The sequence below is a fragment of the Zosterops lateralis genome (assembly GCF_965231275.1).
Source record: "Zosterops lateralis genome assembly, chromosome: 1".
NCBI classification, from domain to species: Eukaryota; Metazoa; Chordata; class Aves; order Passeriformes; family Zosteropidae; genus Zosterops; species Zosterops lateralis.
In genome coordinates, this window is record NC_139762.1 from 5,934,072 (window position 1) to 6,165,467 (window position 231,396).

General features: G+C 40.1%; 3 protein-coding genes across 3 annotated transcripts; 2 read left to right on the forward strand and 1 right to left on the reverse strand.

Annotated features, from left to right (window-relative positions):
- Positions 1–9,320: 9,320 nt before the first annotated feature.
- LOC310916101 (sodium channel protein type 5 subunit alpha-like) lies at positions 9,321–111,165 on the forward strand. Its single transcript, XM_083873389.1, has 28 exons — positions 9,321–9,434; positions 14,253–14,563; positions 78,806–78,924; positions 80,974–81,078; positions 83,368–83,496; positions 84,311–84,402; positions 85,124–85,327; positions 87,954–88,011; positions 88,681–88,822; positions 89,280–89,477; positions 90,512–90,694; positions 91,281–91,661; positions 92,395–92,521; positions 94,321–94,559; positions 94,894–95,094; positions 95,870–96,223; positions 97,921–98,358; positions 99,253–99,399; positions 100,487–100,607; positions 101,761–101,915; positions 102,559–102,732; positions 103,731–103,838; positions 105,305–105,583; positions 106,175–106,228; positions 107,082–107,223; positions 107,778–107,878; positions 108,293–108,563; positions 109,956–111,165. The coding sequence occupies exons 2-28, from the start codon at positions 14,291–14,293 to the stop codon at positions 111,152–111,154; spliced, it is 5,994 nt and encodes a 1,997-aa protein (XP_083729515.1). The 5' UTR covers positions 9,321–9,434; positions 14,253–14,290; the 3' UTR covers positions 111,155–111,165.
- Positions 18,448–53,508, forward strand: LOC310915584 (sodium channel protein type 5 subunit alpha-like; the record flags this gene model as incomplete). Its single annotated transcript, XM_083872564.1, has 23 exons — positions 18,448–18,500; positions 19,997–20,088; positions 21,008–21,214; positions 21,854–21,920; positions 22,553–22,697; positions 23,909–24,103; positions 25,143–25,331; positions 35,616–35,718; positions 36,068–36,297; positions 36,411–36,563; positions 36,876–37,229; positions 38,012–38,461; positions 39,752–39,871; positions 40,286–40,400; positions 41,033–41,187; positions 42,950–43,123; positions 44,582–44,719; positions 44,859–45,113; positions 45,987–46,040; positions 46,954–47,095; positions 49,038–49,138; positions 49,935–50,199; positions 51,536–53,508. 23 exons carry the CDS (start codon positions 18,448–18,450, stop codon positions 52,678–52,680), a joined length of 4,902 nt encoding a protein of 1,633 aa, XP_083728690.1. The 3' UTR covers positions 52,681–53,508.
- A 25,453-nt stretch (positions 111,166–136,618) lies between the features above and the next one.
- LOC310916111 (sodium channel protein type 5 subunit alpha-like) lies at positions 136,619–214,819 on the reverse strand. Its single transcript, XM_083873398.1, has 25 exons — positions 214,559–214,819; positions 196,213–196,531; positions 168,700–168,872; positions 164,872–165,000; positions 163,979–164,055; positions 163,024–163,227; positions 160,380–160,437; positions 159,569–159,710; positions 158,971–159,114; positions 156,862–157,242; positions 156,001–156,127; positions 153,968–154,206; positions 153,422–153,622; positions 152,299–152,652; positions 149,860–150,016; positions 147,319–147,414; positions 146,186–146,340; positions 145,375–145,548; positions 144,281–144,379; positions 142,527–142,805; positions 141,882–141,935; positions 140,808–140,949; positions 140,153–140,253; positions 139,468–139,738; positions 136,619–138,075 (listed from the first exon to the last, which is right to left on the reverse strand). Exons 2-25 carry the CDS (start codon positions 196,477–196,479, stop codon positions 136,877–136,879), a joined length of 5,223 nt encoding a protein of 1,740 aa, XP_083729524.1. The 5' UTR covers positions 196,480–196,531; positions 214,559–214,819; the 3' UTR covers positions 136,619–136,876.
- Positions 214,820–231,396: the final 16,577 nt, after the last annotated feature.

Sequence of the window (231,396 nt, forward strand, 5' to 3'; positions counted from 1 at the left end):
ATCAGTGAAAAAAAAATACTGTGAGAGATAAAATATAAGGGGCTAAGGATGAAATGATGTATTCAGGTATTCCTGTTCTTCTCCAATGCTGGCTGCACGGCTAAGTAGAAGATAAGAATATTTATTATGTCTGCTGATTTAAACTTTGTTGTTTTGGTACAGATCACTTTTTCTAGCAGTGCAGAGCAGTGTCCTCATCGCAGGTGGAGTGTGTGGTTGTGAAATGAGAAATGCCTTGGCCCACGCTCTTCTTTTAATGCAGTGTTTCACAGAATCATGGAATGGTTTTGGTTGGAAAAGACCTTCAAGCTCATCCAGTGCCATCCCAGGTTACTCCACTATCCCAGGTTGCTCCAAGTCCCATCCAACCTGGCCTTGGACAATTCCAGGGATCCAGGGGCAGCCTCAGCATCTGTGAACACCCTGTACCAGGGCCTCACCATCCTCACAGTGAAGAATTTATTCCTAATAGCTAAACTAGAATCCAGTATTTACTGGTTAGATTAAACAAATTTAACATGAATTTAATGCCAATTATAATTTTTCTCCTTTAATCCAGCAGCAAGAGCTGCAGTTGCAGACACAGCACTTCCAGAGAACCACTGCAAAGACCGGGCTCATCGTACATTATTTATGTGAATGCATTTTAGTGGCTTTTATAGCAGATTTTGGACATGATGGAGTCTAAAACTCTGGGTTGTTTTACTTGAATGCCTTGCTTATGCAGACGTAGAATATGATATCTCAGGAGATTTTAGTCACTCGAAACATTTAAATTGTATTTTAGATCACCAAGTTTCACATCCCATAAAGCACAGCCTAAAAACAGTATTTTCAAACAGTGGCATCTGAGTCATGCCCATAAATTATATATAGCCTACAACACTTTTGGTTTCAAGCTATGTAGAATCTACCATGTCCTTTGGGTATTTTTCCATGATTATCTGATCTTAAAATGCTTGTCTTTAGATCTTGAATTTTGTAGCTCTTATCCCAAGTAGAGAACCTATTACAGCTTTTCCTGGAGGATTAGAGAGAGCTTTTTTTTTTAGTGCAAAACATTTTCTATTTGTAGTTGTATAATTATATCTTTTAAAAATGGAGTTGAGAGTGATGTTCTAAAGCAAATTAGTTAATTTATCCCAAAACAGCATCAACTCCACTGATGTAATTTATGGAGATATCTGTTTAGTCCCTAGTTGCAACAGATGGTGATTCCAATACCTTCGTCTGCAGCATATTCTACTGTGTCACTGTTCTCACTGCCTGAAAAGGGTTTTCTTGTGCTTCATCTGAATTTCCTGAGCTGTAGTCTCAGCCTGTTACTTCTTGGTCCGCGCCTCGTGGACATGAAGATGAGTTTATTTCACATTTCTTCTTAACTGTTTGTCCTGCTGTCATGTTTCCTTCCATCTTCTTTCCACTGGACAAAACCATACTTCTCAGGCTCCAAATCATTCTTACAGTGTATTTCTAAAATCTTTAAGCATTTTAATTCTGTGACAGTCAAGCCTTTACAAGAGAGAAGGCAGCAGCACACAGAGGAAGCTGGGAAATCCCACAGCATTCTAGAAGTCACTGTTATTAAGGAAATATAATCTTTGTACTCTTACTTACATGACTTTCTGTTCATTACAATGTTTATTCACTCAATGCTTACATTCTGGGCATTTCCATTCTTCCTTCTCTCCTTATCTCAACATCCTGGCTCCACTCCTGAGACCTGTTTGGTTCTCCACCATTTCCTTTTTGGCTCAGCAGCAGTTTGCTCACTGCAGTGTTCTCAGAAATTCACAATTTAGTCTAAGAAGATCAGATTTTCATGGAAATTGAAAAATAATCCCTAGACTCATATAAACATCATATTCTTTCTCTCCCAAAACCTAAAGCAAACAGCTAATGTTATAGACCAGCTCATCTTACCACTTTCTACTAGGAAATGGCACAAACAGGATGAAAGGCTGGAAGGTTTCCTGCATAACAAAGAAAACATTACCTACCATGTTTTTTTAATGTAATATTGCCTTCAGTTCTGGTTTGATAAACATACACACAGAAACCAGAAGATTATCACTATTATGATACTTATACTTTTAGCAGCCCTCAGTCAATGTGATCTTTGTTGGACCAGGCAATCTCCAGAGATCTCTTCTGACCACAATGGCTCTGCGATGCAAAGGCATCACTGTACATTTTTTTTCACCTTAAATTTGATGACTGACAGGCTGAACAAACACTGCATTATATACACTAATGGCAGCCACAATCTACTTGAAGTTCTTTGATGCACCAAAAAACCAAAAAAATAAAAAGGAAACCCCATTTTTAAATTGCATAGAAATGTTAAAAGCAAAGTTCTCTGTCTATAAACAAAGTCAGTTTCAAATCAAAAGATGCTGACTGCTCTTAAAGACACAGTATTGTCTTTATTAAATGAATAACCCATTGGTGATTATGAATAATGAAGTGATGGTTGGGGTTTATGAATGAAGTTAGTGTTTCATTTTATTAAAGAACAACACAAAACTAATATCAGGATTTCACTACCTCTAAGGCAAGACAAGAAAACTCTTAAGTGTATGTATGAAAATGACTGAGAAGAATGTATTATGAGAAGAAGTCATCAGCTTCTTAATGGACTAATGTATAGTGAAATGTAGTCAGGCATTTGCTTGCTCAGTATTTATTTACAGGGAAAACTTCATTTTGCCTCATTATTTTCCAACCCTGAATCCAATAAATCTCCATACTTTGTGCATGACAGCATCTGAAAGACTTTGACAACTACCATTAGCCTGCAGCCAGCACACAACTAAACTGAACAAAGCAAGACTTCATTTTATACTAAAAAAATTGATAAACACATTTTAAATTTGTCTTAGGAAGTATCTTAAATCATAATCTTCCCACTGCTCTAACAAAAATGCTTCCCAGTGTGAGTAACAATCAGGTTCAGGACACCTAAATGTACGTAAGTCTATGGGATCTGATGAGATACATCCCAATCCCAAAGAATTTCTCTGATGCAGTTGTCAAGCCTCTCTCTAAGGTATTTGAAAAGTCTTGGCAGCCAGGTGAAGTCCCAAGTAACTGGGAAAAGGGAAACATTTTATGCCTATCTTTAAAGAGGGTAGAAAGGAGGCTGCTGGAACTCCCACTCTGTCAGCCTTCCCTCTGTGCCTGGGGAGATCACAGATCCTCCTGGAAGCTGTAAGGAGGCACACAGAGGACAGGGAGGTGGCTCAGGACAGCCAGCATTGCTTCACCAAGGACAAGTCCTGCCTGAACACCCCAGTGGCTTTCTGGGATGGAATGACCACATTAGTGGGCAAGGGAAGGGCTTGGATGTCATTTCTGTAAAGCCCTTGACAGGGTCCCTCACACCATCCTTCTCTGTGAACTGGAGAGGGATGGATTCAGTGGGTGGAGTGTTTGGTGGATAAGGAATTGTTGTGGTTTCACCCCAGACAGCAGCCAAAGCCCCTCAGAGCCACTTGTTCACTCCGCCACCAGCAGGATCAGGGAGAGGATCAGAAGGGCAAATGCTGGAAAACTGGTGGATTGAGTTAAATACAATCTAATAGGGAAAGCAAAAGCCGTGCACACAAGAAAGGAAAACCAAAACATTAATTCCCTGCTTCCCATGGCTGGGCAGGTGTTCAGTCATCTCCAAGAGACAGGGACCCCGTCATGGGAACAGTGACTTGGGAAGACAAATGCCAACACTCTGAATGTTCCCCCTTCCTCCTTCCCTCCAGTTTTTCCCGAGCATGATGTCACATGGTCTGGAGCATCCTTTGTGTTACAATAGGACACAAAATAAATAAAGAGGCTTGACTCCAGTCAGAAGGCAGCAGAAATCAGAAGGTTTATTTACAATTCATCCAGACCTTTTGTAACATGCTGTGCTAAGAAGGTACATTATTAGTCCATAGGACTGACACCTCTCCTATTGGCCAAGTAACAGAAATAGCAAACAACACCTGTTGTTATGGGAAAGGAATATTGTATACACAAGGTTGTTTTGGGAAAAAGAAAACTGTTGAAAAGTTTCCCTTGAGAAGAGCGAGCTCTTCTCAAGCTCAGAAAATATCGAGCTTACACCTTTGGTCAGTTTGGGTCACCTGTCCTGGCTGTGTCTCCTCCCAACCTCCCGTGCACCCCCAGCCTCTTTTGCCAGTGTGGCAGTAGGAAAAGCAGGCTCCGTGTGAGCCTTACACAGCATTAACCAAAACATCTGCATATTAATTTTTTTGTGAGTTGCATTCTTGACACGTTGAAGTTTAAACTTTAATCGTATAGGGAGGTAGAGTAAGAAATTGGTGTGAAACCAAATATCTCAACCTTTGCTAGGGCTCTTGGCATTTTTTGTTTCATGGTTGTGTTTGGAGGACCCTGCAATAAAATGTGAGACTCCATAAACTGTGTTAACGAGACTGCATCAGAAATGCTGGAAATCTTTCAGAGGTTGTAACAGCAGTGTTTTGCTCTTAGCATCTGGCTCTGGAGAAATGTAAAATGCTTCAAAAATACTAATACTGTTTTTCAGAACATTAAGAAGAAACAGATGGAATAACTTGAACTTCAGACACTGAGATAATTTTCAGACTTCTTTAGTGTACATTAGGTCATTAGGCAGAAAGCTACTTTGTGTAACAGTGCGTTTAATGTGTACTTACCATAAAAGCTATTTCCTGTTGTTCTGTAAAGTCAATTAGCTATTTACCAAATACCAAATTTCATGTCTGTCGATTTCTTATTTCATTGTGCAGCATGAAAAAAGGGAAATGGCAATCATGCAACTTATTGTCTTGATAAATATAGCATGTCCTTTACATTCTTAGATTCTTTTCTAAGGGAGATTGAGTTGCACATTTTGTTCATCTCACAGATAATTTGCCAAAGCACCTCATTTTTTTCTGGTCTCATGCCTTTGGAGATCTTGTATATTACTTTCTCTGTGTATCGTTTTGGTTTTACTGTATATGTAATATTTAGTTATTCTGTGTTCCAGTGTTCCAAGTGTAACAAAGAGATGTATTTCTGTATTTCCCCACCTCTTTTTTTTTTTTTTTTTTTTTTTTTTTTTTTTTTTTTTTTTTTTTTTTTTTTTTCCCTATTACTTTTGTTCTTGTTCCAGGGTTATGATATTTTATAAGACATTCCTGGAATCTCATCTACGCCTCAAAATGAGTCACCCTCAAAATTAAGGGGAATCCTGAAGCTTCTGGCCAGCAGCTGAATTAGTTCAGCCCATAAAGGATGCATTTGAGTTTGCATTGTAATAAATGTGTGTGCATTACTTAGAGATCACTCTTAAAGTGATATTCCAGAAGTTATAGTGCCTCCCAAATTGTGGGCACTGCACTCCCTGTATGGCAGTTTAGATTACAGACAGGAAGGAGGATTGCAAATTCTCTGAAGTTGCAGCCAGAGTAAACAGAAATCTCTGCAAATAATTTTCATTACAAGTGTTTCCAATGCAAATCCTTGAATTACTGAGGAGTATGAAATTTTATTGTGAGTAGTGAAGTACCTTTTTAACATAAATTTGTAAGAAATATTATTTATGAACTGTTAACATCAAAGTGAGCAGCTGCTACAGTGCTCAAGATCTGTGTTGTAACAAATTGTTGCCCTCCAAAAAACAGGTGTGAATTCCTTGTGTACATAAAGCAAGGTGGGGATGCAAAAACAAAGGTCTGCTGTCACTATCAGACACTAATGTTTTAGAGTATTTGAAAAGGCCACAAGTGCTCACGAGTTGTTTCAGTAGAAAATTGTCCATCCTGTTAAACACTGGTGCCATTTTATTGGTCTACATTTGACTAGTATTAACTTCAACTTGAAGAGCCATCCAGTATTAAAGCTCTCATTCATCTGCAAGTCTTTATGATTTTCTGTTGAGAAATTCTGTCTGTCATGCAATCACTTGTTCAGGTTTACAACATTTAAACAATTCCTCCTCATTAATAGAAATTTCTGACTTTTACCTCTAAAGTTACTTTGAAAACTTTTTTCCCCTGCATATTGTAACGAGACAAAAGTAACATCTGATTTTTATTAACAAAAGCTTTTTGCTATGATTATGATTGGTGTTTATTTTCATTAAGCCCAAAAGAGACAACCTCTATTTCTGGTGCAGTTATCTTTAACAAAACCCAAAATCTCCCTGTGCACCTTCTGACATGATTTCCATTCCCTGCTCTCCAGAGTCTAAGTTTTTGCTTTCAGGAGATTATTTTGGTAACTGTGTTCGTACCTCTTTGCTGTTATATGCACAGCTGAATTTTCTGTGTTTTGTGGGTTTTCTGTGTGTAGAGTGATTTGCATTTGCTGATTCTAATGGAGGATCAATGGCATGGCTGTGTTTGTCTCACACTCACTTGTGGTTGGTGCTGGCTAATGGACAGTGAACCAGAACCATAAACTCTGTAATTAACAGTCGTGATTTGTCTCTGTGAGAATCTTGACCAAAATTAAAACACTCAAAAAGATACTTTATATCAAATTCAACAGCATTCTTTGTCAGTGGTGACAAAATCCAGTTATGGATTTTGTTTTGCAGAAGCCATTTCTTGAAAATATGAATCTCTTTCTCAGGCTCAAGTAATTTTGCCTCCAGCTGTTATGGTCAAAGTTACAGGATGTTTTTTTAGCCTGTAAGTGACATGATGTTGATTTTTCCATTAAATTTTTGATAAATGTATTTATTTTGTAGAACACTTCTTTACTCAAACTCTCTCTGCTTGTATGAATCATACAAGAGACTATTGGAGAGGCCAGTGCACAAATTTCAAGATTAGATTTACAGATACATCAACTGATGGCATTGACTTGTTTGTTTGAAATTCTTGTTCTATCCTCTCTTGTATTCATCTGGGATCTTGTGTCCAGCTTGTAATTTTAGCCAAATTACACAGTAATTTGTAATTACAGTATCTTAATAATACAGTAATAATACAGAGACACAGTATCTTAATAGTACAGATGCATCTTGGACAGTGATGCAGTGAGAAAGAGATTTTTGATTATCTCAATTTCAAGTGTCCTGCAGCAGGAGTTCCATGGTCAACGAGTTATTGAGGGAAAGTCTCAGTCAGACAGGAAAAGGAGGCAAATCATGCTGAATTCATTAGGAACTTAAAGAGCTGTCCCATTCCTATAAATGAGAAAAATAGGAAGAGAGCCCTTGCATGAATCCTTCTCTCTCTGAGAGACAGAGGTAGGGGTGGTGTATCTGCTGTCCCACTGAACAGGAGATGAAGATTTCTGGGATTGTACCATGGGGCATTTATCAGTAGATGGAAGACAGTGGAGGAGGAGGAGGGTGGAGGGAATCTGTGGACAAGAGGGTCATGCAGTGGGCATGAATTATCAGATGCCTTGATATCTTTCATGACTGCAGTTCTGACCCGTAATTTAAAGTGGCAGCTAATATTTAGTGTTATGGCACAGTTACAAGATACATTTAATTATGCAAAAACCTGTTTTTTTCAGCTCTTGACATCTGTACACTCTTAGTCATTAAACTAATGGTGGTGTGCTAATGCTACCAACAAGAAATATCTGTCTTGTGCTCTGGCAATGAATAGGAAAAAGAAAAGTGATGTACTTTGCAGTTAATGGAGGAAACAGATCCATGTCAAGAGCATGGTGGATAAATTAACAGTAATTTCTGTAATGAATTTAATTTTAGTAGTTTATATAACGAACATTATCTTTTTGTTGTTAAACATCAGCTTTTTTATTTCCTCAATTTTCCTCCTCCTATTTCCACAGGAATAATGAATGAAAAAGGGGAAGAAGAGAGTGTTGTTACTCTGAGGCTGGTTTTCTGCCCTTTCCCCACTGTTAGAGATTGCCTTCCTAATGGGAGAAAGGAAATTTTCCACTGCAGCACAAGAAAAGTAACTTGTCTAAGTGTTTTGTGGTTAGCTGCAAATCCTAAACTGCTGAAGAGAAAAAAATCTTGTTCTCTGGGCTCTCACTTTTTGGACTTTAAACATTACAGTGCACAGAAGGAGTGCAATTCTTTTTGCTGTGTGGAGGTCTGTGTTCATCCCCTGTGCCCCATTTTTCACAGGGACAGATGGATGGAGAAGATACAGCAGAATAAATACATGCAGGTAGGGATCTTTATTGCATTTAGTGGTACAGCATTGTAAATGTAGCAGTTATAGTGCCTTTATAGAGTGATGCTTGAGTGATCTTTAAAATTCTGCCCTCTTAATTGAACTTGTCTTGCTTTCTAGAAAAATAACTTATACTGGAACTTCAAATTTCCTGTTGCTGCTTGCACCACAGAACACTTAGAGTTTTATTTCTTTTAAAACCATCTGCAGTTGTAGCTATCCAGAAAAGTGTTTAATCACTGTTTATTTCTTTGTGTGCATTAGTGCTGCCTGGCTTTTAAGGATAGCTTAGTTCCTTTGGTAGAATTCTTCCAGCAAAACCCAGAGTAACTCTCGCATCATCAGGAAAGATGTCAGGAAAGATTTATATTCTACTTAATAAAGAAGAAAAGAAATTTCAGGCAGTAATGGGTTCTGTTGATGTAATTAAGATAAATAACTGTACTTAGCATTAGAACTTACCATGAATGTGGGTGTGTTACTGTCCAATACCTGTTGCTAGCAGGCTTTATGCATCACTTTTTAAAAAATAAATATTAGTAATTTCAGATAGGAGGATAAATGCTGTGATTTTCATTTTGCTCAAACAAGGTTTGTATGTTTTAATGGAGGTTATGGCATGTGCTATTGAATGTATTTTGGGCTCTGGTCTTGTGCATAACAGATAGTATATTTGAATTTCAGATTTTCTCTGTATAAGATATAGTGAACATACATCAGAGCCTGGGAATAATAAAAGCGGAAATTAACTAATGAAAAATAGCAATATATACTCTAATTTCTCGCCAAAAGCTTTTAACAAAAGGCAAATTTTGTGCCAATATTTAATGCATGTCTGCATGGTTAAAAGCTTGGAATGAAATGTGAAATAGGAAACCTTTTGCTTTCTTACCATTTTACGCATACATTTCCAAAGGAACAAAAAGATCCATCTTTGCTTTTAATAAATGTACCTATGATTTCAGCAGAAAGAAAATAATTGATTAATATTTAGGGGAGTATTCTTCAAAAGTATCACCCAAGAACTTTTCCCTTTTATTACAGTGTTGTCAGTGAGAGCAGAAAATTTCATTTACTGTTTTCAGAAAAGCAACCAAGCTCCTCCCTCCATCCCTCCCACAGGCATCCCACTACAAAGAAAACTTTCTGCATGGGAGCTGGCTCAGGAGAAATGATGTTGTTGGGAATGGAAAGGTGAAGGTGAGAAAACCAAGACTTTCTGTCTCCTTTGATATAACAGCCAGCCAACATTACCTTCAGAAATCAGTGTGAAGGCTACTTTAATTTTAAAGGGATATTGTAAGTATTTTAGTTTTGTTAAATATTTGTATATTATGAGAAAATTCAATTGATGATTATCTTAATTTAATCCTATGTCTGTTTGATCCAAATATTTGGGGATATATGTATACAAATGTGTGTGTCTATATATAAATAAAATATGTGCAGACATGTTTCCAAGTATTAGAAGTGGTTTTATTTTAGGTACAGGGAGCATCTATGTAAGAAAATCTGTCATTAATGTAAAACCATTACATTGCAGTAAACATGTAACTCTTCCTATAATTTACGTGTATCAGTGAATCATTTTGCTGAATATTGATATATTTGTCATATTAATTACTATTAATTATTGTCCTATTAATTATTATTGCATTAATTACTGACTTCTCTGTTTTGTTATATCTCCTCATGCAGAGTATTCCTCAAATTTGCTTTAGTATTATCTAATCTTGGTTACATTGAACTTGACATACTAATATTTCTTTACCTACACAAGTCTGGAATGTTTTTCTCACAATAGTACTGGTGAGTGATTTTTTTACAGGATGTTTAAGTAATGCACAGTCTAGCTCATTGCATAGATTCCTGATTTTGGAAGTAATGAGTGAGTATATTATGTTATGTTATGTTATATTATATTATATTATATTATAGAATATTGATATTATTAATAACTTTGTCTATTACAGGAATTTAAAAAATCAAACCAAACAACACAAAAACCCCCCAATAAACAAACAAACAACTGAAAAGAAACCACTGAAAAAACGTACAGATATTTATTCAACCCATCCAAACACAAACTTTTCCTTGACATGGGGTGATGAGTGAGAAGTGGAGAGTGGGGGACAAAGTGCTGGGTGGAAGAAATGGTCCTGTATTTTAGAAACAGCAGTAGTCTTCTAAAATGTCCAAGTTGGACTTTGCTAAGGACTCAAGTCTGTTCACCATCACTGACAGTTAAACAGAAGAAAATGATGATCCGAAACAGATTTTTTTCTGCTTATTGAAACTGAGTGAGTGATAGCAGAAACTTTTGGCAAGGTACAGAACAGAAAACAGGGAATTCCTGTCCTGTTTCATAAGATGTTGCTGTCAGCTGCTTTCTCTTTTTTTTTTTTTTTTTCTTATTTCAGGTGAAGAGGTGAACACATCTTTAGTCTTTATTCCCCTGTGAAAGATTATACTAAATGCACACTAAAACCAAACTAGCAGTTAGTTTACCCTTTATTTTTTTCCACATCCAGGTGCTCACAGGAAATATTTAGTGGGTGGCCCTTGACAATGGAGTTGATAGACGTAATTTGGCATTCAGAATTGGTTATAATCCATGCTAAAACTAGATTGAAACACAAATAAGGACATTTTTATAATTTTTATATTTATGTTCCTACTAGTTTTCCTATTTTGAGAAACATCTCATAAATACCCCTTTGACTTTGATAGTATTTTACTGAGCAGTTTTATCTGTTTCAATTCTACTTTTGTGGATTGTTGGATATCTCATGGTCTATAGTTTGGTGACTATTTCCTCGCTGCATTTAAAAGGAGCTCTGTGCTTTTAGGGAGCTGAAAAGAGTTCTGAAATTTATACAAATGGAGCCAAATCAAGGAGTTGTATATATATGTTGTATTTTGCTTTTCCATCTAAAAGTCTTAATTAGTTAGTTATCACCTCTATTGATTAGTCAGTGCCCCAGTAAGCATTTTGTAATTCGTGTCTCTGAAACATTGTATTAATAGACTCATTTTATGGCTTTGCTTTGCTATTCCAGAAAATTGTCTGAAAAACCTTTATCTTAAGAAACTTTAGTAGCAAATTGTACTTGCCCAGTGTCTGTTTCACTTAATGACTCTCTTTTCATCCCTTTCTAGTACCTTGCAGGTAATTTTTTTAGTAAATTTCATCAGCATATCTGGAATTCCTTGGGTTTTGACATAAAAATATTCTTTGTCATTTTTGCAGTACCCTTAAGCCAGCGAGACTAACCTCAAGCAAAGCCTAGCTTTGTACTCTGAATGCATTTCCTCTCAAGATGAGAAAACCAAGTAATTTCCACTTTAATTTAAAAGAAAAGTTTGAATTTGAAGGTGTATTTATGCATCCCTGATCCTGTAGAAAGCGATACTTCAGTAACTGAAGGTACCAGTGCATTTGAATCTGTTACTAATGGATTGGTCTCTACTACAGGACCAGAAATATCAAAACCTGTTATAGGATTTTCAACTCTTAATTTAATTTAAGTGCAAATTCTTTCATTTGCTGTACTGGAAATTAACAGATCTGAACTATAGTTTCGCATCTGCCTCAGTAGCATATTGACATAGTACATATTGACCTACAATTTCTTTGCACTGACTTGTAGTCACATCCCCAAGTTTCTTCTCTCAGTTTCTAGAATAAATCTCTTGCTTAGGCTACTACTAAGAAAACTTGTTCTGTATCTTCCCTGCCAGAATCAGTTAGTGGGGAAACTTTTGTGTCCCATGCAGAAACTGAAATTTTTTCTCAGAGTAACACTTTACCTCAGTGTCCTGTTTGCAGTATATGGTGATGTGGCTGAGTTTAGCTGAGCTTCAGGAATTCCTAGTAGTCACTCTTTCTTTTTAATATAATTTTAGTCCTCTGTATTGGAAGGATTTTTCAGTCACATCTTAGCTTCCTTTTTCCTAACCCAAGTCACAATGTATAAATACTTGGCAGCTGATCAAAGGCCAAGTCTGTTGTTCCATGTGAGCACAAGTACATTTCTGGTACAAGTCTGCTGAAGAAATCCTTTCATGAATGTCCATGAATAATTGACCAATTATGACTTCTGGTCACAGTTGCTGAAGGGAATGTGTTGCACCTTTTTGCTCTTGATCTATGTTTTATTTTTGTTGTTTTATTTATTTTATTTTATTTTATTATTTTATTTTTATTTTATTTTTTTATTTTTATTTTTTATTTAGTTCCAAAATCCTTAATAATAAAATGATGTTTGTATTTGCTGAAACCACTTTCTTTGCTTCATTTTTTTCAGCTGACGTTGTTCCCTAAAAGCTGAATTTTTCTGTTGTCCTTAAAACTGCTTTGAAGATAAAAATTATCTTCTTAGAATTATTAAAAATTGAAAAAAACCAAAAGAACATCTTGATTTTCAGTTTATCTTTTGAGCTATCAATTGGAAATGGGTCTGTGTGGTTTAGCAAAGTAACAGTTCTTTGGTTATATACTTCCATTTTGTTACCACCGTAAATTCTGATCTCTGAGTTGCGGTTCCTGATCAGATCTGAACATGCTTGGAAAGTCCCAGAGGAGGAAAAAAAAAAACCTCCCAAGTCCCATAAAGCCCAACAAAATCATTGCACAACCACTCTTGCTTGCATATCCTTTTAAAAGAAATATATCTGCATCTAAAGAAGAGAGCTGTAATTGCAAGAGAGTATTGATTCTCTAGCATGGTCCAAGAAGTAGCAGCACAGCTGGACCTCAGCAATCTAAAATGCAGAGTGTTTTACAGACTTGGCAGTGACCAAAAGTGTTTATTAAATGGAAGTAATCAGTTTTGACGTGAGTCACAAAGGACAAATCATCCTGTAATGGGTCAAAATCTTCTGTGGATGAGAACTAGTGTTGTGTAAATTGCTGTCATTTACAGTAGTGTGGTAAAATCGGGCATTAGTAACTGAATACTTACAGTGACTTGCCTTGTCACCTCAGTGCTTCTCGTTGCCACCCTTCCCCTTTGTCAGGGATTTAAGCCCCAAGCAGAATAATTGAAAATGCAACTGGACAAAGCCTTGAGCCAAAATTTAGTGTTGGCCTTGCTCTGTGGAAGGGATGGATCTGATGAGCCTTAGAGGTGGGACTTGTGGAAATAATTCTGTTTTCAGGAAGTAAAGAGGAGCAGTAACTGAGGTGCAAGTCTGCTGCTACTTTAGTCTACAGTGATAAACAATTAGATGATTGTCAGAGTTGTTACAGAGATGTGATTTTGATGCTTCCATGCTGGAAAGGACAAGGAAAAAAGTATCTCTTCTTTAACAAGAATTGCGCAGGCTAGATCTAGATTAAGTAATTGATCTTTGTTGGGTCTGGTTTTCATTATTCATTCTTCTAAATCAATGTATTTCTAGTTGGTTTTGCCTTGTATCCTGGGTGCCTCAAGTACAGCAGGATCAGCTGGTCAGAGGAGGTGATTGTCCTGCTGTGTCCAGTGTTGGTGTAGCCGCATCTGGAGCACTGTGGGCAGTTCTGGGCCCTGCAATTTAGGAAGGATGAGAAGGTCCTTGAGTGTGTTCGGAGGAAAGCACCAAAGCTGGTGAAAAGGCTGGAAGAATTCCCTGAGAGGAGCTGCTGAGGGCTTTGAGTTTGTCTGCTTTGGGGAAGAGGAGGCTGAGGGGTGACCTCCTCACTCTCTACAGCTTCCTGAGGGTAGGAAGTGGAGAATAAGATGCTGAGCTCTTCTCCCTGGATCCAGTGACAGGACTTGTGGGAATGATCTGAAGCCACACTGCAGGGGGTTTACATGGGGCATGAAGGAGCATTTCTTTGCCAAAAGGATGATCAAACACTGGAACATTCCTAGAAGGATGGTTGATGCCCCAGGCTTGTCAGTGTTTAAGAGGCACTTGGGCAGTGCCCAAGGCCTTACAGTGGTCAGCCCTGAACTGGTCAGGCAGTTGGTCTGGATGGTCATTGTAGATTCTTTTCAGTTGAAATAGTCTATCCATATTCTACTCTATTTTATTCTATTTTGACATGGAGTTTCAGACAAGTAAAACTAATGAATATTAAAACTGTGTGTTATTTCTGGTATTCTCTAATTGTCAAGAACCTTCTTTCTTAAGTTACCTCTAGTACTAGGAACAAACACTCAGGAGGAAAAATGGATCCCTCGTTTTGGGCATCAGAAGCAAACAATTTTCGGCGATTCACCCCTGAGTCCCTGGCAGCAATCGAGGAAAGGATTGCCAACAAAAAAAAGGAGCAAGTCAAAGTTAAAGGGAAGAATAAGGACGAAGAAGCTGAAAAAGATAAACTCACTCCTCAGCTTGACCTGAAAAGCTGCAAAACGTTGCCATCTCTGTATGGGGACATTCCTCCAGAGCTGGTTGGGGAACCTCTGGAGGATTTTGATCCATACTACAGTGATCACAAGGTTAAAATTTCCCAAAGATTTTTTTTTTTAATTTTATTTTTGCCTGCTGAACTCTTAAGGGATAGTAAAATCTCTGTTCAGGAGGTGTTGGGGTTTAATTGTTTTGTAGACAAACCTTTGAGCATTACTGACAGCTTTTGGGAGAGAGTTTTAAGGTATGCTCTGCATTATGGAATGAAGGGGTATTTTAAGTTCCAGTCAAGAATCAAAATTAATTATGAAAACGTGATATGTGATTGGTGCACTTTAATAGTAAATATATTCTGGGATTAGTGATGCTTTGTTTTCCAGAGTAGTTTCTCTGATTCCTGTGGGGCTGAACTCCCTGTTGTATAAACAGTGCCTTTCCAACAGGCAGTCACGCTGCAATTGGAGATGCTTTCACTGAATTATAAATACTATACAAATTAGGAGAGGCCCATTTGAGATATTTCCATTACTCTGTGTAGCAAACCCATGTATTTTCATTGTGTTAAATTAATTTTCTGTAATTTTATGTCTCACTGGCTTTGTTTATTGTTCCATATTTATATTGCACATACTCCATGCTATTCCATGGTGGTTGGTGATGCTGACTATAGAAGTGTATAAAGTAGATAGTCTAGGAATCCCTTCTAAATTAAATAATTAAATTAAATTATTACTACTGTCAAAGAAGACTTGATCTGAAGAGCAAAAGGTTCCATCTAGTCTTAGTTGCTATTTCTATGTATTCCAGCAAGGTATTGGAATATAATAATTTTTTCATAGAACATGTTTTAGACTTTGATTTTCCAGATACTTTTTTCTCAGAGTAATCAAAGTGATACTGTTGAGGAAGAGGAACTAAGGTTGATTGGGTTGAATAAATTTATATTAAAGTTAGGAAAGGGTGTTTTTCATTCAAAAGATTTCATTTTTACTATATGGCAAAAGTGCTGAGCTGCATGGACCTTAAGGTAGCTTAGAGGGAATTTACAGTGTTACATGACAATATAGAGATATTTCAGAATTAAAATTTTTGCTTTGACTGTCCAGGATTTTGGCAGTGCTACACAATGTGTATCTTGTAAATAATCTCTTGTAGCCTATAAAACTGTCCAAGAGTAAGATATTAAGACCATTGTTACAGTCCCAGAGTAGTAATTTAATTACTTTGACCAAGTGAATATGATTACTTGCTTTTCATATTCATTCCCATTATGGTTTCTTCCTCTCAGGCAATAATGAGAGACAACAGCTATAGAGCTGCTGTCTTTCCTTCAAAATGTGTGTAATCAGGTCACAGCTCCAAGTAAGAATAAAGGAAAGCTGTACTCCTAACTGCAGTTAGATATAGCTCTAGATGCAGACTTGAAAAACTGAACCTGTAATTTTTGCAGAAATTTTTAATTAATTTAAATGTTTCATATACTATGAATCTTTTTTTTTTTTTTTTTTTTTTTTTTTTTTTTTTTAATATAGACTTTTATGGTGCTAAATAAAAGGAGAACTATTTTCCGGTTTACTGCCACATCTGCATTGTTTATATTTGGTCCTTTTAATCCAGTCAGAAAAACAGCAATTAAAATTCTGATTCATTCATATCCTTTCATTGGTTTCCCTGATTTGAATCTTAAAATATTCTGGGCCATTTTCTGTCATTTTTCTCCTCTGTTTCTGCTATTTCTGCTTTTATTTGGAATGATTAATTGGTGGAAATGGGTCTTTTTAGGTGAACATGTCAAACATGTTATGTCCCACTAGTGTCCTAAGTTCCAAAACTATCTCTACATTCAGGTAGTTAATTTTTCTATTTAAAACATGAATTTTATCCAGGCGAGAAGATTTGATCTTAGTTGGGGATTCTTGGGATGCTCCTGTGCAAGGATGGGAATTGGATTTCAGTGATCCTTGTGGGTCCCTTGCAACTCAGGATAATTTGTGATTCTGTTAAAAGTTTCTTTGGAAAACACATGACAAGTTGTGAGCATATTCAAATGAAAAGTAATTATTTGAATAATTTGAAACCTTGTGTGGTTTTTGTGTGTGGAAATCAACAACTTGTATGGACTTTATTTTTTGCAATGTAGTGGGTTTTTTTCCTTAACTTACTATTCACATTTTTTCTTTGCATCATTACATGCACTGTGTTACTCAATTGTATGGCCATGACTATCCCCAACCTCCTTTCAGAAGCCTACTGGACTGAGTAAGTACCTCGGTGGCCGTGTGCTCACTATTTTTCCAAGGATACTAACATGCAGGGCTGCAAAATTTAAATTATGTGGTGATCTAATTCTAGGACTTGAAAATTTTGGATGGACCTCTGAGGAAGGCTGAGGATTGTTATTGTATCACACAGCCTTTTGTGGAGCTTCAGTGCCTTTTTTCAGAGGCTCTCACCATATGCCCTTTTTTCTGTGTTGCCTAATTTTGCCATCTGGTGTAACATAGAAGGTTGGCCCATTTTTCCTTTTGAGAAATAAATCTTTTCGAGAGACTGTGCAGAAGGATTTTAACTTAATATCTCTCATTCTACAGCAATAACCTGAATGTCTGTTAGAGTTGCCTCATGCAAAAGCTATAAAGGAATAAATATCCATTCTGTTATTTCCTCTGTTTTCTGGTGACTCCTAAATCAGTTGTTCCCACTAGGAAGCCATTTATTTGTAATGTCTTGCTTCCTTTTATACTTGTGCACTGTATCCAGTGTAACTTCAGCTGATATTCCAGAATTAAATCTTAAAAATATACCTAGACCCTCAGAAGTTCTTTAATTTTAATTCCTTTTATTTTGGGATAAGCATGGTGATAAGTTAATTTTCTCTCAGATTTCTTTCAGTTAGAGTGTATTTGTCAGAATAAATATGTAAAATGTAAATATGTGCAAATTTTACGGTCTGAAATAAATCTTTGTTGTTATTGTTCTGCCAGAATGGTGAGGCTTTGAAATTTTCCAGCCTGCTTTAGAATATAAACACAGTCTTAAAAATGTTTCCTAAGGAAATGTGAGCTATCCTTCATCCAGAAATAGCATCATATGCTTATGTGAATGTTTATATTTGTAAATTTACATGGAAAATTTACTAAAATTCAGGCAGACATCTTGCCCCCATGATTTTTCTGAAAGTAATGCAACCTGTCGTATTTTGCTTCACATTTTCTACCTTTATTTCCATGCAGAGATTAAATCAGAGAAAAGATAGAAATGTGCCTGAATGTGTATCAGTCTCATTAATATTTTTATTTCTCTGCCTTTAATATACACTTTCCTCCTCAGACATGTTTTCACTGCCATATATACTCTTGAAATATTGATTAAAATAGTAGCGAGAGGATTTGTTTGGAATGAGTTTACATTTCTTCGAGATCCATGGAACTGCTTGGATTTTTCTATTATTATTGTAATGTAAGTAAAACTCAGTTTTTCTTTTACACTCAGGGGATAAAAAACAGAGAAAATATGATTTCACGTTGCTGAAATTCCTCACAGTTATTGGCATCCTCCCTGCTAAATTGTGCTTGAAATAAAATTTGCATGTCTGCAATGAGAAAAACAGACTTTAAAGTAAAACCTAAATGAAAAGCTCATCTTAGAACTGTGTGATTGTTCTCAGTTAAGTCTATATTTGAATTTTGTCAAGAGGTAATTGCATAAACAGCCCAAACCAAGCCTGCCTCTTTATGTTGTCTTAGCTGTGCTCTGGATCAGATGAAACTCATTTGAGAAAGGTCCAGAACGGATCACAAGGTGTTGAATGACTTGGTGGTAAATAACTGATGAAGTCCCAGTGTCAAGTGATGCTCAAGGAAGAACACACCTTGCTTTACATACAAATTCATAGGCTCTGAAATAGCTTTCACTTGTTGGGAAGATGATGTTGGAGTTTAGACAGACAGTTTTGTAAAAGCACCACTCCAGCATGCAGTCATGGCCAGAGGAGGAGGTAGAAAATGAAGACATCGTGGATGAGAAGTAAAGAAGAAGAACACACATTATTTCTCTGTGTAGCCTGTATTTTAATTCAAGACTTTGTGTAGTTTTGCTCCTCACATGTCAAAAGATATCAGAATCAAAAAAAAGATGCAGTAAATATGTGTATCTGTAATTTCGCATACTAAAAAAACTAAATAGAGTAAAACCTGCTTAAAAAAAAACAATTGCAGAGCAGGAACAAGTTGAAGTGTATGGCACAGAGACAAAAAGAAAATAAATAATATATTTTTTCCTACAATGAGAGCTTAAGGCACCAAATGAAGTTGTCAGGTGGCAGAATAACAAAGAAGGGAGTAGTTTGTAACACTACATATAGGCTTTCCTTCATTTGTAAATCATAGGTTATATGAACACAAGTGTCATCACACACGTCTATATGTATATGAACAATTATTCTTATGGGTAATAATGAACTGCTAAGGAGCTTTAAAATTACTGATCATCAGCATCTATCACTAGATAGTTACTGATAGTTACAACTATCACAAGACAGTCCAAGAGCTGCTTGAAAAATTAAATTTGTGGTCCTTTTTCCCTACTTGCACCCCTGATTAATTAGTGTTCAACTTTTCAGTATTTTTTTTTTCCATGTCTTATAGTACAGAAAAGACCCTCAACCCAAAACTATTTGGAAATTAGCTCAACTGCTAGCTCAACTATAATTATTGTTTAAGGTCCTTGATAATTATTCAATCTTACAGACTAGGCAAAGCCAATGTGCCCTGATCTGCTGCTGACAAAGTCATGCTTTGAGGGGGAGGTTGCCTTTCTAACCATCGTTGTCTTGGATTTTGTTATTGAGACTTTATTTTTTAAGGAATTCTGTTACCAGTTGTGACCTTGTCCCGAGATGAGTCACAATTCATCTCCTTTCTGACATGAAGGAAGTCTTAGAAAATTTGGGGTAACCTGTTAAAATGCTGTATAGAAAATGCAATGCTTTAAAATACTGATTTGATGAAATTTTCTAATTGTTGAAATGTTAAAATTGAAACAAGTTGCAATACTCAAGTTCTTACTGACTGTTAAAGATTAGAAAGACCCATGTGGTACAGAATAAACACATGATAAATCTGCTGTTGCTCAACTTCCTTCTCCTGAAGTGTATTTTGTTTTGAGATAGCTGCAACATGTACTTTCATGAGAGAAGCCTCAGTGTAACAGTGTGGTCATGACATTGACAGTTTTATATTTATTTGACATTTTGATGGATAAACTCGTCCAAAGTTAAAGCATCCAAATCCACACTAAATAGGAGCTTAGTGTCTTTCTTTTCAGAGGCACTGCTCCAAAGCCCCATTACTTTATATCCAGGCCCAGAAATGGATTTAGATTCCTAATTTTAGGCATATATATCTTAGGACATATTCGACCTGTTTATTTTCTGCAGTGTATTCATTATTGCCTTCTCTATAAGCAAATGTTTTGAAAAGCTCCATCTTTGTCATTCAGTTGAGTGTGGGTTAATTTTACAGGTACATTACAGCATTTCAGAGTGTTGGCAATGTTTCAGTTCTTCGAACTTTCAGAGTACTGAGGACTTTGAAAGCTATTTCAGTAATACCAGGTAAAGAATAACACATCTTACTGATTTTTTATCTGCTTCACCAGAATGCAAATTCTAATTCCACTCATGTTCATGTCTTCCAGTTCTCTGGTCACATTTTGTGACCTCAAGGAATCCCAAGGTGTGACTGTTTTGCACCCTCAGCAGCACCCTAACACAATTTTTTAAATCATCTTTCCTTCAAATGGTTTTGACAAAGGCAAATTTATATTCTGTATTTTTTTCTCCCATCACTGATGTACATTTTTATTTAGCCTGATACCTTTATCTCTTTAATTTGTGTTCCTGGAGCAGCCCACCATATGTAATATGTTCTCTTAACATAATATATCTGAACCACCCTATTTCTGGTTTCATGTTCTACCTCATTAGCTTAACCTTCTCTGGTTTATTTCCCAGAATGCTTATTTCACAATTTGAGAGACTTTCGTTTGTTTCCTTACTGACCACATCCACTGGGTGTGGTCTGGGTTTTGTGTAATACTTTCAACAGTGTGTTGCATATGACACCCAGATATTCAATGGTTTTGTGTCATGTCCTTAGTTAGAGTACCAAAAAATGAATTCAGAGTCCAAGTGCAATAAATAAATTCACTTGAAAATCTATAAATTACTCTGTATGTCCTGGTCTCATGGTTAATATATATTAACTTTACCATTTCCATGTAATTGCAAATATATTTATATATTTATATATTTATATATATATATATATTTATATTTATATATTTATATTGATTTTGCTATGAAATTATAGCAGGAATGAAACACTGAAGGTGCTTAATTTTAGTGTCAAAGCCACATGTCAATACTTTTCTTTTGTCTTTAACAAACTTACAGTGGTTGTGTCTTGTCATATAGGAACATCATTGCATTCCTTTTCTCACTTTTTCCATGTTATTGCATCTTATTTTCCTAGGTCTGAAAGTCATTGTAAATTCACTTGTTGAGTCTGTTAAGAAGCTCTTGGATGTGCTGATCCTGACTGTATTTTGCTTGAGTGTATTTGCACTAATAGGCCTCCAGCTCTTTATGGGCAATTTAAAATCCAAATGTGTCCTCAATAAAACTATATTCAATGACTCATTATGTAAGGATCCCAAGATATATGTACCAAGTGATGGAGGTAAATGTTTTTCTTGTCTTCCTTTACATAATCTGTGTACCTTCCTATGTATGTATTGATTTTTCACAGAGATGTTAAAATATAATTGCATATATTTCTGCCAAGAAGGTTTGTCCTTCCATTTGCACAAGTAGTAGTATGAAGTCTCTGGGACAGCTGAATATGAGTGAATCTTGGATTGGAGAAAGGTCAGCAGTCAGTGGGATAGAAGGAACTGAGTTTTCTGTAAGCATTTTCTTCTTGATCTGTGCATTGCACAGGGATCTTAATTTTAAGGGTACTTCACAGAGAACAATTTTTTCCATCACTTACTCTGTATTTCATGGATTTTGTCTATTTCGTTAATTTTGTCTATTTTTCATAGAGATTCTTATTTTTACCAAAGATCAAATAAAACCCTTACATTGTTAATTGTGCAGCAAATTGTTACTATTTATTTTAAATTGTCAGATTTGAATTTGAGAGAGATAAATTTGCTGAGAATCAGTCCCATGTTCGCTTTGTTGGGAAAGGATCTTTCACAGAAGTTTGATCCATCAGAGTGTTTATAAAGTGCAGTAATGTTTGGTTTACTGTCAGAAAGCTGTGGAAACTGAAAACTTCTGGTTTTATGATTCCTTGATTTTTATTTGTTTTTAGTAGACCACTGCTTCAGATTGGAAGACTCTTCTGAAATATTGCTCTGTGGGTACACTGCAAAACCCAAGTAAGTGAACAAAGCAATTTTATACTTTCTTATTTTTTTCCTCCAGATGAACTGTGGTTTTATTTTTGGTTTAAAGGAATGGTGAGGATTTTTCAGGAGGAAGAAATGGATCAGTGATCATTAATTCAATAAATTTTATTAAATTAAAACCCAGATATTTCACACCAGAAAAAGAATGAAGTACAAGGATACAGCCAGTTTTATATGTACTTTTTCACAAACCACTGGGAGTATAATGGTAAGGTAGAATGATATAAATGAGAAGGGAAGCAGATCAGTAAAGACTTTTTACATATTAATAAATTCTCCTCTCCTCATCTTGATGAATTATTTAAAAGTAAAGATATTTCCCTTTCCCTCCCTCTCTGTGTATTTGTTTGGACATATCCTACATCAAGGAGAGTTTTTGTCTAGTCCCAAACTAAGATTTCTGTCTAGCTTTCTTTACTAGACAAATGGCTTTCTGGGATGGTCAGATTTGAATGAGCCCTTCTGGCAGGAATGTTTTAGGGAATAATGAAACCTCCTTTCAGACAAACTGAGCAAATCTTTATTTGTCGCTATGTATTGGATGCTTTCAGGTTCAGTTGAATCTCCATGTAAGTATTGTTTAACATTTCTTTTGTGGTTAGTGATGAGTGTCCAGGAAACTACACCTGTGAGAAGATTGGGAGCAATCCTGACTTTGGTTATACAAGTTTTGACCATTTTGGCTGGGCCTTCCTCTCTGTGTTCCGTCTGATGACCCAGGACTTGTGGGAGCGTCTCTACAGACAAGTGGGTACTTCTTTTTTTACCTGCTGGGATGACTTCAGTTGTGCAATTCAGAGTTTTGTGAGCCCTAAAAAAGTCTGTATTGGTTTCAACATTACTGACACCAATTTTCTTTTAAAATCAATGTAAGTGTTAAGGAAGTAGAGTCAAGTGACTGAGCTGTAACACCTTCTGGAGGTGCCATTGGATGGGAGCAATCCTACTGTGAATGCTCCTAATTTGTTGGAGAACATGCTCAAGTCAGTGGTTGAGAGCTAAATAAAAATTAAATATTTTTATGTAACCACCCAAGGATTGGGATATGGGGCAGATCCAGCCAGGCAGCTCCCTGCTACTGCAGGGAATGTGAGAATTTGTCACATTCTCTGTTCGTCTTCCTTTTAAGTGCTGAGTCCTCTCCAAACCTTTTGGCTCAACAAACACTTTCATTTTTGACAACATGGTACTAAAATCTTGAAGCCTTTATGTTTTGATTCTGGGAGTTGAACGTAACTTCTCAAGTCTGTGGTTTTTTTTTGAAAAAATGATGTAAAAATACCTGCAGAAAACTTCCTGGATCCCTTAGGTTTATACAGTATCTTTGCCAGACAGGAATAATACTCTCTGCTTTGTTCCATACCTTTCATTTTGGTCCATTTTAACTCTTTTTTTCCATCAGTCTTTATTGACTGGGACTTTTTAAAATGGATACAACATCATTTGCCATTTGAAGGCCATGTGATTTTTAGTTTTTAATGTCTCAGAGCTTAATTTTGAACCATCTCCTCTGCTACCATTTAAAAAAAGTAAGAATAAGGTAATCAGTCTAAATATTGCCTCTGATCCTATAACTAAAACATCTTTCACGATTGTATAGATGATCCTAGCTTTCATCTTTATTATTGAGTTTCATTAATTTCTTCCACATTCACCTGTTTATGTGTTTACAGATGAAATTGCCTTCTCATAGCTTACACTCTGGTGATCATTTGCCTGATTTGCTGGAGGATATTTGATTTAATTTTAAGAATGGGATTTGTTCTTTCCTGCAGTACGGGACATTTTTATGTATAACATAGACCAGAAGCAGATCTTACTGTTGTTCATTGCAAACACTGCAGTACATTACCCTTTGTATTACACAGGAAAAATAAATTGTTTAAAGTTATTTTGAAATTGCTTTGTAAATGTTAGTTTGTTAAGAATTTATTACCACCTTTACCTTTTCCTCACAGACCATCCGTACATCTGGAGTGTCCTGCATCTTTTTTTTTATGGCAGTCATCTTCTTCTGCTCATTTTATCTCTTCAACCTGATCTTGGCTGTGGTAACTATGGCATATGAGGAGGAAAATAGAGCTACTCGTGCTGAAACAGAGGCAAAGGAAAAACTGCTTCAGGATGCCAGACAAATTATAGAGAAGGAACAGGTATGTAAATTAACATATATAATCTGTAGTTCCTTTTGTTTTCCTCTGTCAATTAGGGAAATAATGTTTTGAGTTAAACATGGGCTTCTTACAATACTTTCTGACACTTCGTTTCTCTTTCTGTCTTTACAAATGCATATATGCATGTATATGTATGTTTAAATGCATAAATATTCCTGTGATATAAAAATGCCATCATGAATCCAAGTTAAAACATACTAAGTTTTAGGATTTGCAGACCTGACATGGTATAGGAATGGCTTTCTGGCAAGAAAGTAAATTTTTTATGGCATTGCATGAGTGTTGCACTCCATAGTTTGCCCTGCTCTTGTACAGTACCATTGTTGCTGTGTCCAAAAATTCCTTTCTCTGCAGGAAGGAAGCATGAGCGGATACATTTTATTTTCTACCTTAAATATAAGATATCCCTGATTTACTGCTAGCAGTCAGAAAAGTCAGACATGTAAGAGGGCAAACAAATATTCTCTAGCAACTATCAAATTTTATCATTAAAGTGTAAGGCATCACAATCTTACCAAATTCCCCCTCTACGGTTGTTGACAGCTCTGTAATGTTTCTCTCCCTGACAAGCTTTGCTTAGGCTTTTCTTCCTTCTGTTTTTCTTTCTTCTTCCTTCTCTTTTTCTTTCAACAGGCTTAGGATTTAGGAAAAATTAACATCTTAGGATTTAGTTTGAGCCCTTAGTCTTCTGCTGTCTTGGACTCAAGGTCCTTTTCAAAGCAAGAAAAGGGAAGTGAAAGGATAAGCCATAATACTTTGCAAATCAGATACAAAATACAATATTTAAAGTGACAAGGGCAGACTAATTACAGTAGTTCACAAGTAACCCTGCTTTGTCTTTCAGAATTGTGAATAGCATTTTGTACTCATGTGTTTTTATGCAGTTTAACCTTTGAAACCTAGGAATTATCAGTGCAAATAATTCAGGTGGCATAATAATGACATGTATATGGTCCTAGTCCATGCATAGGTATTTGTCTTGAATTAACAGAAAGATGTTTTGCTTTTCCTGTTACAGATGTTGGCTGTGGAAGAAAGCAGTAAGGCCTTGCATGCTAGATCTGAAATGTCAGTTGCTGACTTGAAAAATTCAGACGGAAAAGAGAGTAATAAAGAAACACCTCCTTCAAGGCAGAACTTAATTTTAGATGACCACGATGAGGAGCACATATTTCGTTCACAGCCCGGTCGCTGCCACAAGAAACTTGTAAGTATTTGAAATAGAAAATATATTCATTAGATTTGCATATAATATGACAATTCAAGGATGAGATTTTGGGACCAGAGGGAGCCAGCACTACCTGCATCTGAAAGGGAAGTTGGAAGTGGCTGTCAGTGGTACCCAGATGGCACATCATAGACCTGTGCTCTGAGAGTCGTAGTAAGGTCTGTCAACATCTCTGTTTGTGCTGCAGAAATAAATATATAAAATTCTTAAGTTTTAGACTTTCCCTAAAGACTCAATTAAAAAAAATTAATTTTAAAATTAATATTCTTTTCTACAGACAGCTAGTTCTATGACCTAAATATTTAGGCTAGGTATGAAGTATGAAGACTTCTGATCTTAGGGGCGTGATTCACTTCCTGACTTTAAGTATCTAGTACCAGTTTAGATGCTCTTGCATATGTTGGATGTTCTAGATATCTCTGATATCTGTGACACATCTTCCAACACTTTGTGGGTATCTCATAAACATTGCTATATTCCTAGATTTTCCTAATAAATGTTGCTATATTCCTAGATTTAGGCAACTGGATTATTTTCAGAGCTTGAATTTTTTGAGGTTTTTAGGTTTGTACATGTGTTTTAGCTTCTAAACTCTCAGAGTGAAGTGAAGATTTAATTTTTTAGATCACAAATTGATACCTAGTGGCATTAGAGCTTTTCTAGTGTCTTACTTGGCTTTCACCTCCTCTGTGGAAGGGCACAGATGTTATGTGCCATGTCTGCTTCTGTTGATGTCTCAACCATCAAATGTCTCAATAGACCATCTCAAATGCCTTCAGAAACGTTTATTTATGTGAATCAAACTTATCAGAAACATATGTGTCTCATATACTGGGATTTTAAATGCATTACAAACATGGATATATTACAAACATGGATGTCTGAATATTAGGCTGACCCTCACACATATTGTTTCACACCTTATTTTCAGCAGTGATTCCTGGCTCATCTACTGACCACTCATTTTTAAATCCAGTAAGAAACTTCTATTAAGACTTGTTATTCTTCCTTTGCTTAATTTTTGAGATTTTTTCCCACAGTACCTTTGCCACTGACAAAATACTGTACCTTCTAGAAGTCCATCCCAGCTTTATTCTTTCTCTGGCTCTTTGTAAACATTTTCATTTAGATACCAATATTTAGATATTTTCATCCTGAGCTGAATCTTTCAAAATAATTCTCATGCAATTATACAGATTACTTAATTATTTTCAACAATATCTGAAAAGAAAACTTCTAATGCCCTTGTGGTGATTTCATCTCACTCATGACAGACTTTCTTTTGCTTCTGAGAGGACATCAGAATTGTTCCACCCATCTCAGTGAAAATGGAAATTTTCCCATAGCGGAGCTAAGAGAAATAATGTTCCAACTTCTGTCTGTTTGAAAAGTATCCTTGAAGGAGAGTCTTTCTTAGACATATAATCCTAGATAAAATTGATTAAATTCTTATTCTGACAGTCATCATGGTCAGAATTTCTTCTAAATTCCATAATCCTAGTGTCCTGGGTTGACAGTGCTCTCTATCCCATAATCCCATATCGTGGACACCCTTGTTATGTCTAAGAGAGGTGTTCCGTCTCCTTTAGGGGGGGGCGGGCACTGGCCTGCTGGCTGGCTCCACTTTGGCTTTTGGCTTCCCTGCTTCTAGTCGCTTCTAGTCGCTCGCTGTATCGCAAATTTTTCTGCTAGTTTCTTGCCCTTTCGTTCTTTTGTTTTTTCTTCCTTTCTTTCTGCCGCCTCTGTGCTCTGTTTGTTTTTTTTTCCTTTTCCTCTTCCCCCCCCCCCCCCCCCCCCTTTTAAGATTTAGGACCGGCACCCGGAGCTGATCTGGCTGGAGGAGTCCGAGGAGGATCGCCGGGGCTTGTAAAAGACGCTGCGCGCCCCTCCCCTCACAGTAACCTGAGCTTTTTCTGTTCTTTTTTTTTTTCCCTTGTGTCGGGGGGTGTTTATTCATTTGTTAATAAACCGGTTTTTTCCACTTTGTGTTCAAGAGATTCCTTCCCAAACCCAGGGTTGGGGGGAGGGGTGGTAGAGGTTTTGTTATTAGGGGATTCCTTGGAGGGTTTCCCCTAATTCAACCCAAACCAGAACATATTTTGGTGCGTTGGCCCGGGAAACCCGAGTCAAAGAAAGTGGAAAAAACCTTAATAATAATACTGGTGATTCTAATTGTTTGGTGGGTGTATCAGGATGCTTTTTTCTGGACTCGTAATGGCAGTCGGGGTGAAAGCCTGTCAATATTTCTGGTCTCTAGGGTTTTTTGAGGTTTTATTACCTCTGTGGTGTCTAGGGTTATTTCCTTACCCGGAGATAGCTTTAGCATTTCTTCTTATACGTAACTTATGTTGCCGTGGGGCACTAACCAGAATATTGACCGGGCTCGGATTGTTTGTGATTGTTTACAAGAAGGTTGTAAATATGTTTGATGATTCGTTGTTATGGTTGGGCACTCAGTTTGTTAGGGGAGAAGCAGGGGAAGAGGTTTTTCAGCCTCTGTTTTCCCTCTTCTCCTTTGAATTGTTTATATCTTTATTAGGAAATGTTCAGTTTCCCCTGAGTGTCAAAGAGACCATCTTTCTGACATTTAATTTAATAAGCATTCTCTATATTGTCTGCAGTTTATATAAATTGAAAGCTGAGATTTCCAAAGGGGCTAATGAGACTTCTGAGTTACCAGCAAACCCAAGTAGGAGAAATCTTGAGTGGAGTGGGAAATGGGAAGATATGGGCCAAATTTTAAAGGAATTTTCTGACCCTATAGCCTGGGACTTTCCATCTGAACAAATTCAGAACCCAGCCGAGGTGGCTAAGTATTTGAAAGAGAGGTGCCAGGGTAATACCAAGGAGAAAAGGATTATTACAGTGAGCTGGGCCCTGGCATATGTTTATCGCACTCTCTTAGATACTGAAGGGCAGCAGACAGAAAACAGGGAACAGGGAGATAAGCTAGTTACTATCCCAATTACTCAGGCTGCAGCTAGTATCCCAGGCTCCAGGCCAGTAGTCGAATCAGACAGCAGGGCTCAACCGAGGGCTGTTGCTGCTAATAGAAGAGGCGGAAAGTGTACAACTAAGACCGATCGCAAGGTGGAGGATGATGATGATAATCCAGGAGAAGGACCTTCACAAAAATCAGAAACTACATCGAGGGGTGTAGATTCTGGAGCCAATATTGATTCATTTTCCCTAAAGGACCTTCGAGGCCTGAGGAAAGATTACAGACGACAACCTGATGAATCTATAATAAGTTGGTTAGTCCGCCTTTGGGATGCTGCAGGGGAGGCTACAGTTCTGGATGGCACTGAAGCGAGGCATTTGGGATCTCTGTCGCTAGACCCTGTTATTGATCAGGGCATGATGAGGGAGGCTAGCCCTCACAGCCTCTGGGAACGGATTCTGGACGGTGTAGCACAAAGATACCTGTGTGCAGATGACCTTTATTTGCAGCAGACACAGTGGAGGACCATAGAACAGGGGATCCAACGTCTGAGAGAGATGGCAGTAGCAGAGCTTATCTTTTCAGATGACATAACAACTAGGAATCCAGACCTGGTAGCATGTACACCTGTAATGTGGAGGAAACTTGTGCGACTTGGGCCATCTGAATACGCCTCTGCCCTAGCAATAATGAAGCGAGAGGAGACAGATGAGACTGTGCTCGATATGGCAAAAAAGCTTCGAGCATATGCTGATGCTGTACATGGCCCAACTCATGCCAGAATTGCAGCTGTGGAAACACGACTGCAGAAATTAGAGGACAAAATAGAGGAGAATCATAGGAAACTCAGGGAAGAGATTAAGGAGGACTTCCTCCAAATCTCGGCTGTGCAAATTAGAGGCCCTGGTATCCAACGCAGGCGCTCCTTTGATGGGGAGAGAAGGTACACCCCACGAGCTGAGTTGTGGTTCTTCTTGCGTGAATCTGGAGAGAACATGAGGAGATGGGATGGAAAGCCCACTGCTGCTCTGGCACAACGGGTACGTAATTTGAAGGAAGGTAGGATTCAAAGAGGAAGTCTCACTAAACAGAGAGCAGCTCCAGTTATTCGCAGCCAGGATGTCAAGTATGATGTCGATGATGACATGTCCGATCCCCTTGAAGGAACCTCTAAGACATATACCCCAGGGAAGAAGGATAACCATGCTTAGAGGGGCCCTGCCTCTAGCCAGGTAGAGGTTAGGGAAAATCGTGTGTTTTGGACTGTGTGGGTTCGTTGGCCTGGCACATTGAAGCCACAAGACTATAAGGCTTTGGTTGACACTGGCTCGCAGTGTACCTTGATCCCCTCGAGATGTGTAGGGGCAGAATCGATTTCTATTGCTGGTGTGACTGGGGGATCACAGGACTATACATTGGTGGAGGCAGATGTGAGCCTGACTAAGAATGAGTGGAAGAAACACCCTATTGCGACCGGCCCAGAGGCCCCATGCATCTTGGGCATAGATTACCTCCGGAGTGGGTATTTTAAAGACCCGAAAGGGTTCAGGTGGGCCTTTGGAGTAGCGACTGTGATGGCAGAAAGTATTCGACAGTTGAACACCTTGCCTGGACTGTCCGAGAACCCAATCACCGTAGGACTTATGAAGGGAGAAGAACAAGTAGTACCAATTGCCACTTCAATAGTGCATCGGCGGCAATATAGAACCACTCGAGATGCTGTGATCCCCATCCATAAGATGATTCGAGAGCTGGAGAGCCAAGGGGTGGTCAGCAAAACCCACTCACCCTTTAACAGCCCAATCTGGCCGGTGCGGAAATCTGATGGAGAATGGAGATTGACTGTGGATTATCGTGCCTTGAATGAAGTGACCCCACCTCTGAGTGCAGCCGTACCAGACATGCTGGAACTGCAGTATGAGCTGGAGTCCAAGGCAGCGAAGTGGTACGCCACTATCGATATTGCAAATGCATTCTTCTCTATTCCTCTGGCAGCCGAATGCCGGCCTCAGTTCGCCTTCACATGGAGGGGAGTGCAGTACACCTGGAACAGACTGCCCCAGGGGTGGAAACACAGCCCCACCATCTGCCATGGGCTGATCCAGGCCACACTAGAAAAGGATAAGGCCCCAGAACATCTACAATATATTGATGATATCATTGTGTGGGGAGACACAGCAACAGAAGTGTTCGAAAAGGGAGAGAAAATCATCCAAATTCTCCTGGAAGCCGGCTTTGCTGTTAAGAAGAGTAAAGTTAAGGGACCTGCTCGAGAGATCCAGTTCCTAGGAGTGAAGTGGCAAGATGGACGGCGTCAGATTCCTACGGACGTTATTAACAAAATTACAGCTATGTCCCCTCCAACGGATAAGAAGGAAACACAAGCTTTCTTAGGTGCCATAGGTTTCTGGAGGATGCACATTCCGGAATACAGTCAGATTGTGAGGCCCCTTCATCTGGTTACCCGCAAGAAGAACGATTTCTATTGGGGTCCTGAGCAGCAGCAAGCTTTCACCCAGATCAAGCAGGAGATTGCTCATGCTGTAGCCCTCGGCCCAGTCAGAACGGGACCAGATGTGAAGAATGTGCTCTACTCTGCAGCTGGGAGTCATGGTCTGTCCTGGAGCCTTTGGCAAAAGGTACCTGGTGAGACCCGAGGCCGACCACTGGGATTTTGGAGTCGGAGCTACAGGGGGTCTGAAGATAACTACACCCCAACGGAAAAGGAAATCTTGGCCGCCTATGAGGGAATCCAAGCTGCTTCAGAGGTGATCGGTACAGAAGCACCACTGCTCCTGGCACCCCGACTACCAGTGCTAGGGTGGATGTTTAGAGGAAAGGTTCCCTCCACCCACCATGCCACCAGTGCTACCTGGAGCAAGTGGATTGCCCTCATTACACAACGTGCCCGAGTTGGGAAACTGAATCGCCCTGGAATTTTGGAAGTAATCACGAACTGGCCTGAAGGTGAAAGTTTCAGCGTCGCCGATGAAGAACAAGAACCAGTGACTCGGGTTGAGGAAGCTCCGCCATACAACCAGCTGCCGGCAGAGGAAGCACGTTATGCTTTATTCACCGATGGTTCCTGCCGCGTCATAGGGATGAGTCGGAGGTGGAAAGCAGCTGTCTGGAGCCCCACACGACTGGTCGCAGAGGCCACTGAAGGAGAGGGTGGATCCAGTCAATTTGCTGAACTCAAAGCCATTCAACTGGCCCTAGATATTGCAGAAAGAGAGAAATGGCCAAGGCTCTATCTGTATACTGATTCTTGGATGGTAGCCAACGCTCTGTGGGGATGGCTGAAGAAATGGAAAGAGGCCAACTGGCAGCGTAGAGGAAAACCCATTTGGGCTGCTGAAGAGTGGAAAGATATTGCTGCCCGGTTAGAGAAACTACCGGTGAAGATTCGCCATGTAGATGCCCATGTCCCCAGAAGTAAAGCTAATGAGGAACAGCAAAACAATCAGCGGGTAGATCAAGCTGCAAAAATAGGAGAGTTGAAGATAGACCTAGACTGGGAGCACAAGGGAGAGTTGTTCCTAGCACGATGGGCCCATGATGCCTCAGGTCACCAAGGTAGGGATGCCACCTATAAGTGGGCACGAGACCGAGGGGTGGATCTAACCATGGACAGCATTTCTCAGGTTATCCATGACTGTGAGACGTGCGCTGCCATTAAACAAGCCAAGCGGATGAAGCCCCTCTGGTATGGAGGGCGGTGGTCTAAGTACAAGTATGGGGAGGCCTGGCAGATTGATTACATCACACTGCCTCAAACCCGCCAAGGCAAGCGCCATGTGCTGACCATGGTAGAAGCCACCACGGGATGGTTGGAAACCTACCCTGTGTCTCATGCTACAGCCCGCAATACTATTCTGGGCCTTGAAAAGCAGGTCCTTTGGAGGCACGGTACTCCCGAGAGAATTGAGTCAGACAACGGGACTCATTTTAAAAATAATCTTATTAAAACCTGGGCGAGGGAACATGGCATTGAATGGGTGTACCATATCCCCTACCATGCACCAGCTGCAGGTAAAGTGGAGAGGTACAATGGGTTGTTAAAAACCACCCTGAAAGCATTGGGTGGGGGGTCCTTAAAAAACTGGGAACAGCATTTAGCGAAGGCCACCTGGCTAGTTAACACCCGAGGTTCTACCAACCGAGCGGGTCCTGCTCAGTCCCAGCTCCTTAATATAGTAGATGGAGATAAAGCTCCAGTGGCCCATGTTAGAGGTTTGTTGGGAAAGACAGTATGGATCAACCCTTCCTCGAGTACAGACAAACCCATCCGTGGAATTGTCTCTGCTCAAGGACCAGGTTATACGTGGTGGATAATGCAGAAAGATGGAACAACACGATGTGTACCTCAGGGAGATCTGAATGTGGGGTGAAACAGAAGGAAACGTGTAAGTGTCAAAGGTTTGAGCAAGTAAGATGAATGGAAATGTGTAAGTGTCAAGGGTCTGAGTAAGTGAGATGGGAGTTTTTTATTGTGTGTCCACGATATGGGATAAGGGGTGGAATGTCCTGGGTTGACAGTGCTCTCTATCCCATAATCCCATATCGTGGACACCCTTGTTATGTCTAAGAGAGGTGTTCCGTCTCCTTTAGGGGGGGGCGGGCACTGGCCTGCTGGCTGGCTCCACTTTGGCTTTTGGCTTCCCTGCTTCTAGTCGCTTCTAGTCGCTCGCTGTATCGCAAATTTTTCTGCTAGTTTCTTGCCCTTTCGTTCTTTTGTTTTTTCTTCCTTTCTTTCTGCCGCCTCTGTGCTCTGTTTGTTTTTTTTTCCTTTTCCTCTTCCCCCCCCCCCCCCCCCCCCCCCCCCCTTTAAGATTTAGGACCGGCACCCGGAGCTGATCTGGCTGGAGGAGTCCGAGGAGGATCGCCGGGGCTTGTAAAAGACGCTGCGCGCCCCTCCCCTCACAGTAACCTGAGCTTTTTCTGTTCTTTTTTTTTTCCCTTGTGTCGGGGGGTGTTTATTCATTTGTTAATAAACCGGTTTTTTCCACTTTGTGTTCAAGAGATTCCTTCCCAAACCCAGGGTTGGGGGGAGGGGTGGTAGAGGTTTTGTTATTAGGGGATTCCTTGGAGGGTTTCCCCTAATTCAACCCAAACCAGAACACCTAGCTATAATAAATTATATATTTGAGCTGAAGGAATCCCAATCACCCACTTGGCAGCAACTACCACCTGTCATCTCCTTTAGTAAAGCATTTGCTTCTTGTAGTGTCATTAATGTCTCCCCTGCTGTGTTAAGAATCTAATTCAATTTTGTGACCTAGTTTGGTTCTGCTGCACTTAAAGGAAGTGCTGTGTCACAGCCCATGGTAGTGTTTTATTGTACCTATTCAGAAAAAAATGTCTTTTAATAATAGGTGTCATATCTTCTGTAAGTATAAAAATATTTTTTTATGGCTGGTTATTCCTATTTAACTTTATTCTCCTAAGTCTGTGACTGTGTTGCAGGAGATGTATGAGACAGGAAATAAATTTGGATTGTTTGCTAGACCTTACTTCTGCAAGGCTACAAAGTCTGCACAGATGGATGCCAAATGTAATCTGGATTTTTATATCTCAGAAATAACATCTTTCCAACCTTTCCAAGGTTCTTTCCTCTCTCCAGGGAATGACAAAGTTCTGAATATCTCTAGGAAAACCTCAAATATGATCCAAACAGTGTGAGCTGCTCCAATGTAGATTTTTACCTTTTGTCAAATAAATACAATCTGCAACAAACCTGGCAGTTTATTTCATGTTATGACAACTACTGGTAATGCGAGCTCTGCTGCAACTGAGGACTCCTCAAACAATGTCCTCTCAACTTTCATCATAAAAATGGATTTTAGTAGGACAGAATGACTTTATAAACATTATTTCTCTAGTGCACATCCCTGTTTTAAATCCCAGTTTGTCAGAGGACTTCTCATCCCCAGTTATTTCCTTCAGCTAAAGATCAGTGATCAGCAGTGACCAGTTCAGTGCAGGTGAATGACCTTGTCCTTTCCAAAAACTCAACTCTGAAGGTTCCTTAACAGCTGTGAATTTCAACAAGAAGATTGAGAACTTTAGTCAGGCTGTCACACAAATTATTCTGGATTTCTGTTTTCTGAGACACCAAATCTTAGAGAAAAGAATGAAAGGGGATCTTGCACTGGCCATGATTAGAATAATCTAGTTGAGCCTTTTGGATTAAAACAAAAACAAAATCAAAAACAAAAAAAACCAAACCAAACCAAACCAAAACAAAACAAAAAAACAAAAAACAACAAAACAAAACAAAACAAAACAAAAACAAAACAAAACAAAAAAAAAAAAAACACAAAAAAAACCAAAAACAAAAACAAAAACAAACAACAGGGGGAAATGAGCATTTTAGCACTGTGTTATAAATTCATTTTATAGGTCTGTTCTCTGATCGTTCTATCAGCTAAGATTTGCTTAGCTTTTCATTAAAATATGAGCATGACAAAGAGAAATAATTATTATTACACCTTTAAGGCCAAGGATATCAGTTTCATACCCGAATAAAAGTTTTACAGAATCTATTAATAAAAGTAATAATATCATAAGAGTTTGAGGTAACATTATGATATATTTTTATTCATTTATCCTTCCCTAAAAAGAAAATTATGCAAATCCTGTTGTGCTGAGAGGGAATACTGAGGTACAGTGCATTGTGATGTGGTCAATCTGCCCACTCCCAGTCTGTTCCCAGTCAGGTTCCTTGTCATCTGGTAGTTCTAATGAAAACAAAAGTAGTCCCATTCCTGGTTTTAGGCAGTTCAATATTAGTTAGATCTTGATAGGCTTAATAGGGCGAAAGACCTCAATAATTTGTATTAACTATGTGACCATTTTTCACATTAAGACATGATTATTTATTATTAATCAGTAATTTGTAGTTAAATAGCCAATAGTTTATTCAAGCTGATGGTCGGTGTTCTTTTTGTCTGTTGTTTTTATCATTCACTGGAAAGACAGATTGATTCTTTTCCCTTGCCCCCTGTTAATGTTTCTATACTTCATGATGACATTATAAATTCTAGTTAAATATCTTCAGAAAGAAAAAAAATCTTGAAATATCGTGCTGGGTTTGATGAAATGTCCTTTGTCTTCAAGCACTTGATATTGTTGCAAATTTTTTTTGTTTTATATTGTTTCAGCAAGTTAAAGTTTCTCTATAATGCGTATTTGAAAAGGCATATTTATCTCATGCTGGATATAGTTTTTGTATTGCAATTTGTATTGTGATATCTGTATTGTAATTATTATATCTCCGTGTTCCCTTGTTATTTTATCTTCTGCTGTCTTTCTAACCACAGAGGCAGATCCTGCTGTCCTATGAGGTGTCAGTGGATGCCATCAATGATCCTGTCCGAAGACAGAGGTTAATGAGTGCAGCCACAATTCTCACAGATAATTCAAGTAAGTAATTCTTTCCTCTTTCTCCTGTGGTAATTCAACCTGAGAGATCAAACTGTCACAAGCAGCATTATTTTAAAATAATAATAATTTCCACTAGGGCAAATTATGCTGTCAAATGTAAATTTCAGTAAAATAAATATTCTCATGTAATTTGCAATTGCCAAGGGTAAATTTTGCCTGACCTTTATTAGTCTGATTAGTTTGTGCAGAATGAGCTAATTTTTTTTTCAGTGATGCCATTCTGCCCATGTGAGATTGACTGTTCAGCCTTTTCAATGAATGATTGTTTTTTTCTTCATTCTGTGACATTCTACAAAGGATTATTCATATGTCACTCTCTGTCTGCCAGAGTCAAAACTGAATTGTCCTACATTTTGGAAAAATTTCCCTCAAAAGTATCTAATTTGGAATTGTTGTCCATTCTGGAGAGCAGTCAAAGAGAAGATGAAATTGGTAATTTTGAATCCTTTTGTTGATCTCCTAATCATGGTTTGCATTATCTTGAATACCTTATTCCTGGCTATGGAGTACCCTGGCATGAAACGTGATTACCAGAAACTGATTTCTCTAAGTGACCAGGTAAGTCAGGTCTATGTTAGAGTGAAAATGGAGTTACAACCCTGTATTTATCCCATAAGCAGAAAGACTTTTTCAGTGACTTTTTTTTCTGAATTTCGTTTTTGTCTTTCTAGGTCTTCACCCTGGTTTTTACCATAGAAATGATCTTGAAAATTATTGCCCTAGATCCTTACTACTATTTCCAAGAAAAATGGAATGTTTTTGATAGCCTGGTTGTTTTGATTGGCCTAGCGAGCTTTGGAACAAATCTGTCACCTTTCAGGCTGGTAATTATTTATTTTTTAAAAAATATATTTTTTTTTCAAAGTACATGTGTTGTTTAGTGAAATACCCTCATATTATTTTACTGATGAATGTGTTAAATCTGGTTTTTTTATTGGTAAGTAGTGAGACAACATGAGCTTTTAATTGGAGTGATTTTAATTGCACCAAAAAAATTAAAAGACCCTCTTTGGGGAAAATATAGTGATACTACTGCAATACAGACATCATGGTAAACAGGGGGTCTAGCTTTCATGTGTGCTGTGTTATCTAGGCTGTTTTTAACTTTTTTTTTTTCCTTTGTGTTTTATTTACAGCTCAGAATCTTCAAATTGGCTAAGTCTTGGCCAGCCTTAAATACTCTTATGAAAATAATTCTAAACTCATTTGGTGCCCTGAGTAACCTCACCCTGGTTTTGGCGATCACTGTATTTATTTTTGCTGTGGTAGGAATGCAGCTTTTGGGCGGTGATTATGTCTCAGGATCCTGTAAAATAAGCTCCAGTGGCAAACCACGCTGGCATATGATAGATTTTAGTCATTCAATCCTGATTATATTCCGAATATTATGTGGAGAATGGATTGAAACTATGTGGGAATGCATGGAAGTGGCTGGAAAAAGGAAATGTCTCACCATTTTCTTGCTTGTCCTGGTCCTAGGAAACCTGGTGGTGAGTTTCAAGTCAATTTTCACTCCCTACTGAATGCATGCAGTTATTTTTTTCTTTTGAGGCAAACTTTACTGTTTGAAAAGTATTCACTTTATTCTCTTTTCTGGGTGTCACTTGATATATGGTTTTGTTCTGTCTCCTTTTTTCTCTTTTCCCCTTTCTTTCTCTTTATCACACAAGACATAGAAGCAAAATAAAATTGTTCCTTCTAACCAGAGTATAGAAGTGCAGAGCTTATCATGATTTGGTGTCAGATGTCTTCATCTTTTGTGTTGATGGGACCAGATAACCAAACTGTTGAGTGCTTTTAATGCTTAACAAGTTTCCTTTATGTTATCAAAAGTTTACAGAACCCAGATTTTTAGGTTTATACTAGATCTAATGTAAATTTACTGGCAGACAAAATCTTTTGCATCTGCTTGGTTTGTTGGTCTATACCAGATCCTTTTTGATGGCGATGTAATTTTAATTACATTACATTAATTTAAATTAATTAAATTAATTAAATTAATGTAATTTTAATTACATTATCTTTGTCTATTATGCCTCCTCATAAACTGTGGACACCAAAGCATGTGAAAATATATGAGAGTGAAACTCTCACTTCCCTCCTTTGTTCTGCTGCCATTCCTTGCTGAAGGAGCCATATCATGCTACAACAATATTCCAGCATAATAATGATAATAAATAATTTCATTTTGGTGGTTAATGAAAGTGAGTTTGAGGCTCTCTGAATTGTCTTTCCTGCTAGCAATAGTGTCTCCAACTTACTTTGTTTTAAGGTGCTCAACCTGTTCATTGCTTTGCTGCTGAGTTCGTTCAACACTGACAGCCCAGAGGGACAAGAGGAGCCTAGAGAAGGGACTAAATACCAGATTGCCATTGCACAGATCCACAAGAGCATGAAGGCTGTGAAAGACAGAGTTTGGGATCACTGCTGCAAAAGAATGAGAGGAAGCCTCAGAAGAACAGACAAAAAGAAGACTTTGGCAGAAGTTTCTGGTAAAGGCATAGAGGTTAATTATGCCATGACAGATGTCAGGAAATACATAGACAACAGCTGCTTTGACATAGAGCGTTGCCATATGGAGGAGAGTTCCTCACTAGCAAAGAAATATGAAGACATTTTGAGCAGCCACAGTACCTGCATTCCCATTACAGCAGCAGAGCCTTACACCGATGAAGGTGATGATGGGCACATTTTGCACACAGCTGTACAATACAGAAAACAGGTAAGGAATATTGATATTTGAAAAATTATTGTGACCTGTGTCTGTAAATACAATCTCAAAGATTAAACCACAAATATCATCCTTTCTATAACTTCTGCAACTTTTTACTTTCTTTGTTCTTCGAGTACAGGGGCTACCAAGTAGTCTTGGTTATTCAATGATCTATTGAATATTCACTTTTTCATTGTTCTCCTCAATGACAACCAAAATTTTGCTTTTGACTGTTTTGTTTCCATTTATAACTGTCAATTGATAAACAAAGTTTGATCAAGATAGACATTCTTTTTTTTTTGTCTCCTTTTCCTTATACCTGGATTTTTTTGGCAGGCAGGCCTCTTGTGTTGATGTTGCTTCTCAGTTGCATGGAATCCAAAGGGAATATAAACAAAAGCTACACACACCTTAAAAAATAAATTCTTATTGTTTCGGGGTTTTTTTGTTTCTTAATCACCTGTTCACTTCCATGGTACTTTTGACTCCCCTTTATACCTCTTGGTTTTGTTGTGTTGGGCAAGATAAAGCTCAAGTCTTTCTGCATGTGAGTGAGACATTTTTACTGCCATGACAGCTGTACAGAGGCATTTAGGGATATTGGAGATATTTCAAGTGTCTGTCACAGCCACACAGGACTGTCAAATATGGCACAGGAGTATAGGAACTCTTTTCACAGCATCACAGAATTGTTAGGGTTGGAAGGATCTCTTTTTGGATGGATTAGAAAGTGGACAGTGTCTAGGTGGACTGCCAGGATCCATTTTGTGTGGTTTTGGTCATATTAGTAAGCATTATCAGTTGTAATATCATTGGATAAATTCTCAAAGAAGCAAAAATTGCTGATCACCTTAGAATCATTTGTGGCTGTTTCAAATATCTTTCCCATAAGTATTTGATGTCAGAAATTCATTCCCTGATGCAGTAGTATCCGGCATTTCTTGGAATTTGTAGTGTCAGAAGGGCTGAGGACTGATTCTGATCGCTTAGATCTTCTGCCTATAACTGGAAGCACAATTCTTTTACAAGCCTTTTAGGAAAGCCATTTAATTATTTATAAAAATAAAAACCTGCTAGTGAAAGATTCCCTGCCCATGACAGAGGGGCTGAAGCTACATGATCTTTAAGGTCCCTTCCAACCCAAATACCCAAATCATTCTGTGATTATAAGTCTAAGCTTCATGGATGTTTTATGTTCTGTTAAATAATTTTGTCTTTCAAGAATGACTGTCAGGGAAAAAAAAATAAATCATTAAAAAAAACCCCTGAAAATAAACTGTTTTGCATCATTCCATGCAGAGAGACAGATTAAGACACAGAGAACAGTGGCAAAGTTCAAACAGCTTCAATCAGAGTTCTGGGACTTCTGAAACTGTAAATGTTTTCACAGTGACACCCTCAAAGAAAGAGCAACTAGAGGTAATTATAACTTCTGTCATTTTGTGGAATATGCTATGCCTTCCCCTCTTCAAGCCTTTTGAGACATGATTTTTATCTCTAAAAATGGATTGGCCTGAAGAAATCAGAGTTTTCTCTAATATTGTAGCCAACATATTCTTTTCTAAACATTTCCCTTCCTACAAGTCCACTGCAGATAACTAAAAGAAACCAAGAAACTTGTTAAAATAAAGTTATGGAAACAAAAATAAGGATTGGCTTTTTCTGTTCTATTATTTATAACTTATTTTGGTAGCTCAGCAACATTAAGATAATTTAAAGACTACAAATTTCTTTTGGGGAGGGAGAGGAGATGATAATTTTCATTTAATACAGTTTGTTAACTATATTAATGAGAAGCAAATAAATTCTTTTCTTCCTCCTTCTCCTCTGCAGAAATGTCGTGCTGTTCGTAGCTTTTCTGAAGCCAGCACTGTGGATCCAGTTGTTCTTCTGGAGATGTTCTCCCAGAGTGAAAACTCACAGCTGCCTAAGGACTGCTTTGTAGAAAGTAGGAATCTTTTTGTTTTGTTTTGTTTTGCACTAATACCAAATGAACCAGTGCTCAAAAATATCCATTTGGAGCATGTCCAGATTAGCAGGAACTGTTTCCCTGCTCATCCCAGTGTGGATATCTGCCTTTGATCTCCTGAACTTCTCCTTAGACTCTGTTGACTCTCATATTTCAATCCTGCTGCCTTTACAGATTAATGAAGGGTGTTTCTGGTGCAGGGCAGTGAACAGAGTCCACATGTAATGTCTCTGCAGTGCAATAAAGTGAAATAATCAGTAAGGATAATAATTTACTGACCTGATAGTAAGGTAATACCTCTTTTCAAAATAAAAAAGGAAAAATGCAGAAAATAAACACATTTGTAGAAAGGAGTAAAGGTTTCTTTTGTTCCCACAAGCCTTTCTGCAGGACACGAAAAGATGCCTGTTATTCCACGTATGTGTTGCTTTATGGAAAGAGCTTATTTTGGCATAAAAATTTTGTCTTTTCTTTAGTTCAATAGCATCACCTCATAGATAAAAGAGAACATTCTTTTCTATGTAAAAGCCCCTTTTTAGGTGTTTTATGCTTTTTAAATCCATATCTCAACATTTTTCATTGAACCAATATGCTGTTCTCTCTCTTTTCAGGTTGCGTTGAGTGTTTCCCATGTTGTGTAGTGGATATCACAAAGTTTCCAGGCAAAACGTGGTGGAACTTAAGAAAAACCTGCTACAGAATCGTTAACCACAGCGGGTTTGAGTATTTTATGGTTTTTATGATTGTACTGAGCAGTGCAGCACTGGTAAATGTAATTTAATTTCTCCACTTTTGAATTAATTGTTGTCAGTAAAGGAATAGTATTGAATTGATTTCTTCTACTATGATGTTCTTTTCCCCAGGCAGAGACAAGAGTGTAATAAATGTAACCCTTAGAAGTTATAATGCTTTCCTCCACTTGCATAAGATATTTAAATAGATGGATTTAAACATATGGAATCATAGTTCTTCAGTGAACATAGCTCTTTACACTTTTGTGTTAATTATAAGGCTAAACCAGAGTCTGAAATTACTTAGAAAAGCTTAAAAAAAATAATATAGCACTTCTAAATTTGTAAAGCAAACTATCTACTCAGTAAAAATGTAGATTGAAAGTCATCCAAACATTGTGATCAGAAGCTAAAAATGAAGGTGGCTGTAAATCGATAGGTGAGATGATGTTTCATTGCTACTCTGATCATGTCCATTTCTCCTGAAGAATAAGGGAAGAATTATTTTATTTAAAAGTATATTTGCTGTCTACTAAAAGTAACTTGTTAAATAAAATATTATATAATGCAGAAGGAACCTAACCAAATAGTCCGAAGGTGATCTATGTGGTCGATGTCAGAATTTCCAACTAAAGTCAGTTCTGTGTACGTTACATTCAGGTTGTTCCTTGAACCCTGTCTGGTTTAAAGTTCTGACAAAACTTCCAGGGGAACTCCCTGGAATTCCAGTGAGGGCTCCTCTGTATTCATGGGGAACCAAACTGAAGTAAGGAAGGAAACTGAGCTGTTCTTAACGTCCCCTTGAACAAAAAGTGTGTTGGTAGCCCGGTGCAAAATAACAAAACAGTAACAATTTCTTGTCTTCAAAGATGTTTTGCAGTGTTGAGAACTTTCCCATTTCTAAGATACACTTGTCCTCTTGCAAAAAGGGACTTGCCGATTTTTTGCTTGTTTATAAAGTTTACTGATACAAAATTTTCTGAATGAATATGGATGAGCCCCAGAGCACCACACATGTCTATGGCTTGTGTGAAATTAAATGAGTGTCCGTGGTAATGTGAAATCAAATGAGGTGGTGATCATGGAAAGAATGCTCAGAAAAGCAGGGGAGAAGTGGATGAAAGGAAAATTACAGACATTGCCAAAGGCTCGGTGAGGAAATAATGAAAGATGTTGAAAGGAATTGGGAATAGATTGGCAATGTAAAAAAATTAAAATAAATTAGAAAGCCAGCAAATACTTTAAACATGAGCAAACATTGATGTGAATGACAGGAATCAGTGAAGCATTTTCCTAAAACCTTGAGGTCGAGGTGAAAAAATGTGCAAATTGAGGAATGAGGAGTTCCAGATGAGGCGTTTGTCACATTTTTCCATGTCTATATTACAACTATACAGGATGACTCAAGATGATGCATTTGGGAAGTCAGAGCCCGACAGACACTGATTAATGTATTCAATTCAGGCTTTTTTGTGAAGAATTATAGACTGACCCCTTCAAAATTATCAACTACCTTGGGAAGCCAAAATTTTTTAGCCACAATTGACCATCATCAGACATTTTTTAAAGTGTGAACATAAAAACCTGAAAGGATGGGATTTCTCAATCAATATGAAAATGAGATTGTACTTATTTTAAAATTTAGGTTTTTACTTTTAAGTATAAAAATAAGTGGTGGTTGTCCCTAATTTGATATGAAATGGTTATAATAGGCTAAACTGTGTATTCTTGTGCAATTCAAAAATAGTCTTCCATAAAACTATTGACCTGTTTTAAAACTGAATTCTGAAATTCCAGACATTTGAAGATATTCACCTGGAGAAGAGGCAAAAAGTGAAAGCTATCTTAGATTATGCTGATAAGATATTTACCTACACCTTTTTTACGGAGATGCTTCTGAAATGGGTGGCTTTTGGTTTGCACAGTTATTTCACAAATTCTTGGTGTTTGCTTGACTTCATCATTGTGTGTGTAAGTATTATACTCATCTTGTCATGCATTTTAATTTTTGATATTTTATATCTAGAGAACTACCTGCAAATTCAGATTGTGAATTAATACAAATGCTAAAGGCAGTTTCCAAAAGCTGAAAAACCTTCAATCCAAAAGAGGCTTTAGGACTTTAAGTGGAAATTGTCAGCAATAATCAAGAAGTTGCTGAAGAAAATTTTATTAGGTATCACCATTACTGAGGACCATGATGGCTCTAAAAACATTTTCAATTGTAGAGAGAGAGTTCAATTAGTGATCAGAAATAAAATTTAAATGAAATTATTAAGACAGTAGAAAATGTGAAGCTACTGACAGTTCTGGACTAAATGATCTTAAAGGCTCCTTCCAACCCAAACCAAATTTGTGATTTTGGCATTTAGAAACAGAAAAAAAGAGAGAGAGTTCCTTCCTTGAAGGAGAAGAATTTTAGATGGCAAAGACAGTTGAAAAGCATGGTTGGAAAAATCATTTACCAGGGAATTAAAGATAGGGAAGTACCTTTTGCTTTGCACAGCCCTGAAGAGAAATGCTGGAATCACTAAGAGTGAGATAAACACAGTGTTCAATACATACATACTTGCTCTGAATGTAGAAAATATTAAATATTATAATCTTGCAGTATAAAAATGAAACATTTTTCTTGTCAACACCACACTGGGACTGTTCTGAAGTTAAATATTCTAAAATAAGGATGTCTAAACTGCTGACTTGTAACATCAGAGAAGCTTTTGATAGGCTCAGGATAGTCAGCATTGAAAATTGTGAAGTCTTAGGAAATTTCAACAGAAAGATCCAGTATTATGACTATTTATAAAGAATTCTTGAGCAGTTGCAGTTTTGTAATGTAAATAGCAGTCCAAAATAGAGGATAAGCATGGAAATATCCAATGGCTGAACAATGAGGCAACAAATTCAAATAGGAAGGAAGAGACAAATAGTGAACAGTGAAAGAACCTAATTATTGAAATGATTTTTAATGTATTAATTTCTCTCTTAGAAATATCTAAAATGAACCAGATATCTTAAAAAAAGAAAAAGTTGTTTTCCCTTCCCTATCCTCACTGATGATAACAAATTCCTGTGTCCACTTTTGAGAATAACTCTGTAGAAAATGGGAGTATTTTATTTGAATAAATCTTTCTGGTCTGGTAGTGTATGGAAGTATCATAGTAACCAATTTGATTGTTATACTAGTATTAAACAATATTACGTGAACTGTTTTTAAAAAAAATCAAATTAGAATTAATTCCTTTTTTTTCATATGTTAGAAAAGAATGAAGTAAAATTATACTGTGATAGCTTTGAATGTGTATTTTCTTAATTTTGACTTAGTGGCGAAATATACTGTAACATTCATCTTAAGATTGTCTACTAATATAAATAAAATAAAGTTTTGTATGGCATTTAATGATCCCAGTTCCAATTCAATGAATACAGCTGTCCTTTGTTTCCTGGGGACGAATTTCTTTTTCTGAAGATTCATCACCTTGTTCCTCTGGGACCGGCCTGAAATCCCTCAGGACTTTTAGAGCACTGAGACCTCTACGAGCTTTGTCAAGATTTGAAGGGATAAAGGTAAAGATATTGAGGGTCTGGGGGTTTATATGGATGAGAATTTTCCATAGATATGGAAGAAGAAAAGAAATCAGTGGCTTTCTGGGTAAATTGATCTATTGAATGCAAATAATTAATTCTTCTCATCCATTTCATTCAGGTTGTTGTGAATGCACTCTTTGGAGCTATCCCCTCCATCTTCAACGTGCTGCTCGTCTGTGTTGTCTTTTGGCTCCTCTTTAATGTTCTAGGAGTAAAATGGCTTGGAAACAGATTTTGGAAATGCACACTCAAAAAAGAAAGTGTTAATCTCATTAATGACATCCGTGATTGCCAATACTACAATGGGACATGGACAAACAGTGCTGTAAATTTTGACAATGTTGGCATGGGATACTTGGCTCTTCTCCAAGTGGTGAGTTCTATAGAAACATGCTCATTTTTGTTTTCCTAAGGGGATGGGTTGAGCAGCCCAACCAAGGCACACCATTATGCTTCTGTTTATCTCACTGAAACTGCGGATTTTTTAGCTTCCATGAATATTTTTCTTATCTATGAGCTGCTCACTTCCTCCTAAAGAACACTTGGACATATGCAGCCTTTTGTTAAAATCAAGAACTCTTTCACAGCTTTTCAGTTTTGTTTTAAATTTCAATTCTGTTTTAATTTTGATTAACAAACTAAGCCTGAAATAGTCTGCCTGTTGGTGTATTTACAGTTATTTTTATTTTCTCCAGTTCAGAGTAGATAAGAAATAAAAACCTCATTGACCAATTTATTTAGAATTCTATGTCTTCTTTTGTTGTAAGAGTCCTGAAGTTTTGGGATGCTAATTTACTGAGCTCCCTAATTCCACAACAAAGGAGAGAAAGGCATTTTTAAAAAGTCTCTATTATCTCTGTATCTTTTCTTGCTCTGGATCCTACGAAAGGTTCTATGATTGATAAAAATTGCAGGATGGAACCGTCTGCTGTTTTTATCCTTTTAAGTTATATTCACTAGTTCAGCTGAAACTTTCAGTGTTCTTTTGTTTTTACAAAAATTTCAATTTCACAAGAGTTCGCATTAAAGCACATTTGACATAGATAATGGCTTTTATTCTGTTTTCTTTTTTAGCATATTTTTTTCTCTGTATTAAACTCCAGTGAATCATACTTCTAAGCATATCTTAGAATTGATGCCTATTTTTTATAGCACACTTCTCATTTTTTTCCACAACTATTAACACATTTATATTAGCAATAGCTATTTTTTTCATAGTTATAATAAATGATGCATTTTTTTTCAGGCAACTTTTAAAGGTTGGATGGATATTATGTATGCAGCAGTGGATTCACGTGAGGTGTGTCACTGAAATGAAATTTTAGTTCTTCTCCCTTTCCTTCTTCCCTTTTCTATCCATACAATTAATTTTTCAGCTTTGTTTGCAACATCAGGTCAAAATACAAGTGGATGGGTGCATTCAGCTACACAGTGAAACAATAATCCTTGGAGTACCAAGTACCTGAAACTTAGATAAAAGAAACTGGTCACAATAGAGTGATACCACCCAAAAAGAGGGCAAGATAATATAAAATTACATACAAGTCTGATTTGGAAACAGAGTGTGACTGTGCCTCTGAAGCATATTTTCTTCATTTTTAAAGATGTGCAGTAGAACTGAAACAGCCTACAGTTTTATCAGTTATTTGGGAAGATTTTCTTCCCTATGTTTAATATCCTCTATATTTCCTCCCCATTTGCACATCCTGTTTCTCACTCTCATACAGCAGAGTGTGTTTTAACTTTTCTATATTTAGTTGACTTTGCATTTTTTCTCAATCATTCCATCATTGTACTCTTGACTGTAGTTAAATAGGTGCTAAATAACAATATTGTTCCTTGTATGGCTGGTTTAAATTGCTTCTTGCCTGGGATAGCATCCCAAAGGATGGAATTCACCATTTGTTAGGTTTAATGTGAGCTGTTTTTGTAATCAAGGGCATTCACAGGGTCCTTTTTGATTGGAACTGTTTATTTATTACTAAAAACTTGGCTAGAGAAGGATTTGGCTTTGTTTTTTATTATCTTTACAAAGAGTAACAAGATAGAGCTTGTTCTGCTTGCACATCTAGATAAAGGTTTAAATGTGTAGAAATAATTTATCCCTCACGACAATAAAAAGATCTGCTATAATAAATTGGAAATGACAACGCTGAGATTATTTCATTTTTGCCAATATTATTTTTCTGATTTGACTTTTTTTTTTTTAACAGATCGATCAACAGCCCCAGTTTGAAGCACGCTTTCGCATGTATGCCTTCTTTGTGGTTTTCATTATTTTTGGATCTTTCTTCATGCTGAACCTTTTCATTGGAGTGGTCATCAGCAATTTTAACCAGCAAAGGAAAAAGATAAGTACTACATGAGCTAATCCATGGTTTCCTGTAATCCTAATTTGATTTGATTTAACGTATGCTGGTTCGACATCTAGAGGTGCAATATTTTGAAATAAGTATAGATAAATCTAAAATAATAACATTTCAAACCAAGTTTTGAAAGCAGGATTCTTCTCTTCTTCAAGGCTTTTACCTGTTAATTCTATTTTCCTGCTAAGTCCTGAATTTGTTCTAAGTAGAGGACGAGGAGGAAGGAGTGAGTAGCTTCAGAAATGAGAAGTCAAAACAGTTACCTAGACTTTGCTACAAGAGAGTGGAATTCTTTTCTTCACCTTTGAGGATTTGCTTTGGGCAGCAAAATAACCCTTTTGCTGAGAGTAAACATCTCACAAATGTGAGCAGGGTAATCAGTCATGGAAGAAACAGTCATGGAAGGAGTAACCTCTGCTTTCCTGGTAAAGAACCTTGAAAATGTCTTGTCAATCAGAACTTCTCCTAAAACTAGCTACAATTTAGAAAGTCATTTGTGTACAAAATAAATGTACAGATTTATTTAGTGTGGTTTAAAAAAAAATCTGCATTGGGATCCAAGCCATGACCCCAGGAGGAGGCTGTAGAACTTTAAAGGCTGCTTAAAGCCCATGAAGCAATGAACTGCTTCCACTTTTCTCCTCATAGTTCTTATATTCCTTGTTCTTGTTATTCAGTAAGAAATGGAAGGCAAAATTTTAGAATGGAAAATGCAGCAAAGAAAAGCAACAGCCATCCTTCCCTGGAATGTTTCATCTTCCTTGTGCCAAGGTTATTTATCTCTTGAGCTCTGTCCTGTCTCATTTGAGGGCTTAAAGTATTCAGAATACCGAGGGAAATTGTGTCAATTAATCCACTTGGAAATCTTACAACAAATAAGCATCTTGCTCATTGAAAAATTACCAGAAAAGCAGACCCCAACAGGAGGTTTACAATTTCAAGGTTCCCATTTGGAAGACAGAATCTCTACTGGAATCATTTATTATTTCCATAGTCTGATTTATACATCAACTGTTGAAGTATTACTGCCTTTGATAGAGTAAGATAGAAATAAAACTCACAAGATATTCTTCTGTTCTCTGAATTTGGACAGAGAAAGGATGTGTAGGGATGGAGGAACAGCAGTCCAACTTCACTGTAAGAATTTCCTTTTATAACGAAGTCCCAGTTACAATAATTCAAATAGATAAAAAGATTAAGTAGTTTATAAGCTTGAACATTTGCTAGAAGTTTATATGGATGTAACACTTTCTTTGTTTTCTTTTTTTATTTTTCATTTCTCTCTTTCCTTTCTTTTCTGCTTCTTTGGGCTTTTCATGGAGATTCCCTGTAGTGAAGTTAAGTGGAATTTTCAGAGACTTTGCTGGAGTGATTCCAATGGCATATCCCTCATTGAACATTGTTATGTGCTTGTTGCACAAAATGCTGATCACTCAATGCTTTTATGATGGGTGATTTCTGATTACTGGGTTCCAAGTGATTGCTCAGTAATACAGGTGGTGTGGATGGTAACAATGGTTCATTGCCAGGAACCCCCGATAGAATTTTGTCTCAAAATGCTTATTCATCACCCTCTATTTACTTGCTAATCCAGCAACGTACTTCTGTTTCCACCTCTCCCAAAAATATAAAATATTCTACTTCTTGATGAATCTTATGTAATTTTGAAAATAGGAAATAGATTTGCAAAACTTCAGAAAGGTTCTCACACTTGAAGGAACTGACTTGGGATCACTGCCTGGCCTTGACTTTCATGATCAACCCAGATCAGATCAATGATCAAGGGGAAAAGCAGAAATGGTGAAGACACATTTGGTCTCTGTGCTCTCTGAGGTCCCACTCGTGACAACTTGTAACTTACTGTTTTTAACATAATTTGTTGGTGTTTATTTCACTTCATCTGAACAACAATATTCTTTCTCTTTACTTAGGTGGAAAAGATCTATTTTTGACTGAGGAACAGAAAAAGTACTATAATGCCCTAAAGAAACTTGGATCCAAGAAACCCCAAAAACCCATCCCAAAACCATCGGTGAGACCACCTTAAAAAGAACATGATAGAGGATATAAAGATGATGATATTTAAACTCAGTAGCCAGGCATTGGGAAATAAACTTTGTATTAAAGCCCCTCATTTTCCTTAGTCAATGTATTATTTAGATTTTACTCTCTTTTGTTTAAAAATTCCATCCAATACAGTCGTCTTCGAGGGTATTAATTAAGGAGATTTGCTACCTATTTTCACCTTCTCAAATATACAAACTTTTTAAACCAGTTCATGTTAAATATTTGATATTCATAACATGATCTTGGTTATTTAAGTTGCATGATGTTGCTTCTACAACTAGATTGGATTATTGCAGGTGAGAATTAATAGAGAGCAGTACATGCCCCATGGCTGTTATTTGCTTTTAAATAATCTTATGCTTTATTTCATACATTTTCTTAAATTTAACTCCAGGCCTGGCTTTGCACAGTAACTACTCAGTTTTTCCTGCTTATGACATTTTAATTAGAATTGCTTATCCTAATATATCTGCTTCAATAAGTATTTCTATTAAAAGAGCAGTCATAATGTACTCTGAATATTTTCCTGCTATATATTTTTTTCTAAGCCAAGTTGCTTGCATGATGCCTGAAAATACTGAAAGTACTGGGAGTTTTCTTTGAGAGTCTAAAGAAATCACCTAAAAATGCTTCTAGTAGCTTGTTTTTAATTTAATTTATGTTATCTGAAATTCCTTTTCTAAGCAGAAATTACTGATTAATATTTGAATGCAGGCTGGGTCTCAGAAGTGGAATTTAAGTAGTTCTCATTCTCTCCACAGAATGCATTCCTAGGATTGCTGTTTGACATCGTATCTCACAAAGCTTTTGACATCATCACTGTGATTTTCATCTGTCTAAATATGATTGTTATGATGGCAGAAAACAATCAGAAAGGCACCAAGGAGGTTCTTAATAAAATCAACTATTTTTTTGTGGCTGTATTCACTGCAGAATGTGTCATTAAAATGCTGGCCTTAAGGCACTACTACTTTGGAAGTGGCTGGAACGTATTTGATTTCAGTGTTGTGGTTCTTTCAATAGTGAGTAAGTATGAATCATTAGATCAGGTAATGCCAATATTAAGCCAAAACCCAATCTGAAGTAACCACCTACATATATATGTTTGATTAAAAAATTCCAGATCCATTGTACTTTTTCAAACTATCTGCTAAGTGATTCCTTTTAAAAGGATGTATTTATTTTTTTCCTGCATATTTTTGCAGAGTACAAAAAGGTAAACGGCGTTTCCAAATTCTTTTTAAGTATCATTTTCATTGAGGTATTAACAAAATATTAATTTAATTCAGTAACATCTTTTTAAAGCTGTTGTACTTAACCTATTGTCTAATGTTTTATGCTTTCGATTTACATGTTGTCACATTAGCTGTTGTTTCCACAGTAAAAGAAAATTCAGGTTAAAAATACATTTGCATCAAAAATGGGGATTAATTAAATATTCTGGGACTTCCTCTTAAGAAGGCAGAGCTCAGTTGCAGACTTAGAAAGCTCAGGAAAATTTGGTTGCTCAACGACCTTCTAAACCTGGACCGCTATTTGTGACTGAAAATAATTATTTAAACTGGCTTATATAATTTATTGGCTCTTTAAATAAGACTAGATGCTGATCATTTACTCTGCAAAGGGTCATATACAGCTCTAGTTCCTCATCCAGTTTATTTTGTCTGTTCTTCCTGCTCAGGCTCAGGTCATATCATATAATAAAGGATAGGAAAGAAAAAAGTGCTCTGAGTTCTCTGCTTCTTGCCTAAGCATGGGAGCCTTCTGCCTTCTTGTACAACCCAGAAAAATTACGACTTCTTAACTCTTCTGTTTGTAATTATTTGCATTGCTACTGTGTCATTACTGTGACACTAGGGCATAGAATGAGGTGTTAGGGGGGATAAACGCTGAGAGACAATTTTCCTATATTTTCTTGCTTTTCTCTAATCTCATTTGAGTGCCAAGCATTAGTCAAAGTCTCACATTTAGGCTTAGCCCTGCAGAAGAAACAGCACTCAGAGAGTGGCTCAGAGACAGTCCCAGAGATTCCAGCACAGAACCTGAGTGGATTTAAAAGGATTTTTTAGGTACTTGAGCAATGAATGCATAAATTCACTCCCCAAATTAGGGAAACTTGGAAGAACCCAGCTTCCAAACTACACAGAGATCTTGATGCCTCTTTAATACTGAAAGATATTACAATTTTCTTTCTTTACCTAAGCTTTTACCTCAGCAGTTTAAGAATTGATGATGTTTATGCTGAGAGCAGTGGCATATGATCAGTGTTACTTCCGACACCTAAAGCACAGACTACAACAAAACAGACATTTGCTTGAATAACTTGATCTGACAACATTTCGTTTTCTTTTTCCTTTCAAAGGTCTTGGAGTTTCTGAAGTGTTTCAATCTTTCTTCTCCCCTACGGTTCTGAGAACTCTTCGTTTGGCGCGAATTGGCCGAATCCTGAGAATTATTCGCAGAGCCAAAGGAATCAGAACTCTTCTTTTTGCATTGCTGATGTCTCTCCCTGCACTGGTCAACATTGGCCTGTTGCTTTTCTTGATTATGTTCATTTATGCCATCGTGGGCATGGCAAACTTTGCCTGTCTCCGCTGGGAGGGTGGGATTGATAACATTTTCAACTTCCAAACATTTTGTGGCAGCATTCTCTGCCTCTTCCAAATCACCACATCAGCTGGCTGGGATGGTCTTCTGAGCCCTGTGCTAAAAGCACCTGATACATGTGCTCCCCAATTAAATGTAACAGGGACAGAGAAAAATAATTGCATAAATAAGGGCTTTGGTATTTTTTATTTCGTAAGCTATGTCGTTATATCATTTCTCATTGTTGTAAATATGTACATAGCTGTCATTTTAGAGAACTTCAGTGTTGCCACTGAGGAGAGCACAGATCCTCTTTGTGAGGATGACTTTGATATGTTTTATGAGACATGGGGAAGGTTTGACCCTCTGGCAACGCAGTTTATAGATTATTCTGCTCTTTCAGACTTTGCAGATGCACTGGCAGAGCCCTTGCGCATCCCAAAGCCCAACAAAATCCAGCTCATCTCCATGGACATCCCTATAGTTAGTGGAGATAAGATCCACTGCTTGGATATCTTGCTGGCTTTCACTAAAAGGGTCTTGGGAGAAGCTGGAGATTTGGAGAATCTCGAATTAAACATGGAAGAAAAGATTGCAGCTAACAATCCACCTAAAACTTGTTACAGCCCAATTTCTTCTACCCTTAGAAGAAAACAAGAGGAAGTGTCAGCTGCTGTTATTCAAAGGGCCTTCAGGAGGTATTTGAGACAACGTTCTATTGAAAGTGTGTCTTTATACAATTGTAAACATAACAGTGCTGTCTTTGAGCGAGAAATACAGGACAAGCAGAGTCTTCTTGAGTCACTGCTTAATGAAAATCATGGTAGGAGGACAGATAAATTACGTCCTGCTTCTTCCATATCCCTCCCTTTTTTTTATGGTGGCTTTGCTGAGACAGACAGCAATAAGCTTGACACATGAGGTTGCCCCTGGCTGCAGCATTTCCAATTAAACCAATGCCACTTATTTTCAGGTGGAGACCATATTTTGATCCCACAAATACTCTAAGTTAAAATAATAATGGCAGCCTTCAAGTATTGTAATTGTTCAGATTTGCAAATGCTCCTTAAAGCAACTAAGATTTGAACAACTGTGTCATAAATATTAGAGGAAAATCAAACCATGGAATTTTTTTCCTCATCTACTGGTGAGTTGATGAGGTTGTTTTGTGGCTGTAAAAGATCAGTTGTAAGCACTTATTTATAAACACACAAAGATCTAGAATAAGGTATATGTCTTTAGGGAGAACCAATTTTTCCAAACAGGCTTTATTGTAGCAAATTAAGTAAGCCCTGCACTTCTGTAAAAGAGCTCACTCAAGACACTTAAGTATAATCAGCCTTTAATTTTGATGTTTTTGAGACCATCCTCCTCCTCCTAATGTCTTTGAATGGATTTGTTTATGCCTAGGAATTTTTGAGGTGTCTTTACACAAACACTTAAAAGGATTTAACAGACCACCCACAGTTGCCTGTGCCTGAAAGTTGTACATAATTTGTTCTTTGTATCATTCAGTGTATGAAAATTGTCATAATCATAGTCAAAATCAAAGAATGTTGTGCAAGAGATATTGTTGCCAGAAAAGAATAATTGTACATAAAATTGCATCATTATACTTTATCTCTAGAAAGCACTTAGTAATCTGAAAAGAAGTTCATGGTGTATCTTGTAAGATAACATTTATTAAAGTTAGAGAAAGCACTTATTTCACTAATTCTGAAAAAAAAGAAGTATGAATTATGTGTAATAATATTTTACTGGGTTCTTTTTTTTCAGTTTGGAATATGACTGGTTTAGATTGGTAATAAAGACTTCAGGTACTTAACATGCTTTTTGTTTATTTTCTAAAAAGAATTGGCAATTTCATTTATTACAAGACATAATCTATTACTGAGAAATAGAACAACAGTAATATAATCTTCCCAAAGTAGCTACCTATTAACACAAGGAAACTTAATTTTTTTTCCTATTCATAGGTAGTCTGAAAAGATTCAGCATTTTCAGGCCAAGAATATCAAGAACATAAGGTAATGAAATTTTAGTGTCATTTACCTTGTTAAAGACTATTAAAATAGAACATTCAGTCAAAACTAAGCTATTTTCAGCACAAATAAAGGCACAGACAAGCTAAGAGTTAAAGAGCTCAGATACAGTATAATTTGAACTACATTTATTATGATCAAACATTGGAACAGCTCCCCCAGGGAAGTGGTGGAGTCCCCGTCCTTGGAAGTGTTCAGAAAATGGGTGGATGTGGCACTTGGTGCTGTGGCTTAGTGGGCATGGAGGTGTTCAATGAAAGGGAGGACTTGATGATCTTGGGGGTCTTTTCCAACCTCAATGATTCTATGATTACTTTCAGAACCAGCTTCTTTTCATTAAGAAAGGTCTGCAGAGCTCTCAGGAGAACTCAGGGGTCAGCAGCCCTGGACAGTGGGATGCAGAGACACCAGGTGGGTCTGTCTCCTGCCAAGCCTGGATTGTTCCATGCAGCACAGTGAGGCTGGTCAGGTGAAACTATAAATTTTATTCAGTGTGAGCTGGAATGAGCTCTGGAATGAACCAGCAGCTTTTGTTCGAACGATCAGGCTCCATTAGATGGCAGCATTTACTGTGGTTTAGGATGTGGCCAGTCTTCAGTGAAACAGGTGAAACTCTCACACTTCAGCACAGAGGTACTAAATTAATTCTAAATTGTTCAGGGGAATAGTGTCACAAGTCTCTTTTTTCCTGTCCTGAGCCTTCCAGTTAGCCATGGGTCTCAGTAAGTGCTTGTTTGCTGACTGTTCTGGTGTCTGATAGACCTTAATGGTTTTGGAAAAAAAAAAAAAAAAAAAAAAAAAAAAAAAAAAAAAAAAAAAAAAAAAAGTTCTCCTGTGCTTGGACTTTACAGAAGGGTAGTTCAAGCATTTCTCTATAGCACTGCAAAAGGAAATGTTTCTTAGAGAGGAGGTAAGAGAAGAGGTAAGACTGCTTTGTTCTTGCGTATTGGAAAAAAAGGAAAGATTGGAAAAGCCATGTAAGAGAATTTTAAACATTAATCACTCTGATCTTTGTAATTAAAAAATATTTGTTTGAATGCAATACCAGGTTCTCTGTCCATATCTAGAAATACTTTGAGGATAAACACTTTATTTCCATTGCAGGGGAAGAAATTTTGGACAAAACCACACCTGGCATTGAACACATCCTTAGTGATTATGTTACCTCAGCAACATACAAAACCACCTGAATTCACCACAGGGCTAATTTAGAAGTCTGACTAATTGTTTAAGCATTAAAATTGCCTTTTCAGGCTGTTGCAGGGTTGGAAGGAGAATAGTTCTATCCAGCTGTTGCAGCTTCTTCCTGCTGGATTTGTCCAAAAGCCAGTTCAGCTCCTGAAGCAATGTAGAGTTTTTTTAATAAGTCTGTAAATGCTGATGAGTTAAAGCAGTAAACAGGTGGCAGCTTTCAACCATTCTGTTAATCTTGTAACTGTGAATTCCTCCAGGTAAAACTGCCTGGATTTATGTGAACTCCATGAGAAGTTCAGGAATGCTTGGAACACAGAGGAAGAATATTCCTTTCTGTCTGTGGAGTTCAATATTTAAATCAGAGAACAGCAGAAACAAAGGGATACTGGATCCTTCCAGTCAGGAAACACTGAATGTGGAGTTTTCCAGGGAATTTCTGAGGATCAGCAGTAGAGTACAAGCCAGCATTGCCTCCTTAGTGGTGGTGCAGATCTCTGGTTTATATTTCCATATGTCACTGCTCTTGTGTAGAAACAGAATGAAACAGACCCCTGGGAAATAGGAGTTTTTTTCTACTTTTGTGGTAGCACTGTATCCCTCAGAGCAGGCTCCCCAAAGGTTTTGTGTAAATTGTCCTTTTATTTTCTGGAGTTCCTCAGTTACTGCTCACCTTGCAATGTTTGCACTATCCACTGTTTCCTTGGGACTCAAAAGAGACTCCGTGTGCAAATAAGTTATTTGAAAAGAAATAACCTCTAGTGGAAGGTTCCTTGCCCATAGCAGGGAGGTGGGAACTGGATGATCTTTAAAGTCCCTTTCAACCCAAATCATTCTGTGATTCTATGAAAGGTACCAGAAGGAGAATCTCATCATTTCATCTTAGCCCTGACCCTACCAGAGGTTATTGTGCTGGACAAGTGTGTTGTCTGCAGTGTCACTGTCCAAAGCCATCAGTGAGCTAAATATTCTCTCTCAACATGAGAAATCCTCACAACTTAGGTGGTGCAGGAAGACATCCCACAATATGCTTTTATAATTCATGTTTAGAGTGAATACTCCCATAAGAAGAGCACACCAAACAACTCGAGCAGCTTTAGGCAGAGGTCAGGGTTATGGCTAGAAGTGGTGGAGGTCAGATCTGTTGTGTTGGAACCAAGTAGAACAAACTATTCAATATTTATGATAAAAGTTTCAAAGATGCAGGAACTGTGTTTAAATGCTTTCATTAGCTACCACCAGCTAATAGCAAGACACATGCTCTTCAAACTTAAATATTATGGCTAAATAGACACTTCAATCAACAACCTGGGAATCTATCAATTGACACAATTTTGGACATGCACTTCTAGTCTCAGGCAAATTAACAAGATATTTCTCACCTGCCCACCCATGGAAACTAAATGAGTCCTCTGTGACTTCTAAAACATCATGTCAGATTTCTTTTTGCAATTTCTTCAGTACCCTCATCCATTAACTATATTTGGATGAAGGCACAGAGCTGAATGTGGTGGCACAAACTTTGATTCTTTGCTCTGCCAGTTCCAGGGAAAATATGTGAAGGCATCAACTTAGTAAGTGGTTTTATTGATCTTCAGAGACTTTTGAAAGAACAATAGAGATGTTTTGGCAACTCCTCAGGAATATATAGCTGTTTGGGCAAATCTTGCAGTTAAATGTTGCAGTTACCTGCTTTGTGGTTCATGGAGTTTAGGTAAGACAGACCAAGCTAATTTTAATGGTAGTCGTTTTCCTAATGCAGAGCTGTTCAAATTCTGGGCAGACTGAGAGCAATTGAAGTTTCCTCTCCAGTTTCCAGAGGAGTTGGGTTTATGCAGGAGCATTGCAAAGTTAGATATCCATAGGGTAGAGTTCAGACAACAACCGTACCTTGCTGCTCAAACATTGGGTATAATTTGTCCTCAAAATAAAGTGGTCACTGGAAAAAGCAAATATTTCCTAAGTTTTCTTTTCTATATTCATGCCTTTCTTGAAATGAAGAGGGAGTATTTTAGTAATGGCACCAGTCTCAGCAGTCTCTGCAGAATTTATCAGCAAAGATTTCGTAGCCAATTATCTTTTTCCTGTGCTTGTGGCTGAAGTAATAACACAGACATGATGAGGCAAATAAAAAGCCATCTTTGTGTTTTCCACTTGGTATATTTTTTGCTGGTGCTACCAGTGAAGCCTGTAGCTGCTGCAGCCAGAAATCTGTGTTTGCATGAGAAGACAGATTCTCCAACATCTGTGCACAGAAATTCACCAAAATATTTCCAGCTCTTTCTTCTCCCTCCACCCCATCCTGAACAGAGTGTACAGAAAAATTCTTCCCCTTTCAGTGAGATAACAGTAAGATTCGATAAAAACAGCAGCAATAGGATTCCACCACAGCATCTTTATAGAATGACATTTCCTTCCTAAACATATGTGGTGCCCTCATTCATCATTATCACTCATCAGGCTCTCTGACATCCCATTCAATAAAACACTTTTGGTTATGTCCATTATGTCCATTGCACTTATCTTCAGCTTCCTCCTATGAATTGTTTTGTCTGCCAGCCCTGCACAAGACAGATGATCCCATGGCTGCCAGAACATCAAATATGATGGGCAGTAGTTAATTGTAGCAAAGCATCCTCCACCTCCGAGTGGGCATCTCTGTAATAAACAGTTTCAGTTTACCTTTAGACATTTTAGGAAGTTTACCTAGAACTTTCCATATTCTTCTGACAGTGATTGGCTCAGTGCCAAGAGAGAAGAGCCTGTTGGACCTTGTCACTGTTCTTCAAATCCTGCACCTCTCCCTGTTGGCTGCAACCCAAATTGTCCCACCTAAAACATTCAGTATTTAGGAAGGAGCACAAAGGATCTAAGGGGCTTTTTTGAATGTTCCTAGCAGGGTGTCAGAGGTTTTCTTGGACACCTGTGCATGGCATTTCTTTTGTTATCTGTAACATTTCTTATTTTTCATTTATTAAACCTTTTACTTTACAAAACACCTCTGAAGAGCGGTCTTGCTAAGGTTATTTTAAGCCAATCTGCAAGGGCTGGACCCTCAGAGATTGATACATTTACAGGGGGTTCATAACACTCTGGCCACGTGGTAAACTGTCAATTAATGTCCCTTACTTTCCCAAATGGGAGGCTCACCCCTTAACAAACAGACACTAATACAGACTCTCAAAAAAATCTAGATAGAAAAGGGACAATTAATGTACAAGACTGGGTAAAATCAGTGCAAGTTGCACTTTCTAATACACCTGGGAATCCAGCAACAGGGGGGTAGTGGAGCTCACACAGGTATTGTGATTGGAATCTTATCTTGCTGTATTTTGCTAAGTGTAACCTTATATTTGTATTGTGATTTTGCCACAAATGAGACTTTTAATTTGCTTAAAGAATCACTGGTAAAAGCAGCTTCAATATGAAACTGAAAGCATGATGAAGTTCATTAGCAAGGTTCACTCTACTACTTACCAGGGGGTTAATGCACACAGAGAAAAATCAAGCTAAAATCTAATATCAATCAGTCTAAAACTAAAATCAACCTAAAATTACCTATCTGGAGGCTGGGGACAGAAAAAGAGTAAGGCTGGGAGAGCATAAGGATAAAAAGGAATAAGGGAAATCCTCCCATTGAGTCACAAGGTTCACAGTGGATCATCCTGCCAAACTTAGCCCAGGACTTGACCAACAGTTTAGGCCTAAAGGTTTTAAATATTTGAATTTAGCAGGGATTAATTGATAACCTATTTTAAACAATTTAACAAAAGATTCTATAGAATTTGCTCTAAGCACATTAACTTGCTCATAGGCCTATTCAGGACTTGAATGAATCCAAGAGAGCAACATTCCTGGTACATTTGCTGTACAGGATTCACACTCACACACAAGAACCTAAAGGAGTCTGTGCAAGGTGAAAACTTCCACTTGGGTTCAGTGAAGTGCTCAGGGCAGATGCTTTTGCACCTTCTCAGTGGATGAAATGTTGAGCCCTGAGGAATGGGAGTGTCAGTGCAGGCTCTACCATCAGCTTTCAGCATCAATCCTCTGAGTTTCCACAAGCTTGACTGGCCCCACTCAGAGGGAGATTCTTCACAGCCCTCTGTGACCAGGAGAGCTCAAAGGGTCTCACTTTGGGCTGCTGCTTATAGGGTTACAAGAGGTTTGCCTTTAGTCACAATGATTTTCTGCCCTGGACAAAATTTGGGTTGGTAACTTTCTTTGAAAGTTCGATAGCAAATGTGTTTATCTTGCCTGTCACCCAGGCAAGAGAAATAAGTTTCCAAGGCTGTTGGTTAAAAAGCAGGAGCTCATTAGACAGCCCAAGTTCCTGGGAGCCTGACAGTGTTCCTGATAAGCTCAGCCCAGGAGCTGTTCAAGGCTGAGCCCTAACGAGCATTTCTGACTCCCTGTGCAGCCTGGGGGAGTGGGAGGGGAGCAATCCTACCACCACAGGTTCCAGCAAATTGTGCATCATTCAGCTGAACCCAAATCCCATGTAAAATTAAATATATTGAAATAAATAAATTTGACATTAAACATCTCATGCTCCATGCTTGGAACAGCTGAAAGAATCTGCTTGGATTATTGGACTCTGAGAAGCAGGCATGGCTCTTCCTCTTTCTGAAATTATCCAGGGTAAAGAATTCAAATGAGCAAACATTTAGAGAAAAGCTTTTCTATTTGTTAAAGACAGGGCAATTGTAAAAGCAAAAATGATGATTTTAGAACCTATTTGCTCATCTCAATGCTTAAAAAAAGTGACAACAACCATCTTCACTTAAAGTTTTAAATTTTGCATGTTTACCTATGTACACAGAAACAGGTATTTTAATTGCAGTGCAATTAAATTAACTCCATAATGCTTTATAGCACACCATGAATAATATATAAGAAGTAAATTGAAATCTGTCTCCATATTTCCAGGTTTGGTAATGGGAATTAATGGATTTGAATGCCACAGTCAGCTGTAGTAAAGGGAAAACAATGGGCTGGGCTGGCAGAGGTTTGCATTTCCAGGTCCCACCTCATTGCCCCACTCATCTGATTCCAGTGCCCAGTGGGCCATTCCTCACTGGAAAATGCACATTTTCAAACCTCTGCTTCCACAGTCTCATCTCTCATGGATTAAAGCAGAGGATTCACTGTAAATGGCTGAGGAGTAATGGCCATATTCTCACAAAACTTTCTGGTTTTCTGAAGGTGATTTAGTAAACCTGCTTCTCTGCATAACCAAATGTTATTCCATCCTGCTCATAAGGCTTTTGTCTAATTCCATCTTTCTATGGTGTGGAAGAGCTTAGAGGAATTTACTGGATTTATAAGCCTGGTGGCCTTTTCCTGGTGCCGGTTTTGCTAAATTCAAAGTTGAATTTTCAAGTCCTTAACCCCAGTAGAGAGGAAAGGCTTTGACTGACCTCAGATTCCAGGCAGCAAAGTTAATCCCCAGGTAAAGTCTGCCCTTCCCAAATAGGAGTCACACGATTATGTATCATGTACCCCATGTGGGTGTACCCCAAAAAATGAATAAAGACAGTCCTAAAGTTGTGCAGCACTGTGAGAAGTAGGAGCATGTTTGCATGTTCCCATAAATCCCAGTAATTCTGAGATTTTTGGAGGTAATCAAACCCAGCTATTAAGGCCATATCTTTAGCTCTTGCTTGAATTTTAAAACAAAGGCTACTGATGGCCCCAACCTCTCACAAATAAAAGTTTTTATGTCCCAACACTGTACCAATATTGCTGTAAAGATTCCTATGGACCTTTTTGTGTGGTAGTGTGTATGGGTGAAAACCACCAGATTTTGCCAACTTAAAAACTAATCCCTGGTGCACCAGCTCTGCTATTGTGAACTGATGACTTCTTTTGCAAAAGGAAAAGATCCTTTATGTCAAAAGTCAGCCTCCCACTCAGAGAAAATGAAACTGAATCCAGTTTCGGCAGAACTGAATAGGCTCAGTAACTGATGATGGGATGTTGTATGAAGCTTGTGAATAAATACAAGCATTTTCTTCCCTTTCCCTTTCCCCTTTCCCCTTCCCTTTCCCTCTCACCCTTTTCCATCGTTTTCCCTTTCCAACCTTAATTTCTTTATATTTTATGTGTTGAGAGAAACTGCATGATGGACAAGATATGAGAATTAAACCAGCCTCTACAAATCTTTTGTTGAATGCGTTTCATGTCTGGCACCCAGCAAATAATAATAATAAAAAAATTAATTATTCTTGTAAGCATATAGGAATGAAAATGTTCATAACAAAAGCGTGCCCCCAGCTACACAACCCCTTTGATATATTTGGGAAGAAAACATCCAGTTTTGGCATTTATAGCTGTAAATAGGCTCGTGTCTCCATAGTATGTTATACCAGGTGTTGACAACAGGAGGCTTGAACTTTCTCTTCTATAGGACAGTGAAACTCACATCTTGCAAGAAATATTAGGATATTACACAGCTGGGACATTGATGTTATTTCAGATTATTACCTCCTCCTGCTTTTATATTATTTTGACACAAAACACTTGTGGCAGGTGATTTAAACATTACACGTTTCATAGCAGGAGAAAATCCCTTTGACCTTCCAGCTGTGTGTTCCTGTTGCCACAGATTCAAAGCTCTAGTTTTAGCTTGTAAAAATGAGAGTGAGATGAGTGATGGAACAAATCCTAGACATTTTTTCCCCCCATTCTGTTTGCTGAATTTGATAGACTTTTAAAGCCTGGCTTCTGGGAGGCAATTTCAGACACTTCTCTTAGCATCATCCAATTATGTATTGGCTGCAGCTCACTGCATCTATCAAAGTGTCACGGATGCTTTCATGTAGGCAATATATTGCTTTTTCAGACCCAAGAGAGGGGAAAAAATCAGGCACCCCAGCATCTTCTCCTTAAGTAGGTGTTGAGCAAATTAGCCCCATTACAATCCAGCATGCATTAGTCCATTAAAGAGCTGCAGGAAGATTCCTTTGTGTAAATGACTGGTTGGTTTCACTGTATATTTGTATTAGTCATTTCCTGCTGTTCTTTAAAGAAAGTTCTTGATCACTGGTGCTCTAAAGGTCTTAATTTCCACATAAGTGTAACCTCAAAAAAAAAAACCAAAACAAAAACAAACAAACAAACAAACAAAAAACCAGGAGATATCTCATATATTTTTAAAGGTAATTAATTATTTTTTAATATCATAAATTAAACCTTGTGGCTCAAAGGACACAACAGTTTGCAAATACCCAGAAGTTATCCTTTAATTAAGGTGGCTTCTTGTACACAAACCTTCGCTTTCTTTCCCAAATCATTTATTCTGCTGTTCCCAGATTTAATGGTATTTGTGCCCCCATTTAGAGGATTTACACATCTCACCTGGAGTGAACCTGCTGAGTTCATATCAGCAGGACTGGATGGGGCTCTTCAGCTCTGTTGAGACACTGGATTGGAAAGAATTGTGGTAATGAACTGGCCATGAGTTCGGCCTCTTTTCACACTCCTGTTACACAAGAAGTTTAAAGACCAGCTGAAAATGTACAAAAATTGGGAAAGAAAAAAATCTTTAAAAAATATATATACTCACTTCTGTTGTACCACAGACTGCGAGAGCCAGCAAGGTCACCACCGGACAGGAAACCAAAAAACCAGAGGTGGAGATGCTGAAAAAAAAGACCTCACAGAAACACATCATAGGTGCAGAATTACAATATCAAAATTACTAAGGAAAAAGTGAAAATTCCTGCAGAAAACTGTTGAAAAGGGCAGGCAGTGAGAAACTCCTCTGTTCCAGGTAAGGAGAAAAGAATAAAGGGTGTGTTTCCTAGTGCATCACCTGGCACACTGTGCAGTTTTGATCTTCCTTTAAAATTATTTTTTGTTATAAAAGAGGACCTCACTTTCTGGACAGTGCCTGACACTCAGGTTTTTTCAGCTCTTCCTGTCTGATAAATAATACAGTCTCTAAATAACCACACTCAGCCAAACAGATGCTTTAGTCAATCATCTTATTATGTATTAAATAGCTCATCCACTGTACTCTGTGTTTAGGTCCTTAAAATCTGAAGGCTGTGGTTTATTCTGCCCCTTCTGGACCTTAATTCCAGGGCCTGATGCCTTCAAGTGCCTAAAGCTGCCTCTGGTTTACCTCAGATAAGCAAACTTTTGTGTTTTGCTGCTTCACAAAAATAAAGATATACGGGATTAAAAAAAATAAAAAAATAAGGTTTTCCAACATGTAAATATTCTGTGTCTGGAAGAGCAAGGGAAATTTCTAGATACACCTAATGCTCCTTGATGAAGCAATATTAGGCATATTAATATTACAACTTCATTTCCTTCACTGCTCTAATTCTCTTAGTATTATTCTGATAGGCCACTGAGGAGAGGGAGAAGAGCAATCCATATTTTTCCATTTGAGTAGGTGATAAGCAAATTTTCCCGATGGAAATGTGCATCGGACCATTTAGCAAGCTGGAGATTACTGTATGTAACAGAATGATTTTAATACATACTTACAGAGAAAGCAATTTCCTGTTACTCTGTAATAACAATTATCCATTCAAAAGTGCCTGAACTCTACATCATGATTTTTTTTTTTAAATATAATTTCATTCTCTGATACAAAGAAATGAGATTCCTTTATCCTGGTCTTTTATTTTGACAAAAATGCCAATTAACTACTTTATGCCATTTAAGACTTCACTATTACGTGGGTCACAAAATGGCTCCAGCTATTATTTTAAAGCAAAGTAGCAATGTAATATGTGATAAAAGCCATTCTAATCTCTGTGCAGTAAACAGCCTCCATAAATCACTGCGAGCTCTCTGCAGCATCATTCCTTCAGTTTCATACTGGGCCACAAATCCCACATATGTTGATACTCATCCCATAAACAACAATTTATGAGGATTTCCCCTCTTGGCCAGGAGGTCTCAGTTTCTTTTGTGTAACAAAAAAAATCCCAAAACACTGAAAAGCTTTAATATGCACAGGTGGACATAACTCCTGAGCTGACAGGCAGCATTTGAGAGGTGAGTTTTCATGCCATAATTTCATTAACCAAATAAAATCAACAATATATCTCCAAAAAAATAGGGAATGTATTATATACACCTCATCCTAGTGAGGGAAAAAGAACCATAAGGTGAGCATAAGATTCTTTATCTTATCTGTGTAAAACTGTGTCAGCTAAGCAATTCTAAATTTACCATAGCTTTTATACTGAAATATTACTTGCACCAAAATTGCAAATTAATTTGTTCCAGTCTTTGCTGATTGGCATTAGAAATTACAATGCTTTCAGTTGAAAAGCTGTAATTTATTATTTTGGTTAGAGGGGTGCTCTTCAGAATGTGTAAGATTCCTTTGGATTATTGGATAATTCTGCATTACATATCCCAGTCAACAGTGAAGGAAAGACATCACAGCACTGATATTTTTCCTTTTCCAGATGAAGAATTCAGATCTGTTTTTACAAACTAGACATTTACACTTCCTACTTGGTTTTCATCTCCTTTCTCCCACATCCTCCAGTTGAAATGGTTCTGATTGATGAATTCCTATGCCATGAAAAAATGAGGATCAGTTACTAAACAAAACCCTACACTGTACCCTTAAAAGAAGGGGATAGTGAAATGCAAACGGATTTTACTGGGCTGATATATTTTAGATATATCTAACTTCTCAGGAAAAGCCAGAAATTAATCTTTACCAAATCTTTTGATGTTGTGAGAGTTCAGAAATATATTAAAAAGGGATTGCGCTCATGAAACTCATCCTCTTCCTCCCAGTTAAAGCTGCCATTGTATTCACCATTGTTTCTGTTACTATAGTGATGAAATCTATGTAGAAACCTGGAGACACAGTGATTGCTGCATTTCATATATAATTTTTCATAATCTAACTTCCATTCCTTTCTTCTTAAATGTCCATAAAATAGCAGCATTTATCATGACAGATGGGTTTGCACACACATATCAATTACAGCATCATCAGGAATCACACAGAAATAAATTGGGTGCTATTTCTAAAAGGACCAAGAAATGAAATGCTTTTGTATTTGTTTTAAATAACCATTCCCTACCTCAAAGTTGTTGCTAAGTTGTGGAGGGTAAAACTGAAGGGCAAGTTGACTCTTACTCAAAGCTGCCCAGCTTTATTTTAGATTAAACTGCTTTGTACTTAATGAATATTCTTCTTTTCTAATAGTAAACATACATCACATAAATGTTTCCCTTGTCTTTAAGTATTAATTTTTCTTAAGTTCAAATATCCATTACTATTAAATATTTGCCTTCTTCCATTAAGCCATTTCTGTGTCATTTGTGAATGCAGAGATCTCTCAGCTTTTTAAATACCTCTCCATGTCTTCTCTCTAAACACCTTAATTTTTTATGAACTATTTCCATATTTATTCTTTAAAAATGTGGAATGCTTTGTGGTTTTCTTCTTCATTTAGCAAGTTTTAGATTTTGTGATGGCAGCATTTACATTGCAACTTTTTAAACTTTCTCTTAGCTTGAGGTTTATTTCCTTCCAGCTGCTCTGTAGACTTGAATTTGCTGGGCATGGAGATTCCTTACTTTTCCTTCTGGTGGGGCAGAAGGGACTCAAACAGCTTTGCTCTGAGTCCAGTGGAAGAAAATAAGGATTTAATTTTGGACAGGGAAGGATAACTCAATGCCAAAGGCTCCTCACCCTTCCCTGTCCACCAAGGACTGTCTATTTTCTCCCCACACATTTAAAAGGAGATGGGACACATCTGAATTCCAGTTTATTCCCAAGGGAGATTTCATCAGCACAGCCAGGTCAGCCCAGAATGCTGCTCCTCTCACCTTCAACTAAGTTTTTTCAGCTGCTGCAATTCAACAATTCTTCATTTTTCATGCATTTGCTGCCTTTTGCAGGGAGCTGTGACCCAAAGCTACTTTGCCTCACAGAGAACACAAACCACCTGTTTTTTCAAGCAGCCACTGGGATAAACCAGGCTGGCTGCCAGAAAGGATTTAGTGACCTCCTTACCAAGAGCAGCCAGTGGGCTTGGATGGCTCAGTGCACACCAGGATGTTCCTGGAAAGGAACCTGTAAAGGAAAATTCCCTTTGGAACACCCTGGGATGTTTTTAGTCACTGAGAGCTAATCTTGTCTCTGAGTCAGTCTGGGCAATCTCAAGGTTAGCACAAGGACCTGGGGAAGCCAGAGATAACCATGGGATGCCTTCCTGCTTTCCTCATCCATGGGTGACAATAATTATTATTTCTTGTCTCTGGAAAATGCAGCTTCTATTTCCCCCTAAAGTACAGGAGAATAACTCATAGGGAGGAGGCCAAAGACCAGCTGCTACTTCAAGTCTGCCATTCATCTCTAATTCTGGATGAAATGTAAGGCACTTTGGGTGAAATCTCTAAATTTAGGTTAAATATAAATTTAAATTAGCACTGGAGATGGAGAGCTGTCTATGTAACTGGTGCTAGAGACCATTTATGGTGTCATTCTTAAGAGTGTTTAGGAGCTTAAGTCAAATTGATTGCAATGCTATTCTCACTGAAAATCCTATTTGGCATCTATATATTTCTTTGGGGGGCATAAATATATTTTAAATTCTACCCTTATTGTTTGTTTGATCTTTTCCTATGAATGCAAAGTGCAGATATTTGTACAAAGGAGGTGAACTTTACCCACCTTCATTGATATCTAAGCTTCAAACAGCTCACACTTCATAAAATTAATGTCAGATGGTTTAAAGTCTGTATTGGGCCTATGACAGCTTGGAGGGAACAAGGGACGATATGAATTAAATTTGTTCTGTACCTGATATTACTTTGAAGTGGGATAGTGGTGACAAATCAGAAGTCAGAAGGAGTAACAAATCTTTGATCTCTTTAACCTGCCATGAAATTTCCTAATTTCATTTGTGGGTAGTCTTCCTCACCATCACACACGTGCATCTTCCAATGAAATCAGACTTTCTGTGCAGTGTCCTGCCCAAAGCCTCCAAGACAGAGTTTAACTTTCTGTGGCAACACTCATTAAATTTAGAGCCTAATGAAGCAAAGCTCTGCACAAAACCCAGCAATTTTCCACCAACACGTCAAAGCCACAGATCTGGTGCTCCACCATGAGTTCTTTCCCCCATTCCTCACAGCCCTGCATGTTTTGAAAAAAAGTAACTTTAAAGACAGGAGAAGATTGGAAACAAACTGACATTCAACAGAAAATAAAATAGAACTTTTCTCAGGATTTTGCAGGACTACTTCCCTTGAAAGTTTCTCTTCTACTCAAGGATGTGAAGGATTAAATAAGAGAGGATTAACAAATTTTTTTATTGATCCAGAGAATATTTGTTACAGGGAAGGATCCAGCACCATGATTTTCTTTGTCAAAACTGTGCTCACGTTTTTCATGCATTTTCTTGCTGGAGAGGCACCATCTCAAATTCCACCCAGAGGTCACTTGGCTTTCATTGGATTCCTCCTATTTTAACTAGTGCTGACATTCTGAAAGTGCAGTATTATCTGTAATGATTGTATAATTTTTAGCTTCTCTCTTAAATGTCTACTAATTAACCCTTTTCTTGTGCAGCCAATGCTTAATGCAGAGACGTTGTCTTCTTTCTGTCTTAAAAGTTCCTCAGCCAGAGAAATTCAGAAACACTGATCCTCTGGACCAGACTAATCATAAGATAACACTCTCTGTCCCTAAGGAAATCTGGAGAAATAAGAGAAACCCGGTTCCCCTGCAGGAGAGAAAGGATCCTCTAAAATTGCAGGAGCTCTTCCTTAGAGAGGTGAGCTCTTGCTTTCCCTTCCTGTTTTTGAAGGATAAGAAAACTTAGTTTCATGGGCAGAAGTTTACTATGCTTTAGCTTCAGGCCCAGGGAATGAGCCCAGTCCCATTTTCACAGGAGTGCAGACACAGCTGTAAGGACAAAGATCTCTCCCATCCTACCCAACAGTGGCTTCAGCCAGGGGGAGCTGCAGGTCTCAGAGTGAGTGAATTCTCCCAGGCTTCTGACCTGCTTCTTGTTTATACCATCATCTGTATAAAATTAATATAAATCTCAGAATCACCAAATGGTTTGGGTTGGAAGGGACCTTAGAGATCACTCAATTCCAAACCCCTGCCATGGGCAGGGAGGGACACCTTCCACTGGACCAGGTTGCTCAGAGCCCCATCCAGCTGGCCTTGAACACTTCCAGGGATGGGGCAGCCACAACTTCTCTGGATAATCTGTTCCAGTTCCTTATCACCCACACAGTAATGAATTTCATGCTAATATCTCACCTAAAGCTGCCCCTTCTCAGTGTGGAGCCATTTCCCCTTGTCCCATCTCTCCATGCCCTTGTCTCAAGCCCCTCTCCAGCCCTCTTTAGGCACTGGGAGAGGCTCTAAATCTCCCTGGAGTCTTTTGCAGGCTGAAGAACCCCAAAACAACAATATATATACCCTGAGTAACCCATATATATGAATCTTACATACGCATTGACATTTTTATATATATATATATATATATATATATAAAAATTATATATATATATGTGCATGTTCATGCACATGCACATTAATTTACACACACACACACACACACACACACACACACAGAGGTAAGAGCCCCCAGTGTTCCAGTCTTCCACTCAGCTTCAGTCATAGTTTTTTAGTTCACTTTATAGATCTGATTTATTAAAAAAAACTATGGACATTGATCTAATACCAATATCCAACTATGACGGACAAAGACTCTCTAACAGTTTAAAGTTAGAAAGTGTATGTTTATTACGACGCAGGGCAGCGTGCGGGATAGCTCCCGGAAACACACGCGCAATTTACAGATGATCACAGTGTCTTTTATCTACAGGAGTATTGAATACACAAACTACAAATGCATATTCATAGCTCTGATACCTCCCATTCCCCGCTTCGTATGGTAATTAGCCCAAAAAGCCATCAAGCATGCGTAGTTTGTTCTTTGAAATGGGTCAGTGGTCTTTTTTTATAGGGTGGGGTCCCAAAATGATGAAGTAAGATTGTCTTCCTCAGCTCTGACTTTTTAACCTTTAGTGTTCGTGACAGCTAAATCCTGTTTTTCCCAGGACTGTTTGATTTATGATTGTATTGTGTTCATGGGGTCTATTGATTATTCAGGATGCAGAAGCCTAGTTTGACAGCTTCTCTGATTATCAGTTCCTTCAGTCTGGCTTCTGTTAGCAAAAGGGAAGTCCTAGCTACATTATCTCAGCACTATCTATTTTGACTACAGTCTTTAATTCTTCTAAATCAATGCCTCAGATCCACTCTTGTTTTTTTCTTTTAGTCTGTACTAAAGCAACAAATTGAAATTGAAATAATCAAGGAAAATATAAAGGCCAGCACCTTTTATAGACAATCTGTTAGAGCACAGACATCTCCCACTGTGAGGCTGACAAACACGTTTTCCTCTGTGTTTCCCATTCCCTTTGTCCAGCCTCACCCCTGATTTTCTGCGAAAGACTCTCAGAAATCCAGAGATGAAACAAGATCAGGGAGAAATGCTCAGCTTGGAGCCTCCCCAGCTGAGGTTTCTGCCTCTCCCAGGAGAGCCCGTGCAATCACTTCAGCTCCTTCCATGGCTCACACAGACACCTCCCTCAACACCCCCAGGTACAAATAGCTCAGTTCCTGGAGGAACAACATCTCCAGAGTGGTGAGGGATTGCTGGAAGGGGGCACAGAGATGATAAAGGCAGTGAAGAGGTTTTTCCAACTATTCCTTGGGAGATAACTGGGCTGAGATAATGCTTCTCTTGCACAGAAAGAAGTGACTCCTTGAACCTTCACTTAGAGGGATGGATAATAATGTAAGTCCTGTGGTTTACTGCACTTTCTCTCCTTAAGAAAAGAAAAGAAAAAGAAAAAAAAAAAAGGTGGTTTGTGGTAGACTCTTCTATAGGATTCAGTGACCTTTTATTTGCCTAAAAATCATTAAAATACCTGAGCAGCAGATTTTTCTTCCTGAGTGGCATGAAAAAAATTGGACATGGGGAGGAGTGAGTATTTATTTATTCCTTTGCACAGGAGCTTCCCCAGTGTTTTTGATTTGTTATTTTGCTGAAATAAGTTAACTAGGGTCAGAAAAAGGATCCTAGAGAAGTGAATGGGCATATAAGAAAGTTTTTTTTCTGAGCATGAAAATTGCATATATATATGTATTATATATTATCTACGAACTTCAGAATTTCTAGTTATAATATTTATTTCAAAGCAAAGACAGAAAAATCTCAACAACCTTAAGTTTTATAACATAAGTTTATAAGTTTTATATGTTTTATAATATCACTATCTCGCCTACATAGGTTTATGCTTAGTAATATTGTTCTGATACAGACTAACATTTGGTTTTTGAGACTTAAGAATAGATCTTATTCTAAATAGATTTTTTTGTGTGTGTGAATAAGGCAGAATTGTTTTAATTGTGGAATGTGTTGTACTGTGGCTGGTGAATGCTTTTATAATGATAAACTGAGGGGCAAAATAAACTGAGACCTGGGAAAACAAGATCCTCTGGAGGTTCTTCCTGTGGTACAGGTGCTGCTCATTTTCTATGTCTCAAATGTTTTAATTTTTTTGTTGTACTACATTTTGAGTTTCTTTGTAATTATGTGAATTATTTTCCATATCCACAAAAAAAAGTCTTTTGAAATTTGAGTTTTCAAAATTTGAAAAAGGCAAATAGTGAATTTAATAAAGAAAAGTGAGGAACTTTATGACATGATGTATGTCCTTATTAAGTGACACTATTAAATGACATACCTAATGCAAATGGTTTGTTCATGATTAGACACATTTTAATATATTTATAAAAACGTGTCAGACAAAAGACCATGCAATTTGAAAATTTCATTCAATTATGGAACTAATAAAACTTTGGCAATCCAAGTTAAAATTGAGATTGTGCACTCGAGTAAATTTTTTTTCAAAACTTATAATTAAAAGGGTTTTTTCACTGTGTTTTAGGGGGTTTCTATAAGGTTTTTTTTAGTGGTTTTCTTTCATGGACCAGCTGAATTTTGTTATGGTTTTGGGAGAAATATTTCTCTTGCATTTTGTCCTAAGTTTTTTCCTCCATATATTTAGCTGCTGAGAGACCTTTCTGTATCAAAATGTACAGAATGGAATCTTCAGAATGACAAAATGGCAAGTCTGTGATACTTTTGGTGCATTTAGTACTTTCTGTTAATGGTAACAGTCCAAAATCCAAGCCATGACTATCTACAGCTTTTATTTCTTGTAATCAAGTCTTGTTAATATGAATTATAAGTTTATGGAACCATTCGTATATTAACCACTATTGGAACATGTGGAAAGTAAAAAAATCTGATATATTGTCAGTCTGACCTTTAAAAACCTAAATCTCAAGTGCAAAAAAACCCCAAGTTAACAACTGCAGCAATTCTTACATGGATGTTTATGCTCTTGGATGTTAGAGACAGTGAGAGTATAGCTCTCATTCCTTAGTGGTGAAGACAACTCAGATTCCCCTTGTTTGCTTCAAAGCCTGAGTATCCATAAAATCTGCAGGTGGTTCAAGACAGAACTGTAGAAAATCTATGGTTAAAAATCACAACTTGTCCCTCTCCTGGCAGCCAAGTGTAACCTGCAGCATGTTCTCCTTCCTTGTGCAGGACCCTGCCAGCCAAGCTTGGTGAAATGAATAAATTTCCCTTTCTCCTTCCCCTTTTCCTCCTCCTTGTCCCCACTTCAGAGTGATGGAAATGAACAATTCACACTGTCTGGCCACACTTCTTAAATCTGCCCCCAGACCTGTGGATATTTCTTGGTATGGCACTTCTGAATCAAGATATATTCCATTTCTTATTCAAGTTAGGAGAGGGCTGGGTCCTGACCTGTTTCTTCTCTTTGTTTTGTAAAAACTCACACCTGAGGTTTATTTCCCTGTCATCTGACCAGCATCTGACCAATTTCCTTGATAAGAGCAGAGGAAAGAGATTATTATCTCAATTCTTTGTGCAGTTGCCTCTATATAAAGCCACAGTGTGGAGGATCAGTGGATTCAGGTATTATCACACTTTAACCACAAATATATGCAATTTTATAAGTTAACTTTCCTGTAAGACAGTTCCAACCATAGCCCTGAGCTGTGGGGATTCCTTGGGGTCTCCTCCACTCCCTGGGCTCCTCAGAGGTTGGAGAGAGAATTCCAGATCCTGTTGTTGGCTCAGGGACTTTCCAGCCAATCTTTCCTTCTCTTCTGGTTACACCCACTATCCTCAGGGACAGGGATGGGCAGGGAATGCCTGGATGATGATGACTCACTTCAAACCACATTGTCGCACTTGTTGTTGGCTTTTACAATCTTGTTCTGGTCAATTTTGGAGGCTTTTTGTGCTTCTTGATGACCAACGAGTTGTTTCCATACTTTGGCTATTTCCTTGGGGACACCAAAGCCACCAGTTAAAGTTCATGGGCTGATGAACTTTAATGGGTTAATGACCAGGTGATTACATGTAACTCATCCTAACTCCTGCAGCAATGGACTGATCCACGGTCATTCACAGCTTTTCAACTCTTCTCAGGTTCACTCCTGTGCTGCTGCCACAGAGTTTCTGTGCTTCCTCAGTGCTTGCAACTGGCCATTTGACAACTTGTCAACTGGCTGCTCAAGCACTTACAGAAAGTGATCTCTGCACGGATTTAAATTATTTATGATGGCAAAGTAGCTGAAAATTAGTGCCCCCTTACCAGGCAAAAGAAAATGTGACTTAACGCTTCACTAATTGCTGAGAAGGCTTGTGCTGGAAGTAGTCATTAATGAGACAATTCAGTATTGGGCAATCATAGAATTTTTATGTGTTCACAGTCTGCTGGTGATTAATGATGTTTGCCCAGTCCAACCACGGGCTGTAGAGTCACCAATCTTTGGAAGTTCAGTAGCTGTAGTAGGGGTGGTGAGAAGAGAAGGTGTAATGCATGCAAAGAGTTGAATTTATCTCGTCCCGCTTGAGACGTCTCAGGTCATCAGTTGTAGTCAACTGTCATTTCTTTCCTGAAATAAATGTGAAAAGGAGTCTCATCAGGCAGCGTGGGAGCTCATGGAGGTGTAGCTGTGTAACTCCAAGACGTCTGCACTGAGGTGAAATGAATCCCACCCCAGAAGGGCTTACTGGATAAATGCTAACTGGCTTTATCAAGTGAATTATTTTGTGAGTCTCCACACTGTTTGCTACCTTCATTCTCCAGCATTGACTAACCTGTACTTCACATTAGTGAGAAAAATATGTTGCCTTTTTTTTTTTTTTTTTGGTACTCTTCATGTGTCTATGTTAATCTCTGTGTTTAGTCATCATTAGCTGCTCTGAATTCAGGGTTTTGTTGATTGCAAGGAGGGTGTAGGGTTTGCATCCCTTGGCAATCTCAGTGGAGCTGTACAGGGTGGTGATAATCTGGCCTGGGAGAAGTTCCTTGCAGGCTGCAATGGAGGAGTAAGTAAATGGGCTGAAGAAGGGATAAGATGTGCTCTCCTTATAGTCATTTTGGGGATTGCCTTTTACCTTTCAAATAAAAGACAAACTGAGAGAACTGAGGCTGTGCAGCCTGGAGAAGGGAAGGCTCCAGGGAGACCTTAAAGCCACTTCCAGTGCCTAAAGGGGCTCCAGGAGAGTTGGGGAGGGGCTTTAGACAAGAGAATGGAGTGACAGGTCAATGGATTTAAACTGACAGAGAGGAGATTTAAACTGGATATTAGGGAGAAATCCTTTCCTGTGAGGGTGGTGAGGCCCTGACACAGGTTGTCCAGGGAATCTTGTTGCTGCCCCATCCCTGGAAGTGTCCCAGGCCAGACTGTGCAGAGCTTGGAGCAACCTGGGATAGTGGAAGGTGCCCCTGCCCATGGCAGGGAGATTGGAACTGGATGATCTTAAGGATCCCTTCCAACCCAAACCATTCCATTATTCTATGAATGCAATATTTTCTTTCTTTTTTATTGTAGGAGTTTTATATAGTGGGAAGACAAGAGGCAAGAGGCATGAGTTAAAACAAGGGGGATCCAAATGGGTTGAGACAGTCAAGTTTTGGAACAGGTCACTCAAAGAGGTTGTGCTGACTCTGTTCTTGGAGATTTGTCTGACCTCATGACTTACCCATTTTGAGGAACCTCCTAAGTCCCCTTTCAACCCAAATTATTCTCTGACTAAAAAGTTACAGGTGTCAATACACAAGTGTTATTTTAATATGTATCTTAAAGAGCCATTAAGAAAACATCAGTTTGGTTTGATTAAATCATCTGCCTCAAAACACAGAAACATTTTTGGGGAAAGAGTAGAAGAGTTCTACAGAAACTTTGATCTGCTATTACTTAACCTTTTTTTTTTAATTTAGTTCTAGAAAAAAAATTGTATTCTCCTCTGGAAATTCAGGTGTAGAAAGGAGCAACACAGCCCAAGTGAAGCATAGTAACAATCTTCCAAGCCCAACAAACAAACAAACAAACAGTCAAACAAAAAGAAACAGGGTTCTGGCCACTGATAGTACATTAATATGATCATACTTTGGTCATGCTGAACACAGGAATAGTCAACATTTTCCACCTCTCTTTATAACAGATGGCAAAGCCATAAAAGCAAATAATTAAGAACAATTTTATTCATTAACTGGGATTGAATTGGGGTGATTGTTATAGCAATAAAAGCAGCGAAAATATCTTTAACAATAACCTTGGTTCCCAGTGTTTCGTCTTCAGAAATGAGTATTTCTAAAGATGAAAACACACTTGGAAGAAAGCATCCTTACTTTGGAACTATAATCAGCTACACATTTTGGTATTTGAGAAACAATTCAGAGAAAGTATGTTTGACAGCTGATAGAGCAATTCATAAATGTTTTGTTTGTTTGTTTCTTTGTGGTTTTTAATTTAAATAATTATTCTTTGATCATGGTGATTTAGTTATCAGTGTTTGGTCTTCAGGCATTCCAAAGATAAGAAAAATTTTAATTTTCAAGACATATTAAATATCACACTGTTTTGTAGGTATTTCAAGTCTGGAGAAAAGGCCAACATGGTACTTTGTTTCTTCTGTGACATAAAGGGGAAAAATGGTTTTGCATTAACATTTTTTTTCTTCTTTAGGTCAAATTGCTCCATTGATACCTGATCACATAAATACTAAATACATCTCAACCCTCTTTTTGTGTGCTACCCTCTCTGAGACTACGAGTCACGGATTATTTTGGGGATATTTTAAAGACATTTAAATGAATCAGGGACATTTTTCCCCCAATTACTCAATTTCTAATAATTCTCAGATTTTATTCAGCATTAGGCTGATTAGCTCAGAATTTCCCATGGATGAAAAGTGTAGTTTTAGACTTTTGCTCCATGGCTTGCAGCTGTTCTCATGGAAATTTTGCTGCCGACATGTGAGACAACAAGCTCAAGGCTTGACTTCCTTCCCTTAATGTTTAAAAAATTAATATTTTTTCATATTTATTTGAAGCAATTTATAATACCCGCAGGAAAGATATTCCTGCCTCCTCTCCAGCTCTGGTAAAGGACTTCTCATACCTCCTTCTAATTCCCCATCCTTGGCTTTGGCCAGAAACCTCTTGTTTTCCTAGAATCTCCTCTGCCCTGGAATAGTCTTGAGGGGAAAATGGTGTGAGAATCAAAGTTTCTTTTCTGGAAGGTTACAAGATGGTTTCTTGGAAGGGAAGACATAAAACCACAAAGAAACCTGCAACAAACACAGAATTTTAATGGTGTGCTTTTGAGATCAGGTAAACTTTTATGGAAGTGGAGGGATGGATATGTTTGGAAAATTTGGCACAAAGCCTAACAAAGTAATTATTGTATTCCCTCCGTGCATTGCAGAGAAATTGCATCTTTTCATGCATCATTCACAGCTCCCATTACTGATACCACAACATCTAAATTACTCTGAACATCAACAAAACAAACACCACTTTGTCCAGATGAAGATTTGAAATCTTGCAAGTGGATGTTGTAGTTTCTGTTTTTGCTGTAATACTACACACAGCTTCCAGACTTTTACCCTGCTATTGAAAAGTATAAAATAATGACTATTCTTGCCTGACTGTCCTATTTCTCTTCCAGAAATGATGCTAATTTGTGCTGGGAGCAAGGGTTATTTCCCATATTCATAATTTTGTGTGCTGCTTTAATGGGAGAGGCAGGCAGACTGCAAAAATGGAGCAATTTCCCTGCAGTTAGTTTGTCCCTGGCCTCCAGCTGTTGTTCTCACAGCAATGGTTTCCTACAGCTCAGCAATGTGAGGTCAACTGAAATCATGTTGCATTTGGGGAGAAATGAAAAGGCATTACAGTGGCAGTCAGCACACACTCACACACACACACACACACAAATTGTTCACAAAATAAAACAAAGCCTCTTGGTTCAGGCTGTGTTTTCCTGGGGTGTCCCATGCAGTGTCTGGAAAGGAAAGGTGGAAGAACAGGTTGTTGGGCAGGAGGATTTAAATATCAAGATTAAGCTTTCACTGTTGTTTTCACTGTCAAATTTGAAGCACTCTTGAAGGGGTGGTGGCAGCTTCTGAATGAAAAAAACCCCTGACTGAGTGCCTCTGAGGTGATCATCTTCTGTGCGTGCTCAGCCCTGATCCACCCCAGGGAAAGCCCTGGACCGGGTGGCCTCATTGCACAGTTGTGCGGGTGGGGCTGCACTGGCTCAGGAGTTCCCTTTACTGAATTAATCTCCTCCACGAGGTCATAATCAAAGGAAATGTTTTAGAGAAATCTCTTTGGAGAGCATGCACTCAGGTTGTGTTTAGTGGATGGATTCTATCCAAAACCTGGCCAGATTTTGTAATCAAAAAGGCAAAGTGTTTTTCTAGTCTATTCTCACTTTTTTTTTGTTCTGAGAGGAAGGCATAAAATACAAACTTTGTCAGATCAAGCATTTCTGTGCTTCATGTCAGTCAGTTTTGATTCTGTGGGTCACAAATTAAATCCTCTTGGATGCTGCTTGTTCCTGTGCTGGCTTCACCAGGATGGGCTTTCCATCTGAGTATTCCCATCTTATTAGTTAATTCAATATTTGATCCTCCTGTTGCTGACAGCTTCCATAGATTTGATGTTGCAATTTGATGGGGCTTACTGTCCCATTTCCAAATATTGGGCTGAACCAGAAGAGTAGTTGGTTTTGGGTTTTAGTTTGTTTGGTTTTGTTGTTGTTCTTTGTTTGTGTTTGTTTGATTTTGGTTTTTTTTTTTCTCCTTTTTTTTTTTTCTTTCCTTAGCACCTCAAGAGCATTTAGGGTAATGAGTATTTTAAATGAGGTGCTCCAAATACACCTTAAGTTGGAGATTTGCTCATATCCTATCTGTGCATATAATTAGAAAAAAAAATACTGAGCAGACTGAGCTCTGAAAAACACATTGATCATGTATTTTCTTCTCTTTTTTTCTTTTTTTGTAGAAGCTGGTGGCTTAGAAAGTTGATGTTCTTAGCCATGCACAGTCAAACAGTTGTTTCATTTCCATAACTTGCCAGTTTTACTTGACTTCCTTTCTGCTTGTTTCTATTGTTTGGACAGAATTAGTGACAGGAAGAGAAGCATGAAAAATGGCTGAATTCTTGCTACCTGGTACCAACAACTTCCGTAGGTTCACTCAGGAATCCTTGGCAGAGATCAAAAAGAGAATTGCTGCTGAAAAGATTCGTCAAGGAAATTCCACAGAGCCGAAAACTGAGGAGAAGCCACGTCCTCAGCTTGACCTAAAATCTTTCCAGAAGTTGCCAGCTCTCTATGGAAATCCTCCTCCAGAGCTCATTGGGGAACCACTAGAGGATCTCGACCCATATTACAAAGATCATAAGGTTAGAACCAACCAAGATACTTTGGATTATATTTCTAATTAATTAAATTATTTTTAATTGATTGCATTGCCAAAGGTTTCTGTGAGCAGTCTATCAAAGAATTTTGCTTACATCCCTTTATGCAAAATCTCATCCTTTTCTAGCTTAAACAGTGCATGCAGTTGGCACAGCTGAGTGATGTGCTGTAATATTTTTTATTAAAAGCTTAACTTTTAATTTTAAGAATGAAATAATATTAAATTGATTAACATTTGAATCAGAATAGAAGCAGAAAAATAAAGCAGATAAAGAAAAAAAAGGGGGGTTGCGAAAGAAATTATAATAATTAGAAGTTATAGTAATTTTGTATATTTTGTACATAATTTTGTACATTTTAGTAAATTCCATAGTTCTGAACAATGTGTTTCACTCCATCTCAATGCTTTTGTTCCACTTACACATACAAAAAATGATACTTAAACATAAAAATTATTTTAAAACAATTCCTGATGAATCCTCCTGACTCAAGCACCATATTCCAGTTGTGACATATTTAAGAATATAATTTTCAATAACAAACAGAAGAATGGAAACTAATCCATTGGGAATTATTCTTTTCACTTGAGAGGAAGTTAAACACTGAACTAATTTCTACAGTCTAAGAGCTAGGGGATCACTGTCAACATTAGCAAATAATGAAAAAGGCTGCAGTTCTTCCTTGCACCTCTTGTACATCTTGGCTCAATGAGGGGTTCATTCTATTTTAAGAGAATACTCGTAAACAAGATTATTCTTTGCAAATCACAAGGTTGAAAAAAAACTTCGTGCAAAGGAATATTTTGCAGCCTGAGAGTTAAAGTTTCTGATGAAAGAATAGCAAATTTCTACAGCCTTTCCATTTCTAAAGTGAAATTCAAGCTCTTGCTCATGACTGATACAACAGGGTATGGCACAAAAATATGTTCTGTGTTCAATTTCCTGACAAATTGTTTGTTTGTTTTTAAAAGGTTTTCATAGTGCTAAACAAGCAGAAAACAATCTACAGATTTACTGCTACTCGTGCCCTGTGGATCTTCAGTCCCTTCCATCCAATACGAAGAAGAGCAATTAAAATTTTAGTACATTCATATCCTTTTATCAGCTTTATTCACTCTTTGAATTTAAAACCTTACATAACTCTGTGCTTTTGTATTTTAGAGCATTGAGTTAATCTGGTCTTTTCCTTACTACAGGAATTATGAATCTAATTATGAATCACCTTAGATATTATTAGTGTTTTGGTGTTCTTGTGATATTTAGATATAAATTTCATGCGTATTTGGCTTATTTGGCCTGATTTTTTACAGATTTGTGTTTTGAGCTCTGATATTGATTTCCTGATGTGTCATAAGCAAGTATCTCATTCTGAAACCTTTCCTACTGAGAAGATTGATAAGATCTCTATCCTCTTTTTCATCTTCTACTTACTCAAATGTGGGAATTAAATTCAACCCGTGTGCCAAAGCTGCTCAACCATTGGCCAGTTTTGAGAGAAAAGGTTGAGATAGGCAAGCACACACAGGAAAACGCAGAAAAAGCCCATGTAAACTTAGTTTCTTTGGGAAATAAGGTTCAAAAACTGTACATGGGGTATGTGAAAGAAAGTATTTCCATTAATGCTGTTGCAGGGAATGTCTTGGGAATATAAATGTAATATAGATCCCACCTCATATATCAAATTTAGGGAGTGGGAATCTCAAGTGTAGTGCTCCAGTTTGGTTCTGGGGAGGGACACCTGAGCTGTTGCTTGAGGCTGAATCAGACCCAGAGTGGAGTCTGTGATGTCCCTGTGTGGATTTCAGATTTCCAGCCATCTCCTGGCTCTGTGGTGTGAGGTAACTTCAGTGACCTGAGGTTGTCATTGTAGCAGTGTGCAGGATCCCTGGAAGAGCAATGCCTTTCATCTGGGGCTTTCTCTGGGCAGAAGTTGGCTGATCTTGCCTTTTCCACATGAGTGGCCCAGCTCCTCCTCACAGTTGGACCATGCCTAGAGCTAAAGCCAGGAATCTTTTTTTGTGGGGATGGAGAGGATGGATAATGGCAAAGCTAGATGTCTTTCCCATACTCTTCTACCCCATATGTGGTACAAGACGTGAGATCCAGCTCCAGAGTCATGTGCATGAGCTTAGCTGTCAACAGATGAAGTGGCTTCCCAAGCTCCTGATCTCTGGGCCAGCAGGTCCCAGATGGCACCTGGGAAGGGCCTAGAGTTGGCTAAACATGGGCACCACAATATAAAACCCCATTAATCTGTTAGAGAGCATCCAAAGGAGGGCTATGAGGATGGTGAATGGCCTTGAGGGGAAGCTATGTGAGGAGGGGCTGAGGGCACTTGGGTCTGTGCAGCCTGGAGGAGACTGAGGGGAGACCCATTGTGATCTTCAACTTCCCTGTGAGGGGCAATGGAGGGGCAGGCACTGATCTCTTTGCTCTGGTGACCAGTGACAGGACTCAAGGAAACAGCTGGAGCCGAGCCAGGGGAAGTTTAGGTTGGATATCAGGACAAAGTTTTTCACCCAGGAATGGCTGGGCCCTGAACAGGCTCCCCAAGGCAGTGGTCACAACACCAAACCTGACAGAGTTCAAGAAGTACTGAAACAATGCTCTCAAGCACACAATGTGACTCTTGGGATGTCCTGAAAAGGGCCAGGAGTTGGCCTTGATGATCCTGATGGGTCCCTTCAAGCTCAGCATATCCTCTGATTCTATGACCTAGAGTTTCTTGAGACTCCTGCAAATCACCCTGTCAGATTTTGTGCTGTCCTTTGGAAGAGAAGAGCTTTCCCAGGTCAGAGGCACGTTTGGGCTCCACCTGTGTGATTTGGGCAAGTGTTTAATTTGTATGCCATAGAATGAAACAAAAATGGCATCTTTCCACCCAGTCCTAGAGTGGGTGAGGGTCCTTTTTCCAGGCTTGCAATGCTTAGAGCAGCAGATCTGTAGTCAATACAGAAGCAATGAATAACAACAGTAGTGTGTTGTCATCTATCATGGCTCAAAACCAGTGAATACCTTTGCAAGCTGTTCTTTCATGTGCTTTAAACAAAAAGCCAGGTAATATGCCAGTGGCTGATACAATATTTAGTTACATTTCTGAATCCATGTCGTATTCTTTGCCTTCACTCCCATGACTTACATTGTTCACCTGGTTTATCATGTGCACCATTTTAACTAATTGTGTATTCATGGCTCTGACTGAGTCATCTAAGGCTTCATCATCTTCATGGAACACATATGTTGAGTAAGTATCTGTGAGTATGTATATTTTTTATTTATGTAGTTGTATTGAGTTGCTGAGACTTGCCACTTTCACTGGAGATAGTTTGTGGGAGATTTAAAAAGAAAGTTGTTTGTCTTAAGGGGGTGTTTAAGTTTAGATTTTATTTGAGGAAGTAGGTTTGTCTTGAAATCCAATATATATGATAATTTTGTTGTTATAGGAGAGAGTAAGTGTAGATTAAGTTCCACTGTTGAACTGGCTTCATGTCTGTTCTGCTGCTCCAGTTTTCCCACTTTCTGAAGTTACTCAGTAATTATTTGCTCTCTATCAAGATGTATTTCCTGGTTTTACTGATATAGATTGAGCACATGGGAGTTGCTGTCTTTCAAAATTCTGGCTAATTACATTGAAATGTTGAGTTTTGCTCTAATAAAATGTTCTGTCAGAAGCACTTGGCCTGCAGAGTGCTGTTAGAAGGTAAAGCTTCTATCTTCAGTGCTGCCAACACCTGCATTGCTAAATCACAATAAATCCATGTTTTGTAGTCAGTCTTTGTAGAAGCATCCGTGACTTACAGGGACAAGGGACTCTGCAAACCTGAGATATTCTAGAATATGTGGTTTTATTGCAAGGGTCGAAAGGGTAGAAAGGGCCTTCCCTTCAGCCACCAGCCTCGGCTGAAGGGAAGTCCCAGAGAGAGAACGAGAGAGAGAGCAAGAGGGTAAGCTGGCAAGAAGAGGGGAGAGAGCTAAAGAAACGTGGCAGGGATCAGAGTGCAGAGGGAAGAGAGGAGAGAAGAGGGGACAGGGCGAAGAGGAAAACCAAGAGAGAAGAGAAGAGAGGGGGAAAACCAAGAGAGCGAGGTCCAGGTTACAATACATTATATCTCCTTTTGTGATGAATATTCTAATTTACAGTGACCAACCAATACAAGACACAAAATCCTATAGAATCTACATACAGCCTATAAGAACTACTACATTACCATGTGTTATATTTTAAACTCTAAAAACTACTCTTTAGACTTTTCTGTTTTGCTACATTGACCTTTGGATCCCTTAGCCAGCAGAAAGGTCTTGTTCAATCAAAAGGGATTCTCCTTCAGCTGGCTAGGCTATTGTCTTCAGGTTATACAGCAACTAAGACTTGGTATCCTACAACTCAAAGTACGCTTTCATTTCGATTACAGGTTTCATATTTTCAGAATCTTTTGCTAAACAATCATATTTATAAGATTTCCCTGATTCATCTTTCCCAACAAGTCTTGAAATGTATAATCCCATGTGTTTGTTGGTTTTGGTGTTTTTTAAGAGGCTATTTCAGGTGTCACTTTTTCACTTTGGCAATAATGCTAGAATTTGAATACTAGTAATTCTAACACCTAACACAAAGGAGAAGATTCCCCAAAACTTAGAATTATAAACAGTTTTAATTTTTTTTTTTTTACTATATCATGTTAAATGACACTGAAACAGCTTGGAATGGCAAACTCTCATGTAAACAGGAACAAGACCCTGCATGGTATTAAAATATACAACTCCAGAAGATGCTGAGGTGCTTCTCGACCTATGAGAGAGTTAAAGCTTGGATCAGAGTTGTATCTGCTGTTGGCATCAACTACCACTCAAATGCATTTCAAGAATCATTTCAGAATACTTCTTTCCAAATAAAAAGGGAAGCATTACATCCATATAATTTCTCAGTGCATTTGCTGACGACCAAATGAAAGCCTTTTGAATTCTGTAGGGATATTGGTGCCTTCTTGAAATTATAAGTGCACTCAGTTAAGTCCAGAAGAGCTTTTACTGATAATTTTCCATTAATAAGAATAAATGCCATCTTAAATTGAAAACCCTCTACTCTTGTATTCCTCTAAGTGTTTTAAATATTCTTCACAGAAAGGATTGCTGTGTCCCCAAAGGAAACAACACAGCACATCACACATTCACTTGGCCACTTGAAACTGGAGGAAGATACAAATTTGGATCTTTATTTTAGCCAGTAACTGAGAGTTTGATGTTTCTGAAATTATGGGGGCTCGCGTGAAAGAATTTGGAAGAAAACTGTTGAATGCCAAAAAGTGTGTCATGGGTTGCACATTACCAGGCATGTTGAGATTGCAATCAGCTACTGCCTCCAGCTCCATGTGAAGCAGATACTGGTGGAATACACTGAAATCCAACAGAAATCTGTTTGTTCTCTCCAGCATTGTCTCAGTTTGCTGGCCCAGACATTAAATAGTCTGACTGTGCCTCTTCCATTGAGTGCTAACACTGCTCTTTCCCTTTGGCTCTTTTCTCCCCTTCTTAGATTCACTTTCACTGGCATTTACACTTTTGAATCATTGATAAAAATACTGGCAACAGGATTCTGTCTAAATGAATTCACTTTCCTTCGGGATCCCTGGAACTGGCTGGATTTTACTGTCATCGTCATGGCGTGAGTGGGAACAAATAAAATATGGATTACTAATAATTGAACAAATGAATTATGGATTTATACAGAACATATAAAATATGTGCTGGAAGTTCTCATTGCTATGGTGCAAAAGGCTGTCTGTGGTTTAAAAACCAGCCCATGGCTCCTAATTGCACCTGAAACTGTCTAGAACATTGACTTTTCCCTGTGTTTAGCACTCACTCTATTACAATAATGTTTTAATCTTTCAAAGAAGGGAATAATAGAGCTGTGCAGAGCAAGATATTCCCAGTGGTGGGTATATGTGAATGGATGTGTTTAGATTGGTGAAATGTAAGAGCTGGGCATAAATACAGACTTGCTGACCCCATGAATGAAAGTAGAATTTTGCAGTTAGGGTGATGTGTATAGATGCCAGGATAGTGGATTAAATTATTGCTCTATCTCCAAAAATCTTAGTTAAAGCCTAATTTTCTGGTAATGAGCAAGTTTCTATGTACTGGTTAAATGCAGCTACAGAATGGAGACCAAACCAGCTCAGCCAGCATTTGTATATTAATAATTTTGTGCGGTATCTTTGTACTTTAACTTAATGGTGTTTAAAGATGCTCACACAAAAGCAGATGTGCACAAGCCAGGAGCCACCTCAGAGGGAAACTCCAATAACAATGAAATGCATTTCTATTTTATAAGTCTTCAGACAAATCCTTGACATGTATTTTTTTTTAATACTTAAAATACGCTTGGAAAGATTGACACCCAAGAATGACTACTGTAAATAACTGCCCTGTTAACTCTGTTCAACCACTTGGTATTTCACATCTGCTCTTTACAGGTATGTGGGAGCATTTAGTAGTTTGGGAAGCGTTTCAGTCCTCCGGACATTCAGGGTTCTCAGGGCTTTAAAAACCATTTCAGTAGTGCCAGGTAAGAAATCTTACTTGCTGGGTATTTTGCTGGGTATTTTCTCCTACTTAACTTAAAGCTCATTCTTTGCTTTATTCAAAACGTTGGCTTTTGCCTTTTTTTTTTTTTTTTAACCCCTGTATCTTTCACAAGTTGCAGACACAGCTTAATTTGTGCACACAAAAAGTTCACCTGTTCCAGTTAGAATGAACCAAGTGTTAGAATGAATATTGAATATTCACTTATTTTCATTATGCTTTTAAAGATACTGTTCACAGATTATAATTCTTTTGGCTGATGTGTGGGTTATGGTTCCACAGAAATAATTCTGGATATTGAAAGGACTTTGTCATTAATGATCTTACATCATCAATTCATGTCAAGAGAGGTTTAGATTACGTATTATCTTCACAAATTACCAGTATTGGAAATATCATTTGAATCGTGCATATTACTTTTCATGGATAAAGAAAACTAGACTATCTCTGGTTCTTCATTTTTGAGTGACTATTTTTCAGGGATTAAAGGAACATCTGAAAATTGTAGGGTCAGAGAAAGAAGAAAAAAAAGTATTTCTCTCATATTAATCCCTCTCATCCTAAATATACTTGTATTGCAAATATATTTGCCACATAATATCCTGTAATTCTTACGCTTTGGCTTTTATACATTGTTTTAACTCTACTCAATATTTGAATCTCAGTTTTTCATCCTGTTTCTCCTTTTTACATTGTCTTTTTAGGCCTCAAGATCATTGTAGGGGCACTTATCCAGTCTGTTAAGAAACTTGCAGATGTGATGATCCTGACCGTTTTCTGCCTGAGTGTTTTTGCCCTCATAGGCCTCCAGATTTTTAAGGGCAACCTCAGGCAAAAGTGTATCAGGAACACTACAGAGTTTTGTAATCAAACGTGGGAAAGTTATGAAAAGTTTGCTAATGATTCAGGTAATTTTTTTCTCCTTAATTCTTCTTTAGTTGATGCTATAGACACCTATGCACACATGTATAACCACTGCTGTGAATGATGTTGATGTTTTGACTGATGTTTTGATGAGTAACTACCTGATAATGGCCTTCTGATTGCCAGAGCAGCTCGCAGGCATCCAGGAATGCACTTCTTCCCTTCATTATAAGAAACAGCACTCCCAAATTTTCCAGTAACATCCAGATCTGTTTCCCTGAATGGTGTGACAATAACTGAAACATGCATTAGCTTGTTCTCTGTTGTAATTTCCCAAAGTTCACCTTTTACTATAGATTGAAGAGCCCATGCATCTTCATTTTCCTGCCCAGTGAGAACTGCTCCTCAGCTTAAAAACAGAGGAATTTGTTGAAAAGTCAAATGACTTACTTCTTGACATCAAATATATCTTATTTTATGTCTTGTGTAAGATGTATACAATGCATATGTTTCATGTTTGCACCTTGGCTGAGGCTGGAGGTGGAATCACGGAGCAGAGATCTGAAAATGCATCAAAGCATTCTCAGAGGAACAGATGTAAGATGCAATTCAGAATAGAAAAGCAAAGCCTTGTGTTAAAGGAGAAGCCTCAATATATGTGAAAAAAAACAGACTTAAAATAATTGAAGTCTGTGCCAGAAACATGAAGAAAGCTTCATCACTGAAGAAAATCTCTCCCAGTGAGTTCAGACAGAGCAGCGATTGCACGGGAAGAGAAGAATTTTCCTAGAGGAACTCTGAAAATACATGAAAATTCACCCAGAATTGCTGTTTGTCCACACTCTGTGTGGGAGATTTCTTTAGACGAGATTTCTTTAGACAAGATTTCTTCAATAATTTCAGAGTCCAGGAGAAGAAAGTGTAGAAAAGATTTTTGAGGAAAACCATTTTTTTTCTTGTTCCTACCAAAAGACAACACATAAGAAGCAGGTAATTTATGTGCACAGAATGCTGTACAAATCATAATTGAAAGCAAACTTGAAAAAGAACCAATCAGTGACTAGAACACTGTAGCAGAGCCCATGGATGTGACAAAGTTGGGCTAAAAATACTGATTTTCTGTGGGGAAGAACAAGAAGTAGAAGGATCTATATTTTAGTGTTTGCAGAACATTGAAGCTGTATAAAGGCAATGGTGTGGAGAAAACAGAGCTCAAGAAATATAAAATCTGTATTTCTTCACAACCTTTGTGTTGTTCAAATCATCTGCCAAAAGGAGAATTCCCACACAGGCTTAATGCAAGGAAGGTGACTTTCTTATAGGATTTAGGAGGTACAACCCTATAAGCCCAGTTTTCCATAAATCTATTTTTATATATATATATTTTTAGACTGCTTTCGTCCTGATATTGTGGGAACTCCCCATCTCCCACATGGAGAACTATGTTACTATGATTCTCTGAAGTTCAGTCACTGAATCTTCTTAAAGAAACTGGGTTGGGTTTTTTTTTTGTTTTGGTTTTTTTTTTTTTTTTTTTTTTTTCAGTTTGCAGGAGTGGAGCTGAGCAAAATTTCAGTGGAAAGTAGCCCAGATAGGGATTCATTCCTTTATGGGGTATTTACATGGTATGGCAGTACTGATGTCAAAGGTTCCTGGTGGCTCTGAATCAGTGCTGACTGATCTGATGGGCACAGGAGAGGTTTGAGAACCACCAGGGAGACACGAGACCTCCCTTACGTCTGGGATAATAAACCCACATCTTAATGGAGATAGTTAGCTATTAGCTAAAGCTTTTACTTTGATTCTGCTGATAACAGAGTAACTAATGCTAAGAGAAATAGGGGAAGAGTTCAAAAAGGGCACAGCTCCAGCATCCTAATGGATAAATCTGCATTTCCCAGCTAAGCAGGGTTAGGAGCTGCTGTTTGGCTCAGCAGTGGATATTCACACAATCAAATTTCTCTTTCTTCCCCCTCAGATCCAGACTTTGTTCTTATTGCTCATTGACAACAGAACTGGTCTATTCTACTCCTTAGCAGAGTTTGCACACAGTCTTGGAGAGGGGAAATTGCTACGGGCCAGAACTCTGCCAGTTTGTGCCAACATTTACCAAATATTGGATTGGTTTAACATTTAGATTAGATATTAGGGAGAAATTCTTTATTCAGGGAGTGGTGAGGCCCTGGCACAGGTTGCCCAGAGAAGCTGTGGCTGCCCCTGGATCCCTGAAGGTGTCCCAGGCCAAGTTGGATGGAGCTTGGAGCACCCTGGGATAGCGGAAGATGTCCCTGCCTGTGTCAGGAGAGTGGAATGAGATGAGTTTTTAAATTCCCTTCCAACCCAAAACTCTCTGAGATTCTGTGACTGTGTTTGACCCTGTGCCTTCCAGTTCTTCATTTATTTTATACAGATGTAGCCAAAGTGATAATATGTTTAAAAATTCTGCATTAGAGGACTACCTTCAGTCTGAAATTTGTGCAAGCACCATATGTATGCTTATAAATGAGGCCAGGGCATCCTGCAATCTGGTGCAGTCATTGTGAGCACGGGAAACCTGTGCACTCACTCTTACAGGTCACTGGTTACTCATCACTACTCATATTAAATGATAGAGGATTCAGGCTAGAAAGTGCTCTGGGTTTAATTTTTTTCCCCCCTTTTTTTTAATAGATGACTTTGCTAAGAAAAATGGTACTGTGGATATTTTGCTGTGTGGTCCTGGTGCTGGGTGAGTGCACTTAAGATTATTTCTCCCTTGGAAGTTTTCTCTGCCCCAGTGCTGCTATGTTTGCTCAGTCATTTGAGACAGAAGCAGAAATTCCAAGCTTTCCTTGAATGCAGAAACAGGAACACAGAAAACAAAGTATAGCAAACAGTCAGATAAGTTAAGTCTGGTAGGGAATGAAGTATGAACTTGCAGTTGGCTTATTCAGATCTAATAGGTCTTTTAGACTTTCCTGAAGTGTTGTCTTTCTCTTTCCCATGGATGTATGAGAGAACTGAAAATGTGAAAGATCTGGGATATAGCACAGGACAGACACTTCTCTCTGTGAAGGCTCATGAGAATTAAACTGGAAAAACAAAACACAGATATTGGAGGGCAGGTTTGGGCAAGGAGGGAGATGTGGCAGGGGATGAGGACTGGTGATGAGGACTGGTGGTGAGGGGGCTGTCCTGGGATGGAGGGCTACTCCAGCCTGTCTTCTTCCTTTGTTTCTGGATTGTGGGTGCTGATTTTTCCATCTCTCCTTCCAGCCAATATTACCTGGAGTAGAAAATTGTTTTGCAGTCTAATGAACTGCAGAACTGAAACTTAACCAGAACTTTTACATAAAGTTGAAGTTTTCCTTGAAATCTGCACATTTATAAGAGCTCCACTTTTTGTTATGAATTCTAGGGTCTGTCCTCCTGGCTATAAATGCTGTAAAATTGGGCCAAATCCTGATTATGGTTTCACCAGTTTTGATACATTTGGCTGGGCTTTTCTTTCCTTATTCCGCCTGATGACCCAGGACTACTGGGAGCGTCTGTACCAACAGGTACCAGTTTTGTGCATGGTTCAGAACTGATCGTCATTAGTTGGAGCAGAAAATGTGTAGAGAGGACAAAAAAACCTCAAATAAAAGCAATAGCTGCAAGTCATCGAGCCCACATCTTCCCTTCTGTCTGTGATGCCTAGAGAAGGGGTGCTGAAGTGCTTCCCAGCCCTTTCACCCTGCTCTTGGAAAAAAGTCCTAAAAGGGTTCTGTCCTTCAAAAATGTAAAAATGCCTCCTTGATTGTCTTCAGGGGATGTACAATCAATGATTCACATGTGGGAGTATAGGAGGAGGCAGGAAGACAGGGAAGAACAGCAAAGAAATTTCTAATTCCATTTAAACTTCCTAAAGCCTTGTGTCTGGGAAGCTCAGTGCTTTTAAAGAATATCATAGACACCGTGAAAGCCTATTTGGTATGTTTTGTGGTAATGTTTATCTCTGGGGTGTGTTGCTTGCAGACCCTCAGAGCTTCTGGGAAGGTGTATGTAGTCTTCTTCATGATGGTCATCTTTCTGGGCTCATTTTATCTAGTCAACTTGATTCTGGCTGTAGTAACAATGGCATATGAGGACCAGAACAAGGCCACCATTGCTGAAACTGAGGCAAAGGAAAGGATGTTTCGGGAAGCCATGGAATTACTGCAGAAGGATCAAGAGGTAGGTAAATTATTCACTTGCAAGTGTTTGTCTCATTCTGTTTTTGGTCATGTAGCCTGGTTTAGGTTGGAAGGGACCTTAAAGCTCATCTCATTCCAAGCCCCTGCCATGGCCAGGGACACCTTCCACTAGACCAGGCTGCTCAGAGTCCCATCCAGACATAAGGAAAAGCATCACTCCCTGTGTACAGCTGTATATAAAAACCACTCATGGAAACAGGAGCGAGTGGTAACTTACTGAAATTAGTGATTCCTGGAGCTGCAGAACAGCTCCTTGTTTAGCTGTGTATGTTTCTTGTGAAACAATTACTTTTATTCTGGATAAAAAGCAGTAAAGGTTGATGTTACTTTAAGAAAAGCTGTATTTTTTTAAATCTGGAAAGCATAAAATTCCATCAACCAGCAGCTTTCAAAAGAAAATGTTGGTTTTAAAATTCTTTTTTATACTATTTTGGGCTGCTGAGCAAAGAAACATACACCAATTCTGCTGGATTAACATCTGAGCCAAAACCTATTGTAGTTGAATGAAAAGTCTTTGGGTAATTTAAATAGCATAGAAGTTTCTGGAACAAGATAATCCTGTGTTTTTAAAATATCACCCTACATTCAGCATGGGAAGGAAAATCATCCACACTGTGAATATAGTCCACAATGAAAAGAAAGAATTTTATTTGAACATTTATTTTGGGGAAAGGATATATTCTACTGCATTATTTTCAAAGTGAGCATTTTTATTGTAAGCAAATTTGCCATCTGGAGGAGTAGGAGCTATAATGTGATTATTTTGCCTCTGGCAGGCCCAGTACATGTGATCATATAACACACTGCAAATAGCAAATTGTTCAGTGCTCCATATGTTGGGGAAACTCTCTCCTCCTTCTTTTAGCATTGTCATATATTTGAAGATTTTTAATGAGCTTTGCAAAACATAAATTGTTAACAGGAAATAATAATGTAGAGCACAGAAGTGCTTTCTTTCTGCTTTTATTCAAAGCACCCAGAAAAATATTATGCATGTTTTTCTTTTATTTTCAGTTGGTGAGTATTAAAGAGATTGATATCCCATCACTGAGCTCCTTTGAAGCCTCTTCTCTGTCACCCAAAGAAATCAAAGAAAGGAGCAATAGGAAAAAGAGAAATAAGTCACTGAGGAGAGAAGATAATGGAGAAGAAGAAGAACTCCCCAAGTCAGAGTTCCCAGACAGTCAACGAAAGCTGGTAATCTATTATCTGAATCTGAGATCCTTACAGCTTTTCTAACTTTAATTTAAAATTAATGGCTTGAAAGCATAAGCAAAATGCCATTACAAATACAGATAATTTTTAAGTCTTTAAAAGAAACGAATTTGGGGATAAAAAAATAATTAGATGTAAAAATTAATTTGAACAGAAAGTATTATAAATGAAGGATGAAAGCAAAGTTTAAAAAGTTAAATAAATTATTGGTAACAATGAGAAATAACAAGAAATGAATGACTGTCAGAACTTAGCTTTTATACTGTCATTCTCTGTGAAAAATTTCATACTTATAATTTCATAGTGTCCTTCTCTGTGAAAAATTTCATAGTTAAAAAGTTCATACTTCAACTTTTATGCTTCAGTATAAAGCTTATCTCAAAAATACCTCAATCGGCCGTTGAGAATCTAAACATAATCCTTCCCAAAAAATCTAAATCGAAAAAGACTTTTGGACTTGCAGTGGTTGACCATAAACCTTATGAAGCTCTAATAATTTACAGCTTTCTCCAGACTTTCTCTATGATATTTTGCTGTTCCCTCTGTTTTGCCTTCCCTGGGCTTCCAGTCTCTCCTGGGCCTGGTGTATGGCCCCAGCGCCGGGCAGGTCACGCGCCGGCTGAGCCACGGGAGCGTGTTCAACTTCCAAATCCCCGCTGCAGAGGCTGGCTCCAGAGGGGATTTTGGTGACACCCACAAACCCCGGTGCCGGTCCCTGTCGGGAGCACAGATGGGAAGAAGGCCCAGCCTGCAAAGCCAGAGGGGCCACAGCTCCCACCCTGCCACCCCAAACTGCGCGCGGAATGCCAAAGCCAACAACGCAGACGAACACCTCGGGGTGGGTTTGGGGATGAGAGGAGGGAGCAGCAGGGTGCACAGCCAGGACCCGGTGTCCTCTGAGGGAACCACGCTCCCACCAGTCATGGAAGGCTCAGGAAAGGGGGATTTGGTAAGAAAAAATGTATATATTTTATATATTTTAAATATATGCTTTATGTTGTTGTTTGTCGACCGGTTGTGAGGTTGGGGTTTTTTTGTTGTTTTAAGAGTTTTGCCTAAATGGCAAACAGTGATGTGAAGTCAAGCAGACTGATGTGGGAATTCTTCAGTTGTCTGTAGAAACTGGTTTTTAATAGCTTGATACTCCCTGAAAATTAGATTTTGGCCTTCCTGTTGTAAACCTTATGTTTCTGCTATTCATTAATTGTACTCACATAGTCTGAAAGGTTCCTAGGAGTGCTGAAATTACAAGTTACCCAAGAGTCTTTTCATCCTAAACGTTGCCCCGGAATGTAATTTTTAATAATACCTGTGATTTTTTTTCCGTAGCCCCTTTAACATCATGCAACAGATTTACCTGTAAGTTCCCCCATTTGCCCAATTTATTCTTTTACCTCTCTCCTATTCCATCAATCTCTTGGGTAACTCCTAGGCCTATTTCCCCTCACACACCCATTTCCAAGGCTGTGCTTGCCCCATGTTACATGCCTGCAGGATCCATTCACAGCAGCCCCATGACAGAGCAGGACCTTCAATCTCACCAACTATTACATCTTGTAAAAACATACATTTATTTGGTTCCATGTCATCATTTCTATTAACTCTCACAGTTACCCATCATCACATCTTGGCTCATTTCACTGCCGTGGTATCTCCCTAATCATGTTTACTTCTCTGAGCAGCCAGCTGGGCATGATGAGAGCAGCATGATACATTTACCTCCTCATCTGTCAGTGGAGTACTTTAATGAGGCTCTTCAGAGACAAAGGGCAGCAAGTGTAGTCAGCATAATTACCAGTGTCTTGGAGGGTAAGTGGTTCCTCATTAAGTTTATTTCAACCCTAAAGTAGTGCTACCATGAAAGAACAAAACATATTTCTTAAAGGTTAGCAGAGATTTGTAGGTGTTTAGTTGGGAATTTCATTGTTAATTTGGACTTCTTTTAGAAAAAAAGGTGTTACACATTCTCTGCGTGCTGGAACACATCCTTTGCCTATTGTAAAAGCTTGGTTTGTAGGACAGATAGTGAAGGGAGTTGGGGTGAGAGTGGGTGGAAGATATTTCTGATCATCTGACATGCAGGACTGGGACACTGTTTTCTCCTCTGATTTCTGTTGTGTCAGTGGCAGAATTCAGAGGATTCACAGGCATGCAGAATTCAACAATTAACAAGATTATGCAAGTAAAACTAGTTGTGGCAATTCTTTGATATTGAATATTTAACTTCACGATTTTAGTCCTTTATGTTACCTTCCCATGTGGATTTTTGGTGGGAGTTAATCAGCAACAGTTATTTTGATGACTGATAGTTTTGTTGCAGATCTTGCTGAAAAATTTCAGTCCAAGTTATTCAGGATGATGAACTTTTGTTTTCTTTTGGCCCTTTTGAGGAGCCCTACCACCAGTCCTTGGACCACAAATATGGGATTGAACAGGGGGGTACCTGTGCAGGAAGGTCCCTTTTCCTAATTTTTAAAAAGATTTTTTCCTGGGAGAATCACAGTTGCAATACATCCAGTTGAGCTTTGCCTTACAGTGTAATTCTTTAGAGATCTGGGTTTTGCTGCACAGTTTCAGCTGTCAACTGGGGTGGAACAGCACTTGTGGCTCTAGTGGAAGACAAGAGCTAGACCTGGAGTCAGGATTGAGTCAGAGTGATCACTGTGGAATAAGTGGTGTACGGTGCAGGTGTAGGTGTTGAGCCTGGGGGAGAAGAAATGAAAATTAAACAGAGGGAAGAAATAAGGACAGGCCCAATTAAGAAAAGAATATGAGTCAGATCCAGCTCATCTATTGTTGAAAAGCTTCCAGGTCCCTGAAAACCAGATGAATAATTCCTAATGTGGTTGTACTTAAAGCTAGCTCCAGTTGGTCAATGAATTTGCACAGGACTTAAGATGGGTCAAAAGTATTTTGAAGGGCTCATTAATATTAATGGTGAAGAAAGAAAAGCTATGAGATTAGATTTGATTAAAAAGATGAAAATGACAAAGACAAAGCAGCTTTTGTTCCAAGTTCTCCTTGTGGAAAATGGAGATGTGTTGAACTTGCATCAGCTGGGAAATGGTGGGTGTGACCTTTCCCATGGAAAAGGCCAAAGACCAAATTTCAGGCAATTTGGATTTGCCAGAGTCAGAATTCCCATGTCTACTATTGATTCTTTAAGCTGCCTTGAGAGTCAAGGGAGACAAAAAGTTGTTGGGTGTGACACAGCCATTGTCCCAGACACCCTTGTGGGGACAGGGTGGAAGGGCTGTACCTGCTCTGTTGTCCTGCAAGAGCATGAGGAGCTGTGGTGAGGCCTCTGCATCACAAATACCTGCATTGTCAAATGATTGTAGTACCAGTCTGAGACAAATAAAACCCTTTCCAAAGGCTTTTGAAGGAAATGCTCATGAAAGAATTTGGAATCCAATTTTCTCTGAATTTTTATTTTCACGTTTATCCGCTGATGTAAGAACCACATGAATGCTAAAAAAGTGCAGAGAGGCTCTGTGAGAGATGAGAGATTTCCTTTATCTTCTCTGGTCTTTTGAATACTTGAAGTTGTTATTTTACCATCTTGCTCAGTGATAACTAATGATAGAAGGATTTTCTTCTTCATTTAGAACATGAAGAAGCTCAGCAGAAATGCCCACCACGCCTGAAGAACTTGGCTTTAAAGTATCTAATCTGGGACTGTTGCCCACTTTGGTTGAGAATCAAGGAAAAAGTGTCTGCTTTCATAAAGGATCCCTTTTTTGACCTCACCATCACTGTTTGCATTGTAATGAACACTTTGTTCATGGCACTGGAGCACAATAATATGTCACCTACTTTTAAATTCATGCTTAAAATAGGCAACTTGGTAAGCTAATTCTGAGCTTTTTACAGGATTAATTAACTGGCTGATGTCTGCTTTCACTCAAAACATAAAAAGTAATAGTAAAAATTAAAAATTAGCAAACCCTGCATTTATAAACTTTATTTCTAATGTAGAAGATTCCCAGATTTTTTATACACTTTGGCATGCTCCTGAGAAGGCGGAAAACAATCCTCCCATTTTAATTAAAAGTGCATTGGGACTTCATAAACATGGGTTTTATTAACCTGTCCATGAACGTTGTTTGAGGGAACATGACCTAGAGATAAGATCATTTCATGGCTACTTGCAGGCTAATGCTACTGTTTCTTTGTCACAGGTTTTTACAGGAATCTTCACTGCAGAAATGATCTTAAAAATCATCGCTCTAGATCCGTATTACTATTTTCAGCAGCCCTGGAATATTTTTGACAGTGTCATTGTCACACTGAGTTTGGTTGAACTGGGTTTCCCCAAACGCAGAAGCAGCAAAGAAAGGCAAAAAGGAGGAACCCTGTCAGTTTTACGATCCTTTAGACTGGTAATGCTTCATGCATGCTCAGTAGTATGAAACTATCTTGTGAATTTAACAGAGAATACTTCTGTAGCTAGGAGGCAAGAAATGATTATTTTTATTTTTTTTTTTTACCCCAATTATTTTTATTTCCTCATCTTGGCTTTAAGAAATGCACTCAAACTCCTTGTGATGTTAGAGTCAGAGACTAAGAAGTATATTTCTTTTGAATTCACTGAGAAATATTCAAAGGAAAAGAATGTTCCAGAATGGAGATGTTCTAAAACTGATGCAAATAATTAAAAATAGCACCAGAAATTAGGAAACAAGTGTCAGAGTACAAACAGAAATAAACATTATTTAAAGGGAGATATGGAAATGATGTTAAGATATCCACTACATATACTGAGGACTGATTTAAATTGCTTTATCAAAATATAGACACTTTTCATAGTGCTACAGCAGCAGTCCCTGAGCTTTTAGTCCTTTGTTTTACATGTAAATCTGGCACCATAATCGACATCAAGAGCATTGCATGAACACCTGCCTGTGTGGCCAAGTATTTATCAAGGTCTCAAGTTAGTTTGGTCCTTTACAAGGTGATTAGTTTATGTGTGCAGTGTTGCCCAGTCAAAAGAAAAAGATATCTATAAATACTTTTAAAAAGTATTAATGTGCCACGAATGTTGCATTGCTGGAATAGTTGAGAATATCAGTAATTTGGTTATTGTATAGTTTGCATGGTGCAAAAGATGAGTTATCTCTACCGATGTCTAACACTATGTTTTATGTTGCTACACAGCTGAGGGTCTTCAAACTGGCAAAGTCCTGGCCAACTTTAAACACTCTAATTAAAATAATTTGTAACTCCCTGGGAGCACTGAGTAATCTGACCCTCGTCCTGGCAATCATCATTTTCATTTTTGCTATAGTAGGGGTGCAACTTTTTGCGAAAAGTTATGTGGACAACTGCCATAAATTAAGCAAAGGCTGCGAGGTACGCTGGCACATGAAGGACTTTTTCCATTCATTCCTCGTCATTTTCCGAATTCTGTGTGGAGAATGGATTGAGACCATGTGGGACTGCATGGTGGTTGCTGAACCATCACTGTGTCTCGTTGTCTTTCTGCTGGTCATGGTGATAGGAAACTTAGTGGTAAGTTTCGCAATGTGTTCTGCTCTTCATCCTGTCTGTGGTGGACTCCAGTTAACGGCTGTTCGGACAACAAAAAAACCCTGTTCCCTAAAAACAGGTGCAGAAATTACCTATGTGTGTTATAGTCTGCAAAACCCTCTTTTTCCTATTCACCTTTGAGCCATTGTCTGTATTTTCCCATTGTGTGAACTTTGCACACAGCATCACTTGACCTTTTCATGTGGCAATGTGACAAGAAATACCTTTGCAGTAAATACGCTACAGGCAGCTATGTTCCTTCACATCTTGGGATTTGGATGTAAATAATCAGTGAGGCTTATGGCTTACCTGCTTGAATTAATTAGGCCAAGTGCTTAAGTCCCTCTCTAAATCAATTTTATTTCATTTAAGACCTCATGCAAGTACTGAATTCTTAATCAGCAAATGGCAGAATCTACAGTGCTACCACAGAAATCAGGATTATTTTTAGGCATCTCAAAGTACATTTATATCCAAGAGCTGGATTTTGCAATGGCATAACCTACACAGCCTCAACACACTCTGCTGGGACATAAGGGACAGCCTGCCTTCCTTGGTCCTGTGCTGTCCATGTCCTTTCTTGATGCCCAAATCATAAATATCTTCTTTTAATAACTTTGTTCCTCATGTTCTTCATTCATATGCCAAACTTCTCTTAATTGTAAAAAAAATTCTGAACATATTTAACTCTAGACAGACCTTTATTGGAAATCTCTGCTGCGTGGCTGGATCCTAAATATGTATTTAATGCCTGTTCCAAACTGCAAGGATTGATGTCAGTGATGAACTGCTGTGAGTGAGATTTGTATCACACAATGTTAACTGTCAAGCAATGAAGTGTTTAGCCCTTGCTTTTTGTCTAGGCTTTCTTATGGTCCAAGGAAGCAGAGAGAGATATCTGGGACTGAGATTTATTCCAGCCTAAAGTCAATAACTAAGACAGATGGGATGAATTGATCTCTGGAGAGCTGACATTCTCCACTGCCTGTGGTCCTTGGATGGCTCAGGGGTGTTATCTGCCCAGTTCTGTCATGATAAAAGTTAAGATACAGGGATCCCATTAGAAACCAAAATACTAGTGAAATTTTTAAATTATCATATTCTCTTAAAAGCAAACAAACAAACAAACAAAAAAGTAGGTTTAAAAATTGTTTGAAAGTTTCTCATTTTAAAAATGAGAAATTCGAGCTTCTCTTGGTTTTGATTTTTGTGATAATATGGCAAATTTGAGGAAATTTCTGGCCTTGAATCTGATCTCACAGAATTTTGGAAGTATCTCCACAAAGGCCTGATTTAATTCTAATTTATAGAATGAAAAGACAATTATTAAACTGACAGGATATGAGTCTTTGTTACTACTTTAACCTTTGAAAAGTTTCTTTCGCCAAAAAATGCATTTGGCACTCACCAAAAAATGCATTTGGCACGTAGATCTGTTTCCTCTTGTAGTTTAAATTAAGTTTTTTGAGAGGAGAGGAATGTGAACATTGAAATTTCTGATAGAGAATTTGATTTCATCAACCACAATGTGATCAGTCACCGTCATTTCCTTATCATCTTGTTTTGGTTTGCTCAGGAGAGACTGAACTTTGGTAGCACCTCTGTTCTTCAAAGTTAGAATTCAAATGTTAGTCTCTGTACTTTAATTTTTTTGTTACTATTATTTCAATTGCTTTCAGGTTCTCAACCTTTTCATTGCACTGCTGCTGAGTTCTTTTAGTGCTGACAGTCTGCAGACAGCAGAGGATGATGGGGAGATGAACAACCTTCGGATTGCCGTCGCTCGCATCCGCAAGGGATTCCACCTGGTCAAGAGCGTGACGTGGGATGCCTGCTGTAGGAAGCTCAGGCAGATAAAGAAAGTGCACAAGAAGAAAATCAAATTAACTGCACAGAACTCACTTGGATTCAAGAGTGAAGAGACAAAAAGTTGTAAAGAGAATTATAATAATGAATGGATTGAGAAAAACAGCGACAAATGCCCAGGTCTGGAAGATTTTGTTAGAAACCCCAATGTATTTGTTTGTGTCCCTATTGCTGAGGCAGAAAATACAAGTGAGGGTTTTGAAGATGATGATAAACTGAGCACATTTACTGACACAGAATGCAGCAAACAGGTAATGGATTTCTTTATTTCTGTTGGAACAGTAAAATTGTGGAGAGAGACGAAGGGAGGGAGGGATGTGCGGGGGAAGATGGTCTCTAGCAGAACAGGGTGAGATATGTTGCTCAGTTTCCAGAGTGTTACAAACTTCTGAATTATAATCAAATGTAAAAATATTTTTATCAAGGGTAAATCATCACTTGGAGCCTTTTAAAATCAAGATTCTTTAATTCATGGTTTTAAAACAAAATTTTGCAGGAATTCTGGCTGACATGCTGTGGTGCACACAGGTAATTGTGGCAGTCCTTGGTGAACCTGGATTTTTTAATGTAAATATTTATGCACAATGTTAACTGTTCTGGTATTATTTGCACAAAAGGGCAAAAACACATGTTCTGCATACAGAACATTATCATGGATTCAGAAGATGAATTGATAGCTCTGATCCTTACTTCATGTTTTTCCTTGCTGTGTGTAGTATGTAGTAGTTATTTGAAGTGGATGGGACTAACTAAGGAGTAGCTCTACTAAGGACATGTTTTTGATGCTACATCATATATTTACCCTATTTCTTTGTGCTCTATGAGTTTTTCAGTTCTGTTTCAATCACATTTGTCATTCTGGTATCACAATTTCCCATCCTAAATTTCCCTCTTAATTCCTATGTAAGAATTCTCATTTAAGTTCTGAATAGATGGCTAAAATGTCTTCATTTGCTGCCTGTATGTTGGGGAAAAGTTCTATCCTTAGATAAAATCAGAGACACAAAATGATCCTTTCTTATAACTCTTGTCTGGAGACTCACACTTTAAATGAAATTTACAACTTATTGTTTTTTTTTCCCTCTGATTTGTATGGCCCCTAAAAAGGCAAAAGAAAGCTCCTCTAATCCACAGATTAATTTCAGGATGAAAATCACCTGAGGCAAAGGGGAGACAGAGCAAAAAGTTCAGGCAGCTGGAGTAAAGGATCAGGATTTTCTTCTGAAGAATTAAGTGTGCTCTATCTAGGAAAGGACAGGAAGGATGAACTCTCATCACCAGAAGAAAAAGAGGTAACAATTAAATTTTTTTTTCCAGTGATGTTGACTTTCCAATACTGGTCAAACACAGGCATATTCCTGTTCAGGGGGTTACCAGAAGCAGCTCTGAACTTGCAGTACCTGGTCTGGCAGGACAAGAGCCAATACTGGAGCTGGAATTCTGTGAGCAAAATCAAAGGGTTTCTAGGTATTTATTTCAAAGAAAAATATAAGTACAGGAAAGAGATAATGTAGAAAAGAGAAAAGTAGGATGTAATTTTGGTAGTAATTATGAATAATTTATAAAATACTCTTGCATACCTTCCATTTATCAAATTCTGACTGCACAAAACAGGAGGATTAAGAAAAAAAAGAATTAAAGAGAGATAAGCTTCCATGTGGGAAATTCCATCAAGCCTGCCTGTGTCCTTAGTATCTTGGATTCAAGAAACATAATGTTTGAAATGAGTTTCTCTCTATGTCATTAAAGATCATTGTTAGCAGATTACAGAACTTTTAAAATAATTTTGAATGTAGAATACATTCAAAGAAGTAAAAAACAGCATTACGGAAATATGAAAGAACAAAAACATAGAGTAATTGCTAACAAACTGCTTACTCATAACATATTGTCTTTGGTTTAATGGGATGGCAAAAAGCTTTGTAACTGGAGAACACAGGGTATGATTCCAATTTCTGCTTCCTAAATACTGTCATGGGTGCTCAGTTCCTGGCATGATAACGGATACATTTATCTGCGTGTCCTGTGTGAATGCATCTTTCCATGATTTCATGGTTTTAACCCAAGTAATTTCTCCTGTTTTGAGAATGACATTCACTAATACGCAATTTAAAAGCTCTTCCATTTCCCAGCTGATTTTCCCAGTGACATCTGGTTCATGTAGATATTGGAATTGTAGAGCTTTGGCCTCTATTTGAATGCACATATTGATACTTCTAAGCTTCTATCTTTTAAAATCAAAAAGTGTATTCCATTACCAATGATACTTGTAATATTAGTACATAACAAAGCTTTAATTTTGAATTTTATTTATTCATGGATTAATTTATTCATTTGGACCTGAATTAGAAAGAATAAATAACTGATATTATTGGGTAGTTGGACAGTTTCAGCTCTTCTGCAGTCAGCACCGTGGATCTGGCAAATCCCGAAGATGTTTTAAAACAGATTCCAGAATTTTCTGAAGACTTCAAGACTCCAGAACAATGTTTTCCAGAAGGTAAGACTCTTATGGTTTCACTACTGGGAAGTGAGAAGAGGGAAAACTCAATTTGTTTCTGTACTGGTGCTGAGCCAATAGGGTCAGATTATTTTTAGTTAATTTTATTTATCTGAAAAAAAGCTAAATAGTTTTCCCTATCTAGTCAACACAGAGACTGAGACACCTGAAAAATAAAACCCTTTCCCCTAAAAGCCAATTGCTTCCAAGACATGGACAATGGTATAGACCCCATTCTGAAAAATAGGATTGTGAGGTGAGATGAATTTCACTCAGTTCAACAACAACTAAGTCACTCGGGGTTTCACATAAAAAAGTGTGCATGGAATCAGGTCTCATGTAGCAATGGTCACTTGGCGCAAAGTATTTATCAATACTTTGCAGCAGTAAGAGCATTCCTTGAATAACATTTCATGAACAATCTCAAACAAAGGAGTGAAATAAGCTGTTAAGATTATTTCAATTTCTAAAAGGTGAAGATTAGAGAATTGCAGAATGACTTGGGTTGGAAAGGACCTTAAATATCATCCAATAATCTGAGAACTCTTTTCAAATCATCAGACAATATCTAGCTTTGCAAGTTGTTCTAGGATGTATTAAGAACTTTTATGATTTCTTCCTACCCTAATATGTAACGACGCTGGCTTTCACAAGATCAATCCTGACAAATTTGGTGCCTTTCTATGCTGGGGTTACAGCATCTCATCTCTGCTTTCCAAAGAGTGAACAGAAACTGAGAATGGCGCTTGTAACATCAAGACTCTTCTTCCCATGGCCTTGAAACTTTTGCGCCCAAATAGCAGATCAACGAGAGCCTGTCCAGCGTCTCAGAAATATCCTGAAAGAATGGAAGGTTGTCCAAGGGGGCACCTCATATATTTACATACACCTACTGTGTATATAAATACGAGCTACAAGGCAAACTAAACTAGATGTATCCCTATATATATATATATATATATATATATATATATATATATATATTTATTTTTTTTTTTTTTTTTTTTTTTTTTTTGGTAAAACACAGAAAGCCAACAACAACAATGCAGTAACTGTGACCATTGACTTTCTCTTATTCTCAGAGGTTTCCTGGCCATGCCTTCACATCCATGTGCATTCCTTCTCTGCACTCACTGCTGTCTCTCACTTGCAGGATGTGCTCGGTACTTTCATTGTTGCCTGGACAGATCTTCAAAGTTTGGAGGAGAAATCTGGTGGAATCTGAGGAAAACCTGCTACCAGATTGTTGAGCATTCTTGGTTTGAATCCTTTATCGTGTTCATGATTCTTCTGAGCAGTGGAGCCCTGGTTGGTGTAGCACAGTTTCATGTATTCATGAAGGATTTTTGGCTTTAAATTGCACCCAGAGAAGTTGTTCTTAGCAACAAACAAAGTGAATATCTTTGAACTCATTATGAAGGAAAAGAAGAGTCTTCAAATAGCAGTCTTTTATTCATCATTTTAATTATTGCATACCTATTATTGATATTATTAAAAATTATAAGAGAGCATGAGCTAAGCTAAGAATATATGAATCTCAGAAGCTGTTTCTTCTGGCTATATACTGGATTTTTCTCAGGAAGTTATGTCACAATTGTGAAATATTAAAGAGATTTTATACCATTAAAACAAACAAGTTGGGAAAAAATTACTTTGTTCTCTTCCATATATAAAATTTATATTATAAATTTCTAAAAATATATACAGTCCTCCTAGGATTTCATTGTGCAGAAAGGATGCATCCACAGGGCTGTATTATATAGAGAAAAAGAAAGAGAAAGCACAGGGAGAATTATACTTTTATCAGCTGGCATAGATTTGAGTAACAAATGGTGTTCAGATCTGTATTACATGAAATTGAATGATAAAAGGGTCTCAGTGTTGCTTGACTTTAATTTTACAAGGTTAATTTCTGATCTTTCCCATTTATCTGTATCTATTATGAATTCAGGCATTTGAAGACATCCATCTAAATAAGAGAGAAAGAATTCAAGCGATACTGGGATTTCTTGATAAAATGTTCACTTTCATCTTTGTTCTGGAGATGCTTCTGAAGTGGGTGGCTTATGGTTTTAAGAAGTATTTCACCAATGCCTGGTGCTGGCTGGACTTCCTCATTGTAGCTGTGAGTTCTGCCTTTGCTGTTCCTACACAGCATTAGCAGCAGAATCCCTGATTATTTTCTGGATGTAAATTTCAGACAGTGCCCTTAACCCCTGTAGCAGTGGTGTCAGGATATTGTACTCCAGGCACCTGTCTTGATTTGGAAAGACAGGTGTCTGCCAGGGAAAGCTGGAACTTCCCTTGAAATGGAAAATATAAACTCCCTCCCTCTGAATTATTATAATTTTGAAATTAAGGGGGCTTTCAGGCAAAGATATGGGAATGGGAATAACAGTTCTTTACTAGGAATATTAAAAAATACAAATGTAGCAGTACAAAAAAAAACAAGCAAACAAAAGAATCCTAGAAATACCGACCGAGTCAGAATACAACCTGACACCCTGTTGGTCGGGGTGCTGGAAGCAGTCCAGTTAAAACCTCCTGGAGTGACAGATGTGGTTCTGTTGGAGCAGAGATGATCCTGTAGAAGGGTGTAGTTTTTCTCTGAAGGTCCAGTGGTGGTGAGATGGGTCTGGTCTTCCTCTGGGAATCCAGCACAAACAGGGTGTCCTTGTGTTTTTGACTCTGTTTATATCCAGGTGGGAATGGTTGGGTCCTCCCCCTGGCTGGAGCATCTCCCAATGGGATGATGGAATTGTATCAGCCCTGCAGTGAGCCTGGATGGCCCATGAACAGCAGATATCCCCTGGAGGGAGGATGGGTCCTGGAAGAGATAAGAACACTGCCCCACTTGGTTTTAAGAACTGGCCCATTAACAGAAGACAGCTGCCCCTTGCCCTCTGGAGTTATGAGGAATGGGTTGTACAGGAGATAAACACCTCCCCAACCAGTTTCAACAGATGGCAAATAGAATACACATTTTTGGTTACATATTGCAACCCAAGGCAACACCGAAAGCATGGTTTCGTTTGTTGGTTGGGTTTTGGGTTTTTTTATCAGAAATAAAGGAAACAAATGATAAGGACATTGCTAATACTTTTTCTTTGTCTTCCCACTCAGGTCTCTTTGATAAACCTCTTTGGCAGTAACTTTGGGCCCATGAAATCTCTTAGGACTCTGCGAGCTCTGAGACCCTTGAGAGCACTGTCACGGTTTGAGGGAATGAGGGTAAGACTGATGGCAAACTAAAGCTTGTCAGAACTGATAAGCACATAACACATTTGTTACTCATCACTGTGTCTTTATGACACATTGTTCATGAAAACATGTTCACCCTGGGTTCAGTTTAGGAACTATAAAATGAATTTTTAAAGAGACCCTTGGTATTTCTGTACTTGGGCATTCCTTATAGACTTTCCAAGAGTGATTGTTCCAAGTGCTGTTGAAGCTAAAATAGGCCTAGGTGGAACTTTGTTCCATTGCTGTCCAGACATTCTTGTGTCCCTGTCTTACTGAGATAGGCAAAAAAAGTAGAGAATAAGAACTGTGAGAATAAGAATTGCATGAGCACAATTGTAATTTTTGAAATCTGATAGCAAGCTAACTCAGAGGAAAGAGTCACTTCAATTTTGAATGTTTTTTACTGGATTGATTTACAAGAACTGTAGCCTATTAAAAAGTACTTTGCTCAAGTTATTGCTTCAAATAGAGTTCCTTCAGAAAACAACAGTGTTTGTCTGTAGAACATTAGATTTTCTTTTCCCATCAAAGGAGCACTTTTTTTTTTTTTTTTTCTGGAAGTGAGACTGAAAATTCTGTGGTTGCAATCTTGACACCATGAAGACAGAGAGAAATATCATTAAATTAATTAGCAGAATGTATCAAACTTTCCGTATCTGGAATAAATTTTGATATTGAAACAGGTGATATTATACTTTCTGTCTTGCTATGAAGAAAGTGTGTGGGACAGTCTCCAAAAAATCTTCACAAAGCCTTTTAATTTTTCTGCTGGTCCATGAAGTTTTTCTTTGCTGCTTCATAGATGAGTTCACTGCCTTCACTGTGAAACTCAAAGAAATGTTCCCACCATTCCCTTACCCAGATTTTTTTAAGCAATCCGTTGTGTCTTAGCATACATTTAAAATCTGCATAGACAATTTTCTGTGGTGGTACAGCACCTAGCACAGAAAATGTACCTGGCTTACGGTTATAGACCCCAAACACAATCATAATCCACTAAAATAAATGAAGCAAATTACTAGTGGAGAATTATTACTGGTGGTTATAAGAACTCCTTTTGACCATCTTAAAAATAGTCCTCTGCACTAGTGCTCATGGATGAATACTTCAGAAATTTTATGTTAATAAAGTCTAAAACAAAGAAACAAATAGACCATGTTCTATTCCAAAAATGAGGAAAAGTTAAAAAAAAAAAAAAGAAAAAAAGAAAAAAAAAGTGTAGACTTACATTTTAGTGATAGTAGAGTCTCACAGCAGACCAAAAAGTATCAACTACTGCTTTGAAAGTCTAATAGATACTAAAGATATTGTTCAAGGTCCTCCTGCCAGCTGTGACTAGTATTTACATGGAAAACATCAGGTTTTTGTTTGCAGAGATGACCAAGTGACTGCTTACAGATACCTGGGCCCATCCTATTTCTGAAGCAAATTTTTCCTCTCCCTTTTCATCCAAGGTTGTGGTCAATGCTCTTCTGGGAGCCATCCCTTCCATCATGAATGTTCTGCTCGTCTGCCTCATTTTCTGGCTCATCTTCAGCATCATGGGAGTGAACCTCTTTGCTGGGAAGTTTGAGAAATGTGTCAATATGACAGATGAAAATTCCGAAATAAATAACAGTATCAATAACAAATCAGACTGTGAGACGTATAACAGTACTGGAAAAATATTCTGGGTCAACGTTAAAGTTAATTTTGATAATGTTGGCTCTGGCTACCTGGCTCTTCTTCAGGTGGTAAGTGCTGCTTGTCCTCAGTAGCCAGCAGCTTGTCAGATGGGCTTGACCTTTTGTCAGTTCCTAACTCATCTCTGAGGGCGATGCAAGGAGTGAAATATCCTGCAGTTTGCTCTCCCCTTGTAGCTGGCTGTTCATGCACACAAATGGGAAAAGGGGGACAGATGAGACCCTGCTGTGATTTTGCAGGTGATAAAGGAACATTTGGTGGGCAAATGCTGTTGCAGCCTCCACCAGTTTCGTGATCCTGAGACCTGGAGTCCATCTCAGAAGGAATTCTGGGGCAAACAGTAAACCTTTCTGTCAAAATGCAGATTTGTTCAGCCATGAGGATTGCATGGCCTTTAGTGCTGTGCTGATGAAGGTTTGCTCTGTCAGAATCCTAGGATAAAGTGTTTTGTCTCCCTCTTGAGAGCTTTCATATCCTTTCATAAGGCTGAGAATGCCACACGCAGCAGCCAGAGCTCGGCGCTTTGTGCGTGTGAACATAGGAAAGGCTCTTGCTTTTGTCAGTGTTATTCAGATATTGCAAGTTATGTGAAGACTTTTAAGGTCAAAGTTCAACACATTTTCCATAATCTCTCATTCCAGGCAACGTTCAAGGGTTGGATGGACATCATGTATGCAGCAGTAGATTCACGAGGGGTCAGTCATTTTGATCAAACCATATTTTTTGTCAATGCTACTGCTTTCTGCAAATGTAGTATTTGTTTTGCACTTCAACATCTGCTGTCTGTCTGTGCTAAATATTACCAGTAATTTTTTTTTTTTATCAGCTGATGTGAACATTTAATCTGCAAATGACTCTTAGTATCCTAAAGCTTACACATAAAAAAAGTGGTATGACTTAGTAAGGAAAGAAACTGAAATATAGAGAATCTCTCAATTGCATCAGTAGCTCAAGACAATAAAAGAATTTTTAAAGTATTTTAGTATTATAATATTTCTAATATTATATAGGAAATATAAATGATAAATAATACATAAAATATGAAAATACTAATAGTATTTTCATAGATTGATATGTTTTATGTGTGTTTTAATGTTTTTCTTCTTTGTTCTTCAATTTGAAAAAATATTTTTCTTCTTATATTTTTTTTTAAATTCATAATTGCCATCACAGAAGTTTTTGCTAAGAGAAAAAGAACAACATATCTAGGCTGAGAATTTTAATGGCAAGAGCTTAGAATTTGACTTCTACATAATTTGGTTGATTTTTCACGTACTGAAAAATTTATAGCTCCTGTTCTTATTAGAAAGAACCGGACTGGCGCTTCTGCAATGTCTGTAAAAATCATGTCAAGAATATTCAAACAAAATTTTGTTATGCACTATTGGTAGTTTTAAACTATACTACTTTGGTCACAATTAGCAGTAAGGCTGTAAATCTTAGTTCCTCCTGGAATCAATTTTTGAGAGCAGCTTCAATATGAAGATTATTCTGAACTGGGCTCATGTTGCTGTGTGTTATTTCTCAAGTTGCTTCTTATTCTTGCAGAAAGAGGATCAGCCAAAGATGGAGAGCAATCTGTATATGTATCTCTACTTTGTGTTCTTCATCATCTTTGGATCTTTTTTCACCCTGAACCTCTTTGTTGGTGTAATCATTGACAACTTCAACCAGCAAAAGAGAAAGATAAGTGTATTGGTTGTGCTTTAGAGAACAACGTTCTATACATGGAATCTAAACCTTTTAGTGGCATTTACCATAGCATTTATAATTAAGTTACAAGCAATTACTTTCTCCTTTCTCTTCCCCTCTAACCTGAACACCTAGATCTTCCCCAGACATTTCAAAGCCACTTAAAATTTCACTTCTTTTGGGAACTCAACATACCAGGAGACTTGTTATTTAGAAAGTTGTCTCCTACAGATGCTCTGATGAGTGATTTGGATATTCAGCAAACCCAGCACATGGGAAACCAGGGAAAGATTTGATCCTGTCCATGTTTTTTTGTTTGCATGCCTTTTGAGTGAGCTGAGTTTGAGTGAGCTGAGAAGTGAGCAAGACTTCTATTCCATGAATGGCTGATTTGTGCCACTGATTTTTTGGACACAGTTACATGATATGAAAAGAGCCAGTAACAGCAAAGTGTAAAAAAGGAAGGAATGCCAGTTTCCAGATTTTTAGATATTTTAAGTACAATAGTTTTGCTTCTCACCAAATAACAGTGACATTTCTTTGTATACTTAGGTGGGCAAGATATCTTTATGACAGAAGAACAGAAAAAATACTACAATGCAATGAAAAAGTTGGGATCCAAGAAACCTCAAAAACCCATTCCAAGACCCTTGGTAAACTGAATTCTTTATTGGGAAAAATGCATTGCAAAAATGCAATTGAATTAACTGAAAAGTGCATGTATTTATATACTGCATATGAGTTATTCATATTGTCATTGCATTGATACTCACACAGTGCTTTAAAGTCAGTTCCACACCAAAAAGTTGACTGAATTATTTTACAGGTTAAATATTAAGTTTTCTGCATAAATATTACTGAGTTTTATATTCACCTTGGTACTGATAAAACTTCAGGATAGAAAGAGATTTTTAATGTCATTTTTGTACACTGCCTTTCTCCAGTTTTTCCGACTTCATTGTAGCTGAATGACTTTGCGACATAAAAATTGGAAATGTTGGAAACATGTATGGGTGGATACTCCTTATTTTCATAACTGATGTCAGATATATTTTTTCCCCCTCTAGAACAGATACCAAGGTTTTCTTTTCGACATTTTAACATCTCAAATGTTTGATGTTATCATCATGGGTCTCATCTGCCTCAACATGATCACAATGATGGTGGAAACCTATGAGCAAAGTGAAGCGAAGACAAACGTCCTCAGCAAAATCAATATAATGTTTGTTACCATCTTTACTGCAGAATGTGTGCTGAAATTGCTGGCTCTGAGGCAGTACTATTTCTCAAATGCCTGGAACATATTTGATTTAGTTGTTGTTATTATGTCACTTGTTGGTAAGTAAAATTGTCTTGAAAATTCTTTACTATATCAATTATTATTTTTTTACAAAGAAAAAGAAGTAGCTAAAATGTATTAACTGCATCTAGTAATTGAAATGTAAGTTGTAGTACTGTAAAGTCTTAAGGAAAAAATAAGCAACCTCCCTCAAGATTATATGAAATGAGATTTAAAACAATTCCTTTAGTAAAAGTGTGTATGTATTTATAATGGTTCTTTAGGGGTTTGGTTGTTTTTTTTTCTCATCTGAAACACAGAATGAAAAACCCATCACAGCAGTATCACATTACATGATAATTTCCATTGTCACCAATTTAGTACCAACTAAGAAATACTCAATCAGATCAGTTATTGGGTTTTGTTATCTGTGCTTTTGACAGATGACTGAAATATATAGAAAAATGGGAATACTGGTATAGGTATAGAATAGGAAGACTGGAATTAGATTATAACATGTAGAATTCAGTTTCTGTAAATTCAGGCATTGCTGACTGAAAATAAGGGTTCACACTTTGTAACACAATAGAAAAGATCACCAAAAATATATTAGTTTTTATTTGAAGGCATTGCTATGGAAGAATGGGGTAAAGAGCTTTGTTGCAAATTTGAGCTTCCTGCCAATTGAACTATTCCCAGGGCTAGTACTTCCCTAGCAACAGGCATTTAGGAGAAGAAGGATATTTCATTTCTTTAGTGTGACTCATGTCTTGGGTAAGTAAGATTCCAGAGAGATTATGGCTCTTTCATGAGAAATTAAATTTCTGGATTGTAAATACAAAACAAGTATCCAAAACAGCTAGACTTAGAAAAGACAAGCCTCTTCTAGTTCTGCTAGATATCATTAATTTCATTCAAACAAAGAAAAAATAACATCCATGTGTAGCTCTGTCCCTGAGCGAACCAAAAGCCATCCTAGAGTGGCATGCACAACTTCTGTGTTCATTACTCTGTTTGCTTCTACATATCATGCCTATATGATCTAAATGATAACCGTGACATCACATTATATCTTGTTTTCTTAGTTTAGGCTTAGTGTCAGTATTTGAAGAAAAAAGTAGAAGACAACTTGAATCTGCTGAAATATTCATGCAACCAGAGCCAAAGAAAAGCATCAGCCATCAAGTGTCAACTGATACAGATATTTGAAATTGTGCACAGAAAGTTCCTTGTCGTTTTTAGTGCAATAGGGCCTGTCCTCTGATGGCTGAAAAATAATAATAATTGTTGATTTTAACAACTATTATTACACCTCAGCTTCTCCTCAAAGTTATTCTGGTAGGGCTTGACAAACACACATCAAATATATGTGAGCCGTAAATATATTATCATTCCAGCCTTTTGACTAGGAAAAATATGATATTCTAATGAGTCGTTATCCTCCTTTTCAGCCTTACTGCTTTCCAGCATTGGCCAAGCCTTTGAACATTTCTTACCACCCACACTCTTCAGGGTCATTCGCTTGGCCCGGATTGGGCGGATCCTGAGACTCATCCGGGGAGCCAAAGGAATTCGAACGCTGCTCTTTGCCTTAATGATGTCCCTACCTGCTCTGTTCAACATTGGCCTCTTGCTGTTCCTGGTCATGTTCATTTATGCCATTTTTGGCATGGCTAACTTTGCCTATGTGAAGATGGAAGATGGCATTGATGACATGTTCAACTTCCAAACCTTTGCTAACAGCATGCTTTGTCTCTTCCAAATCACCACGTCAGCTGGCTGGGATGGTCTTCTCAGTCCTATTTTAAACACTGGGCCACCATTCTGTGATCCAAACATAAATGGTACCATAGGTGAATGTGGTAAACCTGCCATAGGTATTATTTATTTTGTAAGTTACATCATTATATCATTTCTCATTGTTGTAAACATGTATATAGCCGTAATTCTGGAGAACTTCAATGCTGCCACTGAGGAAAGTACAGAGCCTTTAGGGGAAGATGACTTTGACATCTTTTATGAAATCTGGGAGAAGTTTGATCCTGAGGCAACTCAGTTTATAACTTTCTCTGCGCTTTCAGACTTTGCAGATGCTCTGCCTAAGCCTTTGCGTGTACCAAAACCAAACAGAGTCGAACTCACAGCAATGGACCTGCCTGTGGTCAGTGGGGACAAGATACACTGCTTGGACATCTTGTTTGCTTTCACCAAGAGGGTGTTGGGAGACTCTGGTGACCTGGATGCATTAAAAGTACAAATGGAAGAGAAATTCATGGCTGCCAACCCATCAAAACAATCCTACGAGCCCATATCCACCACACTCAGCCACAGGCAGAAGGAAGCGTCGGCCATGGTAATCCAGCGCGCCTACAGGAGCCACCTGCTCCAGCGCTCCCTCAGACAGGCCTCCTACCTGTACCAGTGCAGAACTTGCAGCTCTGACACTCTGGGAGAGAATGCTCCAGAAAACGAAGGACTCATTGCGTCTATGCTGCGTGCAAATTATGGCAGGAGTCCCAACAGGTCTGAAACCTTGTCCTCAGTGTCCATCCCTCCGTCATACGACAGTGTCACAAGAGAGAGCAGTGGCAATCTCGTGGTTGAGAATGGAGAAATAATGGGCAGTCAACAGTCTCCAGACATTAAGTAGTTTATCAGTGACAAAGCTGTTAAGAATATTTTTAAAATTTTCACAGATGATGATATTGTAAATACATGTCAGAGGAGGCAACCTTCCTATGAAACCAGGTCTGTGGATGGTGATCAGTTAATTATGGCAGCTGAGAATCGTAGCCTTTGGCTCTGCTGTGTTCATTTTTCTTCAATATTTACCTATTCAGAGAAAAGTTTTGGATCTGTTTGATCAGTGGCATCTCACTGCAAAGCAGGTCCCGTGGTACCAGGGTGCTGTGACATGTTCACAGCAGTGATAGGCAACCTCAGCTGATATTTCCCCTGTACGGGAAGCAGAGCAAAGTCCAAGTACCAATGGATCTACTGGAGAACAGAAAATGAATGTCACTATGAGTATAAATTGAGGAATGGAAAGGAGCTAAAATCTATTCCATTCCTAATTGTTACTATCATTATAAACCTGATGATTTTTTTAAATTTATTTTTTTTATATATATGGGGACATATGTGCCACAAACATAGATCCTGCATGATCCACAGGTATTCCACAGTGTAGTGGACTTCTTCCCATATGATCAATATACAGAATAAACCATGGCATGTATGTTATCATAGTTGCGTTACTGAAGTTTAATGAAATAATAAATACAACTCTTAGTATTACAGAAGTCATACTGAACAGAGCAAAACCTTGCTTTATGTTTTGCCTGTGAGGATTATTTTTTTTAACATGGTTTCCTCTGGCGGTGAGGTGAAGGCAGCTGTACCATCAGTCACCTCATAAAAATTTGTGTTTATTGCATACTTTCCTCCAATTTCTCCTAACGGTTTTGTGTTCAAGTTCATTCTTGACAATGTGGTAGAGAAGAGAAACAAAAAAAAACCTGGCTGGAAATTGGTGATATCACTTCAGCCACTCCCTTAGACACCAGAAACCAAGGGTGGGGAGCTCCACATGGGACCCATCAGAGGTGTCCTTGTTTGTGGTGATGAACATCATCCATGGCCATGGATGTGTCCCTTTGGAGGTAGGAGTCTTTCTTCCTCCTGCCTGTGTTTCTCTGAGGGGAGAACCAGCCTTCTCTCTCCTGCAAAGGTTAGAAGAAACCAAATTATGAGTCATGTAGGCAATTAGGAAGGAAGTCTAGTTTGAACTGCTTGGGTTTGGGGTTAATGTTAGACTAAGGATGTAATCACAATTTCTACTTCTCATGGAACTGCATGTGCAGATGGGCTCTCATGGTTTCTCATCTCACCACATTTTCCTTATGAAGTCCTTTATCTCATGTCCTCATAGCTCAGGCTTCTCAGAAAAACATATGCCCAAGCACTACTTAATCTTTTGTCCTTTGTATATTTACTTTGGAGATTTGTCCACTGATGCACTTTGCTGACTAAGGACTGTTGTGTTTCCCTTTGTCATGTAGTAGATGTAGTCACAGATTACCCCTGACATTTTAATTTCTTACATATGCTACTGTCTTTAAGGTTTAAGATGCTTTTCATTTTTCTTAGTTGCAAGCTTGCAGCTTTGTCATCACTGTTGAGTTTGGCAGGTTCTGGCAAGGCTCGGGTGAGCTTTTTTCTCCACGTTGATTTCAGCCAGAAAAGAGCCCAGTGATTGAGTGGGACCTGCTGTGCACTTGTTTGCAACTGCATCAAGTTTTCTTCTCTCCTGAATGCCCCTTCTCTCTGGTAGCAGTTATATTCTTATGTCTTGTGTTGCTTTCTTCTGTCTTTTCCACCTCTTTAGATTGTGAGCTTTTTGGACAGAAATTCTCTTTGATTATGGATGGTAAATTAGACCTAATAATGAGACTCTGTTTTCTGTTAATGTTGTCTGAAGACTGATGCAAATAAATAATATTCATAGTACCTTTTAGTTTCCTCTGGGGTATTCCCTTAGCTTCTCCCTAACCAATCCTGAAATGGTGGCTCCTTTAATTAATTTTGACTAATACTCCTTCAGATTTTAAGGTAGGTGCATGGTGAATCTGTGTTATATCAGAAAAGTCAACAGCTCTGTGCCTTTAGAACCCAGGGGCTCTATTCCTTCAAATAAAAAAATAAATCTGACGACAATAAAAGAATTAATGAAATTAAATGGGTTTATTTGGCTAAAATTTTTTATCCACTTTCATGCTAATTGGAACCCTATAGACAGGCTGATCAGAGAGAGAAAAAATTGATTAAAGCCATGCTGCCTTGCCAAAATCTTCCTCTCTGCAAGAAGCAGTCAGGTAATGCTGGCTCACTGAATGTCTGAAAAAGTTTGAGCAAGTCAGCTGAAACCTAATAAATCTGCATGTCAGGTGGGAATAAATATCAGCAGAAAAAAAAAAAAAAAACAAACAAAAAAAAAACAAACCAAAACAAAACAAACAAAAAAAAAACCCGTGGGAGATGAGTTGGTATCATCTTTCTCTTCACTTTTCTCCAAAAAATACCTTTTTCCCCACAAAGTAAGCACTGCATTCTTAAAGGAGTTATAGACAGCAGTGCTGGTGGGAAAGATCCATTTGCTCTCCCAAAGATGCTCATAAAGCCTTTCTTTTAGCCCATATCCCGGCACATTTGTCACTCCTTTTTAAAGGCTCTGAAAAATATGCAATTCCTGAAAGCCTGAGTATGGGAAAAAGTTTTAGTTTAAAACAAATTCTGTATTTTTTTTCTTAAAACAAACAAACAAAAAAGTTTAGAAGTCCTTTTTCTTGCAAAACTCAATTTGGCAAAAAGAGAAAAGTATTTCCCTTCACAATTTGAAAGGTTTCTCCTTGCCCTCCCACCTTGCTAGCACTCAGTGGAGTGCTTTTGGCTTTTGCTTTCCACAGACCTCGACTTTTTATAAACCCTTTTACTACCTGGGATAAGTGCTGTGAGAAACTCCTTTAGCACGAGGTGCCGAGACTTTCGCACGCAAAATTCAGTTTACCCAACACTTCCCTCTGCTGGGAAAGAAAGATACTGTCATTTGTTTTAATTCCCTTTGAAATAAAGGGAGACACCAGGGTAACAAGGGGTGTTCCTGCCCAAAGATGGGAGGTTTGGGGTCATGGGATCAAGAAAGGGAATCATCAATGCATTTTTTAAATTATTATTAACCAGGCAGAAGAGGTTTGGGCACCCCATATTGATTCCCTTCGAGGAGGACACCCACAAATTCCCTTCACTGATGGTTTCCCAGCCCCACTGAGAGGGAATAAACAAACCAGCAGGGCTGGGACCTCCCCAGACCACGGTAAGGGATAAACAAGGTCAACCCACGATGACAAACACCCCGTGTGGATCCCACACTGAATCACATCAGGGGTGATGTTAGAGAACTTCATTGCATAACACAGTCTGGGATCTGGGCTTATTCCTCCCTCTGTGATGAGAGCCCTGATTGCTCCTCATTCCCCCCCCCCCCCCCCCCCTCCCCCACTTCACTTCCAATAAGCAAAGAGACCCTGACACAAACCCAGCTGCTGTGTCAGGATACATCTGTATCAGTCTTCAGCTTCTGTCTTTTAATTAAGTGTATCATCCTCATGGAGCAGCTCTCCTCAAGCATCCACGGGGAAATCCTGTAACGCCTGGATAAATTGCTACATTTGTTCAATCAGACTCAAAGATATAACCCTAAAGTGAGCTAATACAATTTAATGGGGGAAAAAAATATTACAGGCAGGCAGTGCCTCTGTCAACGACTGTGTCCAAGTGTAAAGAAAGCATTCAGTGTTCTGATAGACATAACAGCTTACATCATTAAAGTAAAATTAATTTTCCTCTCCCTGAAATGGCTCATCTCTCAATCCCTCCAAAATTAGGCCACTTTATGTCTAACCAGAAGACAGCTGCATTTTAATTTATAAGGGAAAGAAGGTTATGGTGAGCTGGACTGAATTATGACCCATTACCATGCTTTTGCCACCTGTGGCCAGAACAAATATTTGGTCATTAGGCAGTTCAGAAAGCAGAGGAACACAGCTTCACTAAGAGGGGGGAAAGCATTTTCATGGGGTTTAGTGATTAGCAGAGTCAGAAAGGCAGAGCCTGAGTTTCCAGAAAAGCTTTCTGTGCTTTTTGGAGGAAGCAAAGATATCCAAGCACCCCATTTCCCTACATCAGGTAAAGCCTCCTAAAAGGGGATGGTCACACTCTCAGTCTTTGCCAAGTGTAAAGTCAAAATTTATTTCTTCCTTTTTGTGCCTAAAGCATGAATTCAAGACAAAAAAAGTCTTTTTACACTTGCCATGTCTCTAACAGAACATCAGAAAACATCTCTGAGAGAGTCACAGTAAGCTGGTTGGTTGATTGGTTGCTTCGCGTATCTGTCTCTCAGGGTCACCCTGCTAGCTGTGATACGCCCAACAGTATCTTTGCGTGGGTCCTTGGCTCCGCAGCGCTTTTGCCTTAGCTGTCTCAGCCGTGGTTTGAAAGAGGGGACACTCCGGAGGCTCAGGGAGAAAAGGTTTTATTCGGGTAACTCAGGGGCAGTCCCTGGTTCCAGGCCTGTGCCTCTGGGGAGTGACCCTGGGCCTCGGTTACAGGGGGTTTTTGTTCCCCCAAAATCTCAGGGGTGGACACAAGTTACAGAGACCAATCACACAAAGCCAGGTGGGTAAGGTCAAAATGCAATACACAACATTAACAAATCAGGTGGATTTGGGATGTGGCCCTGGGAGACCCACCAATCCCTGTCAGACACCTCTCCTGAAGGTCTGGGGTCTGGGGGATGGTGGACATGTGGGGGAGAAGTACAATGGGATGGGGGAAAACACAATAGGACGATCGAAACCCAGGGCAGAGGATTAGAGTTGTCTTGGCAACTCTTATCAACCTCTGATAAGCACAATCCAAGACAGTAACTTTACCTGGCTAGGGTTAAAGTCCAAATCACATCAAACCTACAACTAAGAAACTTATGATACCATTCCAGCACCCCCACACCTCCCCCTTTTTCTTTTATTTGTGTCACTGGCCTGGAGTGTATATATCTGAATCACACTCGCTGCTGGAGTCAGAGTCTGGTGGGAATTCGATGGCAGGTGTCACTGAATGCACTGAGGGGGCAGTAGTGGGGAAAATTGCATTCATGATCAGGCTTTTGACCAAACCAGAAGCAATGGCTACAATTAAGATGATGAACAGAAACAACAGTCCGGTTTTGATCCACGAGCTGGCGATGTTAGAGAGTCCAACACCTTTGAAGAGGTTGTCAAACCAGTCCCCTGTTTCTTGCTTGATGGACTCGACCATTCCTCGCAGCTGCTGGATTGATGTTTTGATGATCTCAGCCTTAGATGATAGAACTCAGAAAACAAAGCTTTAGTTATACAACCAACGAAAACACTCCTCTGGGGGAAACAGCTCTTCTGCTTCCCTTTCATGACAGAAAACCCAGGAGGGAAGAGCAATTGGGCTAGGAGGACTTGCCTCTGGGCCCGCATCCTCTTCCTCCTTTTTCCTCCTTCTCCAGGAGGCCACAGTGACCTGGGGTACTTTCATTTCCGAAGCCTTGGGAACATAGGGTCTCACATTTCTGGAGGGGATCCACCGCAAACCGGTGGGAGTGGAGACGCAGGCGTATCCACGTCCCCAGGTTACTAAATCATGGGGACCCTGTATTCTCAAAGTCTCTGGATCCTTGACAAGGACCTTTGGCCTTTCCCGGGGCTCCAACTGTGAGCTCCCACGGAAATGCCTTGTCACCGGCGGGTTCATGGTTTCAAAGGAACAGTTAAGAAAATTCAACGTGAACAAGGCACGGGCTAATCTTACAGACGGTGGCTCAATCTTGAGAATCGGTTGCTGCTGGCTGAGGACTCTTTTGAGGTTCTGGTGAGTCCTTTCTACAATCGCCTGACCTGTCGGAGAGTGGGGGATCCCAGTTTTGTGTTCCACTCCCCATTGTTGCAGAAAACTGCAGAATTCTTTGGACCTGTATGCTGGACCATTGTCTGTTTTCAGGGACTTTGGGATGCCCAGGACAGAGAAAGCCTGGATGAGATGCTTGATAGCATCCCCAGCCTTCTCCCCTGTGTGGGCAGAAGCAAAAACAGCTCCTGAGAACGTGTCCACAGAGACGTGCACGTATTTCTGCCTCCCAAAGGGGGCAAAGTGCGTGACGTCTGTCTGCCACACTTCACAGCTGGACAAACCACGGGGATTCACGCCTGTGGGCATGGATGGGATGGCATACCTGTGACATTGCGGACAGCCAGTCACAATCGCTTTGGCCTGGTCACGGGTTAAGTTAAACTGCCTGACCAGACCTGGCGCGTTTTGATGGTGAAGCTGATGACTGATTCTGGCTTGCTCAAAACGGTTTGGCAGAGGGGCTACCTCCACAGGGGCAGCGAGAGCATTGGCTCTTCTGTTTCCCTCTGCTATGAAACCTGGGAGCTCTGTATGCGACCTGGTGTGCATCACATAAAAGGGTTGCTTCCTGTGGGAAATCAGTTTGACCAGCTTGGAAAGCAACTTAAACAGAGTGACGTTGGAAACCTCCTGCAGCACAGAATGTTCTGCTCTAGAAACTATCCCTGCAACATAACTCGAATCTGTTACCAAATTGAAAGGTCCAGGGAACGTCTCAAATGCTCTAACGACTGCGGCCAGCTCGGCAACCTGAGGTGATCCTTCCACCTCAACCACCTCTGATTCCCACCTCTGGGTGAGGGGGTCCCGCCAAGTCATAACTGATTTGTGGGACTTTCCGGACGCGTCAGTGAAGACGGTTAGAGCCTTAAGAGGCTCCTTGCTTTGGACACTTTTTAATTCCAATCGAAATTGGGCATCCGAATTGAAAATTTTGTGGGCAGGCCGATGAATAGAAATTTGACCAGGGTAGTTATCTAGGGCAAACTGCAGCGCTTCGTTCTCTTGAAGCAGATGCTCTAACATAGCTTTTGTAATTTGACCCGATTTCAATTTGATTGGCATGTGAATGCACTCAAAGTCACAACCAGCCAGTTCCCTAAGGCGCATTCTGGCTTTCCGGATCAGGTCAGCCATCAACTCTTGTGGCTTTGTCATTCTTTTGGTCCTGTGGTGGCTCAGAAAGACCCACTCTATAATAGAGAGAGGATCTTCTTTGCCTTGGACCTCCCTTGAATTTTTGAGGGTTTTGTTGTTCCACTGAAAAATCATCCCATGGAGATGTGGCAGCTTTCCTAAGATGATGAAACGAAAAGGCAGGTCAGGTTTGCATCTGTTGGCCTGTCTGGTGGACAATGCATGTTGAATGTTATCCAGTGCAATTTTTGCCTCTGGGGTGAGGGCCCTGGGTGAACTCAGTTCAGCTCCCCCTTTTAACAAATTGAAAAGGGGGGCCAGGTCTTCGGTAGAAAGACCTAGCCAAGGTCTCACCCAATTCAGAGCTCCACACAGCTGATGGACATCTGCAAGGGTCTGAATTTGGGTTTTGATTTCCAATTTTTGAGGAACAATAGTCCTCTTCCCAATTTCCAGCCCTAGGTATTTCCAGGGTGGCATCTTTTGAATTTTGGATTCCTGTAGTTCAAAACCTGCATCAACCAGTGCAGCCACGGTGAGGTCAAGGGCATGTGCCAACAGGTCATCTGTTGGTGCAGAAATCAACACATCGTCGAAGTAATGCTGGATTATCACTTGGGGCACCGCTGCACGCACAGGTGCGAGCAGGGAAGCAACATACCTTTGACAGATCACTGGCGAAACTTTTAAACCCTGCGGAAGAACTCTCCACTGATACCTCTTTCGTGGAGCCTCTCGGTTCAAGGTGGGCACCGAGAATGCAAAACGTGGGGCATCATCAGGATGGAGGGGAATGTGAAAGAAACAGTCCTTTATGTCAATTACAGTCAAACTCCAGTTTTCGGGGAGCATGCTTGGGGCGGGCATCCCTGGTTGCAGGGATCCCATGTCCTCAATTACCTCATTAATTTTGCGGAGGTCATGGAGGAGCCTCCACCTGGTCTTATCTGCTTTCTGAATGACAAACACTGGAGAGTTCCACGGTGAAGTGGTCTCTTCAATGTGGCCCTTTTTCAGCTGTTCTTCCACAAGCTCATTGAGCGCCTTTAACTTTTGTTTAGAAAGTGGCCACTGCTCTATCCAGACTGGTTCATCTGACAGCCAATTCAGTTTCTGTATAGGGCGCTCCTCAGTGACCACTGCCTGAAAAACCTTTGGAGGGTCAGGAATATTAATTGTGACCCCCCATTGGGACATCAAATCTCTTCCCCACAGAGGTTCATCAAAATCCAAAACAAATGGGCGTAGCGTGGCCATTTGCCCGTTTGGCCCTTCAATTGTCACTGCCTTTTTTGACTGCTTGGCTAGTTGCAAGCCTCCAATACCATTTACATGTTTGGCAATGTCCTGTAGTTCCCAATGTGATGGCCACATCCTTTCTGGGACGACCGTCACATCAGCAGCTGTGTCCCAAGCTCCTTGAAGGAGTTTGGATTCCCCACTCATAGAAAGCTTACAGAAATCTTTTGGCCTGTTTGAGCCTATCTTTTTTACCACAGCGACAGTGGTGTCTTTGTCGCTTTCTCCTTTGCCACTCTCTGTGGCACTTTCCTCTGGACTAGTCTTTACTACAAGTCCTTGCACTGCAGGGATGGCCTGGGCAATAATTTGCCCTTTTGGTAGGAAGGTGGGTGGGTTTTCACTGCGGAGCCACACAACAAATCGCTCTGGGTCAGTTGTGATTGTCCCAGGGGTGATCTGTATGTCTGAGGGGGTGAACTTACAGTCCCCAATGACCACAAATTTTGTCTCCACCATGTGCCACATGCCGGGTTCCTTTGAGACCATGGCTGTTTGCCACTGACTGTCCCGCAGGTGAAGAGGCTCAGCCAACTGGAGCCTAAAGGGCTCATACCTGTCCGCTGTTGTCAAGGATCCTGATGGCTCAGGCAATACTATGTGCCTCGGTTTCCCTTGTTTTGTCAGGTCCTGTGAAGAGAGAGACAAATCTGATTTAGGTGACCTTTTTTCTTTTTGGGTTGTTTGGGCTGCCCGATTGGGATCGTCACGCTGGGCAGTTCCGCGCTCTCGAATCAGTTTTTTGACACCCTGGTGTTCTTTTTGTTCTCCCTCCCCTCATGTTCCCTTTCCTGTTTTAAGAAATTGTCAAATTGTCCCTTCATTGGACACTGATTTATCCAGTGACCGCTTTTTCCACACAGAAAACACTGGCTGTTAGCTCGTGCAGGAGCGTTCTTCTTGTGTGGTTCTGGTGTTTTAGGTGTCTCCACAGCCGCAGCGGTGATTTTATGGCGCGTTTTCCCCTCTCTAAGGGCTGGTTTTCTGCAGCGTGGGACGATGGCACTGACGGCTTGTAGCATCTCCTTGAGAGGAGGTGTCGAGCCTGGTTCTCTGGGTATCAGATTTATCGCAGCAGTGCACTCTTCGTTCGCATGAGAGAAAGCCAACTGCTGAATCACTTGTTTCTGTGCCTCCTCTCCATTAAATTGCTGTTCCACAGCTGAAGCAAGTCGCTCCACAAATTTGACATAGGGTTCTTGTGGTTCCTGAAAAATGTCTAAGTAATATTGTGAGGGGCCATCGGGCCGCATTTTCAGAAAGGCTTTGCATGCTTGATTAGCTACAAACTCAAGGACATTTTGGGGAATGTTGGTGGCCTGATCTGTGGCTGTTTTCCAATCACCTTCACCTAACAGGTGGTTTAGGGTAATAGGATTGCCTGCATTATCAGTTGCTGTGGTTGGGTCCTCCAGCAAACCTGGCAATGCAGCTTTCAGCAGTTTTCTCCAAGTGACCTCCCATAGCTCAAATTCCATTTTGCTTGAGAGGCACTTGAAAATCTGCTTCAAATCAAAAGGTACAACTGTGATTCCACCAAATGAAGTATACAACAAGCCTTCGAAGTAAGGGCTATCTCGCCCATACTCCTTTAATGCCTTCATGAGGTCTTTAACAAGCGTCTGTGACAACGCTTTCCAGGTGGCTACCGTGGTTCCCTGCCCCCTGCTCCTTCGGTATGTCACCGGAGTAACTGTGGGTACCCCATCTGTGTTTGCACCCCCGAGCTCCTGCTTCTCTCCCTCCCGGACCCCAGCCGCTGCCTCAGGTTCCCAGTTGTAAGCTGGGGGCGGCTCCCAGCCTGCCTGTGGCACGGGCGGCTGTGGCCGTTGAAAGCTTGGAAAAGCATTTCCCAAAAGAGGTGCAGTCGGGGACACCGTGTTCCCGAATGGGGGGTAGGGCGGGGGCGGTGCCGGTGGGGCTCCCCCTGTGGGAGGGGGCTGCGGGGGGGCGGGCTGGGGCAGGGGCGCCCCGGCCGCCGGTGGGTGCCACGAGGGGGGAGGGGGAGGGGGGGCCACGGGGTCCGGTCCTTTCAGCCACTGTCCCGGGAACCCGGCAAAAGCGGCTGCAGCGCCGGCATTCGGTGGGGGGAGGGGAGCGGGCGGCTGCGGTTCCGGGGGGGGGGAGGCAGCAGCCCAGGCAGTCCCAGCACTGGGCGGTCCCAGCACTGGGGGCGGCGCCGGCAGCCCGGGCAGGGGCGGGGCAGCCGGCAGCCTCGGCGGGGGAGGAGGGGCCGGCAGTGCCGGCGGGGGAGGGGCAGCCGGCAGCCCCGGGGGCAGCGGCGAGCCCCACGCTGTTGAGGCTGTGCCCTGATCCCCTCCCGGTCCCAGGAGCAGGGGTGGGGAAGGTGGGGGGTGCGGGGCTTTTTCGGGACCACAAGGCTCGGGATAGATCGGTTCCGGGAAAGATGGCTGGGGAAAAAGGGGGTGGGGAGGATAAGGAGTTTCTCCGGAGGAAGGAACCGCCCACTTCGGGGGCGGGGCGGGCAGGGGGAAGGTTCTGGGCGGAGTCGGGGCGGTGCCTTCACAGTAGGAGTTGGGTAAACCCCACCCCTGGCTCTGAAGGGGCGGGGGAAGAGGCGGGGGAAGGGGCGTGGGAAGGGGCGGGGGAAGGGGCGGGGGCAAGCCTTGTGAGGAAAAAGGGGGCGGGTAGAGGGAAGGGCCAGTGGGAGGGGGCTGAAAGGGATTCTGGGAACAAGAAGGGGGAAGGGCACCAAGAGGTGATGGCTGCACCTCGTGGCTGCCGCCATTATGGGGGCATTTTCCTTTGTTCTCTGGGGAGGGGGGGGTCTCCGTGTCTCCCTTCGGGGGTTTCTCACAGCCGTTCTTGCTGCCGGACCCACCCGGGCGGGTTGGGGACTGGTGGTCTTCCTCGGCGAATGAGAAACGGACTCTGGGTTTGTTGGCTGGGGAAATCAGGGGGGTAGTCGGGGGGGTTTGGGCGTTCTGGCCAGCCAGACTGCCCCGGGAGCCTCTCGCAACCCGGCCGTGGCTGCGGGGGGCGGGGGATCCAGGAATTCTCAAAATGCTTGGCGAGGAGGACCCCGGGGGTGCCGGAGCATTTTTTAAAATACCTGGGGGGGTTTTGGGGGTTTTAGGAGACTTGGGGGGCTTGGGTTCTTTGGGAGAGGGGAGAAGGGGAGACCTGGGGGGTTTGGGAGATTTCGGGGAGGCAGGGGGATGGGACCGGGGGGGTTGGGGGGACTCGGGAGAGGCAGGGGGAGGGGTATGGGGGGAAGGGACTGAGGGACGGCAGTGAGAGAATGCAACTTTGTTATCTTGCATTCCTGTGATCTCTTTTAAGGCAGCTTTTATTTGCCACGGCCAGAATGCAAATTTTGCAGCCAGGACGTCTCCTGACTTCCCTAATTTTTCCAACTTTTTAGAAGCATTTTCCCAGAACCAAATGCTGTTCACTTGGTCCGAATTAACATTCGGAAAATGCAAAAACAAATACCTAATAAACTTTTTCAGTTCCTTTTTTGAGTATTTAACTTTGGCAACAATTAAAACTCCAATTAAACTTTCAAAAACCTCTTTCTGGGTGGTGTTTAGTCCGTTTCCCATTCTGACTAGCTGTTACCTTTACCACCACCCCTTCCCAGCAAAACCACCCCCCAAATCCCTGTGGGCGTCCTTTCCTAGGGGTAAGGGCTTCCTTCGGGTGGACCCCCGGTCCCCCCCTGTCCCGTCCCTCCTAGGGTTCCCTGAGGCTTCCCAAGCCTCTGTGGTGGGTATCCTCCCCTCCCTTCAGGGAAATATACTCACCAAGCCCTCGGGACACTGGAGACGTTGCTGGGGCAACCACAAGCCGGAAGGGGACTCCTCTGGGCAGGAGCTGTTCCCTTCTTCCACCAGGGGTGCTTTTTAGCAACCCCAGTGGCTCCGTGAGATGCTGAAAACCTCGGGACACGACAAGGCGACGTCCTCTCAGAAGGTCTCTGGGTCACAGGGTCCGAGTCTTCCTCGGGCCTCCGTGTCAGCTCCCACGGCACAGCGGGTCAAAAGGCGTCTGCAGGCCCCACGAATGGGCGCCAATCTGTTGCTTCGCGTATCTGTCTCTCAGGTCAGCTCAGCGTCAGCTGGGCCACCCTGCTAGCTGTGATACGCCCAACAGTACCTTTGCGTGGGTCTTGGCTCCGCAGCACCTTTGCCTTAGCTGTCTCGGCCGTGGTTAGAAAGAGGGGACACTCCAGGCTCAGGGAGAAAAGGTTTTATTCGGGTAACTCAGGGGGCAGCCCCTGGTTCCAGGCCTGTGCCTCTGGGGAGTGACCCCGGGCCTCGGTTACAGGGGGTTTTTGTTCCCCCAAAATCTCAGGGGTGGACACAAGTTACAGAGACCAATCACACAAAGCCAGGTGGGTAAGGTCAAAATGCAATACACAACATTAACAAATCAGGTGGATTTGGGATGTGGCCCTGGGAGACCCACCAATCCCTGTCAGACACCTCTCCTGAAGGTCTGGGGTCTGGGGGATGGTGGACATGTGGGGGAGAAGTACAATGGGATGGGGGAAAACACAATAGGACGATCGAAACCCAGGGCAGAGGATTAGAGTTGTCTTGGCAACTCTTATCAACCTCTGATAAGCACAATCCAAGACAGTAACTTTACCTGGCTAGGGTTAAAGTCCAAATCACATCAAACCTACAACTAAGAAACTTATGATACCATTCCAGCACCCCCACACAACCTGTCATTAGAAACAAGCCTTGAGAAGCATCTTTTAGGAACAGTTAACAAGAATATCCCCACAAGGTCTGCAGGGAAATTCCAAGTGATAATTTTTTGCATTTAGTACCTTGACCCCTCTTTTTTTTTCACTGCAGTCATGCATCATGCCCTCCCTGCTCCATTTTAACACTAATTAAAGGCAAATTTCCTTCCACTACATTTACTTAATACTTTACATGAGTCATGAACCATTTCCTTTTTATTCTTTAGTTTGAATCTCCTTATTAATTGCAATGCCTATTAGTTTGTATTCAAACTCTACCATTTCAGCTTCTGGGAAGTGCTTGGGGTAGAAAGAGCTAAGCAATAACGACCACAATGCTTTTCAGCACAGAAGCAGTCCTGGGGACTTCCTTGGGGCTGCTCTAGGCATCTTGATCCTCACATAGGTCAGATCTTGGGCAAATTGTGGTCACAAGTGGTTAAGTGACTCAGAATTTCTGATAAAAGCTTGACCAAGCTGTGGCAAATTAAACTAGAGCTCTTCTCTTGTTCCTTTTCTTGTAGAGTTTCCTGCAAGGGCACTGAAGGACAAAGATGATGTAGAAACCTTTCTCTGCTGCTTCTCATTGATCCTTTCATCTTTAAATTAATTTTTAAATGCAGGGTTTGTAGTCTACTGAGTTCTGACTATCCATGTTATTTTATTTGCAGAAGTGCCCTTGGAGCATGAAGATGTGACAGTATTTTCTTCTGAAAAGAGGACAGTGTGAGGACAGCCAGGGAGGTGACCATGCAGGGTGAGTAGTTGGACTCCATGACCTTAGAGGGCTTTCCCAACATTGATGGCTCTGCGATTTTATTAATGAATTCAGGGATTATCATGATTATTTTTTCAGCATCTTCAAGCTGATCAGCCTAAGGAGCCCCAGGTGAGGGGCCTGCCCTTGATCTCTTTTAGCTCTGAAACTCTTAGCCTGATATTGCAAAGAATCATTGAGGTAGGAGAAGACCTCCAGGATCATCAAGCCCAGCCATTAACCCAATACTGCCAGGACCACCACTAAACCCTGTCCCTACATGGCATATCCACATAGCTTTCAAACCCTTCCAAATGATGGTGACTTCACCACTTCTCTGGACAATATGTTCCAACATCTGAATGCCCTTTTTATGAAGGAATTTCTCCTAATGTAATCTAAACCTATCCTGGTGCAAGTTGAGGCCATTTCCTCTTATCTCACTGCTTGTTATCACAGAGGGGAGACCAGCCCCCACCTATTTTCAACCTCCTTTAAGGCAAAGTTGGGTAGGGGATCCTGCCCCTCAACCCAGCTCCAGTGAGGCACAGCTGGAGTGCTGTGTCCAGTTCTGGGTTCCTCAGGACAGGAGGGACATGGAGCTCCTGGAGCAGGCCCAGTGGAGGCTACAAAGTTGATTAAGGGGCTGAAGCACCTCTCTCACAAGGCTGAGGGACCTGGGCCTGTTCAGCCTTGAGAAGAGGTGGTTGGGAGGGGATGTCACACATGTGTATCAGTATCTGAAGGGAGGTGTCAAGGATGGACCAGGCTCTTCTTGGTTGTGCCATGAGACCCAGTCTTGAGCAGAGCTCCACCATCTACCTTTGAGTGCTACACAATAAAAAAATTATTACCTAACATATGCTGTTGAATTTCTGCATGGGGCCAGTGTATTTTTAGCCCCTCAAGGGCTCAACACACTCTGAAGGTATCCAACAACCTCCAAGAAATGGCTTAAAAATAATTAGTGAGACAGCATGATTGCATTTTGAAAAAGCAAAAAAGTTTTCTTTAAAAGAGAAAATACCAAACCATACAAAACAGAAGAACAAAAGCCATGCAGAGTGCAGGGAGGCTCCTTGCACCTCCTAAGACACCCCAAAAATGCCCCGAGAATCTCTGTGCTCTTTCTCAAGTATCCAACAATCTAGGCAAGATTTTTTTTGGCAAGCTGCCCAATAGCAAATAACTCCATTCTTTGAAGAACAGCTAAAGGGACCAGCAAGTGCTTTTGTCCTGGCACTGGGCCAGTTACAGTGAGAAGAGCATAAAAGTTTCTGGTTCATTTTCCTTGTAAGTTCAGGGGTGAAACTGAAACTCTTTTCCTAATATGGGAGCACCTGCTCAGGTGTGGAGGTGCACTGCAACAATATACATGTCATGGTTTAAGCCCAGACAGTAACTTGGTATCACACAGCCACTTGCTCACTCCCCTACCAGTGGCAGCAAAAGAGAATTGGAAAAACAAAAGTGAGAAAGGTCATGGGTTGAGATAAAGACAGTTTAATAGAAAAAGCAAGAGCCATACACACAAGCAAAGCAAATCAAAGAATTAATTCTACACTCCCCATGGGTAGGCAGGTGTTGTGTCATCCCCAGGGAAGCAGGGCCCCATCACACATAATGGTCACTTGGGAAGATAGAAACCATCCTGCTCACTATCCCTCCATTATTCTTTATTCCCCCCCACTTTATACACTGAGCATGATGTCTCATGGTCTGGAATCCCTTGGTCAGTTAGGGTCAACTCTCCTGGCTGTGTCATCTCCCAGTTTTCCATGCAGTCCCACTGCCCTCATCAGCAAGGCACTGAGAGAAGCAGAAAAGGCTCTGTGCAAGCCCTGCTCAGCAATAACAAAAACACCTCCACATTATAAAACCTGTGTCCAGCACAGATCCAAATAGTCCCATACTAGTTACTATGAAGAAAATTTATCCCAGGCAAACACAGCACACTCCACCCCTTGTTCCACATTAACCATGACCTCTCTTCCCATCCTTCAAAACAATAAACAGATGAGGTATCTGAGTGACCAGAGCTCAAGACAAGAGGCCATGAACTTCCAGTCCTTCACACAAAGGGCATGAAACCTGGTCTGAATGCCTGTGAGAAGGGTGTGTAGGGAGCCAAGCAGAGTCCCCATCATCTCACTGGAGCCCTCTGTAGGCTCAGTTTGTGGTTACTGGGAGTGGGGCTGCAGCAGAGCTTCATCTCTAATGGGCTCCAGCTGTAGGACAGGTGAACAGTATTGAAGGCAATGAAACATGGAGTGCTGAGGTGTCCTGACCAATTCCAAAAGGGTAGAAAGGGCACACAGATGTAATGCACATTAGATGAATAGTGTAAAAGGTTGCGCTGAAGAACAATAAAGTGCTGATGCTTGAAGCCTTCTCTGGTGTCAGTTGTACCTTCCCTGTCAGCCCTCTGCTGTGAAGATGCTTCAGTCCCAGCAGTAAAAGCCTGGGTAAAAGGTGGTGGGAGTGTGGCCAGAGAGTCTCATCAACAATCAGATTAGTTTCTCAACAAGGTCTGCACCACGAAACTCTTTGTGTTCATTCAGTCCACAACTTTGGGCTCCATCAGGCACAATGGCCGCTCAGAACAGGAGGAATTGTGTGTTGCACTGAGTTCCTGGGCACCAAACCCATCTCAGGCCAGGTCACTCTACTCTTTCACTACTTCTTTTAATGCTTTTCCTCCACTGGTCCATATGGCTCCTGGTACAGTGATTCCTGTAACATGCAACTCAAGGCTTACAGCTTTTAAAGGTGCATCCATAAAAATCTCCTGATTCTCATCCCCAGCCTGGCTGCCACAAGGGGTTCCTGCTATGGTCCACATCCTGGTCCTCCATGGCTGCAGGGAACTGCTCCTCATCATCATCTTCAGCACAGGCTTCAGGGCCATCTCTGCTTCTCTTCCTCCAGAGTGGTGTTCCACCCATGGGAAACAGTCCCCCACAAACTTCTTCCTTCCCACAGGCTGCAGTCCTTCACAAACATGACAGTCCTCACAGGATCACAGCCTCCTTCAGGCATTAATCTGTGCCAGCATAAAGTCCATCAGGGATGCGTGCTCCATCATGGGCTCACCCACAGTGAGTTCACACTTGGAGTCCCAGCCTGTCCAGTTCAGCAGCACAGACACACCAGCGATGCCCTGGCCATCTGCCAGGCCAGGCACATCACCAGGACTGTTACCAATATGTGCCCAGGCACAGCAGAGTACCTTGATCAGCACTACAGAGAGCAGCAATTGCAAGGAGACACTAACGAGGCTCTAATACACAGCCAGGCAAGTGCACCCCATGGCAAGCACAGGAGCCTGCCAATTAATAGCTAAATGGCAATAACAGCTATTAAATCAATCTAGCACATGCCAATCAAATCCCTCATTGTCTCTAACCCTTTGAGCTGCACATTGAGCATGACAAAAAGTCTGTTGTGGTTTAATCCCAGGCAGCCACTCCCCCACCAGCAGGATCAGGGGGAGAATCAGAGGACAAAAAGTGAGAAAACTCATGGGTGGAGATTAAGACATTTTAAGAGGTAAAGCAAAAACCACACACATAAACAAAGCAAAAGAAGGAATTCATTCAACACTTCCACAGGCAAGAAGGTGTTCAGCCATCTTCAGGAGAGCAGGGCCCCATCACACATGGTGGTGACTTGGGAAGACAAATGCCATCACCCCAAACACCCCCCCCATTTTATTTAGTGAGCATGTCATGTGTAGAATATCTCTTTGGTCATTTGGGGTCAGATGCCCCAGCTGTGTCTCCTCCCAACTTCTCCTGCACCCCCAGGCCCCTCATGCAAGTGCTGCTCAGCAATATCCAAAACATCTCTGGATTACCAACTCTGTTCAGCACAAATCTAAAACTTAGTCCCACACTAGTTACTGTGAAGAAAATTAACTCTCCCCAGGCAAAAATCAGCACAGTTCACCATCTACCTCTTCTGTCTGAGAGGTGAAGAGTCAAGCATTAATCATCACACCTTCGGGCTTTCTGCTTCTCTCTTTGGTCTGTTTGCCAGCACACTGCAAACTTCTCACCCTCTCCTGCTTACTCCCAACTGCTGCTCTTATATTTCTATCACATCCTATCACCTATTTCCCCCTCATCTCTATTTATGCAGAAAGTAGTTCTAGACTAGGCTAGGTCTGGCAGCAAATGCAGCAGGCCCAGTTACCTCCCAGGAAAAGTTACATTGAAATCACCAGGTTCTCCAAGCATCCAGAAATTCAACCTGTTAAAATGAAGAAGTCTTTCAAATATTTCTGTTTCACCTCTTTGGGAAAGATTTTATACAAGCCAATAACTACTCAAGGCCATCATCTTTTTGTATTTTGTCTTTAGTGCAAGATCCTTCCTCTGACAAACAGAGCCCTTAAGAACCAGATGCCCTTGACTGGAGATGTCCCATTCAAGCCCACACTGAACCACCACATCTTGCTTTTCCAAGCTGATCCCTCTGAGTGCAGGCTCAGGCCCTGACTGGGTATTGGATATGCTCCTCAGCATCAAGCAAAGCCAAATTTATTTTTTCCCCTTTGCAATATTCAAGTGCTCTCTCAGAGAGAGTTTATTTTATTTACTCTACTGTATATTTTCAAGCACTGATTTGGGAGTGGCTGCAAATGGGATTGGACTGATGCTTCTGCCAGATTTTTTGGAAGGAATTGCTCTACTCAACACAAACACAGCCATCCACAGAAAATAACACAAAATCCTAACATTTGACTCTGGTCTCCAAGAGAGTTGGGAGACTGCAACAGCTCTCTTTTTTTCCAAGGCATTATCAAGTCAAACAGCAAGAATGGAAGCTGGAAAAGAACTTCCCACCATCTTTTAATTCTCACAGATTGATTTCTCTAACTGATTTTCACTCCTTCATCCTTTCTGTACTCATGTTCATATAGAAAAAACAAATAGGACAATCAAAAGCTGATTTCCACATTGTTTAAAGTAAAAGAAAAGTTGAAGAGCAAACAGAGGTAAGACATAGGCAGGAACTTCTGAATGCAGTGACAACGGGCCCCATTTTCTTTTACACATGGAGTAACTATTTAACTGCTTTTCTAGTAAAAATGGAAACAGGTACATCACTCCTGTCAGTCCCACCCCAAAAAGATACCACAACTCCAAATGTAGTCTCCTTTCACACCTCAAACAGAACACAAAAGACAAAGAAAAGTACAACCGCAAAACCCATCCCATAAAACAGGCAAACAAATGCAGTCATTCTTTTAGAAAAAAAAATATGTCAAGTATAAACTCTGCAAGTTCACATACACAGAAAGTCTGGCTGAAACAACAATTACAGTAAAAACTTCCCTAAAAAATAGAGAAATATACCAATATCTGCATTACTATCTTGTTAGATATGAATGCTACTACTGGTTTAGAGCACAGGTACCAACAAAGCCTAAATCTTACTTCAAAAACAACCAAACAAAACACAGCAAACTTTCCCACCCCAAAAAAGTCAAAAACAAACAAGCAACAAAAAAACTCAACAAAAACACCAACCAACCAAAAAAAAAGGCCAAAAGTAAAACATAAAAAAAGTTTAAAAACCCTCAAAAAATCCCACCGATCCCCCAAAACAAACAAAAAAAGCCAAATCCCCTCACAAAAAAGAAAGAAAAAAAACCACAAACAAACAGTAAAACAAATCACAACTCAAGCACTCCCAAGGTACCCCCTCCTCTCCTGCCTTATAAATAGTTTGTTTCCTGATTGTTTATCCCTTTCAGCTGTTGCCTGATTGATAAACATGTTAACCCTTTCCTCATCACATCCAATTAAGCTGATTCTCTTTGATGTCCTGAGGTCAAGGGCTGTAACCCCAGCAGAACAAATGACTTTAGTCAAATAAAGCCAAACCCACCTTTCAGATATTTGTCAGCACTGACCTGCCTCTCCAGGTCCTTTCAGTGAAAACATGGAAAATAGCTTTCAACTTTCTGGTGTTATTGTCTCAAAACATATAAATACATGAAGTCTCAGTTCGGGACCATCTCAATCAACTTGATGGGATAAGGAAACACATATTGGAGTGTTGGATCTTGTTTTTGTGGGGAAACTTGTGCTTTACAACCAATAGGATACAAATGACAGATTTTCCATGTGAATCTTCCAGATTTCCTGTGTGCAAGAGGCCTTGTCCATAGCCATGGGATCATGGCAAGCTTCTACAGGGAAAACTCACCGCAGGAAAACTGCAAACTGCACCCTGTTGTAGACTTTGGAGGGAGGGTGGTTGATGCAGACTGTTCAAAATAATCTTTGCTCAATACTCTGGTTTAACCCTCACTTACATTATTCCCCTCTCAGGAACAGTCACATTTCTCGACTTTCGTTTTGCAGGATTGAAGAAACCAGGATTCCAATTTTCTTTCTACAGGCTTTCTAATTTCCTGTCCATTGTAGAAACCCTTTAAATCTTGTTTGGTTCACAGGAATCTTCCTTGAGCGTCTCGTACCAACATGTGCAGAGGTGCAGCCTCACCAGTGCCTCCTCTGCCTCAGCACCACCTGCCCCCCATGGGCTGTGTCTGAGCTGACAGATTTTCACTTCCAGTCCTCTGTTTCAGGATTGCACCACGTTACACACCCCAACCCTCCTGTTTCAGTAGCTGATCCACAGGGATCTGCTGTTTCCATCCCCTGAAAGCACAAGTCCCCATTTGGCCCCCAGTACAGCACTTCATGCTCTGCCCTGTTACATTCTCTCAGGATAGCAGGGGATAAGATTTGCCACATTCTTATTTCTTAGTAAATATATTTCAAAACTTTAAATTCAATTTTCCACTTTCCTTCAAATCTTTGATTATCTCCTCTCCAAAATTGTGTCCCTGCAGTATACTTAATTCAGATCAGCAAGTCTCTGCTTGAGCTGCTTGTTACCTCCTTTTCTAATGCAAGTATTACATTTAGGTTGGATTTTGTGGATTTTTTCCCTCCTGCAACCTTTCCTAATCTGACAGGCTCTCACAAAATCTTAGAGAGAGATCTTCAGGTTTATGTGCCAGTTCTCAACAGGATTTTTGCAAAGGGGTTATTCCGGACCCCAGCTCCATTGTTTTAATTCCCTTCTGTGTCCATCCATGGATTTACTCACATTTCCATTCAAATACTTCTTTGCCAAGGAAAATATGATCCCATATCCACAGCAGTCTTCACCAAAAATTAAGGAGATTATTTACCTGATATTTTTAATATATATCTATATCTATATTTATCTGTATCTATTTTAAACATTAAAGCTATCCAAACCCTCATCCCTGCCCCATTTTAAACCAAACTCATATCTTCTTTACTTTTTTTCTTCTTTTTCTTTCTTATATAGCCAATGATTTGCTTATTACTGTTTCAGCTTCCTGTTTATGGTCTAATTCTCTTTTACACTGGAAATTCTCACTCGTCTTGTTTTCTGACCTTTAAACTGCAGCTTTCTTTTAGCACAACCCTCCTCCCCCTTCCTCTAAGCTCTCTGCTTCCTGCTAATACTTTTTCAGTATTTAATAGGTTTTTTTAACAGTTTTTAAACATTTTTAACAGTTATTTATCAGTTCAGGTTTCACTCTCTATACTTGAGACAGAGGCCCCAATTTTATTTTTTTTTCCCACGTTGAAAATGTCATTTTGATCGAAAGCCACTAGGAGGAAGCATTCAACAAGTTTCCCTGTCCAGATGTAGATCCCAGTCTTAATTTTATTAAATTCAAGTACTTCTGAACAGGAACTAAGGGGATCACAGATCCCCTCAAAAGTGTTTTGGCACATAATCCTATGAAAACCTGTGTTACTATTTACCTTCCAGTCAAACTGGCTTCTCTGCTCCTGCTAAAAACAGTTCTGTGACTCCATCCTCTGAAGAACAGAAGCCACCTCTAATTTGAAAGTTAATTTCCCCCTGACTAATCTATTTGTCTTTTAAACATTTTTCTCCCTTCCTCATATTTTCCCACTTGCTTTGTTTACTGAGAGTCATGATGCATCCTCTCAGCTGCTATTTCTAGGCTGAAAAACACTAAACTTGAATCTCTTCTCGTATCACACATTGTTATTCATCCCAGCATTGGATCCCAGCACATGATCCAGTTTTAATTCACAACTGTTGAATTGCAAAGATCTCTGGTGAACAGGAGGAAAAAATGTTGCCTTTCTTTCGAGCACAAGTGGAGTTTCATGCAGCTCCTTCAATTTGCCCAAGGGCTGAGAAACACTGAACTAAATTATTCACGTGGTTCAATTAATGATAGTCTCAATGGTAAAGTCAGTTTAGTTTATGCTACAGGTCTTGAAGAAAATAGCTTTTTATTCTTCAGTTTATTTTTTTTTCTCCCATCCCCCTTAACACTTTTGATTGGTTTGCAATTATTCAAGTATTTTCCATTACTTTGATTTCCTATGAAAAATGTGTGTCCTTTAGGTGGTGAAATGAAGCTCACTGCAGAGAGGTACAGATGTTCTGAAATTCTTGTGTCATTCATTCATATATTTATTGTTCCACATCACTATCAAAGGAACAAACTGATACACCATGTTGTTGAGCTTGTGTTTCTCATGGGCTCTCAAAGGGAAAAGCTCTCAAGCCTCAATTTTTTTTTTTTGTCTGTGTTAATAACCTCTTTAAAAATGCAATAATTTAGGATAAAATTTTAAGCGATATATAGTTTATGGAAGATGTAACTGTTGAACAGACCAGACTGTTAGTGCAGCCTGGGTTAAATAATGACTAAAATCACATGAAATATTGCTCTGAGTGACCAAAAAGGAAAGCAATCCATCTGGAACCAAGGCTGTATGTCACATAGCCACCACAGGAAAGCATGATGTTTGTAAGGACATCAGTAGGATCCAAAATTAAGGGGCTCAGAGGAGAACCAGAAGGATTTGGAAGATTATTTACTTATAAGGATGCATTTTCTTACTGCTGTGCTTATATTCATAATTTTATCTCCCAAATTTTTGGGACTTCCTTGTGGCCTGGAAGATTCTGCTGTGGCCTTTCATTACATTAAGAGGGTTTATAAGAAAGATGGATGGAGATTTTCTATCAGGGTTTTAGACTGAAGAGGACAGGTTCATCTTTGACCTAAGATATTTTTGCTATAAAGATGGTGGTGAACAGGGTGCCCAGAGAAGCTCTGGCTGCCCCATCCCTGGAAGTGCCCAAGGCCAGGTTGGATGGAGCTTGGAGCAACCTGGGATAGCGGAAGGTGTCCCTGCACCTGGTCTTTAAGATCCCTTCCAACCCAACCCATTTTTTGATTCTGTGATTAAAGAACATGGCAGGGGAACTGTCTTCCCTAAAACAGTATCACCTTTACTCAGAGTTTCTGCAGAAGGTAAAATTCACCCTAGAGGGTATTTATCATTTCTTACACCAATAAACAATTCACTTAGGGTACCAAATGAACTTTGGCATCTGATCTCCTACATTGGTGGAGCTCTGCCTCTGTTTCAGGGTGGCATTTACAGAAAGAAGGACATCAGTGATGCTTGCATATGTCTGACTAACAGTTAACTGCTTTTACAATAAAAAAATACTTCTTCCTGGCACACAAGCTGGCAAAGATGAGTCACACCACATTTAGGTATGGATGTGGTTAATACAATCTCCTGGGATGATGTGATACCAGGGCAGTTCAGTGCATCCCCAAATCCTTGAGAATGATGCATGTGGCTCATTACTGCTCCTCAATGCATCCTGCACCTCTTGGGAAGGTGACATTGAACAGGCTGGAGCTGGGAAACACCATCCCACCAGTGCCATGAAGTCAGCTCCTCAGCTGTGGTTGTTCGTATGCTGTGAAAGTGGTTAAAAAAAATTAGCCAAATAAACCCATTTAATTTCATTAATTCTTTTATTGTCATCAGATTTATTTTTTTATTTGAAGGAATAGAGCCCCTGGGTTCTAAAGGCACAGAGCTGTTGACTTTTCTGATATAACACAGATTCACCATGCATCTACCTTAAAATCTGAAGGAGTATTAGTCAAAATTAATTAAAGGAGCCACCATTTCAGGATTGGCTAGGGAGAAGCTAAGGGAATACCCCAGAGGAAACGAAAAGGTACTATGAATATTATTTATTTGCATCAGTCTTCACACAACATTAACAGAAAACAGAGTCTCATTATTAGGTCTAATTTACCATCCATAATAAAAGAGAATTTCTGTCCAAAAAGCTCACAATCTAAAGAGGTGGAAAAGACAGAAGAAAGCAACACAAGACATAAGAATATAACTGCTACCAGAGAGAAGGGGCATTCAGGAGAGAAGAAAACTTGATGCAGGTTGCAAACAAGTGCACAGCAGGTCCCACTCAATCACTGGGTTCTTTTCTGGCTGAAATCAATGTGGAGGAAAAAGCTCACCCGAGCCTTGCCAGAACCTGCCAAACTCAACAGTGATGACAAAGCTGCAAGCTTGCAACTAAGAAAAATGAAAAGCATCTTAAACCTTAAAGACAGTAGCATATGTAAGAAATTAAAATGTCAGGGGTAATCTGTGACTACATCTAGTACATGACAAAGGGAAACACAACAGTCCTTAGTCAGCAAAGTGCATCAGTGAACAAATCTCCAAAGTAAATATACAAAGGACAAAAGATTAAGTAGTGCTTGGGCATATGTTTTTCTGAGAAGCCTGAGCTATGAGGACATGAGATAAAGGACTTCATAAGGAAAATGTGGTGAGATGAGAAACCATGAGAGCCCATCTGCACATGCAGTTCCATGAGAAGTAGAAATTGTGATTACATCCTTAGTCTAACGTTAACCCCAAACCCAAGCAGTTCAAACTAGACTTCCTTCCTAATTGCCTACATGACTCATAATTTGTTTTTTTCTAACCTTTGCAGGAGAGAGAAGGCTGGTTCTCCCCTCAGAGAAACACAGGCAGGAGGAAGAAAGTCTCCTACCTCCAAAGGGAAACATCCATGGCCATGGATGATGTTCATCACCACAAACAAGGACACCTCTGATGGGTCCCATGTGGAGCTCCCCACCCTTGGTTTCTGGTGTCTAAGGGAGTGGATGAAGTGATATCACCAATTTCCAGCCAGGCTTTTTTTTGTTACTCTTCTCTACCACATTGTCAAGAATGAACTTGAACACAAAACCGTTAGAAGAAGTTTGAGGGGAAACTATGCAATAAACACAAATTTTTATGAGGTGACTGATGGTACAGCTGCCTTCACCTCACCGCCAGAGGAAACCATGTTAAAAAAAATAATCCTCACAGGCAAAACATAAAGCAAGGTTTTGCTCTGTTCAGTATGACTTCTGTAATACTAAGAGTTGTATTTATTATTTCATTAAACTTCAGTAACGCAACTATGATAACATACATGCCATGGTTTATTCTGTATATTGATCATATGGGAAGAAGTCCACTACACTGTGGAATACTGTGGATCATGCAGGATCTATGTTTGTGGCACATATGTCCCCATACATTAAAAAGAAATAAAATAAATAAAATCATCAGCAGTTTGCCAAACAGGTTTATAATGATAGTAACAATTAGGAATGGAATAGATTTTAGCTCCTTTCCATTCCTCAATTTATACTCATAGTGACATTCATTTTCTGTTCTCCAGTAGATCCATTGGTACTTGGACTTTGCTCTGCTTCCCGTACAGGGGAAATATAAGCTGAGGTTGCCTATCACTGCTGTGAACATGTCACAGCACCCAGGTACCACGGGACCTGCTTTGCAGTGAGATGCCATTGATCAAACAGATCCAAAACCTTTCTCTGAATAGGTAAATATTGAAGAAAACTGAACACAGCAGAGCCAAAGGCCACGATTCTCAGCTGCCATAATTAACTGATCACCATCCACAGACCTGGTTTCATAGGGAGGCTGCCTCCTCTGACACGTATTTACAATATCATCATCTGTGAAAATTTTAAAAATATTCTTAACAGCTTTGTCACTGATAAACTACTTAATGTCTGGAGACTGTTGACTGCCCATTATTTCTCCATTCTCAACCACGAGATTGCCACTGCTCTCTCTTGTGACACTGTCGTATGACGGAGGGATGGACACTGAGGACAAGGTTTCAGACCTGTTGGGACTCCTGCCATAATTTGCACGCAGCATAGACGCAATGAGCCCTTCGTTTTCTGGAGCATTCTCTCCCAGAGTGTCAGAGCTGCAAGTTCTGCGCTGGTACAGGTAGGAGGCCTGTCTGAGGGAGCGCTGGAGCAGGTGGCTCCTGTAGGCGCGCTGGATCACCGTGGCCGACGCTTCCTTCTGCCTGTGGCTGAGTGTGGTGGATATGGGCTCGTAGGATTGTTTTGATGGGTTGGCAGCCATGAATTTCTCTTCCATTTGTACTTTTAATGCATCCAGGTCCCCAGAGTCTCCCAACACCCTCTTGGTGAAAGCAAACAAGATGTCCAAGCAGTGTATCTTGTCCCCACTGACCACCGGCAAGTCCATTGCTGTGAGTTCAACTCTGTTTGGTTTTGGTACACGCAAAGGCTTAGGCAGAGCATCTGCAAAGTCCGAAAGGGCAGAGAAAGTTATAAACTGAGTTGCCTCAGGATCAAACTTCCCCCAGATTTCATAAAAGATGTCAAAGTCATCGTCCCCTAAAGGCTCTATACTTTCCTCAGTGGCAGCATTGAAGTTCTCCAGAATTACGGCTATATACATGTTTACAACAATGAGAAATGATATAATGATGTAACTTACAAAATAAATAATACCTATGGCAGGTTTACCACATTCACCTATGGTACCTTCTATGTTTGGATCACAGAATGGTGGCCCAGTGTTTAAAATAGGACTGAGAAGACCATCCCAGCCAGCTGACGTGGTGATTTGGAAGAGACAGAGCATGCTGTTAGCAAAGGTTTGGAAGTTGAACATGTCATCAATGCCATCTTCCATCTTCACATAGGCAAAGTTAGCCATGCCAAAAATGGCATAAATGAACATGACCAGGAACAGCAAGAGGCCAATATTGAACAGAGCAGGTAGGGACATCATTAAGGCAAAGAGCAGCGTTCGAATTCCTTTGGCTCCCCGGATGAGTCTCAGGATCCGCCCAATCCGGGCCAAGCGAACGACCCTGAAGAGTGTGGGTGGTAAGAAATGTTCAAAGGCTTGGCCAATGCTGGAAAGCAGTAAGGCTGAAAAGGAGGATAACGACTCATTAGAATATCATATTTTTCCTAGTCAAGAGGCTGGAATGATAATATATTTACGGCTCACATATATTTGATGTGTGTTTGCCAGGCCCTACCAGAATAACTTTGAGGAGAAGCTGAGTTGAAATAATAGTTGTTAAAATCAACAATTATTATTATTCTTCAGCCATCAGAGGACAGGCCCTGTTGCACTAAAAATGACAAGGAACTTTCTGTGCACAATTTCAAATATCTGTATCAGTTGACACTTGATGGCTGATGCTTTTCTTTGGCTCTGGTTGCATGAATATTTCAGCAGATTCAAGCTGTCTTCTACTTTTTTCTTCAAATACTGACACTAAGCCTAAACTAAGAAAACAAGATATAATGTGATGTCACGGTTATCATTTAGATCATATAGGCATGATATGTAGAAGCAAACAGAGTAATGAACACAGAAGTTGTGCATGCCACTCTAGGATGGCTTTTGGTTCGCTCAGGGACAGAGCTACACATGGATGTTATTTTTTCTTTGTTTGAATGAAATTAATGATATCTAGCAGAACTAGAAGAGGCTTGTCTTTTCTAAGTCTAGCTGTTTTGGATACTTGTTTTGTATTTACAATCCAGAAATTTAATTTCTCATGAAAGAGCCATAATCTCTCTGGAATCTTACTTACCCAAGACATGAGTCACAGTAAAGAAATGAAATATCCTTCTTCCCCTAAATGGCTATTGCCAGGGCAGTACTAGCCCTGAGAATAGTTCAATTGGCAGGAAGCTCAAATTTGCAACAAAGCTCTTTACCCCATTCTTCCATAGCAATGCCTTCAAATATAAACTAATATATTTTTGGTGATCTTTTCTATTGTGCTACAAAGTGTGAACCCTTATTTTCAGTCAGCAATGCCTGAATTTACAGAAACTGAATTCTACAGGTTATAATCTAATTCCAGCCTTCCTATTCTATACCTATACCAGTATTCCCATTTTTCTATATATTTCAGTCATCTGTCAAAAGCACAGATAACAAAACTCAATAACTGATCTGATTGAGTATTTCTTAGTTGGTACTAAATTGGTGACAATGGAAATCATCATGTAATGTGATACTGCTGTGATGGGGTTTTCATTCTGTGTTTCAGATGAGAAAAAAAAACAACCAAACCCCTAAAGAACCATTATAAATACATACACACTTTTACTAAAGGAATTGTTTTAAATCTCATTTCATATAATCTTGAGGGAGGTTGCTTATTTTTTCCTTAAGACTTTACAGTACTACAACTTACATTTCAATTACTAGATGCAGTTAATACATTTTAGCTACTTCTTTTTCTTTGTAAAAGAATAATAATTGATATAGTAAAGAATTTTCAAGACAATTTTACTTACCAACAAGTGACATAATAACAACAACTAAATCAAATATGTTCCAGGCATTTGAGAAATAGTACTGCCTCAGAGCCAGCAATTTCAGCACACATTCTGCAGTAAAGATGGTAACAAACATTATATTGATTTTGCTGAGGACGTTTGTCTTCGCTTCACTTTGCTCATAGGTTTCCACCATCATTGTGATCATGTTGAGGCAGATGAGACCCATGATGATAACATCAAACATTTGAGATGTTAAAATGTCGAAAAGAAAACCTTGGTATCTGTTCTAGAGGGGGAAAAAATATATCTGACATCAGTTATGAAAATAAGGAGTATCCACCCATACATGTTTCCAACATTTCCAATTTTTATGTCGCAAAGTCATTCAGCTACAATGAAGTCGGAAAAATTGGAGAAAGGCAGTGTACAAAAATGACATTAAAAATCTCTTTCTATCCTAAAGTTTTATCAGTACCAAGGTGAATATAAAACTCAGTAATATTTATGCAGAAAACTTAATATTTAACCTGTAAAATAATTCAGTCAACTTTTTGGTGTGGAACTGACTTTAAAGCACTGTGTGAGTATCAATGCAATGACAATATGAATAACTCATATGCAATATATAAATACATGCACTTTTCAGTTAATTCAATTGCATTTTTGCAATGCATTTTTCCCAATAAAGAATTCAGTTTACCAAGGGTCTTGGAATGGGTTTTTGAGGTTTCTTGGATCCCAACTTTTTCATTGCATTGTAGTATTTTTTCTGTTCTTCTGTCATAAAGATATCTTGCCCACCTAAGTATACAAAGAAATGTCACTGTTATTTGGTGAGAAGCAAAACTATTGTACTTAAAATATCTAAAAATCTGGAAACTGGCATTCCTTCCTTTTTTACACTTTGCTGTTACTGGCTCTTTTCACATCATGTAACTGTGTCCAAAAAATCAGTGGCACAAATCAGCCATTCATGGAATAGAAGTCTTGCTCACTTCTCAGCTCACTCAAACTCAGCTCACTCAAAAGGCATGCAAACAAAAAAACATGGACAGGATCAAATCTTTCCCTGGTTTCCCATGTGCTGGGTTTGCTGAATATCCAAATCACTCATCAGAGCATCTGTAGGAGACAACTTTCTAAATAACAAGTCTCCTGGTATGTTGAGTTCCCAAAAGAAGTGAAATTTTAAGTGGCTTTGAAATGTCTGGGGAAGATCTAGGTGTTCAGGTCACAGGGGAAGAGAAAGGAGAAAGTAATTGCTTGTAACTTAATTATAAATGCTATGGTAAATGCCACTAAAAGGTTTAGATTCCATGTATAGAACGTTGTTCTCTAAAGCACAACCAATACACTTATCTTTCTCTTTTGCTGGTTGAAGTTGTCAATGATTACACCAACAAAGAGGTTCAGGGTGAAAAAAGATCCAAAGATGATGAAGAACACAAAGTAGAGATACATATACAGATTGCTCTCCATCTTTGGCTGATCCTCTTTCTGCAAGAATAAGAAGCAACTTGAGAAATAACACACAGCAACATGAGCCCAGTTCAGAATAATCTTCATATTGAAGCTGCTCTCAAAAATTGATTCCAGGAGGAACTAAGATTTACAGCCTTACTGCTAATTGTGACCAAAGTAGTATAGTTTAAAACTACCAATAGTGCATAACAAAATTTTGTTTGAATATTCTTGACATGATTTTTACAGACATTGCAGAAGCGCCAGTCCGGTTCTTTCTAATAAGAACAGGAGCTATAAATTTTTCAGTACGTGAAAAATCAACCAAATTATGTAGAAGTCAAATTCTAAGCTCTTGCCATTAAAAGTCTTAGCCTAGATATGTAGTTGTTCTTTTTTCTCTTAGCAAAAACTTCTGTGATGGCAATTATGAATAAGAAAAGAATTGGAAGAAGAAAAATAACTTTTCAAATTGAAGAACAAAGAAGAAAGACATTAAAACACACCAATATATAAACATATATAATAAATATAACAATCTATGAAAATACTATTATTGGTATTTTCATATTTTATGTATTATTTATTATTTAGATTTTATATACAATATCAATATATATTATAATAGCAATATTATAATACTAAAATACTTTTAAAATTCTTTTATTCCTTTGAAATACTAATAAAATTGAGAGATTCTCTATATTTCAGTTTCTTTCCTTAGTATGTCATACTTTGTTCTGTGTAAGTGGGTTGATCTAGAGCAGAAACCCGTTCCCCATTGCAACAGAGAAGCTTTAGGATACTATGAGTCATTTGCAGATTAAATGTTTACATCATCTAACAAAAAATAATTTGTGGTAGTATTTAGCACAGACAAACAGCAGATCTAGAAGTGCAAAACAAATACTGCATTTGCAGAAAGCAGTAGCATTGACAAAAAATATGGTTTGATCACAATGACTCACCTCTCGTGAATCTACTGCTGCATACATGATGTCCATCCAACCCTTGAACGTTGCCTGGAATGAGAGATTATGGAAAATGTGTTGAACTTTGACCTTAAAAGCCTTCACATAATTTACAATATCTGAATAACACTGACAGAAGGAAGAGCCTTTCCTATGTTCACATGCACAAAGCACCGAGCTCTGGCTGCTGCGTGTCGCATTCTCAGCCTTATGAAAGGATATGAAAGCTCTCAAGAGGGAGACAAAACACTTTATCCTAGGATTCTGACAGAGCAAACCTTCATCAGCACGGCACTAAAGGCCATGCAATCCTCATGGCTGAACAAATCTGCATTTTGACAGAAAGGTTTACTGTTTGCTCCAGAATTCCTTCTGAGATGGACTCCAAGTCTCAGGATCACGAAACTGGTGGAGGCTGCAACAGCATTTGCCCACCAAATGTTCCTTTATCACCTGCAAAATCACAGCAGGGTCTCATCTGTCCCCCTTTTCCCATTTGTGTGCATGAACAGCCAGCTACAAGGGGAGAGCAAACTGCAGGATATTTCACTCCTTGCATCGCCCTCAGAGATGAGTTAGGAACTGACAAAAGGTCAAGCCCATCTGACAAGCTGCTGGCTACTGAGGACAAGCAGCACTTACCACCTGAAGAAGAGCCAGGTAGCCAGAGCCAACATTATCAAAATTAACTTTAACGTTGACCCAGAATATTTTTCCAGTACTGTTATACATCTTACAGTCTGTTTTGTTATCGATAGTGCTATTTATTTCGGAATTTTCATCTGTCATATTGACACATTTCTCAAACTTCCCAGCAAAGAGGTTCACTCCCATGATGCTGAAGATGAGCCAGAAAATGAGGCAGACGAGCAGAACATTCATGATGGAACGGATGGCTCCCAGAAGGGCATAGACCACAACCTTGGATGAAAAGGGAGAGGAAAAATTTGCTTCAGAAATAGGATGGGCCCAGGTATCTGTAAGCAGTCACTTGGTCATCTCTGCAAACAAAAACCTGATGTTTTCCATGTAAATACTAGTCACAGCTGGCAGGAGGACCTTGAACAATATCTTTAGTATCTATTAGACTTTCAAAGCAGTAGTTGATACTTTTTGGTCTGCTGTGAGACTCTACTATCACTAAAATGTAAGTCTACACTTTTTTTTTCTTTTTTTCTTTTTTTTTTTTTTTTTTTTAACTTTTCCTAATTTTTGGAATAGAACATGGTCTATTTGTTTCTTTGTTTTAGACTTTATTAACATAAAATTTCTGAAGTATTCATCCATGAGCACTAGTGCAAAGGACTATTTTTAAGACTGTCAAAAGTAGTTCCTGAAAGGACTAGTAATAATTCTCCACTAGTAATTTGCCTCATTTATTTTTAGTGGATTATGATTGTGTTTGGGGTCTATAACTATAAGCCAGGTACATTTTCTGTGCTAGGTGCTGTATCACCACAGAAAAGTGTCTATGCAGATTTTAAATGTATGCTAAGACACAACGGATTGCTTAAAAAAATCTGGGTAAGGGAATGGTGGGAGCATTTCTTTGAGTTTCACAGTGAAGGCAGTGAACTCATCTATGAAGCAGCAAAGAAAAACTTCATGGACCAGCAGAAAAATTAAAAGGCTTTGTGAAGATTTTTTGGAGACTGTCCCACACACTTTCTTCATAGCAAGACAGAAAGTATGATACCACCTGTTTCAATATCAAAATTTATTCCAGATACGGAAAGTTTGATACATTCTGCTAATTAATTTAATGATATTTCTCTCTGTCTTCATGGTGTCAAGATTGCAACCACAGAATTTTCAGTCTCACTTCCAGAAAAAAAAAAAAAAAGTGCTCTTTTGATGGGAAAAGAAAATCTAATGTTCTACAGACAAACACTGTTGTTTTCTGAAGGAACTCTATTTGAAGCAATAACTTGAGCAAAGTACTTTTTAATAGGCTACAGTTCTTGTAAATCAATCCAGTAAAAAACATTCAAAATTGAAGTGACTCTTTCCTCTGAGTTAGCTTGCTATCAGATTTCAAAAATTACAATTGTGCTCACGCAATTCTTATTCTCGCAGTTCTTATTCTCTACTTTTTTTGCCTATCTCAGTAAGACAGGAACACAAGAATGTCTGGACAGCAATGGAACAAAGTTCCACCTAGGCCAGTTTTAGTTTCAACAGCACTTGAAGCAATCACTCCGGGAAAGTCTATAAAGAATGCCCAAGTACGGAAGAGCTCAACCAAGGGTCTCTTTAAAAATTCATTTTATAGTTCCTAAACTGAACACAGGGTGAACATGTTTTCATGAACAATGTGTCATAAAACACAGTGATGAGTAACAAATGTGTTATGTGCTCATCAGTTCTGACAAGCTTTAGTTTGCCATCAGTCTTACCCTCATTCCCTCAAACCGTGACAGTGCTCTCAAGGGTCTCAGAGTCCTAAGAGATTTCATGGGCCCAAAGTTACTGCCAAAGAGGTTTATCAAAGAGACCTGAGTGGGAAGACAAAGGAAAAGTATTAGCAATGTCCTGTCATCTGTTTCCTTTATTTCTGATAAAAAAACCCAAAACCCAACCAACAAACAAAACCATGCTTTCGGTGTTGCCTTGGGTTGCAATATGTAACCAAAAATGTGTATTCTATTTGCCATCTGTTGAAACTGGTTGGGGAGGTGTTTATCTCCTGTACAACCCATTCCTCATAACTCCAGAGGGTGGGGGGCAGCTGTCTTCTGTTAATGGGCCAGTTCTTAAAACCAAGTGGGGCAGTGTTCTTATCTCTTCCAGGACCCATCCTTCCTCCAGGGGATATCTGCTGTTCATGGGCCATCCAGGCTCACTGCAGGGCTGATACAATTCCATCATCCCATTGGGAGATGCTCCAGCCAGCAGGAGGAGCCAAACATTCCTACCTGGATAAAACCTGAGATTCAGAACACAAGGATACCCTGTTTTCCTCTGGATTCCCTGAGGAAAGCTGGACCCATCTCACCACCACTGGACCTTCAGAGAAAAACTCCACCCTTCTACAGAGTCATCTCTGCTCCAACAGAATCACATCTGTCACTGCAGGAGGACTTGATTGGACTGACACCAACACCCTGACCAACAGGGGTCAGGTTGTATTCTGACTCAGTCAGCCCTTCTAGGATTCTTTTGTTTGCTTGGTTTTTTTACTACTACGTTTGTATTTTTTAATATTCCCAGTAAAGGACTGTTATTCCCATTCCCAGATCTTTGCCTGAAAGCTCCCTTAATTTCAAAATTATAATAATTTGGAGGGAGGGGGGTTGTATTTTCCATTCCAAGGGAAGTTCCAGCTTTCCCTGGCAGACACCTGTCTTTCCAAATCAAGACAGGTGCCTGGAGTACAATATCCTGACACCACTGCTACAGGGGTTAAGGGCACTGTCTGAAATTTACATCCAGAAAATAATCAGGGATTCTGCTGCTAATGCTGTGTAGGAACAGCAAAGGCAGAACTCACAGCTACAATGAGGAAGTCCAGCCAGCACCAGGCATTGGTGAAATACTTCTTAAAGCCATAAGCCACCCACTTCAGGAGCATCTCCAGAACAAAGATGAAAGTGAACATTTTATCAAGAAATCCCAGTATCGCTTGAATTCTTTCCCTCTTATTTATATGGATGTCTTCAAATGCCTGAATTCATAACAGATACAGATAAATGGGAAAGATCAGAAATTAACCTTGTAAAATTAAAGTCAAGCAACACTGAGACCCTTTTATCATTCAATTTGATGTAATACAGATCTGAACACCATTTGTTACTCAAATCTATGCCAGCTGATAAAAGTATAATTCTCCCTGTGCCTTCTCTTTCTTTTTCTCTATATAATACAGCCCGGTGGATGCATCCTTTCTGCACAATGAAATCCTAGGAAGACTGTATATATTTTTAGAAATTTATAGCATAAATTATATATATGGAAGAGAATGAAGTATTTTTTCCCAACTTGTTTGTTTTAATGGTATAAAATCTCTTTAATATTTCACAATTGTGACATAACTTCCTGAGAAAAATCCAGTATATAGCCAGAAGAAACAGCTTCTGAGATTCATATATTCTTAGCTTAGCTCATGCTCTCTTATAATTTTTAATAATATCAATAATAGGTATGCAATAATTAAAATGATGAATAAAAGACTGCTATTTGAAGACTCTTCCTTCATAATGAGTTCAAAGATATTCACTTTGTTTGTTGCTAAGAACAACTTCTCTGGGTGCAATTTAAAGCCAAAAATCCTTCATGAATACATGAAACTGTGCTACACTAACCAGGGCTCCACTGCTCAGAAGAATCATGAACATGATAAAGGATTCAAACCAAGAATGCTCAACAATCTGGTAGCAGGTTTTCCTCAGATTCCACCAGATTTCTCCTCCAAACTTTGAAGATCTGTCCAGGCAACAATGAAAGCACCGAGCACATCCTGCAAGTGAGAGACAGCAGTGAGTGCAGAGAAGGAATGCACATGGATGTGAAGGCATGGCCAGGAAAATTTACATACAATAGGTGTATGTAAATAGGTGAGGTGCCCCCTTGGACAACCTTCCATTATTTCAAGATATTTCCAAGACACTGGACAGGCTCTCACTGATCTGCTGTTGGGACTCAAAAACTTCCAGGCCATGGGAAGAAGAGTCTTGATGTTACAAGTGCCACTCTCAGTTTCTGTTCACTCTTGGGAAAGCAGAGATGAGATGCTGTAACCCCAGCAGAGAAAGGCATCAAATTTGTCAGGATTGATCTTGTGAAAGCCAGCGTCATTACATATTAGGGTAGGAAGAAATCATAAAAGTTCTTAATACATCCTAGAACAACTTGCAAAGCTAGATATTGTCTGATGATTTGAAAAAAGTCCTCAAATTATTGGATGATATTTAAGGTCCTTTCCAACCCAAGTCATTCTGCAATTCTCTAATCTTCACCTTATAGAAATTGAAATAATCTTAACAGCTTATTTTGCTTATTTCACTCCTTTTTTTGAGATTATTCATGAAATGTTATTCAAGGAATGCTTTTACTGCTGCAAAGTATTGATAAATACTTTGCGCCAAGTGACCATTGCCATGTGAGACCTGATTCCATGCACATTTTTATGTGAAACCTCCAGAGTGACTTGGTTGCTGTTGAACTGAGTGAAGTTCATCTCACCTCACAACCTATTTATCAGAATGGGGTCTATACCATTGCCCATGTCTTCAAAGCAGTTGGCTTTTAGGGGAAAGGGTTTTATTTTTCAGGTGTCTCAGTCTCTGTGTTGACTAGATAGGGACAATTATTTAGCTTTTTTCAGATAACTAAAATTATTAAAAATAATCTGACCCTATTGGCTCAGCACCAGTAGAGAAACAAGTTGAGTTTTCCCTCTTCTCACTTCCCAGTAGTGAAACCATAAGAATCTTACCTTCTGGAAAACATTGCTCTGGAGTCTTGAAGTCTTCAGAAAATTCTGGAATCTGTTTTAAAACATCTTCAGGATTTGCCAGATCCACGGTGCTGACTGCAGAAGAGCTGAAACCGTCCAACTACCCAATAATATCAGTTATTTATTCTTTCTAATTCAGGTCCAAATGAATAAATTAATCCATGAATAAATAAAACTCAAAATTAAAGCTTTGTTATGTACTAATATTTGAAGTGCTATTGGTAATGGAAAACACTTTTTGATTTTAAAAGATAGAAGCTTAGAAGTACCAATATGTGCATTCAAATAGAGGCCAAAGCTCTACAATTCCAATATCTACGTGAACCAGATGTACCTGGGAAAATCAGCTGGGAAATGGAAGAGCTTTTAAATTGCATATTAGTGAATGTCATTCTCAAAACAGGAGAAATTACTTGGGTTAAAACCATGAAGTCATGGAAAGATGCATTCACACAGGACACGCAGATAAATGTATCCGTTATCATGCCAGGAACTGAGCACCCATGACAGTATTTAGGAAGCAGAAATTGGAATCATACCCTGTGTTCTCCAGTTACAAAGCTTTTTGCCATCCCATTAAACCAAAGACAATATGTTATGAGTAAGCAGTTTGTTAGCAATTACTTACTCTATGTTTTTGTTCTTTCATATTTCCATAATGCTGTTTTTTACTTCTTTGAATGTATTTTACATTCAGAATTATTTTAAAAGTACTGTAAACTGGTAACAATGATCTTTAATGACATAGAGAGAAACTCATTTCAAGCATTATGTTTCTTGAATCCAAGATACTAAGGACACAGGCAGGCTTGATGGAATTTCCCACATGGAAGCTTATCTCTCTTTAATTCTTTTTTTCTTAATCCTCCTGTTTTGTGCAGTCAGAATTTAATAAATGGAAGGTATGCAAGAGTATTTTATAAATTATTCATAATTACTACCAAAATTACATCCTACTTTTCTCTTTTCTACATTATCTCTTTCCTGTACTTATATTTTTCTTTGAAATAAATACCTAGAAACCCTTTGATTTTGCTCACAGAATTCCAGCTCCAGTATTGGCTCTTGTCCTGCCAGACCAGTATTCACTCTTGTCCTGCAAGTTCAGAGCTGCTTCTGGTAACCCCCTGAACAGGAATATGTCTGTGTTTGACCAGTATTGGAAAGTCAACATCACTGAAAAAGAATTACATTGACTCCACTTTTTTCTTCTGGTGATGAGAGTTCATCCTTCCTGTCCTTTCCTAGATAGAGCACACTTAATTCTTCAGAAGAAAATCCTGATCCTTTACTCCAGCTGCCTGAACTTTTTGCTCTGTCTCTCATTTGCCTCAGGTGATTTTCATCCTGAAATTAATCTGTGGATTAGAGGAGCTTTCTTTTGCCTTTTTAGGGGCCATACAAATCAGAGGGAAAATCTCAATAAGCTATAAATTTCATTTAAAGTGTGACTCTCCAGACAAGAGTTATAAGAAAGGATCATTTTGTGTCTCTGATTTTACCTAAGGATAGAACTTTTCCCCAACATACAGGCAGCAAATGAAGACATTTTAGCCATCTATTCAGAACTTAAATGAGAATTCTTACATAGGAATTAAGAGGGAAATTTAGGATGGGAAATTGTGATACCAGAATGACAAATGTGATTGAAACAGAAGTGAAAAACTCATAGAGCACAAAGAAGTAGGGTAAATATATGATGTAGCATCAAAAACATGCCCTTAGTAGAGCTACTCCTTAGTTAGTCCCATCCACTTCAAATAACTACTACATACTACACACAGCAAGGAAAAACATGAAGTAAGGATCAGAGCTATCAATTCATCTTCTGAATCCGTGATAATGTTCTGTATGCAGAACATGTGTTTTTGCCCTTTTGTGCAAATAATACCAGAACAGTTAACATTATGCATAAATATTTACATTAAAAAATCCAGGTTCACCAAGGACTGCCACAATTACCTGTGTGCACCACAGCATGTCAGCCAGAATTCCTGCAAAATTTTGTTTTAAAACCATGAATTAAAGAATCTTGATTTTAAAAGGCTCCAAGTGATGATTTACCCTTGATAAAAATATTTTTACATTTGATTATAATTCAGAAGTTTGTAACACTCTGGAAACTGAGCAACATATCCCACCCTGTTCTGCTAGAGACCATCTTCCCCCGCACATCCCTCCCTCCCTTCGTCTCTCTCCACAATTTTACTGTTCCAACACAAATAAAGAAATCCATTACCTGTTTGCTGCATTCTGTTTCAGTAAATGTGCTCAGTTTATCATCATCTTCAAAACCCTCACTTGTATTTTCTGCCTCAGCAATAGGGACACAAACAAATACGTTGGGGTTTCTAACAAAATCTTCCAGACCTGGGCATTTGTCACTGTTTTTCTCAATCCATTCATTATCGTAATTCTCTTTACAACTTTTTGTCTCTTCACTCTTGAACCCAAGTGAGTTCTGTGCAGTTAATTTGATTTTCTTCTTGTGCACTTTCTTTATCCGCCTGAGCTTCCTACAGCAGGCATCCCACGTCACGCTCTTGACAAGGTGGAATCCTTTGCGGATCCGAGCGACGGCAATCCGAAGGTTGTTCATCTCTCCATCATCCTCTGCTGTCTGCAGACTGTCAGCACTAAAAGAACTCAGCAGCAGTGCAATGAAAAGGTTGAGAACCTGAAAGCAATTGAAATAATAATAACAAAAAAATTAAAGTCCTGAGACCAACATTTGAATTCTAACTTTGAAGAACAGAGGTGCTACCAAAGTTCAGTCTCTCCTGAGCAAACCAAAACAAGGTGATAAGGAAATGACACTGACTGATCACATTGCGGTTGATGAAATCAAATTCTCTATTAAAAATTTCAATGTTCCCATTCCTCTCCTCTCAAAAAACTTAATTTAAACTACAAGAGGAAACAGATCTACGTGCCAAATGCATTTTTTGGCGAAAGAAATTTTTCAAAGGTTAAAGTAGTAACAAAGACTCATATCCTGTCAGTTTAATAATTGTCTTTTCATTCTATAAATTAGAATTAAATCAGTCCTCTGTGGACATACTTCCAAAATTCTGTGAGATCAGATTCAGGCCCAGAAATTTCCTCAAATCTGCCGCATTATCACAAAAATCAAAACCAAGAGAAGCTCAAATTTCTCATTTTTAAAGTGAGAAACCTTCAAACAATTTTTAAACCTCCATTTGTTTTTTGTTTGTTTGCTTTTAAGGGAATACGATAATTTAAAAATTTCACTAGTATTTTGGTTTCTAATGGGATCCCTGTATCTTAACTTCTATCATGGCAGAACTGGGCAGATAACACCCCTGAGCCATCCAAGGACCACAGGCAGTGGAGAATGTCAGCTCTCCAGAGATCAATTCATCCCATCTGTCTTAGTTATTGACTTTAGGCTGGAATAAATCTCAGTCCCAGATATCTCTCTCTGCTTCCTTGGACCATAAGAAAGCCTGGACAAAAAGCAAGGGCTAAACACTTCATTGCTTGACAGTTAACATTGTGTGATACAAATCTCACTCACAGCAGTTCATCACTGACATCAATCTTTGCAGTTTGGAACAGGCATTAAATACATATTTAGGATCCAGCCACACAGCAGAGATTTCCAATAAAGGTCTGTCTAGAGTTAAATATGTTCAGAATTTTTTTTACAATTAAGAGAAGTTTGGCATATGAATGAAGAACATGAGGAATAAAGTTATTAAAAGAAGATATTTATGATTTGGGCATCAAGAAAGGACATGGACAGCACAGGACCAAGGAAGGCAGGCTGTCCCTTATGTCCCAGCAGAGTGTGTTGAGGCTGTGTGTCCTGGGTTGACAGTGCTCTCTATCCCATAATCCCATATCGTGGACTCCCTTGTTATGTCTAAGAGGTGTTCCGTCCCCTTTAGGGGGGGCGGGCACTGGCCTGCTGGCTTGCTCGGCTGCTGCTTTGGCTTTGGCTTTGGCTTTCCTGCTTCTAGGCGCTTGCTGTCTCGCAATTTTCTGCTAGTTTCTTGCCCTTTCGTTCTTTTGGTTTTTTTCTTCCTTTCTTTCTGCCGCCTCTGTGCTCTGTTTGTTTTTTTTTCCTTTTCCTCTTCTCCCTTCCCCCCCCTCCCCCCCCCCCCCCCCCCTCTTTTAAGATTTAGGACCGGCACCCGGAGCTGATCTGGCTGGAGGAGTCCGTAGAGGATCGCCGGGGCTTGTAAAGGAAGCTGCGCGCCCTCCCCCTCACAGTAACCTGAGCTTTTTCTGTTCTTTTTTGCCCTTGTGTCGGGGGGGTGTTTATTCATTTGTTAATAAACCGGTTTTTTCCACTTTGTGTTCAAGAGATTCCTTCCCAAACCCAGGGTTGGGGGGAGGGGTGGTAGAGGTTTTGTTATTAGGGGATTCCTTGAAGGTTTTCCCCTAATTCAACCCAAACCAGAACACTGTGTAGGTTATGCCATTGCAAAATCCAGCTCTTGGATATAAATGTACTTTGAGATGCCTAAAAATAATCCTGATTTCTCTGGTAGCACTGTAGATTCTGCCATTTGCTGATTAAGAATTCAGTACTTGCATGAGGTCTTAAAAAAAAAATAAATTGATTTAGAGAGGGACTTAAGCACTTGGCCTAATTAATTCAAGCAGGTAAGCCATAAGCCTGCTGATTATTTACATCCAAATCCCAAGATGTGAAGGAACATAGCTGCCTGTAGCGTATTTACTGCAAAGGTATTTCTTGTCACATTGCCACATGAAAAGGTCAAGTGATGCTGTGTGCAAAGTTCACAAAATGGGAAAATAGAGACAATAGCTCAAAGATGAAAAGGAAAAAGAGGGTTTTGCAGACTATAACACACATAGGTAATTTCTGCACCTGTTTTTAGGGAACAGGGTTTTTTTTGTTGTCAGAACAGCCATTAACTGGAGTCCACCACAGACAGGATGAAGAGCAGAACACATTGCGAAACTTACCACTAAGTTTCCTATCACCATGACCAGCGGGAAGACAACGAGACACAGTGATGGTTCAGCAACCACCATGCAGTCCCACATGGTCTCAATCCATTCTCCACATAGAATTCGGAAAATGACGAGGAATGAATGGAAAAAGTCTTTCATGTGCCAGCGTACCTCGCAGCCTTTGCTTAATTTATGGCAGTTGAACTCATAACTTCTCCCAAAAAGTTGCACCCCTACTACAGCAAAAAATAACATGCTGATTGCCAGGACGAGGGTCAGATTACTCAGTGCTCCCAGGGAGTTGAAAATTATTTTAATTAGAGTGTTTAAAGTTGGCCAGGACTTTGCCAGTTTGAAGACCCTCAGCTGTGTAGCAACATAAAACATAGTGTTAGACACTGGTAGAGATAACTCATCTTTTGCACCATGCAAATCTTACAATAACCAAATTATTGATATTCTCAACTATTCCAGCAATGCAACATTCGTGGCACATTAATACTTTTTAAAAGTATTTATAGATAACTTTTTCTTTTGACTGGGCAACACTGCACACATAAACTAATCACCTTGTAAAGGACCAAACTAACTTGAGACCTTGATAAATACTTGGCCAGAAAAGGCAGGTGTTCATGCAATGCTCTTGATGTCGATTATGGTGCCAGATTTACATGTAAAACAAAGGACCAAAAGCTCAGGGACTGCTGCTGTAGCACTATGAAAAGTGTCTATATTTTGATAAAGCAATTTGAATCAGTCCTCAGTATATGTAGTGGATATCTTAACATCATTTCCATATCTCTCTTTAAATATTGTTTATTTCTGTTTGTACTCTGACACTTGTTTCCTAATTTCTGGTGCTATTTTTAATTATTTGCATCAGTTTTAGAACATCTCCATTCTGGAACATTTTTTCCTTTGAATATTTGTGAATTCAAAAGAAATATACTTCCTTAATCTCTGACTAACATCACAAGGAGTTTGAGTGCATTTCTTAAAGCCAAGATGAGGAAATAAAAATAATTGAGGTAAAAAAAAAGTAAAAATAATCATTTTTTGCTTCCAACTACAGAAGTATTCTCTGTTAAATTCACAAGATAAAGTTTCATACAACTGAGCATGCATGAAGCATTACCAGTCTGAAGGATCGTAAAACTGACAGGGTTCCTCCTTTTTGCCTTTCTTTGCTGCTTCTGCGTTTGGGGAAACCCAGTTCAACCAAACTCAGTGTGACAATGACACTGTCAAAAATATTCCAGGGCTGCTGAAAATAGTAATACGGATCTAGAGCGATGATTTTTAAGATCATTTCTGCAGTGAAGATTCCTGTAAAAACCTGTGACAAAGAAACAGTAGCATTAGCCTGCAAGTAGCCATAAAATTATCTTATCTCTAGGTCATGTTCCCTCAAACAACGTTCATGGACAGGTTAATAAAACCCATGAAATTTATGAAGTTCCAATGCACTTTTAATTAAAATGGGAGGATTGTTTTCTGCCTTCTCAGGAGCATGCCAAAGTGTATAAAAAATCTGGGAATCTTCTACATTAGAAATAAAGTTTATAAATGCAGGGTTTGCTAATTTTTAATTTTTACTATTACTTTTTATGTTTCAAGTCAAAACACATATCAACCAGTTAATTAATCCTATAGAAAGCCATGTAGCTGAGAATTTGCTTACCAAGTTGCCTGTTTTAAGCATGGATTTAAAAGTAGGTGACATATTATTGTGCTCCAGTGCCATGAACAAAGTGTTCATCACAATGCAAACAGTGATGGCGAGGTCAAAAAATGGATCCTTTGTGAAAGCAGTCACTTTTTCCTTGATCCTCAACCAAAGTGGGCAACAGTTCCAGATTAGATACTTTAAAGCAAAGTTCTTCAGGCATGGTGGGCATTTCTGCTGAGCTTCTTCATGTTCTAAATGAAGAAGAAAATACTTCTATTATTAGTTACCACTGAGCAAGATGGTAAAATAACAACTTCAAGTATTCAAAAGACCAGAGAAGATAAAGGAAATCTCTCATCTCTCACAGAGCCTCCCTGCACCTTTTTATCATTCATATGGTTCTTACATCAGCGGATAAACATGAAAATAAAAATTCAGAGAAAATTGGATTCCAAATTCTTTCATGAGCATTTCCTTCAAAAGCCTTTGGAAAGGGTTTTATTTGTCTCAGACTGCTACTACAATCATCTGACAATGCAGAGGCCTCACCACAGCTCCTCATGCTCTTGCAGGACAACAGAGCAGGTACAGCCCTTCCACCCTGTCCCCACAAGGGTGTCTGGGACAATGGCTGTGTCACACCCAACAACTTTTTGTCTCCCTTGACTCTCAAGGCAGCTTAAAGAATCAATGGTAGACATGGGAATTCTGACTCTGGCAAATCCAAATTGCCTGAAATTTGGTCTTTGGCCTTTTCCATGGGAAAGGTCACACCCACCATTTCCCAGCTGATGCAAGTTCAACACATCTCCATTTTCCACAAGGAGAACTTGGGACAGAAGCTGCTTTGTCTTTGTCATTTTCATCTTTTTAATCAAATCTAATCTCATAGCTTTTCTTTCTTCACCATTAATATTAATGAGCCCTTCAAAATACTTTTGACCCACCTTAAGTCCTGTGCAAATTCATTGACCAACTGGAGCTAGCTTTAAGTACAACCACATTAGGAATTATTCATCTGGTTTTCAGGGACCTGGAAGCTTTTCAACAACAGATGAGCTGGATCTGACTCATATTCTTTTCTTAATTGGGCCTGTCCTTATTTCTTCCCTCTGTTTAATTTTCATTTCTTCTCCCCCAGGCTCAACACCTACACCTGCACCGTACACCACTTATTCCACAGTGATCACTCTGACTCAATCCTGACTCCAGGTCTAGCTCTTGTCTTCCACTAGAGCCACAAGTGCTGTTCCACCCCAGTTGACAGCTGAAACTGTGCAACAAAACCCAGGTCTCTAAAGAATTACACTGTAAGGCAAAGCTCAACTGGATGTGTTGCAACCGTGATTCTCCCAGGAAAAAAAATCTTTTTAAAAATTAGGAAAAGGGACCTTCCTGCACAGGTACCCCCCTGTTCAATCCCATATTTGTGGTCCAAGGACTGGTGGTAGAGCTCCTCAAAAGGGCCAAAAGAAAACAAAAGTTGATCATCCTGAATAACTTGGACTGAAATTTTTCAGCAAGATCTGCAACAAAAATATCAGTCATCAAAATAACTGTTGCTGATTAACTCCCACCAAAAATCCACATGGGAAGGTAACATAAAGGACTAAAATTGTGAAGTTAAATATTCAATGTCAAAGAATTGCCACAACTAGTTTTACATGCATAATCTTGTTAATTGTTGAATTCTGCATGCCTGTGAATCCTCTGAATTCTGCCACTGACACGACACAAATCAGAGGATCAGGAGGAGAAAACAGTGTCCCACTCCTGCATGTCAGATGATCAGAAATATCTTCCACCACTCTCACCCCAACCCCCTTCACTCTCTGTCCTACAAAACAAGCTTTTACAATAGGCAAAGGATGTGTTCCAGCACGCAGAGAATGTGTAATACTTTTTTTTCTAAAATAAGTCCAAATTAACAATAAAATTCCTAACTAAACACCTACGAATCTCTGCTAACCTTTAAGAAATATGTTTTGTTATTTCATGGTAGCACTACTTTAGGGTTGAAATAAACTTAATGAGGAACCACTTACCCTCCAAGACACTGGTAATTATGCTGACTACACTTGCTGCCCTTTGTCTCTGAAGAGCCTCATTAAAGTACTCCACTGACAGATGAGGAGGTAAATGTATCATGCTGCTCTCATCATGCCCAGCTGGCTGCTCAGAGAAGTAAACATGATTAGGGAGATACCATGGCAGTGAAATGAGCCAAGATGTGATGATGGGTAACTGTGAGAGTTAATAGAAATGATGACATGGAACCAAATAAATGTATGTTTTTACAAGATGTAATAGTTGGTGAGATTGAAGGTCCTGCTCTGTCATGGGGCTGCAGTGAATGGATCCTGCAGGCATGTAACATGGGGCAAGCACAGCCTTGGAAATGGGTGTGTGAGGGGAAATAGGCCTAGGAGTTACCCAAGAGATTGATGGAATAGGAGAGAGGTAAAAGAATAAATTGGGCAAATTGGGGAACTTACAGGTAAATCTGTTGCATGATGTTAAAGGGGCTACGGAAAAAAAAATCACAGGTATTATTAAAAATTACATTCCGGGGCAACGTTTAGGATGAAAAGACTCTTGGGTAACTTGTAATTTCAGCACTCCTAGGAACCTTTCAGACTATGTGAGTACAATTAATGAATAGCAGAAACATAAGGTTTACAACAGGAAGGCCAAAATCTAATTTTCAGGGAGTATCAGGCTATTAAAAACCAGTTTCTACAGACAACTGAAGAATTCCCACATCAGTCTGCTTGACTTCACATCACTGTTTGCCATTTAGGCAAAACTCTCAAAACAACAAAAAAATCTCAACCCCACCACCGATCGACAAACCACAACATAAAACACATATTTAAAATATATGAAAAATATACATTTTTCCTTACAATATCCCCCTTTCCTGAGCCTTCCATGACTGGTGGGAGCGTGGTTCCCTCAGAGGACACCGGGTCCTGGCTGTGCACCCTGCTGCTCCCTCCTCTCATCCCCAAACCCACCCCGAGGTGTTCGTCCGCGTTGTTGGCTTTGGCGCTCCGCACGCAGTTCGGGGTGGCAGGGTGGGAGCTGTGGCCCCTCTGGCTTTGCAGGCTGGCCCTTCTTCCCATCTGTGCTCCCGACAGGGACCGGCACCGGGGTTTGTGGGTGTCACCAAAATCCCCTCTGGAGCCAGCCTCTGCAGCGGGGATTTGGAAGTTGAACACGCTCCCGTGGCTCAGCCGGCGCGTGACCTGCCTGGCGCTGGGGCTGTACACCAGGCCCAGGAGAGACTGGAAGCCCAGGGAAGGCAAAACAGAGGGAACAGCAAAATATCATAGAGAAAGTCTGGAGAAAGCTGTAAATTATTAGAGCTTCATAAGGTTTACGGTCAACCACTGCAAGTCCAAAAGTCTTACTCGATTTACATTTTTTGGGAAGGATTATTTTTAGATTTTCAATGGCATATAATAAAACTTTATGAGCTGTACCAATTGTTTTTGAGATAAGTTTTATACTGAAGCATAAAAGTTGAAGTATGAACTTTTTAAGTATGAAATTTTTCACAGAGAATGACAGTATAAAAGCTAAGTTCTGACCGTCATTAATTTCTTTTTATTTCTCATTGTTACAGAAAATTTATTTAACTTTTTAAAATTTACTTTCATCCTTCATTTATAATACTTTCTGTTCAAATTAATTTTTACATCTAATTATTTTTTATCCCCAAATTCGTTTCTTTTAAAGACTTAAAAACTATCTGTATTTGTAATGGCATTTTGCTTATGCTTTCAAGCCATTAATTTTAAATTAAAGCTAGAAAAGCTGTAAGGATCTCAGATTCAGATAATAGATTACCAGCTTTCGTTGACTGTCTGGGAACTGTGACTTGGGGAGTTCTTCTTCTTCTCCATTATCTTCTCTCCCCAGTGACTTATTTCTCTTTTTCCTATTGCTCCTTTCTTTGATTTCTTTGGGTGACAGAGAAGAGGCTTCAAAGGAGCTCAGTGATGGGATATCAATCTCTTTAATACCCAGCGACTGAAATTAAAAGAAAAACATGCATAATATTTTTCTGGGTGCTTTGAATAAAAGCAGAAAGAAAGCACTTCTGTGCTCTACATTATTATTTCCTGTTAACAATTTATGTTTTGCAAATCACATGTACTGGGCCTACCAGAGGCAAAATAATCACATTATAGCTCCTACTCCTCCAGATGGCAAATTTGCTTACAATAAAAATGCTCACTTTGAAAATAATGCAGTAGAATATATCCTTTCCCCAAAATAAATGTTCAAATAAAATTCTTTCTTTTCATTGTGGACTATATTCACAGTGTGGATGATTTTCCTTCCCATGCTGAATGTAGGGTGATATTTTAAAAACACAGGATTATCTTGTTCCAGAAACTTCTATGCTATTTAAGTTACCCAAAGACTTTTCATTCAACTACAATAGGTTTTGGCTCAGATGTTAATCCAGCAGAATTGGTGTATGTTTCTTTGCTCAGCAGCCCAAAAAAATTAAAAAAGAATTTAAAAACCAACATTTTCTTTTGAAAGATGCTGGTTGATGGAATTTTATGCTGTCCAGATTTAAAAAATAAAGCTTTTCTTAAAGTAACATCAACCTTTACTGCTTTTTATCCAGAATAAAAGTAATTGTTTCACAAGAAACATACACAGCTGAACAAGGAGCTGTTCTGCAGCTCCAGGAATCACTAATTTCAGTAAGTTACCACTCGCTCCTGTTTCCATGAGTGGTTTTTATATACAGCTGTACACAAGGAGTGATGCTTTTCCTTATGTCTGGATGGGGCTCTGAGCAGCCTGGTCTAGTGGAAGGTGTCCCTGGCCATGGCAGGGGCTTGGAATGAGATGATCTTTAAGGTCTCTTCCAACCTAAACCAGGCTACATGACCAAAAACAGAATGAGACAAACACTTGCAAGTGAATAATTTACCTACCTCTTGATCCTTCTGCAGTAATTCCATGGCTTCCCGAAACATCCTTTCCTTCGCCTCAGTTATAGCAATGGCGGCCTTGTTCTGGTCCTCATATGCCATTTTTACTACAGCCAGAATCAAGTTGACTAGATAAAATGAGCCCAGAAAGATGACCATCATGAAGAAGACTACATACACCTTCCCAGAAGCTCTGAGGGTCTGCAAGCAACACACCCCAGAGATAAACATTACCACAAAACATACCAAATAGGTTTCAAGGTGTCTATGATATTCTTTAAAAGCACTGAGCTTCCCAGACACAAGGCTTTAGGAAGTTTAAATGGAATTAGAAATTTCTTTGCTGTTCTTCTCTGTCTTCCTGCCTCCTCCTATACTCTCACATGTGAATCATTGATTGTACATCCCATGAAGACAATCAAGGAGGCATTTTTACATTTTTGAAGGACAGAACCCTTTTAGGACTTTTTTCCAAGAGCAGGGTGAAGGGCTGGGAAGCACTTCAGCACCCCTTCTCTTGGCATCACAGACAGAAGGGAAGCATGGGCTCGATGACTTGCAGCTATTGCTTTTATTTGAGGTTTTTTTGTCCTCTCTACACATTTTCTGCTCCAACTAATGACGATCAGTTCTGAACCATGCACAAAACTGGTACCTGTTGGTACAGACGCTCCCAGTAGTCCTGGGTCATCAGGCGGAATAAGGAAAGAAAAGCCCAGCCAAATGTATCAAAACTGGTGAAACCATAATCAGGATTTGGCCCAATTTTACAGCATTTATAGCCAGGAGGACAGACCCTAGAATTCATAACAAAAAGTGGAGCTCTTATAAATGTGCAGATTTCAAGGAAAACTTCAACTTTATGTAAAAGTTCTGGTTAAGTTTCAGTTCTGCAGTTCATTAGACTGCAAAACAATTTTCTACTCCAGGTAATATTGGCTGGAAGGAGAGATGGAAAAAGCAGCACCCACAATCCAGAAACAAAGGAAGAAGACAGGCTGGAGTAGCCCTCCATCCCAGGACAGCCCCCTCACCACCAGTCCTCATCACCAGTCCTCATCCCCTGCCACATCTCCCTCCTTGCCCAAACCTGCCCTCCAATATCTGTGTTTTGTTTTTCCAGTTTAATTCTCATGAGCCTTCACAGAGAGAAGTGTCTGTCCTGTGCTATATCCCAGATCTTTCACATTTTCAGTTCTCTCATACATCCATGGGAAAGAGAAAGACAACACTTCAGGAAAGTCTAAAAGACCTATTAGATCTGAATAAACCAACTGCAAGTTCATACTTCATTCCCTACCAGACTTAACTTATCTGACTGTTTGCTATACTTTGTTTTCTGTGTTCCTGTTTTTGCATTCAAAGAAAGCTGGGAATTTCTGCTTTTGTCTCACATGACTGAGCAAACATAGCAGCACTGGGGCAGAGAAAACTTCCAAGGGAGAAATAATCATAAGTGCACTCACCCAGCACCAGGACCACACAGCAAAATATCCACAGTACCATTTTTCTTAGCAAAGTCATCTATTAAAAAAAAAGAAAAAAAAAATTAAACCCAGAGCACTTTCTAGCCTGAATCCTCTATCATTTAATATGAGTAGTGATGAGTAACCAGTGACCTGTAAGAGTGAGTGCACAGGTTTCCCGTGCTCACAATGACTGCACCAGATTGCAGGATGCCCTGGCCTCATAAGCATGCATATGGTGTATGCACGGATTTCAGATTGAAGGCTGTCCTTTAATGCAGATTTTTTAAAGATATTATCACTTTGGCTATGTCTGTATGAAAGAAATGAAGAATTGGAAGGCACAGGCTCTAACAGTCACAGAATCTCAGAGAGGTTTAGGTTGGAAGGGACTTTAAATACTCATCTCATTCCACTCTCCTGACACAGGCAGGGACATCTTCCACTAACCCAGGGTGCTCCAAGCCCTGTCCAACCTGGCCTGGGACACCTCCAGGGATCCAGGGGCAGCCACAGCTTCTCTGGGCAACCTGTGCCAGGGCCTCCCCACTCTCTGAATAAAGAATTTCTCCCTAACATCTAATCTAAATGTTAAACCAATCCAATATTTGGTAAATGTTGGCACAAACTGGCAGAGTTCTGGCCCATAGCAATTTCCCCTCTTCAAGAACGTGTGCAAACTCTGCTAAGGAGTAGAATAGACCAGTTCTGTTATCAATGAGCAATAAGAACAAAGTCTGGATCTGAGGGGGAAGAAAGAGAAATTTGATTGTGTGAATATCCACTGCTGAGCCAAACAGCAGCTCCTAACCCTGCTTAGCTGGGAAATGCAGATTTATCCATTAGGATGCTGGAGCTGTGCCCTTTTTGAACTCTTCCCCTATTTCTCTTAGCATTAGTTACTGTGTTATCAGCAGAATCAAAGTAAAAGCTTTAGCTAATAGCTAACTATCTCCATTAAGATGTGAGTTTATTATCCCAGACGTAAGGGAGGTCTCGTGTCTCCCTGGTGGTTCTCAAACCTCTCCTGTGCCCATCAGATCAGTCAGCACTGATTCAGAGCCACCAGGAACCTTTGACATCAGTACTGCCATACCATGTAAATACCCTATAAAGGAATGAATCCCTATCTGGGCTACTTTCCACTGAAATTTTGCTCAGCTCCACTCCTGCAAACTGAAAAAAAAAAACAAAAAACCATCCCAGTTTCTTTAAGAAGATTCAGTGGCTGAACTTCAGAGAATCATAGTAACATAGTTCTCCATGTGGGAGATGGGGAGTTCCCACAATATCAGGAGAAGGTCAGCCTAAAAATATAGATATGTAAATAGTTTTATAGAAAACTGGGCTTATAGGGCTTTACATCCTAAATCCTATAAGAAAGTCACCTTCCTTGCACTAAGCCTGTGTGGAAATTCTCCTTTTGGCAGGGGATTTGAACAACACAAAGGTTGTGAAGAAACACAGATTTTATATTTCTTGAGCTCTGTTTCCTCCACACCATTGCCTTTATACAGCTTCAATGTTCTGCATGCACTAAAATATAGATCCTTCCACTTCTTGTTCTTCCCCACAGAAAATCAGTATTTTTAGCCCAACTTTGTCACATCCATGGGCTCTGCTACAGTGTTCTAGTCACTGATTGGTTCCTTTTCAAGTTTGCTTTCAATTATGATTTGTACAGCATTCTGTACACATAAATTACCTGCTTCTTATGCGTTGTCTTTTGGTAGGAACACAGAAAAAAAAAAAAAAAAAAAGTTTTCCTCAAAAATCTTTTCTACACTTTCTTCTCCCACACTTTGAAATTATTGAAGAAATTCTGTCTGAATAAATCTCCCACACAGAGTGTGGACAAACAGCAATTCTGGGTGAATTTTCATGTATTTTCAGAGTTCCTCTAGGAAAATTCTTCTCTTCCTGTGCAATCGCTGCTCTGTCTGAACTCACTGGGAGAGATTTTCTTCAGTGATGAAGCTTTCTTCATTTTTCTGGCACAGATTTCAATTATTTTAAGTCTGGTTTTTTCACATATATTGAGGTTTCTCCTTTAACACAAGGCTTTGCTTTTCTATTCTGAATTGCATCTTACATCTGTTCCTCTGAGAATGCTTTGATGCATTTTCAGATCTCTGCTCCGTGGTTCCATCTCCAGCCTCAGCCAAGGTGCAAACATGAAATATATGCATTGTATACATCTTACACAAGACATAAAATAAGATATATTTGATGTCAAGAAGGAAGTAATTTGACTTTTCAACAAATTCCTCTATTTTTAAGCTGAGGAGCAGTTCTCACTGAGCAGGAAAATGAAGATGCATGGCCTCTTCAATCTGTAGTAAAAGGTGAACTTTGGGGAATTACAACAGAGAACAAGCTAATGCATGTTTCAGTTATTGTCACGCCATTCAGGGAAACAGATCTGGATGTTACTGGAAAATTTGGGAGTGCTGTTTCTTATAATGAAGGGAAGAAGTGGGTTCCTGGATGCCTGCGAGCTGCTCTGGCAATCAGAAGGCCATTATCAGGTAGTTACTCATCAAAACATCAGTCAAAACATCAACATCATTCACAGCAGTGGTTATACATGTGTGCATAGGTATCTATAGCATCATCTAAAGAAGAATTAAGGAGAAAAAATTACCTGAATCATTAGCAAACTTTTCATAACTTTCCCACGTTTTATTACAAAACTCTGTAGTGTTCCTGATACACTTTTGCCTGAGGTTGCCCTTAAAAATCTGGAGGCCTATGAGGGCAAAAACACTCAGGCAGAAAACAGTCAGGATCATCACACCTGCAAGTTTCTTAACAGACTGGATAAGTGCCCCTACAATGATCCTGACCCCTAAAAAGACAATGTAAAAAGGAAAAACAGGATGAAAAACTGAGATTCAAATATCATACTTGACTAGAGTTAAAACAACGTATAAAAGCCAAAGCATAAGAATTACAGGATAATATGTGGCAAATATATTTGCAATACAAGTATATTTAGGATGAGAGGGATTAATATGAGAGAAATACTTTTTTAATATGAGAGAAATACTTTTATTAATATGAGAGAAATACTTTTTTCCTTCTTTCTCTGATCCTACAATTTTCAGATGTTCCTTTAATTCCTGGAAAATATTCGCTCAAAAATGATGAACCAGAGATAGTCTAGTTTTCTTTATCCATAAAAAGTAATATGCATGATTCAAATGATATTTCCAACACTGATAATTTGTGAAGATAATACGTAATCTAAACCTCTCTTGGCATGAATCGATGATGTAAGATCATCAGTAGGAAAGTCCTTTCAATATCCAGAATTATTTCTGTGGAACCATAACACACACATCAGCCAAAAGAATTATAAACTGTGAACAGTATCTTTAAAAGCATAATGGAAATAAACCATATTCAATGTTCTTTCTAACACCTGATTAATTCTGACTGGAACAGGTGAACTGAGACTTCTTGTGTGCACAAATTCAGCTGTGTTTGCAACATGTGAAAGATACAGAAAAAAAAAAAAAGGTAAAGGCCAATGTTTTGAATGAAGCAAAGAATGAGTTTTAAGTAGGAGAAAATACTCAGCAAGTAGGATTTCTTACCTGGCAGTACTGAAGTGGTTTTTAAAGCTCTGAGGAGGACTGACACATTCGACAAGCTAATAAATGCTTCCACATACCTGTAAAGAGCAGATGTGAAATACCAAGTGGTTGAACAGAGTTAACAGGGCAGTTATTTACAGTGGTCATTCTTGGGTGTCAATCTTTCCAAGTGTATTTTAAGTATCTAAAAAAAATACATGTCAAGGATTTGTCTGAAGACTTATAAAATAGAAATGCATTTCTTTGTTATTGGAGTTTCCCTCTGAGGTGGCTCCTGGCTTGTGCACATCTGCTTTTGTGTGAGCATCTTTAAACACCATCAATTTAAAGTACAAAGATACTACACAAAATTATGAATTTACAAATGCTGGCTGAGCTGGTTTGGTCTCCATTCTGTAGCTGCATTTAACCAGTATATAGAAGCTTGCTCATTACCAGAAAATTAGGCTTTAACTAAGATTTTTGGAGATAGAGCCATAATTTAATCCACTATCCTTGTGTCTTTACCCATCACCCTAACTGCAAAATTCTACTTTCATTCATGGGGTCAGCAAGTCTGTATTTATGCCCAGCTCTTACATTTCACCAATCTAAACACATCCATTCACATACACCCACCACTGGGAATATCTTGCTCTGCACAGCTCTATTATTCCTTTCTTGAAAGATTAAAACATTATTGTAATAGAGTGAGTGCTAAACAAGGGGAAAAGTCAATGTTCTAGACAGTTTCAGGTGCAATTAGGAGCCATGGGCTGGTTTTTAAACCTCAGACAGCCTTTTGCACCACAGCAATGAGAACTTCCAGCACATATTTTATATGTTCCGTATAAATCCATAATTTATTTCCTCCATTATTATTTGTAATCCATATTTTATTTGTTCCCACTCACGCCATGGCGATGGCAGTGAAATCCAGCCAGTTCCAGGGATCCCGAAGGAAAGTGAATTCATTTAGACAGAATCCTGTTGCCAGTATTTTTATCAATGATTCAAAAGTGTAAATGCCAGTGAAAGTGAATCTAAGAAGGGGAGAAAAGAGCCAAAGGGAAAGAGCAGTGTTAGCACTCAATGGAAGAGGCACAGTCAGACTATTTAAAGTCTGGGCCAGCAAACTGAGACAATGCTGGAGAGAACAAACAGATTTCTGTTGGATTTCAGTGTATTCCACCAGTATCTGCTTCACATGGAGCTGGAGGCAGTAGCTGATTGCAACCTCAACATGGCTGTTAATGTCCAACCCATGACACACTTTTTGGCATTCAGCAATTTTTTTCCAAATTCTTTCATGCGAGTCCCCATAATTTCAGAAACATCAAACTCTCAGTTACTGGCTAAAATAAAGATTTAAATTTGTATCTTCCTCCAGTTACAAGTGGCCAAGTGAATGTGTGATGTGCTGTGTTGTTTCCTTTGGGCACACAGCAACCCTTTCTGTGCAGAGTATTTAAAACACTTAGAGGAATACAAGAGTAGAGGGTTTTCAATTTAAGATGGCAATTATTCTTATTAAGGGAAAATTATCAGTAAAAGCTCTTCTGGACTTAACTGAGTGCACTTATAATTTCAAGAAGGCACCAATATCCCTACAGAATTCAAAAGGCTTTCATTTGGTAGTCAGCAAATGCACTGAGAAATTATATGGATGTAATGCTTCCCTTTTTATTTGGAAAGAAGTATTCTGAAATGATTCTTGAAATGCATTTGAGTGGTAGTTGATGCCAACAGCAGATACAACTCTGATCCAAGCTTTAACTCTCTCATAGGTAGAGAAGCACCTCAGCATCTTCTGGAGATGTATATTTTAATACCATGCAGAGTCTTGTTCCTGTTTACATGAGAGTTTGCCATTCCAAGCTGTTTCAGTGTCATTTAACGTGATATAGTAAAAAAAATAATTTTAAAATTGTTTTTAATACTAAGTGTGTGGGAATCTTCTCCTTTGTGTTAGGTGTTAGAATTACTAGTATTCAAATTCTGGCATTATTGCCAAAGTGAAAAAGTGACACCTGAAATAGCCTCTTGAAAACAGCAAAACCAACAAACCTATGGCATTATACATTTCAAGACTGACTACAAAACATGGATTTATTGTGATTTAACAGTGCAGGTGTTGGCAGCACTGAAGATAAAAGCTTTACATTCTAACAGCACTCTGCAGGCCAAGTGCTTCTGACAGAACATTTTATTAGAGCAAAACTCAACATTTCAATATAATTAGCCAGAATTTTGAAAGAGAGCAACTCCCATGTGCTCAATCTGTATCAGCAAAGGCAGGAAATACATCTTGATAGAGAGAGCAAATAATTACTGAGTAACTTCAGAAAGTGGGAAAACTGGAGCAGCAGAACAGATATGAAGCCAGTTCAACAGTGGAACTTAATCTACACTTTCTCCTGTAACACCACAATTATTGTATATGTTGGTTTAAAGACAAAACTACTTCCTCAAATAAAATCTAAATCTAAAAACCCCCTTAAGACAACCAACTTTCTTTTTACATCTATCTCCAAACTATCCAAACAAACTATCTCCAGTGAAAGTGACAAGTCTCAATTACTCAGTACAACTACATAAATAAAAAAAATATACATACTCACAGATACTTACTCAACATATGTGCTCCATGGAGATGATGAAGACCTATATAACTTGGTCATAGTAATGAATACACAATTAGTTAAAATGGTGCACATGATAAACCAGGTAAACAATGTAAGTCATGGGAGTGAAGGCAAAGAATACGACATGGATTCAGAAATGTAACTAAATATTGTATCAGCCACTGGCATATTACCTGGCTTTTTGTTTAAAGCACATGAAAGAACAGCTTGCAAAGGTATTCACTGGTTTTGAGCCATGATAGATGACAACACACTACTGTTGTTATTCATTGCTTCTGTATTGACTACAGATCTGCTGCTCTAAGCATTGCAAGCCTGGAAAAAGGACCCTCACCCACTCTAGGACTGGGTGGAAGGATGCCACTTTTGTTTCATTTTATGGCATACAAATTAAACACTTGCCCAAATCACACAGGTGGAGCCCAAACGTGCCTCTGACCTGGGAAAGCTCTTCTCTTCCAAAGGACAGCACAAAATCTGACAGGGTGATTTGCAGGAGTCTCAAGAAACTCTAGGTCATAGAATCAGAGGATATGCTGAGTTTGAAGGGACCCATCAGGATCATCAAGGCCAACTCCTGGCCCTTTTCAGGACATCCCAAGAGTCACATTGTGTGCTTGAGAGCATTGTTTCAGTACTTCTTGAACTCTGTTAGGTTTGGTGTTGTGACCACTGCCTTGGGGAACCTGTTCAGTGCCCAGACACCCCTGGGTGAAAAACCTTGTCCTGATATCCAACCTAAACTTCCCCTGGCTCAGCTCCAGCTGTTTCCTTGAGTCCTGTCACTGGTCACCAGAGCAAAGAGATCAGTGCCTGCCCCTCCACTGCCCCTCACAGGGAAGTTGAAGATCACAATGGGTCTCCCCTCAGTCTCCTCCAGGCTGCACAGACCCAAGTGCTCTCAGCCCCTCCTCACACAGCTTCCCCTCAAGGCCATTCACCATCCTCATAGCCCTCCTTTGGATGCTCTCTAACAGATTAATGGGGTTTTATATTGTGGTGCCCATGTTTGGCCAACTCTAGGCCCTTCCCAGGTTCTAGGATCCCTTCCCAGATCTGGGACCTGCTGACCCAGAGATCAGGAGCTTGGGAAGCCACTTCATCTGTTGACAGCTAAGCTCATGCACATGACTCTGGAGCTGGATCTCACGTCTTGTACCACACATGGGGTAGAAGAGTGTGGGAAAGACATCTAGCTTTGCCATTATCCATCCTCTCCATCCCCACAAAAAAAGATTCCTGGCTTTAGCTCTAGGCATGGTCCAACTGTGAGGAGGAGCTGGGCCACTCATGTGGAAAAGGCAAGATCAGCCAACTTCTGCCCAGAGAAAGCCCCAGATGAAAGGCATTGCTCTTCCAGGGATCCTGCACACTGCTACAATGACAACCTCAGGTCACTGAAGTTACCTCACACCACAGAGCCAGGAGATGGCTGAAAATCTGAAATCCACACAGGGACATCACAGACTCCACTCTGGGTCTGATTCAGCCCCAAGCAACAGCTCAGGTGTCCCTCCCCAGTACCAAACTGGAGCAACACACTTGAGATTCCCACTCCCTAAATTTGATATATGAGGTGGGATCTATATTACATTTATATTCCCAAGACATTCCCTGCAACAGCATTCCTGGAAATACTTACTTTCACATACCCCATGTACAGTTTTTGAATCTTATTTCCCAAAGAAACTAAGTATACATGGGCTTTTTCTGCGTTTTCCTGTGTGTGCTTGCCTATCTCAACCTTTTCTCTCAAAATTGGCCAATGGTTGAGCAGCTTTGGCACACAAGGTGAATTTAATTCCCACATTTGGGTAAGTAGAAGATGAAAAAGAGGATAGAGATCTTATCAATCTTCCCAGTAGGAAAGGTTTCAGAATGAGATACTTGTTTATGACACATCAGGAAATCAATATCAGAGCTCAAAACACAAATCTGTAAAAAATCAGGCTAAATAAGCCAAATACTCATGAAATTTATATCTAAATATCACAAGAACACCAAAACACTAATAATATCTAAGGTGATTCATAATTAGAATCTGTCTGTAGTGAGGAAAAGACCAGATTAACTCAATGCTCTAAAATACAAAAGCACAGAGTTATGTAAGGTTTTAAATTCAAAGACTGAATAAAGCTGATAAAAGGATATGAATGTACTAAAATTTTAATTGCTCTTCTTCGTATTGGATGGAAGGGACTGAAGATCCACAGGGCACGTGTAGCAGTAAATCTGTAGATTGTTTTCTGCTTGTTTAGCACTATGAAAACCTTTTAAAAACAAACAAACAAGAATTTGACAGGAAGTTGAACACAGAACTTATTTTTGTGCTATATCCTGTTGTGTCAGTCATGAGCAAGAGCTTGAATTTCACTTTAGAAATGGAAAGGCTGTAGAAATTTGCTATTCTTTCATCAGAAACTTTAACTCTCAGGCTGCAAAATATTCCTTTGCACAAACTTCTTTTTTCAACCTTGTCATTTGCAAAGAGAACTAATCTTGTTTATGAGTATTCTCTTAAAATAGAATGAACCCCTCATTGAGCCAAGATGTACAAGAGGTGCAAGGAAGAACTGCAGCCTTTTTCATTATTTGCTATTGTTGTGTGATCCCCTAGCTCTTAGACTGTAGAAATTAGTTCAATGTTTAACTTCCTCTCAAGTGAAAAGAATAATTCCAAGTGGATTAGTTTCCATTCTTATGTTTGTTATTGCAAATTATATTCTTAAATATGTCACAACTGGAATATGGTGCTTGAGTCAGAAGGATTCATCAGGAATTGTTTTAAAATAATTTTTATGTTTAAGTATCATTTTTTGTATGTGTAAGTGGAACAAAAGCATTGAGATGGAGTGAAACACATTGTTCAGAACTATGGAATTTACTAAAATGTACAAAATTATGTACAAAATATACAAAATTACTATAACTTCTAAGTATTATAATTTTTTCCAACACCCCCTTTTCTTCCTTTATCTGCTTTATTTTTCTGCTTCTATTCTGATTCAAATGTTAATCAATTTAATATTATTTCATTCTTAAAATTAAAAGTTAAGCTTTTAATAAAAAATATTACAGCACATCACTCAGCTGTGCCAACTGCATGCGTTGTTTAAGCTAGAAAAGGATGAGATTTTGCATAAAGGGATGTAAGCAAGACTCTATGATAGACTGCCCACAGAAACCTTTGGCAATACAATTAATTTAATTTAATTTAATTTAATTTAAAATAAAACCCAAAGTATCTTGGTTGGCTCTAACCTCATGATCTTTGTAATATGGGTCGAGATCCTCCAGTGGTTCCCCAATGAGCTCTGGAGGAGGATTTCCATAGAGAGCTGGCAACTTCTGGAAAGCTTTTAGGTCAAGCTGAGGACGTGGTTTCTCCTCAGTTTTCGGCTCTGTGGCATTTCTTTGACGAATCTTTTCAGCAGCAATTCTCTTTTTGATCTCTGCCAAGGATTCCTGAGTGAACCCGCGGAAGTTGTTGGTACTAGGTAGCAAGAATTCAGCCATTTTTCATGCTTTTCTTTCTGTCACTAATTCTGTCCAAACAATAGAAACAAGTAGAAAGGAAGTCAAATAAAACTGGCAAGTTATGGAAATGAAACAACTGTTTGACTGTGCATGGCTGAGAACATCAACTTTCTAAGCCACCAGCTTCTACAAAGAAGAAAAAAAGAGAAGAAAATATATGATCAATGCCTTTTACAGAGCTCAGTCTGCTCAGTATTTTTTCCAATTATATGCACAGATAGGATATGAGCCAACCTCTATAAACTTAAGAGTGTATTTGGAGCACCTCATTTAAGATACACATTACCCTAAATGCTCCTGAGCTGCTCAGAAAAGAAAAAAAAAGAAAAACAACCCAAACCCAAACCCAAACCAAACCAAATAACAACAACAACAAAAACCCAACAGAAAAAAAGCAAAACAAACCAAGACAAAACACCAAAAAACAAAACCTCTCGGGTTTAATCTGGTTGTTTTCTCACCCCAGATTCCAAGGCTGGCTGGTGGTTCGTGTGGGCACGAATGGAGTGATTTTCCCTCTTGACCTCTGAAGGATTTAGGGTTTGCTGTCTGACTCTGTGTCTCTGTGTTCCGTGCTGAGCTCGGTGCGGCGCGAGAATGAAGGGAGTCTCAAGGTCTTGGTTTTCTTGATTTCTCGCATTGTTTATTAGTTCTTATCTTACAATTCTCTGTGTCCAGCCAAGATGTTCACAGCAGCTTGGACACGATGTGACTCCCCTCCTGTGTCTGGCCAAGGTGTTCACAGCAGCTCGGACATGAGGCAACTCCCCTCTGTGATGGGAGGTCCCTACCTCTTACACAGACAACTACGTACCCATTGTTTACAATTCTAGGCCAATGTCTACCACCTATACTAACAGGGTCATTTCTATTTTGATCCAATCCACTGAAACTACTTTGTGCCCACGTCACTGTAGAAGATGGATGCCAAGGGAGAAGAAGAAGAACCCAGGGCACCACCCTAAAATCACCATCTTGTCCCTTTGCATCTACATTCGAAAAACCCAAAACTACAAAATCTTCTGCACAGTGATAACTCCACTACTCTCAGTAACACCTTTGTGACTTGCAATTCTTCTCTCTGTTAGATGCTTTTCTCATGGACTAAAATCAAAGACTGCGTCTTCCTGTGCTCTGTGCCAGGCAAACCCCCCTGCACAGACCCCAGACCCTCTTTTTCAGGTCCCAGGCCTCTCTACCGAGGTCTGTGACTTCCCAGGGTACCCAGAGGGATGCCCTGGACTTCAACAAAAACCCCCTACTCTTCTGGTTCAGCCCAATATTTGGAAATGGGACAGTAAACTCCATCAAACTGCAACATCAAATCTATGGAAGCTGTCAGCAACAGAAGGATCAAATATTGAATTAACTAATAAGATGGGAATACTCAGATGGAAAGTCCATCCTGGTGGAGCCAGCACAGGAACAAGCAGCATCCAAGAGGATTTAATTTGTGACCCACAGAGTCAGTACTGACTGACATGGAGCACAGAAATGCTTGATCTGACAAAGTTTGTATTTTATGCCTTCCTCTCAGGACAAAAAAAAGTGAGAATAGACTAGAAAAACACTTTGCCTTTTTGATTACAAAATCTGACCGGGTTTTGGATAGAATCCATCCACTAAACACAACCTGAGTGCATGCTCTCCAAGGAGATTTCTCTAAAACATTTCCTTTGATTATGACCACTGGGAGGACATTAATTCAGTAAAGGGAACTCCTGAGCCAGTGCAGCCCCACCTGCACAACTGTGCAATGAGGCCACCCGGTCCAGGGCTTTCCCTGGGGTGGATCAGGGCTGAGCACGCACAGAAAATGATCACCTCAGAGGCACTCGATCAGGTTTTTTTTTTCATTCAGAAGCTGCCACCACCCCTTCAAGAGTGCTTCAAATTTGACACTAAAAACAGCAGTGAAAGCTTAATCTGGACATTTAAGTCCTCCTGCCCGACAACCTGTTCTTCCACCTTTCCTTTCCAGACACTGCATGGGACACCCCAGGAAAACACAGCCTGAACCAAGAGGCTTTGTTTTATTTTGTGAACAATTTTTGTGTGTGTGTGTGTGTGTGTGAGTGTGTGCTGACTGCCACTGTAATGCCTTTTCATTTCTCCCCAAATGCAACATGATTTCAGTTGACCTCACATTGCTGAGCTGTAGGAAACCATTGCTGTGAGAACAACAGCTGGAGGCCAGGGACAAACTAACTGCAGGGAAATTGCTCCATTTTTGCAGTCTGCCTGCCTCTCCCATTAAAGCAGCACACAAAATTACGAATAACCCCTGCTCCCAGCACAAATTAGCATCATTTCTGGAAGAGAAATAGGACGGTCAGGCAAGAATACTCATTATTTTATACTTTTCAATAGCAGGGTAACAGTCTGGAAGCTGTGTGTAGTATTACAGCAAAAACAGAAACTACAACATCCACTTGCAAGATTTCAAGTCTTCATCTGGACAAAGTGGTGTTTGTTTTGTTGATGTTCAGAGTAATTTAGATGTTGTGGTATCAGTAATGGGAGCTGTGAATGATGCATGAAAAGATGCAATTTCTCTGCAATGCACGGAGGGAATACAATAATTACTTTGTTAGGCTTTGTGCCAAATTTTTAGTCAGAGAATAATTTGGGTTGAAAGGGGATTTAGGAGGTTCCTCAAAATGGGTAAGTCATGAGGTCAGACAAATCTCCAAGAACAGAGTCGGCACAACCTCTTTGAGTGACCTGTTCCAAAACTTGACTGTCTCAACCCATTTGGATCCCCCTTGTTTTAACTTATGCCTCTTGCCTCTTGTCTTCCCACTATACAAAACTCCTACAATAAAAAAGAAAGAAAATATTGCATTCATAGAATAATGGAATGGGTTGGGTTGGAAAGGATTCTTAAGATCATCCAGTTCCAATCTCCCTGCCATGGGCAGGGGCACCTTCCACTATCCCAGGTTGCTCCAAGCTCTGCACAGTCTAGCCTGGGACACTTCCAGGGATGGGGCAGCAACAAGATTCCCTGGACAACCTGTGTCAGGGCCTCACCACCCTCACAGGAAAGGATTTCTCCCTAATATCCAGTTTAAATCTCCCCTCTGTCAGTTTAAATCCATTGTCCTGTCACTCCATTCTCTTGTCTAAAGCCCCTCTCCAACTCTCCTGGAGCCCCTTTAGGCACTGGAAGGGGCTTTAAGGTCTCCCTGGAGCCTTCCCTTCTCCAGGCTGCACAGCCTCAGCTCTCTCAGTCTGTCTTTTATTTGAAAGGTAAAAGACAACCCCCAAAATGACTCTCTATAAGGAGAGCACATCTTATCCCTTCTTCAGCCCATTTACTTACTCCTCTATTGCAGCCTGCAAGAAACTTCTCCCAGGCCAGATTATCACCACCCTGTGCAGCTCCACTGAGATTGCCAAGGGAGGCAAACCCTACACCCTCCTTGCAATCAACAAAACCCTGAATTCAGAGCAGCTAATGATGACTAACCCAGAGATTAACATAGACGCATGAAGAGTACAAAAAACCCCAAAAACAAACAAACAAAAAAAAGGCAACAGATTTTTCTCACTAGTGTCAAGTAAATCTGAAGTAAATCTCCACTCTTCAAACTGGGATTTACAGATTACTCCGTGCTGGAGAATGAAGGTAGGAAGCAGTGTGGAGACTCACAAAATAATTCACTTGATAAAGCCAGTTAGCATTTATCCAGTAAGCCCTTCTGGGGTGGGATTCATTTCACCTCAGTGCAGACATCTTGGAGTTACACAGCTACACCTCCATGAGCTCCCACGCTGCCTGCTGAGACTCCTTTTCACATTTATTTCAGGAAAGAAATGACAGTTGACTACAACTGATGACCTGAGGTGCCTGAGACAAGATAAATTCAACTCTTTGCATGCATGACACCTTCTCTTCTCACCGCCCCTACTACAACTGCTGAACTTCCAAAGATTGGTGACTCTACAGCCCGTGGTTGGACTGGGCAAACATCATTAATCACCAGCAGACTGTGAACACATAAAAATTCTATGATCGCCCAATACTGAATTGTCTCATTAATGACTACTTCCAGCACAAGCCTTCTCAGCAATTAGTGAAGCGTTAAGTCACATTTTCTTTTGCCTGGTAAGGGGCCACTAATTTTCAGCTACTTTGCCATCATAAATAATTTAAATCCGTGCAGAGATCACTTTCTGTAAGTGCTTGAGCAGCCAATTGACAAGTTGTCAAATGGCCAGTTGCAAGCACTGAGGAAGCACAGAAACTCTGTGGCAGCAGCACAGGAGTGAACCTGAGAAGAGTTGAAAAGCTGTGAATGACCAGGGATGAGTCCATTGCTGCAGGAGTTAGGATAAGTTACATGTAATCACCTGGTCACTAACCCATTAAAGTTCATCAGCCCATGAACTTTAACTGGTGGCTTTGGTGTCCCCAAGGAAATAGCCAAAGCATGGAAACAACCTGTTGGTCATCAAGAAGCACAAAAACCCTCCAAAATTGACCAGAACAAGATTGTAAAAGCCAACAACAAGTGTGACAATGTGGTTTGAAATGAGTCATCATCATCCAGGCATTCCCTGCCCATCCCTGTCCCTGAGGATAGTGGGTATAACCAGAAGAGAAGGAAAGATTGGCTGGAAAGTCCATGAGCCAACAACAGGATCTGGAATTCTCTCTCCAACCTCTGAGGAGCCCAGGGAGTGGAGGAGACCCCAAGGAATCCCCACAGCTCAGGACTATGGTTGGAACTGTCTTACAGCAAAGTTAACCTATAAAATTGCATCTAATTGTGGTTAAAGTGTGACAATACCTGAATCCACTGACCCCCCACACTGTGGCTTTATATAGAGGCAACTGCACAAAGAATTGAGATAATAATCTCTTTCCTCTGCTCTTATCAAGGAAATTGGTCAGATGCTGGTCAGATGACAGGGAAATAAACCTCAGGTGTGAATTTTTACAAAACAAAGAGAAGAAACAGGTCAGGACCCAGCCCTCTCCTAACTTGAATAAGAAATGGAATATATCTTGATTCAGAAGTGCCATACCAAGAAATATCCACAGGTCTGGGGGCAGATTTAAGAAGTGTGGCCAGACAGTGTGAATTGTTCATTTCCATCACTCTGAAGTGGGGACGAGGAGGAGGAAAAGGGGAAGGAGAAAGGGAAATTTATTCATTTCACCAAGCTTGGATGGCAGGGTCTTGCACAAGGAAGGAGAACATGCTGCAGGTTACACTTGGCTGCCAGGAGAGGGACAAGTTGTGATTTTTAACCATAGATTTTCTACAGTTCTGTCTTGAACCACCTGCAGATTTTATGGATACTCAGGCTTTGAAGCAAACAAGGGGAATCTGAGTTGTCTTCACCACTAAGGAATGAGAGCTTTACTCTCACTGTCTCTAACATCCAAGAGCTTAAACATCCATGTAAAAATTGCTGCAGTTGTTAACTTGGGTGGGTTTTTTTGCATTTGAGATTTAGGTTTTTAAAGGTCAAACTGACAATATGTCAGATTTTTTGACTTCCCACATGTTCCAATAGTGGTTAATATAATGAATGGTTCCATAAACTTATAATTCATATTAACAAGACTTGATTACAACAAACAAAAGCTGTAGAAAGTCATGGCTTGGATTTTGGACTGTTACCATTAACAGAAAGTACTAAATGCACCAAAAGTATCACAGACTTGCCATTTTGTCATTCTGAAGATTCCATTCTGTACATTTTGATACAGAAAGGTCTCTCAGCAGCTAAACATATGGAGGAAAAAACTTAGGACAAAATGCAAGAGAAATATTTCTCCCAAAACCATAACAAAATTCAGCTGGTTCATGAAAGAAAATGCCTAAAAACTCAACCTTTTAGAAACCCCCTAAAACACAGTGAAAAAAGCCTTTTAATTATAAGTTTTGAAAAAAATTAACTCGAGTGCACAATCACAATTTTAACTTGGATTGCTAAAGTTTTATTAGTTCCAGAATTGAATGAAATTTTCAAATTACATGCTCTTTTGTCTGACACATTTTTATAAATATATTAAAATGTATCTAATAATGAACAAACCATTTACATTAGATATATCATTTAATAGTGTCACTTCATAAGGACATACATCATGTCATAAAGTTCCTCACTTTTCTTTATTAAATTCATTATTTGCCCTTTTCAAATTTTGAAAATACAAATTTCAAAAGACTTTTTTTTGTGGATATGGAAAATAATCTCATATTAAGTCACAGAATTACAAAGAAACTCAAAATGTAGTGCAACAAAAAAATTAAAACATTTGAGACATAGAAAAGGAGCAGCACCTGTACCACAGGAAGAACCTCCAGAGGATCTTGTTTTCCCAGGTCTCAGTTTACAGTTTATTTTTCCCCACAGTTTATCATGATAAAAGCATTCACCAGCCACAGTACAGAACATTCCACACATAACAGATGTAATTCTACCTTATTCCCAAACACAAAAAAAATCTATTTAGAATAAGATCCATTCTTAAGTCTCAAAACCCAAATGTTAGTCTGTATCAGAACAATATTACTAGGCATAAACCTATGTAAGAGACAGTAATGTTATAAAACTTAAGGTTGTTGAGATTTTTCTGTCTTTGCTTTGAAATAAATATTATAACTAGAAAATCTGAAGTTTGTAGATAATACATATATATATATGCAATTTTCATGCTCAGAAAAAAACTTTCTTACATGCCCATTCAATTGTCTAGGATCCTTTTTTTTTGACCCTAGTTAACTTATTTCAGCAAAATAACAAATCAAAAACACTGGGGAAGCTCCTGTACAAAGGAATAAATAAATACTCACTCCTCCCCACTTCCAGTTTTTTTTCATGCCACTCAGGAAGAAAAATCTGCTGCTCAGGTATTTTAATGATTTTTAGGCAAATAAAAGGTCACTGAATCCTATAGAAGAGTCTACCACAAACCATCTTTTTTTTTTTTTTTTCTTTTTTCCCTAAGCAGAGAAAGTGCAGTAAACTACAGGACTTACATTATTTTCCATCCCTCTAAGTGAAGGTTCAAGGACTCACTTCATTCTGTGCAAGAGAAGCATTATCTCAGCCCAGTTATCTCCCAAGGAATAGTTGGAAAAACCTCCTCACTGCCTTTATCATCTCTGTGCCCCCTTCCAGCAATCCCTCACCACTCTGGAGATGCTGTTCCTCCAGGAACTGAGCTATTTGTACCTGGGGGTGTTGAGGGAGGTGTCTGTGTGAGCCATGGAAGGAGCTGAAGTGATTGCACTGGAAGTGCAAAGTGATTGCACTCTCCTGGAAGAGGCAGAAACCTCAGCTGGGGAGGCTCCAAGCTGAGCATTTCTCCCTGATCTTGTTTCATCCCTGGATTTCTGAGAGTCTTTCGCAGAAAATCGGGTGAGGCTGGACAAAGGGAATGGGAAACACGGAGGAAAATGTGTTTGTCAGCCTCACAGTGGGAGATGTCTGTGCTCTAACAGATTGTCTATAAAAGGTGCTGGCCTTTATATTTTCCTTGATTATTTCAATTTCAATTTGTTGCTTTAGTACAGACCAAAAGAAAAAAACAAGAGTGGATCTATAAAGTGAACTAAAAAACTATGACTGAAGCTGAGTGGAAGACTGGGAAACTGGGGGCTCTTACCTCTGTGTGTGTGTAAATTAATGTGCATGAACATGGACATATATATATATAAATAAAATGTCAGTGTATGTGTAAGATTCATAGATATGGAATGCTCAGGGTATATATATGGTTTTTCTGGGGTTGTTCAGCCTGGAGAAGACTCCAGGGAGATTTAGAGCCTCTCCCAGTGCCTAAAGAGGGCTGGAGAGGGGCTTGGGACAAGGGCATGGAGAGATGGGACAAGGGGAAATGGCTCCACACTGAGAAGAGGCAGCTTTAGGTGAGATATTAAGATGAAATTCATTACTGTGTGGGTGATAAGGAACTGGAACAGATTATCCAGAGAAGCTGTGGCTGCCCCATCCCTGGAAGTGTTCAAGGCCAGCTGGATGGGGCTCTGAGCAACCTGGTCCAGTGGAAGGTGTCCCTCCCTGCCCATGGCAGGGGTTTGGAATTAAGAGATTTCTAAGGTCCCTTCCAACCCAAACCATTTGGTGATTCTGAGTTTTATATTAATTTTATACAGAGGATGGTATAAACAAGAAGCAGGTCAGGAACCTGGGAGAATTCACTCACTCTGAGACCTGCAGCTCCCCCTGGCTGAAGCCACTGTTGGGTAGGATGGGAGAGATCTTTGTCCTTAGAGCTGTGTCTGCACTCCTGTGAAAATGGGACTGGGCTCATTCCCTGGGCCTGAAGCTAAAGCATAGTAAACTTCTGCCCATGAAACTAAGTTTTCTTATCCTTCAAAAACAGGAAGGGAAAGCAAGAGCTCACCTCTCTAAGGAAGAGCTCCTGCAATTTTAGAGGATCCTTTCTCTCCTGCAGGGGAACCGGGTTTCTCTTCTCATTTCTCCAGGTGGTTTCCTTAGGGACAGAGAGTGTTATCTTATGATTAGTCTGGTCCAGAGGATCAGTGTTTCTGAATTACCCTGGCTGAGGAACTTTTAAGACAGAAAGAAGACAATGTCTCTGCATTAAGCATTGGCTGCACAAGCAAAGGGTTAATTAGTAGACATTAAAGAGAGAAGCTAAAAATTATGCAATCATTACAGATAATACTGCACTTTCAGAATGTCAGCACTAGTTAAAATAGGAGGAATCCAATGAAAGCCAACTGACCTCTGGGTGGAATTTGAGATGGTGCCTCTCCAGCAAGAAAATGCATGAAAAATGTGAGCAGAGTTTTGACAAAGAAAATCATGGTGCTGGATCCTTCCCTATAACAAATATTCTCCGGATCAATAAAAAATTTGTTAATCCTCTCTTATTTAATCCTTCACATCCTTGAGTAGAAGAGAAACTTTCAAGGGCAGTAGTCCTGCAAAATCCTGAGAAAAGTTCTATTTTATTTTCTGTTGAATGTCAGTTTGTTTCCAATCTCCTCCTATCTTTAAAGTTACTTTTTTTCAAAGCATGCAGGGCTGTGAGGAATGGGGGAAAGAACTCACGGTGGAGCACCAGATCTGTGGCTTTGACGTGTTGGTGGAAAATTGCTGGGTTTTGTGCAGAGCTTTGCTTCATTAGGCTCTAAATTTAATGAGTGTTGCCACAGAAAGTTAAACTCTGTCTTGGAGGCTTTGGGCAGGACACTGCACAGAAAGTCTGATTTCATTGGAAGATGCACGTGTGTGATGGTGAGGAAGACTATCCACAAATGAAATTAGGAAATTTCATGACAGGTTAAAGAGATCAAAGACTTGTTACTCCTTCTGACTTCTGATTTGTCACCACTATCCCACTTCAAAGTAATATCAGGTACAGAACAAATTTAATTCATATCGTCCCTTGTTCCCTCCAAGCTGTCATAGGCCCGATACAGACTTTAAACCATCTGACATTAATTTTATGAAGTGTGAGCTGTTTGAAGCTTAGATATCAATGAAGGTGGATAAAGTTCACCTCCTTTGTACAAATATCTGCACTTTGCATTCATAGGAAAAGAACAGACAAATAATAAGGGTAGAATTTAAAATATATTTATGCCCCCCAAAGAAATATACAGATGCCAAATAGGATTTTCAGTGAGAATAGCATTGCAATCAATCTGACTTAAGCTCCTAAACACTCTTAAGAATGACACCATAAATGGTCTCTAGCACCAGTTACATAGACAGCTCTCCATCTCCAGTGCTAATTTAAATTTATATTTAACCTAAATTTAGAGATTTCACCCAAACTTCCTTACATTTCATCCAGAGTTAGAGATGAATGGCAGACTTGAAGTAGCAGCTGGTCTTTGGCCTCCTCCCTATGAGTTATTCTCCTGTACTTTAGGGGGAAATAGAAGCTGCATTTTCCAGAGACAAGAAATAATAATTATTGTCACCCATGGATGAGGAAAGCAGGAAGGCATCCCATGGTTATCTCTGGCTTCCCCAGGTCCTTGTGCTAACCTTGAGATTGCCCAGATTGACTCAGAGACAAGATTAGCTCTCAGTGATTAAAAACATCCCAGGGTGTTCCAAAGGGAATTTTCCTTTACAGGTTCCTTTCCAGGAACATCCTGGTGTGCACTGAGGCATCCAAGCCCACTGGCTGCTCCTGGTAAGGAGGTCACTAAATCCTTTCTGGCAGCCAGCCTGGTTTATCCCAGTGGCTGCTTGAAAAAGCAGGTGTTTTGTGTTCTCTGTGAGGCAAAGTAGCTTTGGGTCACAGCTCCCTGCAAAAGGCAGCAAATGCATGAAAAATGAAGAATTGTTGAATTGCAGCAGCTGAAAAAAATTTAGTTGAAGGTGAGAGGAGCAGCATTCTGGGCTGCCCTGGCTGTGCTGATGAAATCTCCCTTGGGAATAAACTGGAATTCAGATGTGTCCCATCTCCTTTTAAATGTGTGGGGAGAAAACAGACAGTCCTTGCTGGACAGGGAAGGCTGAGGAGCCTTTAGCATTGACTTTTCCTTCCCTGTCCAAAACTAAATCCTTATTTTTTCCCACTGGACTCAGAGCAAAGCTGTTTGAGTCCCTTCTGCCCCACCAGAAGGAAAAGTAAAGAATCTCCACCCCCAGCAAATTCTAAGTCTAAAAAGCAGCTGGAGGGAAATAAACCTCAAGCTAAAGGAAATTTTAAAATGTAGAAATGTAAATATTGCCTCACAAAATCTAAAACTTGCTAAATGAAGAAGAAAACCAAAAAGCATTCCCCATTTTTAAAGAATAAAATATGGAAATCATAAAAAATTAAGGTGTTTAGAGGGAAAACATGGAGAGGCATTTAAAGAGCTGAGAGATCTCTGCATTCACAAATGACACAGAAATGGCTTAATGGAAGAAGGCAAATACTTAATAGTAATGGATATTTGAACTTAAGAAAAATTAATAATTAAAGACAAGTGAAACATTCATGTGATGTATGTTTGCTATTAGAAAAGAAGAATATTCATTAAGTACAAAGCAGTTTAATCTAAAATAAAGCTGGGCAGATTTGAGTAAGAGTCAACTTGCCCTTCAGTTTTACCCTCCACAACTTGACAACAACTTTGAGGTAGGGAATGGTTATTTAAAACAAATACAAAAGCATTTCATTTCTTGGTCCTTTTAGAAATAGCACCAAATTTATTTCTGTGTGATTCCTGATGATGCTGTCCTTAGTCCAAGGGAATCTTACACATTCTGAACAGCAACCCTCTAACCAAAATAATAAATTACAGCTTTTCAACTGAAAGCATTGTAATTTCTAATGCCAGTCAGCACAGATTGGAACAAATTAATTTGCAACTTCGGTGCAAGTAATATTTCAGTATAAAATTATGTTAAATTTAGAATTGCTTAGCTGACACAGTTTAACACAGATAAGATAAAGAATCTTATGCTCACTTATGCCTTTTTTTTCCCTCACTAGGATGAGGTTTATAAAATAAATTTCCCCCTTTTTTTTTTTTTTTTTTTTGAGATGTATTGTTGATTTTATTTGGTTAATGAAATTATGGCATGAAAACTCACCTCTCAAATGCTGCCTGTCAACCCAGGAGTTATTTCCACCTGTGCATGTTGAAACTTTTAAGTGTTTTGGGATTTTTTATAACACAAAAGAAACTGAGACCTCCTGGCCAAGAGGGAAAATCCTCATAAATTGTTGTTTATGGGATGAGTATCAACATATGTGGGATTTGTGGCCCAGGATGAAACTGAGGGAACAATGCTGCAGAGAGCTCCCAGTGATTTATGGAGGCTGTTTACTGCACAGAGATTAGAATGGCTTTTATCACATATTACATGGCTAATTTGCTTTAAAAGAATAGCTGGAGCCATTTTGTGACCCACGTAATAGTGAAGTCTTAAATGGCATAAAGTAGCTAATTGGCATTTTTGTCAAATTAAAAGACCCAGGATAAAGGAATCTCATTTCTTTGTATCAGAGAATTAAATTATATTTAAAAAAAAACCAAACATGATGATGTAAAATTCAGACACTTTTGAATGGATAATTGTTATTACAGAGTAACAGGAAATTGCTTTCTCTGTAAGTATGTATTAAAATCATTCTGTTACATACAGTAATCTCCAGCTTGCTAAATGGTCCGATGCACATTTCCATCGGGAAAATTTGCTTATCATCTACTCAAATGGAAAAATATGGATTGCTCTCCTCTCTCTCCTCAGTGGCCTATCAGAATAATACTAAGAGAATTAGAGCAGTGAAGGAAATAAAGTTGTAATATTAATATGCCTAATATTGCTTCATCAAGGAGCATTAGGTGTATCCAGAAATTCCCTCACTCTTCCAGACACTGGATACTCACATGTTGAAAAACATTTTTTTTTTAATCCCATATATCTTTATTTTTGTGAAGAAGCAAAACACAAAAGTTTGATTATCTGAGGTAAACCAGAGGCAGCTTTAGGTACTTGAAGATACCAGGCCCTGGAATTAAGGTCCAGAATAAACCGCAGCCTTCAGATTTTAAGGACCTAAACACAGAGTACAGTGGATGAGCTATTTAATACATAATAAGATGATTGACTAAAGCATCTGTTTGGCTGAGGGCGGTTATTTAGAGACTGTATTATTTATCAGACAGGAAGAGTTGAAAAAACCCCAAGTGTCAGGCACTGTGTAGAAAGTGAGGTCCTCTTTTATAACAAAAAAATAATTGTAAAGGAAGATCCAAACTGCACAGTCCCAACAGCTCAGTGTGCCAGGTGTTGCATTGGGAACCACACCAACTCCTTTTTCATGCAGAGCAGGATTTTCTCTCTGAAAACTGCTCAAACTGAGCAACTCCACCTGAAAACACAATGATTTTTTCACTGCCTTGGAAGACTGAAATTAATTTTTGGTTTTTTTGTTTTGTTTTTCACCCAAAAATTTCAGCTTGTGAGTGGGGAAAAAAAACAGGAGAAGAAATATGGAAAATAAAACTGAAACCTTCTATTTTAGGTGTTTACTTTTGGTTTTTTTTTTTTTTTTTGTTTTTTTTTTTTTTTTTTTATTTTTTTTATTTTTACAGCCAAAACCATGACCTGTGTGTGTTGTGTACATAAACTTCATGCAATGTGTCATTCTTTCCAAAGGTAATGTCACTTTTTTTTCTACCAGCTTTACTAAAGTGTTGATGTTACAGTCGTAGGGTGCATGTTATTTTTCAGGAATTTTTCTACAGGAATTTCCAGAGTAAGGTAACTACCTGGTCACATTAAAAGAAATAAAAACCGTCTGAATAACAAGGACTCCTTCAAGTCCATGTTCAGCCTCCTACACTTCACAAAGCAAATAACACTGCCCATAATTTTAAAGTCACTATATGCAAGTGGGGAAAACCACAATTTTTCCATGTCTATTCTTGCAATATCTTCCTCCCAAAGTCAGTTCCTCATACTTTTGTCTGTTTCATTCTACACTTTTTTCTGATTTCTCATTATCTTCCAGGTTTCTGCACTGCTCCCTCCCACACCAGGTGATTGTAACAGAGTAAACATTTACAACTTCTCCACTTGTCAAATTAACACGGGAAAAAAATAAAGGCAAACTTCCTCAAGAAAAAAAAAAAAATATATTCCAATTAAAAAATATGCTCCGGCTTTTGTTTTCCACACCTCTATCACACAACTGAGCAAAAAGCCAGTAGGGTACACAGACTGCAGGGTAGAAACCTTCCTCATTTCTGTGTGAAGGAAAATTTTCTCATTCAGAAAACTAAGAAAGGTTGAAGTCAGCTTAGAAAACACAGCTTCTGCCTCCGGTTTCTGCTCCTCCTTCAAAGGCCCTACTGAAATGTTATTTTGACTCACCTTACAACAAATTAGTTCCAATTAAAAATAAGACCACCACAACAACCCCATACATTATCACACTCGCATAAAGAGCAACATTCAAATATCATTAGTCACTGCCCAGAGAAGAGTCCTCTGGCTGACTTTCTAACAAAAACTTTCACAGAGGTGTTTGTTATCTCAGACTATTTATTGCAGCCACACGGGCACTCACTGCTCGGAGACTTTCTCACTGTGCTGGGGCTGGCACAGAGCACTGACAGCCACCCCACGCCCCCATTCCAAATTTAAAACGCACTCCAGAGAGCTCCATCTCCTCACTGGTGTGATACGTGGCACAGAAAGGAAACAGACAACACCCCCTCCTTGCCCTTTCGCCCACCGCTTTGCCTCCTGGTAATACAGGATAATTAAAAGGAATCCCTGCTGCATTTGCTGTGTGCACACTGTGTCACACACGGTGGAGCCTCTAATAAATGAAATTGAATTTGGAGATGAAAAACATGCCTCACAAAAGCCACGGAACAGGCTGTATAGAGGGTGCTATTAGCGGAGAAGGCTTGGGGAAAAAGAAATATGGCGCTGCCAGTTGGTTTTATCTGGCTTAAAAGGTTGCAAATAATTGTAATAATCAGTTACTCTCGTGTTGTTCAGTCCATGGCAGGAGATCTGGCTCTCCTTTGCTGTCCCCTGGCATTTGCTGCTGCTGACCCTTCTGCTGAGTTTCAGTGGCTCTTGGGTGCTCTCCTCTCCTTGCCTCCCATCCTCCCTCTTTCCCTGGGAAATCCCTTCTAGCCCAGCTCTCTGCTGCCTCCAAACCCTGTAACCACCAGGAAGGACATTTTCTGAACTCCAGTTCAAAAAGGAACACGAGGAGTTATGGCCAAGGTGGTTGGGTGGGGGGAGGGAGCAGAGATCAAGGGGACAAACTTTATGTACAGCATTGGCAACTGCATGACTTTGTGGTAAACACAGCCTGGAATTCTGGGCATGAGTTGTCCTGCAGGAGATATGGAGGGGCTGGGAGGAGGCTGTAGAAAATCATACAACCAGGTGGTGAGAGGAAAGTGGTCTCCTTCAGTTTGAGTCTCTCTGGTAGGCTCCTGTTAGTGCTTCCCCAGACAAGTGAGTCAAACCATTTTCCTGCCAAGCTCAGCAGTTGCCACAGCACAGAAAATGTCTCCAATTTTGACAGGACAACTTTTTCCGCCTTTGTGAAAAAGCCACTAAAAATATCAGTCAAGTCCTCTTGAGCTAGATGGCTCCCGTGCACTAGGAAGAGGCTCTGAAAGCCTCAGACATCCACAGGACCTGTTTGTGCTGCTCACATGGCCCGAGGGAACAGAAAGCACATCAGGAGAGGAGGAAAAACACATCAGGAGCTTTTGGAGATGTGCACTAGAGGAGAGCAGAGAATTTAGATGCTGTCAAATTGGCTTGGGGACCTTGCCAAGCCCAGGAGCACCCCCAGGAAGACAAGACAGGAGATAATGACTAGCAATAAACACACATGCTGGCTTTTAAACATCTTTTTTGTGTTTTTTTTTCCAGATAACCTCCTTCAATGCCTCTGTGCCTCACCAGTCACTCAGACCCACACTCTGTGGGCTGTAAGGTACATTGCATGTAACTAAAAGCCTATTTAGTACCACTTGTTTAGACATATGCTCAACATGAATAGGCAGCAAAGTGCTGAAGTGTGCTCTCTGGAAGTTTTGTAGAGGTTTTTTGTGGTTTGTGGAATTTTTTTCATATGTTTCACACAAAAGAATTAAAAATCAAAAGCTGTTTCAAAGGTCAAATGCATTTGTGATTACAGACAGAAGATGGACAAATAGGAAAAAAAAACCCCAACTTCTGCACTTACTGTGATAAAGAAAACAAATAAATTGGATCAAAAAATGGCTGAGAGACAGAAAACACAGGTTTAGATGAAAAGTCAGTATGCAGGACCTCTGTAGTCTAATGGAGGGCTGCATCTGCACTTCTTTGTTACATTGATAAGTACAAGGGGAACAGAGGGTGAGCAGAGAGGTAACAACATCTCCTATACACAGTATTCACCAAGTGAATAAAGTCTGAGACATGGACTGAATGAGGAACACTAGAAACACCTACTCCACTTAAAAAAAGGAGAGGAAAAATACAAAGTGGAACATTAAGTTGTCAGAAAGTGAAGCAAAGCAGAGAAGGAGAAAATCTCACCTATTCATAACCTTGTCAGTCCTTAAAATCCCTGTATCAGTTCAGATAAGAAAGATGGATTTTCTTTTTTTTTTATTTTTTTTTTTTTTTTGGTAGGGTTCCTTAGTCAAGACTTTTATGTAACATGAAGCTACGATCAGAGCAAAGTGTAATATTGATATACAGGAGGGCCATGCTGGGGTAACATAGGAAAGAGCTGATGGACAGTGGCTTGTTTTTATCAGTTCTGTTTAATAACTTTTCCAATGATCTGGACAAGGGGATCAAGTGCAGCCTCAGTCAATTTGCAGATGACAGCAAGCTGGGTGGGAATGTTGATCTCCTGGAGGGCAGGAAAGGCTCCTCACTCTCTACAACTCCCTGACAGGAGGGTGCAGCCAGGTCAGGGTCAGTCTCCTCTCCCAGGGAACAAGTGATGACAGGACTGGAAGAGATGACCTCAAATTGCATATGAGGAGGTTTGGATTGGATATTAGAAAATATTTCCTCATTGGAAGGGTTATCAGGCATTGGAATAGGCTGCCCAGGGAGGTGGTGGAGTCACCCTCCCCACAGGTGTTTAAAAGACGTGTGGATGTGACACTTGGGGACAGGGTTTATGGGTGGACTTGGCAGTGCTGGGGTAATGGTTGGACTTGATGGTCTTACAAGTCTTTTCCAACCTAAATGACTCAATGGTCCAGAGGAAAGATCACTTGCAATGCTTTCAATAGGGTACCTGCCAGACTGGAAAGTATTGAGAAGGGAATGAGAATGACTGGGGAAATTTAAGAAGAGCAGCAATGGAAAAAATGAAAAAAAATCTTTTATCCTAGAAAAAAGGTGACTATCACAGTTAAAAAATAGCATGTATTCTGGAAAAGGAGAACAGGGAGCTTTGTGTGCTGCTAGTGACAGGAATGTGATAACAGTGTTTTTTGCCTTAAGAAAATGGAAGGGGAAAAAGAAAAGAAGAATTCTCAAAACTAAAGATAAAGGAAATATTTTTCACTATATTTCCCATTTGAACTGCTGAAGTTGCTGCTGCAGGCTGCCCCTGTGGACAAAACATTCAAAGAAAGATTTGTTGCCTGTATAGATAAGGATATCCTGAGTCACAACAGTTATTAGAAAATTAGAAAAATATCTATACTTTGAGCTCCACTAATCGTCTTCTGGAGCAAATGGGGCTGTTTGGTGCCACAGAGAGATGCTGCTCTGGGTATGCCAAGGCCAGACTGAGCCTGGGAATTCCCATATTTTATCTCCACCACACTTGGGGGAATCCAGCACTGAAGACAATTAATATACAGGAGAAAGTATATCTTTAGTTTTTCCTTAAAACCAGTGCAATAAAAGCAAGCAGCAATGCAAGTTATTCTCTGCTCACAGTGCACCTGGGCTGAGTGCTCAGAGGTAAAAGCAGATCCCTCTTGCCTTTGCAATGCACTTTATTGCTGAACCTGGAGCACGGAGCAGTCCATGGTCAGGACTTAATGGGAACATAGAAATTCCTTTTAAAGGCACATCACTGTTCAAGTCAGATGGTGTTGTAATTCTGTAGCTTATGAACAATTTGAAGGTGCAGGAATACTGAAAATGCTTAGTTTGAATTTCCCATGGCAGATCTTTCCTCAAGTAGATCTCTCCTTTCTATGAGCAGTGATGAGAACAAAATGTGTAACTGAGGCAGAAATCCTCCTGTTTCACAAAATATTTCAAATATTTACAATATAAGAACTTCATCTTTCACCACAAGGCTGAAAAAAACCTCACTGGATGGTCAGGAAGAGACTGTATTGGATTCAGCATTATCAATTCCTATGTTTTTCTGATCCTTGTATTTTCTGATGGGGCTTTCTTTTTCTATTTAGCTTAAAAAATTAAAGTGCACAGGTACAATACCCATGTTAGCAACACATCAGAGCATTCAGTTTTGAGCATTGATGAAGCTATTTGTCAAAAGACCCACAGCACATGAACAAAGCCACAATATTTACAGTTAAAGTAATGTCAATAGATTCCATGCTGACAAGCAACATCTGAAAGCCCAGAGAGGTTCCTTGTTTTAATCACTGCTTCATATACAATCATACATAATAAAACACCCATGCCAGTCCCAGCTTGATTTATTGCTTCTCTCTTTTCTCCCACTTCTATAATTATTCATCAAACACTCTCTGTCTTCTATTACCACCTCAGACAACGCCTCAAACACTTCAGGTCTCCCCAAACTGGCTACATTTATTCTCTGACTTGGACAAAATTCTTTTCTCTACAGTTCCCATATGGATTCAGAGCATTGGTTCATAGAGCTCCATTTCAGAGGTTCATAGAGCTCCATTTCAGTGGTTCTGGAAACAAAGATGATTTCATCAGGCAGAGATAACAATCAGGCACAGAGCTTAGGGAAGATGCCCACAGCCTCATCTACATGCAGACACGCATTCCTATATATTCACAGATCTGTGAATATATAGAAATATATTTCTATATATTCACATCTCAGTATCTGTTTCACACAATCCCTTCTCAAGTGCCCAAGGCGGCCATAATTTGGATGAGTATCCCCAAAACTTCACATGCTCCATACATCTCTCTAAATATAGAAGCAGCCCTAAGTCTTCCAGGTCTAACTGGAGGTGACAAAAAAAATATTATATTAATCTTGATCTGGATTTTTTTCTTTTGAAAGGTGTTTTCTATTTTTCCCTAGATCACTGATAAACACACAATTTGGCTCCAGAAGAAGAGAAAAGTCACTGCCATGAAGTGAATGCCAGAAGAAAAAGTACTCTAGAAGAAAAAGTAACAACCCTGAAATACCTCTTTTAAGCTATAAAAATAGTAGCTAATTCCTCCCACTAAATGGCTCATAAAGCTTGAACATTCAGTTATTTTACTTGTTTGTAGTTGTTGTTTTTTTAATGTCAATTTCTTGGACAGGAATATCTAATGGAAATTACAGGGTTGCTCTTTTTTATCTTAACAGATTCTGATTTTGAGAGAAAACATATATAAACCCCTTTGAAATCAAGACTCTTTCAGAGTGTCTTAAACAAGATATTTAGTCTAAAGAAAGAGAAAATGCTGAGGTTTAAGACTATCATTCCATAAGTGACTTTATAATTTAATTATAGTTTTAAGGTCCTTCTCTAAAGCATTTTTTTCTTATGTTTTCATCCCTTACATTAAACCCTGCTCAACAAAAGGACTCACATTTCTACTTACTGACTAGTCAATAATCCATTTTCATAATGGAATGCATAAATGACATTAAAGATTCTAAAATCATCAGCTACATGAATCAGCTACACTCAGTCCATTGGTACATCTCTAAGCCAGTGACACATCTGACATCCTAGAGCTTTTAATGTTCTAACTCGCACATTCATGAAGCTTCACTTCATCAAATAAGTCTTTAATTTAAACACCACACCCCAAGACAGGCTTTCAAGACTTATTTGGAGCTGTTTTCCTAGAAATCTTCACAAGTGTTAAAATTAAGCTTAGAGTTTTTTAGTCAGCTCGTATTTCTGAACTATTAACTCTCTTAATGATAACCAACAGCTCAATGACTTCGATATTGATATATTGATCTCACAATTTTCATAATGCTGTGGATGTAAGCCATTGTTATTTTCAACCTTTTTTCCCCTCTTATTTCATTTTTATATCCAATCACTGCTGCCTCTAAAACTCCAGTCTTCCAGGTTTGTTATTATTAATGTCTAAAAATAATCCTCCTTGGGCTTATTGATCACAATCTCTTACCAAATCTAGAACTCCAGGTAGGAAAATAATTACCTATCAGTAGTCACCATTTTCCCAGATGAATGATTGTCATTTTACCACTGGCACTTGATGAGAAGAATATTTTAGCCTGATTTTATCTGATGCTCAGCTGTCCCTCATCCCACAATCCATTCATTCAAAGAGAAGTTGTACAGAGGAAACTGGGAGACCTGATGAGCTATTTTTCCCTTAATCTTCATTTTTCCCCCTCTCTAGGTTTGCAGTGGTAAGCATTACTCATTGGAGACAAAGCCAGAATGGGATAATTTTTCTGACAAGCCTTCTTCTTAGAGGTTGCTGCTTAAATTTTGAGCCATTTATATGGGTGGAAAGAATATAAAAATTCTCTTGTTCATCCTGAAGAGAGGTGCCCAGCAAAAGGCAGATTTTAGATCTGCATCCCCACTGTGAGCTGAGGAAAGACTAAAAGTTTGTCTCATCTTGTCATGACTGCTGTGCCTAGTAATTAAGCTGAGACAGCAGAGGAACTCACAGTAACTTAGCAGAAGTTTCTTTCACAAAATTAAGCTTTTAATCACTTTGCTGAGAAATTTCCCATCCTGACAGTCTGATCAGGAATATTTGCTGACACTTTTGTTCCAGGAGTTTGTATTCCAGTGTCGAGTGAAGCTGAATAGCAGCCAGTTTGAATTTTCTCACAGGATCTCCACACTTATAATTTTGCCTCTTTCTTCCAAGGTTACCTGGCACTTCCTCCAGCTGCAGAAGCCACTGAAATTATGGCAAGAGCAGGAAAAATGTTGGGTGGAGAGGCAGGAATTCCTGATGGGATTTAGTGTATGATCATGTCATGGCAGATGGAGAGGAAAACCCAACAATTCTCAACAACATCACCAACCTTGCAATGCAGGATTGATAAGATTTATAGAAAAAAAAAGGCTTTTCTTGAAGACACTGGTAGAACAGGAAAGTACCCATGGGTCTTGAGTATGGAGTTAAGGGAAGGAGTTCCAGAAATCTGGGGTTGTGGTGGTGATTTCCTCAGGGATCAACCAAAAATCAAGAGCTACCACATAACTGTGGTCAAGCCAGTGATGACACAATATTTACAAACTGACTTTTTCCCTTTATATAAAACCAAAATGAGAGGATTGAGAAGACAGATGAGAAAAAAAAATCCTGCCTGGAGGAAGAATACAGATAAGGAGAGATTACTGGACTTTGTCCAGATATGAAGTAAGTTTTGAATAAAAAAGCAGACCTGGAGCCATCCCAGGCCATCCCAAATGGCTGTCCCAGAGACACAACCAAAACATCCCCTGTGGAAATTGCCCCCAGCACACAGTTATCTCAAACTAAAAACGGCTTTGAAAGACTCAAAACTGAGTTCTTATCTTTCTTCACACTTTTAAATGACTAAATCTCTCAACTATTTCCTCTACAGCACCTTCTATAACCCTTTTAAGGGGTTTTACTGTTTTCTGTTTCTTCATTCATGCAAAAAACAGTTTTAAGGCAGAGGAGGAGGCTAATGCCATTTCAGAGGTTCTGTGCTACCCTTTAAAGTACTAAAAACATTCTTAAAGAATCCAAAGCAAATTTTTGCTCTTCAAGAAGAGCAGGACTGTCACATCACCCCATTTTAATTCCCTATTTTGGTGTCCTGATGAACAGAATTAAGAACTTTTCTATTTTTAGATTTCAGTGGTTTTTCTTTACATCCCCTTTTCCTCTAAAGTATTATGGATCTCTGACAGTACTTCAGGTTTCTGTTTTCTGTGTTTTTTTTAGATTAGTGTCCTTGCTCCAAACTAAATGACTCTGGTTTTGAACATTGTTTTTGAAATCTCCAAAGAGTTCTTGTAATTGTCTGTGTTCCTTTCGAGTGAACTCTACTATCTCAACATGTTGGCCAATTTTCTTCTCTAGTTCTTCTTCAGAGCAAACACTGACACGATTCTGTTTCTTAATATATTTCTGTTTTTATCTAATTTGGTCTGCCTACACTTTAATCTAACTGTATGTATTGCTTAATTCCCTGCAGTACTTGAAATTTGGACTGTTATTAAATTGTGGTCAGTGCCTCTCCTTTAAACGGTCACTTCATTTCACCATAATACTTATGCAAAATGAAATACAAAGCACTGTCCCATCTAGTCAAAAAACGAGCCACTCCTTCCATTTCTGAATCACTTTAATGCACCAGTAAACATTCAATGAAAAGCCTACTTAATACTGTTTTCTCTTGGCTAATAGCTAAGCCTCCTTCTTCAGCATTTTGAGGAAGGCTTCATTGCTCTTATTCAGAGTTCACTACCATCTTCTTATAAATCTACTCTTCTTCTAGGTCTTCAGAGGCTGCTGCATTGCCTCAACACTTTCACTATTTAAATAATTTCTGTCTATCCAAAGTAAGTGACAACTGTTTGCCATAATACACCATGTCTTTCTTTTCAGATATTATGAAAACAGTAATTGATATTATTATTATTACTTGTAATGCCACATGGTCAAAATTTTATTCGCTTTAATCCATTATCTCAAGAAGTTGGTTATCTTTGTAATAGGTAAATTTCCCCTAAATATATTTTTGTGACCCTTTTAACCATTGCTGGATTTCCTCTATGGATTTCTGGGAGTGTCTGCCCTCCTCCCCATATCAGGACTACATAAATAAACCTGCTCATGGTATGCTGGAGCAGCTGTACAATTCCTCACATTTAAAGCAGTGTTGCAGCTGGCCCTGACATTATCTGTATTTTAACAGACTATCCTGTATCACATTTACCCTATTGCCATTTCCAGAGAGCCACACTATCTTCATGGCTCCATTTCTTCCTTTCACCTTTATTGCAGGGCTTTATGCTTCCAGCCAGCACTGTTTTATCCCTCAATGCCTCTGTGAGAGAGGGAAAGCAGCACCTCACACAGCTCTCAGTTATCTCTGTGGGTAGAGGAGCCCTGAAGTGCCTTAATCCACCACAGGTGCACAAATCTTTATCTTGTTCATCCTTATCTCATTGATCTTTATCTCTCTTGATCTTTACTAGTTCCTCACTGGAAGCAGGGGTAACATGGATGGGATAACACTTCAGAAGGTTCCACATCATCCAGCAAAAGTCCAAGAGCTCTTTCCCCTTTCAGCTGATAAGGGGCTCTGATAAGGGACATTGAGAGGACACACAATCTGATGGTCAGGGCCAGATCCAAAGACAACCCTCACTCAGCCAGGGCTTTGTGACCTGTCCTTCCTTAATGCTGCATCACCCACATCATGCCTTAAAGACACCCATGGTGAGCTTTTCATTCCTTGAAGGAAACCCTCTTAACACCACTGCTTCCAGGGTTCTCAGACCACAGGGAGAGGAATTGGGCAGAGAGGCCAGAAGTCACCAGTGGGGAAAGGAGGGACTGACCCTGGCTGAATGCCTGGGTCAACAGAGCCCTGGGTTAAGCCAGACAACTCCCACGAGTCAGATTTGGGGTTTTTATAGTGCAAGTGGCTGCAGGTATAGGACTGTAGGGTCCATAGAGCCAGAACAGTTATCCCATGACACTATGACACTGCCTCTCAACTAAAACTCATGGGTTAAAGGGTTGATGGGTTGATTAAATGGTTCATTTTTCTCCTCAAATGAAATAAAATACAAAAGGTCACTGGTCAGGAGTTTGTAGAGGATGGCCCGACCCAAATAACGAATTAGGCTCAAACAGCAAAAGATTTCCTTAAAACAATTCTCTTGGGAGTTTTCAGATTAATAAAGACTGAATTGCTTTTCTTTTACCTGTTGATTTTTTTTAAGGCCATTAACTCAAAAGTTTTTCTAGAAAACACAAGTGCTACAAAATGTCTTCAGAGAAACAACATGCAAACCAGACCCAAATAGACAGAGTTGAAACTTTCTTGTGATTGTTCAATTCCAGAAAATAGAGAATTTAAAAATATATAAGACACCCTAAAACTGTGAAAACCATCAGTGAGGCAGCTAGGACTTCATAGGAAAGCACCTAAAGCATTTTCAGCATGAACTGTAAAGGAACCATAGAGATTCACACAAAGTCACCTAGGTCTTTCAAAACCACATCATGATGAGCCAGCAGTCACATTTTGCTGATTCACATACAGACCCTCATCAATATAATTTAAAAACAAAAGAGACAAAATCAAAATGATTAAAAAATCCCCACAAAACCCAAAACAAACCAAAAAACACAAAAAAAACCCACCCCAAAAACAAAAACAACAACAACAACAAAAAATCAAAACAGAACAAGCAAACAGAAATCCCCAGACCTCAGATGAACAGAAACCAATTACAGGGCAAAGAGGAGCTTACCTGGATCACTAAGAAAGTCCTCTGAGTTGTTCCACGTCCTGCCATCCAAGTACAAGGAGCCATTGGTGAAGTTATACATGGTGTAATCCCTGACACATTTGTGCCTCAAGTTTCCCATGAAGAGCTGGAGGCCTATGAGGGCAAAGACACTCAAGCAGAAAACGGTCAGGATCATCACATCTGCAAGTTTTTTAACACACTGGATAAGTGCCCCTACAATGGTCTTCAGTCCTAGGGAGATAAAAGCCAAGAGTTTATAGACTGAGAGACTGAAATATGTCTGCAGACAGCTGCTTTTTGTGATGAAAATCTCCATGGGAAGGGGAATCTGGAGGGCTTGGAGTGTTTGCAACTGGATGTCAGAAACAAGAGACAAGTGATCCCTATGAATGCCTGGTTTGGCTGTTTTTGGACCAAAGTCCTGGAATTGCACAAGCACTGCTTTAAAAATGGAGGGGAAGAACTGGATGGAGGGACAGTGAGATACAGAACTAACCATGGATAAAGAAAATATGGAATGTGTTTTATATTTTCATGGAGCTGCAGTAAAGGCAGTAAAGCCTAAATCCCATTGAATTTTGAGAAGGTAAATTGCTTTTAAATCTCTCAGGTGATTCTGATAACTTTATCCCTCACATAAACAGATGAAGAGGTATGGAAATGGTGTTTATTCCCTGATTATTTTTACATATTTTAGTGCCAAATCCAACATGCTGTCCTCATATGAATAATTCCTCTGCCTCCAATTCATTTGCTTAAGACAACAAGAATTTGGGATTAGAAAAAAAGCCAAATACAGGCAATCAAATCAACGCAGTGGAAATTATTTGAGTAAAACAACCTAAGGCTCCAACACTAGCTGGGCAAAGTAAATAGTTTTATAATATGCTGCCAAAGTAGATAAATCCTCTCGTTGCATAACACCAAAGGCTTAGGTCACACAAATTAGCTTCTTTATTATTATTTCACCCTGTAACACTACTTTCAGTTTATTCTTCCATAAATATGCCCGGGGATAGCAGGCAAATTAAAAGGTAAATTAATTCTGGCCCTTCCAGGTAAGTAATCTATTTGTCTTTATCCATTTAACTTTTACTCTGTAGCTCTACCACCCACCTCTACACTGTTTTACTAGAAGCACTATTATGGCCATATCAATTCATTGTTTACAGGAAATAGCATAGCCCAAAATCAGAAACAGCAGTACCTGAAAAAACTGGAAGCTGCCTAAAAATACACAAGGCTTCCAAGCTTTATTTTGTCCTCTCTTTTGTGAAATGCTTGGAAAGGGGAACGAACTGTAGTAAGCAACCAGCCCAGCTCTGCTGTCAACAGCCTTTTGACAGAAGCTGTTTGCACTGCTGTGGCTTTGGGCCAGCCTGCACGTGATCCCTCACCAGGTGATGCTCACTTCGGGACAAAGTTCACCATTCTGCAAAGTGCCAGCACTGCACATGCTACTCACACCTCCCATCAGCTCTATTTTGGTCATCTTAAATGGAGTTTTGCTCTTCCTCAGCAGGAACAGAACCACTGCTCTCCAGGAATGGTTGTGAAGGTGCCTCCTGCTCTTGTGCAGAGTGCTCGCACAAGGCTCAAGTCACCCAGAAGCCCTTAACATTAAGGGCCTTAAGTGATAAACAACAGACCTGTGAAGTCACAGCTCATGCAGAAGGCAAGATAGGGCAGATAAAAACCTCTGGCTTCAATTAACTCAGCTAGTGCTCTGCTCATTTCAGATATTGTATATTCATACTCAGGGTTATCTGAAAACACACAAGTTTCAATTATGCTTTTTATCCTTCTTTGCCCTCCTGCTAAGACGTTTTTCGGGAGCCCTGCTCAACATTCTGATCCTTAATCTGGGAAAGGAATATTTTTACTGGCTGTAGAAAGATAACAAACAGAGCACTCAAACCAGGGGCCACGCTTTAGCAAAGGCAGAGGAGCAGGACCGAGGGTCGGCGCTCACCTTACGATCATTGTAGAAAGGGTCGATGTCCTCCAAGGGCTCCCCAATGAGCTCTGGAGAAACAGTCCCATAGATATCAGGCAGCTTCTTGCAGGCCTGCAAGTCAAACTGAGGCTGAGGCTTCTCTTCCTCGCCCAGCTGCTCCCTGTATTCCTGCTTGGCATTCCTGGCGAGCTTCTCTGCAATTCGCTTCTCGATGGCAGCCAAGGACTCGGGCGTGAACCGGTGGAAGCTGTTAGTACCCGGTGGTAACAAGAAGTCAGCCATCTTTTCATCCTGCTCTGTCTTTACTGGTCTTTACTCCTAGTACTGGAAACAGCTGAAATAATAATAAAAAAAAGAGTTATCAAAAGTTAGCGCCATGAGAAAAGCAAGAAGAACAAAGCCATCAGAATTAAAGAAACAAAAGAAACTAACTCGACTGCCAAGTAACTTGTTGAGGAAACTCTTCATCAGGAAACTCTTCCTCTATTTTTGCGTGGTTAACAGAACATCAAGGAAAACAAAAATGACTGAAGTTGTGTATTCAATAAGGAATCACACGTGACCAAATCTAAACAGACTTTATAGACAGACTGTGGAATACTCTTCAGTTCTTCAGTCCTTTGGGATCATAAATCCAAACTAAGAAGTCACTTAGATTCACACAAGCTTAAGTTTCACTGAAAGCAACAGAGATTCAAACTCCTAACTCACTTTTGAAAATGCAGCTCTGGGAGTGGATGAACAATGTTCCTAAGATGACTGCAAGGCAGATTTAAACCAGCCAATGTCTGGCCACATGATGCAAAATCTAAAAATGCCCCTGCTGTTCTATTCCAAATTTAAAGAGTGAAGGGTCAAGTTTAGATTTTTAAATCCCATAAAAATTCTTCATAATCTCTGTCTTAGGCTTCTGTAACATAATTTTAATTTTCCTCTGGGATAGGAAATACCATCTGCAAGACATCTCTCAGGACTTTTGAGCATTTTCTTTTCCTCCACACTCTGAAAGCTGAAGGATGATGGAAGCTCAAATGTGCCTGGAAAAGCTCTGGGACCTTCATGACAGCACACCAAGCTTCCACGATGCTGAATAGCCACTGCTGCCAATTTGTCTTATCTGAAAACCACGTTTCTTTCATCCAAGACCAATTTGAACATCCAGGAGCTGGACTCGAGGATCCTTGTGCTTTCCAGCTTAGAGTATTTTTTATTCTATGATTCTAACCCAGACCTGTGAAGTTTGATTGTCTTGTCCTGATGGTACTTCAATGCTAACACTTCCAGTCTCTGCCTGAATGAAAACAAGTAAGAATTGCCACATCTCCTCAACTTACATGAATAAAGCCAAGCGTGAAAAGCACAGCCGAACAAAAAGCCTTCTTGTATCTGCACTAAACAACACGGATAGCTGTGAAAATTAATGTAAAACTACTGTTTGAAAAAGGATGAAGCTTTTCCCTGTTCTAGTAGCCTGCACAAATCCATCCAAGTTCACTGAAGCCGTAGTTTGCAATTTAAAGTGACTTTAGAGGCATGTTTTTCCAGTGAGAGAAGCCCTCGCTCCACAACAATTAAAACTCATTTCACAGAAGAAACACAGACCTTGTATTTTTGCCACCACCAGGCCATTCATACTCAATCAAAATACACTCTGGTGACAAACAAAATAGTAGATTTTTAGGTGGGCTCCTCTCTTTCATTCAGCAACGTGTGCAGGATCCCGTTCTTTGTTCAGCCACAACCGTTGTTTTCTGCTTTCAGATGGAATTTGTCTATTTACCATGGATACTTCCAGATAGTTTGCGTCTAATAGGCTCTGTGATGACAACATTGTTGTTAGCAAACAAGACTCTAACTGGACTCTGCATGACAAACAGCATATTTATTGACTCAATTTCTCTGAGTAAAGGATGCTTTCAAATAACTACTGTCTCTCCTATTCTGACTTCATTTTAAAATGAATTCATTAAATTGTCATTGATCACAGTCTATCACACAGGAATGATTTACTGAAGCTTGTACATTATGCTCTGAATTACTGTTGGTTTGAAGAAGCAGGGATCAAATGAATTATCCTTCCTGGACCTTGGGTTATTCTGACATTCTTCTTTTGTTAGGTTTATTCTCCTTTTTCCCATGGCCTGTGTGATGATGGGGACAACAGGGATGTCCCTTCCTCCATCACCCAGTACTCCACAGGACCCAAAGTCCAGCACAAGGTAGAGCATGCTTCTGGCCCAATTTCCCAATCCTCCCAGTCCACAGCAGTGTGATAAACCAGCCCCCCCCAGTGCAGGGGATGGTGTCATGCTGAGCACACCTAGGTCATGCAGTGCAGAGCCCCATTAGAGACCCCTGGACCAGCTCCAGATGAGTAAAAGCATCCACAGCAGCACATAACGATAGTAGGTCAGGTCCTAGAAGCAATAAAACCACATTAGCAGCATGTAAAACTATGCTAAGTAGCCTCTCTGGTTTTGCCCTGAAAAAAAAAAAAATAGCCTCCTCCAGTAGCTCTTTACTGCAGCCATTTACAGGATCACCCAGGGTCTTTTTTTAGGTGCACAGCAAACATTGTCAGGGGTGTTTGGGCTGCCCCTTCGGCACAGTGGGATGGGAGGGATGATGGACCCTCAACAGCTCACTAAATCAGCCACAGAGAGATACTGCTGCTCTTCAGGGGAGTTTCCTCATGCTCAGGTTGTGACTGCCTGCAAAGAGGCAAGAGGATTTGGGCTGCTGGAAGAAGTGATGCCTCCTTGGGGTTAAGGACACTCCAGTGTCTGAGAGCCCAGGAACCTGACTGCTGCTGAACTGAAGAAGCAGACACTTGAATGCAAGAGAAAAGACTCAGAAAATCTCCAAACTATGAATACTCAACCTTCCCCCCAAAAAAGTCAGGGAAGCACAGCTTCCCCACCACGACACATTTATCGCTGTTATTAATATTTATCACAGCTGTGATAAGATAAATAAGCACATAAGAAAGGTAGATGGTCTCTGCAACAAGATTGTAACAAAGAGCCAAAATTACTTTGCACACAATCCATATTTCTTCCAAGGGACACAACCCTACAGCTGATACTGGGATGAAAGGAAACCCAGCAGAGATTGCACTTTTATTACATATTTCTCCATCAAGCAACTGATTAAAGTTTGCATTCCAAGTGCAGCTATGCTCTAGGCTTAAGAAAAATCTTCTCATTTGAAAGTCATTTCCCTCCCCTGCATCTGGGACAATCAGCAGCATGAAATGGAAAATATTAATAAATAAATGTGCATCAGCCCAGAGTTCATGTTCAGTCAAAGCCAAGACCTGTGTGTCTTGCTAATGGACCCCAGCATCAAGAGGTTTGAAAGACTGAATTCTGATACTTCCAGCAAATCAAAGAAAATCTTCAACTGCGATTTGGGAAATTATCCTTCCTCCTCACAAACCTTGGTGTTCAGCTCATTGATCCAGGGCTCATCTCCCAGCCAAGGTTTTCCCACAGAGCAGAGAACTTCTCCCAAAGTCCTGAGTGTTTCAGCCCAGCAAGAGTGTTCAGAGGACAGTGTCCCAATGGTGCTGTTTTGTTGCAGTCTCCAGCTAAGGATGAAGTCAAAGAAAAGCACTTCACTGCTCAGCTGCAGAAGGACAGTAGCTGTAGGATGATGATTCTGGGTTTGACCCTGGTGTCATTTTTCTAAGCCCTAGTTATGTGTGGGTTGTCAGCAGAAACACAGAAGAAGGTGGCATGATCACAACTGTATTGCATGAGGGAAAAAGAGGGTGTTTGTAGTTGCCACCATATGACAAGATGTGGGAACATGTACCAGACTGTCATGTATCAGTATCTGGAGGCTTACAACCCCCTGAGCCTGTCCCTCAATAAAAGGGATGCTTTGAGCTTTGGTGAAGTGAAGCAGAGCTGTTTTGCTGAGGCTTTCTGCAGAGAAAGAATTTCACCCTTAATGAGATGTAGGGGAATTTTCCCCCTTCTATTTCCCCAGTTCTCTCCAAATATCAGCTTCATCCTTCCAGTCCTGTGTTGGCCATGTCATGCAGAGCCTGTGCAGTCACTCTCCTTGGACACTGAAAGAGCTCAAAAAAAGTTTTTACCTCCTATCCTATGACAACCAAAATCCTGCACACACTCCAGAGTGAGAAATACTTTCTTAAAAAAAAAGGAAGTCAAGAATAACATTACAACACATAACAGGAGTGCTTGTGTTAGAATAGAATCAGTGACAAAACTGCAGCTAGAGAAATTGCTGGCCTTTTTAAGGGCTAGAAGGAATTTTCAAACACATAAGGAACAAAATGTATCCTTTAAGTACCTTCAAACACAACAGCACAGAAAAGGCAGAAATGTTCAATACCTATTTCTGTTCTGTACTTGGGAAAAATCCATGCAATGGAGCAATAATATGTTGAGAATGACATTTCGCATTTAAGACCAATAAAGATGTACAAAAGGAGTATAAAATACCCTGGTTTTTTTAGCTAGACTTTCTTAATCAACAAGTTATGATAATTGAACCCAAGAGTTCCTACAAATCTGACCAACATATACTCTGAATGAAGCAACTCAGTGTTGCTTTCCAAAGTACTGGGACATTGTGGTGAAGCACCAGAAGAAAACCACAATTGTAGCAGTGTTTTATGTGGATAAACAGAAAGATGTGAGTGGCTGAAAACTTTTCTGCTTTCTGGGGGAAAGAACACAAGAGCTGATGATGCGGGGCTTGGTTAATCAGGGCTCAGGGGACAGTGATAGAAATTGATGGGAACATTACCCCATTTCAGTTGTGATGTCCAAAGCACAAGGGTTGTGCTGATAAATTAGAGAGGTTTAGGGAAGTATCATTAAAGACAATTATTTGCTGGAAATCAGGCTCATGGTAAATGCTGCAAAGAGCTCGATCACACCAAAGGAAATGGAAAGGGATTAATTAATCACAGTACCAGCACCCTTGGACAAACACAGCTAAAACATTATTACTCCTTTCTTTATTACAGAGTACTTTGCACTCTGTCAGAATTATATAGAAGAATTCCAGTGGTCAAGAACTGGAACAAAAGAAATATTAATTAGGCGTAATGTGCACACTTTCAAGAAAATCATTTAACCATGCTTTACCAAAGACTAATAACCTGCCAAAGACTGAAGGATGAAAAATCCATCCTGCTCAATTCCTCTTTTCTTGACAGTACATGCTGTAGCTGAAACAATACTAATTATGAAGAGCCCCCTGCTATTCTGGAGACAGAGTAGACGGTAACAGCTTTATCTAATGGCTTTATAATCTCTAAATTATGGAGTTGAGCCTAAGTTTTCCAGCCTTTGCTTTCTTATCCCACTACAAAAGGAAAGGAAAGATGTAAGCCAAAATCATGCACTTGGGCTTCAAAACACCACACAATATAGTGTGCATGCAGCTCAGTTATAAAATATGATGGGATGGAGGAGGAAGCTATCCTGATAAAAATAAGCAGATGCAACAGTGCAAAATGAACATTACTGCACAAATCTAGACAGGCTCAGGGTCCCTTGGTACAGAAAGATGTCTCAAATCTCTGCTCCCTTTCTGCATTAGTCACCCCACCACACCACCTAATTGGCACCCGGCCTTCCAGGGAGTGGGAGATAGTCAGCCTAAAAATAGCCTGTCCTCTGTTTTGGCTCGCCCCTCCCTCCAACCTCTCCTCAAAGGCACAAGGCTGCCAGTCCAGGGAAAAACATCCAGAAAAGCAGCAGCCTTAGCAGAGAGCCATGAGGCGCTACTGGAGAGGGAGGGTCAGGATGGGGAACCACCAGGTGATGCCAAGCACAGCACAGGGGGTCCGGTCCCTGCCTGCCCTCCTGCTTCTGGGAAAGAGGGATTTCCAGCACCTGCAGCACTGCAGATGCAAGCCCAGCCCTCAGCCTCTCTGGAGGTGTGGGGACAGAGCCACACACACTGTCCCTGCCTTCCACGATGGTGTCCCCAGCTGACTCACTGCTGAAGCAAAGCAGCTGAGCTTGGCTCTTGTGGCAGATCCCACAGCAGCTCCTTCATTGTTTCCTGCTCAGAAACTCTCTTCAGACACCCTTTTACCCTGTGAAGGCCTTTTCTTCAACAATCCATGCAACTTTTGTTTCAAGGATCCAGCATTTGCAGGCAGCAAAGCCTCACAGGACAGTTTTTAATAGGAATTTCATTGACATTGGAGATCCTCACAGGACTTTGATGAACACTTGAACTTTAGTCTGACATTTATGTGCCTAAAACTCTGTATGAAGCCCAAATTAAGAGATCTTACACTCTGCTATTGATGCTTTCTCTCATATGCAGCTTTACAAAGCTCCAGAACATCACTAACATTTCAGAAAGCATTGGTTCTGCTTTGAACTGGATATGACAAGTCAAAACCAACTAGAGATTGATCTCAATACTGGTTTGGTTTTTTTAAATTTATTTTTAGCCTGCCATTTAGTAACCAAAGTGAAGAAATGCAATCAATGAAGTGAACTTGCTTTGCAGCAAAGCTTTTTCCTGGATTATAAGACATTTTGGGAAGTTTCTCAGTCTCCTAAAGACAACAGTGTAAATAACATTGCTTATTGAATTCTGCAGAGTGCTCTAACAGCAAGACTGACGGGTAGCCTAATACATTGTGGAGTTGCTATAAGCAATGATCTCCCATGCTAATCACAACTTTCACATTTATTAAAGTTGTAAGAGCCTCCTGGAAGAAACCATGTACCAGGGAGTGACTCAAACAGTTGCAATGCTAGCTGTGACTATAAAACTAGCTTTCAAACTGGCATTGGGAAGAAAATATTCTATGTATTTGACACCCCACGGACCCAAATGTGTGAGATGCTGCTTTTTGACTCCTTCCCTGGGCCACACGATCCTGCAAAGCAACATTCACGTTCAGCTGCCACAATTTAAAATGAGCATGAAGTGATTGTGCTCTGCATTCAGGGTGAGACTCTGGACCACTGAAGTAAGGGGAGAAAATTCCCTTGCAAAGCCATTCCTCCAGCTTGTTGCTCAGGTTGTTTCCTGCCTGGGCAGGACTTTGGGTTACTGTTGGGAAGGAGTAACACAACAGGCACACAGAAGTTAAGGCAGGGCTGAGCCCTGGCCACCCCCAGGGACCATCACACCATAAAAACAGTGCAGCTGGCACGAGCCCCACCTTGGAAAACAAACTTCTCAACCTCAGGGCTGGTTGTTGGCAGCTGTGTGGCTGTGCAGGGCTGGTCAGCAGCACTCCCTGCCTTACAGAGCTGCCATCAGCCCAGGGATGAGAAGCTGAAAATCAAGGTGCCCAAAGGGAATGCATGGGATGAGGGACCTCCCTGAAAAGGTTCAGCCATGCAGCAGGAAATAGCCTCTGCATTTTGGGGCACGAGGGCTGCTGAAACGGATGCGGACAATACTGATAATCCCTCCAAAATATGGTTTAAACCACCACCCTCCTGATCCTGGCAAACAAACAGCCCTCAAAAACAACCTCTCTAACAGAAATAAGGCTTCTCTACTTAGACTACCCACTGCAAACCAAATCAAGGCACCGGCTTGCCACTCAAATACACCATTTTCAGTGCTGGTGATGCCAATTCCTGTGCTTTCTCTGGCTCCTTGTGACCTTTTAAACTCGAAAATAACTCTGCACACAGTTCCCTCCTGTTCTTCTCCTCCTAGAGGCAGCTGGGCCAGCGAGGACACTCTGGAGAATGGGGCACAGCTCATTCCGTGCCTCTGCACTGGGTCTGCCTGTGACATCCCCACGATGGTTCCCAGCTCTGCACCACCATCATTTATCCTTTGGGGTCAGAACACCCTGTGTCTGCTCATCAAGGAAAAAAGGCAGCCAGCACACATCCATGTCACTCACTCCCCGAGCAAGATCCTGAAGACTTTATCCAATTGTCAGCTCTGAAATCACACCTCGGACACAAACACCCCAGGCAAGACACGGGGAAAGGAAACAAAAACATCCCATGCAAGACCTCGGACACAAACACCGGGAAAGGAGCATTTTGACCCGGCCCCGGCGGCAGAGGGTGGGTTTGGTTCATCAGGGAAGGCAAAAGCCGCTGCAGAGCGAGGCGAGGAGGAGGGGCCCGAAGGTGGCTCTCAGCCACCTCCGTGCTCCTTTGATCCCGGGGCCGTGCTGGCCTCAGGCCAGTCCCTGCTGTGGGCTGTGTTAATCTGTGCTGGCCACGGGTGCCTCCCGGGAGGCTCGGTGGCAGCTGGAGATTACCGGGGTCAGGGACACCCTCCATTTTCCCTTCCTGCACTGATGGGCCGGGCAGGGCCTGAGGGAGAAACAGCCACAACAGGCACAGCCTCAGTGCATGGGCCACACGAGGCAGGGTGTCCTCAGCGCCATCCCGGCTGCCTCCCGTCCTGGGCTGCACCAGCTTCTTGCAATGGCTGTGGTGCCTTAAGTTTTAGCTTTCGTGTATTTCAGGTTCTGTGCTGCCCAGGGGTGCAGTTCTGAGCCTCACATTCAGTGTCACTCAGCTCTTCACAGAGCAGGGAGACAAAACAGATCATTTTCCTGCTGAGGACCAAGGACAACTTTCAGGCCCCAAAGCACAAACAAGGGTGGACTGAAGGGAGGAACAAGAAGGCCGAGACCTCACAACCTGAAGCTGGAATTGGACAATTAAACCCCAATATGCAAATGGACCAAAACTTATAAAAATGTTAAGATCTCATGACTGGCTAGCCATTTTTGTGACCATTCTAAATCCACCTTGGGTGTAGCCCTGGTCAGGCTCTTGTCCTGCCCAAGGTGTATCCTGGAGGCCTTTCAATAAATACCTACTTGATTCTCTAGCTCTGTCCACTCTCTGTTTCAGGTCAGCCTTCCCAAGGCATGAGCTGGGCACACGTGTCCCATCTGACACCACAGCAGACAGAGCAGCTCCCAGCAAAATGGGGAGCACACCACTCATGGGGCTGGAAATTGCATTTTCAATATCCTTGCTTCATTCCCTATTTGGGTGGTTGTTTTTGTTTGTTTAGGTGTTTGGTTTTTTTTATAAACATGCAGATATAAATAAAACTTGTCTTTTATATATAGTTATTAATCCCTGTCTGATGCACATAAGGGGACAGCAGTGCCAACACAGTCCAACATTCCCCCTGCACACAGGGAGACTCAGCTGCAAAGTCGTGGGGCAGGATTAAAGAAGGAGGGAACATCATCTTTGTCCCTCTGTCACCTCCTCCAGTCTTTCAACAGGACCAGGATCTCTCACAGCTTGAGGCACCACCCTTGGTACCTGAGCCCTGACATTCACTCCTCAGACACCAAGACTATCCACAACCTCCTGAAGCCAACAAGAATCTTCAGCAGGCTTGAATCCAGCCTTGAATCCACATGATGGAGCCTTTTCAGATTATTTCAAAATGCACTGAGACCCCAGGGCTTTGTTTGCAAGCTCCCTTTAAAACTATGCAATTATAACCCACACCAGATCTCACGGACCTGGGTGGTGGAGGTGAAGCAGTCACTGGCCTAACAATGGGACACTGAACATAAAATAGAATATAATGCGAAGTAACATATATAAAATAGAATATAATATGGAGTAAAAAATCTGTAAACTCACATTACTGAACTAATGCAGTCCCTGTGGAACTCTGCTGGATTCACTGATGTGTAGTGTGTGGCTGGGTCACCACACAGTCACTTTCTTACATATGATGCTCCTTTGAGCCTCTCTACTCTCAACCCAGGAACATCCTTTAACAGCATTTGCAAAAGGCAAACATCCCTTAGTCCTGAACCTCTGAATCAAGTTGTCCAGTGGGTTCAAAAGCTACAGAATAAGACAGATACACACACTGGTAAACCAACAGACAAGCCAAGCAACAAAAGATGAGTTTCAATGGTTTGTGCAACTAACGACTACACAGAAAGTCAGAATTTCCTGTGCAACAAAAGCATTATGCTATTATTTCTTATAGTTAACAAATTCAAGTACTGAAGGAATATGAAAGACATTATTACATCTGGCATAATAGTTAAAACCACCTAGGAGACAGCTTTAGAAAATTCCAGAGAGGGAATGATGTTTCGAAATGTAATGTTGGATCCGAAGAAGTCAAAAAGAGCTTTATCTTTGGCTTCATCAGGCTCTGGATCAGGCCCTTAAAATAGTTCTGGAAATGCTCCAGAAGACTTATTTCAGCTACATTTAAGCTCCGCGCTTTGCAGCTATTCAGTAATTTTCTCTGTTAGTGTTAAACTGTCCAGGGAACTTTTCTGCTCGTAAACAAATCCTCCATCTCCCTTCTGTCACTTTTACATCAACACTGCATCACTGACTTCAATAAACAGTCTCCTGATTCACCTGTTATGAGACACTGAGCAGAGTTAGGCACCAGAGATGTGTCTAAAAGCCTTGGTTTCAGGTTCTGAACATCACTTAGACTAATTAATAAAAGAAAACCACAGCCCAGAATATTTCAATGTTTTTGGATCACAGCCTCATACTCAGCCACTTGCTTTATTCCCAGGAGTCTACAACCATCATTTTGGGGCATTTTTTTAGTATTGTTATTATTATTTTGAGGGTCTTTTATGCCATTCTCCAAACCTGTGTTAGAAAAGGTGGTGCGTGACCCAGTGCAGTGTTCCCAGGTTCTTTCTGACCTGTCCTAAGAAGCAGCTAAAAAGCTTTACTGGGTCCTGACTATTGAGCACACAACACTCAGAGCAAGACTCGCCAGCCCAGCACTGCTCAGGTTTCACCAGACAGGGAAAACCCCAAGAAACTTTTAACCAAAAGAACAATTTTTCCCAGATGTAACAGCACTTGAGGAGCAGAACTGTGTTTCACAACTGCCAGAAAAGGCAAGTTGTTCAAGCCAGGACATCTGTACACCTCGCAGATGCTTGCTCAGACACCGTGTGGACACAACAAAACTTTTGGGGGTTGTCAAGTTGAGCAGTTTCCTAAAAAAAACAAACTCAGAATAACTCAAGCGAAATTTCCACCAAGCACAAGGGGACCCAAGGATTTTCCTAGGAAAGCTTCTACCCCAATTTCATCCTGCCCTGAAGGATCCAGAGCCTCAGTTCCAACCTGCCTGAATCCAGCAGGAAGAGGAGCATGATGGACCTACAGGAAACTTGTTCTAGAAGCACTCAAGTACTTCTTTGCTAAAGTACTACTACAGAAGTGTCATAAAATGATGGGGCAAGGGAAAAAAGCACAGAAAGGATTTATTTTGTCTTTATCTTCCCTATTCATATGATAATTCCTCTTTTTTTTTAATTATTCCTTGTAGCTATGACGTATGGTTTCATAACAACTATTTACTCTTCTCCCTTTATCTAACAGCTGTCTGCTGAGAAAGACGGGAAAATAAACCAAACATGTTAAAACCAAGAGAAACTATTCATATGCCATGTATAATTGCAGGCTGTATTTAAGTCTTTGTACATTATCTTTCAAATTATATTTAGTTTCAACAGGAGGGGAAAAAATCCCCCTTACTTTCTAAAATTAGCAACAGAATTTGTATATTGTTTTCAAATCCAACTGCTCTTCCTCAGAAACTTCTGCCAGGGAATAATTAATATCTGGAGACAGGGAATCTGCCTGGATCAGATGCATTTTGACATTGGCCCACTAACGGTCACCTAGAGCGAAAAACGGGGGAAGTCCTCGGGGAAAGGGCTGCGTAAATCTGGATTAGCTCTGCTGAAGTCGAACAAATCGATCTGGATTTACGCCGGCAGAGCCGAGGAGAGGACTCATCCCTCCGCCTGATGGACGCGGGGAAGGGAAGAGCTGCGAGGACCTCGGCAAACCCGGGGAACTTTGCCGAAGGGGTGATTTCCCAAGGGACCCGGAGCTCTCACCACGGAGCGGCTCAATGGGAACTACACGCGCGCACCGAGCCAGATTAGACCTCTCGACGTCAGACACTGTTGAAAAGAGATAAAGACGGAGGGAGAGAAAAAACAATAATAAAACCCGCACAATTGTTAAGATACTTGCAGTGCTTTGCAGAGCCTCCCGCTGCAGACACGGCTGGCAGCGCCTTTGCCCCTCCGGCAGCACGGGAGGCGCGGGGCACAGCGCGGTGCCGGAGCCGGGGACGCACCGGAGGCGGTGTCGGAGGCTGGGGAACCAGGCTGGGGGACCCGGCTGGGAACGATGTGCGGTGTCGGAGGCTGGGGAACCAGGCTGGGGGACCCGGCTGGGGACGATGTGCGGTGTCGGAGGCTGGGGAACCAGGCTGGAGGACCCGGCTGGGGACGATGTGGGGTGTCGGAGGCTGGGGACAGGGCTGGGGACGCGGCTGGGGCGATGTGCTCGGCCCCGGGGAGGGAGAGAGGGCGGCAGCGTCACGTCGCGCTGGCTGGACTAATATGGGGAGCAGCGACAGCCAGAAAATCCGTCCGGAAGGAAAGGACAACCCCTTGTAACACGAGAGCCAAACGGGGAGCAGGCAACACCCCAGGGGGGTTTGGAGGGTTTAGGGCTTCCCAAGGGATGGCACCGCCGGCTGCAGGCGGGATGGCAGGGGCAGGAGCGAGTTGGGTGCAGGGGGGTTCCTTCCCCACAGCACTCAGCCCTATTAAACACGGCATAATTACCCTGTTACAATCAGGCAGGTATTTTAAAGAGGCTTTAGCGTGATTTTATAATTGTGCATTATGGAACGTGCTACCAGCGTGTCAGGCCTCAGACAACACTAAGTGCCTGTCTACAGGTCAGGCTGTAACACTTTAATGATGCTCCTTTCTCCTCTCCCCAAAAGGCTCCCGCTAACATCGCTCTCCCTAAACCTCTGCCCACTTCTGGCGGCTGCATCACAGGTTAAAACAAAAACTTCATGACAGAGTTGCACCTCTTTATGAGCTTTACACCATGGGGAGGATTTTTTTTTTTTTTTTCCTTCTTTATCATCACTTTCTTTAAAGTTCATTTCCCGGGGGCAGTGTCCGACCTTGCAGCAAGGGACGCTCCTCGGAGGACGGGAATGGGCCGGCAGTGGGGCACAAAATCTGAGCTGGGGGGAATTTTTATTTACTGGAAATAACCAGAAGTGATCCCTCTGTGCTGTCCTATTTTGGTTTTCCAGGACCAAGGTTCTGTTAAACCTGAAGCAAAGCCTGTTAGACCCAACATGCTGCAAACCCGCCGGGAGCACCAGGGGCGTATCCAGCCTCTGACAAAACTGTTCATTTTAGGGGGTAAAAGTGACCATTTCATTATGAGGAGGAAAAGAAACACAGAAAAATCACTTTAGTACTAATACAGTCTTCAAGAATGGATTTTGGCTTAAAAAGTTAGTCTCTAATCTATCTTCAGCTAGTGGGTCTTTACAAAATTGCCCATTAACAAGCTTTTCTGTATCTTTGTATCAAACAGATTCTTTTGTTTTCTCTAAAGACTTAAAATCAACAGAAAAAAAAAAAAAACAAACCCTCAGGTACAACTCTCACCCCCCAAGACCCCTTGAAAACCCTAAAACCTGGTTCAGTGTTCTCAACCAGCCTTCAAGTGCCATGAATATTGAAAAAGACTCATTTCTTCCAACACACCTTAATTGTGCCCACGGTCTGCATTCAGTCACCGAACTTTTACACACTTGCAAATAAAATCAGTAAAACTTTTTTCAGATATTCAATACCAGAGTTGGATTAAAATTAATATAGTACAAGTTTGTAAGTAAAGTACAAGCTAATAAAGTACAAGTTGCAGATATCTTACAAACAATAACTTGAATGCAGAGTAGTTTTAGTACCTTAGGAATCCAGCAGGCTTTAAAAAGAAACTACAACCTGTTGCCAGGGCTCTCAGCATTGCAGTAAGACACAAAAGTTTAGCAAACTGGAAAAACTCAATTCAAGCTGAGAGATGAAATAAATAATTCAGTAAAAGTATGGACTTGTTTTATCCATGACATAAAATAAAATCTCTAATTTTATCATTAAATGGAAAAGGGTAAAGAGAAAACTTGGAGCTTAGCAGAATTTATAATTTTTTCTGCATGTTTTGGTACAACAGTATTATTTGATGTGTCAAATCTCTACATTCAAAAAGTTCTTGCAATATGATGATAAAAATAAAACTCAGGCCATTCTTCTTATGCAGAACAGTGATTAACAGAGGCTTTGTTCAATACAAAGAGCAGTGAGGCATGTTTTTGCCATGAAAGATAAGGGATCTTTTGACACCGATGAAAATTTTGCACTTTAATGATTCACAAGGTGACCCCTTGGTGGGAGGCCAAGCTACACCTCCTCAACGGTGGGAGGGTGAGAAGACGGAATTTTTTGGTTGTTTTGCCACCTTTCATGGGAATTTGCCTCTGTTAACTCAAACTGATTTGAACCTGAAAAGGAGGGGTACAAACAGTGATTGTGACAGGTGGTACTGCATGAATTTAAGAAAATCACTGTCCTGAGCCAGCTGAGGGCCTGGGACAGGGGATAACTTTAATAAATGTGTTCTTATCCTTCTCCCAAGATGAAATCTGGGATCTCATTCACTACAAATGGACAGCCTGGAGCTGGTAACACCAGCTCCGGAATTATTGGGAAATAAGTAAGGAAACACAATTCTAAGGGAAAGGAGATACATTTGTAAAGGTGAGCAGATCACCTGCAGCTGCCCTGAAAGGAAGACACCTTGTACCTAACAGAGCAAAAGAATCCTACACAACCAAGTTTCTGAACTACCTGGATCTCTTCAGTGACACAAAAACTGCCAGAAGGGGAGAGGAGTTAGGGACATTCCAGTTCTGGAAAAGTTTTCTTTTCCTCATTATTAGTAACTCTAATTACTTTGAAAGAAGAATAATGAGATAAATCCTGTAGAGCCAGAAATGTGACCTGATTTCCTTCCTGATTTAGAAACTGTCACTTTGCAAGAGAAACACAAAAAGACAGAGCCAGGTCAAAGTGGGCTCCTCAGTTTGGTCTGCAGAGTAAATAATAAACCAAGATCAATCGAAATATAACCAGGGTTTCCTTTTGCTAGGGATTCATACAGATGATCCTATTTAAAGGATAAATAAACACATGTTTATCTGAACTGATTGCAATCATCCATGACACCATGGAAGAGATAATCGCTGCAAGCAAACAGAAATATACCCAACAGACTTCATGTATTTTGCTCCAGGTTTGACGGTGAAAGGGAGACACGATGACAGAACTCCAGCTATAAATTGCTTTATACCGTGATTAAGGCCCTACCTCAAGACAATGTGTAAACAAAAAGCAGAAATTCAAGTGGATATGTAAGAGTAATGCTGCTTCTGTGTTACCAAAGTTCTGTTTAAGAGAGCTGAGAAATTAGTTGTTGTCGGCTTTTAAGAACCAAGGTTTTAATTTTCCAGAGTAAATCTTGAGCACCCTCAGACACAACTTATGAGGTAGCAATTTTCAGGAAGAGCTGAGCACCCACTCTCTGAAAACAACAGGTCCCTTCTATGTTTTTCAAGTTGAGCCTCCAAAAACTAAGGTACTAAAGGTGATAACAGATAATAACAAGTTCCTTCTGAAAAGCAGGACTAGGATTTCCAAATGACCACCAACATGTTTTAATATGCAACTCAAAATGTTCTTTACTCCCATACAAGAACAAAGGATTCTTTCGAGACACTAAACAGAGAAAGGTAATGAGAAGTAAAACCAATCCCTATCTAATATGATAGATAGGATATTTAAAGAAATTAAAAGTAACTATGTTTCATGAATCTCCCAGGCAGGATGACATTTCCTATCAGTACATTTTTAAACAAATTTTGACAATGCATTTAAATCAAGAACACAGCAACTACTCAACCTTCTCCTGTAACATGTAAAGGTCCTGGGAGGTGGTAGCTGGTGCCACAGGTGTTAGTCCATCACAGCGAGAACCGAGGCCACTTTCTGGCTCAAGCCAGGAATAAAATGCTCTCAACTCTGTTTCAGTTTTAAAGTCTGTACCCATGAGCTGTCATTCAGAGTCACAAAGTCCCGTGGTCTACATACCCCCTTCATGGTCAAGGTATTTAGACTACATACCCAATGATGCAACTGAATACCTTTGTGACCTCTGACGAATGATTGAGGCCATGAAACAGGATCCGTTCCCTGCCACACTGTACAGAGCCCTGGCATGCTTTAAATCTGCAGGGGCTCCTTGCAGCACAAACCACTTCTGTGTGAGAACTCTGGCTTTAGAAGCTGACCCTTCATGCTTGTAAAACCCTCAGAGCCTCAGACAGAAGAGCAAAACTGCGCTCTGGATGATTCAGAGTGAGTGGCAAGAACTGAAAAAAAACAAGTTACAACATCCAACTCCAATCATGAGCAAGTTCAGGAAAATATTAATCTGTGATTATTTCTGGCAATACTGTGATCTGCCTCCTACCAAAGTTACATAAACTCCACTACTCAAGGCTGAGATCTTTTGGTACATTAATTTAAAAATACCACAACTTCCATTACTTACGTGTTGAGACATTTGTCCCAAAAAACCAAGAGATTTTTTATTAAGGACCCTCTGTCTCTGAAGCTCTCTGTCAACCACATTTGCACTTGAAAAGGCTGCACCAGAATAAAATAATATTAACAAAACCAGTGGACATCCCTCCAATTCCAGTTGTATCATTCCAATCCTGTCCTGATGCTGGGCTCCCCTCAACTCTTTCAGAGCCAGATGTCTCCTCAAGGCAATGCTCCCCAAACCAGCAGAAGTGACACTTCCAAACCCACCACTTTCTTGGTCCGTTAGAATAAGAGGGTTTCACTGCTCATTGCCTCACAGCTCTGACCTTTCCAATTCTCTGCCACCACAAGCTTATAGGATCTGCCGGATCCATCTGCGTCTCCACCTGCTCTGCTTCCCCACGCCAAAAGGACGGATCAAACATACGTGTCTGAAAACACATCCCTGCTTTTTCTTCGTACCACCCAGGGGGGAACTCCCTCGCTGGTTTAAGATGACAGGAAGTCTCCAAGAGCACTTCTGCCAGACCCCGAAATCCTGGGAAATTGCAGCAAAATGAACTTCAGCACCTTGGACAGGACACACAGACAGAAAATCGCCGAAATCGGCTCATTGGCCCCGAAAATGCTGTGCCTGGACATGACCCTCTAGGACACATCTGCGGGCCTGTTTATTTTTAGTATTGACAAATCCTCTTTGAATCACCGTGTTTATTCCACCATCCGCCCTGTGTTTTGGGGAGAGCTGCTGGCCAGCCCCAGCAGTGGGAGAAATTGGGGCCACCAACTCTGGATCCAAAGCTCGTCTGCAGGAGCAGCCACTGCCCCAGTTGTGACTGGAAAAGCTTGGCTCAAGCACTCACAAGACTCAGCTCACCCCTTGCATGGCAAAACAAGACCTGTTGCCATAGATGTGCCTGGCTCATGTGTTTCTTCACTTTTTAGAAGCTCATCCCCACCTCCTCACCCAAATCTCCAAGAAAAATAAAGTTGGAAGGTCTGGTTTGTTCCCATTGCAGCCACACTTCGGTTGCATAAGTTTTGCTTTAATTTAGCTTTCGTTCTCTCTCGTGGTGCTTCCAGTATGTCACTGCTCCCCTCGGGGCTGCCTTGATAAAACCATGATCACCTTGCTGGAGCAGCAGAGTTCTCCCTGATTTGCTTTTATGTACATGAGCCAAGTCAAGTTTTTCATTTGTGCCGGTAAAAACTCCAAATTTTTTAAGCAAAGCTGTTCTACAAACCAGCTTTGAGGTGCTTGTTGCCATTAAGAAACACACTTAAAATATGTCAGTTCTTACAACAAGTAATACCAGTAACACCCTCATGATACAGAAGAACGATACATTTTCCCTGCCAGCACAGAAACAACCATTCCAGCTCATTTCTTCCCTTCAACACCTGCCACTAGATTTCCACTCCAACACATCTGACACCACGTAACACCAACTGAACAATTGCTGAGTATTTTCTGTGTTGTTTGTTCTTCCCGGCACTTCTGAAAGATGGAAACTAAACCGACTGTCTGCCAGAATTACCTTTAAACAGCCATATGATTGTATATCCTCTGCTTCCACAGCCCGGCTCAAGCTTTGCTACGCCAAGTTCCCTGTGCTCCAGCCCCCGGTCCCCTCTGCCGCTCTGCCCGGACGGGACGGTCGCGGTGCCGGTGCCGCCGCTCCTCCCGCCTCGAGGGAAACTTCGGGGAAGGGAAAAGCCCGGCACTACTCATTCCTCCTCCGTGACACGCTCTGAACCGCGGGCATCCTTTCCGTTTCTTTCTTCCCCTTCTTTTTTTTTTTTTTTTTTATTTTTTATTTTTTTTTATTTTTTTTTCTTTTATTATTATTTTATTAACGAGCAAACAACCAAACATTTTTTTTTTTAAAAAAAGAGAGAAAAACTTACATTGGTTTATTTAATTTTTCCTGCTAAACCAAGAGTCCCAGAGCCACTTCATTGTATCCACAGAGTTTTTAGTCCGGGAGCGGTCCCGTCCCGCGGGGAGGAAGGGCCCGGCTGCCGTGCGCGGAGCGCGCTGCCCGCCCGCCGCCGAGCGCGCATGGCTCGGAGCCGCCGCGCCGTCTGGTGCGGCTGCCGCGGGAGCCGAGCGGAGCCAGCGCAGCCCCGGCCGGGCGGCGGGGGGGAGTGGGGAGGGATGGAGGGGAGGGATAGAGGGAGGGAGGGAGGGAGGGAAGGAGGGATAGAGGCAGGGAGGGAGGGATGGAAGGGAGGGAGGCACCGCCCGCCCCGCCGAGCGCGGCCGGGGCGGCCCCGCAGCGCCCCCTGCCGGCGGTGGGGGCAGAGAGGGAGGGGACACGGCGGGGAGGGAGAGGCGGGAACAGAGCGGGACAAGGCCGGGAAACGGGGAGCGAGGGAGGGGGACAGGCCTGGGGTGTGCGGCGAAGAAGGAGAAATAATGGCAGAGAAATGATGGGGAGGGAGGGAGGATGAGAGAAGGGAGGGACGGGGAAGAGGAGGATGAAATAGGCACCGTGGGATGGTGGACAGGTAGAATCACAGTTTGGCAGCAGGAAGCACGGTGAGGGAACAACATTGTCATAGACTCGTTCAGTTTGGAAAAGAACACCAAGGTCATCAAGTCCAACTCTTAAACCAGCAAAGCCAAGTCCACACTCAGCCCTGTCCCCAAGTGCCACATCTGGTGCCAGGCTCTGGGGAGCAAGGGCGGGATGAATGCGACTGGGGGAAAGGTGGGATGGGGGAAGGAGAGAGGGAAAGCTGCATTGGAAGCTGGAGGTTGCCACTGGAGCCTTGGAGAGAGGATTTGGTCAGGGCTGAGGGCACAGAGGGAGGCACTGGCAGCAGGACACAGCAAGGGCTCCCTCAGCACGCAGAGGGAGGAGGGAGGTGTGAACGGTGCCAAAGCTGGACCCTCTGATCAGCCCCAGCCAAACCCTGCTCCTCCTGCAGCTGCCTGACCCAGAGCCTCCAGCCTCAAGGAACAGATCCCTGGATCATGGTTACAGGACAGCAGTTCTGATCTGTTACCCCAGCCTTTAGAGGGGCAACACGTTGAGACGTGGGAGTGGACCTTGACAGAGGACAGCAGGCAGCAGCTTGGTGAATCATGGAAAGCTCTTTATTATCTGACTCCAAAGGCTTATATACATTTTGTACAGAGGGCCAAGATTGGCCCAAGGAGGTTACAACCTCCTGACTCCATTGGTCAATATGACCATCAGTCAAGTTCTCTCTCAGAGAACAAGAATGCAAAACATAGAGATAAATTCTAATAATATAATATTGTTTACATGAAGCAGCGTGAGAAGCTGCTGCAAAGACTCAAACACTTGAAAGCAAGAAATTCAGGGACGACACCGATCAGTGACAACAGCAGCTTTTACCCAAAATACGCTGCCCAGCAGTGACTGGGAAGATCACAGATGGATAGACTTAGGTGAAGAGAGGAGTGGTAAGGATCTTCCAGCCATGTGAATTAGTCAGGGTGGTAAAAGTGAAAGAAACTTCTGGAAAACTGAAAAAAAAAAGCCCTCAAATGACTGAGATAAATCAGGATAAACAGGGAAGGCTGGCAATTCTTTACTGCCTCAGTGATGTGTTGGGAAGTATCTGCTGCCACTCTGGAAAGAGTGTGGAACTGTGACAAATATTGAGGTGAAAGCAGCTCAGGGTGGGGAAAGGTGCTGGGAAAAGAACAGATCATCCAGTAAAAAGCTAAGGGGCTGCAGTGGCTCTGGGAAGGCAGTTGTTCACTCAGGAAGAGTAGACAACTGAGGAAGAGCAGGTGTCCACTCAAGGACAAGCTCATGCTCAAGGGAATTATCAACTGAGGGATTCAAAATGTGCAAAGATTCTGTAAATGAAGGAAATTATGGAGTGTATCATAGGGAAGAGCTGAGTGAGGAAGCAGAGAGAAGGAACTGAGAAAAGGGAGTGGAGGTCAGAGAGGCAAAAGATTACAAACAAAGGGAGATGGAAGGGAATGAAGACCAAGAAAAAGATGGAGCTGGGGAACAGAGCCTGTGAAAGCTTAGAGCAGCACAGAAAGATGTGTGAGGCAGAAGACAAAGGAAGACAAATCTTCAAATGTTAACCTCTCAACATGAGACAGAAGAGTGGCTGCTCAAAGGGGAGCAGGTTCTCATGAGGAGCCAAAGAGATTATGGGGTGGGCACATCTTCAACCCCATAAAGGCAAATGGTTTGTCCTTCAGCCACAGTGCCAACACAACTCTGCAGGACATCTCTAAATTACAAGAGCAGCAGCATCTTTTCAGTGATATTTAGTGGATTTCCAACATAATTTTTAAATTCAATCAAAAAAAGAATTCACACCAGAGTGAAAAAGCTGTGCCAGGATGGCTGCTGGGGTCCCACTGCTCGTCCCAGGAGCAGAGCTCTGCTGGAAATCCTCCACACTGGGATGGTCGTGGTCTGGTCCCACCCTATCAGTGCTCTCTGCACCCAGAAACATTCTTGGTCTTGGGCAGCAGAACCAACATCCCTGGTGGGGGGTACTCAGACCTTCAGAAAATCCTATCATAGAGCCATGATGTCAAAAAATGGCATATCTTGCCCCAAACAGCTAAAAAAATACTATCATGAGGTAGTTAAGCTGATACAGAGAGAAGGCACGTGAACTTACTGCTTCTTCCTGTGAAGGAGGAGTAAATGTAATGGTTGGACTCAATGATCTCGGAGATCTTTTCTCTGATTCACAGACTGCAGCACAGTGCTCTGTGCTGACGACACAACAGGTGCTGATGTGTGTTTTGGGGATGAATAGCATGTTAGAGGGAATTTTTATTTTATTTAATGTATACTATTATATATTAAAATATTTTTTATATTCTCTTCCATCCCGTTCTTACTCCACTAGGTTTATGAATGAAGGTCCCCTGTTCTCTCGTCTTCCTTCACAACCACAATAGCAGGATCTCAAGGTGAGGACTCAGCAGTATCTCAGTATCACAGATTCAGTAGCACAGCCAGGGAAAGAAGGGAAAAGCTACAAAATTTCACTTAATGTCTCATCCACTGGTCCTGAATAATTTCTTGTCTTTCTTTTACAGTCCATAAGTGAATTCTTCTGTAAATTTTTAACTACTACTTTTTTCATAGAGGGAGGAAACACTGTTAAAACCTTGTTGAAGCACCAGGATGACCCATCTGTTTCACTTGTCTTTATAAAAACAGAAATTATTCATAATATTATAAAATCCTCAATCCTGTGATAATGAAATCAGCTCAGTCTGAACTCAGCTTATAGAAAAAAAAAAAAAAAAAAAAAAAAACAAAAAAAACACCAAAAAAACCAGCAATATTTACAAAGGAAGTAAATCAGATTAATAAAAGGTAGGAAGAAGTACAAGAAAAGGAAAGCTACCTTTAAAATTTTTTCCATGCCAGGAGCAGGACTGATATGGTTCTCTCATTTTCTACCTCCCCAAAAAAAGAATCCTTTTTCCTCACTTTTCAAGCATTGGGGTTCTTTTTGATTTGCCTCCCTTCAGAAGACACAGAAACGCAAGCCAGGAGCACAGAATGAAAGCAGCACCTCCAAATCCCACTGCAAGTGGGGAACACCCCTGGCACAGGAGACCTCCTAATGCAAACACTAATCGTGAAGTAGCCATGCTAATTGGAACCCTATAGACAGGCTGATCAGAGAGAGAAAAAATTGATTAAAGCTGTGCTGCCTTGCCAAAATCTTCCTCTCTGCAAGAAGCAGTCAGGTAATGCTGGCTCACTGAATGTCTGAAAAAGTTTGAGCAAGTCAGCTGAAACCTAATAAATGTGCATGTCAGGTGGGAGTAAATATCAGCAGCAAAAAAAAAAAAAAAAAAAAAAAAAAATACTATGGGAGATGAGTTGGTATCATCTGTATCATCTTTCTCTTCACTTCTCTCCAAAAAATACCTTTTTCCCCACAAGGTAAGCACTGCATTCTTAAAGGGGTTATAGACAGCAGTGCTGGTGGCAAAGATCCATTTGCTCTCCCAAAGATGCTCATAAAGCCTTTCTTTTAGCCCATATCCCGAGACATTTGTCACTCCTTTTTAAAGGCTCTGAAAAATATGCAGTTCCTGAAAGCCTGAGTATGGGAAAAAGTTTTAGTTTAAAACAACTCTGTCTTTCTTTCCTTAAAACAAACAAACAAGCAAGCAAAAAAAAAAAAAAAAAAAAAAAAAAAGTTTAGAAGTGCCTTTTTCTTGCAAAACTCAATTTGGAAGTATTTCCCTTCGCAATTTGAAAGGTTTCTCCTTGCCCTCCCACCTTGCTAGCACTCAGTGGAGTGCTTTTGACTTTTGCTTTCCACAGACCTTGACTTTTTATAAACCCTTTTACTACCTGGGATAAGTGCTGTGAGAAACTCCTTTAGCACGAGGTGCCGAGACTTTTGCACGCAAAATTCAGTTTAGCCAACACTTCCGTCTGCTGGGAAAGAAAGACACTGTCATTTGTTTTAATTCCCTTTGAAATAAAGGGAGACACCAGGGTAACAAGGGGTGTTCCTGCCCAAAGATGGGAGATTTGGGGGCATGGGATCAAGAAAGGGAATCATCAATACATTTTTTTTTTTTCTATTAGCCAGGCAGAAGAGGTTTGGGCACCCCATATTGATTCCCTTCGAGGAGGACACCCACAAATTCCCTTCACTGATGGTTTCCCAGCCCCACTGAGAGGGAATAAACAAACCAGCAGGGCTGGGACCTCCCCAGACCACGGTAAGGGATAAACAAGGTCAACCCACGATGACAAACATCCCGTGTGGATCCCACACTGAATCACATCAGGGGTGATGTTAGAGAACTTCATTGCATAACACAGTCTGGGATCTGGGCTTATTCCTCCCTCTGTAATGAGAGCCCTGATTGCTCCTCATCCCCCCAACTTCACTTCCAATAAGCAAAGAGACCCTGACACAAACCCAGCTGCTGTGTCAGGATACATCTGTATCAGTCTTCAGCTTCTGTCTTTTAATTAAGTGTATCATGCTCATGGAGCAGCTCTCCTCAAGCATCCACGGGGAAATCCTGTAACGCCTGGATAAATTGCTACATTTGTTCAATCAGACTCAAAGATATAACCCTAAAGTGAGCTAATCTAATTTAATGGGGAAAAAAAAAATTACAGGCAGGCAATGGCTCTGTCAACGACTGTGTCCAAGTGTAAAGAAAGTATTCAGTGTTCTGATAGACCTAACAGCTCACATCATTAAAGTAAAATTAATTTTCCTCTCCCTGAAATGGCTCACCTCTCCATCCCTCCAAAATTAGGCCACTTTATGTCTAACCAGAAGACAGCTGCATTTTAATTTATAAGGGAAAGAAGGTTATGGTGGGCTGGACTGAATTATGACCCATTACCATGCTTTTGCCACCTGTGGCCAGCACAAATATTTGGTCATTAGGCAGTTCAGAAAGCAGAGGAACACAGCTTCACTAAGAGGGGGAAAAGCATTTTCATGGGGTTTAGTGATTAGCAGAGTCAGAAAGGCAGAGCCTGAGTTTCCAGTAAAGCTTTCTGTGCTTTTTGGAGGAAGCAAAGATACCCAAGCACCCCATTTCCCTACATCAGGTAAAGCCTCCTAAAAGGGGATGGTCACACTCTCAGTCTTTGCCAAGTGCAAAGTCAAAATTTATTCCTTCCTTTTTGTGCCAAAAGCATGAATTCAAGACAAAAAAAGTCTTTTTACACTTGCCATGTCTCTAACAGAACATCAGAAAACATCTCTGAGAGAGTCAGAGTAAGCTGGTTAGTTGATTGGTTTCAAACACTACCTGCAACCTGTCATTAGAAACAAGCCTTGAGAAGCATCTTTTAGGAACAGTTAACAAGAAAATTCCCACAAGGTCTGCAGGGAAATTCCAAGCGATAATTTTCTGCATTTAGTACCCTGAACCCTCTTTTTTTTTCACTGCAGTCCATCATGCCCTCCCTGCTCCATTTTGACACTAATTAAAGGCAAACTTCCTTCCACTACATTTACTTAATACTTTACATGAGTCATGAACCATTTCCTTTTTATTCTTTAGTTTGAATCTCCTTATTAATTGCAATGCCTATTAGTTTGTATTCAAACTCTACCATTTCAGCTTCTGGGAAGTGCTTGGGGTAGAAAGAGCTAAGCAATAACGACCACAATGCTTTTCAGCACAGAAGCAGTCCTGGGGACTTCCTTGCGACTGCTCTAGGCATCTTGATCCTCACATAGGTCAGATCTTGGGCAAATTGTGGTCACAAGTGGTTAAGTGACTCAAAATTTCTGATAAAAGCTTGACCAAGCTGTGGCAAATTAAACTGAGCTCTTCTCTTGTTCCTTTACTTGTAGAGTTTCCTGTAAGGGCACTGAAGGACAAAGATGATGTAGAAACCTTTCTCTGCTACTTCTCATTGATCCTTTCATCTTTAAATTAATTTTTAAATGCAGGGCTTATAGTCTACTGAGTTTTGACTATCCATGTTATTTTATTTGCAGAAGTGCCCTTGGAGCATGAAGATGTGACAGTATTTTCTTCTGAAAAGAGGACAGTGTGAGGACAACCAGGGAGGCGACCATGCAGGGTGAGTAGTTGGACTCCATGATCTTAGAGGGCTTTCCCAACATTGATGGCTCTGTGATTTTATTACTGAATTCAGGGATTATCATGATTATTTTTTCAGCATCTTCAAGCTGATCAGCCTAAGGAGCCCCAGGTGGACATGAGGCCTGCCCTTGATCTCTTTTAGCTCTGAAACTCTTAGCCTGATATTGCAAAGAATCATTGAGGTAGGAGAAGACCTCCAGGATCATCAAGCCCAGCCATTAACCCAATACTGCCAGGACCACCACTAAACCCTGTCCCTACATGGCATATCCACATAGCTTTCAAACCCTTCCAAATGATGGTGACTTCACCACTTCTCTGGACAATATGTTCCAACATCTGAATGCCCTTTTTATGAAGGAATTTCTCCTAATCTAATCTAAACTTATCCTGGTGCAAGTTGAGGCCATTTCCTCTTATCTCACTGCTTGTTATCACAGAGGGGAGACCAGCCCCCACCTATTTTCAACCTCCTTTAAGGCAAAGTTGGGTAGGGGATCCTGCCCCTCAACCCAGCCCCAGGGAGGCACATCTGGAGTGCTGTGTCCAGTTCTGGGTTCCTCAGGACAGGAGGGACATGGAGCTCCTGGAGCAGGCCCAGTGGAGGCTACAAAGTTGATTAAGGGGCTGAAGCACCTCTCTCACAAGGCTGAGGGACCTGGGCCTGTTCAGCCTTGAGAAGAGGTGGTTGAGAGGGGATGTCACACATGTGTATCAGTATCTGAAGGGAGATGTCAAGGATGGACCAGGCTCTTCCTGGTAGTGCCAAGAGACCCAGTCTTGAGCAGAGCTCCACCCTCTACCTTTGAGTGCTACACAATAAAAAAATTATTACCTAATATATGCTGTTGAATTTCTGCATGGGGCCAGTGTATTTTTAGCCCCACAAGGGCTCAACACACTCTGAAGGTGTCCAGCAACCTCCCAGAAATGGCTTAAAAATAATTAGTGAGACGGCATGATCGTGTTTTGAAAAAGCAAAAAGGTTTTATTTAAAAGAGAAAATAACAAACCATACAAAACAGAAGAACAAAAGCCATGCAGAGTGCAGGGAGGTTCTTTGCACCTCCTAAGACACCCCAAAAATGCCCTGAGAATCTCTGTGCTCTCTCTTAAGTATCCAACGATCTAGGCAAGATTTTTTTTGGCAAGCTGCCCAATAGCAAATAACTCCATTCTTTGAAGAACAGCTAAAGGGACCAGCAGGTGCTTTTGTCCTGGCACTGGGCCAGTTACAGTGAGAAGAGCATAAAAGTTTCTGGTTCATTTTCCTTGTAAGTTCAGGGGTGAAACTGAAACTCTTTTCCTAATATGGGAACACCTGCTCAGGTGTGGAGGTGCATTGCAACAATATGCATGTCATGGTTTAAGCCCAGACAGTAACTTGGTATCACACAGCCACTTGCTCTCTCCCCTACCGGTGGCAGCAAAAGAGAATTGGAAAAACAAACGTAAGAAAGTTCATGGGTTGAGATAAAGACAGTTTAATAGAAAAAGCAAGAGCCATACACACAAGCAAAGCAAATCAAAGAATTAATTCTACACTCCCCATGGGTAGGCAGGTGTTGTGTCATCCCCAGGGAAGCAGGGCCCCATCACACATAATGGTCACTTGGGAAGATAGAAACCATCCTGCTCACTATCCCTCCATTATTCTTTATTCCCCCCCACTTTATACACTGAGCATGATGTCTCATGGTCTGGAATCCCTTGGTCAGTTAGGGTCAACTCTCCTGGCTGTGTCATCTCCCAGTTTTCCATGCAGTCCCACTGCCCTCATCAGCAAGGCACTGAGAGAAGCAGAAAAGGCTCTGTGCAAGCCCTGCTCAGCAATAACAAAAACACCTCCACATTATAAAACCTGTGTCCAGCACAGATCCAAATAGTCCCATACTAGTTACTATGAAGAAAATTTATCCCAGGCAAACACAGCACACTCCACCCCTTGTTCCACATTAACCATGACCTCTCTTCCCATCCTTCAAAACAATAAACAGATGAGGTATCTGAGTGACCAGAGCTCAAGACAAGAGGCCATGAACTTCCAGTCCTTCACACAAAGGGCATGAAACCTGGTCTGAATGCCTGTGAGAGGGGTGTGTAGGGAGCCAAGCAGAGTCCCCATCATCTCACTGGAGCCCTCTGTAGGCTCAGTTTGTGGTTATTGGGAGTGGGGCTGCAGCAGAACCTCATCTCTAATGGGCTCCAGCTGTAGGACAGGTGAACAGTATTGAAGGCAATGAAACATGGAGTGCTGAGGTGTCCTGACCAATCCCAAAAGGGTAGAAAGGGCACACAGATGTAATGCATGTGAGATGAATAGTATAAAAGGTTGTGCTGAAGAACAATAAAATGCTGATGCTTAAAGCCTTCTCTGGTGTCAGTTGTACCTTCCCTGTCAGCCCTCTGCTGTGAAGAGGCTTCAGTCCCAGCAGTAAAAGCCTGGGTAAAAGGTGGTGGGAGTGTGGCCAGAGAGTCTCATCAACAATCAGATTAGTTTTCTTAACAAGGTCTGCACCACGAGATTCTTTGTGTTCATTCAGTCCACAACTTTGGGCTCCATCAGGCACAATGGCCACTCAGGACAGGAGGAATTGTGTGTTGCACTGAAGTCCTGGGCACCAAACCCATCTCAGGCCAGGTCACTCTACTCTTTCACTACTTCTTTTAATGCTTTTCCTCCACTGGTCCATATGGCTCCTGGTACAGTGATTCCTGTAACATGCAACTCAAGGCTTGCAGCATTTAAAGGTGCATCCATAAAAATCTTCTGATTCTCATGCCCAGCCTGGCTGCCACAAGGGGTTCCTGCTATGGTCCACATCCTGGTCCTCCATGGCTGTAGGGAACTGCTCCTCATCATCATCTTCAACAGAGGCTTCAGGGCCATCTCTGCTTCCCTTCCTCCAGAGTGGTGTTCCACCCATGGGAAACAGTCCCCCACAAACTTCTTCCTTCCCACAGGCTGCAGTCCTTCACAAACATGACAGTCCTCACAGGATCACAGCCTCCTTCAGGCATTAATCTGTGCCAGCATAAAGTCCATCAAGGATGCCTGCTCCATCATGGGCTCACCCACAGTGAGTTCACACTTGGAGTCCCAGCCTGTCCAGTTCAGCAGCACAGACACACCAGCGATGCCCTGGCCATCTGCCAGCCCAGGCACATCACCAGGACTGTTATCAATATGTGCCCAGGCACAGCAGAGTACCTTGATCAGCACTACAGAGAGCAGCAATTGCAAGGAGACACTAACAAGGCTCTAATACACAGCCAGGCAAGTGCACCCCATGGCAAGCACAGGAGCCTGCCAATTAATAGCTAAATGGCAATAACAGCTATTAAATCAATCCAGCACATGCCAATCAAATCTCTCATTGTCTCTAACCCTTCGAGCTGCACATTGAGCATGACAAAGTCTGTTATGGTTTAATCCCAGGCAGCCACTCCCCCACCAGCAGGATCAGGGGGAGAATCAGAAGAGAAAAAGTGAGAAAACTCCCGGGTGGAGATTGAGACATTTTAAGAGGTAAAGCAAAAGCCACACACATAAACAAAGCAAAAGAAGGAATTCATTCAACACTTCCACAGGCAAGAAGGTGTTCAGCCATCTTCAGGAGAGCAGGGCCCCATCACACATGGTGGTGACTTGGGAAGACAAATGCCATCACCCCAAACACCCCCCATTTTAATTAGTGAGCATGTCATGTGTAGAATATCTCTTTGGTCAGTTGGGTCAGTGTCTCCTCCCAACTTCTCCTGCACCCCCAGGCCCCTCCTGCAAGTGCTGCTCAGCAATATCCAAAACATCTCTGGATTACCAACTCTGTTCAGCACAAATCTAAAACTTAGTCCCACACTAGTTACTGTGAAGAAAATTAACTCTCCCCAGGCAAAAATCAGCACAATTCACCATCTACCTCTTCTGTCTGAGAGGTGAAGAGTCAAGCATTATCATCACACCTTTGGGCTTTCTGCTTCTCTCTGTGGTCTGTTTGCCAGCACACTGCAAACTTCTCACCCTCTCCTGCTTACTCCCAACTGCTGCTTTTATATTTCTATCACATCCTATCACCTATTTCCCCCTCATCTCTATTTATGCAGAAAGTAGGTTTTTTGACTAGGCTAGATCTGGCAGCTAAAGTAGCAAGCCCAGTTACCTCCCGAGAAAAACTACGTTGAAATCACCAGGTTCTCCAAGCATCCAGAAATTCAACCTGTTAAAATGAAGAAGTCTTTCAAATATTTCTGTTTCACCTCTTTGGGAAAGATTTTATACAACCCAATAACTACTCAAGACCATCATCTTTTTGTATTTTGTCTTTAGTGCAAGATCCTTCCTCTGACAAGCAGAACCCTTAAGAACCAGATGCCCTTGACTGGAGATGTCCCATTCAAGCCCACACTGAACCACCACATCTTGCTTTTCCAAGCTGATCCCTCTGAGTGCAGGCTCAGGCCCTGACTGGGTATTGAATATGCTCCTCAGCATCAAGCAAAGCCAAATTTATTTTTTCCCCTTTGCAATATTCAAGTGCTGTCTCAGAGAGAGTTTATTTTATTTACTCTACCATGTATTTTCAAGCACTGATTTGGGAGTGGCTGCAAATGGGATTGGACTGATGCTTCTGCCAGATTTTTTGGAAGGAATTGCTCTACTCAACACAAACACAGCCATCCACAGAAAAGAACACAAAATCCTAACATTTGACTCTGGTCTCCAAGAGAGTTGGGAGACTGCAACAGCCCTCTTTTTTTCAAGGCATTATCAAGTCAGACAGCAAGAATGGAAGCTGGAAAAGAACTTCCCACCATCTTTTAATTCTCACAGATTGATTTCTCTAACTGATTTTCACTCCTTCATCCTTTCTGTACTCATGTTCATATAGAAAAAACAAATAGGACAATCAAAAGCTGATTTCCACATTGTTTAAAGTAAAAGAAAAGTTGAAGAGCAAACATAGGTAAGACAGAGGCAGGAACTTCTGAATGCAGTGACAACAGGCCCCATTTTCTTTTACACATGGAGTAACTATTTAACTGCTTTTCTAGTAAAAATGGAAACAGGTACATCACTCCTGTCAGTCCCACCCCAAAAAGATACCACAACTCCAAATGTAGTCTCCTTTCACACCTCAAACAGAACACAAAAGACAAAGAAAAGTACAACCGCAAAACCCATCCCATAAAACAGGCAAACAAATGCAGTCATTCTTTTAGAAAAAAAAATATGTCAAGTATAAACTCCGCAAGTTCACATACACAGAAAGTCTGGCTGAAACAACAATTACAGTAAAAACTTCCCTAAAAAATAGAGAAATATACCAATATCTGCATTACTATCTTGTTAGATATGAATGCCACTACTGGTTTAGAGCACAGGTACCAACAAACCCTAAATCTTACTCCAAAAACAACCAAACAAAACACAGCAAACTTTCCCCCCCCAAAAAAGTCAAAAACAAACAAGCAACAAAAAAACTCAACAAAAACACCAACCAACCAAAAAAAAAAGGCCAAAAGTAAAACATAAAAAAAGTTTAAAAACCCTCAAAAAATCCCACCGATCCCCCAAAACAAACAAAAAAAGCCAAATCCCCTCACAAAAAAGAAAGAAAAAAAAAAAAAACCACAAACAAACAGTAAAACAAATCACAACTCAAGCACTCCCAAGGTACCCTCTCCTCTCCTGCCTTATAAATAGTTTGTTTCCTGATTGTTTATCCCTTTCTGCTGTTGCCTGATTGATAAACATGTTAACCCTTTCCTCGTCACATCCAATTAAGCTGATTCTCTTTGATGTCCTGAGGTCAAGGGCTGTAACCCCAGCAGAACAAATGACTTTAGTCAAATAAAGCCAAACCCACCTTTCAGATATTTGTCAGCACTGACCTGCCTCTCCAGGTGCTTTCAGTGAAAACATGGAAAATAGCTTTCAACTTTCTGGTGTTATTGTCTCAAAACATATAAATACATGAAGTCTCAGTTTGGGACCATCTCAATCAACTTGATGGGATAAGGAAACACATATTGGAGTGTTGGATCTTGTTTTTGTGGGGAAACTTGTGCTTTACAACCAATAGGATACAAATGACAGATTTTCCATGTGAATCTTCCAGATTTCCTGTGTGCAAGAGGCCTTGTCCATAGCCATGGGATCATGGCAAGCTTCTACAGGGAAAACTCACCGCAGGAAAACTGCAAACTGCACCCTGTTATAGACTTTGGAGGGAGGGTGGTTGATGCAGACTGTTCAAAATAATCTTTGCTCAATACTCTGGTTTAACCCTCACTTACATTATTCCCCTCTCAGGAACAGTCGCATTTCTTGACTTTCATTTTGCAGGATTGAAGAAACCAGGATTCCAATTTTCTTTCTACAGGCTTTCTGATTTCCTGTCCATTGTAGAAATGCTTTACATCTTGTTTGGTTCATGAGAATCTTCCTTGAGCATCTCGTACCAACATGTGCAGAGGTGCAGCCTCACCAGTGCCTCCTCTGCCTCAGCACCACCTGCCCCCCATGGGCTGTGTCTGAGCTGACAGATCTTCACTTCCATTCCTCTGTTTCAGGATTGCACCACGTTACACACCCCAACCCTTCTGTTTCAGTAGCTGATCCACAGGGATCTGCTGTTTCCATCCCCTGAAAGCACAAGTCCCCATTTGGCCCCCAGTAGTGCACTTCATGCTCTGCCCTGTTACATTCTCTCAGGATAGCAGGGGATAAGATTTGCCACATTCTTATTTCTTAGTAAATATATTTCAAACCTTTTAAATTCAATTTTCCACTTTCCTTCAAATCTTTGATTATCTCCTCTCCAAAATTGTGTCCCTGCAGTATACTTAATTCAGATCAGCAAGTCTCTGCTTGAGCTGCTTGTTACCTCCTTTTCTAATGCAAGTATTACATTTAGGTTGGATTTTGTGGATTTTTTCCCTCCTGCAACCTTTCCTAATCTGACAGGCTCTCACAAAATCTTAGAGAGAGATCTTCAGGTTCATGTGCCAGTTCTCAACAGGATTTTTGCAAAGGGGTTATTCTGGACCCCAGCTCCATTGTTTTAATTCCCTTCTGTGTCCATCCATGGATTTACTCACATTTCCATTCAAATACTTCTTTGCCAAGGAAAATATGATCCCATATCCACAATAGTCTTCACCAAAAATTAAGGAGATTATTTACCTGATATTTTTAATATATATCTATATCTATATTTATCTCTATCTATTTTAAACTTTAAAGCTATCCAAACCCTCATCCCTGCCCCATTTTAAACCAAACTCACATCTTCTTTACTTTTTTTTCTTCTTTTTCTTTCTTATATAGCCAATGATTTACTTATTACTGTTTCAGCTTCCTATTTATGGTCTAATTCTCTTTTACACTGGAAATTCTCACTCGTCTTGTTTTCTGACCTTTAAACTGCAGCTTTCTTTTAGCACAACCCTCTTCCCCCTTCCTCTAAGCTCTCTGCTTCCTGCTAATACTTTTTCAGTATTTATAGGTTTTTTTAACAGTTTTTTAACATTTTTAACAGTTATTTATCAGTTCAGGTTTCACTCTCTATACTTGAGACAGAGGCCCCAATTTTATTTTTTTTCCCCACGTTGAAAATGTCATTTTGATCGAAAACCACTAGGAAGAAGCATTCAACAAGTTTCCCTGTCCAGATGTAGATCCCAGTCTTAATTTTATTAAATTCAAGTACTTCTGAGCAGGAACTAAGGGGATCACAGATCCCCTCGAAAGTGCTGTGACACATAATCCTATGAAAACCTGTGTGACTATTTACCTTCCAGTCAAACTGGCTTCTCTGCTCCTGCTAAAAACAGTTCTGTGACTCCATCCTCTGAAGAACAGAAGCCATCTCTAATTTGAAAATTAATTTCCCCCTGACTATTCTATTTGTCTTTTAAACATTTTTCTCCCTTCCTCATATTTTCCCACCTGCTTTTTTTTACTGAGAGTCATGATGCATCCTCTCAGCTGTTATTTCTAGGCTGAAAAACACTAAACTTGAATCTCTTCTCATATCACACATTGTTATTCATCCCAGCATTGGTTCCCAGCACATGAACCAGTTTTAATTCACAACTGTTGAATCGCAAAGATCTCTGGTGAACGGGAGGAAAAAATGTTGCCTTTCTTTCGAGCACAAGTGGAGTTTCATGCAGCTCCTTCAATTTGCCCAAGAGCTGAGAAACACTGAACTAAATTATTCACGCGGTTCAATTAATGATAGTCTCAATGGTAAAGTCAGTTTAGTTTATGCTACAGGTCTTGAAGAAAATAGCTTTTTATTCTTCAGTTTATTTTTTTTTTTCTCCCATCCCCCTTATCACTTTTGATTGGTTTGCAATTATTCAAGGATTTTCCGTTACTTTGATTTCCTATGAAAAATGTGTGTCCTTTAGGTGGTGAAATGAAGCTCACTGCAGAGAGGTACAGATGTTCTGAAATTCTTGTGTCATTCATTCATATATTTATTGTTCCACATCACTATCAAAGGAACAAACTGATACACCATGTTGTTGAGCTTGTGTTTCTCATGGGCTCTCAAAGCGAAAAGCTCTCAAGCCTCATTTTTTTTTTTTTTGTTTTGTCTGTGTTAATAACCTCTTTAAAAATGCAATAATTTAGGATAAAATTTTAAGTGATATATAGTTTATGGAAGATGTAACTGTTGAACAGACCAGACTGTTAATACAGCCTGGGTTAAATAATGACTAAAATCATATGAAATATTGCTCTGAGTGACCAAAAACGAAAGCAATCCATCTGGAACCAAGGCTGTATGTCACACAGCCACCACAGGAAAGTATGATGTTTGTAAGGACATCAGTAGGATCCAAAATTAAGGGGCTCAGAGGAGAACCAGAAGGATTTGTAAGATTATTTATTTATAAGGGCACATTTTCTTACTGCTGTGCTTATATTCATAATTTTATCTCCCAAATTTTTGAGACTTTCTTGTGGCCTGGAAGATTATGCTGTGGCCTTTCATTACATAGAGAGGGTTTATAAGAAAGATGGATGGAGATTTTCTATCAGGGTTTTAGACTGAAGAGGACAGGTTCATCTTTGACATAAGATATTTTTGCTATAAAGATAGTGATGCACAGGGTGCCCAGAGAAGCTCTGGCTGCCCCATCCCTGGAAGTGTCCAGGGCCAGGTTGGATGGAGCTTGGAGCAACCTGGGATAGCGGAAGGTGTCTCTGCACCTGGTCTTTAAGATCCCTTCCAACCCAACCTATTCTTTGATTCTGTGATTAAAGAACATGGCAAGGGAACTGTCTTCCCTAAAATAGTATCACCTTTACTCAGAGTTTCTGCAGAAGGTAAAATTCACCCTAGAGGGTATTTATCATTTCTTACACCAATAAACAATTCACTTGGGGTACCAAATGAACTTTGGCATCTGATCTCCTACATTGGTGGAGCTCTGGCTCTGTTTCAGGGTGGCATTTACAAAGAGAAAGACATCAGTGATGCTTGTATATGTCTGACTAACGGTTAACTGCTTTTACAATAAAAAAAATACTTCTTCCTGGCACACAAGCTGGCAAAGATGAGTCACACCACATTTAGGTATGGATGTGTTTAATACAATCTCCTGGGATGATGTGATACCAGGGCAGTTCAGTGCATCCCCAAATCCTTGAGAATGATGCATGTGGCTCATTACTGCTCCTCAATGCATCCTGCACCTCTTGGGAAGGTGACATTGAACAGGCTGGAGCTGGGAAACACCATCCCACCAGTGCCATGAAGTCAGCTCCTCAGCTGTGGTTGTTCGTATGCTGTGAAAGTGGTTAAAAAAAATTTGCCAAATAAACCCATTTAATTTCATTAATTCTTTTATTGTTGTCAGATTTTTTTTTTATTTGAAGGAATAGAGCCCCTGGGTTCTAAAGGCACAGAGCTGTTGACTTTTCTGATAAAACACAGATTCACCATGCACCTACCTTAAAATCTGAAGGAGTATTAGTCAAAATTAATTAAAGGAGCCACCATTTCAGGATTGGCTAGGGAGAAGCTAAGGGAATACCCCAGAGGAAACTAAAAGGTACTATGAATATTATTTATTTGCATCAGTCTTCAGACAACATTAACAGAAAACAGAGTCTCATTATTAGGTCTAATTTACCATCCATAATCAAAGAGAA

Excerpts from the sequence above, each read along its gene's own strand:
- LOC310916111 (XM_083873398.1), bottom strand. The coding sequence starts at position 196,479 with ATGGCTGACTTCTTGTTACCACCGGGTACTAACAGCTTCCACCGGTTC. Across the intron at positions 164,056-164,871 it reads TTCACTGCCATCGCCATGGC|GTATGTGGAAGCATTTATTA; the intron begins GTGAGTGGGAAC and ends TGCTCTTTACAG. Across the intron at positions 159,711-160,379 it reads CTGTGTGGTCCTGGTGCTGG|GGTCTGTCCTCCTGGCTATA; the intron begins GTGAGTGCACTT and ends TATGAATTCTAG.
- LOC310916101 (XM_083873389.1), top strand. The coding sequence starts at position 14,291 with ATGGATCCCTCGTTTTGGGCATCAGAAGCAAACAATTTTCGGCGATTC. Across the intron at positions 99,400-100,486 it reads CATCACCAGAAGAAAAAGAG|TTGGACAGTTTCAGCTCTTC; the intron begins GTAACAATTAAA and ends ATTATTGGGTAG. Across the intron at positions 106,229-107,081 it reads CAGCAGTAGATTCACGAGGG|AAAGAGGATCAGCCAAAGAT; the intron begins GTCAGTCATTTT and ends TTATTCTTGCAG.